The sequence below is a fragment of the Aristolochia californica genome, unplaced genomic scaffold, assembly GCF_029961685.1.
Source record: "Aristolochia californica isolate CCGP_79_NKW_82.1479 unplaced genomic scaffold, dmAriCali1.0.hap1 SCAF_7, whole genome shotgun sequence".
Taxonomy (NCBI): domain Eukaryota; kingdom Viridiplantae; phylum Streptophyta; class Magnoliopsida; order Piperales; family Aristolochiaceae; genus Aristolochia; species Aristolochia californica.
Window position 1 is genome coordinate 41,503,567 of NW_027182268.1, and position 266,950 is coordinate 41,770,516.

Here is a 266,950-nt window from a genome sequence, read left to right on the forward strand (position 1 = left end):
TTATCCTCGGGTTATCTTCAACGGCTACGAGTCGGCTACATTGGCTTCCGGCCTCCAAGGGATTTCTGAGTCCTCCACGAGTACGGTCCACGTCATTTTGAGAAGAATCCAAGATGAGTAGGAAGTTGTTCGGATAAGGTTACTCTATCCTGTGGAATTATGACTACCTAATGCGATAGCTCTTGATCATGATGCGTCGGCAGGCTGACCGTCCATCAAGTTTATCTGAAACGGTCATCGATACCAGTGCAGTTACGTATTTTGGGAATGGAACCGGTATCCAACGCAGACTACAGACACGTATTGCGTACATAATTTGAACCAGCATGCGCGTTTTTCTTAACTTCGATAAGAAGGAAACAGATTCCTCTTGATTCCATACGGAAGGAAGTTGCCTGGAAGGTTCTTCTTGAAATTGCTCTTCACATTCTCTTAAGGGTGACTCTAAACAAGTCTTAATTGTAAACTCGTGACCTGTCGACGAAATTTCCACCCATATATTCGGAAGTATTAACACTGGATTTTGCCAATTAGCCAGTGTATGAAACAAATATGGAAAGTTTGAAAATATCTGTTGGACTAATTGTAAAAATAAATTATTATGGTCCATTTTAAGAGATAATGGTTGTTTAGACATTGGCTCGGGTCCAAGCTCCATATGCCCATAGGAAAAAGAAAACTGAAAAAAAAAATTATTATTGCTCTGAATTCTGAAATAAACAACGCTTTCTTACCGTTTGAAAAGTAGGTATGAAGGACGACGTTTAGGACCTTCGATGTGGTGATCGGCCAAAGACTAAAAAAGACTTGTTTATGGTTGTATTAAAGAATAAGTCACCTGACGATCTTTGTGATGCGTTTCTTGTGGTGTAAATAGTAACTAGAAGGGAGTCGGGGATCACGCTTTCGTGTTTTGTAACAAAATTCGCTTTCTTGAGGTTCTTGACCTAATATTAACAATAATAAAGCTATAATGATTCAATAATTTAGAATTTAGATTACTATTTGTCCTACCTAATTTACACCTAAGCCATCCATAAAAAAAAAAAACAAAAAAAAAACAACAGGAACACACCCTTAAGATTGTTGGCACCGGGTGAGCATTGGCACGTTCACCATCTAGCGTAATCGAGACGGTGGGTCAAATATAATTAACACAAATTAAAATAAAAAAGTTCACGTTAAAATAACTTTTTCTAAAATGAATATATCGGGGATGGTTAAATATTTGGCTCTCGCGTGTAGCATCGTTATTCTATTGTGGTGGCGGGGCGCCGCAGAGCCACCACAGAGGCCAACGTGGCGCACGGGTTAATGACTATAGAGACGACAAGAGCGCCAATAGAAATCGACGACATGACTCGTGCTTCCAAGAATCTCAATCGTCAATCGTCTACACAGGTTGCTGTGATGTGTTTCTGTGCCCTACGCAATGAAAAAGAAGCAATTCCGTGTCACACGTCCTAGAATCAGATTTCCACGCGGTACGTAATTTCCTTCAAGGTTTCACATTTCTAAGGCTACTAAGAATGTCTCTCGTAATGCCTTACACGCGGAGGTTTCTAGATGAGATCGTCGGCCATTGCTAGGTCTCATTCGGAAGTCACCCATTGAAATTTGAAATCGTCGTGATGCTTTGGACTATTCTTGACTTCTTCCGCCTCTGGCTTTTCATTCAAGAAAATACATTGATTGGGACTCTTTGACTTTTTTTATTTATTTATTATTTAAAAAGTATCGTGGGTGTTCTGATTCAAGGACATGAACAGTTTTGTCATCGTTCTGATATTTTAGGTGGTCTGAATTCTTCAGTTGTTTAGCTTTCAAAAATCAAAGCTTTGAGATTTGTTTATTATAAGTTGTATGATTACTTTGTCCAAGTCTCTAACCCAAGGCTAAATTTGTTCGCCATAAAACTCTGTTCCGTTAGAGCGGCGCGACTCGTGCCGTGGGCGTGATTCCAACTTACAAAAGCGACAAAAAATGAAGTAGGAACAAAAAAACGATTCATCTTTCACATGTACGTTAAAACTTGGTGCTTGCGTCCAATAATTTAACGAGTACATCCGAAGCTTAAGGTGGTTTTTTATTAATTCGAACATTTGGCAGGAGTTTGGGAGTGGCCAAACGGTGTGTACTATGGTCCCGGGGAACCTTGTATTGATCGTAATAGATCAGATGCCGTATAATTTTTTGGCATAGGCTCGAGTCCAAGTTATAAGGCGACATCCCTCTCTTTAGTAATAAACCCTTGGTATCAATTTTAAGTAGCGAAATCATTAAGGGTTTCGTCTGTTGTAGGCCAATTAATCGACGACAGGTACGAATAATTAAGTAACAATGCAGGCCTTAGGCAAGCAAGGAACTTGATCGGGCATGCTTATGTTATAAACGATACCTTTTTTCCATTTAGGAGCCATACCTGGCTGGCCCTTTGGGGTTTCTTAATGTCACAGAAAACGAGATATTACCGTACGATAACCAGGCCATAGGTGGTCCCATGACGACTGTAGGCGAATACGATGATCTTAAATCTCTGAAAGAAACCAACCATCCGAACAGTCGGATAGAGAAGGGAAAATCAACTCATCCGCAACGGTTACGCTGGTTTAGGTGGCAACCACCCGAGGCCCGTTCCTCGCCACTTCTCCAAACCCACCCCGAAAACGATCTCCACCTACCGGTCCCTTTCCAACCATCTGAATTCTGAACTAACCTTGTGCCTTTTCAGTAATTTCAATAAATCAGGTCCATTTCCTAGAAAGGATGAGGGCAGTTTCGTATTCCACACATCTACTAATGGACACCCACTTGGAATCCGGATTCGCGGGTTCCCCCACACATCAAACGCACGAACGGCACGTTGGATGGAAGACGCAAAGAACCATTCTAGCCGAGGAGTCGGCCAAGTGAGCCGAGTTGAGCTGGATCGAGAAAAGCCGTTGAGCCGGATCTGAAACCTGGAATTCAAAGGAATTAATTCCGGCTGGACAGAAAAGAAAAAAAAGCAAGACGTCCGTGATGGCTGAAGCATCCGATCAACGACACGCGCCTTCGTACCCCTTTTAAAATCCGCTTCCCTCCCTCCTATAAAATCCATTGCGCACCTCTCTCCTCTCCCACCGTACCCTTTTTCTTTTTCTCTCTCTAAAACAGATCTCACTACCTGCCTCTTCTCATTCTCTCTCCCCGACTCTTGTCAAACCGCGCCCTTTAAATTCCAAACCCTCTCCTTCATCTCTCATTCTCACGTCCTCTCTCAGTCTCTCTGCATCTTAGGTCACTCCCTCTCTTCCCACCACAGGCACATGGAAGGCAGTGCATGCACCACCAACAAGCGGCCCCGAGTGGACTCGGATGAGCTACCGGAGTCACCTCAGGCCAAACGCATCCGAGACGATCTCCTCGACATCCTCGACGATGTGGAAGACCGCAACCCTGAGACACAGGACCTGGCATACGTTATGAAGAGCTTCGAAGAAGAAATAGACCTCCCGCCACCGACGTCAGATTCCGGTGAATTCACCTCTGATTCCGGCGACTCTCAGCCGGAACTCGGCTTCCTTTTAGAAGCGTCTGACGACGAGCTCGGTCTCCCGCCCACATCTACTGAAAACAAGGTGGAAGAAGACCAGGACATCTTCACCGCCCCAGCCCCAGCCACTGTCGCTGCTTTTGGCCAGATCTGGGGCTTTGATGATGATATCCCGGGCTACGACGGTTTCGGGGTTTACATGGAAAGGGATTTCAACGGGGATGGAGATGTACTTTTTGAAGGGCTTTTTGACTATTCCGACGGGGCTTGTGCACCGACGTCTGACTTTTCGGACTTTTCGTGGCGGACGGAGTCTTTACCGGCACTGTAGCGGTAGAGTGTTCGGCCGGGTTTTTATAACCTTGTCGGTTTGGTGGGTACCTTTTGTTGGTATAGATTTTGTAAAGTTGAAGAAGAATAGAAAAAAAGAGACACCAAGATAGACAACAGATTAATGATATGAGTTCTCTGCCGAGATGAGGCGAAGATCACTCAAATGCTGACTACGGAATCTGCACCCGCATTTTCTCTATTTTGGAGTTTTGACCTAAGCAATAATTAATAGCAAACAGCAAAAAGTAAACTTAATCCTCCAAAAGCCAAATCAAACAGATTAATTAATATGAAAATAAACAAACACGAGTATTCCAGTTGCAAGTAAATAGAGACAACAATATCCGTCACAGTTTCTGTCTATATTCGACTACTTTTTTGAACAGTAAATTAGTTTTTGTTGTTAAAATTAAAATAAAACACACACTTGAAATTTTCTTCATATTTCATCTAGCAGTGGAATAACTAACAGAGACTTTCGACTAAACGCTTTCGGTCATGCTTTACTGGGGGTTTGCTGCCTGGAACTCCTCTTGAATTAAAATTCAATTTTTCAGTTGCTCAATGGTTCCAAGTGTGGCTTGAATATGTGGAATTTCAATTCAGGATTTCCAGATGGGTAAAGTACATTCGGAAACGCAAAATTAGTCCTTGGTTAAAAAATATATTTTGGTAATTTTAAAATTAAAGTAAATTATATATTTATTCTTTGTTATTTTTACTTATTATACCCCTTTTAACGCAGAAAAAAAAAAAAAAAAAAAAAACTCTCGGCCTACTACATAATCTATCGTTTTTTTCTTATACCCGGACAACTGCTTAAGATCTGCCAAGGTCTTTTTTCAGTTCGAAGCTGATGAGCAGTTTTCCTTGGCGATTTCTCAACCTCAGCTGGTCCCACATGGTCTTTTGTATGCTTTTAACCACGGTTTTCTGGTACTCTTGAGTTGACTCGCCTTTTAAGGCCATAGAGTCAGGTGGGGAAGTCCTGATTCGACTCGAACCAGTTTCCGAATCGGAAAGGCCAAAACAAGAGTCTTAAGTATTAAACAACATGTAGCAGATTTACAAAAGCGGAAGCGGCTTCTACAGAGGTAGTGCAAGAACATTAGAACGGAAATAGAAGAAAATATAGATTTTTTACTTAGGAATTATATTAACTATTAAGAAAAAGATCACATAAAACTAATTTGAAATTTTTTCCTCTTCAGCCATGTTAAAACAAACCTAATGGGATAATTTTTTAATGGATATATTGATTAGAAAAGTAGCAAGGATATCATGTGGGTCTTCCAAATCTATTATCGGAAACCTGGTTTGTCATCCTTAAAATTGGCTGGCTGGTAAATCTTATTTAGAACACCAGTTCAGCATTCTGTTTTCTTCTACATTATGTACTAACATTAATTAGTTCAACCACTTCTCTGACCGAATTCACTCCTGCCCCAAATTTAGCTGTGAGCCCTGGAGTTATAATCCACACATCTAATTTTTTCCTCTTTTATCTAAAGATGGGATTTCTTATTCCACACTCCAGATCCCAGAGTAAGCAATTTGGAGTTTGGACAATATAAAAGAGATCGACCGCTGTACAGACAGAGGCAACGTAAAATATGAGAGGAGAGGAGAAGGATGGATTTGTGTTACGGGCCTAGCTAGGATTGGACTCTTTGGTGGCCAGCGTATCTGTTTTGCTTATTCACAAATGATTTAGACAAATTTGTTTTACCCACACGTGTTGATGCACTTGGATGGTTGGACTCGTTTATTTAATCGACTGACTTTCCTCAGCCTCTACTTAGAAGAATTTTGCTAAATTTCGTTTTAAATAAATTAACTTTTTTCACTTAAATTTTGTTATATTCAAGCTTACACGGGAGATATTTGTATATAATACATCTTAGCTTTAAACGTGAGCCAACCCCCACCTCTGCCCTAAGCTATGAACCTGCGGTGGGACAAGATCATAATTGAATGGTGCGGTCGTGTTGCCGTCACGTCGTATGCTATCATGAAGCCTAACGCAATCTCTTATTCATTAGCTGAATAATAAATTTGCGACTAAGAATGTCTCGAATTTAGTTTTCGTGTCGAGTGGCGACAATGAAATCGGGATTTCAATAATGCTGACTTGTCAGATGTCTTGACTCAGAAGACAGACATTGCCCTTTCGGCGTAAAATACTCTTCATGTACGTCAAGGTTACGAGTCAGGATTAATATTAATAAATACTTATTAAGCTGATAAGCCCGCCATCTCTTTCGAATCTACCCAGCTTTGTCACGAGATAAGGGCACAGAATTGACGGCCCTTGTTGGAGGACGAAGATTCGTGAGTCTCGACAGCTCAAAAGATGGGAGGGATTTTCTTAGAGAAAACTAAGATTTCAGGCTGGAGTGCGGGTTAAGGTGAATTTGAAGCAGAATGAGGTCCTCCCAAAAGTTTTTTTTTTTTTTTTTTTGTTTCCCCCCTCCTCTAATCCTGTTTTCAACCTGAATTATCCAAAAGCTGCTTTGGGTACAATGGAAGACTAATCCAAGTCTAATCTATATTTCTTTAATTGTTTGAACCCGTTTTTCTCATTATCTATTTCTTCGAGACCCTTCGAGAAAAAGACGACAAGAAAACGCGGGACCACCGTCTCGGCGGTGGCTTCACGTTGTTTCCGGTTTCCAGAAGGTACTGCCCCACTTTTACAATTTAAGGCCCACCTTGACTCAATGATTTTTTAAGAGTTTCTTTCTTCTCCCCCTTTCGTTTTTCTCGGTTTAGACTTTAAATCTCGTTTTCTCTGATGAGGACTCCTTTGACAATCTGATGGAGAGCGATTGGGATTTGGAAGGATGAAGAGTGAGTGGCAGGACCATGCTACAAGTGGGTGGGACTGATCTCATGAAAGTCACGCTCACACTCTTTCCAAAAACAATGTGCCTGGACTTTGAAATACCTACAAAAGTGTCTTGTATCCTGTGAGCCCTGATGTGTCATCTAGGCTGCTTGCAAAGTGACAGGCCACCATGGGCGGGCCCAGTCATTTTTTATTTTTTTTAATGATAAAGCTGTTGAGACCTTGATTAGGGATAAGACGGTTCAATTATACATGCTCATATTATCCGATCAAAGTCCCTTGGGTCTCGCCGGCACCACATGTATCACGTGTCATCTTTCATATCGATTCCCTCCATAATGTGAGTCCACAAAAATGAAACAACTCGGCGGAAGTCTCTTTTGCCTTGCCTTCCCTTCTCAGAGATGGACAGCTTTAGACGATACTGACTCGACTCCTACGCTTTTGACCCACCCTCAGCTGTTGCCATGAAAGCGTCCCTTATCTGCTGCCCGCAATAATGCTTGGAAAAATTGACTCCGTTTGTGCAATCGGCCTCAGCCGACAAAAAATTTGATTGGATTTGAAGCCGCAGAAGTGTCTGGAGGTTTAGATAGACCTGATTAATCATCCAAATAAAAAAACCCACTTGACTTAAAAATTATTCTCCTTGTGGCGTCTTGGAAGTTGGTACTCCTATTTTCGCTTAGTAACAGTAAAACGGAAACTTTATCATCGGACTATTCTCGTATTTTCTTCACCCAGGCATAATGATCAAAATCCAAAGAAGCCATCATTCTCCTGGCCCCACTACATAATTAAATTGGGCGCTTTGCAAGCATTATGGGCCCGCTCAATGAGCGGGAGCCTGCGCGGAGTTAGTCTGTGGTTGCGTGATATGAGAAAGCAACACCTTTGGCCTTGGGCTTTATCCATGGACTTTGATCCCAACAGCAAAGAGGGAGCACAGACATCATGACATGACGAAGTCTCACGTATCACATGCAGATGGGGTTCGTAGAGTCGGTGCGAAGCCACGTCTATGGTTCAGACAACCTTTTCCTTCTAATCACTTCCCTGCTTGTGTAGCTTTATTAACAGCAATTTTAGTACTAAATATCATTGCATCTACTGTGGGAAGTCGGAACTGGGCAACAGAAGCCTATTTGTCCTACGAGACACGGCTGGTCAAAATATCACATAGGTTTTATATCTTCCGTGTAGATCTTTTTTGCCTGGAGTTGGATTTCCATCACTGCTGTGTAGTAAAAAAAGCAAACTTCTGGAGAAAGATTAGCATGATTCTTACTTGAGGCCGAAAGAGATGTGTGATATTATTGAAACGAGAGATGGACAACGGGCAATGGCAAAATCCTTATCACGAGATGATTCCAGAGCTTTTGGCAGTTTCCCTTTTCTCATTTTTTAACTCCTTTTCTTGATCCATTAATTTTCATGTCCTTCTGCTATTTAATTTCTAATTCGGAATTGCTTCTTCGGTGTCATATGTTCGCCATGCTTTAAGACTATTAAGTAAAACAGAGAATTATTAACTGCTGCTTCCTTTCAGTTCGGAATCAGTGTTTGGTCCAATCTTCCTCATTGAGAACGTGGAGCAATTTCAGTTTCGGAAGTGATGACCCACATTCCACTCATCGGAAAGTTACATAAAAGCCAATACATCGGTAGTTATAGGTAGCCGAGAAACTTTACGGAAGCTTGGCTTATAAATACAGTGTTTGTCTCCAATCTCGTTCACTCGTTCAAACAGAAGCAAGAAACAAAGACCGCCTGGTGATTTTTTGCTGATCGTATGGAGAGAGGTAAAATTTCGGGCTTCAGTTTATGATTATTCAATGAATTTCAAGCGGTTAATTAAAAATTAATGATTAACTTACAAGAATAAGCCTTTTTCCGTCTTCAGATGTCACTGTATCTGAAATTGATCATTTAGGATTACTCCTGATTTTGGTTATGCATTGTGAATCGTCCCTTCAGTTCTTTTCTTATATTCAAGTTATTTATCGAGGATCAAACTATATTGAACAGTGCGATTTGTTACTCACAGAAAAACAGGAAGAGAAAAGCAAATATGTTCGGTTGTAGCCCAAAACAGTTTCACGCCAATCGTTAACATCTCTAATTTGATTTTCATTGCAGAGAAGCAACATGGACACAACTTTACAGTAGATTGTCCTTTTCGCTTTGATTCGTGTTTAGACATTCTTAGGCAAATATAGGTTCCTGTTTCCTTTTTGGCTCTATAATAAATCCTTATTACCATATCGGTCTGGTGGCTTCTTGGTAAACCTATTTTCATGTTTGTTTTCGACCGGCAGTTATGATTTATCATAAGATGAAGCTTGCTAGCATCTTGAAATACCGAACTGCTGTCAGCTTTCAGCCCTCTTTATGCACAGAAAAATCTTTGTCCGTCTCCTTCGCTGGAGCTTTTATCTTGGAAGGTTTCTGCTAATATTTTTGTACTGAAACTGCAGTCCAGCAAAGGTATTTGACCTTCATTCTGCTTAACAGACCAAAGTAAGTCATACCGTGTTCTGTGTATTTCTTGTTGTACTTGTACTATTATTACCCTCACGTGAGAGATGGTTTGCAAAGGTATACTGTATTTCTTCAATGTCTTGTGAGAGATGGTTTGCAAAGGTAAACTGTATTTCTTTAATGGCTTTGTATCATGTTAACTGGGTCTGGTTAATCATTTGAGATTTCAAGCCATTACATTCTCCTTCTCCATTTCTTGGAAAACTGAATTCCATTTTAACTACTGAAACTCTATAACAACTTAGTACTCGGGAATCTTCTTCTTCTTCTTTATTTTAGACAACGTAAATCCCGAAACCCAAACCAAAAAAACTGGAAACATCAAGCACGATCACCATCCAAGATTCCAAATCACCCCGATAAAAAAATATTTATTGGGTGCTACCCTTTTTTGTCCATATGTTATAGAAAAATTGAATATAAACTTGTGCATATTAGTGCACACTTTTTTCATAACTTTATAGACTTAGTCCATAAAATTAACCATGCGGTACCCACCGCGGAGCTCTTACCACGATCAGTCGAGCGAGAAAGGAGACACGAGACGTTCGTCTTCTCCAAGTGCATCTCTCCACGTTGTGCACTCGTGGTTGTCTCAATTCCTCTGTCATGTAATTTTTTCTTCTTTTATGATTTTAATAATAAATTTATTGTACCGTATTGCCAATTTGTCCAAACAGCGTCTTAAGTTTCAAATCGAAGGTGTTGTGTAAGTTCATCTATTGAAATGTATATGTTGAAAAGTATAGCTGTATAGCGTGATCGGAGGAAACTGTATAGCGTGATTGTTTCCTCCGATCCCGTGATTATATTATTGATTCTATTCCTTGATTTTAGGATCTAAATTGATCCTAAAATCAACTTGTAATGTATTATAAATAGCCTCCTAACGGAGAAGAATAAACTCATCGAAAAATCATTCGTTCAACCTCTGTTATTATTTTCGGTTCTCTCTGTTTTACATGGTATCAAAGCAGGAGAATTATCCTCTTTTTTTCGTCGCAGAAAGTCAGAGCTAAGTGCTCCTGTAATCGCCGGAGGAAGGAAAAAATCCGTCGGAGTTGCAGAAAAAAACAGAGTTCTGCAACTCCATATTCCGGCTGTCCTGACACCAAAAGAATGTCGTCGACGCCGACGACGGCACCACCACCTATTCCGACTGAAGCCGACGCTCCACTGCCGTTGCTGACGACGAAGGCTGCAGTTGCCGAAGACGAAGGTTGTCGTTGCCTAAGATGAAGCGGTTTATTTAGTCGGAATCACGTCGCCGACGAGTGCCGACGATGACACCTCCACCCTGTTCCGACTGAAGCCGACGCTCCGCTGCCATTGCCAAAGACGAAGGCTGCCGTTGCCGAACACGACGGTATTTTTTTTTTTAAACTTAGGAACTGTTCATTTATTTTCTTGCCGACCGAGACCGGCGGGTCGACCGAATCGGACCGAACCGGTCTAAACTCGAACCGGATCGGACCAGCACCGGAACGGACCAGAATTGAATCCGCCCAGATCGTACCAGACCAGATCGAACCGAACCGGATTAAAAAAAATAAAAATTCAGATCGATGGCCACCACTACATGCGCATCCCCCAAACTTATCCCATCACCACAGATTATAGTCCACCAAGATAATTCTGCGTTTCCAACTGGAATTATCCTCGATGAAACCAATTATTCATTATGGTCTCAACTCATGGAGATGTGAATTGGCGCACGCAACAAAGCTGGATACCTCATCGGCGAAACAAAAAAACCAGCATCTGGTGATGCTAATCTTGGAGCATGGATTACTGAAAATCAAATAGTCAAAAGTTGGCTTATTGACTCCATGAGTCCATTGCTCATGCAACGATTTATTCGCCTCTCCACTGCCAAGGAGATATGGGAAGCAATATCAAAAATATTCTATGATGGATCCGATGAAACTTGTATATTTGAGCTGAACCAAAGATCTTTTTCTACCAAACAAAATGGTAGACCGTTATCCACATACTATAATGAACTGGTTGCTATTTTCCAAGAGACTGATCATAGAACTATATCTCAGGAAGGAACAGTTGAAGGGCTAATCCAGTTGCACTCTGCAATGGCTAGGCTTCGGGTTCATATTTTTCTCAGTGGGCTTGACTTCGAATTTGATCAAGTTCGTGGAGAAATTTTGCGAAAAGATCTCAAACTTGATTTGGAGAGTACATATGCATATGTCAGACGCGAATATCAACAGAGACAGATAATAGGGAGCTATCGCCCAGTCTCCGAGAACTCGGCGATGTTGGTAAACCAAAACCGACAAGGATCATCAAGCAGTCGGAACCCTCAATCCTCTGGCAAAGGTAACAATCGTGTATGTATTCACTGCGAAAAAAAAGGACATTCACAACACAGGTGTTATGAGATTATTGGCTATCCGGAGTGGTGGGATTTCTCGAAAAATCCCTGTAACAAGACTGCTGGGAAAACTATAGTGACATCCATGGAAGGGAATCAGGAGCTACCTACTGCAAAAGTTGCCCATCCAGGTATTTTCGATAATACATTAGTATTTTCTGTACATTCTAAGAATAGACCTTGGATTATTGGTACAGGTGCATCTGATCACATGACAAGGGATCCGAGTCAGTTACAATCTATCCTACCTTCTCCACAATCTGTTATTTCAACAGCCAATGGTAGTACCTCTCCTATTACTGGGGAAGGATCTGTTATATTATCCAATAATCTGACATTAGATACTGTCCTTGTGGTTCCCTCTCTTGAATATAAACTTTTGTCTGTTAGCCAAATTACTTCCACTCTTGCTTGTACTGTAACTTTTTGGCCCTCATTTTGTGTTTTTCAGGATATTCTAACCCGGAAGATTCTTGGTTATGGTGTTAGACGGGGCAAACTCTACTATTTGGAGTTGACAGAGAACGGGGGATCGCAAATCAGTCAGACAAATCAAGCAAGCAGTGAAGATAATGCTCAAACAACTGTATGGTTATGACACCGACGATTAGGCCACCTTTCCTTTGGTTATCTTAAGAAATTGTGACCTCAACTTTTTTCAGGTTTGACTAATGTGCATTTTCATTGTGACACATGTGAATTGGCTAAAAGCCACCGTATTGCTTATTTCCCGAGTTTGAATAAAAGTTTCGAACCTTTTGCGGTTATTCATTCTGATGTTTGGGGTCCAGCCAAGATTCCCTCTATTTCTAGAGTTCGTTACTTTGTGGCATTTATTGGTGAATGCACTAGAATGACTTGGGTCTCTCTGCTTATCCACAAAAGTGATGTGTGTCTAACATTTCAGAAACTCCATACAATTATACATACTCAATACCAAAAGCAGATTCGTGTTTTGCAATCTGACAATGGTACTGAGTTTGTTAATGCTTCTCTCGAAACTTTTCTGACCACTCATGGAATTCGTCACCAGACTTCTTGCACCTATACTCCCCAACAGAATGGATTGGCAGAAAGAAAGAATAGACAACTTTTGGAAGTAGTGCGTGCCTCTCTCTGTGGCATGAACATACCTCGATTTTTTTGGGGTGAAGCTATCACATCTGCTGCCTACCTCATCAATCGAACACCTTCTAGAGTACTTGATTTTCAAACTCCTCTACATAAGCTGCAATCCCTGATTTCAATTCTCCATCTTCCGAATCTTGAACCCCGAATTTTCGGGTGTACCGCTTATGTTCATATCCCAAAGATCTTGCGAAATAAACTTGATCCATGTGCCAAGCGATGTGTATTTGTTGGCTACTTTGATCTTCAAAAAGGATATCGGTGTTATGATCCACACACCAACAAACTCCATGTGACTTTAGATGTCTCCTTCCATGAATCAGTCCCTTATTATTCAGGGGGAGTTTCTTGGACATCTCTTCAGGGGGAGAGTTCAAATGAAGAGAATGTTCCACATGAAACTAACGGAGATGTTGAAAGAGGTGCCAAATTTATTGAGTTAGAAGCGGTGAATGAATTTTTTAAGTGTCATGATGTGCAACAAGACTATGATTCAATAATTTCACCTGAAGAACCCCCAGAGTTGCCCCCGTCTGCACCAACAACTGAAGAATCAACCCAGAATGTTCCTCCTCAGGTAAATACGAATCCTGTGTTTGATGAGTCTAATGAAACATGTCTTCCTACAGAAAACATAACTTCTAGATATCCACAAAGATTGAATAGGGGAGTTCCAAAAAAACAGTATGAACCTGATCTTGAAGCCAAGACCAAATACTCAATCAATAACTATGTGTCATCCCATAGGTTGACTAAATCATATGCATTTACTGTTGATCAATTATCCAGGGTTTCTATTCCTAGTAATGTGCAGGATGCATTAGCTGATCTAAAATAGAAAAAAGCGATGAACGAAGAGATAGAGGCTCTACAAAAAAATGTCACTTGGGAACTTGTTCCCCAACCTAAAGGAGTAAAAACAATTGGATGTCGATGGGTGTTCACATTGAAACTCAAACCGGATGGAAGCATTGACAGATATAAAGCTCGGCTAGTTGCAAAAGGATATACGCAAAAGTATGGGATAGACTATCAGGATACTTTTGCACCAGTAGCTAAGATCAATACAATTCGTATTCTTATATCTATAACAGCAAATCGAGACTGGCCTCTGCAATAATTTGACGTTAAAAATGTCTTCCTCAATGGAGACTTAGAAGAAGAAGTCTACATGGAACTACCACCAGGTGTAAAAAGTGGTTCTTTGTCTCAAGGTAAAGTTTGTAAATTGAAGAAGTCATTGTATGGGCTGAAACAGTCACCTAGAGCATGGTTTGGGAGATTCTCGGCTACAATGAAAGAGTTTAGTTATAAACAAAGTAACTCAGAGCATACTTTGTTTATAAAACACAAAGAAGGAAAGGTAACAACATTAATTGTATATGTTGATGATATGGTCGTGACAGGAGATGACCCAGGTGAAATGCAAGCTTTACAGGAGTATTTAGCTACTAAATTCGAAATGAAGGATCTCGGACAACTTAATTATTTTTTGGGGATTGAAGTTGCAAGATCGAAACATGGAGTCTTCCTTTCACAACGAAAATATGTGTTGGATCTTCTAGCCGAAACCGGAATGCTTGACAGTAAACCAATAGAGACGCCCATGGAAATGCATCATAAACTCGGAATTCTTCCAGATCAAATTCCAGCAGACAAAGGGCGTTATCAGCGATTAGTTGGAAGATTAATCTACCTATCACACACAAGGCCCGATGTAGCATATGCAGTAAGTGTTGTGAGCCAGTTCATGCATGCACCAAGTGAAGAACATATGGAAGCAGTCTATCGGATCTTGAGATACTTAAAGAGTGCTCCAGGAAAAGGTTTGTTGTTCTAAAAAAATGGTATCTCTAGTATTGAAGGGTATACAGACTCTGATTGGGCAGGTGATCAGACAACCAGAAGATCCACGTCGGGTTACTTAATTTTGTGGAAGGGAATCTTGTTACTTGGAAAAGCAAAAAACAGAAGGTAGTATCATGATCAAGTGTTGAAGCTGAATTTTGAGGTATGGCTCATGGTGTATGCGAGTTGTTATGGATACGAAATATACTGAGAGACTTAGGGATTGAATACAACAAACCTATGAATCTTCACTGTGATAACAAGGCAGCTATCGCAATTGTACAAAATCCAGTTCAACATGATCACACTAAACATGTTGAAGTTGATTGTCATTTCATCAAAGAGAACCTCGATGCAAAGATTATACAATTCCCCTTTATTCAATCTGTGAGTCAGATGGTTGATATGCTCACGAAAACAGTATCAGGGAAAACATTTCATGGTATAATTGACAAGTTGGGTTTGACTGATATCTATGCACCAACTTGAGGGGGAGTGTTGAAATGTATAGCTGTATAGCGTGATCGGAGGAAACTGTATAGCGTGATTGTTTCCTTCGATCCCGTGATTATATTCTTGATTCTATTCCTTGATTTTAGGATCAATTTAGATCCTAAAATCAACTTGTAATGTATTATAAATAGCCTCCTAATGGAGAAGAATAAACTCATTGGAAAACCATTCGTTTATTTTCTGTTATCTCTGTTTTACATCATCCCAAGCATATGTTTGAACAATACTTTGGGAGTTGGTTTGGTTTTGTTTCCTAATTCATCCTTTCGTGCTGAGGTACACTGGGATCCTTCCACTGAGATTGGGTGGACTATCTTGTTTCCGTGGTGAGGAACATTGTGATCCTTCCTCTAAGTTTGGGTGGACTATTTTTGGCTTTCGTGCTGAGGAAGAACCCCTTCGTTTCCCCCAAACGACCACTGCGGAAACCCGTTAAGCTCTCAAAAGGTTTCACTCATCTAGTGCGGCGGAGGGGAACATTCACCCTATAAGAAAGGCAGACATTTCATCGACGAGTTCTCGGTTGAATCTAAGAAACTCTAGCACCTCGTTGACTGCGCCATCTTCGGTTCCAATTGTGAGTACTCCCTCGATATCGTCACCCAGCTCCTCATCGGCAAGAAACTCTAGCACTCGTTGACTGCGCCATCTTCGGTTCCAATTGTGAGTACTCCCTCGATATCGTCACCCAGCTCCTCATCGGCACCATTGACCTCGTTGCGATCTCAGTCAAGAACCTCTGCTATCCCCGGCTTCTCCTATAGCAATAGGGTGTGGTAGTGAAGCTTAGAAAGGTGGTGAATTTCTCAACTCTATAGTTCGTGCCATTTACTCTAATTTTGGTGTTCTTTGCATATTGATTAGTTGGCCGCAACAAAGAAAGGGGATGTATGAAATCTCCAAGATCCCAAATCACCCAGACAACTATATAAAATTTTCTCCTGACTTTCCATTTCTTTTTTTTTTTTTCCAAATTCTTTGATTATTTGAGATAAAAAAATTTAACTACAGAGAAAATGGTTTTTCCATCTTTGATTCTTTGTTACCAAACACTAGAAAATCATTTTCTTTCTCCTTTTCTCTTGTTTTCTAAGGTTTCAAACGTACCACAAGTGAAGTGAAATTCACCCCTACGTTTCTAGCACAATTTTTTTTTTTTTTTTCCTTAAAGACTCTTACCATTACCATTTGTAGACTAAGATTGGGTCACTTTGACTAGGGGGGTCTATTTTACCAACTTAGTAGATTTTAAATTTAGCATCTTATTAAATTAAATAAAAATTACCCTTTTATGTATTCAAATAATTTTTCGTGATTACTCATTTTACGTTTATTGAATGAAACGGTAACGAGTAAGAGTTATACTCAATTAGTTATTTACTTGATTATATATAAGAGTAATTTAGTAAATCTTTATTTGAGTAAATCTACTTTGGAAAATAAAACATGATATGCATATCTTTTTTAAGGATTTTATTTATATTAGAATGGGATTTTTCATAGGCTTTTAATAATGTGCTCTCTTATAATTTTTATGGTTTTTAAAAATTTAAGTCATTTCTGTTATTATTTAAATCGATTTACTTGATTACCCATTCTATTATTCAAGTGTGCACCTGTTTTTAATAATATAACAAAATAAAAAATTTATACATAATTTAAAATTACATTCACGATTTATAATTTTGTTAACAAATTATCTTAAGCTAATGATGTTTAGATTGTATAAGTTTGTACTTTTTATATATATTACTTATTTTCTGTAATTTTTTAAAAAACGTATATGGCTGTTTTATACTTATGTTCATGTGCATGTACATGTTGTTACATGTATTTAAATAAGTTATATGGATATAATAAATCACGAGACCGACTAAAAATTAAGGGAAATGGTCTTTAAACTTTATAATCATTTGATTGTTTTAATAAATCAAATTAATAAACTTAAGAGTCCTGCATTAATTGTAAATGAATTTTCAAGACGAACGCAGGCGAGCGTCGAGTCCTTTTAAGAACTATTAAGGCTAGAGTATGGAGAGTGGGGAAAAGAATTGACTATCGACAAGACAGTTTTTTTTTTTACTTTTTTAAAAGACGTGTTCTGCAGAGTGCAGAGTGCAGAGTGCAGAGTGCAGAGTGCTGATACTCCTCTTTTCTTTAGCCTCACGTGCACAGTGGATTTTCCACATTAATTTCTTAATTCTAGGATGTAATTTGTAAGGACTAAGGCGATAGGAGAGAGTGCGACAAGAGCCCGACAGAGACATAGGGGATCAGCGGTGAAACATGCCTCCATTAATTGAATCCGTGAACCGTTTTGGCCTCTCCCCATACCATCACATTCACACCCCCTCTCACCCACCGTATCTTCCATTGCTCCCTCCCCTCTTTACTTCCATACGCTTATCATGGCGGAGAGCTGTCTTCATTCAACGCACCCTTCATCCTTCCGGATCTGGATTTATGGTTTCACAGTCCCGTCACTTTCAGTACCTGAACGGACCTCCGTACTCTTTTTGTCTCTTCGGCCATCGCCGCTTCTTCCTTACTCGATTTGCTTGGAGGTTAATCCTACTTACGATGTAGAACCTTTCGGCGAGAACGCTTCCCGTTGCCCTTTTTGAGCGTGGGTCTCCCAGCAGGCCGGCACCAACCATACAACGGTGGGACCGGCAAATATTGAGCAGGATCTCGCTTTTGTGATCTTCCTTTCGCGTGAAAACATCAAGCCGGAATGGGCCCACCACGTGATCAAACGCTTCAAGTGGGGCACTCTTCTTCTTAATTCTTCATCGTTGACGATCCGTGATTCTCCCGTGAAATTCGTCAATTTGTAGCATTTTAGAGTCTCGGGAGTGATATATATCAAGGTAGAGCGACTCAGGCGTTGGACGAAGAGTAAGTTACGGATACAGCTGGCTTCCTTTACTTTCGGGCCCTGTCATCAATATAAACCAACAACTTCTTGCCAGGTGTCCCCACTAGCTTACGTGCCATACTCTCCCGTCGCGGTTAACCGCAAGACCCGGCAATTTGGCGGGACATACTGATCACTGGTCACTGAACTCACGTCAGCTTTCTTGGCGGGAAACCGAGGAGGCAGTCTGCCGCTTCATCCGTCCAGTCGTCTCTCCTTGCGTGCCGTACAAGCTGTCCATTTCCTCGTATGCCATGCATGTGACCGGAAATGCCATGACTAGCATCCTAGTTGATACGAATAGACATGGATAGCATCAGGAACATGACATGAGCATCAAAGATCCGAAGTGCGCTCCCCAACCACCTAGCGGGTTATGCAGATGCGATTCGCAAAGACAGACATCCACGACAGTGAAAGCACGTGGAGTACTGGGCGGCCGTGGATGGACTGTTTGGGGTTAGGTAAGCGGCACGTGTAAGACAGTGACACGTGAGATACGAATGGGCCGAGTAGTGTACGCGTTGGGCGAAGAGAAGTGTGCATTGAAGGCTGAGATTGGACCATATTATAAGCAAATTAAGGCTGCGGTGAATGAACCCCTTTATTGGTTCGATAAATAAGGCAGCATTTTTAAAATCTTTAATAATGTCAGAAGACGTTGTAATTCGTGTGTAGTCTCAATAAATCGATTAAAATTCTCTGCATGGCATGAAAACAAGGGGCATAACGTCTATTGGCATCTAATTCGGTGCAGGTGCAGTTAGCTGCTCGATTTGACGAAGGGCATCGTTTTCATTGGTCTCACCGGTCGGTGTGGCCAGTAAATAATCGGACATTTCGTCCCCCTGCTTCCTCTCAAAGATCCATAAAATGATCGGAAGCACAGAATGAATAATTACTAATAAGACATAAGAGAATGAAAACTCTGGCCGCATCAGCGACTGACTCGCCTAAATATACCGAATCACCTACTTTATCCCATACATATGACACGTTGTCTTTATTCTGTCACCAGGTCTAGACGCAAAGATGCTAGCCAAGTCACATCATTTTAGACGATGATTGATTTTGTGTTTGAATTATTATGTTCTCAGCGTCGTACTGCCGGCCGGCAAGTGTTAAACTAGCTGGCTTTGCCCCCTGTTTGAAGTCTCTAGTTTCTAGTGGTGCTCTATCAACTACGATGCCAACTTTACTGTGACGCGCAAGACTTGTTTGAATAATCATCCATATAAGACATGAATGTCACTATAATTTTTCTATAGCAATCAAACTTACACCTCAATTAAGTAATAAAAACTGCTGCATTGCAATTTGCACGTATCTAACTATGAAAGAATGCATAATGCACTCGCTGAAGTTAATTTGGCAGTGAGGAAGCGAAAGGAGAAAGATGATTAGAAGGTTCTCCACAATTGTTTCATTATGTGGCCCATTACCGAAAAAGGAAGTGCCACTACACATCAACATCGTTGCCCACCAGGCATCACTGAGCGCACACTTGCCCTCAGCTCGACCTCCTGGCCTAACCATGGATAACATGTGTTACGTTACTTGCAAGATATAATCCATCGATAACGCCTCTTTATTAGTCTTCTTTAGCTACTGGTAAAGCAACCGGTTACATCCTTACAACAATAGCACTAGCACATGCGATGGGGGGGGACGTTTCGCTGCAAACGTTGATGACTCTCTGTTTTTAGTAAAAGTGAAAGGTTCAATCTTTAAAAAGAAGTAACGATATATGATGGGCCCAAAGAATTATACAAAATCGGATCTTTCCCTAACTTTTGTTGGTCATTTCGTGGTGAGCGAACTTCTAAGAAAGTAAAAGTTTTTCTTTAATTAGCCCAGTATATATATACGTTAGAGACGTAAGCCGTTACGAATTAGGAAGTAAATTACGGTGGCGATTCCTTGAAAGTGGCTGCCCCACTTTTGTAACTTAGGAATCCCTGTCGAGATTCCTTAAAGAATCGTGTCCGTTGGATACCTTTTTTTCTTCTACTTTATTTTTGAACTAGATTAGAGTTAGAATTGGGACTCATACTGAGTCACTTTTGAGTTTGATCGGATTTGGTCATTCAGATTTTTTTATGTGTCTAAAATAGAGTCCGAATTGAATCTGATAACTTACAACATCATTATTTTGCGGTCCAATGAAATTATAGACGCTAATTACAAATCATTACTGCGAAATTTTCTCCGTTCGTTCTTTATTTATTCGTCCTCCACCGGCCCGGTGAAACATGAAAGTATCGTAATTGACATTGAAAATTGGCCGGTGATGACACGAGTAGAAGAGTCAAAAGAGACGGCAGATTACTGCTTTCTGGCTTTCCAGAAATAAAAGCATTATTACACGGTAATTGCGAATAATGGAAGCTGTAAAAAAACCATCGTGCGTCGTGACGATTGACGATAGACAAATTAAGAGAAATTTATGACAAGGTAGATTTTTTTTCTAATTATCACGTGATAACAAAAGGAATATCAATTGAACACAAAAAAGAATCCCAAAAATACCCGTTCAGTAAGCCCCGTTTCTGGTTTTAATCTATAAAGGGAAAAGAAATCAGAACCGAGTGAATACGGAGAATGGCGGTCTCGTAAATTATAGCGTAGATGATTCCTGAAAGGTAGGGCCAAAGTGAAAAAGAACGGCATGATGACTGCAGTAAAAGCGGTAACTACTAACGGACGGTGGCGAATTCCTAATAGGAAACGGCAAAGAAAAAGCAATCCACCTCATGCGCATGCCATACAAGTCAGACTCATGCATCATGCATGTGTGTCGACATTCCATTAAGGCCTCCGCGACAGCTCATGATGCGTACACATATTTATTTCTCGCGTTCCATCGTATTTTTGACCGCTTGGAGAGGAGGGACAGGTGCTTCTGGGGAGAGGGGTTGAGAGTGAGAGTGAAACGGAGAGCAGAGAAAAATAAAATTTCAGACGGCAGAGGGAAATTGCAGTCTAGAGAGGACGAATCTGATTTTGTTTATTTATATTTTTGGCTTTCTTTTTTGAGGTTTGGGTCTCTTTCTCTGTATCTCGAGTCTCAACCAATCCAAAGAAATTTGTCACATAGGGAGAGAGGTAAATCACAGCCATAGATTCCTAATCCCCCCTTTTTCTTTTCTTTTTTCTTTCCCTTGCTCTTCTTTGTTTCTCTTTCGCTCTATAAATTTTGTTTCGGTCGGAGAGAATCACTCTCTTTTCGGGGATTTGGAGAACGGAATAGAGGAGAGAAGGGAAGAGATTTTATGTCGGAGAAGTTTTGGCTGCTGATTGGAGATCCGGAGCAGTCCTGGATTTCTTCTTCTCTTGCTCTATCATCCTTCTCCTTCCTCGTCTCAGCCTGTATGCAATCTTTCCCACTAGGGCAGATTCTTTCCTTCAGAAGGACAACAGGCTTGAAGACTGGTTCCATGTGTTTGACGACGAAGGGGTATGTTATTCTCATAAACCCCATCAAAACCCATGACGTTATATTTTAGTTATTCTCTTTTTTATATTTCTGATTTTTTTTAAAAAAAAGTTGTTGTTTTTTCTTCTCTTGTTGTAAGTTTTTGCAGTTGTTTGCTATAATAATCTTCCTTGTGCTAGTTTTCTTCTCTGATTTATTGATCCTAGTTGTATTTCTCCGTTCGTTGTTTTGGATTCATTTGGGGGCATATGCAGATTTCTAAACCCCTGTAAAACCCTATTGAATAATTTCTTTGTGGTCATTTGTTAATTTTCTGACATCTTTTCTCCCTTGAATGTTCTGGTGCTGTCTTTAATTTCGTCGTGACCAAGGGACTGATGGCTTCTGTTTCTGTCTTTTATTTATCTGTTACAGGACTGGTTCCGGCGTAGAATGCTCTTGGTTTTTCCACATAAAGGGGTTCTTTTTCATGTTGTTGTTCTTAAGAGGCGCTCTGTCTTGACAATCGTTTGAGATTGTCCTTCCCTCTGCTGTTTTTCTCCTACTTTGTTTGGCATCTAAGGGGGTATTTTCTGAGAGAAAATGCCGGGCCCTCGGCGTCAGCTTTTGACTTTAGACAAGGTGTGTAGGAAAGAAAAGAAGAAGCAAATATCCGGGGAAGACCAAAAGGTAGTTCGAAAAATTCGAGTTATATTCAGTGACCCCGACGCTACTGATTCTTCTAGTGAAGATGAAGAACAATATGATAAAAAGATAAACAGTCTGTCCGGTTCTAAGCGCCTCGTGCAGGAGATTCGAGTTCCAGTTTCTCCGATTCACTCTCTCTCTGAGACTGAGAGCTCTTCGAATGGTAACAATTGCAAAAAGCCCAGAAGGGTTATTTCTAGAACCCCAAAGTCTTCTAAATATAGAGGCGTGCGACAAAGACGATGGGGTAAATGGGCTGCCGAAATCCGTCACCCAGTTCGTGGGATCCGTGTCTGGTTGGGGACATACAACACAGCGGAGGAGGCTGCTGAAGCTTACCAAAAAGCTTCAAAAGAGTTCAAAGAAATGACGACGAAGAGCGATTCTCCAGCTACATCTCAATCTCCTTCATGTCTGTCTGTTGAATCAGAAGCGCCTTTCGAAAGCCTCTTCTCAGTGCCGTCTCCATCTTCTGTTCTTGATGTTTCGTCCTCCAATTCTTTAGTTGATTCGAGTATAACTAATGAAACTGAGAAAGTTGCCGAACCCGTACCGGATCGGATTCTCCCTATTTCAGAAGATTTTGACTTCGAGTTCGGTTTCGATCCATTCTTGCCTGATGACCTGGGAACAATCTTCGATGACTTCGGAGGATTGAAGGATCTGCCTCTGCCCGAGAAGGATATGTGGGACATGGACTTCAATCTAGACTCGGATGAGCTTTCCTGGATGAATATAGAGCCCGTGAAGTTTGTAGTGTAGTTGGCATATTCTTTGTTTCTTCTGTTCAGTGTTAAGTTTATTATATTATAGTGAGGTGAAGGTTTTGAGTGTCTTCAAGAGCTTGAAGCTAAGCTCTTGTGAGTTTTTTTGTTTTTTCTTCTGGAGTTTTTGTTGAGGAGGGAAAGATGGTAGTTCTATATGATTTGGGGGGTCTCTCTTGGGTTTTCCCGGTGCTTCAGAGCCGTCCAAGAAGTTTTTCTCCCCCCCAATTTGTAGATTGTTGCACAATGGACAGGTATTGTAATGAAACTTTGAAAGTCTCTCTCCTTGACTAGAATTATGTGTTAGTATATTTTTTCCATTTTACCGAAATGTGTCTCTCTATTAATATGAAGAGCGGTTTTTTGTTGTTGATTCTTTGTTATCTTACGTTTACTAAATGATATGATTATTAGGGACAAGCAATGAGCAGCTGCTTTGAATTGTGCTAGATCAGTATCGTCGACTCATTGAAAATATCTTCGGTAAAAGCTGAACCATCAAAGAGTCGCATTTTCTGATTTGATTCGTATTGACCCAAGTCTTCATTTTTCATTTATATACCTGACATATGCATTCAGTTCTATGCTGCGTTATTTATACCCGCTTTTGCATTCAAGTGAAGGAGAAGGCGAGGGCGTTTCAGGTAAAAAAGGTTTGGGAGGGTGAAATTGAAAAGTGAGACGTTATTAAATTGTGGGTGATTGGGATTACGAATTGGAGCTTTTCCCATAGTCCAAATTCTCGGTTTATTCTTCAATCTTTCCAAAGGCTTTGCAGATTTAAACTTCAAAGAGGGTCTTTAGATTTTGATTTTGGGGTTGCTTTCTCTGTGAACGGTTCGAAACAATTTCAGTAATGCGTCTTTAGTTTAAGAGTGGGGGAGTTTCTGTGGGGGACTCGGAGAAGAGTAGGAGCTCCTAGGAATAGTTCTTACCGTTCGAATAAAAACTTCATGTTGGTGGGTCTTTTATTATTGTCTGCGTGAACTAGCAAGTAACGAGGGACTGTTTTTTTCATGATAACGTAAAACTTAGTGCTGAAGAGTGAGTCTCGTGTAAAACGAGAAATATGTCTCATTCAATTGCATTCTGGAAATTATAATTTTTTCGATCTGTCACTAGGAAAAATCACAAAATCTTATGCTTTTCACTAGTTCTTTGTCTGCAAGCTGGTCTAATCGCAAGCTCTCAGATCGATAAGCGAAAATCCATCCAAGCGACAGTCTTGCTGAAGCGAAAAGACAAAAGTGTTTGAACCTCGATTTAGATCCATTGGAGCTAAATCAACTTGAGCACGGTATTGCGTGTGTTTAAATCGATCTTGCTACCTCCCTTTTTCTTAAATGCCATGAATAGTTTCTATCGGGCGCAGATATCATTCTCATCGTTATGGCGGATATATGGAGATTTTTGCTTGGGAGACTGGTGAAATTGGGTGGAAGGAGCGGGGGAACAGGTGGGCTCCTTAAAAAGATGATAAGGAGGTCAAGGAAATATAGGACGTGAGGAACGTGGTCCCTTCGGATGCAGATACGGAGAGAGAAGTAGACCCCGCCGTCACCTGCAAGAGGATCTTGAACGATAGACAAAGTGTAGCCAAAGACAAAAGAATCAACCCAGAAGACCGGTCCTTCCACCCAACGCCGTTTCCCAAAAAGATATATGTTATCCATAAGTTCTCGTCGTGGGCTCATGTTGGCTCAAAGTTTGGAAAAAAACCTAACTATTTTCGCTGGTCGTTGCTACAATAGACCCGAGCCAACTTCACTCCCTCTTGAACCCTTTTACACAACGGAGTCACATTATTAAGCCTTTCTCTCTCAGGTGGCCGACCCACCTCCAAACTCCAATGCGCTAAATGGTTGAATTGGAAAACGGCATGTGTTATCCGTCCTCATGTCACCATCGGTACCGCATCATATCCTACACATCAATCCCTGTATGCGTTACGTGTAAAACTAAAATCATCCGACTCTTATCGATTAAACGATCGAATGCATCAGCCACGTCCTCTCCTTTTTATAAGTTTTGTTACATTACATATTCTTTCGAATTTAATAAAGGAACAGGTAGTGGAGTTTACAAAGCAGGTGATGTAACTTACATCGTCTCTTTCTTAGCTGGTTGCCCCGGGAAAGAGGAAAGAGTCCCGTGATTGATAGATGGATACAAAGAAAGATGCTGTGGAAAACCCCGTTCAACCATTTTTACACATCAAACTACCAACTAAATCGCTACATCCAACGCTCTCATGGAACAATGGATCAAACACGCAAAGATGAGTAGAACAAGAGCCTACAGTTTTTACAGCATTTACTGATATCTGTTTTTCTGCTTCAATCCATGGTGGTGGTCGCACATAATTGAGGCATCTCGACCTGAAAGGAACATAAATCATTCATTTTGCTTCAATCCATGGTGGTGGTAGCAACGAAGCTGGTTTTATGCTATGATAATTTATAGTAGTTGGCTGGATTAATCACATAATTGAGGTCTCGTGGTAGCTGAGCTGCCGTTGACGAAGATTAATATGGACACCAAGTTTGTCTTCAGGCAATTCAGAGTTTACTTACGTACGCTTCAATCAAGTCCTCTGGAGATGTTTACCTTGAATGTTGCACCACAAATCTCCTCCTCCTCCGCTGGCTCCGCCGTGACCTTCTGCTTTGGATGTTCATAGCTACGGAGGTCGGTTGCCGATGAGAACAAGCATCCTGAATTTACAAACCGAAACAGAATTAAGAATGATAAAATAGACATCACATAAATTAATGTTCTATGTTTTATTGTATTTTGTTTCTACACTCCCACTTTGAAAGGGTCGAGAATTAGAAATTTACCACAAGGAAACGATGCAAGTGACTTTCCACATGATCCTCTAAGTACATCGATTTCATCGGAGAACGCGAGATATCCATCGGCAGTTATTCCCCAGAAGAGAGGCACTTTTCCCTCCTGATCCTGTTTAGTGAAAATTGATAACTAAGTTTGATTCTGCAACTTTTGGAAATTATAGGAGAGAAGAAAAATTGAGAAGACTGAGACGGACGGAAGCGACGAAGACGGTGGAAGTGGCCTTGTCGAAGATGATGAAGGCGAAATTGCCCACAAGATGGGCTACCATGAGGCTGGCCGGATAAGGTGCACGATCTCTCAGAGCCTTGTAAGCCTCCATCACCAGAACAATCTCTGTTGCGTTCTTGCCCAGACCATATTGTTGCTTCAGCCTTGACAAGTTCTCCAGAGTTCCCTCAAACAGGCAGAAAATTTCGTCCTTGGCAGCAAATGACCTGCAGCAAGACCAACCAAACCGTGTCATAAAGTAGCAAAGTTAAAGAGTGGTGGTGATGACGATGATGAAGATGTGACCTAGGTTGAAGGAAGGACTGGTTATCGTGGGTGTAAGACATCTGCATGTCACTGCCTACGTTAACGGAGACAGCGGAAGGGGATTGCTGGAGAAAATCGTTCAAAAGACCCGAAGCAGATTTCTTTGGGGTGGGAGTCCTATTTCCGGCCTGAACGAGCTCCTCCGGAGCTTTAATGATGGCACCATGAAAAACTGCCAACATCTTCGCTCCTCGAAGGAAAAGAGCCCGGAGACGAACGAAGAAGGAAAGAAGCTAGCAATGACGATGGTAACAACAGGAAAAATGTGAAGGGGGACTTTTCTCCCAGAGACCGAGGAACTATCCCGTATTTAAGGCCAAGTTAGTAGGCAGATGAGGCCTCAATCTACAATTATTTTAATCAGAGAGGGCGCCCTGCGTTGTTTTCTTTGGGAAGCGTCTGTCGCCATAGTTAGGGGCGTTTGGAAAACAGTCCATCCGTGCCCAAAGATAGTTGAAAAGTAAAAACGAGTAATATATATCTGAAGACAAGGGTGTTTAAGGCTACGTGCTTTTGCCAACACTGACATGGCCACGGGCCCAAAGAGGCTTCGGTATTATCGAAATCAGAGGTTGAGGGGACACGTTTCAAGACTTCTACATGCGCTAGAGTGTAGTTAGTGAGGCTTGAAGTTAACGGACGCAGATCCTTCTTTGATCAAAGAGTGTTGTAGTTAATGAAGCTTTTATACGAAATATTATATAGATAATAACTAGATGACATGAAAGAGGGCATTTAAGATTACTTAAGAACTTAATTCTTTTAACTAGTTTTATTATGGGAATCGAATTTGCAATTCCAGCATCCAGTCTTTTTTATCAACAGAGAACTATTAGTCGAGTCTTATCTCGATGGTTAATGTTGATCGGAGAATAAACTCCTCATCAGAGTTGCCTTTCACATTCATTTCAAAAAGCAAATTGAATCTTATGATCCACTAAACTTTCATTCCGTTACAGCAATATTCATCGCTCAGTTTTACTTTATAAACCGTCTCCACTAATGTTTATATGCTTCTTCAACAGTGAAATGTAGTATATAGCCAAATGCTGACAATAAAAGTTCCAGTGGATGGAAATGCTACTGAAAAACAGTCAATGATTAGAAATGCTTCCCTCCTCTGCGAAGGCCAGTTCGCATACTAGAGCGAGATGATCGCTGCCCCACTTCTGCAAACACGAGACAAGGTAATGTATACTAGAGCGAGATGATCGCTGTCAAATATTACGCATCTAAAGGAATATACTAAATTGATTAATTGAGGCCAATATATAAACTAAAAAACTTTTTTTATTTCAAAGGCAACTTAAGACATTTGAAACGGCAATTCTTTGGACACTACTGCTACAACAGCAACTAGTGATGGTCATACCAGTTAAACAAACATGATGACAATAGAAACGTCTTACCCCACTTGGAAGGCCTCCTGTTTTCTTCAGTATGTGTATTGGTAATGTTTCAACAACTCCAACTGGAACAAGCTCCTCAGAATGCCTTCCAAGAACACAAAAAGTCTCAATAACTTGACCAAAAAATTGAAAAACATGCCTTTTGCTAAGCAAAGATTTTGTTACCAGATATAATCAACCGTCCCCATAAACTTGGAGTGGTATGATGTCACCAATGGTTCTCCATACTCATCTCTAGTGTTACATTGTCCCTGTCACAATGACGCTGATGTTAAGAGATCATGCATTTTCCAGAAAAAGAAAAAAGATGCCATGTCATCTGATGAGTAACTTAGATAAGCTAGCAATGGAACTCACACATCCAAGATTAAATAGAGGAATACATGTCAATAAGAAAGGTAACTGGTATAAATCTCAACAGAACCCACTATACTGTGGTGGAAACTTGCACCATAATGCAGCGAGAAACTCATTAGTAATCAGCAACAAAACAACTTACCGGAACCCCTGGATATGCACTGTGAAGATTTAGGTGGTGCCTTAAATAAGTGCATCTTTTACTTCCAACTGCCAGATTTATTTCTTCTTCACTCCACGTATATCTTAATGGCACCGACCTACAAACATATGAGAGTTATTTTCACGCTTAAGAAAATAAAAAGTAATAGCAATTACGTGTTTTACAAGAATAAATGGAGATTCCTGAAAACTAGCCATGTTTACTATCCATGGAAGTGGACATGTAAATTATTAATATCTTCATGTACTTAACAACAAGGGCAGTGCACTAATCAGTCCAGGCAGAATATAATGAAATGAAACAAAAACCTTTCCATCGCCTTCCCGTGAGAGTGAAAAGGTTCCCATCTCAGAGGGAATCCAATTTGACCAGAAATCTTTCTGCGGTCATGCAGTAGAATGTCCAGCTGTGAGCCACAAAATGAAATTTCAACATCTATGTTTCCAAATACTGTACCAATAAATAAACAAATAATGTCTAAAGCCAATACACACCTCAGATGAAGCCAAAAACTGATAAAGTGCACTCTGGTACAATGGTGGATGGGAAAACCAATAAGTACAAAATAAATAAATAAAGAACTTCATGAGTAGATGAAATTTCAAAGAGAAAAGTTTTCATCGGAAAAGTTTCAAAGTCACTACCTGTGGCATGCTATTAAGATCACCAGCAACTACAACAGGGATGCTGCCCCAATCTTTTGATATTGCATGTGCTCTCTTCAGAAATACTCTAACCTATTTGATAAGTACACACCATCAGATAGACTAATTTCAAAGAAATCTGATATATATAATCAGCAAGGTATAGGAGGACAGAGTTGAAATAAAATCCAGGTTTACCTGACCCAGTTTGATATCTCCACGATTTGGGTTAAATAGTACATGTATGTTCCCTATAAGTAATCTTCTGTTTTGTTTAATCTTGTATCTGTGGAAATTCAACTATCCATTAGAGAAAGAGAGAGATAGAGCCAACAAGGAAACCGTACTTCATCTAACACAGATAAAACCAAGAAAATTTCATTTGTGGAATACTTTTAGACTTTTAAGACTACAATGAAGTGGCCTCCTTACCGAATGAATGAAGAGGCCTCTCCTAGCTTGTATTCATTTTAGCTAACCAATAAGATTTTTACCATTTAAAAAAAAAAAAAAAAGCTACAATGCATTCAATGAGAACTCACTGTTTCGATGATGAGATGTTATCACTTGAAGAACTTGATTGATTAGTATTCATCTGTATAGAGAAGAAATTTAATTTAGCACCTGCATAGAAATGCACGTTTTTCCTTCATGAAAAAATAACTTTTCCTCTGAAATATCTATGTAGATATTAGAGAACAGTCATAGGCACCATAGTACACACTGATTAATGGTTAAAAAACAAGCTTGAACCAAAGATGTTGTCTTTCAGGCTACAAACACCAGGCAACATAGCAGCAAGGGAAAATAAAATGTGTGCATAGAAGGGATTGATGACTTTAAGATTCACATGCAAGCACATATAGAAGCACTTTTTGCCTACCTGCACAGGAACAAATTTCTATCTTGAAGATGTTTATCGAAAGGGACTGCTGATAAAAATTATCACCTCAGTTTTTTCAGATCAAAGGTGGTACTACAGCGTAACATTAGGGTCCTTTTCCTTAACTTAAAATGGAATCACCTTACTATGGTGTACTTAACATTAGCAGACCATCTCAAGAAGGTCAGTTGGATGGACAAGATTCTATGTAATGCAATACATCACAATGAAGAAGATCTAGCTGAGGAATATTTAAGAACAAGAGATCACCCCAAAGTCACACATGTTTATGAAAGAGGAAGAAGTAAGGAGATTTAACCTAAAGAGGCTTGAACTTCCTATTTTGGGGTCATTTTTCAAGAACAAAAACTCTAGACTAGGAAGTCTCTCTAAGTTGCAATTTCTTGTAAACTTTTGGAGATTAGCAGTTTTGTTGGGAGTTGGGTTGAACCTAGTTCCATCCCAAAACGACTAGTCACTTTGGAGGCCTATTGTTTAACCTTATAACACATAACTTTTCTCCCCTTTTTCAATGTGGGACTTTTCCCACTCAACGCTCATCACATCCAGGCTTTACATGTAATGGGCCTGAAACATGGGCACAAATCCTCAACAAGGCACACAAACTCCTACTTCATGGAGTCCACAACACACAAACTCCTACCTCATGGAGCCACAACATACAAATAACCTAGGAACACAAATTGAGTCTCTGTCTACACACACAACTTACTCTTATACCATTGTTGGGTGTTGGTTAGCCACTTAGGAGGTTTATTATTCAACCTTATCACCCATTAACTTTTCTTCCCATTTTTTCAATGTGGGACTTTTTCCCACTCGACAAGTTTTATTGGACAAATAACTTGTTGTTTTTATGGGAAGCACAACTCAAATAGCAATTTACTACTTTGGTTAAAAGCTTCAATTAGAAAATCTTCCTTTTAAGTAGAAGTTTCCCTTTAAGTGTGGATCCTTGTTTACATACTAGGAAAATATAAAGTTAGCAATTAAATAGACTACAAGTTGTAAGTCCTAATTAGAGTTTATTTCCTACAATGGACAGCATAAGAGCATAAGATTTTTCTATTTTATTGATTTGTATGTCTATAGAAGGCCCTCATATGTAACACAAAAATTACTCTTTTGGTATTGAATCAAGTTTTGATTTTTGTTCTCTTGGATAAAATTATCCTATGTCTTTTTTCTATGTTTGCTAATTTTCTTAAAAGCCACAAAAATCCTATACTATCCTTCAAATTTAATCCATCAAACTTAAATTCAGATTATATTTTTTGTAATTGTTGCCAAAATCTAGCATACCACACTCTAAAAGAAGCATTCAACTTTGTTATTCCTTGAATCTAAACCACAATGCCGTGTCACTATAGCAGACTAATAAATGAGAAAACAATAAGGACGAAGATAGGGACTCTCACAACCCTAACTAGAGGGCAGAGCAAACAAGGGTAGAAAGAGATGGATGACACAAAATAAAATTCAAAATCAACAAAGACTATATATGATTTCGAACACAACTAGTGATAACAATCACTAAGTAGGTAAAACTTATATCAGGAAATATGGGAAAAGTTTTATCCCACTTACAACCTCTCAAACATGAAAGAACACACCATAGACCCCTCAATAAGAGACTGACACAAAAACTCCAAGGAATTAACATAATCAAATCGCAAATAAAAAAGAAAAGAAAAAAAATCACAAAGTAAGCTTGAACATAGAAAACCAAGAAAGAAACTAAGAGTGCTTCTAAATTTTGAATCAACATATAGAAGAATTTCAAAATAAACCAAAAAATTCACGTCCACTAGCATCAGAAACAAAACTCTTGCCAAGTTTGGTGTCAGATAAAGGGTAGATCAGTCTCTGGTTTGTTACAGCGAGTTGGATGGAGAACAGGTTTGTGACCAAGCAGTTCTCTGGTCTTATATGACCACACAGAAATACAGAACAGGCTTGTAAACTTCACGTCAGGTGGAGAACAGAATATTCTCAGTTCTGCTTGGTGTTGAGCAGAAAACAGATCTGGTGCTCTGTCTTGGCAGGTGTTTCAGATACACTTTTTAAGAAAGAAATCTAAGAAGAGAACAGTAAAAAGAAAAAAAAAATTCTGAACCAGTGAAACTTAACTTTTCCTTCTTTTTTCTTCTTTTACTTCCTCTTATTCTTCTCCGTCTCTTTTCTTTCCCCATCTTAGGACCACTTCTCTAATACCCTGTTAAAGTTGGCTCTAAGTCTATCCTAAATGACGAGCCAAAGTTATGATATCTTTCTTCGATTAATAACCATAAGATTTTTCCTGATATTAATCTTGCATGTTAAAGATGGGTCGAGTTCCATACCAAAATCACTTGCTGAAGTTAGTATGCCTTTTTACAACTAATAACAACAGAATTTTTTCCGACATTAATCTATGTGCAATTATTAATCTCTGTCACATACAAACAAATAAGTTCTGATACGTGAACATCACAAACGGGTTACAACAAAATGAAGTACAGATTACAAAGAAGTAGGAGAGAAAAGAAGAGAAGAGAAAGGAGAGAACGGGAAAGAAGAGAAAGGAGAGAACGGGAAAGAAGATAGAGAGAGAATGAGAGAGAAGATGATTGTGAAGGAAGAACCATATAGGACTTTTAAATAAAAGCTGTATGGGATAAAGATTAGGGTTAACGGATGACCCCTCTGCCCGCTTAAAACTTAGAATATAGTAAAAAATGAGAAGAGTGCCCTTCTGCCGCACTTAAGGTATCAAATATCTAAAACTAAAATACCTCTAAGAAACATAAAATTACACTTTCTATCAATCCCTAGCATCTATTTGAGACTTTTCAACAGTATTTTAGTTAGCTTCAAACAAACTCAGGTAAAATATGTTTGTGCTAGTCCTCTGCTGCTATTTCACCAGCCATATAGAAAAAGAGAAATAGTCACACCTTCAATGGGATGCACTTCAAAAAAATACAAAAAATAGTCAACTTCTGAGTACAATGATCAGAGGCGCAATTGAAGAATTGTGATCACTTCTTCCCACACAACTTGGTGAGGTTCATGAATAAAAGCATCCTAGCCCAGATGCCGAAAATGGACTCGTTTTGTTTTTTTAAAATGGACTTAAAACTGAATTTTGAGAGGTAACCAGGACCAGTAGGTAGACGCAGTATGTTCCAGGATGAATTGTGGAGAACTATTGTTACACTGCTCTTTATGTTGTACCTGACTTGACAGAAGCTGAAATGCAAGCCCTCCTGGAAGGTTCAGACTGTTTCATACTTTGTTCTTACATCCACTTTTCATGGAAAAAGATTTTGTATTAATTGGATGTTTGTCATTCTTCTCCTCTTTGGACATTTCACCATTATTTGATGAGATTGAGAACATCATATTGCCGTTTCAGATTTCTTGGGCTCAATGCCCAGAGAAGCTAATCAAATGGGCGAATCTGTTGCAATGAGCAGAGCCTCTCAAAAAATTTTTGTAGTAGCATTTCCTATATATTTAATTTAATTGGTATGCCATTGTAATAATAATGTAAATCTTGAAGGTTTGTATTTTCCTCTGTTACACTTTTGAAATCTTTTCCATTCTTTTTGTAAACCCCTGAGACCCTTGTAATCTCTCTTTTCTTGATACATAAACTCATTTCTCACGGTCTAAACAAAGTTTTTGCATGTCACATTTATACACCAAAATCAATTACATTTTTGCATAGCACAAGACACAAATTCATGTAATAATATACATTCATATATGACCACATAAAGACACATACATACAGACACCTTGACACAATAATTTTACATTTAAAATTACAGGGAGAAATTAAAACAAACAAAAAACACAGAAAAAGTCACCTCTAGAACACATAGTTGAGCCACATTGTCACGTAGTCCAAACTTCTGGAACTCTATGTCCTCTTGATGTAAAATTGTAAATCTGAAGTCAACATATAGATGGTGTTAATTACACGTAGGAGAATAGTGAGAAGCCCCCACAAAATATAAGCAAAGAGCAGCACATGTAATATAGCATGCAGCTGAATAACAATAACTAATGAAAGACACCTTTCACTATTCACTCCAAAAAAAAAGGACACCTTTTACTAGGCTTAGTGGCTGGCTCAAATCTCAGAATCTGATTCAAAACCAGTAGTAACTTGGAAAGATATTGGCCCACAAAAGGCAATTCACTTCTTATGGACAACAGCATGGGATACAATTCTAACATGTGATCAATTATTAAAAGGAGGCAGCAAATTGTCGATTCATTATGCAAGTTATATAATCAAGAAGAGGAAACAGCCAACCATCAATTTCTTGTGGAGACAACAGGCCTACTCTATGGGCTCCACATTGCCAGCAACATTTCAGCTCCCCCCTTACGGTTGAAGGGGACTCTCTTATGGCGATCCAGTGGTGCAAGAAGGGGGCAAATGCCTCCAGGCATCTCCTGAGTTAGATTGAAGAAATTTACGATCTGGCCAAATCCTAAAGTATATCATGGCTGTACACTCCAAGATCAGCAAATGGTTATGCAGACAATCTGACAAAAGAGGACGCCTCCCTCCCTGAGATGATCATCCAGAGTCCTCACATTTCTGTAAGGGATTAACATTTTTTTCACTTATTTCTTTGTAGCCAACTAATTAGCTCTTGATGACATTATGTTTAAGTACTTTTGGCCTCCCCCCTTTCTGGGAGGCACGTAGTATCCTTCCTTCCTCTCTTCAATAAAAACTAGCTTTTCAAAAAATAAAAATAAATAAACTAATTTTTGAACGAAATATTAATACTCTAATTGAATGTATCACAAGAAAGTCTAAACCAAAATTTTGGAAAGGATAACTAGGACTTTCTGATGTTCAGAATGGATTTTGTGATAGAGAGCTTAGAGCTTGTTTAACTTTGTACTGATGCATTTCTTTATACAACAGAGATTATACATTTACAAGACTAACATATGATATACTTAACCTAAGTTATTATTCCTTTATCATTTTTTTAGTTATTCCATATCGCTCAACTGAATAGGTTATGACATTTGGAAATTTTGCTCCTTTCTAATACCTTATTTTTTATTTCCAAAGCCCTCTTCATCTCCAATGTGCTTTACTTTGAACGACCATAATCTTAGAAGATATTCAATTGTTTTCTTCAATTTCTTTTCGAAAATCCCCTTATCAAATGGTGATTAAGCCATTGAGTGGAAACTTGTTGTACAAAGGAAGAAATTGAGGAAGAAAGAATGGAGAAAAGAGAGAATATAGAGATGATGGGAGAGAGTGCATGTGACGCACTCCTTGGAGGCTCAAAAAGTTGATCTCCTCTTCCTTTTGTTTCAACTAATAACAGCAATGCCCCTCATAGCTTCTATACATATAACTTCATGAATACACATCAGAATTTAACCAAAACTGAACCATAGGTTCCCAACGTGATATATAACCTACTGCTATTCCAGAAGCAAATACTACTAACGGGAAGTGACCAAAATGCCCTTCAACATATATTTTAACACTTATCTTGCAGCTTCATATAGTTTAAATCTAATGACCAATGTAAAAATATTGTGACTAGAGATTAGGTGGCTGCCTCGATTAAACAGCATTTTTGAGCTAGACCTTGGAAGAGATTCATGATGCCCACAATCATTTAAAATCAATGTAAAGAGCAAACTGAAACCAAGATGACAGGTTCATACAAGCTTGAAGATTTAAGAGCCTTACAGGTCTTCCCTCCAAAAAATAGCACACCCATCACATGCTTCCCCTGTGCGACCCTATAACAGGTTTTTTTAGGGAATCAGATCTTGAACATTGGCCTTAAATTGAAGCAATACAGCTTAAGTGTATATAGCCAGTTTCTCTTAAATACCTTGTAAACACCTCTGTAACCATCCTCATGGAGAAAATCAGCTAGATCACTGAAGCGATCAACCTCCTATGGACAGAACAGTGTAAAGTAAACATTCAGGATTTCGTTTTTTACAATTCACATACATTACCGTCAATTTTCAATATTTAAGTTGTGATTTTAATAAAGATTCAGGATTTCGTTTTTTACAATTCACATACATTACCGTCAATTTTCAATATTTAAGTTGTGATTTTAATAAAGATTCAGGATTTCGTTTTTTACAATTCACATACATTACCGTCAATTTTCAATATTTAAGTTGTGATTTTAATAATATCAAAAGAAAAATAGAGGTAACTAATTGAAATAAAACAGCAGCATCAAGAGATCATGGAGTTTCTAGCAGGCAACTACTTGTAACAGGCAAAGCATAAATCCAGTAACAACAAAAACAAAAGGGAGAAACTGAGAGATGGATCAAAGAATATGATGAGGAAAGGATCATGTCAACTCATATTTAACAATTCCATATGATGAAGAAATTTTCTACAGTCCATTCATCAAGCAAAAGCAAAAGTGAAATGAAGTATAAAACTTGTTAAAAAAATAACATTGAGTTGAAAACCACCAACGTAACAAGAGATGTTATGTGTCACAATGCTGCTGAAGAAAAAATAAACGAATAGCATTGTCTTAATTAATGTCAATTTTACCAGTTCAAGTAGATAATATGTCAGTGCCAGACCATGAAATAATTGCAACACTTGCCTGGAGACACAAAATGCTCGGCTTGTAGATAATAAGCTCCCTACGTATAAGCTTCTTTCTCTGACTCCATTCTAAATTTTGAAGTGAAACCTCACTATACAGATCTGAATGCTTCGAGGCATTCTCAACTCCTAACAAATTATACGAGACGATTACAAACCTATCTGCAATAGAAGATTTTTATCAGTACAAAGGAAAAAACAAAAAACAAAAGCAAGAAAAGTTTCAGGTGGATGTTTCCAATAAAATCATGCCAGAAAAAGAAATACTTCGCAGGTTAGACCGGGCATCCAACCATTATGATTCAAAATTAAGCGTGGAAGCTTTAATATTTCCTGTACTCCACATATATTTCTGGGTTTTGGAATTAAAAGCCATCCAGTTATCACAATAGATGATTCCGATTTCCAAATAGCCATAATGTTTTCCCCTCAAGAGAAGGCTTGGAAGTAGTAGCAAATTTTCATCCGACTAACGGGAAAAAACAAAATTGAAATAAAAAGAAATAAAAGAAAAAGTAAAACTCTTGCCTTTACAATGGGAATAATCTTCAGGAGAGAAAAACCACTCCCGACGTTCCTCCGAACTCTTGGCTCTTGTCTTTTTTCTGCGGCTCGAGGAGATACCTCTGTCTGAATTTCGCTTTTCATGACGAAGGCGAGGTTTTAGGAAGTCGGAGGCTCCGCCAAGAACTCGTCGGCGCCTGTGCCTCGGCTTTGCGACGTTCTTCATAGCAACTTGGAGGTCACTAAGCTACAAGCGTCGACAGGTCGCCGGAGCTCTCATGAGTCCGTAAAGGTCACAACAAAAGCCACAAGGAGCGGTTGCAAGCGCTAAACCGCCGACGTGCCAAGGTACAAGAGGCAAAGCTCCCGGGTTGAATTCCAGGGGTCCAGACTCGGGTCTGTTCTGCTGCCAAAAAATAAATAAGTCGAGTTCAGTTTTTGCCCGGTTAGTCCAAGTATCGTGGTTCGGGTTAGTCCTAAAGTGACACACGGGTCCCGGTTAGAGGCCAACAAGCAAAAACAAAAAATTAATAGTAAAAAAATCGTGCCACATAATAAAGCATGAATTAACAAAAGCAACAAAACATAATAGAGCAGGTATTAAACAAAAAAACTATCACGTAGAATTAAAAGCAGTGAAAGCTGATAGAGATAAGAGAATTTACGAAAAGATTCTTTTCTCAATTTCTAGCTTAAGATCTGATTTTTTTCCGATCTCTGCCGCCACTCCCATCGCCACCACCAACGATTGGTACCTGAGCCTGGCATCCCGACACCGAGCTCAGCCTTTGGTCCTCCCTATAGAGCCCCGCTACTCTGTTCCGGAAGGTCTCTGCAGAGCCCACCTGCGCCACTGCTGCCGCTGCTGCACACTACCACTGCCGCTACCGCCGACGACTCCGTCGTCGTCGACGCCGCAGCAGCGTCCCGAAAATCTGCAGAGCCCGTCCGTTGACGGTCCTGCGACGCCACAGCCAGCACCATCGTCGTCGCTGACGAGCTACCGTTGCCCGTCGACCCTCTGCAACCAATAACAGACAATGAAGCAGGGAGATGTAAAATAATGAAAATAGTGATATGGAAAGATGCAGAGAACTATCCTGATTTAGCAAACCAAGCAGGAAATTGAGTGATAGAAAAGAACTTGATCAACGATCACCACTTTGGGGATAACAATAACAAATTGAACTGATTTGTACAAAAAATCAAAGTTAGGAAGAAGTTTAGCAAGAAAAACACTAACCTGATGTAGAACACAGAGGGAATTCCAGCGGAGGCAATGGTGGCAAAGGGACTCCTCTCCGATTAGTTTTTCTTTCCCATCCCCTTAACTTAGGAATCCTTCTATTTTTTACCTATCCAATCCTAATAGAATACGGCAAAAAAAAGTCGGTGTGTCTTTGTTGTGATTCCGTTCTCTGTCTTCAGGGAGCAGTTTGTTCCTTTTGTTTTCAGTGATTGACGGATTGAAGGCGTCGATTGTTGTAATTCTGTTTTCTGTCTTAAGGGAAATCAAGCGAAATTTTTTTATTTTGGTAATGGTAGTTCACAGCTCCCGGCATAATCAGACGACCAGCGGTCTATTCTTTACTTTTTCAGTGATTGAAGGCCTGTGGATGGAATTGATTTGCTTCAATTCCATCCTAATTGCCATTTCAGTTGTGTTATGTTTGTTGTAATGGTAGGAGACGATGCCCAGTCTAATGCCCGGGCCATCAAACTTTTGACTCGGCCTCATCGGTGTTCTTTATGTCTTTGGTGATCGAAGGCGTCTTTTTTTCAGATTATCTTTAGATTTTGTTAGAAGGGGTCTTTTTCGTGATTGTCCCCTTGTTTCTCTTTTTCGAGATTATCCTTGGATTTTGTAAGAACGTGGTAAGATGACCACAGTGAGACCGGGGGTGGGAATTGGGTCGGGTTTTACGGGGAATCTGACTTGACCCGACCCAAAAAATGTAGGTTCGAGTTTGTAATTTCACCAGGCGGATCAGGGACGGGGTGGGAAAAACAAGCTACTCGGTTTTGGGCGGGGGACTAATTTTCCCAAATCTGATCCAAACCTAATCATAACCATATGAAACAATGATATAAACCGGGGTTGTGATGAGTTGGAATTTACAAGGGTAGGGTGGGGACAGTTCGGGTTTACTTGGATGGGGCTAGGATAGAGTTATGAGGATGGTGATTGGGTCGGGTTTGAGTTTGATGAATCGTTTTTTTTTTAAGATTTTGGTTTCGGGGTTGAAGATGGGTTCGGATTCAAGTTTTGGTAAACCCGACTCTAGCCCACCACCTTAACCAATGGTGCAGAGATTTTAAAAGAAAGTTAATTTATTTACGAGAATACCATCCACTTCATTATATTTATTAATGTTATGATCTTATATTGTATTAACAAAAATTGTTAAAATCGAATGACCATCATTAATTCAAATTCGATGAATAAATTAAAAATCAGATGCACCAATTTTAGATAGATCTAGGTTTTTTTAATTTTTATTATACTACCGCAAACTTTTAACTTAGTTATAAGTAGTGTATTATTTCCATATATTTCATCTCGTTTAAAATAGTACACACGATAATAGTAATTGTTCGTGTCCTAATAAACAGTATACACGTATTTGTGTGATAAAGTTCTTGTCCTGATCAAATTCTGGCGTTTTCGTCTTTTCGTGTCAGTTTAACATATTAGCACCGTTTAGGGGGACGGTAGATTTAAATCTCAGCTTGGAAGATCCTTGACTAAAGGCATGAACATCGACGGAATTTTGTCCACAGAGGATCGAAAGTCAAAAACACCGAAAGTTTTTTGACGAGGAAAGCGAAACAAGAAGATGCATTCTTTCGGATATCGTTTCAATACACTACTTACGTTAGCGATTCTGTTGCTCGCTGTCCTATGTGCTCTTGCCTCTGTCTGCGATAATTTCAACAGGCCCACCGTGCAAGCGCACGCCGAGGTAAACAAGTTAATTTAACAATTTTGCGCTTCTGAATGAAAGCGTATGTGATTCTATGAGAACAGATTTCTTTTATTTGTCTTCAATCAGACACTTTTGCCAAAGAGAACTGGGATGTGTGTGAAAGTTTTTGTTTTTTTGTTTACTTAAGTGGAGGATCGGTGGGTTGTCAAGGAGTAGAAATGCTATTAATATGGGTTATTGTTAATCGGAGCTTAGATTGCACAAGATGAGACTTCATTTCTAGAGTTTTTTTTAGTTTTTATTTTTATTTTTATTTTGTTTGTGAAAGCTCTTTTTAGAATACCAGTGAAAGTATCTTTTAGGTTAGTTCATGCAAAAATTTGGGTCTGGAAACAGGTGAAGGCCTTCGCTGGGAATGTGGAGTTTTGCAATTAAGAACTGTGAGTTGTGGGCTTCCGCATTTTAATCTTGATTTTGCTTGCTCAGTGACCAATCGGCTCCAGTTACAACCTTGAGGATGGGATGTTGGTTGGCGCCGTAGGAGTTCTTTGCATTGCTACTCCTGGCATCAGAGAATTCCTGATTGAGGAAGTTATGGCCATCTGGTATAGCGATAATGTGGGGATTTAACTGTGAAACTTTCTCTCTCTCTCTCTCTCTCTCTCTTTTTCTGAACGAATGAAATTTCCATTAAGATAAAAGAATGATAATGTTGCAAGATAGAAGAAGAGAACTCCTCAAGCCTCAAGAAGGAAGATGTTGCACTGCAATGTCATTATGTGAAGCCCTTGGCTAATGAGTCAGATGCAGTTGGCAACATGTGGAGTATGCTGCCAACTAATCTAGAAAGGGGAGCTTAATTCCATTATTTCATTATAAATATGTTTAAGTAGCCATGGCAATAGAGATTTCTAGAAAGCTAGCTAATCACAACGGCCAAGCTACCCTTGATTATCTCTGGTGTGCTGAAATTTTAGACCGCAAAGCACCACCCTAATTTCTGCCTCAGGCAAGTTAGAATTACCTACTGAACCAGAGAAAGCAAGGAGAATAATCTAAACAGATAATGCATTATCACCCCAATATCGGCAAGCCCAGAATTCCCTTTGGAATACTCATAGAAATCAACTTTAACCATCTGTCCCGAGCTAGAGCTATAGTAACCAAAAGGAAGAGGGAGGGAGGGAGGGAGGGAGGAAGCGGGGAATCTTTATACTAAATTGGTTTTATTGTGTAACTTATTGGCCTTAATCTTGAATTATCTTGCATTCTTTTGTCCAGCATTGTAAGCAATAAGTTGGTGGAACTGGAAGGCCTGCCCAAATACTTAATATCTCATTTTTTGTAATTAAAGCCCTATTGTGCTAATTCCGTTTGTAACTATGACAATCATTACTATTACTTCAACTAACTGTTTCTGCATTATGACTATTTTGTTGTCTTATATTCATTATGGTTTTTGTGTCAAATCTCCAATTATGAGATTAATCTTCCACCCATTTTATAAATGATTGATTTGTTCTCAGGTACTCAAAGTCAACAGATTCCGAAAGCAATTGAATGGAAATGATGAGGTAAAATCATGCTCTTGAATTAGAATACTGGATATCTATAATGGAGGATGAATTCTTTCTTTCCATGTGCAGTGTTCATTTAACTTCATGTAAAATGGTTGGATCTTAACGCTAAAATGTTTAAGACATTTGTTCTTGTGAAATTTTTGCTTGTCCCTTGTTGTTTGGAGGGATTCCTTTTCCCTTTTCTAAAGTTGTAGTTTTGTATTTTTTTCACATATTACTAAAATTTTATCTTCAAAAGAATTAGTTACCTTTTTGTCAGCATTGGGTGTCTTTTTGTCTTGGTTTTTTGGGTAGCTGCTTCTGAAGGGAACACTTGAATTGCCTAATTCTGAACAAGAGAGGAAATTTTATAATTTGATAAGGAATTTGTGACCATGGTGTTAGCTTATGCTTCAGACACCTCCCACAGTTTATGAAATGCTCAACCATCATATTTTTCTCTATTATAAGGCATTCTTTCCTTGAGAAGCTTGGATGAGAGCCAAAATAGTGGATACTTTGGCATTACTAGATTAAAAAAGGAGGGGATGTTCCTTAATACTTACCCAAATCTGTCTTACTGAACATAAAAAGAATGTGGTTAGTATTAGGTTTCCATGTTTCAGTATGTTTGGGACTCTAGCGACCTTACCACCTACATATTTGGCAAATCCATTTACAGGTATACTTTTTTTTTTTTGAGTAAAAAGGTGTGAATGTACATTTACAGGTATACTACTTGACATCATTGCCAAACATCTTAGATTATAATGCCATGTGTATGATTTATGGCCTGAACTTGTTTGACCCAGGTTGAACCTAATTGTTTGTATTTTTTATTTCTATGGTTGAGTTATGGTTGTGTTGGATGAATGGTTCCGATAGTTTGGTCCAAAATTGGCCTCCAACTGACTCAACACGGTGGTTTAGATCAAGGAATGGCGAAGTTGAATGTTTCCTCTAGAATGTGGATAACCTTGATTTTAGTAACAGCTAAATAAACTACAATCTGAATTCAAATTTAATGGGTAAAATTTGAAGGATATAAGTAGGATTTCTGTAGCTATTAAGAAAAATATTAAACAGAGGAAAAAACACAAAGCATAACTTTATCCAAGAGATAAATAAAAACTCTATTCAATAGTGTAGGAGTTATTTTTGTGTTACATATGAAGGTCTTTTATGGGTATACAAATCAACAAAATAGAAAATTCTTATGTTGTCCACTTTAGGAAATGCACTTTAATTAGGATTTACAAAATCTAGTTCTACTTGCTGAAAAAGAAACTTAAAAACATGCAACAATTTCTAATCTATATTGAGTTGCCAACTCTAGACTTCCTTAATTTAGAAACAAAGACACAAATAAAAACAAGAAACTACTATTGAAAACTGCAATTTAGAGTGTTTGACCAAAAATAGTAGGTTGCAATTTGAGTTATGCTTCCCATAAAATCACCAAGTTGCTTGTCTAATAAAACTTCTAATTCCAGCAAGCTTGAAATTGGCAACTGCAATTTAGAGTTACTTTCTATTCTTGAAACTTGAATCCAAAATAGGAAATTGAGACGTCTTTTAATTGAATCTTTTTTCTTCATTCTTCTTCAGTAAACATGAATGACTTTATGCTGATCTCTTGTCCTTAGATATTCCTTAACTTGATCTTCCTTATGATCTTCCACATTGTAATGTATTGCATTAGTTCCGCTTCATGAGAGGACTTGTTCTTGAGTTCTCACTCTCATGTTCTTTTATTGACATGAAATAATGTGGCTTGTTTGGCAAAATAGAATCAGATACCAACTCAATTATGTGTTGTACATCACGTATAGGGGGTACATTATGTGGTAGATTTGAGGGAAACACATTTTCAATTCATCAAGAAGTCAGACGGTTCGGAAATAGCTAAAATTTTCTTAGGTGTGGAGTGATGCTTAGTACACTGTTGGTCTTCAATTCTTGCTCATAAAACAACTTATAACACAAGCCCTTCATTGGAGATGAGTGGCTTGGATCAAGGAACTCCACAGATTTATCTCCAACTTTAAAACTTCTAACTTTGTAAAACTTTGAAAACTTTTGAAGAATTTATCTCTAGTAAGTCTTACTGGCCATCTTTGCTATTTGGGCTTTTTGGAACTCTTTGCAGGTGATTGTGCTTTGACTTGCCTCTATAGTTTCAATGCAAGCATGCAGCAATTTCCTTGACTTGTATGAAGGATGTGTTGAATTGGACATGAAACACCAACCTTAGCTCTGATACCAATTGGCACAACATGATTGTTTAGATTCAATGAATAATAAAGTCAAGTGATTCCTTTAGAATGTAGATGAACTATATTTTGGCTGCAACCAAGAAAACTACAATCTGAATTCAAGTTTAATGGGTGAATCTTGAATGACGTAAAGTAGGTTTTTGCAACTGTTAAGAAAAATTGCAAATAGAGAAAAAAAACGATACTTTATCCTCGAGAAAACAAAAACTAGAATTTTTTTCAACAGCAAAAGAGTTATTACTGTGTCACATATGATAGGTTTTTAGTAGGCATACAAATCTGTAAAGGAGAAAACTTTGATGTTGTCCACTCTAGGAAATAGACTTTAAGTAAGACTTACTAAATCTAGGAAACAACTTCTAATTTATAGAGTTGGTAACTTAAAAAAAAAAGGAAACTACTTATGGAAAAGATTTTCTAGTTGGAGCTTTTAACCAAAATAGCAACTTGCTATTTTGAGTGATGCTTCCTATAAAATCAGCAAGTTGTTTGTCTAATAAATTTTTTAATTTCAGCAAGCTTTGAAATAACAAAGTGCAATTTAGAGACATTTTTAATTCTTGGAACTTGAGCCCAAAATAGGAAATTTAGGCATCTTTTAGTTGAATTTTTTGACTTTAGGTGATCTTTTGTACTTAGATATTCCTCAGCTAGATCTTTCCATTGTGATGTACTGTATCACAAACCTAACCCAAGTTGCTCCAATTGTCACAATTTCGGTTTATCAACCAAATATTTTTTGTCAAGAAATTTCTAATTGTCATTTATGATTTTAAACATGTTATTCTGGATTCTGTCATTTATGAATTTAAGCATGTTATTCTTGATTCTTTTTGTCTAGCCAAATCTTTTGTAGAATTCTCAATGCTATAAACTACTTGAAAAGATTTATCAAGTTGTAGGAGATTCAAATGCAAAGTCCTGCATGAAACACATCAGGTGCAATAGTGTTAAGGTGCATTCTTGTGTTAATTTCTGCCCCCTCTCCCTAATTTCTAGATGATATATATCGTTTTTTATATACAGGTCTCACATGCATGAATGCCTTTTAGTGTGACAATATCAATTTTCATTAGTATAATCTACCATGTACTCCATGTAGTTAACTGTCCAACTAATACAACTGCATCTTTCGTGATTTTGCAGGTTAGTTTTACCTTGAGCATTTCCATGGACTTGCAATCAACATTCACATGGAATACGAAGCAGGTGTTTTGTTGCTCCTTCTGTAATATGTTTCCATAGGTTTGCTATTAAATTAAAAAGGAGTTTTGAGTTTCCCTAGTCCTTTTTTTTAAAAATAATGATGAAAAGACAAATTTCATCAAGAGGAAGGAGTTTCTGTAGAGTACATCAATATAAATTTCAAGAATAACAAATTCCTCACTTCTCATATAGTATAAGGGCCCAGATATGAATGCTCTATTATTAATATATTATTTTTCATCATTGTATCGTCATTATGAGTTTCATACATTTGAAAATGCAAGTCTTCATCTATTCCATTTATGCAGAGCTAACATTGACTTTTGTCTTGATTGATTCAGGTCTTCGTCTTTTTGGCAGCAGAATATGAGACTGCTAAGAACTCCTTGAATCAGGTCCAAGCTTATGAACCTTAATATAGTTCACATGATCATTAACTATTATATTTTGTTTGTCATGTATGAGTCTTTTGTTTTCCTGATCTTTTGTAAAAGGGCTCATTAGATTACTGGTTCAAGATCTTTCTTATGCTACTTCCAACATTAATTGTGCTCTATGCAGCCAATTTATTGAGTTAATGAATTCATAAGCTCTCAGTAATATTTAGCATTCACTTTTTCTCATAATATTCACTATATACTGTTACAAATTTTGTCATTCGTTTCATTAGGTGATCTCAGAAAATCAGTTCCCAATAAAGTTTTTAACCCTATTTGTCTTATCGGATTATAAGAGTTTGGATGAAGGGCATCGGACATCTTATATTGATTTTGTGCCCTGACCTCATTCTGTATATATGATGAGCATATGTCGTTTCTTATGTTAGGCCCTGTTTACTTCAAGTTTGGAACTTGCCGATTAGCATTGATGGATCTACTTTAAACCTTCCTTGCCATTTTGTCCAGAAAACACACATACTAAGCTGTGTATTATTTTACTACTGGGAAGCCACCATCTGCAAGATGTCTCTGATTCACATTCACATGGAAAGTTCACAGCTATGGATGATCCACATGCATCTCAACTCTTGATCTTGTTTATTGTTGAGACATAAGTCTGGATAGATAGGCACCTGATTCAACAGTCTATGTGGGGGCAGTCTTCAATGGGTTTCCTGATGACTGATGCATGGCAAAGAATAGATTTAGATTGTCATATAAGATAACTGATGCATTTGGATTCATTAAACTGTAAAATCTAGGCTAAAGTTTGACAGCTAAAGAAATGGCAACTTCTGGGAAATCAAATAACTTTTTTTAATTCAGGGTCTGGAAAGTGGAGATGTTGTTTAATCTTTGAGAAATTTAATGGCATTTCAAAGATAACATTTGATTGTTTTGATTTTTGCAATGTGGCGGTAAACTGCTCTTTAAGCTTCAACAAACATTGTCCAATCTATGAAGTTGCACTCATTCTTTTTCTGCTTCTGGCGCATAACATGTGAACTTCTCAGCCAATTTTTTCAATCAATTTGTTCTGGAGGACCCATCACTAAATAATGTGATAATTTGCTTGAGTTACAATTTTTACCAGTTTACTAGACTAAATTAATCATTATCCAGATTTCACTGTGGGATCACATTATCCTCAGCAAGGACCAAGCAAAGATCCAAATGCAGGTCTCAAACAAGTATCCCTTTGTTGATCAGGCAAGACTCTAAATTCATTTGTTATATACTCCACACTGGAATATTCAGTATGGTCTTAATTATGCTGCTATTATCTTCTCATCCAGGGAAGCAACCTGCGTGGTAAGAAAGTCAAACTTATTCTCCACTGGCATGTTATGCCCAAGACGTGTAGAATGATTGAAGGCAGCATGATTCTATCTGATTTTGATGTACCACTGGCTTATACCTAGAGCAACAACTCTCACTGGTATGTACTTTTTTCTTTTAACTGTAGTATGTACCTTGTTCTCAGTCTCCATCAGAAACTATATTATTATCTTTTGCATCAAATCTTTAATTCCAGTGATCACTTCTACCCAGTGTACTTCCCACCCATCACTCTGTGGATAAGTGTTTCTGTCAGGTTCTTCTTGTCATACTTCCAGGGAGTAAAATTTTACCACTTTATCATTTGAAACAGTTTTTATGGGAGCTTCAGATATGTAACGGACTGTGAATTGGGCCTTTGGCTCAACAGCCACTTGAGGTTTTTCATTAGTGTGAGGGCTTCGAGTCAGTTCTCACAAGGGGTAGTTGGTGTATCTTGTAGTCTACTGGACATTTAAAAAAAAAAAAGATTTGTAACGGACTCTTTATCTTAGATGTTGGGAAACAACACATTTTTTTGTCTGGGGAACAATAGAAAAACATATCTTTCACTGGATGGATCATGTCTTCCTAATTCTATCGACCAATGAAGGCAAATAAACTAGTTGTAGGTGGAGGTCAACACTGAGGAACATCTGTAGCTAACTTCCAAGCTGGAGCAGCACCAAGCGATTTTCAAAATCCTTGGAGGAACCGCTTTTCCTGAAAGCTTTTGATGCAATCATCGAACATCTGTGGAATAGTTTTGAAATCGGGAAAACCAAGTTGCTTGATCTTGCGAGTGTCCATGCTGTGTGGATTGCTGTCCGCTTTTTGATCGCCACACCTGGAAGTGTAACAGTTGGGATTGCTCAGAATTGGAGCAAACCAAGCAATAGGGCCAAAACAAGACAAGAAGCAAAATACTTGAACAGCTCACTTGTCAGCAATTGGTAATGATGGATACTTTGCCCTTAGCATCTCGATGTTCTCTGACCAGTGAGCGACTGAACTTGAACATATGAGCCTCCCTGAAGCTTTACTCTCTTCCATCGCCAATATGTGTGCAGTAATTACATCATCTATGTGGACAAAACCCACTGTCATGTTTGGATAGACCTTGATTTCTCCTAATCAGATGACAGGTCAAAATTGCGTCAGAGGAGGATCTATGATTGATTCGCTAAAAAAGATCATTAGGTTTAAACTTAATGGCATCATCAATGCAAGTTTGCGGACCTTTCAGCATGCTGAGCACGTGCAGAAGTGTACTCGTCGGTTCTGGAGCAAGGAGAGGACCCACAACATAAGATGGATTCACGACCACCAGATCAATTCCGTACTCCCCTGCCAATCGCCAAGCTTCCTTCTCTCCAAGTGTTTTGGCATAGGCATACCATAACTGCATGTTAATTCACGAGAGAAACCCAAATCATTGAAATTTAAATAGTTTACGGACAATCTAATGAGCTAATATTGACTTGTGTGTCCTTAAAATGATTTTGCAAAGCATTTTGAGATGCTAAGTTGGTCAAAAGGGAGAGAATTTTACATTATTGAGCTTACAATATTCTGGGTCACTCCAATGGGATTCGTTAAGAGGAGAGATTTCTGTGGCATCGTCACGGTATCTGATTGCAGAGCAGGATGAAGTGAGGACGACCCTCTTAACTGAACTTGTTTTGGAGCAGGATGTCAATACATTACTGGTACCCTTTATACATGGATCGATCAACGTCGCCTGCAACTCGATACACTCCACCGTGAGATGTACAGAAATAGAAGCGTTCAATGAATTAGTTCAGAGAATTGTGTCAACAATATTGAGTTCCCGTGCCGTGAATGTGTGTTTTTACCTGTATGTTATCGTCATAGTGTACCATGACCGGTGATGCGGTGTGAAACACGCCATCGACACCAGCCACAGCGTCGTCGAAGCTGCCTTTCACCAATAGATCAGCTTTGAATATTTTGAGCCTTTCCTTTGCCCCATCCATTTTCCAGAGGAAACCGACCTTTTCCACATTCTCTGCGGAAAAATAGAATCAGTTGCAGAACAATATGTAATTGAGAACTGAGGGACTAATCAATAAAGAAAGGTACGCTCTGTGATGCGCAACTAAAATTAGCTCCTAGTTTGGTTTAGGGTTATTGCTGTTTCCTATTTCCTATATCCCTGAGCAAATACTCTTGACTTCTCGTGGATGTTGGCTCTCTAGCAATTTCTATCTATTTCGAGGGGGGGACGCCAAAAATTACAGAAATCAAGGATGACTGATGTAAAAGTATGTTGATCTTGATCTTCATGTGCTCGAAAGAAAGACTGAAGCCATTATCTTATTTTTGTGAACAGAATTACGGAACGAAAGGGTGATAAATTATAAGGGAAGAAAGAAGAAATTCACTCCGACCTGGATCACGCACTGTGGTTCGAACAACATAGCCTTTCTCCAGCAGCCTTTTTACTAAGTAGGCCGCTATGAATCCGGTTCCTCCTGTCACACAGTATTCTGGCATGCCGTCTTCGCCGCTGTCTTTACTCTGTTTCGCTCTTCTCACTTTCGGAAATCTTTCTTGCCTTTCTCCCCTACCCTTTTCATTTGATTGCCGTTTCCACCTTGGGTTTTTAAAAAAGATAAAAGTGACTGGTTTTCGTGACCTAACTATTGGATACCTGTTTGGTGAATCATGTGATATGTAAACTCTCACTAAAACAAAGGAATCTTCTCTCTTAATCCTGCTTTTTTAATGAAAAAAACCGTGTGTTTGTTTACTTACAACTGGTCAGTTATCAGCTGCTCCATTTTCACTATTTTTTTACACATAATTTTTTTAAAAAAAAATACAAAGTTGTAAGAGTGTTTCAAGTCGTTCAAAACATATCTTGTTAAAGGATGTACAATAATTTTTGTTCCCTCCACCATGTGATTAAGGGAACTAACCCGAATACTACTCTATAGATTAAAAGATTTGAACTACAATTTTGGTGATGTATATGTGAGGATTGGTACCCTCTTAGCTAAGGGAAAGTGAACTGGGCATAGGAAGAGTGAATGGGACTTGAGTAGTAGAAAATGGACGAAGCCTTAGATCTAATTAGGACATCGAGGGTTAGTGAGAATGAATCCATTGTTAAGTAAATAGCAATGGGTGAGCATTTAAACCAGTAGGTGATAAGTACTTCTGTCATTTAATTTGGTTAGAGTTTGTCCCTCTTAGCACAGGGAGAATTAATGTATTAAGTACCTAGCGATAGGCGAGCATTTAAACCAGTAGGTGATACTATCACTTACTATCATTAGAGTTGGTCCCTTCTTAGCACAAGGAGAGTCAATGAGAGACTTGGAGAGGATGGACTTGAGCGGTGGGTGGAATAAAAACGTGCCACCCAATCAGGTTTTAGTTGTTGCGATACGAAGGAGAATGAACGAAACGTGAATTCAAATAGGACGCCCAGCTACAGGCTGCTTTGTGTTTTTTCCCTTCTAGAATTACATGATGAAGATTGGAATCGTTCAACAATGAAGACTAGTAATCTTGAATCTGCTTGGGCAACTCTACATTGAACGGTAATTAGCTTAATTCCGACGGAAGGGATGCAGAGGTATAATCAGATTTTTTTAGTTCGGATAAATTTTCATGACTTTTCGGTTTACGTAACATCTTTCACTGCATTCTTTTGAAAATGGACAAACGACGAGTCTTGTCTCAGATTTCTTGCTACGAACAGAGCAGCAAATCCATTCCCGCCAACACCCACCTCTTGCCTGTATTTTCTTTGGCAAAAGTTGGGCAGGAGACCTTCGGGAAATAGTGCCAGTGTAGGTCCGTCTCGATCAATATTTTAGTGTCAGAGATAGAAAACTTCTCTCAAAACTTTCTCCCTTCTCTTCCTCAGTTTTTTTCCCGCTTTTTATTATTTTTCTTTATTTATCTTTCTTCATCTCTTTATTATCAACAATCTTAGAGTGCAAAGCATCTATTATGACAGATTTGCAATTAGAAAACCCCATGAGACCATGGAATCCAAGCTCTAATTTTGGGATGTTTATTGGGAAATAATGTTTCACAAATCTATAATTATTTAATAAATTCCAAAACATAAATTGCACTAATGCATAAGCTACTAATCTCACTTTATCACAGGTTATCTTGATAACCTTTTAGTAAATATCTCAAAAATCTATGAGGTAAAAAGGAACATTCTTTGTAAAACTAGAAGTCCCATAGTCCTAATGACCAAAGAGACAACCATGAGTACAATCCCTTGCCCATGGTTCATTTCATTTTCTAGGTACACCATGCTCCTAACTCTTCTTAGTACATGCAATTAACACTACACCGCGGAAGTAGTTTCGGGACCTTTAATGGCTCTTACTTGTCTAAACATGGTACTCTAGTACAGCAGCTTTGAAGTTATGCCGAGGGTTTTTTGCGACAATATCAGAACTCCTCTGTCCCTATGATCCTTCATATGACCCCCAATTTTCCTTGGTCTACTGCTGATCATATAAACAGGAGAAGAGTTGGAGAAGTCGTGTTTTCTTGCATGTCTCGTTCTGGTGAAAGAGAAAGAGAAGGAGAAGGAAAGGAAACTGACAGATCAAGGTTCAAGTCGGGTATGTCGTGTTCTTCATCGTTGAAGCTACTAGCTGCATCAGACAGTTGGCGACTGTTATGGGGGGGAGCTTTTGCTTCGTCACATGGTTCGTACACTCGGCTCTTGGAATCGGAGATAGTTTCTCTATCGGAAGAAGCTTGCTGATGTTGGCATGGAGGAAGGTTCCGGCTCACTTGATGGTTATTGGGATCAATCCCCATTTTAATCAGCTTTCGCCGAAGATGAGAGTTCCAGTAGTTTTTAATCTCGTTATCGGTTCGTCCCGGCAATCTCCCAGCAATCAAGGACCACCTATACAGAACAATAAAGACAGAGGATCATATTACAATTAGTTGTTATCCGCATTCAACCATGCACTCTGCTAATTAGATTTAGTATGAATACGTAATAAGAATTAGTCTTCGAGAAAAATAAATTGAAGTTCAACTTTATCGATAAGAAGAGAGACGAAACTGTTGATTTCTATGGATTTTGGCAAGAACATTTTGTAAAATTGCGTTATCGTACCTATTACCAAGAAGAGCGTGGAGCTTGATGATTAGATCTTCTTCATCCTCGGCAAAGTTGCCTCTTTTAAGGTCGGGTCTCAGATAGTTTATCCATCGCAGTCTACAACTCTTGCCGCAACGAAGCAAACCTGTTGAAAGAAAAAAATTTATTTGACTGCACTCTTTGCTCCATGGAGTAGGAAACAAATGAAAAAAATCAAACAAACGTAACAATCTTCTGCAACCGACTTTTGGCTCTGAGGGCACATAGCGTTTTCTAAGGCCATGTGTAGAAGACGCGAATAGTATAAATTAACTCGTCGTTTAAGATTCTTTTGTTTTGAGAAAAAAAAATGCATTATTTATCCCTTGGTGTCGTCTTAAACAAACCTGCAGCTTGAGGGAGAGACCTCCAGCAAACTTCTCCATGAGTTCGAATGTAATGAATCAGCTTCTCATCTTCCTTCTTGGACCACGCGCCCTTGTTCGTATCTTGATTGTCACAGCACGGTTTCCTCATTGAAAATAATCCTCAAAACAAAAACGAGACGGACGGATGGAAAAGAGGTTGTTTGGAAATATGTGAGGGAGGGAGAGAAAGCAGGCGCAGAGAACATCAGAAGTACTTGACGACAGAAGAAGCAGAAGCGCTTCGACTAGGATGAAATAAGGGGGGGGACGGGGGACGGGGGACGGAGCGAGGATTGAGGAGCGAGGGAGGTGGAGGTGTGAGTTGACTATTGACTTGGACCGGCGGTTCGAAAGTGGCAGAAGGAGAGGTGGGTAGTCATGGCCGTTAAGGACATGACTCTGTCTTGCCTCTCTCTCTTTCTCGATCCAGCGCGTTTCCAAAAAAGTATTCCAAGTCATAACGGCTTCCGCTTTTCTCCGTTTCTCCGAGGATTCAAGTGATGTTGACCGATAGCTGACTCCATTCGGCTCTTCATCCTTCTCTCTGCCAGGAAAGGTAGCAAGCACACTTCGTTGCTTAAGAACAATGAAAATTTGAAAAATCGTTTCTAGTGTAAGATTTTGCTGAGGCCAAGGAGGCCCTACTGCCTACTGTCAACCCGACGTGTGCGTCGCTCTCACCAGGATCCTACTGTTCTTGAAGTTTCTAGTTTGACATTACGTGCAAAAGTGGCCGCGGAAACTGACAATTGACCCTAATTAATCACCAACCTAACTCAGATTTCCGGGTGACCGAGTCAATACTAAGTTTGAGTTGGAAAACCATGGTCCATTGTCTAGCTGGTAAAAGGTATAGATTGGTGGGTTCTAAAGGAGCCGAAGTGTGACAGAGAGTAGAAAAGAGTGATAGAAACCATCACGATATTTGAAATCAAAATTCAAATAAACTTTCTAGAAAATGAAATATGATTTAATAATCGGTAGGATTAATTCTAGTATGAATCTAAACTAAAACTTATTAAAGATTTTGAAAATAGAACTCTCATGTACTTAAACTTTTTGGAAAACGAATAGATTTGAGTTTGTAAACTTGTAAATTGACCGTCCCAAGATGAATTCACAGTATAAAGTGGTCCAAAAAAGGGTTGTGGTTACGAGGGCGAGATTCTCCCTAGAAATGAGGCGGATCAACTTAGCGAGCAAAGTGTCTGCTAGAGAGCTCAACCCTAGCTGACTGTGTGAGGGTCATCGATTTGTCTGTTAAACAACAAACCTAGTCAGGTCAACTAAGTTGTTGTCATTCCTCAGTTTTGACCCATCTGATCTGATTCGGGTGTTATTAAATTGGGTAGTTTCAGACCATTTCTAAAATTTTATAATATTTATGATCATAAATGCCAGGTAACAAAACTTGTACCAATTAAAAATAAGTGGTTTTTTTAAAAAAATTGTTTAATAAATATATTTCAAAATAATTTTATATTACAAAAGTAGTATATATATGCTTATATTATTTTTAATTCACATTAAGCAATGATTATTTAGTTGGGATACGACACGTTAGAATATTTCGGAATTGATTTTTTTAACAGAGGTGGAAACATTTAATATGCCCATTAAAGGAAAAAAAGTAGAGAATGTTGAGGAGATTACGCCAAGTATTCTAATGAAGGGCGAAGTGGAGGCATTGTTTTTAATACCGGCTCTTCTTTGGACTTGCAGTAAGTGGAGTCCTCCTGAGAGTCGTCTTCCTCCGCTGGCATCGCAAATGAGTCTCGTAATTTAGTTGCAAATCTGCAAGTAATGGTGCTTCACTTCGTATTATTTTTCAAGGAACTATCTTTAGCGGCCTCATCATCATGTTGTCTTCGTGATCCAAAATCTGCGTGACAGAGATAAGGGAAACCAGTTAGCAAGACCATTCCAGATCAACAGATAAAAGAGTAGGAAGCTACGTGACTGTGAAGAATGCAGAACTGTTCCCGCACAGTTCAACAGGGAGCCCGTGATGATCACCTTCTCCCTCACTGAAATTTTAGAACTTTCAAATGCGATGTCTAGTGAATTCGTGTTCCCTTAAGATGTTATGCTAGCTGATAATGTAAACAAGGAAGAATTAGAAGCTTACGTGACAGTGGTAGACATATCCAGGTTCTTCAGACGCATTGAATTGATAACGTGTTCGGCTATCCAAGTAGGAGAATTTAACGAGGATCTTGGTGAGGAAACCTGGTTGCATCTTGAACACATTTTTCCATTCTCGCTCATGAGTTGGCGCCCGAATCTTCCCCCCCCCTGCGTAAGAGGTGATATTACACTTTATAGGGTCGTTGTATCTCGTCATGCAGTCTCGGAACTTCTCAACCTTCACAATCTTTCTCTGCTCCACCACCACAAACAACCCCAGATGGATGTGAAGTGGGTGGTTGTCTTCTGTTAGGTTGATCACGTTCCACACCTCTGTGGTCCCTTCGCGCGGGGTTTCAGTCACAGGATCTTCGTACGGTTTTCCGTTCAAGTAAAGATGCGTCGGCTCGCCGGAAGGGCTCGTATATTCGTACATCGTGATGTATCGAGTCTCCGCCGCGTTACTCATCCTAGGTCTCGGATAACTGATCAGTTTGTGCGGAGTTCTTGATGTGTCGACTTCCTTCTTCCTACTTACGATGAATTTCATGACCTTCCCGCTAATTTCGTCGGTGGGATCACCCAGCGGAAACGGATACGGTGCATCATTGGCGAGGATCACTTCATCCGACTGCGAAGTGGAGAAATCAACTATAATATCTGCGATTTCTGATGGACCCAAAAGGAATTTAAGGATCGATACCGGTCGGGATAGGTAAGCGGAATCGGACCCGACATGGATAAACTTCAGGCCGTTGGAGAAGAAAAGCCGGAAGAAGCGAGCGTTACTCGCGTTAAGGATCCGGAACCGGTACTTCCTCCGACGAACTCTCAGTTTAGGCCAGGCCTTGCCGTTAACAACAATCGCATCGCCGAAATACTCCGGTTGCCACTGCGGGTGTATGGAGGGGTTATTTCCGGTACTGTTCATGTAGATGGATCCATCCAAGCGGAAGCTACGATCAAAGAGAATGAGGGGACGGTCAAATTCGTCGCCAGAGGGGAGCCCTAGAGGGTCTTCAACTACGGGGTGGCGAATAATGTAGCATCCAATTAGACCAGCGAGGAGATTAACTCTGGTGAGTCCCTTTGCATGGTCATGGTACCAGAGATTGCCAGGTTGTTGGTCGTTCGGATATCGGTAGGTTTTCGTCGTCCAGGCGGGACCCGTCTCTTTGAAGCCAGAAGTAAACCAGGCGTCAACGTGACCGTCGCTGGTCGGAGAATGGATGCCGCCGTGAAGGTGGACCACTGTCGGGACTCCATGGTGGGGCGTGGCGGTTGGAATGGTTGGGTCCCATGGCAGGACGTGTTTGGAAGGAAGGTGATTGTCCCAGATTATACTGCTTTCAACTCCGTGGAGAGCTTCTACGGTTGGACCGGGAACCGTTGCCGTCTTCGACGACGCCCCGTATGCAAATACTCGGGTAGGAGGTATATCTCTGTGAAATCTCTGCAATTAACAAGCATTGAACGAATTAGTGGAACTCTCTTCCATTTCACCGGAATCATTCAAAGGCCGACAGCACTCGACCGAACTAAAATAAGATAAAAACGACATCATTATGAGATAAGGGAGCAGCAATTTGGAGTTTTGGAATCCGAGTTGGAAAAGCAGATGCGGTAGAATCATCAGCAGCGAAGAAAATTTCGGATTTCGCTCACTAAAATCTACTATCCAATGCCCAATGAGTTCAGGAGGAGAATAAATTAATGATGTATTCCATTTTTCTGACCGTACTGAGACGACTCTTTCCAGGTAGAGAACGCGAAATGTGTCTAAGATGTTTACACGTCTCCCGCTTTACTCGGTCAGTCTAGCTCATGAGTGGACCCATTCAACGTGTGGCTTTGGTAATCGGTAATTGTGAGTCGCGCGGTTGAAATAAGTTTACTGGAGCTTTTACTGCCAAAAATCGACGAAAACGCCAGTAGAGCTAAGAGCTCTCAGATGCTGGTGAAGTCGAGAAATGAGGAATACTCTTAAAAGTCTAAAGAAGGAGCATTCTCCGGCTAGATTGACAAGAAATTGGTGTATGCAACCAAGAGGCCGACAAGATAATAGAAAAAATAAAGTCGATGAAAAACATAACGTTTACTAGGGTCAAGCTCACTCACCCATTCCGTCTCGAACATACCGATCTTCATTTTCTTCGGCACAGGGATGCCACGGTCAAGATTGAAGCCTTTTATCCGAGGCATGTCCGGCAGCTCGTCGACAAACATCTCGAGCTTCGAGACGCTGATGAGCCCCTGATTAGCCCATGAAGAAGACACCGCGCCGACGAGGAGAAGAAAAAAAGAAAGAGAGAGGGGAAACCTCATGGTTTCCACCTGACGGTGCTTTCCTGCCGAACGAACCGAGACCTGAGGAAGCTAGTGAGAATCAACTGAAAAAAACTCAAGATGGTTTAAGCTTTATAATCGACGCCTTTTTCCTCATCTAACGAGTTACTGGTGAAAATGGGAAGCATCGTTTTCTTGGTGGCTGTCGAGAATTCGAAAAACGATGGGTCTTTGTCTCGCGTGCTAGCTTGTACCTTTAATCTTGTGGTCTACACGAAGGTGGTCTTGACTCTTGCACTTGATTTTTAATTTGATTCCACACTCGGCCATTCTTTCATTTTATTTCAAATATGACCTTGTAACTAAGATTTATCAAATGTAGCCAATCCTAATATCCGACACAATTATTAAAACTGAGTTAATACATTCCTAAAAAGGTTAATGAAGAGTCCTATTATCTGTCTGAACTCTAAACTGCCCATTCTTTCTTGGACGAATTCAAGTATAAGTCTTCTTCTATCAAACACCAAAACCATGTAAGAGACCTGTGATAAGCTGTGTGTCCATGTTCCGGAAAATGGATTTAGAAATAGGAAGTGCCGGCTGTGGAGTTTAACTTTGCTTTAATCAAATAGGACCAAATCGAAAGAATCATGGACCACTTTCGCTCCATAGTTGGCAATCTTCTACTCCCTCCTTCAGCGTGAATAGCCATCACGTGGGGCGGCGCGTCGCTACTTGGTTCTTCAGTGCTCAATTTGCTGGAAGACTCGGGTAAATATTATTTCTTTAGAAGGTAAAGTCGATTAGCATATTTGATTCTATGAGGAAAAATTCCTAATTGAGAATTGGTTCCTCTGTCCCTACTGGCAGCCCGCGAGTCATTCACAGAGCATGACCATTACACTTATTTGGTAGTCTTTAGATGGGCTGCAAACATGTGGGCCCTAGTTTTGGGAGCTGCGAGGTTTCGGATCATGCTCAACCACATAAATGCGTCAACCCGCTCTAGCCATTCTCGTCTCTACTGTTTTGGTGGTAAATGGTCTAAATCCTATTGGGAAGAAAAACCATTTTGTTCGTGCGTCTTACGGAGTGAACAGCAAAATAACCAGCAACCCACTCAAATACCTTCTACTGTTTTTTCATACACTTGGATGACATTCTTGACAAGTTATATATTTGTTTAAAGAGGAGGGTTCGAAGTCAAAGAAACCAACCTCAAATGGTAATTCCATCCCACTTGGAATAAGGCCGTCATATTTGGTTAGTAGTTATAAATGAGTGTACGAGTATGTCTACAATGTACAAGCTATCGAGATAACCAGCTATCATATTCGCGGCTTTCAGCGTGTACAGCCTTGATAGCTTCATAGCAACAGTAACAACTAAGGCGTCTTCCAGAATGTAGCAGGAGCTCCACAGGAAAGGCTGTGTAAGTCATTCTAATGAAGAGTGTCTTCCAGAAACCTGCTTGAGCTCGAACGAACTTGTACTTTTCCGTCCCGTATGGTTTCTTCTTTCAATTCCCTCCACTTTTCAAATCAGATTATCGGATTGACAGAGATATGGAAGGTGAACCGGATAAGCCATCTTCTATGTTCAACTTGAAAATGGACCCTGAAACTGCGGGGAAGCTCGTGAAGCGTGGTGGCACCCTTCTGCTTCTTGACGTCCCCCAATTCACGCTCATGGGTATTGATGCTCAGGTCATTCTAATCTGCTTATTGTGAATTGGTTTTCATTTTATTACAAAGCTTGTCTCGTTTGGTTGTTCACAGAGGAATCCATGTTCAACTCGCCTTCTTAGTATTATAGGGTATCTTTTGTATTTCTAGTTAGCAGTCGATTACCGTCTTGACTATCAGTTGGGTCATGCGCGTTTTTCTTGTGAAGTTCTTGTACCAAGTTCCATTTTATGTGAATGTCACGTTCAATTTGAAGTCTAAAATACGCTGGTCTTCATTTTCATCATAATTTCGTGATATCTTGATTTTTTTTTTTTGGTTGACTTCGTTTCATTTTACGGCTACGTTAATGTTGAAGTGATGTCTCTTGCAGATGTTTTCTGTTGGGCCCAATTTTAAGGGTATAAAGATGATTCCTCCTGGTCCCCATTTTGTATACTACAGTTCATCGGACAAGTAAGTGTTAGAGCTTCTCTTTAAATGTAATGAGTCATTTATGAAGGTGGTCTCATTTTGAGTTGGTTATAGAACCTACACCTATCCTGGTCTGAATTATCAAGTCCAATTGCTCCATGCACAGTCTGTCCATGTAATTGTTAGAGTCCAAAAGATCATCTCCCATATGATGATTTAAGGGAGCTGGATAAGGAGAGAGTTCAAATTTCATCTGGGTCTGGCTTGGGGCCATTGTTTACAATTTGCCAAATGGGCAAACCAGAAAATTTATGCCAGGCATCCGGCTCTGTAAGAGAAATCACGGTGGTCTGAATATTTTATCTTGCTTCTGTGAATGTGCTTTGCTTGTTCGCTATTATAATACGAGTTATTGCTTTGTGCCAGCATGCCCAATTAAAGAGACTGGCCAGATCCCAAGATAGTGGAATCCTAAGGCTTAAAACATTTATAAAAATGGGGGGTCTGTGTGTAATTTTAACTTGTGAAAGCTTGTTAAGTGTTCCATCTCTCTGCAAAATTCATGATTCAAGTCAGTTCCATTGACAACTCTAAACGTGCTGGCTCTTCTCTTTTAATTATTTATGTTGGTCTTTATCTTCTCTTATGTAGTTGTCCTCATGCAGGGATGGCAGTGAATTCTCACCAGTAATTGGCTTTTTTATTGTCTCTGGTCCATCTGAGGTAGGTCATGTATTTATTTCATAATCTTGCCTCATGTATATGTGTGTCAATTAAAATTTGCTTTGGGCCTGTTCTCATGAGCTTCTGTAGAGCGAATATCAACTTTCTTAACTCTTCATTTCAACATTGTCGATTAACTCTTGTTCCAAGGAAGATCATGAGTCTTAGATATATGGATCTTCTTCCTGCTCTGCTTGGAATTGTAAAAACTATGTTTAGCTTCTATGTTCTTTGAGGGGTTTGACCTGTTGATGGATCAGAAAAAAGAGTATCAGTATGAGGAAGAGATGGAAGAACAAAACATTTTGAACTCCTATATTTAAGTTTAGATGGAATAATAATAGAGCAAGTGAAAAAAAATGTTGGTGGGTAAAAGTCCTATTGAAGCCCACGAGCTGGTTGTCTTAGAGAGTTATTGGTGGGAAAATTGCCCCACATGTACTACAGGCTTCGAATAGGGTTTATGAAAATGTTTCCGGACTTTGTCCAAGCCTATCGGTTTTTGTTCTGTGCATGTGTACATCTTGAGCTGGATGTTTTGTTTAGGCCTGGATGTGGGGGAGTGTTGGTGCGGAAAAATCCACCTTTTTGTGGCCCATTCATGTGCTGGTCTTATGCAGGTTATGTGAGAGCGAGAGGGGTTGTTGTGGGAGAACAGCAAACATCTTTTGTAAGCTTGAATAATCTTAGGGTTGGAAGTTGGCCAAAAAAACCTCCAAACTTTGGCTGGTCGTTTTGTGTGGTACTGACCAATTTTAACAAGAGAAAAACAATAATTTTGAATTCCTAGGTCCATGAGATTTGAATATTCTGCTACAAAGATAACTGGTTTAAAGACTTTTTTGAATATCAGTGGGGTTACTCGGTTGGAATGAGGTATCACCATCGGAGCATGTTACAAGAAAAATGTATTATGTTTATTTAACTGAGTTGATGGAATCAATAAGTCTACTTAAGCGACTAAATAATTTACACCTAGAATTTTGTTAATGACAAGTGCTAATGTTAGTACCTCTGGATGTTAGACCCGTGACTCTATTGGTCTGAAGCAATGGAGGGGTTGACAAGTGGTAGGTCAACTAGCTAATAGAGTGATGGAAGACCGAGAGATTAGCTACAGTTGGCTTGAACATGCTAGTTAATGTGAATATATGTCTTCCTAATTAGCATTTATAGGAATACATAGATTTGGAGCATGCTGTTTCTCTTTTGGGCAACTGAATAGTAGCCTACGTGATGACACTATTATCATGTTTCACTTAAAATAAATTTGCCTCCTTCCTTTTTTCTTCTGGAAACATGAAGGCTGACTGAGATGAGTTTCTTCCATCCAAATTAAATTATGAGGAACAATATGATTAGCCTCTTTTGCTAGGTCAGATATGTACTTAGCCTCCTTTTCCATCTCTCATGCCACAGGTAATTGTTAGAAAGTGGCATCAACAAGAAGAACGGTTGGTCAAACTTTCAGAAGATGAGGTCTGCTATCAATCAAGATAATTTTGTCCTTGTTTTCCAATTAACTTTCGTTTGCTTGCAGTTGATTTGGATCTGCCACTTTGAAGGCAAGTTTGCTTTGGATGAATTGAAAGAGTCATAATTACTGCTTTTGAAGGCTTTAAAAGTAACAATAACATAACAAGAATAACAATGACAATAAAAATAACAATAAAAAATATACCTTAATTTTAAACATACGCTACTCAAGCTGACAAATATTCAGATTGAAACTAATCAGGTGTATGGGCTTAGTGCCTTATTTTGGTAACTTTGATGACAACAAGAGGGAGAACATGAACAGCCCTTAAGGGCTAGTTGATGATATCACAAATTTGGCCCATGCCACTGTCTAACAATTGTGACCATAGTGTCTGTAATTGGTCACTGAATGTCAGGTCTTGGGCTTTCTAAATGGGTTATTAGATAAATTTCTCATGAAAGGTTGTAGTCATTTGGACATGATCTGGTGTTGAAAGCTGCATCATTATCATCATACTTGTCATCATCATCATCGTCGTCGTCATCATCATATCATCACATTGTTGTCATCATCGTCATCATTGTTGTCAGTGTCTTGTTCTGGCCATTTATCAGCAATATCTAATTCTTTTCCTCCTTATAAATTTGTCATATGCTAGATCCATTAGCTTGGCCTTGTAATTTTCTTATCTGGATCCAAAGAATTCTGCAGTATGCTCCAGTGTTTCAACATCTGATTATGAACTTATGTGCAAGTATTGGTCCTCTGAGAAGGAGCCATACGTGAGTCTTGTCTGGATAGCATGATCCGCAAAACTCACTAAGACAACATGCTAACCACACACTCAAGTCTTTCTATCTTAAGCATCATTGTTCTATTACTGGTAAGGAGGTAATGTACAAATAGCTGGGAGTATCTTCTCAATTGATGGGTCTGGCCTGCTTGTGTGCATGCCAGATTTACACCTTAGGATCTTTTTACTGGATATTGTACACGGCATAGAGGTTCGTATAGTGTTTCAGTTCACACTCTGTGTCCTTCTTGTTCTACTACAGGCATAAGGTCCAGATTATATGAAACCACGTGAATCAATACAATGCAAGTACTCATATATGTTTTCTTGATTATTAGGATTTCTGTGCATTATGTGTATTAAAATTTTATGTTCTTTCTAGAAAAAAAATTCTGAATCTTTGATAGAGTGATGTATCAGTTGAGGTAAAAAAGAATTTTTAGAAGGTTGTCATTGTAGTATTTCTCACAGGAAAACAGGTATGGTGAAGCAGTCAAAAATTTGGAGTTTGACCATCAACTTGGGCCATATCCTCTGGAACATTATGGGGAGTGGAAGCGGCTCTCAAATTACCTCTCTAAGGAAATCATCAAACGCATCGGTACTCTACTTCTTTCTTATGTCTTCTTAATCTTTTCTTCATGGTCTATTATATGGATTTCCTGGTCCAGTTGTTTGATTGCTGACATGGAAGATTGTGATTGACTAATTGTTAGTAGTTGCTCAACCTCTGCATATTAAATAATACAGTATGACAAACCTTATTGAAGTAACTCACATACTGCATCATCTAATTAATGTTGACTTGGACAACATTTAACAGGCTGTTAGATGTATGTGATTATAGGTGAACCCCCTGCTTCTGTTAATGCTTTGGCAGAGCGTGATAGTTATTTTTCATGCATATTAAAGTTTAAAATTTTCTTTGATTGTTTTCTCCTTTTTGTAACAATTTTAAAATAATTAATTTGGAGTCGCAAGATAAATTGGAACCCTTTCCAGTGCATGTCTTCAGGTAGCTAAAAATCAGGGACTAGCCAGAGAACTCAGTAGCTGTTTTTCATCCATGATATCATCTAAAGTAAAATGACCAGATCAGACTGCATTGTAAAGGTGATGGTGCTATGAAAATTCTCTAAACATCACAGGTTGTTTTCATAATAAAAAATAATTAAGCTGTCTGATAAATTGGCTGGCTCATAGATTTATTGTTTATGTTGTTTTTTACTTTGACACTTTACCCCGCAATCACTAATTATTTAAATGTAGATCTGAGATGAGTTCTAGGTTTCACATCTGGTTGTTCCATTCACCATATAAGGTTTAGATTCTTGATGGTATGACTTTGGAAATGTAAAAAAGAAACCACTTTTAAGTGGCTAATTTACCTTAGATGCCCACTTAGAATAGATTATAACCTGAAAAGAAAAAAATAAAATAAAAAACAACTATTAATTATAATAAGTACAAGACCCATTGATCATATGTTCTAATTAATATCAATTAATCATGTACTGCTACGTCATCACTTATTTATCTTGTCGTTTCTGCACTTGACAGAGCCTATTGGAGGAGACATTTCTATAGCATGTGAAGCTGAGTTGTTTGAGTCTTGCCCTAAGACCACGATGGAAAAGCGTCTTGTGGAGCAATTAAAGCATAGTAAATTCTCAACAAGGTCAAAGCCTATTGAGAAACCCAACAAGCGAGGATCCTACTACACAATTATTCCAAACATTGTAAAACAAAAGGGCATTTCAGGAGAGGAACTCACTTCAATGAACCTTGATAAGGTGAACATGGGCATGTTCTCAATTTACTCTGCAGCAGTCAGTGTGGATCTCTCAATGGGATACTTCACAGATACTATGATACTCCTTTTAACTGTTTATTTTTAAGCTAGTGTCAAAATATTGCATATATGGAAGTCTGATTTTATCTCATGGTTTCTATTATGGAGAGAACATTTTCAATTTAAACTTAGGTTACACACTACACTTATACATCCTAAGATATCCAGAACTGAACTGGTAAAAAACAGTATTGATATTAGTAAGTAATGTGGATTTGGTAACTCTGAACCATAGTACCGAATCCTTGTGAATGAGAAAGAATGTAGACAAATGAACTTGCAATCCATGAAATTGATTGTTTATATTCAAGGATTCCATGAGCAGTATTTGCTTTAAGTTTACTGTGAAGTTGGGTCCAAGGCCAATCCCAAAATGACTAGCCAACTTATGAAGCCTCTTTTCCAACTAATAAACTCAAGATTTTTGTATTTACTATTCCATGTGGTATTATTCTTTAACACTCCCCCTTACATACATGCCCTCTTTTTTGGCTCTACAAGTGGATAATTTAGGTGTAGGCCCTCTCTTTTGTGGTTTTACAAGTGGATAATTTAGGTGTAGGCATTCTTTTGTGGCTCTACAGGTGGATAATTTAGGTGTAGGTTCACATATGAATACCTGCTCTGATACCATGTGAAGTTGGGTCCAAGGCCCATCCCAAAATGACTAACCAACTTAGGAAACCTCTTTCCTAACTAATAAACTTAAGATCTTTGTACTCACTAATCCATGTGGGACTATTCCCCACCTGGATTTAGAAAGAACATCCAAAATTTAGAAGAATAACATTTCAGTAAGACTTCAGACTTCAATAAATGTACAGCATAAAAGAAATGTTAAGAGATGGTCTCCAAGATCAAAGCTCACCATGTCTTGATGATTGTAAATGGTTACTTTCTCCCATCTTGTTTGTTTGTGTTGTAAGAATTGTTCTTCATTTGTGAGATATCTGTTTACCAAAACACATATCTGGCAAAGATTTTCTCGCTTGAAATAGTGAAAGAACCAAATAAATATGGTCTTTGTGTCCCAAAATAGCTAAAACTAACAATCATATCTATTAGCCATTTTGTGATTTGAGATGAACTAATAGGCTGTTTATGTGGGACTTCTTTATCTGTAATAAGAGTCCAGGTACTTGAATCACTGGAGACCAGGTATTGCATGGCATAGAAAGCATTTTTGGTCTTGGGATCTATTCCATGTAATCTATATAAACTTTCTAAATACAACTTTCTTCACCCATGGTAAATGGATGAACCTATTGCAGTATGTTTTTGATCTAAGGTTTATTACTATCAAAGATCTTGTCCAAGCTAAATAGGAAGGTTTAATATTGAGATAATATATTGCTCATGCAATGCAGTGGATATATGCTTACTCCACTCTGGAGTTCCACGTCTGAAAGCTGCTTAGATGACATCACTTTTTTTTAATGATAATGTGCATGAAATAGCTTTGTCTTTATAGATAAGATAATTTTTCGCTGGTCTTGTACCTCCCCATTTGCTGAAATCTCTGCTCCTGCTCCTCTCTCTCTCTGTCGCTCATTCTCTCTCTTCTTCTTTTTCTCCTCTTCCTTGTGTCTGGAAGTGTGTTCCCACCAAAGGAGGAGCTGCTGAAATCTGGTCAGGAAAGAAGAAAGAGAAGAAGAGAAGAAGAGAAGAAAAAAAGGTAAAAAGAGAAAGAAGGGAGAGGTGAAAAGAGAAGGGAAGGGAATCACAGGGAGGTGAGAGAGACAATATGGGGAGGGCTGGGGAGAACATCACAAAACTTTGTGGCTGATATGGCATACTCTTTTTTAGTTTGTGTTTTTCTCTAAATTTCTTGCGCTGTAAGTGCCATGTCATGCCATGATCTAGCAGGTCAGGAAAATTTCACCCCTATTTATATGTTTGCATTAAGCTGTAACCTTATGCTTTTGTTTGCCATTATTATTTGTTTGTGTTATAAGCTTCTATTATGTTCACTAATTCTTCAATCTTCTCCATAAAAACTTCTTATGAATACTTTATATTCTTGAATTTTGAAGATTCTTCTTCAACTAGGAAATAATTTATTATATGGGTTTTTTGAATTGGAAAATAATATATACTTTTGGCTCATGATTTTTCTTCCTCTCCAGACACAACTGTTGGAAACCATCCTCACAAAAAATTTTGGAGGTGAAGAAGATCTAATTCTTGGGGAGCTGCAATTTGCTTTTATTGCATTCCTGGTAATACTGCTAGTACAGGCATCTGTTTTGAAATGTAATGAGTTAAGTTCATTGTTGACTCATGCTGGGACCTGGATCCGAATGGTTCCATTTATGGATCTGATTGATCCAGATTCTGTAGCAAGTGCAGACACAAGCACAGTATTGATGAGAGTTTACATCAAATTGGCATGAAATAGTTCACTAAATATATTGTAGCACAATGTAATGGTGCTCGGTAAAATTTGAAGTTTGTTGTTTCTCTACATTATAGCTCCTGCTTAAAGCCCACTACCTCACATGCATGGTGGCTTGGACTAAGCTTACTTGGTTCAGTTATAATCTTTATGAATTTTTCAATCTCGTCTGCTTCAACCTATTAACATAGGTCTGTTTTCTGGGAAAACTAGCTTGTGTTAAAACCTAACTCTGTTTTTTGTCACTTTCATATTGCTTCACTTATTAACTGACATGTTAAAATACAGATGGGGCAGTCACTTCAAGCATTTCTTCAGTGGAAAACATTAGTTAGCCTTCTGTTCAGCTGCACTGTGGCAGTAAGTGCAATTTATCTCTCTTATATGTTGTTGTTGTTTATTTCTTTATTGGGAGAATATTCGAGTGCAAAGGTGGTAAAATGTACCAGTATGTTGCTTAACCAAAAATTATCTCCCATAAAATTTTTTGATACGAGAATTTGTCTGGATGTTGGTATCTTGCTGCTGCTGTAGATTCAGGATGCTGCTTGTCTACACTGTTCTAGTTATTCTAGAGTCATCTGATCCACTCACAGGTAGAACCTGGGATTTGCAAGCACATTACCATGGCTCGCCCTGTTATGATATGTATTAACAAACTATTGGGAATATAGTAGATTTTAGCTTCCATGATTCAGTGCTTGAATGTATCAACTTATGCAGACTCATTGGATCACAATATGCTTATGAGATTTGCATAATGAGTTCAATGACTTATTGGTGCAACCTTATTGAAGAAAGGAGAGATACCGAAGGGGAGAAAGATCAAACTCTACCTAAAATGTGGATTGTTCAAAGTTGAACTTGAAAGACATAATAGTTTCCCAGATGGGACCAACTAAATAGGTTGAAGTTAATCAAACCCTTTGTAGTATGAAATTACAGTTTCCACTTCTACTGAAAATACAGTTATGTTACTATACATTTCATCAACATCTGGTAAGGTATTATTTATCTGCTCTTGTTTTTGCCACTCTTTCTGCCTCCAATTGCTCCATTGCTTTTCTCCAAGTCAGCAATCAGATGTTGATTACCATCCAGGTAGACATTTTGTACTCATCCATACAAGGTGGATTAGCAATACTTTATAGCACCAATTTGACGCAGTATAGTGGTGTAGATTAAAGTGAAGTTGAAAACTTCCTCTAGACGTGGGTACTAGATTTGAACAACACCTTAGGAAACTACAAGTATGAAGAAAAACAGCAAATACAGAATAAAAGCAAAAAGGATTAGTTTATCCAGTTGAGAATATACACTAGGAACTTCATTCAATTGGCAAAAGATGGTTTCTGAGCTACATAAGAAGGCCCTCTAGTGACATAGAAATCACCAAAACAGGAAACTTCTATGCTGCCATATGTCGAAAATAGAGTTCAACTAGAATGTACTAAATCTAGTCTACTTGCTGGAAAGGAAATTTAAAAACATGAAACAAATTTGAACTTGTAAAGTTGCTAACTTTAGACTTTTCTTGTTTGGAAACAAAGTCCCAAACTTAAAGAGAAGCTACTACTTAACAAAGACGTTCTAATTGATGCTTTTAACTAAAATGACAAGTTGCTATTTTAGTAGAGCTTTCCATCGAAATGGCAATTTACTTCTAGTTGAAACTTTTAACTACAACAAGCTTGAAATAGAAAGTTGCAGCATATAGACTTTCCAATTTAGAACTTTCTATTTTAATGACTTGAGTCTAAATAGGAAAGTCATTTTTATTTAAATTCATCTACCTTCTCTTTTGATTAAGCATCCTCTTTTAATTGAGCCTCCTTCGCTCGTAAACACGAGTAAACTTGAGCTGATCTCATGTTTGTAAGTATTCTCACCTAATTCTTCCATATTATGGTGTACTGCATCACAGTTGATAGTTGTTAGTTGTTTCGTATTAAAAGCAGTCTCTAATAACTTGTTAATAGCTAATGCCTTGGGGTGATCTCGTGTCTGTAAGTATTTCAGCTAACTCTTCCATATTGCGATGTACTGCATCTCAGTTGATAGTTGTTAGTTGCTTCCTATTAAAATCAGTCTCTAACAACTTGCTAATAGCTAAAGCCTTGGAGTGATTCTGTGTCTGTAAGTATTCTCAGCTAACTCTTCCACAGTATGATGTACTGTATCACCATTTATAGTTGTTTCATAACAAAAAAAAGCCTCTGATTACTTGTTATTGTCTATTTGACAGACATAGAATCTGACTTGTTTGTTTAAGAACCGATTCTAGAATTGATGAGTGATAGGACATCCAAATAATATGAAGTTATGCTTTTGGACTCTAAACTAAAAATTGATCCAATTTTATGACAGAAACTGCTCAACTTATTGTAAAAACAGAAATTCGACTAATTCTAAGGTCTGATTGGGGTTCACTAGGTTCATAATTTATAAATTATATAAAAAAAATGTTATTCCAGTAACAGAGCCTACCGGTTTACAAATGAAGTCCTACATGTGGTTGCATACGCCATGTATTTTATTACCACAGAAATTGATGCAAAACGCATGAATAATGAAAATAATTGAAGGCGACAACAATGAGAAAGAAGATTTTTTTTTCTGCTTTCTTAAATATTATTATGGTTGCACGTTTTTCATTATCTTTACAGTTTAATTCTGATTAAGGTTTTGTCTCATGCAAATAAGTCCTTGTTCTCTTTGCAGCCACTACGTACAAGGAGTCAACTCTTTACAAAGGTATAGTTTCAGAGGAGCTGATTTGTTTTCTTGATTTTCTAATGTATGAGAAAATGGAGTCAAGTAATGAAATAAACTGGTTGCTTGCAGTTGTGTTACTATTTTACTAATCCCTGTGATGCTTCTATACACATGCGATAAGGTAGTTTGTAGCCTACAAACAAACCAGCTTATTTGAATTCCAGAGATCGTGAAGAAGCTAACGTAGGTGCTTACATTTACAAAAAGTAAAGATAAATATTCTTTGTTTTTTTAAAGTCGAATTCATTAAGCCAAGAGGCAAAGCCCAAAGAGCATGACAAACTGAGAGGGGTTGATCCTAACAACGAGAGGTTGATGATCAACACCCTCCTTAGCCAAAACATCAACCAAACCATTGGTGATTGATTTGCATGAGATCAGTAAATGACACGATTCCAAGCAAGATTACCAACTTCAGAAAATGCATTTCAATGTCTCCAAGGAGGCTTGCAACCTTCTTGCCCTAGCTGATTGCAGAATTAAAATCTCCTTCAATTTCTAGCGGCTTGGTGAAGTGAAAATTATAAAGCTTGAGGCATTGGAGGAAAGTGGAGAGCTCTCCTGTGGCTTAATCAGTGGGATCAAGAAGCACAGAGACAGAGAGTGCAATTGATCCATCATGTCTTCTAAAAAGTCCATGGACACCAGATAGACCTGGGCTGCCTTTAGAACATCCATCAAAATTGAGTGTGAGTTTAGCATGGGCAGGGGGAAACCATCCAACATGAGGACAGGATCTGTGACCAGCGACAGTGGAGACCAACCGCTACTTGCTGCGAATCAAACCTCCAAGAATGTCTTTGAAATGTGGAAGATAGCAAACCCAAGAGATTACATGTTGTGAGATTTCCTCAATGATCCTTTCCACTGGGTTGGCTTTATCATTACATTGTCAGCTGTTTCTCTCAATCCTGATCTTCCATGGGATATAAGCCAGGCTGGATTATCAGAAAACTTTGCTTAGAAGAGGAAGTTTGATTTCTATTAGCTATTGGATCAAGTTGCAGAAGGTCAGTGGTAGACTGAACTGAAGATTTAACTTTGAGAGGGAGCACAACTGGATCTGTCTTGTTGTTCTAAAATGGATGAACAAGATAGATATTCTTTTATAAGTTCGTTTTTGCACTTTTAGGATATAGCCATTGTTTGTGTTTTTTTTTGTTTGAAGTGCAGGATATAGCTATTGTTGAATTATGTATCTAGGGGCTTGTTGGTCATCTTATTATGTATATTTTACCCTGGATAAGTTAGATGTCTTTATGAGTTTATTACATTCAGTTTGGTACACTTTTTACTGAAATCGAAGTTATTATTATTGAGTCATGAGATATGTAGGAATAAGGGGTATTTTGGACTATTCATGTAATGCCTTTACGTGAGTTAATAAAAGATTGTTAAGGGGTCAACTTTCCCCCTACCCACTGCTGCTCTTTAAGCCACAGCCTTCTCAATTCGTCTCTTTATTCTCTTTTTCTATTGACATTTCCTTAATTATCAGATTCTACATGGTATCAGTGCTCAAGATCCACCTGTAGGAAAGTTTCTAGCCCTCTGTTTCCTTCTCTTGAGTCTGCAGTTTTAACAAGGAAGAACCTTTTGAAGTTTTCATGCTGATTGCATATAAAGGTAAGATCTTTTTTCTTCCTTTCTTGTGTTATAACTCTAGGATCGATGGCTGGTAAAGCCAATTGAGCAATTTAACACGTTTTTGTGCCTCTAAGAGGGTTTCCTTCCTTAGTTTGTGCCTATGCAGACTACCTAGATCTGGGTTTCTGCCTGCATTAGCCTCCTATTAGCTGGAATTGTCTTCCAGAGTACTGTTAGTGCTGTTTTTGGGGTCACCTTAGGGTTATTCTTCCTCCTGTGTGATCTTCGTTGCTGTCTGTGCCCTCATTTTGTGTGTGGAGCCCTCCATACTTGTCCAGGCTTAAAAATTGGTCCCAGTTACTAGTTTTTCGATGTGTGTTCCATTATTATTGTTGTGTGTTGCAGTTTCTGTAGCCTTATGGTTGATTCCAGAGAGGAGGTTTCCCCCTTTAAGGACTTCTGAGAGTTTTGAATTTAAGGACCCTAGTACTATTGAAATCATCTCTATTAAATTCAATAGGCAGAATTATCTAAATTTGTCTAGGTTAGTTAGAATGTTCCTTGAGGCCAAGAGAAAAACAAAGTATCTTCGAAATGATCCTCACACCCAATGATAGAAGATTGGCTGGCCGAGTATAGCTAGGTTATGATCTGGTTGATTAATAGTATGAAACCTCATATTAGTAATGAAGTCAATGGGGTTTGAAACTGCAAAGGAGGTATGCAAATCCGTTGAGTCTACTTATGCTTAGTAGACCAATATGTCTACTAAGCATTTTAACATGAGTTGAGATGATCACATGGTTACAGAGTATTGTAGTGAGTTGCAAAGTATTTCTTATCTATTTGCTACTAATGTTGATGACCTTCGCAAGGAGAAAAGCCAAATTCAAGTGGCCGATGGACTTGGGGCCACTGATTCTATTTGGGCACAATTACTTGCTACAAATGATTTTCCTAACTTGGAAAAGGCATTCAACTGAGTTCTATGGGCCAAAAGTGTTGTGACTCCTAAGGGGGGAAAAGCTACAAAAGGGGCAGATGTTGCTGCCCCAAACATCAATTCAGCTCCCAGTTGGTCCAAGATACCCTAAAGTCATGGAGGGGTGGTCAAAGCTATGGGTGGGGAAAGTGTTGGCTGAGGTTGAGGTCGTGGTGATACTCGTGGTGAGAGGAGATGTGCCCACTATGGCAAAGCAATCACTTCTTTGACAAGTGTTGGGATAAGTTTGAGAAACCTTCATGGGCAAATTCGTGTGTTTTAGAAAGTGGTGAAGTAGTGACAAGTGGTGTGATAGGCATTGTTTGAAGGACCCTTGATGAACTTCACAAGTTTGTCCTGTGCTTGGGGAAATTAATTTCACCTCCACATCTGTGTCTGGCCAAACCTTCAATCGATCACAACTACAAATAGCTTGTTCATAAATGTTTGCTCTTCATGTGACTCCTATTGTCATGTGGGTGATTGATTCAGATGCGGCTATGCATGTGTTAGATATGTCTTCCCTTATCTACCTCTATGAGTCAATCTTCTTTTTTTAAACCTGTTACACTAGCCCATGGGTCCTCATCTCTTGTTAGTAGGGTAGACCTTTTTCGACCTGCTTCTGTGTCACTTGACTCTGTTCTTTTTGTATCCAAGTTTCCTATTATCTGAAGTCAAATTACTAAATCTTTAAACAGTTCCATGGGATTTTTCCTTACTCATTGTGTATTTTAGGATGAGGAGGACAATTGGTTTAGAGTTTGAAAAAGAGGGATATTACCACTTGGAAGGTGCACTAGTGCAGTCATCATCTGCGTTACAAGCGACAACTTCACCTTAGAAGTGGCATTTGCGGTTAGGACATCCATCTCCAAGCAAACTACATTAATTATTTCCTTCTTTACGTTCAAATCTTTCATTTTAGTGTGAATTGTGTCAGCTTGGGAAGCACCATTGGGTATCTTTCTTTCAAGTCAAAACTTTAGAAGTTCAGGTGTCTTTCAGGTTGTTCATTCAAATGTATAGGACTCATGTTGGGTTCCCACTGTTTTTGGTTATCAATATTTTTTGTCTTTCATTGATAAGTTCATTAGAACTACTTGAGTGTATCTCTTAAGGGAAAAATCAGAAGTGTTTGATGCATTTTTGAGTTTTTACTATGAAATAAAAACTTAGTATGGTTCACTTCATTTGTTCAGATTTGATAATGTTTTAGAGTTTATGGATCACTAATTTGACTCATTTTATATGACCAAGGGTATTATTCATTAGATTTCGTGTGTGCACCCAATAGCAGAATGGTTGGCAAAAAAAATCATCATGTCCTAAAAGTTGCCCAAACAATGTTGTTTCAGACGAGGGCCCCAAATCATATTTGTGGAGATGCAGTTCTTATTGCATGTTTCCTAAGCCATTGTTTTAACTTGACATAAAAAAATGTATTTTTATAAGGCGACTTGCAAGAAGAAGTATTTATGGAGTAACCACCAAAGTATGTTGCTTAGGGGGAGAATGGTAAAGCGCGTAGATGAAGATAGTTATTTGTGGCTTTAAATAGTGTCTGAAGGCACGGTTTGATAAATTCAGCAAAAAATTTCATACTTTTTGGGTTTTCTTGGAATCATTCTGACCATTCCCTATTTGTGATGAAAAGACCGATTTGTGATTATGATCTTGATAGTATACGTAGAGGATATTGTGTTTGTTAGAAGATAGGCCCAAGCCCACACGACCAATGAAGACCCACATATGTAAGAGTATTATAAGATGGGACACGACCAAGGAAGGCCCACAAGATGGGCCCAAGCACATAAGAAGTTGGACCCACCATGATTACCACGAGCTGGCATCCTTATCACATAAGTTGGAAGATCAAGAAGGACGCACAAAGGCATCTTTATCTGATGGTCACGTCCTAGAAGAGTTCTAGTTTGAGTTATGTTTGTCTCTTATCTATATTGAGTTATTTAGTTACGTTAGGACTTATCTTTAAGTGTTAGAGTTTGGGTATAATTGGGACAATGGTAGTTTTATTGTAATTGGACTCTACTACCTTCCTCTATTATAAATAAAGGTTCATGTACTCTTATTATAATAAGTTAATGAAGTCAATGAAGTAGTTCTCTTTTCCATAAATTCAACATGGTATCAGAGCGGGTTCTGTGAGTTGACTTGGTCAACCCACAGAGATCCTGAGAACCTTTTCTCTAGACCCTAAACTCTAAGTCTAGGTTCGTAGTTATTTTTTTCAGTCCCTACACCTGTAGTTTGCTTTGAGTTTTTCACCTCTATACTGAGATTATCATATTGCAAATTATATATTGAAGGAAAGATATTTGATTCTAAAATGATATAAATATATATATATATATATATATATATATATATATATCAAAAGAAAGATATGTAAGTCTATTCTCTTACATATTCAACCAATTTTCAATCGGATTTACCTACTAAGAGAAATCGAGATTTGAAGCAACGAAGGTCAGATTGAAAAAAAAGGTTCGAGCAATAGCAAAAATCTTCAACTTCCGAGGTATTTTATGCTATCAAGAACAAGACTTTATATAGAGAATTATATATCAAAAGATATATCTATAAGTCTATTTTCTTACCTATTCAACCAATTCTCGATCTGAGTTTTGTATGAGGAGATATTGATCTTGGAAGAGTCAATGGTCATGCTGGAAAAAAAAGGAGAAACAGTGCTTAGTTTGGCCAGATGACAGAGACCGAAATATATCAGATTATTTATCTTTTGATATTTGTTCAAGTTGGGATCACTGTCATTACCTCCCAGCTTGAGAGGGAGAAGTAGAAGAATACAAGAAAGAGGTATTTTATTCCATATGCTGTGGATAAGTTTATGTGACCAAAATATTCAAGAAAGGGGAGCACAAAAGATGAAGCTTATGCATCTAAGAAAAAATATTTATATCGGATTATGATTATTTTCATGGGTCATACAAGGTTTATTATTTTGGTTCATGTTATATGTGTTGGAAGATGGTCGTGTTACATTACAATTGCTACTATTATGTTTCTTTGGATGAGACATAATTATTGAAGAAGAGGTGACCTCAATACCTTTTCTCATACCATAATTTATTTGACTCTAAAAAATATCATGGTTGGGACACCATGAGAGTCGGTGCCCGGATTGGGACACCATGATAAATTTAATTCTCAAAAATATCACGGTTGGGATACCATGAGAGTCGGTATCCGGATTGGGACACCATTATAAATAAACCCACTACCCCCCCTGTAATGACTTTTATTACTCCTACCACTTGAAAGTCGTTGTCCTTTGGAGGGACACGGTGGTGAACACTTCAGAGCAATGCCCATAGACACACTACCTACAGAAGACAGAGTGTGCCCTACATCCAGCATTAGGACTGGAGTATGGAGCAATGTTTTACCGGCTATGAGTGATTTTTACTCTCACTAATATTATGCCAGTAGGGCCTCATGGAAGGACGCAACAACATTAGGGAGAGTGTTGGAAGATAAAGGTATATTGGAATATGTGCCATTTTATACAAAAAGATTCTATTCATCAATAGCAGCAAGCTGAGAGTTTATGTTGTTCTCTCATCCCCAACTTGAGGGGGAGTGTTGGAAGATAGGCCCAAGTCCACACAACCAATGAAGACCCACATATCTAAGAGTATTATAAGATGGGCCACACGACCAAGGAAGGCCCACAAGATGGGCCCAAGCACATAAGAAGTTAGACCCACCATGATTACCACGAGTTGGCATCCTTATCACATAAGTTGGAAGATCAAGAAGGACTCACAAAGGCACCTTAATCTGATGGTTACGTCCTAAAAGAGTTCTAGTTTGAGTTATGTTTGTCTTTTATCTATATTGAGTTATTTAATTATGCTAGGAATTATCTTTTAAGTGTTAAGAGTTTGGGTGTAATTGGGACAATGGTAGTTTTATTGTAATTAGACTCTACTACCTTCCTCTATTATAAATAAAGGTTCATGTACTTTGATTATAATAAGTTAATGAAGTATTTCTCTTTTCCATAAATTCAACAGTGTTGTTAGGAAGTGATACCAAAAGGATAGGAGAGGTAAAAAAGTATCTTAATAGCCATTTTAAGACAAGAGTTTGGGATCCCTTAGGTACTTCCTCGGTATTGAAGTAGCTAAAAGCAATGCCGGAATATTTTTATTGACAAAGAAAGTATGTTATACATGTGTCAGAAGAATGTGGATTATTGAAGGTCAAAGCAGTGGAGACACCCTTGGAGGTAATTCCAACTCTTTATGATGATGATAGTTCAGTGGTTCAAGACAAGACAATGTATAGAAGACTAGTTGATAAACTTAGCAACTGTGACTAGATAAGATATTGCGTGCACTATGGGTGTGTTTACCTAGTTTATGGAGAATTTGAAGAAGGCTCAGAGTGGCTCAAAGAATTCTAAAGTATCTAAAGGAAGCTCTAGGAAAATGCTTACTATATAATCTATCATTTGTAGATTATGACATATTCTTATGTGAATTATATTGGCTCCAAGTCAGATAGGAAATCTATTTATTGGATATTCTGTGCTTATTAGAGGAAACTTAGTGAATTGGAAGGGTAAGATGCAGAATGTGATAGCACGTTTAAGTGTAGAGGTGGAATACATGGTTATGAGTCATACAGTGAGTGAACTTTTATGGGTGAGATCTTTGTTGACTAAGATTGAATTTTAGAATGATGGTTTTATGGTGATGAATTGTGACAATAAGCTGTCATTTTTATTGCTAGCAATCTTGTGTTTTATTAGAGGATTAAACACATTGAAGTGGATTGCCATTTTATTCGTGATGTTGTGATGATCGATACTCTCTATGAAAGATCTGCTGATCAACTTGGAGATGTGTTCACCAAGGCTCTTAGAAGGCATGAGTATAGTATCCTTTGTAATAAGCTGGGGCTCCTTGATATACGCTCTAACTCGAGGGAAAGTTGAATTATGTATCTTGGGTCATATTGGTTATTTTACTATGTATATATGTTAACCCTCATAAGTTTTAGATATCTTTATAAGTTTATTGGATTTAGTTTCGTACATTTTTTCTTAATTCAAGGTTGTAATAATATCAAGTTATGGGATATGTAAGATCGATGGGTATTTTGAACTATCCATGTAATGTCTTTAAGTGAGTTAATAAAAGAGGGTTAGGGGGTCAACTTTCCCCTAATGACTGCTGCTCTTTCAGCTGCAGCCTTCTCAAATCTCTTCTCTCTTTTCCTTTTTATTTCTCCTTAATTATCAGATTCTACGACTATCAAACATGCCCTTCACAACCATGTACCTTTTCCTCATCTACTTTATGTGGTTGACAACTCAAGATCCAATTTAGGACTCAACCTGGCTGTTGGGGTGTTAGGTAGGGTTGACATTGTCAATATGTGAATTAGCTGTGCCTATGATTTTGTTTCTTAGGTTCTTTTAAACTAAATAAATGAGATTTTTCTTTGTTAATTTATTCTTTTGATTGGATGATTTAGTTTCCACCATGACTGTCTGAAGTTGGGCATTTTTGCAGTTTATTAAGGTGATCTACTATCAAATAAAGTTTGGGTTTCATAAAGAACATGAAAAGCCTATTGGTTCGGAGAAGGGTAGATCTGTATTTTTAGAGGAATCTTGGCTCTCTGATGACATCTTTCTCCGCCACCTTTGCAAGGTATAGTATGACATTATCAGTTCTCGTTTCATGTCTGAAAAACGTTTGACCTTCTTGAGCTTGCTTCAATTTTGCATTTTGTTAATGAAATTAGATCTTTAAAAGATTTTTTTTGTGTATCAAAAAAATTTCACTAGGATGAGAAGAGTCATACAGGGAAAGTTCAAGTAAATGAGAACCCAGTAAATGATGTGGAAATGTGACTTCAATGTCTATTAAATGTTTTAATTCTTCTTTGGAACTGATTAGATATTGCATCAGTTATAAAACCTTGAATATCACCTATTGGAATGACTTAAACTTGAGTTCATTGTCAATCAAGCAGTTTCTCACTATTTGTCTGCTCTTAATGTGTATGTGGAATTTGTATACAGGAATATTTTTCCTTGGTTCTAGAAGCAACAGTTGTTGATGGTGATCTTCTGTCATGGGTATGTGTACTCCTGTTGTCTTATTTTATACTCATATTTTTGTATTATTTTTAGTTTCCCATCCTTACTGATATAGATGCATTTTTTTGCTAATTCTCCTAGAGCCTAGGTGTTTTTTTTCGTTGCAAGTGAAACCATCTTAAGAGTTTTAGATACTCTTTGGACAATTAGATTGTAACGTGACACAGAAAAGACTAATATGATTCTCTGTTAATAATCCTTGAGTAGGTTATACCAACTCCTCCCCTGCTGCTGTAGCATGAGTCAAGATTGGGACTTGTTACAATAATTTTTTGTTTGTTTGTTTGTTTTGGTTTAATCAGACGAGAAAATTGAAAGAGCAACTTGAGACCACTTTGGGATGGAACTTCGGGAATACTACTGCTGGTGACATATACGAAGAAGACGATGAGGTAGGTGCAAAACTGCCGATTCAGCCTGTTTTGGGGTTGAAAACAGAGCTGGAAATTTAACTTTTCTGAAAAATTATTGCAGTTTGCTCCTGTCGTCGAAATAGCGGAAGATATGATGGAAGAATGAAGTTCAGACCGCATAAAGAAGAACAATGAAACGGATTTTGGTTGATAGACACTGGCGTTCGACAGATGATAGTGTCTTCCGTTTTATATGTTACCAGTGCTTCAAGAGTATTTGGAGACCGGGGATGATGGCTCAAGGATTCAGAACGCTGATGCTGAGTTAAATGACTATGGGCTGCAATAGTGAACATGTTGTAAATTTTACACCTTTTTTATACCCTCTTAGTCAGGATTAGCATTTTTACGTGCGCAATCAAGTAGTCTGAGACGCCCATATTTTGAAGGGAAATGAAAAAAGGCTGCTGCGGTTTCTTCTAGAAATGGAGTATAAAAAAGCACATGTCAGTAGCCTCGTACACTGGGATTGCAATTTCTTTTACCGTAAATTCATGCCTTAATTTTTTCATGCAACCAAAAATAACCGGTTCTCTACGTCTCTGCCCACCAGAAACGGGTGAATCAATAAAACATTGGCTTTCACTAAGCAATCGAACAAGCTCTATTATTGGTATTCTATGGAAAACTCATGCGGGCCTGAGGCGGAATTGGCTATTGAATCCGAAGATAGAACATGGAACTGTCCCATCTAAAGTGCGGGTTGGGTTGGATTCAATGGCCACATTCGAGTATTCAGATTGTAACGGGTATATAAATAAAAAAGAATAAGCATTATTTTGTTTATAACAATAAACCAATATATAGGTATTATTTATATTATAGTCATTATTTGATATACTTTTATTAGGTTAATTGATTAAATAAAAAGAATAACAATAAATAAATTAAAAACAATGGCCTGAGGCTCATCTCGGACCGCCAGAAGCAACTCGTGCGTTGAAGAAAAGGCAGGAGCTGAGGGACTGAGAAGGGCTGAAGGCATAAGAAAAGAAGAAGGGTGATGATCGCAAGTTGGCAGGTTCTGTTCTACTCTTAATCTTTTTTTCTTCCCTTTTTTTGTTTACCGATTTTTCGACTTCCACTTTCGTTTTCTTTCATTCGTGTCCTACTCCAGTTACCAGCTTTTGTACTTGTTCGGCATATACCTCCCTGAGAACTTTGTAGCTCAGTTGTTTGATAAAAATACTTCCCTCCGATGTTAACATGACTTTCTAGTTGTTCGGTTTATTCGATTATCGCTTCTTTTCCTTCGTCCTTGATGTAGTTATGTGGGACGTGGTTCTCTTGTGGACTGTAGTTTCCTCCGGTTTTTGCTTTGGGTCATTGGGATTGTGCTTCTGGCAACTGGCTAGCAAAAACTAGCTTGAGTCGTTTTTCCAAGCCCACCAAAAACATTTTCATTAGTAAGACAGGTGGTTCTGATATGAATTTCTGATGAAGAGTGACTCTCGGCGTCTCGCATTATAATCTAGGGGTGCAGGGCTGACTAAATCTTTTTTTGTTTTACGAAGACAACCGGGAACGACCACAGCCCCAATTTTAGGATATAGCTTGTGTCCTCACCAAAACTCCAAAGAGTACGAGACTTAGGATGGCGCAGGTTCATTATCTTGTATTTTCTGGAAGTTCTGTGAGTGAGCATTTTAGCCGTCTTGTCCTATTTTGCCAACTTAATTTATTATAGGAACCGTTATTTTCCAAATTATTATACTACTGAGACTCTTCAGTATTACAGGAACACAATCTATTAGAGAACACCATTATTTTCGGCAATATTTATGCTATTGAGACTCGTCAATATTACAGGAACACTAAACTCAAGCCTTTGAAACCAGGGAGTGGTATGGCCCGTCGAATTTGTCCCCGCTCAGTCTGTTCATTTCTTCAAAATGTTGAAGGCCTTTTACTGTCTTCAAATATTCAAAGGTTGCCACCTCATTCTCAGACATATCCATGAGGAACTCACCTGTAATTTAAAAAGAAAGGCCTGTTGAATGCATTGGTTTACACTCAAACCATGGTCCTCATCTCTAAGAGTAAACTCATCTTTTTTCAGGTCAGACATCAAAAGTAGCTCAGTACCTGCTTTAGTTGTACTGGGAAGCACTGGAAATTGGTTACTGCAAGGTAATCTCTGAGTAAATCAACCAGATAATTTTGCAAGAGATTAAGACATTTAACACAAGCAACCGTAGTGGTTACCTTGTTAATCTGTAAAAGGAACTAGAGCTCAACCAAGTACTCTATGTTCCTTTCTGTTGCTGAAAAGCTGTGATTTTTAAAGGTGCAGCATATTCATGACTAGCACACTAACAATTATAAGAGTAATGTATGCCTATTTTTCTGCATCCTTGAATCTCCTAAACAAATGAGCTGTCTGTCTCTTCTTCATGTGCTAGTGGCCCTTCATTTTAATGAATCAAAATCTGTCTCGCCTTCTACAAGTTGTGATGTGATAATAATATTCTTTTTTGGTGCTAAGCAATGTGGTTATGATCATTAAAAACTTCTGATCGATCATTTTAATTGGCTTTTGACCTGGAATAAGAAAAAGAGAAAGTCTGGTGATTCCTGAACTTGAATGCTACTTAAAACTGTTTTTCTCATCCATGAAATGATACCTAATTGTGTTTATTATAATCTAACATCATCATAGACAGCAAAATGATGTGAGAAAATAAGTATCTAGTGGCTTTTATTTTATTTATAAGAGAATATCATTTAAAGGTTGAGAAATGCCATTAACAAATGTGAATACCCTGATAGAGACTTTAGAAGTTATTATAAATACATTCTAAGCTAATCTTAACACACTTAAAATTTTCTGGATTGTATAAATCGCAACTAACTAATAGTGTTACATATTTAATATCAAATAGGTTGCCATGTCTGTTGTCAAATAGAATTACAGATGCTTGCTAACATGTAAAAGCATAAAGATACATTGATTTTTACTTTGTATCTTGTTTCTGGATAAGAAAGTTAGCATTATTCACCTTTCCCTATGTGATGCACTGCCTTTATGTAGCTATGTTTCAAAACTTTTTGTTCTGCAGTGTCACGATCATACGTTCGTGCTTCGAGACAGTATGACCTCTTTGGCAAGGGAAAACGCAGTGAGAAACTATTCAGGAGAACCTGGGAGCAGGAAAAGGATAAAAGCTCCTCTCTATGGAGTGGGAGCGATGAAGATGATGAGTCCGATTCAAAAGACAATGATTTAGATGAACATGTCAAAAAGTTAAAAAGGGAAGCAGAGAAGCAAGCAAGCCTGATTGATGCAGATGACAGTGATGAACTAAGAAGTGTTTGGTCTGGCAGTGATGAAGAGAAGACCCTCTGGACCGGTAGTGAATGTGATGATGATGACGACATCCCCACTGAGCCCCATCCACATGAAAGGAGCGACCCATACATAGATAAATTATTTGAATTTGAGGAGGCACCAAAATATCGAACAATCTCTGAGTTACTAAAAGCCGAAAATGAACCCCCTGAATTATCACCTGGCAAACATGCTAGGAAAATTGCAGTGGAGAATGCTCTGAGGAAGTTGAAGAAAGGGCCTGATGGGCGATATACAAATGTTTGGGAGGTCATGACTGATATAGATATACTGATCGGAGCATTTGAAAATGTTGCTTCAGGTCCAGAATATGCAGAGTTGAGGCAGGGTGGTCCTAAGAAGCTGAACATGGGGTTCTTTAAGGATATACAAGCCCGCATGAGAGACCCAAAATTTGAGTTCTCTCCAGAGGTCAAGTTGAAACCAAAGAGCAAATTAGTTTCAAGAAAGAGATGGCAAAAGGCCCGATCTAGACGGCGGAAAGCAGAAAGGCGCTGAGCAAGTAATTGTTGGTTTTTGTTTGATGTTATCATTAATAAAGTGCTTTTAATCACCAATCTCTTTTTAAATGCAATACTTGGCAATACGAAGTGGTTACAGAAAGGAAAATACTAATTCCACTAATAATAACAATAGCAATAAGAATTTCAGTGGAGTCTTCAGCATCAGGGGAGTGGAAATGGAAAGAAAGAAAGTTTGAGGACAAACGAAAAGCAGAGAAAACAAAATCCAGTACTTCAAGTAATTACTCGTTTTTGTAGTTTCCTATTTCCGGCATTTCTTATATCATTTCCTTCTTTTAGTTTCCCAGCTCTCTCTTCACTTCTGTTATGTTTCTCTTCCCTTCTGTTATGTTTCTCTTCCCTTGCCTTTCCTTTTTGCAATGTTTTCTTTTGTCTTCCTATAAATTATTTACCCTTTTTCCATTGAGCTGCTGAAGAAATTCAAGCAGGAGAAGCTACAAACAGCAGAGAGGGGTTGAGAAATTCGTCAAGTGGTGTTCCAGTTCAAGAGGATTCTGGTGGTTCGTTAGAACAGAGAATTTTGAGGAAGATGAAGTTGATGTATTTTTGTTCTGTTGAGGAGTTCGTTTGCAATTTTTATATGGTGTTGATTCTTATCTTTCTTTCTTGTTGGTGATTACTGTAAATTGTTGGTGAGGGTGAAAGCTGGAATTCAGAGTTCACTAGACTTGGATCCTTTGTAAAGAGAAGTCTTATCTCGACGAAAATGAAAGAAAAATGGGAGGAAATGCGCAAGACAGTTTCAGCTTCTGACCATTATCATTGATTGCTCCTCCTTGTATGTTTCTTTTCTTTTTCGTTGTCATAAAAGAGACGAAACTTTTCAAGATTTTGATTGTAATGAGAAACAAACGGTTATTCAGTATCATCCTGTTTTCATTACTCTAAACAAACACACTTTGCAGCTTTTCTTCTAGAGCTAACTATAGTTAGAAAATCAGTAGTTTCCTTTGTTAAGTGCTTGTTTCCAACTCCTGAAATTCAGAGAGTGAACATTTTTCGTTCATATTACTAAAAAAATCCAAAAGATTCCTTTTTCTTAGTAGACACCAGGATGGCAGAATGTTAGAACCAAAAGCAGCAATTGCTTCGCAGAAGCTTTTCTGAACGAAATAACGAAGGGAAGATACCACCCTCTTCTGTAAACACTGCTGCCGTCTGCCAAGACCATAATATACCTATTGTTAGATTATAATTACCACTCATATGCAGATTGAATATGTTATTTTAAAAGATCAACCTAACATGCGCAACACCTGTAAATTTAGAGGAACGACGCGAGCCTGAACTCAATGACCTGTTTATCTGACACTGGTCAAATAACGAAGACAAAAGCAAGCCGAGAGGCGTAAAGTTGTGGGGCCTTTTGCAAATGTAAGAAGCAAGGAAGACCTTCAGCTTTGGCAATGCTGTCGGAGCAAAAGTTCTTCCTCCCTCCAATATTTTGGAAACAAGTGAGCATGTGAAGATTGTCAGAGCTCAAACGGCTAAGTTCCAGTGCATACAGCGAAAGCCATTTTTTCTAAGGTCTATTCTGCAGCTCAGCTTGACTTGAGCAAAAAGAAGAAATGGTTAACTTCTCACCTGTTAATGGCTTTCTTGCTAAAAGGAGAAAGATACAGCAACGTGTTCGATGGTAGGACTCATATGTTCCACTGTTTGTCAACTCTCGACATCGCGGCACAGTATTTGAGTTGTCCTCTGATTAAAGTGCACGCCTTTCCCAACACTCCTAAATTCAGGAAAAGCGAATTAAACCTTTACTAAGAACTCGAACCTGCTGCTTTAAAAGCCGAGTAAAAGAGAGAAAAGACCGTCTCCTTCAAAGTGACTAAACCGTCTTGGCTGCTGAATCCTGGCGAGAAACAGGACAGCTTTTACATTTCTTTACTTTATAATACACCTGTTTTCGCAAGGTTCAGGTGACGCCTGTCGTTCTCACAAAGAGATGAACAAAAACAAAAGACAATTATAATACGTTGAACGAAGAGCTGAGAATCCATCTTAAGAAAATCCGATAAACAGCCGGCCACTAATAGCATCATACAACTAACAGAAGCCAACATTATCTCGAACCGTTCTTTACTACCAACGAAACCCCAGACATTCTCCCACCCTCTCTTTACATGACAACACAGCTATTGGCGTTATCATCATTGAACATATGAGCACCGTAGTCTGCATTTTCGGACTGGTATGAAGGTGAGGGATAGTACTGATAATATCCTGTGTAAGGGGGGACATATGGAGACCTATGATACATCATCTGAGGCTGCACGTTTCTGTTTTCGTGCATCATACCAGGCCTGCTATGCATATTCATGACCATGGGTGATGGGAAATGCTGATAACCCTGCAAGTTTGTCAAACCCGGTGATGGCTGGTGAAACCCTCCAAACCCATTTGCAGACGAGCCATTTGCCTGAAACGCGCTTGGCTGCTGAACTTGAAAGCCTCCCGAATTGCCAGTAAGACCCCCCATGCCACCGCCATGACCTTGAAGGCCAAGGCCCGTGGGGTTCATATTCAACTCCATTAACTTCTTTGCCTCGCCAATATTTGGGTTTAAGCTACCACCCAAGTGTAGCCCCGCGTTCATCTTGCTGTTGCCTCCAACATTAATGTTTTTCTGCTCAATACCATTTGGATTCTTCAGTCCAACATTCTGATTTGGGTTACCTCCCCCACCCAGCTTCTTTCCTACATTTCCGTTTCCAGGTCCGCCTTTGTTCTGATTCTGATTGATTTGAACAGCCTTCTTCGCATTTGCGTCATTAATTTGTTTGAGAAGACCCAATCTGTTAGCTTTCTCTCTGAGGAACCTGAACTCCTCTTCCTCGTCTTCATCTTCGTCATCATCAAAATCATCTTCATCTTCATCGTCACTAAAAGATAGAAACTTTTGCTGATTTTTTAAAGCTTTTAATCCTTTCATCAAACCCTGTTTTTGGTCTTTGGCGCTTCTGTCATCTTTGATGCAATTGGCTTGTTGGAGTTTCTGATTTTGGTTGGACTTCTGAGACCAGAGTTCTGCATGCTTCCCGGCTCTTATCAGTTTCTTTATCAAGGTAGCCGAATCTACATTTCCTGAGACTGTGACCTTCTGCTGCTCTGCATCAACGTTGACTGTATATACACCTGACTCAAACGCGGAAAAGAGAAAAGACAGCTCGTCGATAAAATGTCATATGGACAAGTATAAAATAGAACAAAATTCATTAACATTGGATCTTCAAACATCACACCACAAATAAGCAAAGACAGAAAATCTCACGCAAAATATCTATTTTACTAGATAATCAAACGTAATCAGGAGGCATCAAGCAACAAGTACAAAAGACTGCGACAAAAAACAGAAATGTGATCTGAACTCATAAAATGCATCATTAAACTCGATTAGTTTACAATTTCGATGAAGAAAAGATTTATTTTCTTAAATAATGTAGAGAAAAATAAAAAAGCATTGAACTACATTGGGATAACGGCTTCAACCAAAAGGTTTCTTTGGGGATTATTAAGAGATTCAACAAACAAACACACAATATTCACAACAACAAAACAGCGTCTGTTGTATTACAAAACGAGACAGGAGATTCATCCGTTGCGACAGACGAGCGATGGTGAAGGTATTAATTTCTGCTGGGGGTGCCAGCGTTCTCGAGCCAAAACTTAAGCCTTAAATCTTCAAAAAGTTCTTTTTTTTTTGGTCTTTTGTGTTCCGCCTATCTTGAGAAAAATCACCGAAAATGAGAAAACAAGATATACCTTCAATTCTCTGGAGGAGCTTCTTCACTTTCTGCTTACAGCCGTCACAGTGTAGGTTCACCTTGAGCACGCAGGTCTGGGAAACAAAAGAGAAATGCTGCTTCAAACTACTGAAAAGACCTATTTCTCGTTCTACAGCAAGAAAAAGAAGAAAAAGACATCCAAATAATTAACGAGAAGCAGTGAGACCTGAATCTTGAGGAGCTTAAAGTCTTCTTCCTTAGTCATTTCTTCCGCTATATAGCTGTTCAGAATAACAAAAAAGAAAACAAAAAGGAGTGCCTTCAGTAGAAAACAAGCACTAGGATGGTGGAAAGGGTTGCATGGAGAGCTTGAGGCCTTCTTGGTGAGATTCTTTTTAGCTAAGCCTCATGAGTGCTTGGACAAATGATGAGCACAGAAGGATGAAGTCAGACGAAGGAGAGAGAAAACAAAAGGTAAGGCGTCGGGAGGGAAGTGAAGTGGAGAAATTAGACGATGCGATGACTGATTTGACGTTAAATACTGGCAAAAAACGATAAAGAGAAATAGTGACTTGACAGGCCCTTCTTGTAAGCTGTCGCACTGTCACATGTTTTAGTATCAATTTATCGCGACATTTCTCGGAAAAAACGCCCATTATCATAAGACGCTCAAGCTGCACCATCTTGGCTGCCTCTCTGCCCAGTCGCTCCGGTGACCGAGGCCCTTTCAAAGCCGCACGACAGAGTTCAGGACACGTCTTGCAAGAGTAGGGACTGCTTATTTCGCAATGGGATATTTTCAGTAGAGAGATGTCGGTTACCTAATTCTCTTGTGTTGGGTTAACGCCTGTTGCTTCAGTGCCGGTTCCTGCTTAAAGCGTTTGGTCGGCGGGTTGGGTGGTCCGCGGTGCCCGGCGGAAAAGCCTGACTAACAAAGTAGCCATAATAATTTCTTCCCCTGAACAGAACTGAACCGATTGAGGACTCCCTCTTCGCCGCTTGAAAGAACAAGATGCGAGTCTCAGTCACTTTCTTCTTTTTCGTTTGCATTACAGAACACTAGTTACTTTCAATTGTTCACTAAATTCGCGAAGTTGAAAACTCAGATAATTTCCTCAACAAATTGGCACTATGTTTACTGTCGATATCCTTGAGAATGCCGCACCCGACTCGCTACTTCTACCTTCAATTAAGATGCGATCCTGCCAACCGAAACCTCTTTGTTCCCACCTACTCCGTTAGCTGAGTAGTAGTGAATTCTCGCTTATTTCCACATGAGTCAAAATTGATCCGAAAAGGTAGCAGTAGAGTGTTTTAGATTGTCCGAAGTTAACACAGAAACTTGGAGGGACACCTCCACCATTATGGTGGTCCCTTTTTTTCTAATCGATGATGTGAAAACCGTTACATTTTATGGATAGCGGCAGCTACCGACAGTTCACGTGCCGGCAGAGATTTCGCGGGACATAAAATGACGCTAATAGTGATGATACTAGACGTTGAGTCCAAGAGGTGCCTCTTTTCGTCGGATCGCAGGGACGAAAAGAAAGAGGGGAAAGCCGGACGAAGAGAAAAGGAGGAGAACCGCTCCCGTGAGCGGGGGGCTCGCCTTTGGAGTTTGGAGTTTGGACCGTGGATGGACAAAACGAGGCAGAGGCTCGTCTTTCTGAGTCTCTCTAGGGTCTTTCTTTACGACTTTTCTCTTTACACTAGCCCGCTCTGTGACTGTGAATGTCTTTTTCCTTACTTTTCTCTGCAGTAAAGATACGATTCGAGATATCTGGATGGGCAGCGCCAGTCCTCAGACTTCTTCTGCCAGTCTGCTCACTGTCTTCTTTCAGCGATTCCCGAGCGAGTAAAAGGCATTTTATTTTACTGAGTTTGTCGGTTATTAGTCTAGAAAGTAGAGATTTGGAGAGTGGAAGCAGTGGTGTTTGGGTTTTGGAGGGCCTCATTTATTTAAGGGGGTCCTGCACCCTGCTGCTACGCCACTGCCTCTGCGCGCCCTCATCCTCTTTAACTCTTCACCCTTTTCACTGGCTTTTGCCATATACTTACTCTCTTCTCTACTCTCCAACGCGTCGTTGGCAGCACGCAAACACACAAAACCATCCTTCATCATGACTGCCAGCTGCATGTGCTACCTGACCTCTCGATTTACCGAAATTGTTCCTTCAACAACTCAATTTACCGAGTCTGTCGACTGTCGTTGCTTATTGTGGTATCCTGCGCTCTTTAAAAAGGAACGAAAGGCTTCGCAGTGGGATTATAAAATTTACTGAATTGAATTTCCAGTTTCCACAACGAGTACTAGTAACTCTTTTGCTTCCTCCCATGTGAATGTGTCTTATTTACCCCCTCTTGAGGTAATTAGGCTCAACCCAAATGGTCTCATGACAGAGCATAGTCCTCTCCAATTATACAAACAAGGTAAATAGGGGGTATTGTGGAGACACTATCAGTTACTTGTACCCAATTATTGAGTAAAAAAGGAGGATCAGATTGCAACTTCTATTGTCCACCTTCTTTACGTGGTTCGTTGAGTTAGGTAAACGTGTATCTACTTCAACTTCAATTATTTGGGCTACTTGTGAATGTGAATGGAAAAGAAAAGAATCTTTTCTGACGCAATTATACAAGTGAGAATTTGTTACGCTTTTGACAAGTTTAACCGCCTAACGTTATTCCTTGAACACGAGTCAAGGAACACTTGGAACTTTTGAAGAACAGAAACATAAACCCCGGCTACCTTCTATGGTTTCTGTAAGCCTCGTCAGCCACAATTTATGCGTGTAATGAAGCTCACCAACCAGAGGCTTGTGGTCCAAATTAATGTTGGGACTTTGGTAAGCGTAATCTTGGGTTGACACAGGGTAACTAGGGTGGTTTCGAACCAAGCCCACTCTGGGTATCCAAGATCTTGAGCCAAGCTCGACCAAATCCAAGTTCGGCTCGACAGCTCGCGAGCCGGCTCATTAATGGGCTGAGTCGGGACCTGGAGCGGGGGAGTGGGAGTGAGAGCGAGAGCAAGGGAAGAAATAATCTTTCTCCCCTCATTACTACCAACCCCTCCCATCCGTTGTTGTCGTCGCCATCGATAACTACTCGTCGGATGCTTCTGTGGCCATCAGTTCGATTTCTTCATCCCCTCGCCTTCGCCTCCATCGCAACTGTCTTCGTTAGCGCAGTAACCCCTTCCCCTATGCACCGTCTCGGCAAAAAACCAGAACTAGCGACGATACCTAAGTTTAGGGGAGAAATAATTTCTCCCCCAGCGCAAAGATGATTTTGCACTTACAGGATCATAAAGTGAAAAAAAAAATATTTCCTTAAACTCTTCTTCCTCGTGACTCATGAAGAAATTGAAAATATATTTTAGTATAAATAAGTTTATAAGGACTATTAGTATTTCATGTTTTTTGTAAATATTTTTCTAATTGAAAATTCTTATTAAAAAATCATATAATTTTCTAAGTAAGATTTTCCTGCTAAGATGGGCTAGAAAGCTATATAAAAAAATTTTGAATAAGTATTTGACAATTGATGTTGTAATACTTTTAGCATGATGCAATTTTCATTGCAATTTTGTGTTTGACATTTTATTTGATTAAAATTTTATCGATAAGTATAGTAATATATTAGATTGATTATTAATTTTTATTTATTTCCTTATAAGAGGCAATAAAAGGTCCATTTAACTTTCCTAAGAAAATTTTAAAATATTTCTTGTAATTTTCTAATAAGTCACTAATAGTAATAGGATTTTATTTAAAGATTTTTTTGGAAATATGTATCATATGAAAAATATTTTTAGTTTTTCCTAGAATATAAATTTTCAACCAGGGGCATTAAGGAGGCCATAGTAAATTTATGGCCAAATTCAAAAATTACAAAACATTTGGAGTAAAAAATATTAATATTGGTGCATTTTAATCCATTATTGAAATTCAATCCTGAACTTCCCCTATCATTCTTTTTTTAAAATGTATGTATAATTTTATATATAATTTATTTGACATATATTTTATATAGAGTATTAAATATAGGTTATGCTTGAACTCGACTAGAGCTCGAACTCAGTTAAAATTATTAAGCTCGAGTTCGATTATAATTTTAGGTTCGAGGCTAGGGTCGGCTCGAGCTAAGTTTGAAACATTTAAATCAAACTCGGCTTAAAGAATGTTCGCACACAACTGGATTCGATGCCACCATTATGCCCAATTTTAGGTAGAGGTCATTCCTAATTTTATGTAAAATATATGCATAATTTTATATACAATTTATTTAATATATATTTTTAAAAAAATTTTAAATGTATGTTGAAGCACGGATTCAAGATATGTATTTTTAAAAAAAAATTAAATAAATATTAAAGCTAAATCTCGGCTCAAGTTCAATAATAATTTTAGGTTCTAGCCTAGGCACCGCTAGAACTTGAATTCAAAATATTTAAATTTAGTTCGGCTTATGGACCCGCTACTAGCAGGTTAATGCATTAAACAAGGCGGAAGAAAAACTTGATGTAATTTGTAAATTAATGGAAATGAGATTTGCCTCCTCTGTTTCTTCTTGTTCTGCCGGTAACTGTTTGTCAAAGGACTTCTGTAAGTAAGGCGGAAGAAAACAACAATTGCAAGAGACGCAGTTCGAAAGTTCATCATTTTTCCAAAGTCCAACAAATCCAACATATCATGTTGCATTAAAGAAAGTCCAAAACATGATACTACTCTTTAGCAGGAGAATCGAATACACAATTTTAGTGGTGACTAATCCATTGAAAATTGAAAGCTACCATTTTCTGAATTCTAATCAAACATCATGATCAACCATTACTTCGAGGTCTCGAATTTATTTTCTATGTTTTCTCTTAAGGAAAGTTTTACCTTCATCATCCGTGTTTGAGAGTACTCGCTCCTCAATTTTGACCAGTAGGCGGTAAAATGTATGTAAAATTGTTCATAAATTCAATTCCTCACAGTCATTACTGTCCTCATTTTATTCTCTTTGTGGGTCTCTCCTGGGATCGTATGCGTTATTTTCTTTAAATTCCGCACGCCCGCTGCTTGCGGCCGTAGACTGCTAGTTGAGCTATGAAGACGCTCTTCCTTCTCCATCTCCTCCTCCATTTGCTTCCCGTCTCGCAGTGCCTTCCCGGCGCTGAACGATGGGAGGAGTCGGCGCAGCCGTACACGGGAGGACTCAGGCGAGCGAGTTTCCCTAAAGGTTTCGTCTTCGGGACGGCCGCGTCGGCCTACCAGGTTGAAGGAATGGCAAGTAAGGAGGGCAGAGGCCCTAGCATTTGGGACGTCTTTGTCAAAAAACCCGGTATACACTCGGCATTACATTTCACGTCAACCTGCTGATTTCCAATTTTAGCTACTTAGAGATTTAATAGCTGCTATTTAGTACTCTGTTCATTAACCCTAAGTCTCTAACGACCTGGTGGCAGGGACTGTCGCAAATAACGGCACCGCAGAGGTTTCGGTGGATGAATATCACAGATATAAGGTAAGTCATCCTCCCATTCTTTCTGAGACTAGAGTGTTACTTTCTAACAAAAACACGAAACAGTACTATTTCCTGATATTTCGAGCTTAAAGACTTCGAAATTACACTTTTAGTTTTTATGCATTTGCATTCTTTTCACAGAAGAATACGTAAGTAGTAATATTATGTATGAACTTGGGAATTATGAAGAAAACAAAGAAAATTTTTTTAAAAAAAAAAAGGTATTTAGAACTTGTGTAGACAAGCACTATTCGGAGTAGCCTTTTCTTCTCCAAAAGTCTGTTTATAAGGCTACTCTCTCTGCAGGAAGATGTTGACATCATGGCGAAGATGAATTTCGATGCCTACCGTTTCTCCATATCGTGGTCCAGAATTTTCCCTAGTAAACCAACTTTTTATCAACATTTGGCAAATTGGTTATTAACCGATATTCGATTTTTCATTTCCTTTCTTCTCTTAAAAACTTGACCCAATGGGTTGCTCTTTTGCTTCATTTAGATGGAGTTGGAAAAGTGAATTGGAAGGGAGTGGCTTACTACAACAGGTTGATCAACTACCTACTTGAAAGGGGTGAGCTCTAAAAGAAAATGAAAGTTTATTCTTCAGTTGTTTGGGTTTGAATTTCAAGTCATATTCCAGAGCCTAATAGGGTTTTTGTTGGGAGTTCAGGAATCACTCCTTATGCAAATTTATATCACTATGATCTTCCTGAAGCCTTGGAGAAGAAATACCAAGGCATCTTGAGCCACCACTTTGTGTAAGTATCATATTAGTTGAAGTTCCTCACTGCTTCTACTTTACCCTGTTTTTTTTCTAGAAAAAGCAGTACTCTTGTGTGTGGCTCGTACGTTTATCTTTTGGGTCTTCACTCCAAAATCCTTAAGCAGTTCTCAGTTATGCATGCAGAGGCATATAACAGACCTTCCTAATCTGTGATCAGTATGGTAATTTACTGTAAGATAACTCTTGTTTAGTTTCTCATGAATCTTTTTCTTAATGATCATGTCGATGGCTGGGATTGTGGGAATTGCTGCTTCTTCAGACTGTTGTCAGTGTATACTACTGTAAGATCAGTCTGCAGTCTCACTCGTAATGTAGTCTTTGGAGTTGATCATAAGATTGCAGAGAGTGGACTTCTCTTTAAATGAAATGACCAAACTCATTTTTAGGTAGGGTTGTGTGGTAATACTTCGTAGATTCCAAGCATGACTGTTGCAGCCGATTCATGTTTGCAGAAAAGACTACACAGATTATGCAGATTTCTGTTTCAAGGCATATGGTGACAGAGTGAAGAATTGGATGACCTTCAATGAACCAAGAATTGTGGCAGCGCTTGGATATGACAATGGGAATGCTCCTCCTGGAAGATGTTCAAAGGCTTTTGGAAATTGTACCGAAGGGAATTCTGCTACTGAGCCTTATATTGTTGCCCACCATTTGATTTTAGCTCATGCTGCAGCAGTCCAGAGATACCGTGAGAAATATCAAGTAAAATTAGTACTGGTTTGATGTGACTTTTCCGATATCAAAACTCTTGTGTCTTACGAGTTTGATTTATGGAACTTTCAGGCAAAACAGAAAGGGAGGATAGGGATTATCCTGGATTTTGGCTGGTATGAACCTCTTACCAGATCGAAGGCAGACGAACTTGCAGCTCAAAGAGCGAGGGACTTCCATGTTGGATGGTGAGTGTCCCAAGTGTTCATGATCATCTTGGAATAACTATCATTTTATGATTGCTCATTGTGCTAAGTTTTGCAGGTTTCTCCATCCGATCGTGTATGGGGAGTACCCAAAAACAATGCAGAATGTTGTTGGAGCTAGACTTCCTAAATTTACCAAACAAGACGTTAAGATGGTCAAAGGATCCATTGATTTTGTGGGCATAAACCACTACACGTCCTACTATATGTATGATCCCCACAGGCCAAAGCAAACAGTTACTGGCTATCAGATGGACTGGAATGTTGGATTTGCCTGTAAGTTACAGACAAATTTATTTATTAATCCATTTGCAACTAGACTATTTTGACTCTCATCAAATCTTTGCAGATGAGCGGAAAGGCGTACCCATTGGACCGAGGGTAAATGATTAATCTTACTCTTCTGTCTTCTCCGCCTTCTTCAGGATTTATCTTTTGAATAACCGTTCGGCATGGGTGACTCCATTCTATAGACATTCAGAAATGCTAAATATTTCACAGGCGAACTCGTACTGGCTTTACATCGTTCCATGGGGCATATACAAAGCAGTAACCTACGTGAAAGAAAGATATCAAAACCCCACCGTGATTCTATCAGAGAACGGTATGAACTATTACCCATTCATATCAAGTTTTCAGCGATTATTAAGTTTTTTTCCAACTTCATTGCTAAGATCGTTTCCAGACGGGAGGTTATGCAGGAAAAAAGAAAGGACTGAAAATTGACATTTTCAGTGTTTGGCAACAGGCATGGATGATCCCGGCAATATTACTCTGCGAGCCGGTCTGCACGACATGACAAGGGTTAATTTTTACAGGAGCTACTTGACCCAATTGAAGAAAGCCATTGATGATGGAGCTAATGTGATAGGTTACTTTGCCTGGTCTTTGCTTGACAACTTCGAGTGGCGTTTAGGATATACGTCAAGGTTCGGTCTCGTCTATGTGGATTTCAGAACCCTGAAGAGGTATCCGAAGATGTCCGCTTACTGGTTCAGAGAATTACTTGGCAGAAAGAAGAAGTAGGCCTTACCGCGGCTTCTCTGTCCTTGTTGTTACCACAGTTTTATGTAATGGAGACGCTACTTTCTAATCTTAATAGGATAATATAGTTACTATCAAATTGTGGATCACTGTCACCGTGGGCAGTCACTAGAATATCTACTTTTTGACAATCCCAATGTTTTATTTAGTGGAAGTAGATAATTAGTTTTAGGCAATAATTTCTTGCGTTAATGAAAGGCTCTACTGCAAACCTTGAATAGAACTTGTTTGTTAAATATATCATCCGGAGACAAATTTGTTCCTTGTGCTTTCACTCTTTTGTGCTTCTATGATACCCACTTAGGGCTTTTTATTAGGGGGGTTAGTGTATTTAAAAGTATAGTGGAAAGTGAAAGTGAAAGTGAATTAACTAGTGAAAGAGACTTTGATAGTGAGTTACCTAGTGAAAATGAATTACTTTTTTGTATTAGTGTGTTTAATACAAAGTGCAATGTAAAGAATTTTCTTGTGTTAGTGTGTACAATGAAAATTTTAATAGAAAGTGGAGAATGAGTTTATTAATAAAATACTTTGATCGATTTAACTTTATTAAGTAAGTTTTATGTAAAATTTTAATTAACAAAATAAGATAAATAATTTAATTTTTTCAAATAAAATATTAAATTATTTAAATATAAAAAATAGTATACCTAAATAAACATGGTTACTTTTATAATGTCTAAATACTTAATCAAATTTTTATTTTTACAATATCTAAATTATCACTCTTAAATTAGTAATTTAATATACTATTAAAAATTATAAATATAACAAATAAATAAATAAGATATTTTATTAATAAAATAAGATAATTTTTTGTTCAGTCTAAATTAATACAATAATACAAATAAAAATAAAAATATTAATTTAATTAATTATAAAAAATAGAATACTTAAACAAAAAGGTTTGGTCTAGATACTTGATCAAATTTTTACTTTTACGATATCTTAATTATCACTTTTAAATTAGTAGTTTAATTTAATATTAAAAGATGAAAATAATAAATAAATAAATAAGGTATTTTACTAATAAAATAATATTTATTTTCCATTAAAATCCAACTAAATTAGTTTAGTCACGACATTGACCGTCGAGTAAAATGATGAGTGAAAGTGAAATCACTAGTCTCATGGAGTGAATTCATTTTCACTCATTTTTTCACTTAAACGAATGACAATTCACTAACGCTTTTGGAGCCACTTTTCTTAGTGAAATTGAAATTACAAAGTGCACTAATAAGTTAATGCTTAGGGAAAGTTAAAGGTGAGAGTGAATTACCTAATGAATTCTTTTTCATTGGTTCTTATGAAAAACAAGTAAAAATGAATTTACTAGGGGATAATTCACTTTCACTCGCCCCCACCCCTCTTTCCCTATTTTTGCCCCACTTTCTCCTCCCCTCTTCACCCTCACCCAAAAGAGCACTGTTGGAACGGTAATGAAACTTGTCGATCTAGTGCGACACTAGCACGGAAGAATCTTGTTTGCGACTCCATTGAGTATTGGCCGTGCGCTTTTACTAATCAGTCATCACTCTATTACAGTAGTACTAGTCTATTAGTGCAACGATCGAGTAGAAGATCTTTCAAGGATAAACAACTGGGAAGGGAAAGTGTTAGAATGGCGACCGTTGCCGTCAGATTTGAATTCGACAAGATTCTCTGGGACCTTTGCACCGATAAAGGATTTGCCTTCATCTGCTGGATGCCGAGAGCAGACTGTAATCACGTTTCATGGCAGGTTCCTTTTTCCCATTTCCCTCATGAAGTGACAAAATCCCATTACCAGTGATCTTATCTTCTTCTCTTGTTTGATTTTTCTTGCAGAGAGGAGGAGGATAAGAATCTCCGTCCCCCTCCGCCGACCCTACACTGTCACAGGCTGACGAGACTGCGTAACAGAAATACAAAATTTCCAAGTTCCACCGTACTAGGTAATTTTATCAGAATCAATAACTTTAATCAAAGGAAACCTTAGCTTATTTTACCGAATTTGACTTCTAACGGCGTCACTCGTCATGCCTCTAATTCTAGTACGAGAATTTCGTTTCTTGATGTACACTATACAATTACAGGCAGAAAAAGAGGAAGAAACAGACGAAGCAAACCTCATTAACCGGATGGTTCCATTATATTTGGATAGAAAAAGTTAACTAAATGCGTCGGCCTTATCTGTCCTGCAGCATCGTGCATAAATAGAAAACTTATCACAGAGAGAGCCGTAGAGGAAATTTAAACGGACAGGCCCAGCCCCTTCCAGCGTCCATTGCACAGAAATTCCGGTCCTTTTTTCGGTATCTTTCGAAGCGCCGGTTTTTTTGGCGCCCTCTTAATCTTGGATTTAAACGGACAAGCCCAGCCCCTTCCAGCGTAGAAATTCCGGTCCTTTTTTGGGTATCTTTCGAAGCGCCGGTTTTTTTGGCGCCCTCTTAATCTTGGATTTATGGCATATATAGCTTTTGTAACTTTATTGTTCATGCTTTAAAAAATAATCAGAACATCTAAAGTTTAATTTCGCCCTTATCCCTTAAATATAGAAGTTACAAAAGGTATTTATCTCAATTTTTTATGGAAAAAGATGTATTTAATATCAACGGTTCTTGTCCAGGAGTGTTGACCATCCATATGCTGCTTTCTTCCTCTATTTAAATTCCACTCTTCCTGCTTCCTCCCATAGACTGCTCGTTGAGCCATGAAGATGCTCTCCCTTCTCCATCTCCTCCTCCATTTGCTTCTTGTCACGCAATGCCTTGCCGACGCTGAACCATGGGAGGAGTCGGCCCGGCTGGACACGGGAGGACTCAGTCGAGCGAGTTTTCCAAAAGGTTTCATCTTCGGGACGGCCGCATCGGCCTACCAGGTTGAAGGAATGGCGAGTAAGGAGGGCAGAGGCCCTAGCATTTGGGACATCTTTGTCAAGAAACCCGGTATACTATAGGCATTACATTTCTCGTCAACCTGCTAATCAGCGATTTTAGCTACTTGAGAGTTTTAATAGCTGGTGTTTAGTATTACTCTACTCTAACGAACTGGTGGCAGGTACTATCGCAAATAACGGCACCGCAGAGGTTTCGGTGGATGAATATCACAGATATAAAGTAAGTCATCCTCTCATTCTTTCTGAGGTTAGAGCATTACTTCTCAAAAACACTAAGCAGTACCATTTCCTGATACTTCGAATTTAAATCCTTCGAAGTAATGCTTCTAGTATTTTAAGATCTTCGTTGTGTTGTGGTTTTGATAAATAATTGAGTGGTAATATACTGTATGTGAGAATGTGAACAGAGAAGAGAACAAAAAAAAAAAAAAAAGATATCTAGACCTTGTTCCGACAAGGACTATTCCGCGGAACCTTTTCTTATCCAAGAATCTGTTTAAAAGGGTATTTTTTGTGCAGGAAGATGTTGACATAATGGCGAAGATGAACTTCGATGCCTACCGTTTCTCAATATCGTGGTCCAGAATTTTCCCAAGTAAACAACTTTGAATATTTAACAGCATTTAACAATTTAATTATTAACTGACACTAGTTGTTTCATTTCTTTTCGTCTATAAAAACTTGACGTCATGGGTTGCACTTTTATCTTCACTTAGATGGAGTTGGAAAAGTGAATTGGAAGGGAGTGGCTTACTACAACAGGTTGATCAATTACCTACTTGAAAGAGGTGAGTTCTAAAAAGTAAATGACAGTATTTTCTGCAGTTGTTTGGGTTTCAATTTCAAGTCAGACTCCAGAATCTAATAAGGTTTTTTTTCTGGAAGTTCAGGAATCACTCCTTATGCAAATTTGTATCACTATGATCTTCCTGAAGCCCTGGAGAAGAAATACCAAGGCCTGTTGAGCCAAAACGTTGTGTAAGTATGATATTGGATGTAATGTCTCTCCGTTTCTAACTTACCTTGTTTTTCTAGAAAAAGCAGTACTGTTCTATGTGGCTCTCAACTTTATCTTTTGAATCCTCACCAATATTGCAAATTACATGCGAAATTATGCATGCAGAGATATACAAGATAGCCACTTAAGCCGTTTTCAGTTTGGTCATTTTTAGATAACTTGGCTTTGGTTTCTTGCCAATCTTTCCCTTAATCATCCAGTTAATGGCTCGGATTGTTAGATTGCTGCATCTTCAGACTGCTGTCAGTCTATGCGACTCTAAGATCTGTCTGCCGTCTGACTCATAATGCATATTGGGCCTTGATGTCTTATGGAGTCGATCTAGATTACAGAGATTGGGCTTCTCTTTAAATGAAGTGATCAAACTGATTTCTTTATGATTGTATGGTAATTCTTTATGGATGACAAGCCTGACAGTTTACAGCTGATTCATGTCTGCAGAAAAGATTTTGCAGATTTTGCAGATTTCTGTTTCAAGACATATGGTGACAGAGTGAAGAACTGGATGACCTTCAATGAACCAAGAGTTGTGGCAGCACTAGGATATGATAATGGATTCTTCGCTCCTGGAAGATGTTCGAAAGCTTTTGGAAATTGTACAGAAGGGAATTCTGCTACTGAGCCTTATATTGTTGCTCACCACTTGATTTTAGCTCATGCAGCAGCAGTTCAGAGATACCGCGAGAAATATCAAGTAAAATCAGTACTTGATTGATGTGGCTTTTCCAATTTCAAAACTTTTAGTGTCTTATGATTCTGAATTATGGAACTTTCAGACAAAACAGAAAGGACGGATAGGGATTCTCCTGGATTTTGTTTGGTATGAACCTCTTACCAGATCAAAGGCAGACCAACTTGCAGCACAAAGAGCGAGGGACTTCCATGTTGGATGGTGAGTATACCAAGTGTTCATGATCAGCTTGGAATAACTATTATTTTACGATTGCTCATTGTGCTAAATTTACAGGTTTCTCCATCCGATCGTGTATGGGGAGTACCCAAAAACAATGCAGAACATTGTTGGAGCAAGGCTTCCTAAATTTACCAAACAAGAAGTTAAGATGGTCAAAGGATCCATTGATTTTGTGGGTATTAACCAGTACACATCCTACTATATGTATGATCCTAACAGGCCAAAGCAGGAGGTTACTGGCTATCAGATGGACTGGAATGTTGGATTCGCTTGTAAGTTTCTATTTATTGTACAATTACTGACAAATTTATTTACTGAATTTCCACTTGCTATCAAGTCTTTGACTCTGATCAACTTTGCAGATGAGCGCAACGGTGTACCCGTTGGACCAAGGGTATTTGATACATTTTCCCTTTTTTGCCCTCTCTTTTTGTCTAATTTATCTTTTGTTCTATAGACATATCGAGTTATTCACAAATGCTAAATATTTCACAGGCTTACTCCTACTGGCTTTACATGGTTCCATGGGGCATGTACAAAGCTGTGACCTACGTGAAAGAAAAATATCAAAACCCTACCGTTATCCTATCTGAGAATGGTACGAACCGTTGGGAGTTTCATTTTAAATGTTGAGTGATTTAAGTTTTTTTGCAACTTCATCGCCAAGATAGTTTCTGGAGGACAAAAAGCATTAACAATGGACATTTTTTGTGTTTGGCGACAGGCATGGATGATCCTGGCAATATTACTCTGCGAGCGGGTTTACAAGACACTACAAGGGTTAATTTTTACAAGAGCTACTTGACCGAACTGAAGAAAGCCATTGACGATGGAGCTAATGTGATAGGCTACTTTGCCTGGTCTCTGCTCGACAATTTTGAATGGCGTTCAGGGTATACTTCAAGGTTCGGTCTCGTCTATGTTGATTACAGAACCCTGAAGAGGTATCCAAAGATGTCCGCTTACTGGTTCAAAGAATTACTCGGCAGAAAGAAGAACTAGGCCTTCGTGGTATTCAGCTTCTCTATCATTGTTGTTTGTACTGTTGTCTTATGTCGTGTGGACGTTACTTCCTACTGTTAGTGGAATAATACATTTACTATCAAAATATTGTTCTTTTGTTTTAAGAATGCACTGTTTTGATATTTGAACAAGACTGACAGTATAATCCGAGCAAGAATGCCAGCAGTTGCTGCGCCTGCTTCCGTCCCCATCCTTGATAGGTTATCTCCACATCTTCCTTCCAACCGCAACCACTACCGGCTTCCCCTGCCTCTACCCACCTTTAAAAATTTGCAACACGGGGGACTGGCATTTCTTCTACATGCAACCACTGTCCTTCGCTGGAAAATATCTCTCTTCCGCTTTAGCACGCTGTCGTGTCTGTTTTCTGTCTCTGTGGTGTAGCCTGTACATGGACAGCCACCGCTCTTTGGTCCTAACAAGACGGTGTTTGCGTAAGGTTATCGACTCTAGAAATCTTCCCGTGACTCCTGCATTATTGTGTGGGCCAAATTCCACATTTACCATGAGTAGTCCGGGATTGTAAATTATCATTTTTCATTCTCTTTAAAGCTAGTTTCTGCAAATTTGGCGAGTCTATCATTCCAATTGTCGGGTAAGATTTCATTTTTGAACATGCATAAAGTATACAGATTATACACTATTTCGTTTTATTAACTGTTTCGTAAAACAAATCTTTATTATTTTATAAGTTATCTCAACTTCACTTTCGGTTCATCGTTTTGTTTTCTTATGGCCAATCCTTGTCGTCATCAAAAAAGAAAAAAAAGAAATAGTTCGTTTATCTTCCTGAATCCTTCATTAGATTGCTAACCACAAACAGGTCATACGAAGAGTAGGAGGATAATATCCAAAACAGAAACAGATACCAGTTTTAACTTCTTAAAATTATCCTCGCTCCCGAGTCCTGCCTCCATTAACTTCTGTGTTATGGATTAAACTAAGGAAAAAGTTATATCGAAAATCCCGATGCAGATCCCTCTATATTGGAGCTCTCACGAAATATACTCTAATCAAATCATTGGAAGCTTCTACCCACAAGAAAAAAATCTGTCATAGATCATGCGCCCGCCTTCGACAGACAAAACCATCCTGTCGTTTCCCACTTCAATCAACTTTTTAATCACCCTTAGCGGCACCACAGTGTCAACCTCACAACCTTAGGATACTGCGATTGCAGCAAATCAAATCTCTGAACTGGTTATTAATCTGAATGTCAATGTCAAAGCTGCTCTATAACTACGGGACAAGTTAATCTAAAGAAACTTATCGTGCCGTTGTGGGATTAGGCCAAGAAAGGGGAAGCCGCGTTGCCTTTTGCTGCACTTCAGACATTTTAAATCTTCATTAGCGGCGCTAAATGCTTCAATGATGAAGGGAAGTAATGATGAATGCGGTGAGTGGTGTTTATTGAATAATTGAATGGCTGTGCTGGGTGATTACCCACCAGGCTTGTTGCTTGATTGCTACTTGATTTCTATCCAAAAGCTACTTGTACCATGGTGTGCAGTCCTTCACTCGAAAGGACCGGAAAGGACTAGGACTTTTATGTATGTCGACTTTAAGAGTCCTAGACCTGGAGGAGTCGAGTTCGTTTGACTAGGCGAAAAGCATTGAACTGAGTCGTCCGTGCCTTTAAAAGTTCTTCACATATTCCACCTAAATCAGCAAATCGCAAACGAGTCGTTCTGATTTCTGAATCCAAGTAAAGTGATTGGGGAATCAGCGAAGTCGCTGTTTGAATTATTTTTCTTCGTTTCTTTAATGTGATCTCATCAAGGTGTAAAGGGATGAATGGCAGTATGAGATGTACCCAGATATGATGAACGAGGAAGAGGAACATATACCAAGAGGTCTTTCCGTCCATTCGTAAATGAGAAGGAAAAACTGTTTTATGAATTAGAGACCACTTTCTGGTTTGGAATTAGAATCCTTCTTTTTTCCAATATATGCTGTTTTTGTGTCAAAAGTGGATTGCCGTGTCTGCCACCATGAGTGCTTTTTTCACCTCAGTTTCAACCTCGACCAGGCATCCGGTAGTTGAGTTAAATTTGCCAAATAATGTAATTTAATCCATTGCTTCTACGAGAATTGTTGCGACGGGATGTGCGTAAATGCACACGATCACATGGGTAAAATGCAAGCACCTTGTAGTTTCTACACTGTTAGAGAAAAGCACAAAGAGGTGTCTGAATGACGATGACATTACAAAAACCAAAACCCTTGTATGAGAGAGAAAACCAATATGTAATCAGCAACGTTACCCAAAAATGCTGCTGCATGTCAAAAACCCAACTCAGATGATTTTTGCATAATCTTTATTTTACAAAAAAAAAAATAAGATGATTTTGTTTTTTAAAACTAGAAATGATAAATTGCCGTTGTCAGGGATTGAGCCCGGGTCACCACTATACTAAAACGACTAACAAGTAGTGAAAGATTATAAATATAGTTAATAAGAGTACAGAAGGACCACCCCGTTCATACAGAGTGGAGTGATTCGTTCACAGCAATCGGCAACTCTATAACAAAGCTGAACTTTAAGGAAAGACGAAGGATGAGTTGGGTACATCTTTTGACAGACTAGGAAGAGCTTTATCACCTTTACATGATGGTACATGCGTGCGGATTATCGTCACTGAAGAGGGAAGTGAACGTCTCATCTGGATTACCGGGACTAGGAAGAGCTTGCGGCACATTCTTCACAAACCCGGCTGGAGCCCTCTTGTCATAAGCCTGAGCGACATAAGGATAATACACCAGATTGTGAGGAACATATGGCCAGAACTCTGCTCTTTTCCCTGTGCTTTTCACTCTATTTAAAACCTTGTTTGGTTCCACATGCCCTGTGACAGTAACCCTGCTTTGTTTTCTGTTCACCTCCACTGATCTCACTCCTGGATTTCTCAAGAGAGTAAACGAAAATTAAAGGTTGCTCAAAAGACCCATTTGATTGAGGGACAATCTAAGGAAATGAAAGAGAGGAGAAGAAGAAGAAAGAAAAACCTTGGTAAGTACGTTATTTGTTTAGTTTCGCTTTTTGCTTATCTGGGACGAGACGGAGGCGGCTTTTTTGTTGGTTTTTTCTCCTTCTTTTTTTGTATTAATAGTGGGTAACAAACAAACCTAACTCCCTACTTGTAATCAAGTGTAAGGTATGGAAGGTTGGAAGACAGAAGAGGAAACAGTGTCAGAAATTTTTAAATTTTCATGTTTTCTGTGAAGGGGAGCTCTGGATCTACTCCAGTCGAGCTAAAAGAAAGTGACATTGTTTGTGGTATCAAGTGCAAGGCAAAAAAAAAAAAAAAAAAAAAAAAATTAGTAGAAAGGAAAAGATAAAACGAGCATATCAAGAAAAAAAAAGGTTGTTCTATGTCAATGAAGGAATTGCTTGGGGATTAATGGATAGCTCAAGGTGTTAGGTCTCAAATGCGTTAGCAGATTGCTGCTGAAGTGTAAATCTTTCGTCTTCTCTTTCTCTTATCACTTAGAATGCCACGTAAAAAATTATACAGCAAGAAGGACTAGGCAATGAACCTTTCATTGAAGAAACAGCATGCTTGACTCTCCTTTCGCAGCCATCACAGTCCATCTTCACCTTTATCTCGACCGTCTGGAAAAGAAAATGAAGAGGAGTAAGAACAACAGCAAGAACACGAAGTGGGAAAGCAAAAAGCTCCGGCATCTCTTTGTTTTCATGCTGAAAGAGGCACTGTTCGAAGTTCAAACTTTACCTGCACTGGTTTTCTTCTAGTCTTCGTCCTCGTGGAGGAAACTGTGCAAAAGTTTGAAATGTAATCGAGAGCGCCCATTGGTTGACAGAGAGAGATATTCGAACTTGCAGAGGGTGAGGAGGAGAGAGAAAGACTAGGGCGAGATAGGAGGGAAAGCAGTACACCGATGGAGAAACATTAATCGTTGGGGTGTATTTATACACGGAACAGATGCAGAGATCAATGATGAGATTTCAATAGCCATGTTAGTGGAAATAAAATAAAATAAAAGCCTAGCGCACTAAATTATGCTAAAGAGTCGAAAGGCTCTGAAGGGGCCATAAGGCTTTCGGGTTGTATTTGATTATTTAATGAGGGAGAGCAAACAAGCTTTTGAGTCTAATAGCCTTTATTTACAACATAATAATGTAGGCTTTGTGTTCCCCGATTGAGTACATGGGTGTCTGTCCAAAGCCTGATGAAACCCACAAATTTTATGAAATCAACTGTACTAATGATTATAGTTCAGGCACAGAAGAGTTGGCACATAAATCATTCTAATGGTGGCCGATTAGTATAAGTTTCTGTATCCAGTTCATCCAATAAATTGGACCAAATCATCCCTCCTCCCTCCTTTTACACCATGGACCAAAAGATTGTGCTTCAGGAAAAGGAAAATGGTTATGTTCCCTTTGCCCGTCTAATCAACGCAAAAAAATTATTCCTCAAGAGTTCTACTCCATTAAATTTGGTGCATAATTAGATGATTTGATTGGCGAAGAACCATCCCATAGTCACTTTGTGCGACGACTCGGGTTCTTTCCACTACTTGCTCACTAAACTCGACTGTAAATAGGTTGTGAGTTACGGAATTCTCATTGAGGTACAAAAACAAACACTTGACGAGCGCGCTGCTGTGACCTTGACAGCCGAAACAATCCCAACAAACCCATCAGGATCTTCCGCTTGCATCTTCAATCAAAATCACTTCCCCTGCCAATGCATTGGTGTCGTGTTTTTTCATTAATTAGTGTATATTCTGTGGCGATGCTAATTCATTTCATTTTCTTGCATTGGCTACGGAGATGGGGATGGCTGCTTACCAACTTATAGCCCAAGGCACCACAGTAAATGAGAGGGACCCGTCGGCTCCTGCATTATTGAGGGGTCTGCGAAGAGTCGGCTAGAAGAAAAAGAAAGGGAGAAAGAGGCTGAGCTAGCCACAGTCAGGAGCTCTAGATTTTTAAGAGCGAAGAGAGAGGTTGCTAAATTTAATGCGCTGCGGTCCCTTTATTCAACAGTTTAGGTGAAGAACCTGGCGCAGATTGCACGCCTCGCGCGATCTGTTTTGACTAGTGCTTCTCTGTCCCTCTCACTGCGAAAAAAACACTTGGATTATCGGACCACCAGAATCCGGCACACCCTGATGATTGATGGTTGCAATGAACGAGCCGACACGACACGACAATAATCGAGTTAAAAAACAATTTTTCATACGTAGTAGAGAAAATAAAGATAACGTTAAGCAATGAAAAAGAGAGCAAAAATGTCAAAGTTGAGGAGCCAAAAATCCGGGTTAGGAAATGGACGGACTACCCAAAAACCAGGCAATGACCACCGATAAGCGCGCTAAGGGATCGGTCCTGTGGAAGGTGGAGCCCGTATCAGACCAGATGGCTTAAAAGAACAATTCTCCGAGGGTAGGGGAAAAGGGACAATTGACAAAGCTGTGAGCGACTACATGGTCCCACTCTACACTAGCTTCATTAAAGTTACTTCCTTGAATGGAGCTGCAGAGGACAAAGTAAATATACTAATGTGTCCATTTTCACATAGATTTGAACTAGATTGCTGGATGAGGAAGTGACATGTCAAGAGTTGTATAAGACATGGCAGAGGACCCATCCTGATGTAGATCTAAGTTGAGGATGGGGCAGCCTCGTTTGATTTGCTCTGTGTGGAAACTGGTATATGGTGAAAGGAAAAGGAGGTCGGAGAAAAGCAAAAGAAAACAGAGGGAAAGGGAGACTGAACAGGTAGCATTGAGACGAGAGATTTGCAGCTGGAAGAAAGAAAAAGTCAGATACCATACGCTCAATCAGAACTGATTTTGAGCCAACTTCCTCAATTACTCGATGTGGCTTCTCCGGATTAGTTTCCAAATAAGATCTGATACGGTTCTTTTTTGAAGCATTTTTTAACCAAATGAACAGATGCATTTTCAGTCCAACAATTTGCTTCATAAAACGTAACAACCTTCGAACACTCGTATAAATTTATGTTTTCATTGTCACAGGGGTATGCTAATGTACCTGGAAGTAACCTTCTACAAGAAAGAAAATGAAGAAGCATACTCAAAGCGTTTTAAGAGTCCTGTGACTTGTTATTAAAATCAGTGACCTACATCCGATATAAGTGGGTTCATGTTGTTTACATCCTTACACTGAAATTAAAACATTTTCACATCCGAGTGGATGAGAATCCATAGCACTAAGCCTCTTATGAATTGCCAAATCCTAGGACTTTCATTGACTAAGACTCTCCTTGGTCCATTCATATAAACTCTATTAACAAAGGTGGATCGGTCCTCTTTACAGACCAACGAGAATCTTCTACTGAAAAAAGCTTTTACTTTTACAATTTCAGCAAACATCAACCTGATCGGTCCACTGAAAGCATCTAAACTGTTGCTAGCGCCTCCATTAACCCGAACAAGTCTTGTGAAGCCTGCCGACACGAACCTCAATGCATCACGATTCATTTTTTACGACCCACTCTGTAGTTAGTGACCAATAAGCTGGCACTCGATACTGCTGGCCAAAGCCCAATTGGAGATTAGAAGCAAAAACAGGAAAGTTGCTTTGAACTCCATACTGACCTTACAGCTCAAATTAAAAGGTACACTGACAGTACAAAACTAAACAAGGCGGACAAAACATTGACTTGAACAACAATTCAGTCCAGCGAGATACTCTCCATCAGGGTTAAAACTTCCCGCAACAAAAATCTTCCCATTCTGCAGTTCATTCATCAGAAGCCTTGGGAGAATTCTCGGGTGTCTTCAAACTGACACTCTTTTCCCCTTTGTGTTCAGATACAGCTCCTTTGAACTCCTCCACAACAGAACCATCCTTGAACCTCAGGGCAAATGTAGAAAGCCCATCCTTTCCTTCGGTGGCACTGTTCATACAGGTAAAAGTAATGCCCCTTTTGTCCATGTTAGTAAGCTTCATATCTGGGTAAAGGCTAGCATTCAAGATTAATCGATAGTTTCCACGGGCCCGCATCACAAGCCTAGCTTTTTTAGGATCAGCTGTGGTAACATTGACCTTCACTTCCCCCTTCCCACGTTCCTTCCATCCTCCATCCAAGTACTCAAACAAAGAAGCATCGGCAGTGAAAACTGCTTTTTCATTCTCTTCTCCAGTTTCAACATGCACTTCCTGCATTGAGGGGATCCCACTTCCCTCACTTCTGGTAGCGCTACCATTGTTAGAATTTCCAATAACAAAAGAAGGGAAGGATGAATTTTCATTCTTTAACCCAAAAACAGGACCAGCGCTACTGCTAAAAGCAGACGCATCTTTAGAAAAGGAACCAAAGCTGAAGGATGAGCTTGAGAAGCCTGTTCCTGCCAGACCTGTGAAGGCATTTTGGCTGCTTGACAGCTGCTGGAATGAACTCAGTGGAACACAGGGATCATTCTTGCTCTCTACTCTTTCAGTTTCAGTCTTTTTACCACTGTCCCCACCTTTCTCTGCCTCCTCTGGCTTTATGACAGTGCCCTCACCTTTGCCCGCATCTTCAGATTTTTTATCATCATCCAAATGTTCGCTAGCCTTGTCTGCTGGATCTTCCTTAATTTCTTCTACTCCTGATTCTGTTTTCTCCCCAGCTCCTACTGGGGGCTTGTTTGCCTCATTCAGTGAATCACTTTTCTCCTTATCAAAAGTTCCAGTACCTGTGTCAGCCTGTTTCTCGGTCCCATTTGATTCTTTTACATCACTTTCTTTCTCTGTTTCATTTTTCTCTTCAGGTTTTCTGGACTGTGCTGGAGAAACATTATCAGAGACAGTCTGAGTAGAATGAACCAACTGGATGTTTGCAAAAGGGTTAGAGGAAGGAGTTGCAGTAGCAACAGAAGCAGGTTGGCTCCTCTTCGCCCTAACAATCCTTCTAGTTGCCAAAACTTCATCACTGGCTCTTTTAAAAGTGCCAGCCTCTAGTTCAGGTGTCTCATCTTCATCATCAAGGCCTGGGTTGTCTCGGGAAAGTTCCCTACCAGCAACCCTTTTTTTAGAGGGAGGTAAAGCATTGTCCGAGTCACCCATTGATTATATTGATCCAAAAGCACTAAGCTGAACTTTCTCCCTCCTTTCTTATAAGTCAAAATGACTTGAAAGTGTTTTTATACCTACAGATAAATCCACATTATCAAAAAAATGATGCAACATTCCAATTGCTTTATACAATTAATTAAATATGCTAAAATATGGAAAGTAATTGAAGCCAAATTGCAAGGAAAACTAGAAACCCTTAAAACAGAAACCACAAAGAAGAAAAGACAGCTCAACCCATCACACAAATATTCAAAACCTTCAGCATAAAAATGAGCATGAATAGAGAGGGAATGTAAGATGATATAGAAGCCGAAAATGAAATTTAATCATGACTAAAAATAAAAAGGGTCCATCAAACTTACATGGAATGTGTGAAGGTATGAGGTGCTGAATCAATGTGATTACAAAAGGAAGATTTGTCAAAGTTGGATAGAAAGTGTGGTGCCACTTGCATTATGGAGCATCTTAATGGCCTATTTTTTTCTAAATTTGGAAATACGTTTTTGCTTGAAAACATTTCAAAGAGAGGGAGGCCCCAAGGGGAATTATTCACCTTAGTGATTTCTTGTTGCGCAATTGTGTTTCTCTTGTTTTCCTCTGTTATACGGATAACATTCAAAGGGGCCTCAAGTGATCATATCTCGACCTGCATACCAAAAAAGCTCAGAAATTATAAAAAATCAGTCAAATAGAGAATGCTAGAAATGAACACTAGATCAAAATCATGCTGAAATCTTGTAAAAAGTCATGAGAAATTTTGAATGTTATTGAGAGAAAGACAAGAAGATTGAGGAGGTAATATCACCAGTTGACACAAGGTAAAAATGATAAGTTTGTCATCTGGTTTTAACTATTGGTCACACACATATGCCGAACCTGAACACGAGACCCCACATTAAGAAACATCTCATTGTGGCCATTGAGCCAAACAATCAATTCATGACAGCCAGGCCAATATTGCAACAGCATTGCTTTGTCACAATAGCTACGATGTCAAACTTATGATAAGAGGAGAAGAAAGATTTAAAACAATGTGAAAGCCAACGTCAATTCAAATATTTCCTTGCCTTAAAATCAGATACTTAAAATATGAAGACATAACCAACCACAGCCAAAATCATGATAACACAATATGTCTATTGATTTTTGTCTCAAATTCAGTTTTGACCAAAAATGTGTCAAGAACCAGGTCTGCAGTTGGGAAAACATATTATGCACGCACACGTGTGTACATGTACACTCTATACATTTCAAGAGAACTGCTGTTATTACTGTATCTATGCCCATTTTTGCATAAGTTGTTTGCTAAGTGCCAGCTTACAAGTATGATTTTCACTTCCCAATTGATCAACCGAAAATGCTTACAGATTCATAGCTTCTTGAAACAACATTAAGAATTGTTCTAACTCCTGGTTTTGTCGAATCAGGAAAGCGATCCTAGTCCATGCTTTGAATACATGAACCGAAGGAAATATAAGAAGGCCTTGAAAAAATATAAAAATAACAAAGCGATTTTGCTGCAGTAGTATGGGCAAAATATCCCAGATGAATCCCCGTTAAGGAGTCCAGAAATCAGGAAATTGTCGCATACGAACAGAGAAAAAGATAATGAACGAGAAAAATTTAGAAAAACGCATGAGTAGACTATGTAAGAATTGAATACGCATTCCATGTTTCAGTGTCAAGCTTCCTTGAATCTCGGAATCTCCTCGTTTTCAAATAAAAAAAAGAAACGCAGAGAAAATCGAAAATATCTTTTCTACTCTTTCTTGCAACAGTGAGGCTTCAAACTAAGAGCTCATAAATCCCAATAGCATTCGATAACACTAAGTTAACAAAACATAGCAACAACAAGAAGAAAGAACAGAAAGCTTATCACAATTTCGCAAAATGAACTTTCCTCCAAAAGGGCATTGAGCGTCGAGAATCACCCATGATTAAGTAGGCAAGATAAACAGAAATACATCACAAACCGTCACCTGAAAAGAAAGAAATCTAAGCCTGCCGTAGAAGGTTTCTGGAAATTATTGCAGGATGCCCCAAACCCTCGCATCTCACTGCGTAAAAGTCTTTGAACCGCGGCAAGGAGATACCTCCCTGTGCCAGGCAAAGACTGAGAGCCCTAGGCCCATAAATAAGGAGCTTATACGGACGAGCCAAGATGTTATTTAGCGCCTGCGAAATAGTTTTATATTGGGTCCTTACGAAAGCGGGGAGCCACCGCCCACTCAGCACAGCCCATCAACCGCAAGTCTGATTTAGGCAGAATATAATACAAAAAAGTTCTCGCCACTTTTTGCCCCGTAAATGGTTTAATACGCTGTTACCGTCACAGTATTTCCCAATCCCGAAGAGCATCAGGACAATGTACAGATCGGTCACGTAGCGATGATTGATGAATGATCGTCTGCTTTAGGACACAATAATCTTATCCGTTGCTTTCCTTTACATTGTCGGGCGAGCGCTATCTTATCCATCCACACTGGTGCTCAAGCTTTTTCTTAATCTAGGAGAAATTCCTGATACCATTTTCGTAGAAAAGAAACTATCGAGGTTTCACAGCACGCGTGTCGTGCGAATGAATGGTCCTGCTTGCTTGCTGTCTGAAGAGGCACTTCGAAAAATCATGGAGGGTCTAATCTTAATGAACTAATCTGGACTAACGGAAAAAAGGGTTTTCTTGATTGACGAGAGCAGCATGGAACCTGAAATAATTTGTTGAATTTGATGCCCCTATTGGCAGAATCAATCGATTCTAATCAACTTGGCCTTTATTAATAAAAAATTCCTAAGACGAGAAAGGATTGAAGATGAGTAGATTTCATGAAGGCAATATATCTTTTTTGCATGAAATGACAATGAATTCAATAATTACATTCGCATGAGAAATATCCGAGTTAACCGAAGAGAGAGAGAGAGAGAGAGACATTTCACTTGTTAGTATGAAGATTTGGACTACAGGATTTTCTTTTGTTATGGTGAACGGTAACTTCGTTAATGGTAGAAGCTCAACATTAACCTGAGTTACAATCGATTGAAGAAACTAAGAATAGTGTCTTTTTCAATCTTTGAATTCTTCTTGCTACTTGCAGATTTAGCTTTCTTGTCCGGTTTCCTTTTGCCAGTTACTGCCTTCTTGAGAGGCTTCGAGTTTACACTTGCTTGCGACTCCAGAGTACAGCACAAGACATCATCGTCATTGGTTATGTTTGTTATCACTGAAGCTTGATCAAATTCACTAACTGTAGAATTAGGAATGTGAGTAACCGATTTTCTCTTCTTGGAAGGATTGGCCTCGGAGAACTCCCAACTTTGTACTTCCGCCACTAGTTCCTCACAAAGTTCAGATGGAACAGTTAATTCCTCGAGTGAAATAGCCTCTTCCCTGTCACTTCCCGGAGCTGAATTCAGCTCGTTTGGTTTACAAAGAATAGAAACTTGCTCAGTGATGCATTCTTTATCACCTGAAACATCCTTCCGCAACATTCTTCTTTTGAAAGGATTATTATTTGGACAAGCTCTTCTTTCTACTCTTACTACTGATTCCTTCCCCAACATCTCAGTGCACTCTTTATGATCTGAGACATCCTTCCGCAACATTCTTTTCTTGAAAGGAGTATTATTTGGACAAGCTCTTCTTTCTACTCTTAATACCGATTCCTTCCCCAACATCTCAGTTGGCGAAACTAGCTTTGCGAGTCCAGCAGCTTCATTTAAGTAACTTTTATCAGTAAGATTCGGGCTGTTCTCCATGACCACGTCTTCTGCTTCAAGAAACAGGAAAAAGTAAGCAAAAGATGATTGCGATGAAGTGAGACGGCAAAACAAGTGAGAATCCAATGCTTGCCTGAACTCTTTCTTCCGCCGGTTTTGTGAACTGGGAAGATGCCGAAGCAACTATGTTGGAAAGATGCTAGCTGAGGCATTGCTTTAGGGAAGTGATCGGAAGCATCTCTGCTGGAGGTGTTCAAGTGACATGTGGCATTTGGGAAGTCATCAAACGTTTCCATGGTAATGGGGTTAATGCGACCTTCAGCTATGGCAGCTGCTTTGGATGAAGGGATCTCTCTAAAATTTTATATTTGTGTCGAGGAATATGAAGTCTCTCAAAGTTCCCTAGCAGTTTGCTATGATAAATTCTTTCATAAAATAAAAGAACAAAAACGTTAGGATTTAAATTCTCATAAATCAATTAGAAGCAAATCAAATTGAATTCTCAGAAATCTGCATGCAGATATTTCAGATTCCGAAATTCAACATTGCATCTTTTGTTTTAAAAGATGTGGGCGTAAACCATTTTGAGATGATCATAGTAACAGCGTCCAATCTTGGGTCTCACCTCTTCTATGACATCTTAAACTAACATGTTTATGGAGATATTTAACAGCCAAAATCACAGATGCGATCAGAAAAACAAAATGTTATCATATGACATTGTAGTTTGCACAAGATTGAACTGGAAATTGGTGCAATTTTTGTGATGTTGAATGCAAAGGCTTTTTGTTCATGAGATTTAACAAAGGATACGGTCCAAGGAAATCAAGATTTCCATCTAGAGATTGAAGAAGCTTTTGCGGTAAAGGTTTGATGGGTTTGATTGCTTTATTTTCTGCATCATATCTACACAATGATATATTAAACTTTGAATAACAGCAATAAAAGAATATAACACGTAACGAAGAATGAATGATGTGATGAAGTGATAACAATTTACATTTTAGCGTGATGGAAAACAGCAACTGCTTCTCTGAATGACTTTGCATAGTTTTCTGGCACCTGCTGGCCTTTCTCGTATTTTATCACTGATAAAACCTGAATTACATCAAGAGAGCAAGAGCAAGAATGAGAATATTTTCCCCGAGAACCTTATTGGTGCCTAAATACAGAAGTATAGTTCCGTAAGAAGGGATATGTAGGAGACTTGAAGAATGTTAGAGAAGATAAATAACACAAAAAGTTTAAAACACAATTAGAGGTTCTCTCATACATGGTCATAGCTACAAATGTATGGACTAATTATAGGCCAAAAAACCTTGTGATGCTTCCTTTGGAGAGAAACTTGAAAACATTTATGACGATTAATTTAGTAAATACTGACTACTCCTAACAAATGAACTATATCAAACTCGTGTTATTCATCCAAAATAATTCAGAGTTTCTGAATAAAAATCATTGTTGAAATATCTTTAGAATAAGAGACGAAATTTTGAAGAAAATCAAATGCACAACATGAATCCAGGTCAGAGTGGAACAAGAAAAAAAATAGAACAGTGGAAGTGGATTCATGTACCTGAACACCACAGTCAGGTCAGAAAATGATATGATGGCATTAGTTAATCCAAAAGTAAAACTGGATATGCTTACCCTGTCTAAGTTCCTATACTTGGAAACCAACGCGTATGCTCGCTTGATTCCAATTCCTGGAATGGAGGCAAGGAAATCACAGCCAGCTAAAACACACATACCTGACAAAAAGTTCTGAGATATTAGCCAAATATGTAGCACAAATCAAGCCACCCAAATACAATGAGGTAAACAGAGATAGGAGCAATACAGTAACAAGGGAAATGATGAAAAACTGAAAATGTTCTGAACAACTTTTCTCAGTGCAAAGAAACAACTAATCTTCATTCGCATACAACTTTAAGAGAATTCAGCTAATTTTGCTTTGGAAGTTGTAAAATGATGCAGAATTGAAATTTAATTTTTTTCTGTATGGCAGATTTGCATGCGACTGATTTATTTCCAGCCTCTTGGTTTGTTCTCTCCCTTGTCTAGCTCTCTTCCAAAGCAACACCGTTCAAGTACCACTAGTGAAATTCCCATCAAAGTTTAATGATGATACTCTTTTGCATCACATAGATTTGTGAGAAAAAAATCCCATAATTCAGAAATGAACCACTATCTAATGCTGAAGCATGTGACCAATAAGTGATGATTCTTATCCGCTACCTAGAAATACAAATAACCACTGGACAGGTCAGGCCATTAAACATTGCATTCAACTATGTAAGTGAAATAGATGTCCGTTTTTATCCACCACCCACAAGCAATTCAAACAAAAGGTAAGATGATCTAGCTTTTGAACTTTTCTCAAGAGGTATCATTTATATATTTGCACATTCAAGTGGCATATTAACTTGAAAACATTAGATTCTACACCGTAGTAGATATTTCTAAAAAATGCAGCAGTCACCTGTAAATAATTCCTTGTCAAAGTGCTTGAAGGAAATCCCCTTGAACACAGAATTGAACACATTATCCATAATTACTTCTTCACCTTTTCCATAACGATCCATTTTGAAAATAATCTGAAATTGGAAGCAAGAAATATATGAATGAACAATATAGCAAGCGATATTGTGGCAAAGTGTACCTAAAAGGTGACCAAGAAAGCATTACATCTCTATATCAAAATAGAGAAGCTTCTTACAGCTTTACAGCTATATGCCATCAGATCACTATCTTCTGTGATCACAGCTTCAATTCCTCCCTGCTTCACTTTCAATGTTGAAAGGTACGCTAACTGAGCATCAGCCTCATATGGGGCCACAATAAATTCAACCTCCTCAGATTGAAGAATCTGAAAAGTTGCCAATAAGAAAAATTAGGACCTGACGAATATCAAAACGTGGAATCAAACTTGAATATGGGGCTTACCTGGATCAGCCGATATGCCATGGATGGAGTAATGGAAATTGCCCTCTGCAATAAATGTATTAAGTTTAAAAAAAGGATGACAAGATTGTTGCTATGTTTACCAAAGCAATGGAAAATTGCAGATGTAAGGTGTTGAGTCTTGATAGAGTGCAACATAAGAAACCAACTCAAACAAGAAGCCTTATCGGCTATCGCATATAAATGCAGTATGTTTGTAATTGGTAAAAGAGACATGCCAGACTCCATATCCACACATGTCGAGAAAACATTAATTTGAAAAGTATTAGATTCAGTGACTTCAGATCCTACTCCGCAACCAAGCTAATGGGGCCTACGGCTTGAAGATATGAAGATGCAAAAGGCTGACATGTTTCTGTAGCGCTAACACAATTACAAGTTTTCAGAACATTAGACATCCATAACAAAATTTCAGTAGCTAAGACCAATGTTTCCAAATAAAATATGAAGTTAACAAGAGTCAATGTGCCAGGCAAATCGCACTGCTATCTGACTTTAGATAGGAGAAATTTTTTTTAGGGACAGCTAACATTTTTACATAATGTACACTTAGCACTTAGCAGTGCCTCCTAATTGTGAAGGATCACTACACTTGCGGTTAAACTCATTAACGTGGATCTTCTTTACGTTTATCATTCGAAGTGATGCAGTTTATAGTTTTTAACTAATGAAAACTGTGAACAGATGATTTTTGTAACACAAACACATGTGAACTGTGTTTACATAGAAATGGCAAACAGACAAAAACGGCATCCATCACCTGAAATAACTCGGTAGCAGCATTGACATCACCATCCTCTAGCTTTGCCTTTGCAAGAGCAAGATTATCGTCCCTTTTCCTATTTAAATTGGATTAAGAAATATATTAGGTCCATTCGATACAAGAGGCAATTGAGCTTGAAACACACAATTGCGAGGAAATAATGAAGAATTTACTTTTGACGTTCGGCTTCCGTTGCTGACTTACACGGGATGTTTCCTCCATCAAAAACTACGACCGGAATTACCTGGTAATGACGAAGCAGATTTATCCTATGCATAAAATACCGCAAATACCGCGAGCTTGCATCACTGGTGGGATCGAGATAAAGCTCCATGCTGCAAGAATAAGCTGTGGTATGCACAAATGTACAAGACGACGAAAAATGAATAAATGAATAAGGAATAAGATATCTAAATACAAAATCTGGACTATCGTGTAGATCTATTACCGCCTTTGTGTAGCCATGAATACGCATCGATTCCTACCTGTAACAAAAACTGTAAGCATCAAAAAAAGATTTAAAAAAAAAAAGAGAAAGAATTGAAACACAATGCAGTAAACAGAGCAAATGGAAAGGGTGTTAAAAAGTGATTACGCGCTTGCCGGAATACTTTCCGATGTGAACCGGTTGTATAAAGGGCTTCATGAATCTGAGGAGACATTGAATACCCATTTAAGCTGTGCCTTGAAACTTTCTTTTATCTTTTTTATTATTAGCTTGGGACAATGAAGCAGAGACAAGGGGCGAGAGACGAGTCGAGAGGAAGAACAATCGAGGAGAACTGAGGTCAAATCTCCAGAGGAGAGGCTACATTTTTCTTCGATCTATTTTATTACTTTTCCTCCCGCCAAATAATTTTGAAACATCCGCAGGGTTGTTGAAACCAGCGAGGTATCTTACAGTTCCCGCGCTTTCGAAGCCGGGCCCATCTTGTATCGGATGCCTAAAAACCGATACCAATGCCTAAAAACGGTACATATCGGATCACCGGTCAACAAATCTGACTTGGTCAAACTGGATCTTGACAATTAAAAAAAATATCTTAAAATGGTTTCCTATGAGAAACCGGCTATACAAGTAGGATAAAAAATGTTAGCCATAATGGCATTTACGTTATTTTTGCGCTATGAAATGAAATAGATAGAAAAGTATTTTTATTTACTTTTGTTAGAAATCGTAAAATATTAGGAGGACAAGCGAGAAGTCGGTCATTTTAGAAATTCATTTTCGTCATTAAAAAAAGTTGTAAAATTGAGGAAAACTATATTGCTCCAATTATTTCAAGTGAATCGTAATTCCCCTTACACTAACCATATTTGCTCCTAAGACGCTCATTTTTCATCATCGTTCTATAAATGCCAAACGATGATTCCTCTTTTGTTAAAATGTATGTTATACGGAGCTGGAATCAGCAGAAACACCGTCACCGTTTTATCGGGCTGCCTTCAGATCATGTAAAACACCTTCCTCCTTTCGCTTGCAAAATAATGAAAGCCCCATAGGCGCGCTGCGGAAATCAGGCAAAGGAGATCACAGAAAACACGCAAAGCTGTATGGACCGATAGAACGAACTGTACATAAATATTGCAAACACTTTTTTACATGATATACAGAAGAGTTCAACATAAGTGAATTATTACAATCTTACATTCTCCTCAATCGAACTCCCTATTTCCCCAGATACAAATTTCCAATTTAAGCCGCTCACAACTATTAAAATCATAAGGAACCAACAGAAAATCCACACCAGGAGCCACAGCAGACCTTTTAGTTGCACTATTTGCAAAAGACTGCAAACTAAGCGATCTTGCACCCCTTTTTGTTATGAGGTTGAATGCATGACCCCCTTTAGCAGAAGGGGGTCCAATGGCATGCACTGAGACGACATGTCCCATGTGTTCCTCTCTGTTATTGACTATAAACAGAAGGTCATCTTCCCCTAGAAGAACATTGAAAGGCTCATTCTTGTCCATGGAAACATGAAAAGGACAGTTATATCGAAACCTTACAGCGGAAGCCCAGTGGTTGTTATTGATGTGAATTGATAACTGTTCAGGAGATCCAATAAAGTTGCAGTTGATCATGGGGCACGAGCATGGCATATACAAACAAGTTTCCTCATGGCTTGGTTTGTTAGAATATGACAGGGTTTCTCTACACCCATAGAGGGAATTTCTGCAGTATACTTTGATGGATTCAATAACTTTTTCAATGGCAAGACACCGGGTATAGCCAATGGGCAATGAGCAGGAGTGGCATTTCTGCTTGAGCTTGATACAACAAGAAGAGCATGCAATATGTCCATTTTCACACTGCATGACAATCACCAAAGATCAATTCTTGCTGTTAACTTTAATAGCACTAATTTGAAAATTCATAATTCTGGAATTTTCGCTTGTAAGGGGATCCAGAACAATCAACGGATCTTCACGTATGTAATAAACCTTATAGGATTTACAAAAGGTGAAGACAGAAACTACATATACAGAATGCTGAAAGTTGATGAAGTTAGATACCTCAAGCAGTGCAAGCAGAGATACTACCTTATTAGCCAAATTCTACTTTAATGAACCTTCACAGTGACTTCGAGGCCATTGATTAAATTGGTATTCCGACTAAAACCAAGTTTACCTTGTCTACTATATGGACCTTGATGTGAACCAGTACTAGCTTTCAACTTTGTATAAGGTTCAACAATCAACTGGTGAACAACTGGGGCCAAGCAAAGTGTTTTCTTCATGTTAAAGTGATAATAGATGAAGCCCAAAAAAAAAAAAAAAATTGATATACTTTTTACCTTTTTATTTCTGAGAAAACTTCCAGCAACAACCCATGAATATTAATCATTCAAGCCTCTGAACCGATGCATCAGGACATAAACAGGCAGATTGAAGATGCCTTTAAGTGTACATAAGAGAATTATAACGCTTCCAACAGAAAAGAGGAGCTTCAAAATGGTTACTAAAGAGACATGTCGCCAAGGAATTATAATTTCTCTTTGGACAGCATAGCCATGTTTTCCAACAATGTAACCACAACAGGGAAGTTAGTGATGCTAAAGGGATATTTTCTTTGAAGACTTCCCGGAGAACCCATAAAGTTGAATTCTGTTTCCTAGACCTACTGTAAAGCTACCTTTCCAAGTCCACGTTGTAACAGCAAGGCTGTTATGATTTTAAAACAAAGCATCATAGCTTTGAAACAGAACAAAGAAGCTGGGTTGGAGGCCAGATCAATTTCTTTTCTTTCTTACACTCCTTTCATTTCCAGTTAACTACAAACAGACTTAATACGGCTTCACTGCTGATCTTCTAACAGAAATTCAAAATAGAATAGGAAAAGAAGAACGAGGCAATCAGAACAAAAGACAGTAAGAAAAATCAAAATTTTCTTCTCTGCCCCCAGCTTTGTAAGATATCCACTAATGTTGAAAAGGAGCTCAGTTCTAGAGTCCCCATCTGCATCACATTCATCATGTTTCTCTAGCCTGCAGAAGGATAGTGCGATGCGTCATTGCTGCCACGCAGTGCGCATAGCTCCATTCAGTTGGGATTGAGTTACCGCATGGCACTTGCTATTAGCAAAGTCACGCTGAACAGTTAAGGCTGAGTTTTCTACTACAGTAGTATGCCAGCTAATCCGCTGATCTGGCCCTCGAAGGCACCATGTCCTCATAGCATAGATCTGGCATAGTTGGAAGGTAGCCAAGGAGGGATAAAATACGTGATTTTTGTAGCAGTAAGAAGCGTCTCAATTACTGTTTTCTTTTTCCGTGAGACCCCAATTTCTAGTCATCTTCAATGGACCATATTACTGTATAAGATCTTGCTTGAAGAAGAATGTCAGTTAGCATGACAGCTTCCATAATTTCTGGCCTACTGGCAATTGATACAATAAAATTCGGTGTTGTGCGGAACTGACAATCAACTGAATTTATCAATTCAACAGAATCATTGCCAGTAAGTGGAGGCATTAGCATGGGCTAAACATTTTCGTCAACATTCTGTTTTTCATGCATTGCCTGGATCAAGGTGGCTGGTAGCACCATAGGAGTCTCTGGTCCCCTTTAGACATTACTAGTTCATCTTGTGTAACCTAGGTACTGCCTTTTTGAAGAAGAAAGCGAGAGAGGTGACTATGTGCACTTGGGGACATTTGGGAAGGTGAAAAGGTGAACAATGAAGTTGCAGACTTATGTTCCATGGAGTAAGCAGGAGAAGAAGAAGATGAAAAAGAAGTAGAAGAAGACTCGCAGAAGAGGATGATCGAAATCAGCTGAATGTTGAAGTCAATCTAACATGGTTTCTATGAGGGAGAGTTTGTTGAGTATATGGGCCAGTGGGCATTCATGACGTGGCATTGTTTCAAGGAGTTTAGTTGTTGGAAATGAAGTTATGCTGTTGAATCGTTAAAATGATGAATTTCATCCTCCAAGATGTTGCATTGTTTCAAGGAATTTGGTTTGTTGGAAATGGAGTTATGCTATTGAGTCAATAAAGTGCTAAATTTCATCCTCCAAGATGTTGCATAGATTGATTTCAACCACTGTGGATGACAGATTCAATGGCTGCTTCATTTGTTATCATAACTAAAAACCGAGTATCATTGCTTTGAAACAGGGCTGGAAGGTAGATTGATGGACCGAATTCTTTCCTTTCTTACCCTGCTTTCATCTCCAGCTAACTACAAACAGCCTAATATAAATTAAGCAGCTGATTTCTCATAGAAATTCCAGTAGGCAACGATGAATAAAGTGATAAGAGATAAGAAACTAAGAAACTTGATTTTTCTTCTCTTGCCCCAGCTTAGCAAGACATCCACTAATACAGAAAAAGAGCTCAATTCTAGAGTCTTCAATTCCCAGCATGTTCAACGAATTTCTCCAGCTTGAGGGCCGTGAACAGATTATTGCTGGAGAATATAATAGTCTCATGGCATTGGCAAAGTCATGCTGGGCGGTTAATGCCCAGTTTTCTACTTGAGTAGGACGCCAGCTAGTCTGCTGATCTGGCCCTGGATCAGGACCCAAGGATGATTACTACTTTCCTAGTCATCAAATTCTTCATACCAAAGCCAGAATCCTATCTTTCAAGCGCATACTTCCAATATTCGGATAGTAAAACCCATGAAATATTTTGTATGTCCCACTTACGCGAAGGAACTCTTATGTGTTTTGCTACTCAGCAGAAAATGCGTTTAGAGAATGAAATTGATCATATTTCAAAACCATTCGAAGTCAATTTAGCAGTAAGCTACGCCAACAATTTATTTCTGTTATATATCCTAATTTCTAAGCATCAAAGAGAAGGGCAAAGACATGCCGAAGACTTGCATCGCCTATGATTCTTCTATGGCGGCAGCCCATCCCCCAACTCAGTTGCTAACCACACCCTCAATAGCATAATACCCCGCAAGTTTTGGTGGAATCTTTCACTTCAGCTCCGGTGAGGTAATCCTTTCCTATGCCAGTCCTCTCGGTGTGGCTGATGCCATAATGGCTGAATTGACTGCCTTAGTCCAAGGCTTAGCATGTTCATCAATTGTTTCCAAGGCGATCACTTTGTGGAAGGGAATTATCAGCTCGCTATCAATTGGTGCAAGAACATGGCTTCTCCCCCTTGGTGGATCCATCATCTGTTCTTTGAGCCAATGGACCTAGCCTCACCCAGTCTGGTCTCATGTTTTGAGATCAGTCAATAGCATGGTGACTCGCTTGCCAGGGAGGGAGTGACCCTACAGTCAACCCCTCCAGCCCCCCCACACACACACCGTAATTTTGGCTTCTGGTCAATCAGAAAGCCTACCCTTAGTTTAAATTAAAAAAGGGGAAATAATTAAATAAAAACGTTTGTATTGGCTCGTATTCAATCCAAAGAAGAAAAAGACAATTGTATAGCGCATCGATCGCACCTAGTCCCAATTCAGCCACAACACACCTTTCAATAAAAAAAAGGTCGCTCAAGTACAAGACAAAACTCAACGAATGCAAATCATCCGCTTTCCAAAAACTAGGGCTTTTAATTGACTCTTCATGTTCCTCTTTTTATGCTGTTAGCTTCTAAAAGAAAACCTAAAAGCCAGGATGCATAACTTATTTCAATAATTAAAAAAAGCCTGAGAACGAAAAATATATCTACGGAAATAGAAGTGGCAAACCTGGAAGATGGGTGGCACTAAAACCTCCAAGCAGATTGAGCAATCCAGAACATCGGGATCTATGGTTACAGAGATTTTCCCGTGGTCCAAGTCACCATGCTCTCTTGCACCCAATGAACACTCTCCTTCTCTTAGCCTCTTCTTCGGGCTGCTGGGGCCTTCGCTTTCTCCTTCTCCATCTCCTTCGCCTGCAACAGAGAACTTCGCCATTTGTCGTAATCCTCATTTTCTTTTCCTTCCCATTTCTGCTTTTGTCAATTTGTAAACGTACCAGTGAGAAGAAACCCGAGTTCAAAAGATTTATCCTCCAGGTCAAGTAACACGACAGAGACTCGAAGACCCTAACTTATGATTTTACTACATGGTCTTGTAGCTTTTAAACAGAGCAGAGCAGAGCAGTTGGGCTGAGGGAATACCGGTGGATCAATTTCCAGCTTAAAATGGCATTTCTGCTGAAAGAAATGCAGCTGAAATTTTTTCAATGTTTGTGTTATTTATTGAGACAGAATTTTGGTTTTATTTATTTTTTCTTAATTTTAAAAATATTAAAATAAATATCTATTATTCCGATTGAAAACTATAAGAAAAACAAATTAGGAAATATTAAAATGGTTTTTAATATTCTGTTTTTTTATTGTACTTTCATTTTTATTATTAACCATTTATTATCTTATTTTATTATGTAAACATAAAAAACTATAACTAATTTTTATTGTCTCTTATAGTGGCACAAAATATTCAATTCCACAACTCCCCAATTTAATGAGAAATTGTGCCAGTGGAGTTCGGATCTGTTAGTTTAATCAGACCGACCGTTGTATCTCCTTTGGCTTCTCTCAAAATCTAATTATGTAGATATTTTTAAAGATCTAATTATGTTGTTGCGATAGGGCAGGGATTAGATTAATGCGCGTAGAGGAAGAAAGGTTGGAATTCTCTTCTTTGGGTGGAGCGAGGAGATACTAACTATTCGTTTCGTTTTGGACCTTCATCAACGCGAAAACATACCCAACCATGCATCACTGGCTTTTTACTATTCATTTTACAACGTCAGAGCGACCTAAGCATCGGCACTTCAGGAAGTAATAGTGACAGATTGCATCTTCAGCCAGTAATCTCAGATTAACAAAACAGAACCCGTAGCAAATTGAATGTTATCGAGTAATTAGTGTCATTTAACTATATAAATTCAAAAGCTGTATGTCAACTACTACTTACAAGAAGTATATTTTATTGGAAATGGATGCCGCACAAAGCTCCGCTGGTCAATTCAACCAGGTGAAAGAGGATCATGAAAGTGGAGGTAGGAACGGTCAATGCCACGAGAACAACCATACCGACGGCGACGCCTGGCCTCGTGTTCATCAGCATCGTCTGCAACAAACCCAACGCCTGGCACACGTCCGAGTCGTAGGACGTATAGTATTTCTTCTCCCACTCCGTCCACTTCGCCGGCGGCTCGTAGTTCCTCTCCACTATCTTCATCTCGTGGATTCGCTTTCGCAGGACGATCATGCTCTCGTCCACCGATCGACCGCCGTAGCCACGGTCGTGGGTCCAATTGCCAGAAGCGGAAACTCTGGTAAGTTCGTAACTTTTCGGACGGCAGCGGATCTTTCGTGCCGATGGACGCGAAAGCGCAGGAAGAATAGTCGAGGAGAGAGACGAAGCGTCCATGTTCGTTCTGGAGCACTCTTTCAGGATGGAAGAATTTGAATTCGGAATCAGAGAAAAAGATTGCAAGGGAAAAGAAACTGGGGGGAGGGGGGGATGAAGGAGATGGAAGGGAGCGTTAATATTTATAGGAGTGGTGATGGCGAAGGCAAGTGCGGGAAGCGTTGGGTTGAGGGCTACCGTGTCGAATCCTGATACGTGGCGTTAATAACGTTTTTTACTGTATCGGAAGTGCTTCCTCTCAGGCACTGAATATGACACGCATGAGAAGTCGGTCTCGGGTCTGTACTTATTCCCGAATCCCAATAGTCGGTGTCCGTCCCCCATTTTATATTTCACGGTGGCTCGCACTTTAAAGGGCAAATAAATTAATCGGCACCTCATAACTGTTTGTTTTCGAAAGAAAAAGATTAATGATTGTAAACGAAGCAGCCACGAATTCGCTTGCGGAGTTGTATCACGTTCTCATCCACCAGTCTCCCTCCAAATTCGTGATCTTGGCTGCCACCTCCGGCCGCGCAGATCCTACTGCAGCTTGCTATGTCACGGAGAAATGGCCTTAGGAAAATTTTCGATCGCTCATTCTTTTAGGCTGAATAGATGGCTTGACCGGCCAGATTCTCAGAATATTCTACAAATCTTTTCCTTATAAGAGGCAAAAAATGGGCTGACCAGAACTGTTCTTGACATGGACAATTTCTTTGTCGGTAATTAAGTATCCGCGTTTCTTGCACTACTGCTTCTTTGCTCTGTTCACGACGATAAACGCGGAGCATATTGTTCTCCTGTGAAGCAAAGGGGGATGTATAGGAAATGAAAGAAAAAAGAAAACTAGCCAAAGAATGCGGAGTTTGCAACGCAATCACCGAATTCGATGAACAAAACGATTGAGATATGGCTGGGGCCGTTATTTGGACCCTCTTGGCATTTCTTAACACCCACGTAGATCGAAGCTAAACGTCACAACGGTTGCTTGGCGGTTCAAGCGACGTTTTTGTGCAAACTCACTGTAGCCCAAGCAAAATGCAGTATCAGATGAAGCACTAAATGATATTATATATAATATAAAGTATTGACTATTCACTATATTTTAATTTACATGGATTAATTTTTTTTATTTTAAACAACTATGAAGTATACCATTTGAAAAATGAACTGTCATTTTAATTTTTTTAATGAAGATGATAACTTTTATCTTGGAAAGAATTTGGGGGGGGGGGGGGGGGGGGTCGTTAGTCAACAAACTGGAAATTTGATCTTGATCTTCATCTCATACATCTACATGATCTTCATCTTTGAAAGTGTGGACAAATTCATGTCCATTGGAAAATAATTTTCAGTGTTAGTGCCCCCAAATGAGGAAAACACAGAAACTAAGAGAATTAGTAACTTGTAAAGTATATTTAATTAAAATATAATATTTAAACATCAAATTAGGTAAAATAAGCATAATTACTACACAAATAACTAATTTAATGTGTAACTAAAATATATTAATGTACTTATTAATTTAATTATATATTATATTAGTTAAAGATTATTGTTTATTGTACATTAATACTGTAATTACGTGAGTCAATTAACTCTGCACATGATTAATCATAAAAAATAATAAATAACATTAAAAATAACATAAAAAATATAATACATTTAAGTTATTAATTTATTGATAATATATGGTGTTCTTTAACATAAAAAAAATCATGATTAATAGAAAAAATCTATCAAATACTAACTTTAACACACTATATATTTTTATATATTATTAATTAAAAATATTTTTCTATTAAATATAAAATCATTGATTTTATTAATTATAAAAATAAGTTAATTAAACCAAGTGCTTGAGTTAATAATAATTTAATTACTACTATTAAATCACTAATACAATAGAGTAAATAGGGCAATGGGGAAATCCAAATCAAAATAGGGAAATCAAAATCTACATGGGAAAATCGAAATGGGAAAATCAAACAAAATCGGAAGGTATTTTGAAGAAAAAGAGAATAGCGTGAGAGAGAAAGGGAGTGGGAGGCTGAAAGAGAGGAGAGAGAGGCCAGAGACGAGAGGGAGCAGACACGAACGCCGAAGAGGAGAATCTGAGAGAAGATAGGGAGCAGAGATGTCGGGGGCGCAAGGAGACGAGACGGAGGCCGGAGACCAGAGGGAGTAGAAACAGAAGCAAGAGAGGAGAGTCCGAAAGAAAAGAGGGAACAAAGACGTCGGGGGCGCAAGGAGACAAGAGAGGGGGTGCGGGAGAGAGAGGAAAAAATGAGAACGCCCGAGAGAGAGGGGGGGGGGGGCTGGGAAATATGGCGGGTTCAAACCTCCGTCTTCAGCAAAAAGGGTGATTTTTTTATAAAGTGGAGACGAAGGACGGCTTCATCCCCAACATCCAGATGACATGTCACCTGCACTTCACTAACGAATTCAACTGATTAAGGACTGATTAAGGGCGTCATGGGGTTGATATTCATAAGGGCGTAATGGGGTTGATCTTCGTATCACTGTTTAGCAATCTGTTCACGTAGTTGAGTCAGACTCGGACAGGTTAGGGTTATAAAGATTAGGGACAAAATCACGGAACGCGACCAACAATTTCCCCCCATCCCGTGTTTTTTTTTCTTGTCAGATGGTTATTTGGTTCCCATCGATGATGCTCACATCCCCGCACGTCGCACGGCAGAATTCAGAAAGCATCTGTGTCTTATCTTACTTCCTTCTCCACCTGTTCCTCGTAGTTGTGCCTGCTGCTGCTCGGAAGAACCATGTCATTAACTTCCGTTCCCTCAATCTTTTTCCCGAATCCGCCGCCTGGGATCCGTCCGCCCAGCACTTCGTCGTTGGCAGCGTCTGGTTCCACTCGCTCCACTCCGTATCAGATGCCGGTGTCGTGGAGACCCTAGTCTCCGATTCTGACCTCCCAGCCAACGTCTCCATTCTCGGCGTCGCTGTAGACTCCGTCCGTAGCCGTGTGCTAGCCGTCGTCATAGCCGGCAGACGGTTCCCTCCCTTCGACGCCCTCGCGGCTTACGATCTACGCTCACGCCGCCGCATCTTCCTTTCTCCGCTCTCCCACGACGAATCCCATCGTTTGGTCGCTAATGGCATCGCGCTGGATCCCGCTGGCAACGCTTTCGTCACCAGTTCCATGGGAAACTTTATTTGGAAAGTTGACGTTGATGGGATCGTGTCCGTCTTCTCCAAATCTCCCATCTACCAATCCACCGATTTTTCTCTGTAAGATATATTTATTCTGTTGACAAGTCGCCAAAAAAAAAAAACCCTAGATTAAGGAATTAGGGAAGTAAGTCGCTCTCATTTCTCAACAAATCTAGTGAAAGCTTCACTAGAGGGCAAAGCGCGAATCAGTATGACAACTTATCCATGTGAGGCAATCTCAATCGTTCAGTCTCAATCCTAACTCATAAATGGTTGAGTGTCCCAATTGGACAGTGGTCGGCGCCACTCGGCAATGAGTCGATTACGAGCGCATCCTGGCCATCGATTTCGTTCGGCCAGAACAAGAGGACGTTTCGTAGCTCTAGCTTTGGATGATTATTATATCTGATTGGATATAGCCATTGAAATAATTGAATGGATGCACAGGAACGAATCCTATAGCTGGTGCGGCCTCAATGGGATCGCGTACGCCGCAAGTGGCTATCTTCTTGTGGTTCAGACTAACACGGGCAAACTCTTCAAGGTTGACGGCGCCGACGGGATGGGGAGATTGGTTCTTCTGCCGAGAAGTTTGACGGGAGCGGAAGGAATCGCCATCAGAGGGGACGGGTCGGTGGTGGTGGTGTCACAGCACGTGGCATGGCTACTGAAGAGCAACGACGGCTGGTCCGAGGCCGTGGTTTACGACGAAGTGGGCCTTGACGAGGAGAGTTTTGCGACCGGTGTGGTAGTGAGAGGGGGAAATCGAGCTTATGTCCTTTATGGGCGGGCAAACGAGGGAATGTTGGGGAAAGTGGGGAGGGAGGAGTTCAGTTTGGAAGAGCTCGAGTGGGAGAAGGAAAAAGAGGGTGAGTTTGTTTGGGCATTCGTCCTGGTAGGCTTCGGTTTGTGTTGTGTTTTGTACTGGAGGTTTCAGGTGAGGCAGCTCGGGAGAATCTTGAACAAAAAGAGGACATGAAGAGGAGGCCTATAGATTTATGTCTATGTTGTCGCATAATCTCCAAAATTTTGTTAGGCATTTGGATCTGATTGATCGAGTTCTAATTTTTGCCGGTAGCTTCTAGTTGTTGGTTCGGCCCCAAGGTCTTGCTAATTTTTTCTTCTTTTTTCATTTGATCTCTAAACTTAATACTGACTTCGCCTATCAAATCCAAAATCAAACACACACATACCTGCTTATGTTAATCGACATCTTTTTATAGTTTAAATTTATAATTTTAAAAAATATTATTTTCTTATCATGTAATTTATTATAATATGAACTTAGATCTTACTCCTTTTGTCCAATATTTATGTTTATTATGTCCCAATGTCAACCACAACACTAATGACAGTCGTATCACATACATATCCGATGGTCTTCACGAGTCGAAAAACAAAAACAAAATTGCGTCCGTTGCTATTTACAAAATTCATTGGACACGTGAACACCAGAGAACACACCGTCGGCAGGACCGCTGTCGCATCTGCGCTTCTTTCCATTTCTATAACCTTCATTGTTCGACGGCTGAGGAAATTGGAACCCTTGAACCATCTCCTTGAACGCCCGTTGCAGCTCCCGCACGCTGCAGCCTTGGCCCTGTTGCCACACACGTCTCTCTTAGAAAACCACTCGTGCACGCAGCATCTTTTCATTTCATTAATGATTAATCGAGTTTAACCTTGAAGAAAAAAAAATTGTTCCAAGATAGTTTCTTCGAACTCTCGGGAAAATGAAAAAGAAACGACGAAGGTAGTGGTTTTCGATCTGGGAGGACTTGTAGAATGCGATTGAGGTATCATTGCCGATATATCAAATAGTCAAGATAGAATCGATATTTTAGGTGATCTTAGTTCCTTACTGCTCGTGTTGAAGCCCTACGATCTTAAGAAAACAGGGCAGCGGATGGAGATACCAAATCCGAAATTTGCGAGTGTCTTTGGGACGGTTCGCCCTGGAATCGTATCGTGTTTTCGCTACGTTTCACCATTCAATAGATCATTCTTGAGGTAAAGGAATCTTAAAATCAGCTAATCAAAGCAGTTTATAAATCAAGAAATGAAATCCGTACCTCTGCGTTTACATCCTCCATGAGTGACATCATTTCCTGCAAGAACTCCGAGAAGCTCTGTGGAGACGGACCAAAGTAAAACGTCGAGAACAAATGTTTGCTTAGGAAAGAAACCCATGAAAGATCAATAATACAGTCATGTTTGATTCTCAACCATACACTTACCTCGTCTTCCTCGTCCTCAGGGAAGTACAAACCCGCGTCGTACAATGTTCTTCTCTTCCGATCCGACAACACTGACAAAAACAGACCATTGGAATATAGTATAGATGGGTTTAATAACGTTTTAGATGCAAAACCAAAACAAAAGCAACACCTTAATGTGATATACCTACCTTCATAAGCTTCTTGAATCTGCTGAAATCTCCGTTTTGCTTCCTCGGACTGTGAAGGAGTTCGGCACCATTTATCTGGATGCCATTTCTGAGCAAGAAACAGAACTGTTATTTCCTTAATTCAATAACAAAACAAAAGCAAAAAAAATTCGAAATTTTTGAGTTCTCGTAAAAGGAATCATGATGAATCATGGTACCATAGCAAGCTTTCTGTAAGCACTTCGTATTTCGAGGAAGGAAGAGTCCCTGTTTAACCCAAGAACGCCGTAGTATGATCCTGGCATACCCATTGTTGGAACTTGAAACTCAAACATCGATCAAATTTCTTCCTCAGTGCGAAAGATCTTCTGTGGAATGGATCTTCCACACGATACGTCGACTGTAGCAGTGAGAATTGTTAAGAAACAAGGATAAAGAATGATGAGAGGCCATATGAAGGATAAGCAAGACAGAGGTAAGGCTAGGTGGACGTAAAACTCTAGGGAGAAAAAGAAAATATCCAGGGAATGGAACTTCGGGATGCCTCGTAAAAGAGATCTGGAAACTTCTCGATTGAAGAGCTATTTACACGTAAGCATAGTATCGGAAGGTCTTTTTCATCCGGTGGATTCATGGGAGATATTTTTAAGTTTTTATTTTAACTCATCTCGTTCAAAGATGCGGCCACGGGCCCATGTGTCTATTAGGCCTTTACCACGTCAGCTACGATTGTTTAAAGCTAACCTGCTACATTAACGTCCAATTCCAATAAGATGCAATATTCTTCGTCTTCCCAATAGTGTAATTCCAATAAGAGAATTATGCTCTTCAATTTCTTCGTCACCATTAATTCCATATCACTCCATATGTACTAAATTTCTGAAATCCATTATAGAAATTTTAGTTGGTTTGTGTCATTCTCAGAAATTAATCGATGTTTCTCCATTTGCTTTCGTACTCCCATTGATCATTGATAAGTCAAAGACAGATGAGTCGGTTATAACACTTATGTAATTAAGCCAACTTGTTAATGTTAGTTTTATTGTTATTAGTTTGTTATAACTGTCTTCTTCTAGAACTTCTATTAGCTGTATTTCAGTTATGCCAACTGTCATCACATCTGGTTTTCTTCCATTGTAATCTCATTCTGATGGACTATATAAATTGATTTTTCTCACTCTGGCTTCTCTAAGAAAGAGAACAGAGATTACAACTTCACAAATTCTATCTAGGTATCAGAGCTGTTGATCAAAGGTGTGAGAATTTTCGTCAATTTTTTTTTTATATCTTGATTCCATCATGCTTTCCACTCAATCTTCTTTCTCCTCTGGATTAATTGGATCTGGACAAAGCTTACCAATGTTGTCCATTCCTTCTTATCAGATGCTCAATCACACTTTGCCTGTGAAACTTGATCGAACGAATTACATCTTGTGGAAATCTCATATTGATAATGTTGTTTTTGCTAATGGTTTTGAGGATTTCATAGATAGAACTTCTATCTGTCCAAAGGAAGAATTAAGTTCAGGACAACTCAATCCAGATTTTATTGCTTGGAGGAGACAAGATCGAACAATCCTCAGCTGGATCTACTCGTCACTCACACCAGTTATCATGGCACAGATCATAGGCTAAAATCCTCTCACTCGGCATGGAATACCTTAGAGAAAACCTTCTCATCTTCTTCAAAATCTAGAATAATGCAACTACGTTTAGAGTTATAATCAATGAAAAAAGGCTCACTGTCTATGATAGACTACATAATGAAAATCAAAGCAGCTGGAGATAATCTAGCAGCTATTGGAGAACCTATTTTAGAATAAGATCAGGTTATGAATCTCCTTGGAGGCCTTGGATCTGACTATAATGTTGTTGTTACTGCAATTACCATTAGAGATGATAAGATCTCTCTTGAAGCTGTACACAGTATGCTGCTAGCTTTTGAACAGTGTCTTGAGCAACAAAGCTCAATTGAACAAATCTCAACTATGTCTGCCAATTATGCCTCTTCCTCTAATAACAGAGGTGGTGGAAGGAAATTTAATGGAGGTTGTCGACAAGGCTATCCTCCAAATACCAACAACTATCATTACAAAGGTCGTGGTCATGGGGTAGATCTGGACAGAATGGCGAGCACAACTCAAGCTTCACTGAGAAGCTTCAATGCCAGTTATGTGGTAAATTTGGTCACACAGTTTAGGTCTGTTACCACAGATTTGACATATTTTTTCAAGGCACTCAGGACACTTCTACTTCTTCGTCAAATGCTGGTAATCAAAATACTATACCTGTTATGATTGCCTCTTCTAACAACCTTGCAGATGACAATTGGTATCTTGATTCTGGCGCAAGTCATCATTTGACTTAGAACATGGGAAATTTAGCCAATGCTACACCATACACTGGGACGGAAAAGGTCACAATTAGTAATGGTAAGCATCTTTTCATTTCGAATACTGGTTTCAAAAGATTAGTTTGTAACACACACACTTTCCAACTCAAAAAGGTGTTTCATGTTCCTTTTATCTCAGTAAACTTAATTAGTGTGGCTAAGTTCTGCTCAAATAATAATGCCTTAATTGAGTTTCAGTCTAATAGTTTATTTGTGAAGGATCTTCATACGAAGAAGGTGCTTGCTCAAGGCAAACTTGAGAATAGTCTTTACAAATTTCTAGTGTTCAACAACAAGAAGTTGGCTTATGTTGGTGTTACTGCTACTGCTATTTTTTCTTCTCCTAATTCTGGTACTGTTGATAATAAAATAGAGTTATGACATCATAGACTAGGCCATGCTACCTTTGACATTATCAACAGAATTATGAATCATTATAATGTTTCTTGTGGAAAATATAAAGCTACTGTTTGTTCTTCTTGTCAGTTTGCCAAAAGCCATCGACTACCAACTCATCTCTTTTTTTCTCGTGCATCTAAACCATTGGAACTTGTTCATACAGACATTTGGGGAACTGCCTCAATCAAGTCTACTTTTGGTGCAAAATTCTTCATCTTATTTGTAGATGACTATTCACGGTACACGTGATTTTATCCTTTGCATACAAAATACCAAGCTCTTCCTACCTTTAAGCAGTTCAAACTTCAAATAGAGAATCAATTTGATGTAAAAATTAAGTGTTTACAATATGATAATGGTGGTGAATTCAGATCTTTCCAGTCTTTTCTTCAACAATCTGGTATACTCCATCGTTTTACTTGTCCTTACAACTCATCTCAAAATGGTAGAGTTGGGAGGAAGCACAGGCACATGGTTGAGACTTGGTTGGCCTTGTTAGCACATGCTTCTTTGCCAATGAAATTCTGGCAGTATGCTTTTCAGACAGCTACTTTTCTCTTCAATAGAATGCCCAACAAGGTTCTCAAGTATGATTCTCCCTATTTCACTCTTTTTAACAGAATTCCAGATTATAAGTCTTTTTGAGTGTTTGGCTGTCTTTACTATCCTTTTATTCGTCCATACAACAATCATAAATTGCAGTTCAGATCTGTTAAGTGTCTGTTTATTGGCTATAGCTTCAATCACAAAGGGTTTTTGTGTCTTGATTATCTGACTGGAAGAGTGTATGTGACACCACATGTGGTCTTTGATAAAATACAATTTCCCTTAGCTCAACCTCAACATTCTTCCCCATCCATTGCTCCTCCAGCAGAATGTTTCACTCCAGCCATTATACTTTCCTCTACTTCTTCTAATCCTTGTTCAAATGGCAGTAATTATTTTATAGTATCTCGGTCTCTTTCCCCGAATGAACATTCTGACCCTACTGCTCTTATGGATTCACCAACAACTCCTCCTGTCTCTAGTTCCTGAATCCATACACGAAACTTAGGCACCTCCTTCTCCTCCTGCTCCACGAATGACAACAAGGTGGATACGTGGTATAACCAAGAAAAAGACTATTCTTGATCCCTCTGCCATAAAAATTTCTGAACCATCCACTCTCAAACAATCCTTCAAAGATCTAAACTGGACTAAAGCTATGGAAATGGAGATTGTTGCTCTTCATCGAACCAATACTTGGGATCTTGTTGATCAACCATCTGATGTCAATGTGATAGGCTATAAGTGGGTGTATAAATTGAAACATAAGCCATATGGGAGTATAGAGAGGTATAAAGCCAGGCTTGTGACCAAAGGTTATAATCAGACTCATGGTTTGGACTATTTTGAGACTTTTAGTCCAGTAGTTAAGGATGCAACTATTCGCATCATACTAATTGTTGCTCTCAGTTTCAAGTGGGAAATTCGTCAGCTTGATGTTCACAATGCTTTTTTAAATGGTGAGTTAGAAGAGCAAGTCTATATGTCTCAACCTCCTGGATTCTTAGACTCACAATTTCCTAACAAAGTGTGTAGATTGAAGAAGGCTTTATATGGTTTGAAACAAGTACCACGGGCTTGGTTTCAAAGACTCAGTTCTGCTCTTCTACAGTGGGGATTCAGCAATTCTCAGACTGATAGTTCTATGTTTCTACATTTTGGTAAGGCTACTACTTTGATAGTACTTGTCTATGTTGATGATATCATAATCACAGGTAGCTCCTCAACACATATTTTTTCTCTTATAGCTCAACTTGATTCTGTTTTTGCCTTAAGAGACTTGGGTCAACTTTCATACTTCCTTGGTATAGAGGTGTCTTACAATGAAGGATCTATGCATTTGAGCCAAACCAAATACATTTCAGATCTGCTTCATAGAACTGAAATGTTTGATACCAAAACCAGCAAAAACAAGTGCAGTGGTTGGGCAGAACTTGTCTAAATTTGATGGTGATCCTATGGCAGAGGTTACTCAATATCGGAGTGTAGTAGGGGCACTTCAGTATGTTATCTTGACAAGGCTTGATATAGCTTTTGCTGTCAATAAGGCATGCCAATTTATGCAGCAACCAACCACAACTCACTGGCTCTCAGTCAAAAGAATACTTCGATATCTATGAGGAACAATCCAAGATGGGCTTCTGTTAAGTCCTTCCAGTAACTTGACAATATAAGGCTTCACAGATGCAGATTGGGGTACTCAACCTGATGATAGGCGAAGCTCAAGTGGGTATCTGGTTTATCTAGGGGATAACTTAGTCTCTTGGTCTTCTACCAAACAAAAAATAGTCTCTCGCAGTAGTGCAAAATCTGAGTATCGAGGTCTTGCTTTTGCAATTGCTGAGATTGTATGGATGCAAGCTTTATTGCATGAGCTATGTGTGCCCATACCTGCTATACCTCTGCTCTGGTATGATAATATCAGTGCTTACCATATGGCCAAGAATCCAGTGTTTCATGCCCGAACAAAATATATAGAAATAGACCTTCATTTCATACGTGATCAAGTCATAAGAGGAAAGATATTGTTGCAATTTATTCCTACTGCAGAGCAACCAACAGATATGTTGACTAAGCATCTTACAAGTTCAAGGTTCTTGTCCCTCAAATCTCAACTTTGTATAGCTCCAAGACCTTTTCACTTGAGGGGGGATGATAAGTCAAAGACAGAGGAGTCAGTTATAACACTCATGTAATGAAGCCAACTTGTTACTATTAGGTTAATTGTTATTAGTTTGTTATAACTGTCTGCTTCTAGAACTTCTATTAGCTGTATTTCAGTTATGCCAGCTGGTTTTCTTTCATTGTAATCGCATTCTGATGGACTATATAGATTGATTTTTCTCACTCTGGCTTCTCTAAGAAAGAGTGCAAAGATTACAACATCACAAATTCTATCTATCAGTGAAGGCGAAGAGGCGTAGATCGTTGCATTCCAGGGAGAAAAAAATCACAAGATAAGATCATAAAGCGAATAATGCCCGGCTACAACCTCGTCTACGTGGGGAACTCCTCGAGTATGCAGATAGTGACCATCTATGAAGCCACCGTCTCGCCAAAATTCGATGGTCATTACGAGATTCCCTCAAGTAGGTCTTACGACAATCGTAGTAGCTCTGGCTCCCCAGGCTCTGGTCCACTCTGTAGCCACAAGAAGGTGCACCATTCCTCTGCGCTTCTCCAGGGCATATGCAAACTTGACGCCGACGGTGGTAACCTTACTACTATATTCAGTGACAAGAATCCAAACGCGTGTAACATTGTTTGAGAATAAATAGAAAATGCAACTTTCGGTATAGTTTTTCTTTTTCTTTTTCGTTCTGACCCTGTGACTCGTTGTTTTTTTCTTTTGAAATGCTTCCAAAGAATCGGATGCTCGGGACCTTCGAGTAGAAGAATGGAATGTTTGGTTAGAGAGAGTACTCTTTGTTACAACCGAAGAGGTTTAGACTGAATAGCATCTGTCCAATCGTACTTGAAAATTTTAAGAACCTCTGCTACCTTATCTGCCTTCCTACGAGAACGCTGCACTCAAGATTTTGATAAAACAATTCATCAACCGTTGCCAATCTTGCACCCAACCCAACTAAGTTTTCCCATTCAAAGCGATTACTGACAGCCTAGAGTCACTCTCCATTACAACCCATGAGCAGTGAAGATGCAGTAGAAAATTGAATTTGTCTGCTCAGACTTCTACTGGACTACGACATCGTTACTCTCAAAATTTAGGGGAGTTGCTGTTGTTGCTGCCTGAATTACTCTTACGCCCTTCATGAATGAAATGATCCATCATAATTGCGCTCCAAGGTCTGGCACAAATGCCTCCGTACCAGTCGATGAAAGAGCTTATGTTATGTTGTATTGAAGAACTTGTCAAGTTCATTATTAGAATGTATTTACTTATTTAATTATTTCATTAATTCATTTTTATGTAATGACTGTATTTTACTATTTTGCCCCTTATTCTTTAAAACCCCGTCTGTATCCTATAAATGATATGAATGATAAAATTATTTTCTCTCCCATTTTCGTCTTCTCGACTGTGCCTTCCCGACGACAGAGCTCAACGGCTCTTTGTCATTCGAGGTTCTAACATGGTATCAGAGCGGATGGTCCGCAATTTTTTATTCTCTTTCGGACAACGATTCTTCTTTCCTCTTTCGGCTATTTTTTCTGGCGGTTTCGCCATTATTTCCGACAAAGGGGTTTCCGTCCTCTGTTCAGAAGGGACTCTGCAATTCAAGCTATTGGGAGGCTCTTTTGGTGTTTCCGGCGTCTTGATTCCGTTGGTTATTCCCGGCAAAGAGGTTAGCTTCCGTTACCCATTTATTTTTCCACTGGATTCTGTTGCCGAGAGGTTGGGTTTGTTTGCTGCGTTCGTTCTCTGGTTTTTGGGCGTTTTCCTTGGCCGAGAGGGTCGCGTTGGTTGGATTTCTCTGGCCTTCTCTGGTTGGCCGAGAGGTGATGATTGTCCGTTGGTTTAAAAATCTCGAGGGTAGTGGCTACTTTGGGTATTTTCTGTGGATTATTTCTGCTCGAAATTTTTTTCGAGCTCGCTGTTGGATTTTGAGGTCGGGGAAATGGATTTGATTTCTTTTGGAGAGCTTTGGTGGCAAATCTGGTTAAAATAAATAAAAAATAAAAAAAATTGGAGCTGCCTTAGTGGTCAGTGCTCCATGGAGACTTATTCATCTTCGGATTCTGGTTTACGTGCCAGTTCGGCTCGTTCAGTTTTTCACGAATCATCGAATCCGTACTATATTCACCACTCGGACAGCCCCGGGCAAGTCCTTGTCTCCCAGCTGCTTACCGGTGAAAATTACACCAGTTGGAGCTGTGCGATGTTGATCGCCTTATCCGTGAAGAACAAAGTAGGTTTTGTCGATGGTTCCATCCTTGAACCTCCAAGTGTTGATCCTATTCTGCTCAACTCCTAGACCCGGAATAACAATATGGTTATCTCTTGGATCTTAAATTCCGTCTCCAAGGAACTCTCTGCGAGTGTTATTTTTGCTGCCTCTGCTCGAGAAATTTGGCTCGATCTTCGAGATCGTTTTCAACAGCGGAATGGCCCTCATATTTTTTAGCTTAAACTGGAATTGATGAACTTGCGTCAAGACAAGGATTCAGTTAGTACTTATTTTACCAAATTGAAAACCATTTGGGAAGACCTGCGCAACTACCGTTCTCATTGTTCTTGTGGGAAATGCTCTTGCGGTAACATTACAAATCTTAATGATCACAACCATATGGAGTATATCATGTCATTCTTAATGGGCCTTGACGACTCTTTCTCCCTTGTTCGTGGTCAGTTGCTCCTCATAGATCCGATGCCCCCTCTTAATCGTGTTTTTTCTCTGGTTGTCCAAGAGGAACAACAACGACGGACTACTCATGCCTTGGGTTCGAATGCTCCCACTGACACAATGGCGTTTGCGGTTAAATCTGAAAAGAAAGAGGTTAGTAAACCTGGGAACAACAATGACAGAGGTTACAATGCTCCCCGCCATCCGCCTTGCCATACTTCCCGGACTCAGAATTCCAGTGCTCCTCGGAATCAAAACAAAGACAAGTATTACTGTACCCACTGCAAGACTCCTGGTCATACCATCTCTCATTGCTTCAAGCTCCATGGCTATCCATCTGGATCTACATTCAACACCAAGCAAAATTCTCCTGCTGCTGTTCATCAAGTTTCCCTTGCTGATGCTCGCCCTGGTTCTTCTTTTGTCGGGGGTTTTATTCAGTATCTGGACCCCACTCAATGTCAGCAGCTCATATCCATGCTTTCTACACAACTGAGTAACTCAACAACGGTCACCACTGCTCCAGACTCTTCTACATCCAGCTGCTTGGTAGATACTTGTTTTTCTGTATCCTTACGTCCTCTAAGTTCTTCCACTCCATTCTGGATTGTCGACTCCGGAGCTACTCGACATATTTGCTCTCAAACTCATGTTTTTATCTCCTTGCATGATATCCCTCATACTACCGTTACTTTGCCAGATAATTCTCATCTTTTGGTCTGTTTTGCTGGTGATATTAAATTATATTCTCACCTTATACTTAAAGACGTATTATTTGTTCCTCAATTCAAATTCAACTTAATCTCTATTAGTGCTTTAGTTACTGCTTCTGGCCTTACAGTAAGTTTCTTTCCTGATTGTTCTGTTATCCAGGATCTCTCCACCCAGTAGACGATTGGCAAGGGTGACAAAGTCCAAGATCTCTATGTCCTCTGTGCTCAAAATTTGTCTTCTGCTTCTCATGTTTTTGTTAGCAATGTGTCTACCCATGTTTGGCATAATAGGCTAGGACATATTTCTTTCAAGCGACTTGATTTTTTGAAGGATCAGTTACACTGTGATGTAACTAGATTATACAAAGCAGATCCTTGTTATATTTGTCCTCTTGCTAAATAACGTAGACTATCTTTTGAATCCCATAATCATTTATCAAAATTTCCTTTTGATCTTGTGCACTGTGATATTTGGGGACCATATCAAACTGTCTCTTATACTGGTCATCGTTTTTTCTTAACTCTTGTTGATGATTGTACTCGATTTACTTGGATTTATCTATTGAAGACTAAATCTGATGTTATTTCTGTGACACCGCGTTTTTTTAATATGGTTTCTACGCAGTTTAATGCCAAAATCAAAATTTTTCGATCTGATAATGCACCTGAGTTATCTTTTGTTGATTTTTTTCACGCTCACGGCGTTTTGCACCAATTTTCATGTGTTGAACGGCCTCAACAAAACTCAGTTGCTGAAAGAAAACATCAACACCTTTTGAATGTGGCTCGGTCATTGTTTTTTCAATCATGTATTTTCGTCTCTTTTTGGACTGAGTGTATTCTTATTGCGGCTTTCTTGATTAATAGAACTCCTTCTCCCCTCTTGCGACACAACACCCTTTCATTTGCTCTATAACCACTCTCCTGATTATTCCATCTTTTGTGTTTTTGGCTGTTTAGCTTTCGTTTCCACCTTAGCTGCTCATCGCCCCCCAAGTTCCACCCACGTGCTCAGGTTTGTGTTTTCCTTGGTTATCCAACTGGTGTGAAAGGTTATAAATTCTATGATGTTGAGACTCACCAAGTTTTTCTTTCAAGAGATGTCATGTTCCATGAAGAAGTTTTCCCTTTTCATACTATTACCAGTTCAGCTCAACTTACTGACCCCTATCCTGATTTTGTTCTGCCTCATTCCTCCCTCCACGCTCCGCCTTTTCCTGACCTTGATTCTTCCCCTATTCATGATTCACCAGTTATTTCTGGTGTTCCAGTTGATGATTCCCCACCTCCTACTCTTCCCACACTTGTTCCTTCCTCCTCCTCTGTTGCTCCTCTTCGAACATCTACTAGGGCGACTCATCCACCTCATTACCTGCAGGATTATCACTGTAATTTAATTACTGGTTCTTCATCCTCTGCTTCACCCCGTACGTCTTATCCAATCTCTAATTCCATTTCTTACCATGCCCTTTCTGATTCGCACAGAAATTTTGTGCTCAACCTATCTTCTCAAGTTGAACCTCAGTACTATCACCAAGCAGTGAAATGTCCTGACTGGAGGTTGGCTATGCATGATGAGTTGGCCGCCCTGGAAGCCAACAATACCTGGACCGTCACTCCTCTACCTCCTGATAAACATACCATTGGATGCAAATGGGTCTATAAAATCAAACTTAATTTTGATGGTTCTATTGAGCGATATAAGGCTCGTTTGGTAGCTAAAGGCTACACCCAACAAGAGGGTTTGGACTTTGTTGACACTTTCTCTCCAGTGGCCAAATTAGTCACTGTGAAGGTTCTTGTTGCCTTTGCTGCTTCCCACGGTTGGCATTTCGCTCAGCTTGATGTCAACAACGCCTTTTTACATGGTGATCTTTTTGAAGAAATCTATATGGATCTTCCTCTTGGCTACCTTCGACAGGGGGAGTCCTCTCCCTCTTCCACCAAACTCGTTTGCAAGCTTCACAAGTCCCTTTATGGCCTCAAACAAACTTCGCGGCAATGGTATTCCAAATTTTCTCATGTTTTAATCAATTTTGGCTTTCTCCAATCGAAATCTGATTACTCTCTCTTCACCAAAGGTCATGGTTCCTCCTTTGTTGCACTATTGGTTTATGTGGATGATATCATCCTAACTGGTCCTTCCTCTAGTGTTATTGCTGAGCTCAAACATTTTCTGCATACTCAGTTCAAGCTCAAGGATCTTAGTTGTCTTAAGCACTTCCTTGGTCTTGAAATTGCTCACTCCAAGGCCGGTATTGTGTTTTCTCAACGCCATTACACCTTACAATTACTTGAAGACTCAGGTTACCTAGCTTGTAAACCTACTCGTGTTCCCATGGATCCCAAGCTACATTTAACTGCCACTGACGGTGACCTGCTTCCTGATATAACCCACTATCGGCGGCTTGTTGGGAAACTACTTTACCTCACTTTATCTCGTCCCGATATTACTTTTTCCGTTCACAAGCTCACTCAATTTGTGGCCCAACCCCGCCTTCCTCATCTCCAGGCAGTACATCACCTACTTCGTTATCTCAAGACCAGTCCTGGTCAAGGTTTGTTGTTTTCTTCTACCTCTTCCTTACAGGTACACGCGTACTCTAATGCTGATTGGGGATCATGCCTTGATTCTCGCCGATCTACTACAAGCTTTTGCATCTTCATTGGTGATTCTTTGGTCTCTTGGAAGGCCAAAAAACAGACCACCGTCTCTCGCTCCTCCGCCGAAGCTGAATATAGAGCATTTTCTTCAACTGCCAGTGAACTTATTTGGTTACAGTAACTGCTTCAAGATTTTCACGTCAAAGTCGACTCTCCTGCATTGCTATACTGTGACAATCAAGTTACGATACATATTGCTTCTAACCCTACATTTCATGAGCGTACCAAACATATTGAGATCGATTGCCATTTTGTTCGTGAACGGGTTACTTCGGGCGTCCTCAAGTTACTTCCCATTTGTTCTCCATACTAGTTAGCTGACATATTCACTAAACCTCTTCCCTCTACTCACCTTTTTTCTTTGTTGTCCAAGATGGTTGTCAAGGACATTTATAAGCCACCTTGAGGGGGAGTATTAGAATGTATTTACTTATTTAATTATTTTATTAATTCATTTTTATGTAATGACTGTATTTTACTATTTTGCCCCTTATTTTTTAAAACCCCGTCTGTATCCTGTAAAAGATATGAATGATAAAATTATTTTCTCTCCCGTTTTTGTCTTCTCGACTGTGCCTTCCCGACAACAGAGCTCAACGGCTCTTTGTCATTCCAGGTTCTAACATTCATGGTGTTTAAGTAGTTTGTGGGTCTAGATTTGAACGAAATATGTCACGATTTAGTTAAAGGATCTTCATTCTGAAAACCCTGAAGGTGCTGAATATTTTAGTGACGTGGCACTGAATTACAACCCAACCCAGAGGCTTCGGCCTAAAACCCGAGACTTTAGCCAAAAGTTGCTTTCGAATCGCTGAGGTGAGTTCACTACCCATAGAAAAATGGATCGAAAAGAAAGGGGCTTTCCGGCGCAAAAGAAATGAATTTTTTATCTGACCCGTCGTCTCGGTCTTTTTGGATTTCACACTCGTTCCAACAAACAGGAGGCCCACTCTTTTGTTGAACCTACCAGGCGGCTTGCCAATCGTAATCCAAAATCGTACCCAAGTTTGGTAACGAGCAGTGATGTTAAAGAATTGACTTGGAAGGAATTTTAATCACATCAAACCATGAACCCATTCGGTTAAATGCAGTGTTTTTATGGTCCATTTACAGCCCCAAATAATAATGCAGCCTGTGTTGATCAATAGTGGGAAGAAAACACGAGATCCTTCGAGGCCGGCCGGTGCATTTCGTCTCTTCAACTCTGTGCATATGGCCTCGTGGAGGATTTCGATTCCTCGTATTTTGTCCCTTCTCACATCGGCAGGTCTTCCGTCTCTGTCTCTTACGCAACTCACCGACGCTTTTCTCAAATACCCTATTATCAGTTTTTAATAACCGAAATACCAATTGGATGATCCGTCGTCTCCTGCTCGATCGAAGTGACTGATCGTCCTTTTTCTGGTACAGATGGAGCGATTGATCTTGATCGGGTGTTTGTCGCATTTTCATGGACCATGACCCGAATTTGATAAGGATTCTGTCCCACATCTCCAGTGGGCGATGGTCGCCGTGGCCTGGCGACAATTCCGGCAGTCCCCCGTACACCAAAAATTCTCTTTACGCGACGTTTCTGTAGGAATTTCTGTACATAGAGGCTTCTGGTCCACACTGATTTTGCCAATGATCTATGAGAGGCACTTCTGTCAGACACCTCTGAATCTCGTCAGACCTTGTACTTTCAATTTTCTTTTCAGTGCATGATGTGTTCGCATCAACTAAAATGAACTAATGGACGATTTGTCGGGGCGCTTTTGGTTTTGCATAACTCAGATCGAGCTGCTGACACTGCGGGCCCTGCGTCTCTCTCTTGTGGTTTGGGGAACTACGTCTCGTTATATCTTACGCTTGATCATTATATGATAACAACGAAGCGGAGTGAAGCAAAATGAGATTGAATTATATCTTTCAGAAGGTTAATTGGGGTAATCAACGGTGTGAAAGGAAGAAGATAGGGTCTACCCATTTACGCCATCCACATGCTCATCCTCTTCACGAATGGAGACAACGGAAACCAAAGAAATAAGGAAAGCCATCCCACCACCACGAGAGTCGTCACTGCCCAGTCTAAACGAAATTACCTAACCCGGAACTTTTTCTCCCTTTTGCATTCTCCATGCACCACCAAACCTAGAGAAGGCTCATCGCTGCTCTTCTTTTATTCATCATCCTCTTTCTTCCTTCTTACTCGAAATTCAGATCTAGATCACCACCGTCCAGGGAGCTAAAAAGCCATTTAAATCCTGCCAACCGGCCGGGGAGGAATCGGTTAATCCAGCGTGTTTCGACTGTCGAAGAAGGAAAAAATGTTTCCGGCGAATAATTGGAAGACTCATCGAAAATTGCTGTTAGTGCTGCTGGTGGTTGCGACGAGTGCGAGCCCAATCTATTGTCGGCAATCGAGGACGCTTGATGAATCGGGTACCACCAGTCCTGGTTCCGGGGTAAAATGCGAACCGTCGTGTACTCAGCCTTCGCCGCCTCCACCAGAGCCAATTTATCCTCCACCAGAGCCAATTTATCCACCACCAGAGCCAATTTATCCACCACCACCTCCACCGTCGTCACCGCCACCACCCCCAGTTGTTCCTAACAAGCTGTACTGCCCACCTCCACCGCAGCCGCCTCCTTATATCGTTCTCGGTCCGCCGGGGAACTTGTATCCAGTCGACCGAAATTTTCCGTCTGCGGCTAGCCGGAACATCGTTGTCGAGCAGGTTCCTCTTTTTGTTACATGTTGCTTCTTAAGCCTGTGGGCAATTGGGAGACTGTAGGGAATTCCACAACAAAGGGATGAGATGAGAGTCTCTGTTTGTTGGGAAATTTAAATTTCAGATCTTTTTAATGTTAATCTCCTGTCATTTGTTAACAGAATAACATCCTTGCCTAGACTTAAATGATAATGCATTTGAGAATTGAGTTCCTCTTTCTTCCTCCCTTTTTTTTTTTTTTTTTTAACCTGTTTTTGTTTTTTTTTCTCTCTCTCTCTTGTGAGCCCTCTTCCTTAGGCTGCATGTGAATCCGCCTCTTCGTTCAATGCAAAGAAGAGAAGAACTAAAAATATATAGTAATACACGATTAATCAACAGGTGCAACTCGCCTGAGAACTGCTAACCGGTCGGCCATCTGACGGTTCGGAGAGAAGGAACTCGGATGGTGGGGAGTAGCGGTAGATGATTGAATGGTCTCCTTCATCATCGCCAAAGAACTTGCGAGATGTGACCATTTGATTAGAAACGAGAAAAGGATCAGCGTATGTGAAGACATAATCTATTTGATTTAATTTTTCTGTTTCTTTGGGATCATTATCCTCGTTGTCCCACCCTATTACTCATGTCGATTCATCATCTAGGCCGTTGATCTCATTCAAGCTCGATATCAAACGGATAGTAATTCTGGAAATGGGAAAGCTGCAGCCACCGGCGCCTCAAGGCCCAAGAGGCTGCCGGTTGTTTCTTTCCTGTAAAGCGAAGAGATAGGTTGTACGGAAAAGAAAGATGAGTTGAGGTGTTTCGTTGGAGGAAGGTGAAGTCAAGTCGATAAAATATATAAAGGTGAAGTGAAGCACCATTTTCCTAAAACTGTTTGACTTGATTGGGTGAATGGAGTAAGTGCGGGAAGGTCGCCTTCACTAATTGAGTTGGCAAAGAGCTATACTGCCCACAAACCCATGTGCTCTCAAAAGGCAGAATAATGGAAAAAGGGTGCCTTTTCTAGTCTTCTATCTAGACGTCTCCAACAATGCCAAGTGAGGCAGGCCGTATATAGGGGGGGGGGGGGGGATAATGCGTTTATTATAGACCACGCCGCCCGGCAACCGAAATCGCTACGTAAAAAAGGTCTAAGAGGTTAAATCTGGGTGCAGCCTACGATTTAAGCCATGAAGTTACCTCCTTCATGGACTTTATCCGTCAACGCCAACTATCACTGCTCCTGGGTTTTCATCAAAACAATGAGACTTTAAGACGCATAAATGGAATAAGAAATAGTGCCACCGACACACAAGCCGGATGATAAGGTCCATAGATGAAATGAAGCCAAAGTGTGCCCGGAAAAGCTCCTTGGCGTTTTCTTTTACGTGCGGAATCCGTTCTCTTATTCAATCCAACGCCCTATGTCAGCAACGTCGACGTCTCAACGGATGCTTATCCTCTTCTTCTGTAAGTGGTCATTGCTCAGTCAAGCTCGTGATCGTAGATCCGTTTCCCTTGCTCACAGAGATGCAGATCAAGTCCATATGTTACGTAACGGGAGAATTGAGAAACACTGAAATTAGAGAGATTACATGGTGGGATTCCATCACTAGTCGATCTAGATGGAGCACTTTCTAAATGAAATGTAAGATTGAAGAAACTATGATTTTTGTTTCGCGAGAATAAACTAGAGTTGAAAGCCGTAGTTAGTGTCTGATCAAAGTCTTTGTTGTCTGAAGTTGTGACCGGGAAACTGTGGTAAGAGATAGGAGTCGGTGGGGGGTTGGTAAAATAAGGCATAATGTACCTTTCGGAGTTTATTCTCAGTAATTGATTAGCTACACAATTAAAACCGCAGAGAATCCTTTTGGGCATTACCAAAGTCGGTCTTCCTTTATGTCTACTCTCGCGGACTACTCCCCGTGCATTCGAGCAGGAAGCTTCAGTTGCCGACTTTGACACTCGTGCGACGCTCCGTAGCCCACCGGCCACCCGTTTGACGTGGACGTTACTTTCATTGTGTTCAACAACTCAATAATTCCACCTTTGCTTTAAGACGAAACGATCGTGCCTTGTTTGTTCTTTCTCTCTTTTCTTGAGGACGTCTCTCATTTGCGCTCTTTCCATTTTCGTCTCTTCCTCCTCCCTCCGTCTCCGTCTCCGTCTCCGTCTCCGTCGTTCTTAACCACAAATATGGCCAGCGAGCTCCCTCTACTTCGTTCACTTATCGTTCTCGTTATACTTCTGGCCACGGTCGTGTCTGACCAAGCGGCGTACTATTCGCCCCCTCCGCCTGCAGAATGTGCGTACCCGTGCTTGCCGCCGCCCATTGCGACGAACAACTGCCCTCCGCCACCGCCATCCTCGTCTGGGTCGTACAGTCCGCCGCCTCCGTCTTCAGTACCCGGGAGCTACAATCCTCCGCCTCCGCCTGGGGGGTATGCTCCGCCATTGTATCCATATGTCCCTCCTCAACCGAATGGCTTCAATTTTCCGGCACCTCCGCCACCCAATCCTCTCGTGCCTTGGTTTCCTTTTTATTACAAGTATCCTTCACCCCCGTCCTCTCTTTCTTCTGCAACCGTCTGTAAATGTAAAGGGCCGATTCTCATGTTCTTGCACTTGTGTTTTCTGGGTTTTATTCTGGTTTAGTTGTTCGGTTCTCGATTTTTGTCAGAATGTAAGTAGAAGCCAAAAACTGTTGCAGGAAATTCCTGACTGATCATTATCAAATTTTCTCGCCAGCAAGGAGTGTTGTCATTTTTCCTTTTTGTGACCTTTAGTTTTTGAATAATTGTGGAGTAGTCATTGGAGGTTGTAGGTGATGGCCAGCAACAGGTGAAGGGGAGAATCATAGAGGAAAAAGAAAAACGGCTGGAAGACGTTTCGGTATGTCACCTTCTGATTTCTTTGAATGTAATTATAATATTAGATTCGTTTACTTATTTACTATTAAATTAGGATTATCACAGGAAAGTTACTTGTCGTCGAACAAATGCACTGGAAAACGAAACCATGAAATTTTACTGGAAATGAGGATTAATTGGGAATCTGCTATCTCGATATAAAAAGCTAAAAGCCTAAAAACCCCGAACTCGGAAGAAATGCAATTAATAGCTGGTCTCTCCCCAACTATCAAAGGTCGAGGCCCGATTTGCAGAAATCTCATCGAGTTCAGTAATGGCAATGGCTGCTTGTTCCAGTGGTGATTCTGCTGAAGCCTCTAGCTTTTTTCTGGGGTTGTCTTATTTTAGATATAAAGAGTCCACAGAGAACAACGTTGCTTTTATCTTATTCAGCAAAGCGTAAAGCCTGAAGTGAACTGAGAACTGCAGAGAGCGTTAACTGAAGGAATCAATTAGAATTGGTTTGGCTTTGAGTGGACTCTGAGGGTGGTTGCCAAGAATTGGAATTGGGAAGATCCTCGCACTCGTATAAACTTTAGAAGTAAATTATTAATTAAAAGTCAAATTCTTACATCCAGGATGGGTGAAGCAGTTCAGTCAGTACAGTCAAGGTAGTATAAGGAAGACGCTGCGATGCCAAAGCTCCTTTTCGACTATCTCGTAGGACAGAGAACGAACAGGTGTAATAACTCAAAAGAGGCGCACGTATGGCACTCGTTAGTCTCAGTATCCCACGGAATCAGAAGCTGCCCTTCCTAGGTGCAAACAATACTAGTAGACCGTCTATCTAGTTTTCACTTAGCATAATCTATATTTAAAAAGCCATAAGTTTCAAGGTTAATTTAACCTATATTGCCCTTAGATGTTTCCAGGGTGAGTCAAATCCCGAGTTTGGTTGTGACAACCCTAGTGGTCTTTGTGCTAAATGGTAACTCACGTGATGGGTTAGAGCACTTTAGTACTTTTTAAAGTGAAATCGAAATAGAAAGTCAAAGTGAAAGTGAATTATTTTTTCGTATTAGTGTGTTCAATGGAAATGGAAAATGTAGTGTAAAATATTTTTTTGTGTTAGTGTGCACAATGACAAATGTAGTGGAAAGTGGAGAATGAGTTTATTCATAAAATAATTTGATAGATTTAATTTTATTAAGATAGTTGTGTTTAACAAAATAAGCTAAATAATTTCAAAATTAAAATTAAATATTATTTTGATTAAATATAAAAAATAATATACCTAAACAAAATGGTTACTTTTATAATGACTAGAAATTATGACATTTACAATATCTTAATTATCACTTTTAAATTAGTAATATAATATAATATTAAAAGTATTAATATAATATTAATTAATATTTAGTTCAGTCTAGATTAATACAATAATTACAAGTTAAAATAAAATTATTAATTTAATTATTTATAAAATATATAATACTTAAACAAAAATGTTTACTTTTATAATGTCTAGTTACTTATCAAATTCTTACTTTTACAATACCTTAATTATCACTCTTAAATTAATAATTTAAGATAGTATTAAAAGTAATGAATATAAAAAAATAAAAAATAGGATATTTTATTAATAAAAATAAGATAGATTTTATTATAATTTAAATTAATAAATAAAAATAAAATTATTCATGATAGGGTTCGATTTTAAGAGAGTGGGCAACAAGAAGAGAGGAAAGCAACACAATGGCAAGGGAGGGCAAGCAACGGCGAGAGAGAGGGATGCAATGAGCGTTGAGAGAGGGTGACAGAAAGTGAATGCAGAGGGTGAACCATCGGATTTCACTTTCACTTGTTTTACATGGGCGCTAGGGGTGGCATCGAGCCAAGCCGAGCCTGAACCTGCTTATGTTCGAGTCGAGCTTGATTTAAATATTTCGAGCCGAGCATAAAATTGTTATCGAGCTCGAGCCTAACAAGTTCGAGTCGAGCTTCAAGCCGAGCTCAAGCCTCAACATACATTTAAAACTTTTCAAAAAATATATATCGAATAAAATGTATATAAAATTATGCATACATTTTACATAAAATTGGGCATGACCTCTACATAAAATTGGGCATAACTTATATATATAATATGTGTATAATATTGGGCATAACCTCTACTTAAAATTGAGTATAATCTATATATATAATACTTGTATAAAATTTGGCATGACCTCTACTTAAAATTGGGCATAATCAATATACATAATACCTGCATAAACACTCCATAAACACTCCATAAAATTGTCTATACATTCCATAAACACTTCATGAAATTGTTTATACACTCCATAAAATAATCTAAACACTCCATACACTGCATAACATTATAAATAAACTTCATACAATAATCAAACACAACAAAATTAAATAAAATATCACTATCAATTTACAATCATCCAAAAAAAAAACTATAAATCATTTAAATAAAATCCTATTACTATTATAGACTTACTAGAAAATTACAAGAAATATTTTAAATTTTTCTTAGGAAAGTTAAATGGACCTCTTATTGCCTTTTCTAAGGAAATAAATAAAAATTAATAATTAATCTAATATATTATTATACTTATCGATAAATTTTTACTCACATAAAATGTCAAACACAAAAATGCTATGAAAATTGCCTCATGCTCAAAGTATTATATCATCAACTATCAAATACTTATTCAAAATTTTTCTATATGGTTTTCTAACCCATCTTGGCAAGAAAATCTTACTTGAAAAATTATATGATTAAAAGAATTTATAATTAGAAAAATATTTTGAAAAAATATGAGGTACTAATGGTCCCTATATTTCTATTAAAAATGTCTTTTCAAAATTTATTGAAAAAACCACTAATAGTCTCTAGAAACGTATTTCTACTAAAATATCTTTTCAATTTATTTAAGAGCCATGAGGAAGGGACAAAGAATTTTTTTTCCCTTGTTTATGATCTTGCACGTAGGGGTGGATTTGAATAAATCATATATAAAATTATGCATACATTTTTAAAAAATATAATGATAGGGGAGGTTCAGGATTGAATTTCAATAATGGATTAAAATGCACCAATATTAATATTTTTTACTCTAATTGTTGCCTAGCTTGTTTTGTAATTTTTGAATCTGGCCATAATTTATTATGGCCTCCTTAGTGCCCCTAGATAAAAATTTATATTATAGGAAAAACTAAAAATATTTTTCCTATGATACTTATTCCCAAAAAAACCCTTAAATAAAATCTTATTACTATTAGTGACTTATTAGAAAATTATAGGAAATATTTTAAAATTTTCTTAGTAAAGTTAAATGGACCTTTTATTGTCTCTTTTAGGGAAATAAATAAAAATTAATAATCAATCTAATATATTATTATACTTATCGATAAAAATTTAATTAAATAAAATATCAAACACAAAATTGCAATGAAAATTGCTTTATGCTAAAAGTATTACAGCATCAACTGTTAAATACTTATTCAAAAATTTTCTATACAGTTTTCTACCCATCTTGGTACGAAAAATCTTACTTAGAAAATTATATGATTTTTAATAAAAAATTTCAATTAGAAAAATGTTTAAAAAAACATGAGACACTAATAGTTTATAGAAAATTATTTCTATAAAATTTATTTTTTATTTTTTCCAGAGGAAAAAGTTTTTATTTTATTTTTTTATTTTATGATCTCGCACATGCGAGATCATCTTCTCGCGAGGAAGGGGGAGATTATTTCTCCCCTGTTCTGGTTTTTCGTCGAGACGATGCTGAGGGAAGGGGGTTACGGCGCCGGGGAGGACCTATCGTCGGGGATGACGGCCACGACGGAGTCGACAGCGACAGAAACAGAGGCGACGACGAGGAGAGGAAGAAATCGAACGGACGGCCACAGAGGCGACCGGCAAGCAGTTGCGACGGCGGTATAGACGCCGGCGAACAGCTACGACGGCGGTAGAGGCGGCGACAACAACTGATGGGAGGGGTCGGCGGTGACGAGGGGGGAGGAAAATTTTTTCCCTCCGTCGCTCTCGCTCCCGCTCCCCCGCTCGCTCGCGATCCCGTTACCGATTCATACCGATCCGACTCATTTCGAGCCAGCTCGTGAGCTGACGAACCGAACCTAGCTTCGATCGAGCTTGACTCGTTAAGGTAAACGAGCCGATTTCGGTGTTCGAGCTCGGTAAATGATAAATCAAACCGAGCCGATACCGAGCCGGCTCGCAAACCGGCTTGGTTCGAAGCCACCCCTAATGGGCGCTGAGAAGAGAGGAAAGCAGTACAATGGCAGGGGAGGGCAAGCAACAGCGAGAGAGAGGGATGCAAAGAGCGTCGAGAAAAAGTGAATACAGAGGGTGAACCATCGGATTTCACTTTCACTTGTTTTTACATGGGAGCGGAGTAAGGGTAAAATAATAGTTAAAAATGTTTAGTATTTAATATTTTAAATAATAATCTGTAATAAAATAGATTTTCTCAACTACAAGAGAAAAGGGGAGGAGGAGATACCATCCTTTCTAGTGTTTTTCACATAAGAGGGGGGTTATGTTGGAAATTTTAAATTCCTTTTTGGGTATCCATGCTCGCATCCATTCAACAAAACTGTCATGGCCGTGCTTTTGTTTCCTTTCTACACAGTAAAAAAGTGGTGCTCAAGCGGACCCACCGCCACACAACCTACTTGCCAGATATTCACGCTTCTAGTTCTTAACGGCTGATGACACATGACCAAAAAGGCTAAAACCCAAGCAGCCATTTCTCACGAAATGTAACCCCATTAGAACCCTTAACCCCCCTAAAACCCTAGTCAACAATCTCGACCACCTTATCTTGCGCGTCAAGGCACACTGCCAGCACTTCACTGATCACTCGACCCTTCGCTCAACCTTTTCCTCTGCGAAAACTCTTTCATCTCCTTCAGGCGAGAAGCAGCAGTGTCCCCTTCCTCCATCTCTCTCTGTCTTCACGATGGAATCATCAACGGTAGCAGAGACCCTTTCCCGATGGGAATCTCGCGATCGTTACTGCTGTCGTTATCAGGGCCACGATGATGACCAAGCCCAGAGACCTCAATTCATTGTTAGCCCCTGCGAAGGAAAGAGGAGTGATTCTCATCAACCTAAGGTGTATAGAAGAAAGAAGGGACCCGCAGCCGAGAAAGCTCAAGTTGGGGCCTGTATAGAAGATGATCAAATGGTCGCCTCACCTACTAGAGTTTGTTCAGATTGCAACACTTCCAAAACTCCTCTATGGAGAAATGGACCCGCAGGTCCCAAGGTAAATAGTATGGTTCTGTTTCTGGTTTGCTCTTAACGCTTGCCTTCGCTGTTATTTGAGTGTTCATGAATAATTTGCTCGTGCTTTTTGCGTTTTGCCCCCTTTGCTAACTTTAATCGGTTATCTGGTTTTTGTTAGTCTCTTCGAGGACGGTGGTCGGTAGAGGAATCTCTTCTCCAATTTTGCCATATCTTTTCTGATGACTCATGTTTTACGCCTAGTTACCTCCTTGTATTTTAATTAGGTATTCTTGATTTTAGCTATCCGCCATGCTTCTTTATCCGTTTCTGTTTGCTGTGGTTGATTTTGGTAGCATTTCTAGCTTTTGGGATGGTTTCTTACTTTTGTCCCAGCAAACTACCCATGATCGCATTTCTTACTTCCTGGTGTCTTAGTGGTCCGGAAACCGCCGCGCAGCTCGACCTCTGTTCTGATCATTCTTTGGATTTTGAAGGACTGGCTGATGTTTCTGTAGAAAAAGATTCTAGGGGAATTTTGTCGCATAATTTTTGGACTGTTCCGGAGCCATTCCTTTCTTGTCTAGTTCATCGAATTAAACTACGGGAGGTCGACTTTTTCTGAGTTAATGCCAGTAATCATTTCCATCAGTTCTGATTTATTTCTTTCAGGATTTGTGCGTGCGATTGCAATTTGTTGATATTTTCGATATATTTTCCAATATTTTAGCCGACTTGAAATACCTTCGTTCTATCTCTTGGCAGACCCTGTGCAATGCTTGTGGGATCAGGTACAGGAAAAGGGGAAGAACAGGAGTCAATGATGTTCAAATGGCAAGTAATGTCTTGATGGATGAGCGACCGAGACAAGAAACACCTTTATTTCTTCTGCGGAGAAGATTCGCTGGGACTGAAGAAGCAAAGGCGGCAGAAATGTTGATGGCTTTGTCATATGGTTTTCCTGTTCGCTCTTGATTCCCTTTCTGCAATATTTGAGTCCAGGGAAGGGCGAAAAAAGGGGACGAAGCTAGTTTAGAAAACAATAATTATGATATTCAGAAATTTTTTTATTGTACTTTTTGGGCCGCACTCGGGTTTGAAACCAGAATACCGCGACAGTTCTTTCGTTTTCGTTGGGGCTTTGTTGGTAATTAAGATCTATGATCTATCTATCAGTCTTCAAATGCAATTTGTGAATACTAAATAAAGGTTGCGGCTATACTTCCTCTTAAGCTTGAAATGCCTTGAGTGGCTTGTATGGTCAAACTCGAAATGCCTGATTACGACTTGAATAAACACTGTTCCTATCTGCTCTGTGCGTCTGAGCCGTTGGTTGCTCTTTAAGTGGGAGAGCAAGCATCAGTGTGGTAATCCAGCCATGAGTCACTGTCCGAACTTAGAGATGACTGCGTTCGATCGATAGAGGAGCTTAGCCTGTCCATGCAACCATCAGATGCTGTGTAGGTGCTGGATTCAACCATATTGCTTCCATGCCAGTTAATTATACCTTCTCAAATTTTAAATTAGAGCTTCACATGACTTTTTATGAAATTTTAAGCATGCACATATGATAGGTTTTAAAGTTTTTGGGTTTGGATAATTTTCGAATGGGGATTTGCTAAAAAGCTTTCAAATCCTTTCTCCTAACATCTTTGCAAATCCTTTTCCAACAGCTTTTTCTTTACAATTTTTTGAGTACACATGCATGCAGGTTCTAACGCCATAGACGTGCCATCTGGTTACAAAGCTCATGACTCCTGTTCTCGCGATTCTTTTTGGAGGATTGCCTTCAGCTCTCCAGTAAATTCTTTTTCTTTTCTTTTTTCTGATTTGGAGAGAGGCATCTCGCATGAACACTGTACTCTCTTAAGATTGGGCGATGAGCACTGTAGAGGAATTATGAGCCCTACGGGTATAGTGTCTCGCAATTGGTCACTATTATTGTAATGGACCATTTTAGGTGGTAGTGATGTCTCTTAGGAGGCGACAACTCCAACTGCTAAAGCACCACGCTGTCCAGAGGTTCCACCAACCATACCCTTTCTGCCCTTTCCAGCTCCAGCACTCTTTCGCCTACCAAGAGCAGACTCCTCTCTTCCTCCTACTGCCTGCTGAACCTTGCCACTCTTGTCTCGTTCTTTTTTCTCGGCCTTAGCTCTCGCACCACCCACTGCTACCTCCTTCATCTTTCTAAACTCGGTTATCTCATGACCTGGCTGAGTTGGGGACCTAGCTTCAGCTTCGGAGCCTACGGCTTCTGGACAGTTTGTTGCATGTTCAGTGCCTGCAGATGATTTGCAGCTTGGGATGCGTTTCTGATTTCTCGAAGATGATGTCTGATTTTCTTGTATTCTAGTCTTGTTCGCATGACTTGTTGACTTGTTTGGCAGTAGTGGAGATTTGGCATTTATTGCAGGCTGAAAAGAAGATAAAAAGACATGTTATGAACAAATTCTTGTGATATCTAACAAAACGAGTAGCTGACAAAGGTATACATCTTTCTCTGTTCTTTTTGTGTCCCCAACAGATCTATAGAGGAAAATAGGTTCCGGATTCATACGCACAAATAGGATACATGCAATGGGCAAGGTATGGTATGTCATATACACACACATTATACTTGCTTGTGCACAAAGATTTCTTAATTTCAGTCTGATATCTCTTCTGAAGATAGTAGAGATTGGAGGATTTTCTCCATTGAAAATCAAAAGAAAAGTAGTGGAGTGTTACTAACTTTTACTTCTACACACAAGTAAGATTTTAGAAACAGTTACAGGCCAGAAAAGAAGATGGGGGAGGAAAGACTGAAATTGAAAATAGAAGAAAATGAGGAGAGACAAATGACATCTGAGACACGTTATTATCTTTCATATTTTTTGTTTATTTTAATCCCCACAGTCAGTGTTAACAAAATATAGGAGTAAACCTCTGACTAGACAGTAGCACTGGAGTAGATAATTCAATGAACCTTAACAATCATCTCTCAAGGCTGCATTTTTAACTCCCGTATGCTATCAAAGGGCTGGGGTCTCATTGCTGCATCTTCAATTTGACTGCAGAAACCGCTAATAAAATCTTGACAAAAAATCATTTTGCAGTCTATAATGAGGAAGTGCCTTAGTCAGTAAGAGATGTTATGTTAACCTTCTTTATAAGTCAATGGAAATATCAGTTGATCACATATATACAGAATAAGCAATTTTTCTCTCTTTATTTTTATGTTGATAAAGAAGTCTCTCATGAAACTATTGGTTCAAGTGTATGTGGTACCTTGTTGCTGTCAGAGCCTTGTGAACCAGCTTCATGATAGAAAGAAGGCATGGGAGTGGCTTTAAAGTTGAGACTTCTGCGAAACTGTTTTATCTCTGCTTCTGCCTCTTCCTGCAGGTACATTAATCAAGCCAATCAGATCCTGTTCAACAGCCATAAGATTTTAAAGCCTCTGGTCGTGTTTTTTAAACAACTGTTCCAAAAGAAATAGAGAATTCTAGTAAAGATGAGTAAAATAAGCTCCTTGATTTTTTTTGACATGCCAAAATACTGATCAAGGCAAATTGCACAAAGTTGACACCTGTGTCCTTGCTTGGATCTGATTCATCTCTACCTCTTTTGCGTGCATCTTTTCCTCCAACCTTGAGTTGAACTGATATGAGTCAAGGATGCAAATTTATTAAAATAGGAATAATAAGTTCCAACAAAAGAAGAAGCAGAGTGATGTTTCCGTACCTCTTTTCTCTTTTCAGCTCTTTCATTGCTTTTAAAAGTGAAACCTGTAGCACTTGGTTTTGTGGCAGTCTTTTTGGAGCTTGTACTCTGCTTAGACCTGCATGGATGAGTATGCATTAGAAACACAAGCTACAAATAGGATATTTATTACAATATAAATACTTTATTTTATTTTTTCATTGTCAATTAAAACCTGCTTGCTGGTAGGCATCCTTGGGTTTCACTCTTCCCAGATGTTGCCAAAGGTAGGGAACTGACTGCTTTCTCCTTCATGTCTATTCCTCCAAGTGTACTGCTGTTGCAATAGTAATCATTGATGTGTTAAATATATGGCAAAAATTGAGGCTTGATGGTTATTACAGATATTTGGGTCGAGTTCAAGTACCTTCTCTTCTCTTGACTTGGTTTTGCTGTTATATTTCCTGAATCCTGCATTAGTACAATTAGAGAAAAAAAATCATTTTGAATTTTTTATAAGAAAAGAAACAGATTGATATCTACTACCCAATGACCTTGTGAATCTTTAAAATTTATTAACAGAAGTAAATTTTTTTGAGAGACAAAAAAAGCTTTAGTGGGGTTCATAAACCATCTGCCTACCTTTGGTTGCGGTTCTTTGGAGAGATGACCTTTGGAGACCTTCAACTGTGTTTGCTTCTCTGTTTTAATTCTCAGAGCACTCTTCATTTTCCTTGGACCATGGTTAGACTCTTTGGAGGGGGAGGCCATTTCATTAGACAGTTTTCTGTTCATCTGAACAACAGGAACTTGTGCCTTGACTTTGGTTTTAGTAGTTTTCTGTTCAGCCATTGTCTTCACCTACAGATTAATTAAAAAAAATTTAGCACTCAGTAGCAAGAGAATCTCATAAGATTATCGGTTTCTCACTGTAAATCATATTAAATGTCACAGAATAAGGAGAACAAAAAGTTGAGATAAATTACCTCATGTAAAGAATGCTTTTCTTCTCCAATGCTGGAGGTCTCATCCTTTTCAGTTCTGTCAATCTTCAGTGATGTATCAGCCCCTTCAAATAACTCATCCACATCTCCAGATTCCTTTTTGAGTTCATTTTCAGCAGTCTTTATTGAACCACTGGATTCACTTTCAACTTTTGGTTTTTCTTTTGCTTTCAGAATTTCAGCATCATTTCCAATGGTTTCATCTACATGTTTTGATTGAAAATTGTCTAATGAACAGATCTCACATTCAAAGTGCTTTTGATTAGACTCACTGGGTTCCATGTGTTGAATATCAAGCTCTAAAACTGGATCGTCATCACTGTCAAAAGAGTCCATTTGAAACTCATTAGGCCAGATTTCTTCCACTGTTTCACATTCTACCATCTCATATTCAAGATCGTCTGAGCCACCCAGCGTTTCCTCATAGTAAGGATGGAAAGTTTTTTCTTTACTGTTTTTGTATTCTTGATTATAATTCAGAGGGTCCATCATATCATTCTCACAGCTTTGGTATTCAGTCCCACTCTGGGACTTAGATGAAACCTGGCGTAGAAGAGCTTTTCTTTTAAAATGAGCTTCAAAGTATGCTTTTTTCTCAATAACTGACCCAGGCTTTGAGCATTTCTCAACCTCGTCCAAGTATCGGTTGTGTGAGAAGGATGACCTTCTCCCCCAATCAAGCGATTCAGCTTCAAACCTTCCAAATGATATAGAGCCAGTGGGCAGGTAGTCCACCTGTCCATATAAAAATAAAAGTAAATTGAAGCATAACAATTTTAGACAGGCCATGACCCCATCGTTTTACCAGCCAAACTATCCCGTGGAAGACTTAAGATGTTCGTTGTCCATGGAAAACTTGGATCTTGTTATGGGTACAAAATCAGGTGGGTACAAAATCAAGTATACAAAAATTTCATGTATATCAGCTGATAAACACCTCATCAACCTATCCAAACTTCGACAATACACGAATTATACTTGAGTTAGCAAAACATGCATACAGATCAATATCCAAAAATACTGAAGATTATCTACTTTAAAAGGATTGAGTGTATATGATACCCAAACAAAACCAATTCCGTGTGAGCCAAATACACTAAGACATAAAACTTGAATGCCCTGCAGGCTACTTGGAGCAGAGTAATTCTCACCGCAACAAGTTTCTATTACTGTGTGCACAGCTTACAGAGATAAACTTCTAAAGCAAATGGATATATGCCTACAACCAAGCTGTACAAGAAGGAATCTTGAACTACTTGATTACATTATCAACTTCCAATAACAGATAGTGTCAGTGGTTAAAGTGTCAATTCATACAAGTTTTCTGAGGGGTAGAAGATTTTTTTTCCACCTAAAAGGTATAATTAGGGAACCTTGCTGAAAAATATCTCATATTACATTATGCACTACAACAGCTGCGCTATAACTCTCTCAAAATACAAATAAAACCTTCTTGCAAAATAGGTCCTACAGCAATATTTAGTGCACAGACACTTATACTCTTGATAAATGGGAAGGCCAAATTTTCATGGCATAAAATGCCAAATGAACCCCGAGTAAGTAACTAGATACGTCAGTAGCCATCAAACCGTCTGAGAAGTAGAAGTGCACCTGAAAACTGACTGGATCTTCGGTTTCAGCTGCCATAGATATCAAACAAAGTCACCTACCAACAAGGAACAACAGAGGATCGTCATCTCTCGGTTGACCAATAAGTCCTTCCGAAACGATCTTAAGTGGAACTACACAACTAATTGCATTTTAAAATTTCTTGCAAGATATATACTTAATTCTTCTATCAAATTAAGTTCAGAATTTGCTATGCTCCGGTTTGAGTAGATGAATTACTATTTTATGGTTTCATATAGCCCCAATATAAGTGAGAGAGCGATCGGTGTTTCAACTCCAGAACAGTATTTGCCAAAAAGGATTGACAAAAAAATAAAGAGAAATTGTATAAATTTTACTGATATTTTGCGAGTCTTACAGATAAAAAAAGTATCAGAAACTAGCCAGATCAAATCGTGACTGACAGAATCCAAAACAAGAAAAGAGTGAGTGACTTCGAATGATTCCGATCAATCACGATCGTACTTCGTTACAGAAAACAAATATAATCTTGAAAGAACTCAAAACTCTCTCCTCAAGACATGTTGCGATATACCTGTTAAAGTTTGTTCAACAGCCGTCCGCTTCCATGGACCGATGGCGAGAAAAGTGAGAGAGCTCCTAAGGGGGCTCGATTCCGAAACTGAACTCGGATGAGCTCCTAATAATCACAGCAGACGGAGAAATCGGAATTAAAATTGCCAATTTGCGAGAGGAAAACCGGTTGTTGTAGATTTTGCCGGATGATGATTGGGCTAAAGAATATGCTTAAAAGGCTTCCTCACACTCCCCGCTCTCTTGTCTCACTCACCAAAACACGGAAGAGATAACGCCGTTCTCGATCCCACCGTAACCGAGACGCTTAAATGACCATTAAGCTCCTGACAGCGGACGGTCAAGGCCATCGATCTCCGCTTGTAACCGTTTACTTCGGGAGAGGGTAGCCGTTTGTTTAAGCGGAAACAACCAGACAAACGGCAACCCGGAACCAGGTAGGAAAAACCACGTGGAATGTCGACGTGTAGCCAATTATTAAATATGTAAAATTGTCGGGTGATAGGTGCCAGGAGAACAGTCAAGGGTGTTAGATACCTACTTCTACATTCGGGGCATCTCCTAGATGAAGTCAGCGAGTCTTCTCAAATGAATGGTGCCGATTGTAATTGCGAGTACAAAAAAGGGTACCAATCCCGTCCTGAAGTGATTTGATTTAATTAATAATAATTATTATTTCGAGTTTCGAGTCTCCACTCAGCACTAGCTTAGTGAGACACATCTCACTTGTGACCAGGCAATAATTGAGCAGGATTGACTGGAAATAATTACAAAGAAAAGGTTAATAAGACGAAGTATAGAATCAAGCGAAGAGAACCAAAGACATGTAGAGTCCGCGCGGATCACGTGTTCTTGCCTCCCCTGACTCGTCTTTCTCTCGCTCCTCTCGCCGGTTTTAGAAGCGGAAACAATAAATCGCTGGTTAAGAATTTGGAGATCGAAACTTTGATTGGTTGATCCGGTTTCTGGGAGCTCTACTTCTGTTTAAAAAAGAACAAGAGAAATCATCAGCATGGACGGTGAGAAGGAAAAACTAGAAACTAAACTATGGAAGGTAATAGGGGCCACCACATGTGATCGATCACGTACCACTAACGTCCAAGATCTACTCAACAATTTGCTCCGAAACATGCAAGTGGAATGCCGGGTAAGGACGCAGAATGATAAAAAAAAAAAAAAAATGGGCAAGAGATGGAGAGTAGGCTGAAGCGAGAAACAGGTTTCGAGCAAATCGGAGAATGGGTTCGCAATAATAGATCCAAAGATTTGTGTAAAAGAGATTATTTTATTATTTTTATTTTAAAAAATAAATAACTAATTTATCTTCTCTCTGTTTATTATATTTAAATTTTGAAAATGCAACATCTAACAAGATCATATAAAAAAATTACTCGTACTCTTTAACTACAAAATGTAAAATGTAAAATATGAAATATATCACTGCCATTAGTTCAGAAAAGCGAGCAAGGTGATAGGACCTGATCGTGCAAACAAATATAATAAGTCCCTGCTTGCTTTGTAAAGCTTATTGTCCTTCAACCTTTGGAGATTTTTCTGGCCGAGAAGGCAGTATTAATTGTTTGTGTTAGGAGTCAAGTCCTACCCACTTGAATAGAAAGGAGATGACCACAGGTTAGGCTTGTTACCAAAGAACGAATTGCTTCCTTCAATACATCATATCCAAAATAATGATATCGCCCCCACACCAAAGCTCTTCAGTCCTGCGTACAGAAAAAAAAACACGAAAAAAGAAGAAGAAGATAATCCAAACAAAAGTATGTGCTTTATACATAATACGCGAACGGAGTTCACACAAAACTCAGATACAATATATTAATTCGAAAAACAATCCTGTGCGAGTAACAGATTGGACAAGGTAAAACCCCCTAACGAGAAACCTACTGCCGCTGGCTTTATATACAAAGAGCCTTCCTAATAGCAACCAAGCAGTTCGATCATTTTAAAAAAAAATTACCATCAATCTCAGTATTTGTACCCGGTAGTTCCTGAAACGGTCCAACTTGCGTCAAAAGCTCATCTTTTTGTCCTTACTTTGTAGGCTCTCAGCAGCTCTTACCCCCCCCCCCCCCCCCCAAGTGTGACAGGCAACGAGTTTTACATCTGGATGAACTCATCACATACCTTCATCTATCGTCAGTTGTATAGCATGTGACATACTTGATGACCCAGTTGCTAACAACCTTCTGCTAAACCCAATGAGAGGGCAAGGTAAATTTGGGAAAGCAAAAGGGAAAAAAAAAAAAAAAAAAAAAAAGAGGGGTCCCGATGCTTTCCCATTAAGGGGCCAAAAGCAAGTACAACTCTAGGAAGCAGGCTAAGTTTCACGCAACAGTGCCATCTAATGCTTTGAGAGTGCTTCGGCGCCATGTAGCTGTGTCTGGGTCAAATTTCAGCTCCCAAGTAGGCCAATAGTGTAGATCCTGCTTGAGCGTGAGGACTCTGGGCTTGCCATTCAGATGGATTGTCCTCACCCGAACAAATTCTCCATGTTCCAACTCCTAAAAGTTAGAGAAAGAAATTACATGGTTATCTAAATTATCCAACAACATCTAACCTATCATTTATTAGACCAGCAGACACGGCTTTTCTCTTAGAAATTACAGAAAGGACATAGAAGAGTCAAGGAATCAAAAAGTATGTTACAGATTATGGGCATTGAAAGTGGATTTAAGTAGTTTTCTGAAGAAAACAAACTGCCATACCACTCAAGGTGATTTGTTGCTTAGTTAAAAGCAATTGCAGTCGAAGTCTATTCAACAGTTTGGAATCTGAGATTCGCTTTTTCTTTCGGTTATACTTTGAACAACCTTTTCTTCAGAAAATTAAATGCACTTATAAAACAGATCTTTTAGCTTATTTTACATTTCAGAACAGGGATAAACAGATCTTTTAGCTCATTTTACATTTTCATAACAGGGATAAACAGATCTTTTAGCTCATTTTACATTTCATAACAGGGACTAAATCAGCACAGCTTAGGCAGTAATACAAAAACTTAGGAAGTTTTCTAACCTTAAGCTCTGAAGATAATTCATTCAATTACTGGTTTTATGCTTCCCCTTTATTTTGCATTTAGTGAGGACTATTAACAGCATGTGCTCCCTATAGACTAATCACAGGATTATTTTATGCTGAATTAAATTGCCCAAAGGCATTTCTTTAGTTTTTGGAGAATCAACTGCAATTGAGATAACATTGAGTTAGCATTTTTCTAGACTTTCACATGGTATCAGTAAACACTGCAACTGCACGATTGCCACCCACTTTTACTAGCCTCACTTTTCTTCTGTTACCCATTCAGGCTTTTTCTTCTTACTCTTCTCCCCCATGTTGAGACTCTTGGTGTACTTTTTCAACTGAAGGAAAAGTAAAGCATTATTGAAATGATATAAAGAAAGTATACCTTTGTCACACTCACAAAGGTCTCTAGATCAGGTGTCAGTCTCCCATTGATTTCAACAATCCACTGGAGAGCATACAAACCATACCTATGTACTGGACTCCCATGACACCATCTGCATAATAAATGCAAAACTAAATAAATAATACCCACTTTTGCCTGCATGTTACCAGAGGCAGTGACCTTCCAGAAAAGTATAATGGATCTCAACAAGAACTGAAATATTCATAAGTTTGATAAATATCATTACCTGGCCACATAGACACCATGTCCTTCCTCAGGCAGAAATCCAAGTGTCCGCACAGCTGAGTGAGGATCTTGAACAACTGATCCACTCCAGTTGACCATCCGTGCTGTACCATTCCCACATCTCACATCTGTCCCCACCAGAAGATCAATCTCTTGACCCTACCAAACAGTGAAATGATATTTGTCAATCACTTCCAACTGAATCTCCACTTTTTCAAAAATTCAAACAACATCCCAAAAAGTGCAATAAGAATGGCATTCTTCCCTTGGTCTACCTGCCGGAAAATGGTCATATTAAGAAATCCCTCAGTGTCACCATGTTTTTCCAACTCTTGACAGGCATTTTCAACATCACGGAAGCAAGTGATAGGCTCTTTGTTGATTGCTAGCAGCATGTCACCTTGTTCCAACCTTTGCTCAGCTTTAGATCCTGCCAAGCAACCTTTCACTCGTAAGACTTGCCGTCTTATGGGATCTTTCTTGGCAAGTGCCTGCAATAAGACAATGTTACTGAGCGGTTAATGTTTTAAACATGGTCAATGAGAATTACCTACATCACAAAATGTATCAAAAGTAATAAGCGGAGAAGCAATCAGGAGAATTTCTATCAGAAAATGAAGGGATAAGATACCTGGACCCAGTCGTCACCAAGACCAAAACTCCTAGCTTTTGAAAGCAATGTAGGATAAAGTTCAGCTTCTAAAATTCTAACAAGAGGCATTGGTCGTCTCTTGCCATTGATGAGCAAAAGTGGACCGCCGATACCATGAACAATCTTGTCAAGGACTTGATTGATTGCATAGATTGGTATGCCTCTTACAAATTGGTGATCTTCAGATGAGCTACAACCATACTTAAGCTGAACAGGAAATAGACAGAAAATAATTAGCTATAGGTAATGTAGCCATGATTTGCTTCAAAAACACAGTCAGCCTATTGCATACCTGAGTTGAAAAGCTACCCCAAAGTGCCTGTACCCTCCCACGTTCATCAGTTAAAACTCCAGAAAAAGTACTACCAAAATCTAAAAGACAACAAAGTTAAGCTATGGATGAGCATACAAATTCTAGAGGGAAAACATGGTTTAAAGAGAGGGACAGAATATCTATAAGAATAAGATAAGCACACATTCTAGTAGGAAAATAAAAGTTTAAAGAATGAGATAGAATATTGTAAGTATACCAGTATCAAGCTCAATTACTTCCATGTTCATTGCTCGGTAACGAGGGCAATCAGCAGATCCAATATTTAAAGCAGCGCAAGGGTTGGTGACAGAGGATTTCCTTGATGTTGCCTGAAGACTTCGACTTAAACCAACAAGATAGACCGAGTCTCCTCGACGTAACGCTGGTTCTGCAATTAAGAGAATAAAAAATACGTGTGGGATTAGTACAAGGCATTTGAGATGATCAACAATATTTTTATTTTTTAGTGATGATTATATACATTCTACACCCCAAACTGTGGTGAGACTTGAACCAAGGCCATGCACTAAAACCCGGCCCATATGGCCATTGAGTCACATCCCATTTGGACACTTCCATTTTAACCATTTCAATATACCATTAAAAGTAACAACGTGTTAAATTCATCATTTCTTGGATTAAAAATGCATCCCACCCTACAATGTACTCGTTTCAATATTAATAATCAGTCACAAAAGCCAACCAGCAGATGTGGTATAAAGAACCATGGTCAATATCAAACAGGAAAGAAGGATTTACCAACAACTTTTTTTCTTTTTTCTTTTTTGTTTTTTTGTTTTTGGGAAAGGGACTTGCCAACATCTTTTATTATTCTAAGAAAAAAAGCACTCTGCTATTGCTATTAGTATTACAGGAACCCCTGAGCAAGCACATCCATGTGAGGATTGAGTTTTTGTTCTTGTCCACCATACAGCTTCATAGACAATTTCATAATTCCGCTTATCTTAGTGCATCCAATGGGGATTTGGCGTTTTCAACCCTCATGTATTTCCCCCCTTCATCTGATAGTGTCTTTGTTGGATTCTTGCTAGTTTTATGCAAGTTGGAATTAGCTTTACAAGTAAGTTTTGGCGTATGTTCAGGGATAACTGCCTGCTTCTAGGAGAGAGCCTCCTAGCAGCGCTTTTAAAGGGAAGGAGATAGTCTACAATTCATAAGCATGTTGAAACTTTTAGCCCATATTCAAGGAATATAAAGGTAATTATCTCACATTAAAAAATAATTGAAATCAAATTCAAGGAAATAGATATTTTCCAGGGAGCATTATCATATTATTCAATTCATGAAGGGGGAGTTTGTGAAAAACGTTAGTTTAATGTGAATTTGGTATGAATTTAGCTGCACCCTTGGTACCTTTCTTTATTGCTTATACCTCTTGCAATAACAAAACAAACTACATCTCAGGCATACTCAATGTTCAAGAAAATACAAAAAAAAACAAATGTACAACTTTTCTTATCAAAATTCTAAACCTATGGGTATCATCTTGTGAATAAAAGAGAAGTTTGCCTTCCAAAGAAAAATGAGGGCTTAGGAATTAAGTTGTTCAAGCTGATGAAAGACGTGCTTCTTGCTAAAAAGCAATGGAGATTTGAGACTGAGTAATTGTTCAGGGGAAGAAACATTCTCTCATTTAACAAAAATATTCTCAAGATGATTGACTTTTCTCCTTATACCATCTTTAGGCTTGCATCTAGAATTTTGAAATAAATTTGTAAACTCGAGCCATCTATCATGCAAGGCCTGCACATGCATGTGAGAACTAGAGATTGAAATTCAGGTTTAATAAGTGCATTGGTCAAATGACCCTTGTGGAAGCATTTCCTCTTATTTTCAAAAAGGTATTAAATCATGATGTTTTATTCTGGAGTCATATTTTTTAGTTGGTATGCAAATTACTTGGGACCTGCATGGTGATGAGGAAACTTTTGAGGTTACTTGTTTGATTGAGATCTTTGCCAATCAAGGTCTTGGCATGTGTGGATTGAATCAATTAATTTGGGATAAGGATGTCCGAAATGGAAACGCAATTGTTTCCTTCCGGCGAACGCGAGAGAAAAATGGGGATGTCATTCACATCCTCTCCCGATCCAGCCCGAAGAACTCTTCCAATCAGAGCCGCATAAGATTTCTTGGCCATCTTTGACAAGATCCAGACAGGTAAGACGGGCAGAAGCTTTGGAAGGTCCTTTTTCACGGGCGACTTGGAATTTCAACTCCATATCCAATATCACGGAAGCCAGCTCAAATACGCCATCACTCAACGCCGCAGATCGTTGGTATGGTTTTCTTACCCCAAAGCCCTAATTTTGGACTTGGCTGAAAATTTTTTTGCCTAACCTTGCTGTGAGTCCTCAAAATTCCAACCTCTCCCCCTCCCGCTATCCCCATCCAGAAAAAATATTAACCCTCCCGAGCCGCCCATACTACCACCCCCTCTACAAAGTTCGAAACCAAACGCCACTCTTCCACCCCCTCCCCCTTCAAATCCTACAACATGAAAAACACTATTCTCTTACCCTCCCGACCCAAGCTATGACCAAAGGAGTGCGCCGGCTATCCCTGGCTGCAGTCATCTTTGTCCATCCATCCAACAACTCTGGCAAACAAATAAGACACATGATTCATGGAAGAGTGCCAACGATCGAAGTCCAAGCCACTACTCAGATTCAGGACAAACAATGGCTTATAGTCTTCAACTCAGTAGAAGACCAACAAAATATGCATAAACTGAAAAACGAAGTGGGATCTCCAATCCTGAACATGGAAGACTGGACCTCTGGCCTCACAATCCCCCTTTCAGGCCACGAGGTGGTTGTTCGAGGCATTCCCGTGGAGCTACAATGCAGAGACACTCTGGAATGCCTCACGAGCATCTTCGACGAACTCATCTGGGCAGAAGAACAACCGACATTCATATACTGGGAGAAACTCCTCCTCCGGCCAAAATCTCCGGTAAGTGGCACTCACTATGTAAACCTTATCTCTAGTGAAACCAATACTTGGGTCATCCTAGAGTTCGAAAACCTGGTAATCCTCCCTGCCATGGTTTCTGACTCGAAAGGTTTCCTGCCGTCCAACTCAGTCTGGGTTGACTCAAAAAATCCCAAAGTTAGCTCTGAACCTGGCTGGCCCTGAGTCAAACTGGAACCAAGCAAACAGGGAACCACCAAAGGAGCCTACAAGGATAGTTGTCCCGAACTCGAATTCAAATTTCAAAAACAAAAAAACCTCAGAATCACCCCCTTTCATCTCATCTGAACCGAACCAGCCTGCCAAATCAAACGTCTTTCCGCCACCCTCGGTCAGACCGCCCTCCACCACACCGCCACCCTCGGTCAAACCGCCCTCCACCATACCGCCACCTGTCAGCTAGGTTGACAGTGCCCAGTTCCTGAAAAATCTCCCCGTCGCACATTCCCCGAACACCAACCCCCTTGAATCCTATGCCCTTTCAACTTCGATATCCCCACTTGCTCTGACACCTCACTTGAACACTCAAGCCATCCCAAACACGTCACCGGCCAAATCAAGGGGGGCAGATATCGCCCAACTTCCAAGAAAAAATCTTCCCCCTGCACTATCCTCGAACTCCTCCCCACACCCCTGCCCCCCCGAATCCTGCGCCATCAGATCACCAATCCCTCCTCCTCGAGCCCTGCCCCTAACACTTGTCCCATCCATACCCTCTCAGCCCCCTACTTCAGCACCCCCTTTACCTACTCAGATATCCACCTCGAGCGCCGCCCTCTCCACCTCCTCGATTCTTCCGCCACCTGATCTGATTCCGAGGAATATCTTCCCCCTGATCAATGTCCCTCCCTTGAGCTCTGAAAAGACCCCTCCTCCCTTCCCAATACAATCTTACCCCACTCAAGAACTGCGCCTCTTACACATTCCCCAAAAACACAACCTCCCCTGCCCCGCCGCCGTCCAGTCAGAAAAAAACTTCAAAATACCCACCCATTTTCTGTGATCTAAACCTACCTGATCCTTCTGACTCTTGTCCTGTCAATGGACGGGAGATTGTTCCAATTGTCTCGAACTTGACTCTGTCTACATGTCATCTCACACACACTCCAAATTTCTTCACCACCTCTGCCACATCGAACCACCAAATCCCCAACTCCCCAAATAGTCCTCTTAGTACTACCATTTGGCAATCGCCCACCCTTCCGTCATCCACCCAGAATAATGATTCCCCAACTGATGACAGGTCAGACTTAGGATCCTTCTATGATGTAGAAGATCGGTGGGTCTCAAAGCCCAAGGACTGTCCTAATCTTATTGCATGGCACAATCACTTCACCCTGCCAAATAAACGGCTGCCTATTTGTTAAAATACCATCTCCCCCCACATTCTTTGTTCAACCCCTCTGGCGATTGTTAAGCCTAAGTCTAATAATCCAATGGAGGCCTCAAGTTCCGCCAACAAATCTCCCATCTCCCCCTTTGCTCTCACATACTCCAGAAGAACTCCGAAAAAAAAAAGCCTCCCATCACCCCCTTTGCTTTCTCTTATTCTAGAAGGAAGAAAAAGAGCAAGGCCAAAGAAAATAGCCCGCCAAAACCAAGCACTCCTAAAAGCTCTCCACCTAATCCCCTCCCTCCAAGACCTAATTATCTGGCAAATTTCTCTCAGATCTCCTAGACTGAGGCTCAAGACGACTTCATCCAGTTCCTCAAAGATCAAGACCACAAGTACCCTCCCCAGGAATTTGAGGAAATGACAACGTGAACGTGGGAATTCTGCAAATATTACCACGACTATCTCCAATGCCCAGGCCCTGTGGTATTTGGTGGAGTTATCCATGAAGGTAACGGCATTCTTCTTTTCTCTTTCGCTAGCCCAATCGGAATCTCAGACTCAACCACTGCTGAGCTCTCCGGTTTACTTAATGGGCTGCAGATCTTCAATCGCCATCTAGTGGGGCCTCTTTGCAGTGAAGGTGATTCTAAAATTGTTATCAACTGGTGTGCGAAGTCAGCTCTTCCTCCATGGCGACACAGGGATATGTTTTTTGATATATGTAATTTAATTTCTCTTTTAAATTGTAATTTGAAGCACATTCCTAGGTCAGCTAATCATTTGGCTGATACTCAGGCTAAATTAGGTGTTTCACTCCAACACCTTGTTGTGGAGGAAGGCCCTTTTTAGGTAGGTATTATACTCTTTACTCTTTTAATAGCTTATACATCTTCATTCAACATATATATATATATATATATATATATATATACACATCTTTTTCAAATAAAATAAAATAAAAAATAAACTCGTTAGTTATACTTGTGAAGTTGGGTCCAAGGCTTATCCCAAAATTACTAGCCATCTTAGGAAACCTCTTTCCCAACTAAGAAACTCAACATATTAGTTCTCACTAATCCATGTGGGACTATTATTTAACACTCCCCCTCACGTATAGGCCTTCTAGGCTCTTACATGTGGATAATTTGGATGGAGGCCCATATACAAGTACCTACTCTGATACCATGTGAAGTTGGGTCAAAGGCTTATCCCAAAATGACTAGCCATCTTAGGAAACCTCTTTCCCAATTAATAAACTCAACATATTTGTTCTCACTAATCCATGTGGGACTATTCTTCACAATTGAAGGTTTTAAGTAATTTGGCATCCTACACTCCTTTTTGGAAAATCCCAGCACCTAAAGTCATTTGTTTACTTTGGTGCATGGTTATGGCAAAACCCTACTCTTCATCATTACTTCAGATGGGTTTTCAACTTGTTCATACAGAGCAAGCTTCATAGGAAGATCAATAATCTCTGAATCGTCTTTTCATTTATCTTTTCTCAGATGGGTTTTAAAAGTTCAGTTTGATTTTCTTTTTTAATTTTGAGAAAGAGCGCATTGTCATTGAGACATCCTGAAGGCAAACAGCTAGAAAACAGGGGGAGTGGTCCCTTACAATGAGAGATTGGTGGTAAACCCCCTCCTTAGCTAGGAGTCAGCCATAGAACTGGCTGATCTCAGGACATGGTTCCAAACAATTACATTCTCAGCAAGGTCCATAACTTTGTAAAACAGACACCGCAACCTCCAAGGAGGGGAACTCTTCTTGCTACACCAATTGATTACCACAAGGGAATCACCTTCTACCAACCATGCAATCTGCACTTGAAGATTTTCAGCCCCTGCACAGGGGCAGAAAGCTCCACAAAGGTGGAGTCGGCCAAGCACAACAGACCAGAAAAGGTCAGCAGCACATTACCATTATTGAATCTGAAAACACCTCCAAAATCTGCCAGACCAGGGTTCCCTAGAGTGATGACATCAAAGTTTAATTTGATGCAGCCCGGAGGAGGGTCCCATTAAGTTCAAAGTTTAGTTTGAATTGTTGTCTTCCTCATTCATTTTAGAAACAATCCATGGGCTAATAGAAAGACAAAGAAGATTAGTGGCACCACCTCCCTGTTGTCATTTCTTTTGAGTTCAAAAGATGTAACTGCCTCACCTTGGACGGAAAAAAAATAAAATAAAACAATTGGGAGTGTAGTGCACCAAGTGCTCCATCGTGTTCTTTCTTGGGCAAGTAAAATTTCTGACTTTTACCATTTATCTGGAGCTATTACTAGGAACTATTGGAGGACAGTGGTGGCATTCATAGTTTCAAGTATGGGAGTGCTCATGCATGAACTCTACCTACAAGATAAATAAAATTACAGCTCAAGAAGAAATCTGGGACCATCTGGTGGAGGCAGTGTCATTCATGGTTTTATAGGAAGTAATCTTTCTTGTATTTTCTGCTCATTTTGGATGTGGTACAAGAGGGAAATTTAGTTCAGGTAGGTTAGGAATGAACAGAATCAATGGTTCAGGTTTAAAGAGAAATTTATTCTATACTAAATTCATAAGAAAATTTTATCATAAGAAAATTAATTCACACCATATCGGGCCCTTAAGTTGACATAAGATAAGGCCAAACTAGACATAACCCAATAGAATTGAGTATGGGCCTGGTCTGATGACGAGGCCCTGGGCTCACATTGTCCAATCACTTGGGGGCATAGTTCCATATTCTCAAACTGCCCCCAAGTGATGCAATCACATGAAAAAACATGAACCTAGAGCCTGTTTACCAGACCAAGCCATTTTTCTAATAGAAACAACCCTAATAAAATTAAAACAAAAAATGTAACTAAAACCCAAAAGAATAATTAATGTTCAGTCCCTCAATCTACTAGAATTATGAAAAGACGATTTTAGGCTCCCCATAGAGCCATATAGTCAAAATTTTCTTCTTCTTTCTTGAATGAACTTGAACCTCTCGATCACCATCACTTTCAGGAGTAAGGATTCCACAGGCTCAAATATGTGGCCCTCTTGCATAGTCTTTGTTTACATCGATTAGTTTGAGATTAGCTGTGTGCACACTCCTAAAGAAGCCAACAAATTGGCTAATTCCCATGGGAGAGAATTTCCCAACAGAAACTTGTTATGAAGGATTCTTATCCACTTCTGCATGTATAGTGTTTTTATATTTTATTTCTTAAAATGTTGTATGGCTTGTTATTCAAAAGAATGAAAAATTACATAAGGGAGTTCTGCTATAAGAGGAGAGAATTTCCAATTACAAGAGAAGGTCTAGATACACCTCTTTGGCTTGGACATCAGACATACTGTTAGCGAATCTTAAAATTTGCAACCACGAAATTTCTAGAGGAAAGTGTTTTTAAATCATCCCTCCACCTGTTTGAATTAAGAGCCAAAAATCAATTACTTGATTATCCACCTTCCCATGTAAGTGCTCTTGATAGAAACAGGACCATCTCGGTTTCTCATCAACTACAGATGCACAGGCTTGTTAGTCTGGAGTTCATGAATCAATCAACCTAAGATATAGATCCTGGAGACAAGAGAGAAATACTGGTACTTGTTGCAGCAACATCAACCTCAAAACCAAATGTATGATCGAGATTGACATCATTGCAGCACCAGAAAAACAACTCTAAATCACCAATTTCTAGTGTTGCATGATGGTCCTGTGACTTGGATGAAGAAGAAGAAAGACCAGTGATATAGCCCCCACCGTCAGAACCAAGGAATGAGAAGAGAGGCAGCTACCACCAGAAAAGAAATAGGCAGAAGGGAGGAAAAAAGAGAAAGAAGGGAAGAAGGGGAAACACTACAATTCACCAATAATAAAAAGGTCGACGCCTATCTCTGTTCAACATGAATAGCTGTTTACCAATTATCTCATACTTGAAGTTCCTAAATGAATTTTATAATCAAACAAGGCAAACCTACTTGGTCAATTTTGAAACGACAGGTTGTTTTATCTGTGTCAATGAACCTATAGTGTCTCCTACTAAAGTATTTAGATTAACATTTTTTTAATTGAATTTTACAAGATAGCTAGAAATATATTTATGTTAGAGAGATAAGAGCATACATTACATCATTACAAGCCAAAAACACATTAACAAAACAACATGGAAAAGAGAAGCAAGCTACATCCATGTATGGGAATAGTCTCCCACAACAAGATGTTGTTGAGAAACCTGCCCTCCAGCTAAGGTATCCGCTAGATGACCGGCACTACATGTGAGCCGAAACCACCTCAAGATCTACTTTCCTCAAAAAGAAGACCCCAGTGTGGGTCAAGTCTTTTTCATTGATCATAATTAGGGCTCAAAAGTAGTTCATCTCAATTTGGAAAAGCGATTTCCCCATTGCAAAAAATTTCACTAAAAATTTGGTTCGAACAACAATTTTCTACAAACCCCCCAATACCTTAGTGAGACTTGAACCCAATACCTCACACTGACCATTGAGCCAAGTTTAGGCCCAGAAAGATACCTTGTTTTCTCGATTTCATTTTTTATTTTGAAAAGGAACTGTAGGAAAAATGAAAGACACTCTCAAATGGCAATGATTATCAAACTCATACTGTAATATAATTACATTCTACATTACAAAGTAAACACCATATATTCTTTTAAAGCTGAAACTTGAATCACTTCGACATCAACTGACCTGGAAGAAGTTCAGCTGCACGAACAAGTGAGGCACCTGCTGAACCCAAGGCAGAAGGATCATAGGCAACTAGAGCATAGTTGTGAACAGGGTGAAGGAAAACTACCTATCAAGTCAAAGACTAATTAGCTTTGATATACAACAACAACAGCATACACTGAACTACACCAAGCATAATAGACTTACTTCAGCAGGGATCTCCATCGGAAATGCAGCGAATGAGATCATAACATCAGAAACAGATACTGAAACTGTATTCTTGTCCACAGCAACCAGTCCCATTGTCTGAGAGTGATAAATAATAACACCTGTTTCAAAAACATGAAATGCTCAAGAAAGCAAAGTCACCAACTATCAAGTGAAACATTTACCTAGCTAAACTGAAAGAATGTACACAAAGAACGAAAAGAAAGACCTGTGCCAAAAAAATGTTGAGAATGCACACCATCAAGCATACAAGATGGTGGGACATGAACCTGAAACTCAGTCCAAAAAGAAAAATCAACCAGGGATCTGTGAATGGATATGTCAATGTAAAACATGCATATGCTTAAACAGATGACAAACCATAATGGTCTATATCTATTTTATGGATGCTCGAGTATACAAATTTGAATAAACAGGCATAAAAGTGAATATGCTTTACTTAAAAAACTGCCAGTTTTAGTACTAGTAATTCTACTGTTTGAAAACATTGTGAATTTGCTAAAGAGTGGGTGAACACAAGCAGGCCCGCAAAGGGGAAGAAGCAGAGAAGTGCAAAAACGGCAGGTGAAGCAAAGAGTCCACACTAGATACATATAAACACTAATAGAAAGAAACCACAGTGGGAAAAACTAAACAGAAAAAAAAAAGCACATAGATGATGGGCATCACCCACAACAAGATGCTGTTGGCTGACACCTTTTCCTAGCAAGAAAATCTTAGTGTTAATAATCATGAGAGCAAATTAGCTTATGGTAGATATGCTTTAGGTCTAACCTGTTTTTTAATCCAACTATGTGACGTTAAAACGCAAAAAACAATATTTTTTACACAAATCAATCGCAACCAGAAAAATAAGAAAAGAAACTGATGTAGCCCAAGGACAACATAAATACCATTATATCTAAACACACCATATTGTTCCTTGTTTAGTTACCCTTCTACTTTTCTATTTTCAATATGTAGTCTAGCCCACTGATCTGCTCCTTTTGTACTCCACTAATAGGGTGCTCAAGTTGATGTGATTAGTAAGAAAAGGTTCAGAGACAGAAAATCTCATTTATCCCACTTCTGATTCCCTTCTGTTCTTCAATTTTATTGCTCTACCAAGTAATTTAATATATATCAGTTAGACAATAAGAAGATACAGAAATATATGGTATGTCTCTGGCAAATTTGAAGACCACTTCTAAGCCTTCTCCTTAACCCAATTAAAAACTGACAGATACATTATACAACTCAAATGGTATAAGATGAGAAAAAGATGTCAAAATGTTGATCAGTCTGCAACATACAAGTATGATTATCTAAATGATAGTACCTCAAACATTACAAGGGTAGGCTCTATGACTTGCTCTGCAAGTGAAGCATTTGCTGTTGCTCTACCTCGATCATCCAAAAGCCCTCTATTTCCCAAGGCAGTGCTGTCCTCCATGGTTAATTCTCTAGGTTCATGCATAAGAATGCCATCAGATGCAACAATTCCTTCAGATACTGAATCTTCATCTACTCGCCTTCTTTTACTTTCAGTATTACAATCTTCACGGGAATGGGATTCCTCGTTAACATTTTCATCACTAGTCTGCATTCTGTTGTAGTCATCCCTCAAATCCTTGACAGTATTCTGGAATGCAGGTTCTATAGGATCCACATCACCAGAAACTGATGTTGCATTTTGACATGAAATGCCTTTCCCATCTGAAAGGATACTTGATGAGAGCAGATGGGCTTCAGGGGGGAGTGCTGGCCTTTGTATCCACAAACCAGAACTGTCATCACGAGTATAAATCTGAGGCGGGGCATACCATTCATGCCGGTCAACTGTGACCAAGACAGACTGCAAATCACAACAGGAAATGTTAGAAACAAGAAGATATGTTTAAAAGTAATGTGAAAAGTTGAAATAATGAAAAAGTGGCACAGGAAAATGTAAGGGAAGAAATGGAAGTGTTCAAAAGTGGCAATTTTGTATTTTTTTTTTTGAAATGATGCTGAATTTTATTAAGACAAAAGCTCAAAAGAGCAAATTACAAAGGGGGGAAGTCTTCCCAAACAATGAGAGATTACTGGGAAGTTCCGAATTTTGCTAATTTATCAGCCAAAGAGTTGGCTAATCTAGGAATGAGATTCCAATTACATGAATTGATGACACAATGTCAGCAATACAATCAGTGATAGGCCAGTGGTGCCAAGGGGGGGAGCTATCTTTTGAATAGTATTCTCAAAATCCCAAACCTCTCGAGTTTGACATGTGCTATCTAAGAATAATTGAATGACTGTGAGGTTCATGGAAACTTTCAAGTTTAGGGGATAGAATATGGACAAAGGAGACTCTTCTTGGATCTTTCCACTGCTACCTAGAAGAACTTACTTCTAAAAGCAGAGAATAAAAATGTTGAACCTCTGTTGAGAAATCACATGTATGCCAGTATACACCATGGATCAAGTCACAGGTAGAAAGCCAAAAACATGGCTCCACATACACATAAAATATGTCAACATGGAATTACCACTAGTTAGAAAAAACATCCAGGGATATTTTGATCATTTTACCACTTCAGTGGTTAATTTTCTTTATGTAATCTTATTCTGCATGTTAAATTATATCAGTGGTTAAATTTTTATGTACATAGGATGTGTAGTTATGGAGATATAAGGAGATTAAAGTTAATTAAGTGTAAAGGGCATTTTTGTAATTTGTAACTCAAGACACTTATTTAAGAAGTCTGCGAATTCGTGTACAGTTCCCAACAAAGCCTTTTCAGACTCTTCAGAAAATTCTTCTTCTCCTTTCTTCTTTTCTCTCAATTTTCTCCTCTCCTTCACCCAAATCTTGATTTTTACACCACCATTCAATGGATAATCAAGATTGTGTTGGGAAAATAAGCAATCCAAGTAGTCGGGAGTATACGAATCAAGAAAATCCATACAGAATAACACAAGTACAAAAATGAGAAATGTAGCAACACTATATTACATAAATGTGTCAGGTATGACCACCAAGCAAATACTATATCTAGACGCACCTTGTTTCGATGGCGATCTCTGTAGCTTACATATTCAAGAGGAACTCGAGCACCTCTAGACAACTTCTTAAGAACTGATAAAAAATCATCCAGAATAGTTATATCTTCTCCCAAAAATTTCTTAATTATAGCATGTCGAGGAACCCCTGCCCGAGTTAGCATGTACCTGATTTAGCATTAAAAATCAAACCTTTCAGTACAACAAAAAAAGATTACCCAAAAGGTAACCCCAACTCAATCAGGCAAAAGATAGTTAAATGAAGAATGCTACATTAGTGAGAACATTTAAGCAAATAATAATAAGTTATCAAATACAGCAGTTCCAATAGACACAAAATCTGCCATGCATATCTTGACGGAAAAGTGATGCCTCTACAATGACCTAACCACAGGTAAGGATGAGCTATTCCAAACCTAGCTTAAAGTCAAGAGAATCAGCTTATGTGAAGTACATGTAAAACAGATGAAAAAGGCAAATCAAACTGAGAAACCGCAATATCACTAGATACAAAAATAATATAGCATATAACAAGAGGTGACAATAGGTCGTCTCCTCTTGAGTGGATGGACACGCGACGGGAAGGAGTGGGTGACAAAGAATGCAACTGGCACTCTCGCTGCCAACTGGATACGGAAGACAATGGACTTCAGCGGATTTCACCAACAACAGCAGAGGAGATTATCCCTTGCTCCGATAGGGAGGATCGAAACAGATCTCTTGGGTCCGTGAGGGGAGCTCTATCGGTACTCTGGCAAGACGACGATGGCGGAGGGAACCAAGTTTTGATGGAAGAACAAAGTGGATGGACAAAGGTTCGAAGATAGAAACATGGAAGGATGGAACCCAATTCGAATTTGGTGCACCGTTTCGCTTTGGGCTGTATGGAGCTTTCTCTACTAACAGTAGCGGATAGAAAGGGAGATTTTATCCGCATTACTGTCAAAAAACAGGAAGAAGAGATCCTTCATATCGGTCCCGACATCTGTAGGGAACTCTTTTCTTCAGATTTTCGATGACGTAACTAGTGACTTTGCATTGGCGCCAAGATTACTGGGAGTTGAACATAGGCTTGATCTCTCTCTCTTTTAGTCTTCAGATACAAGAATGCCAAAGAACGCAAAATCGTACAATGTCGAGGGGACCTTGTCATGGCCAAAATCTATATTCCTAAGTGAGCCAGAGATTCTTTAAACTGAGAAACAACACCTCATGTTGTAGGCTATTAACAAAAAGGTACAACATGAAATGAAATATTGCAAGTTCGTGTTTTATTGCACAGTTCAAGAACACACACAAATGTGATAACCTTCAGATGTGTCAAAATAAAGAACTAATGTATCATTCAAAAGTGGGAAAAGAAAAAGAAAAAAATGCTGCCTATTTCAATATGTTCAAGAAATAAAAAATAGCGAAAGCTTAACCCAAATTTCAAATAAACTGGTAGATCATGTTTTTCACAAATCAACAACTATTTATTGAAACCTGAGCAATGGACCTACTTAAGATGAGTAAAAACCTTTCTAAGAACTTCATTGCAAATAAGTCAAAAGTCTTGAACAATTAAATAACAAAACAAAAACAGTCTTGAATAATGAAAGATAAAATGATTCCCATGAGTTAGCAGAAAGACTCATAGAAAATTTTCAATGGAACAAGTCAACCTAATCTTGAGATTAAGAGAAAGAATATAGAGCGACAAGAAAATCTGGCAGATTGAAAATACTAAACATCCCTCTCTACCGCAATAACACAACTTCGCTGATGGCTAGTTCTGCACACAGTGCAAGTAACAAAAATGCCTAGGTAATATACTCACCCTGGCTCTGTGACATAAACCAGACCACAGTGGAAACGAAAATTTCTTGCCTGCATATCAATATAAAACGTCATAAATATGGAAGCAATTTAGAGTAAATGGAATGTTTGAAGGAAGAAATTTCAAGCATGTTGAATCATATGCTCACAGAACAATTGAATTTCTAATAATCAACTTGGCCCATCATTAAATGAAGCATTAACAAATGATTTCTTTTTTCAGAAAATCAAGAATTGAGATGGGAATACACATAACAAAAAGTAACTTACCTGTTGATAAGAAAGTGGATGGATCACAGCACCGCTCACTTCCAAAAAGTAATTAGGAGTAATAGAATGCAAATCCTGAACCTGATGAGTGTAACACATGGGAGAACATTAAGAAATAGTACTGTCCACCCAGATGAAATTCCTTTTCCTTTTTTCCATGGAAGAAATAAATACCTTTAATTTCACCGTCAAGGGAATGCCACCCCTTTCTATCTGCAATTCCACACTCTGATCTACACTATCATCCAGTAACGACTCGAGTTTCAAAAATTGAGTAATGACCTGCACTAAAGTGTTCCTATGCATGTTATTTAAGCAGATCAGAGCTCAAGTATGATAATAAATAAAGTCACATTGAGCATGAGTACAGTGCCATTTCCCTCAAGCCTTTTTTTTTTTTTTTGAAAATGACATGCCCCAATCCACATCAACATGCATGTCTGAAGCTGCCATTCACAGCATCACACATTTCCCTTATGTTGAGCAAAGTGGCAGACTCCCATGAGCATCATGTCCAAAAATATGAGTTTTAAACGTGCATTAAGTGTCAAGTGGCATGGGTAAGACCAAGCGTTGCAATGGCAGGCTGCAGTTCACTCAAGCCAACATTCAGCACCCATGTGCACATTGTCTTCATGAAAATGTAGACCAGATAAGCAATTATTGCAGCTGGACCAAGGAACATGGATGTATCATTGTGTTCATTATCTCAACCAAATAAAAATGAGAAAGCATGTCAAGCATTTTCTTAATCCATCAAGAGTATACAATTATACAAATACCCTTAAAAGAAGTCTAACGAACCTGCTCATTCACTCGAATTAGCACATCACCTGGTTCCAGATGGGTATGTGCAGGACCACCTGGCACCTGTAATAGGCACATGATGCTTTTTAAGGATTAACTTATTTCCATTGTGAAATTCAATACACTCTGAAATTGGAAAAATAATGGATAATGCAGGAATACTCACCACAGAATCAACAACAAGCATTCCAGTCTCCTCAACAGGAGAAGCATGTCTTACCATCTACATGTAAAGCAGCCAATCGAAGACAACATCAGAAAAACATGTACAATCACCAAATAGTAAGAAAAACATATTATTTAACATAATATTAAAGCCTAATTAAAATAAGCTCTTTCAACATAAAAGAGATTTCATAGGTAGAATAGTTGAACCTGTTCTGTTTCACTTTGAAGACCAAGTCGACGTGTCTCATCAAATCCTTTATGAAGAAATGTCAACTACAAGATGGGAGTTTAGGTCCCAATGATATAAAACAAAACATTAAATATTGGATAAAAAAATCCTTGTGCATGCTTGAAATATTCAAGACCATTAGAAACAGTAGAAAGTGAAGTGCCACTTGAGCTCAACAAATGGCACTACAAACAGATATTATTGTCAATGACTAAACAAAATTAGGAAAGGTATTTGAGGGACATGTAGAGTAATAGACTTTCATTAGTGTGACGATACCAAGTACAAACAGTGATGCCTGCTAGAACAACAAACCTGTAGCGTACCACGAGGAATAGTTACTGCCTCCCATTTACTTTCAAATGCATGCTTCCCATTCTGTATAAACTTCAATGCTCTGACAACCTGCAGAAGAGAAAAAAACCAAAGCCGGACATAAACAACATTTATCTTTCTAGTAAAAGCATACAAACTTCATAAGTTCAAAAGCAAAATTCAAAAAACATGCAGAACTTCCAGACCATGGGAAGTTCATGGAATTCTTAAAATTTCAGTTTGCCTGAATTTAGCCCATAAAAGATATAAATTGTTTCTCAACCAAAATAAACATACCAAATATTCACAAGTAATTGAAAGTCTAAACCTAACTTCTAGTTATTTTTAGGATTTGCCCAAAGGCACCACAAGCAGTTATTGGACAATGGTTGTTCTTTAATTTGTTTAGCTAGTGTCTGTACACCTCTCTGTGTTAGTTCCTATTATTCATTTCTTGCTTCAATCAATCTAGGAGATTCCCTAACTAGAAACAGATTTGGAGAGGGCTAACACCAGTTTATATTATCATCCACTTATTGGATGTAAGTAAGATATATCAAAGGAGGAGAAGCAACAGGGATAGAGATGAGATAGGTAACATGAAAGGATAAAAGGAAACAGAAAATCAAGCAAGGCAGGAGAAGGAAAAAAGAAGGATAGCAGCAGACAGGAAGGATAAAGAGAAACTAGTTTCTTTAAAGTTATTATGGTTTAGTGACAAAGTTATAATTAGTTAAGTACAAATTCAAAGAAGCTATATAATGCCAAAGCACCAAGTAGGGAAAGTGTACGTTGAGAAGAAAAAAAAAAGCCTCTCCACCTTTGCGTCAATACATATTCTGGTAAAAGTATTTTAAAAAGTCAGACATTTTCCTGTAAAGTAAGAACCTCCTAGTTTCTGCAAACTTTTGATAGCAGCTTGTCACTTTAGGACCAAGTTGTGACATAATTCAGATGGCTTTGACGCATTTAAGTGTCCCTAGGAAAGCAGAGTACTTTTTCAACAACAAAATGAACCAAGAAGAACCCTGACAAACCTTTGCCTAAATCATTTTCAATGAACATTTTTTAAAAAGTATAAATTTTAACAAAGGAAAACAGCAGTAATAGAATCAAACGTTGTCCCTGCACAACTCTTGTGTCAAGCATTCCATATGACCCATATCAGAGTGCACACAACTTCTAAAAAAATTTAATAGAAAATTTTACATGCTCTATTTTCAACTAAAAAATGCTTGAAAATTAAGCAGGCAAAAGTCTAGAATGGTCACAGAGATCCAAATCTTATCCAACTATTACAAAGAGAGAAAACTACTAAAATTTTGCACAGCTTTATTAATATCTCAGTTTACAATCACTCATTGTTCTGTTCATAAATCTTCATGAGGTCATAACATCCAATACAAGAAGTTCTCATACAGTTGAAATCAAAAGGAAAAATAGTGACCACATTCTGAAATCGATCACTCTGCTGAAAGTCCACTGTTTTAAGTGGACTAGGGAGTGGTTTTGCCAGCCAAGAAACCATTCATCCTTTTTCACCCTTTCCAGCACTAGAAACAAACTTGTCTGCTATCAGCTCTGTAATTACCCAACCAAGTCATTTGTGATCCAGTACAAATGTTTTCAGATTCCAAAAGAGGCCCTTTAATAACATTGCTGAGCCCATAACCTCGACAAGACGTGAACACAAAATCTCACACTAGAATCCCATCCATCCTCCCCCCCCCCCCAACCAGCAATCCCCATGTGGCCATTGAGCCAAGGGCCAATCCACTAAATCAACATGATCTAGAAGCAGAACAATACCAGTACAATTAATTTGTCCTCTCCAGTCTAAGTACAAAATCAGGTAAAAGATAGAGCTAGGTTAAAAAAATTCACTAACACAGGCACAGACTACACATAAACGGGATCATGAGTTTGTTAGATGTAATAACATTGTTAAAGAATAGTCCCGCATGGATTAGTTAGTACAAAGATCTTGAGTTTATTAGTTGGAAAAGAGGTTTCCTAAATTGGTAAATCATGTTGGGATGGGCCTTGGACCCAACTTTACATTGTATCAGAGCAGGTACTATATGTGGGCCTACACCTAAACTATCCACTTGTAGAGCCACAATAGAGGACCTACACCTAAATTATTCACTTGTAGAGCCACAAAAGAGAGCCTACACCTAAACTATCCACTTGTAGAATCACAAAAGAGGCTTACACCCAAAATTATCCACTTGTAGAGCCACAAAAGAGGGCCTACACCTAAACTATCCACTAGTAGAGTCACAAAAAATGGCCTACACGTGAGGGGGAGTGTTAAGGAATAGTCCCACATGGATTAGTGAGTACAAAGATCTTGAGTTTATTAGTTGGGAAAGAGGTTTCCTAAATTGGCTAGTTGGGATGGGCCTTGGACCCAACTTTACAAATATAACCTTAAATTTTCGCCAACAGATTTTGCTTCAGTATCTTTTCTCTTTTACCTCATTAGGAGCAACAAGGAACAATGCTTTTTGTCACTTCAACACATTTAGAGGCTCATTACTAATATAAAAAGAATGTTTTTTGCTGAATAGATGGTCATGCCACGACATTACTTGAGAATGTATTAACTAATATAAAGAGCATGTTTTTGCTGAACTTGAACAGGATCAGTTCTACAAAAGATGGTCATATTCATAGTTTCACCTTCTGGTCTCATTTGTAGCAAAACCCTTCTGGGTTGAGAAAGTATTTCATGTTTGTACTCATGATCTAGACAATCAGGAAAAGAAACTCACACGCTCTAAAGGAAGGAAAAAAGCAGAAGCACTTGAAGATTTGCTCCCAGCATTCAAGGCGACAGCTCTTCCTTGCCAATCGATAACTGGGGAACCACTTGAGCCTCCTTTTGTCCCAGATGCAGCCTGAAGATTTTGAAGAAAAGATGGTGTGTCAACAGGAGGAAGGATGGGAACAATGGAAATTTGGTAAACAATCACATGAATTGAAATATCTAGCTACATAAACTTTCAAAAGATCCTCGTAGCATAAAATGATTCTGAACAGTATGGTCACCTAGAGACACATCAATCAGTTAAGACCTCAGATGAGGGCTTTCAAAAGATCCTCATCACATAAGATGATTTTTGTAAAATAATGTCACCTAAAGACACTTCAATCAGCTAAGACATCAGATGAGTGTTATCAGATAACTAACTGTTCCAACATGAGATGAATTTATCTCAAGCAAACCAAAAGATAGGCAAAAGTGAAACAAAAATTCTAGTAACGAGAAATTTACTAAATATGGCATGATATAACATGCAGCCCAGCCATCACTGTTCTTTTTAGGGTATGAACCTTCACAAATCTCAACAAACCATAAGAGCAATGAGCTCAAGAACATTTGTCCTTGATAAGAACTAGAAGAATGAGATGGCATACCTGCATATAGAATGTGTTGAAATCATTATATCCATCTCTGCACCAAATAGTTAAACCATCAGAAACATGGACAATGTTCCTAACAAGCAAGAAGAAAAGGAGATACAATTCCTAGTTTCTATCTAAAATAAAAAGCGTAAAGTACCAGAAATAAAAGTCATAGAGAAAGAGCTAAATACTTTTTATAGTGAGGAGCATCTCTATCCAAGCGTGCGAGGGTGCCGGCCAAAATAGAAACCTGCATTTTAAATCCAGTAAGGGCATATGCAGCTCCATACTTAAGATATACTTGCATTAGGTTATCATGAGTAAAACATGAACACAAATTATAGAAACAAGAAATAATATGGAAGCTAACAATGCAAAATCCCAAGCTATCTTTCTAGAATACTCTATATCATTCTGGCACAGACATAATCAACAAAGATAGGAAGTACACCTCAATGATGTGACTAGTTAGAACTGAAATAACCCTTCATTCAAAATCCTTAGTGTAAGTCAAGTTTTCCAAGGGAAGAAAATATCCATGAGAAGTTAAAAAAATTTACAAGTTTATTTAGCTTCTCTGGACTATTGATTTCTACATAAAGCTCTGCATGTAGAACTGAAATAACCCTTAATTCAAAATCATTAGCAGATGCAAGTTTCTCCATTGAGAAATAATATTCATGAGAAATTTAAAAAAGTTATAAATAGACTGCTTTGGGCTATTGATTTCTAAATAAGGCTTTGTATGTAGGTAAAAAGACATACAGAAGCAGGAATGAGCATCATCAATTCAGGACCATTAGAGACAGATGTACTTTTAGAATGGAAGCCATACAACCAACACAGAGAATTTATAAACTGCTATAGTTTGGAAAAGAAACAGGAGGAAAATTATTGATTCAAGCAGCTCAAAATACATACCTTCTCCCCACTATCATTACCAACCACTCGAATTTCCAGTCCAACACATGCAGCCTCAGGGGCAAGAGGAATCTCATCATAGCTAAGGAATTGTATTGCTGAAGGGTCATATCGAAAGAACCCAAAGTCATGAACCTAAAACAAGAAGAAGTCAATTATTTTATTCAGCAGGAGCAGAGATCGCACTGAGAATTCTGCATGAAATCCACGTTTGTGATAAGATTACAATACAACTCCATAGAAGCTCATTTGTTCTTGTGGCATCAGAAACCTTGGATAACAGGAAGTGCAAAGAAGAATCTCTTATAAGCACCACATAAAAAATCCCAAGGAACCCATCACCAGGGGCCTTCCGACATCTTACAAGCCTACCTGAATCCCCAACTCTGATAACATATGGTAATTGCATCACATCCTCTTGAAGTATATGATAAACTCCAAAAAAAATTGCGATTGAAAATACTAAACACAGTTTGGTAACACGTTACATGCATATTCTAGACAAAGCAATGACGGGATCAAAAATGTTATAATAAAACAAAATGGAGCAACTTTAACATGGAGCATTGTCAAGCAATGTGTATGTGTCAGTTGAGACCTGAGTGAACATAATCCATCTGGCACAACTAGATTGACAAAGACGTGATAAGCTTGTATTAGCCAAGAAGTCCCAGGGTTAGTTTTTTTAGCAGACAGTACATGTCACTTAAAGGAGACTGAATTTCAACCGGCCCCAAAAGTGGCAGTACCCTCAGTACTAGGAAAGGTTAAGACCTTATAATCGCCAGGGGTTTTACTCAGATGAAAGTTCAAAGAATGTGATTCAACTAAAACTCTTTTTTCTTGGAAAGCGTTATCCAACTAATAATACAACGCTGGAGAAGTGGAGATACACCAAGGAAGAGCATAAAAAAATTAAATTAAATCAGAGAGGAAATATAGAAATAAAGATGAAAATAAAAACTGTGAGACAAGATATCTTACTGGGTCTCTATACACGGGAAGCACTGGAATTTCCTCCCTGTTAACAAACATTGCCTCGGCTACCACAGGCCCTGGAAAGAAAAGAAAGAGAAAGATTTCCACTTCTCTTCTTTGAGAAGAATGAAAAGTAACCAATTCATACATGGGAAGAGAAGGGAAATTAACCTGGCTTAACAACATGCCGGTTTGTGACAATAATTCCACGGCGTTTATCTACTACAAACCCCGTGGCATAGCTCGCGCCAGCCACTTCCGTATCAAAGGCTCGAGAAGCCGTGGTCCGAAGCACTACAACGGCAGGAACCACCTTATTCAACGCGTTCCTCCAATCCTCAGTCGTTGCTACGTTTTCCTTGAATGGAGGATCGATATCCATACTCAATTCTTCTTTCAGGGAAGACTCCAACCCAGCTTCAACACCCGAGCCCAATCGTTCCAAAGGATCACCCATACTTGAATCCCGATTCTTAAGAAGAGCCTACTTATCACAAATCTCAATCAGTTAAAAAAAGCGAGGCGACGGATTTGATGAATTCTAATATACACAATGCGGACTTGGACATAGAAAGGGTTGACTGTACTAACTTTTACTGGATTTGGCAGATGAATCAAACACGAACCTTTTTACGAAAAAACACAGACAGGAAAAGAAACTGGAATCTACCGTCAACTTTCCCTCCCCCCAGCAAATCTCGTCGAAAGGAAATCGCAGGCGGCTAGAGGAAATATATGTAATTGAATAAATAAAAAGAGAGAGAGAGAAAAGAGACTAGATTCCAGAGAATTGGTATGAATGGAAATAGGCAAAAAAAAAAACGTAGCAGGAAAAGCGTCCTAGATTCCAGAGAGACGCATGAAAGACTGAAAGTTGCTCACGGTCGGGGTGCGCTGCTGACGTTTCAGCACAAAATTACAAAAGCAGCGGCTGCCTAGTAGGGAAGTATCTGAATGGAGTAACGAGTACGGAGGCGCTTCGCCCATGTGCGCTTGCTCGGACCGTGTTACTGGTGTTTGATGGGTTCGATTTGCTCTACGAAGCCATCACGCGCACTACCGCCAGAAAAGGGGCGGCTAAAAAATTTTCCTTTTCTTTGTACACTAGAAAAGCACTTTTGGCAGTAGGGCACCCATGAGTGATAAGATGTACAACGGCCAGTAGTAATTGTTGCATAAAGAAGCCTCTTCTTGCCTCCCAGGTTCAAAAGAATGAAACATAAGGTCAAACTGGATGTAAGAGAAATCTGATCATGCTTTTGATATTATTGCCTGAGTACCGTTTGCGAATTCATACTCCATATAAAAAAATGATGTTTATGCAAAAATAAGTAGATTATTGTGGAGGAGGCCCAAGGGTCAAATCTTTTACCAAGTAATTATATTTACTTGTGATTTTCTACATGTTTAGGCCACTGTCGTTTTCCAGTTCCTTTGGATCAGAGTTCGCGCTGCGAGCCATTGTCATCTTGATAAAATGTCAATATCAGGAAAGCAGAAAGAGAAGTGCGATTAATCGACCATTAGGTTATTCCATCTAAGACGGTGTTTACATAAAGAAGCCAGAAAAAGGACAAAATCAAGCTACTGAATTAGTCTCTTACAACGAAAACGTACAGAGTTATGGTCGATCCAATGGCTAGACCAGCTAACTCTCCAATCTGCAAAAGTATCTGAAATTAAGCAAGTTTGCAGATTAAATAGAAATAAGAGCAACAATTTAGATCATTAGACCAGTTATGCACTGCTCTATTGTCGATTGCAACGTCGGAGACAACTAACATCAAGAAGAAAGAGATTTCGAGAACGAGCGACTGAAGGTTGGATCCCGCTGGGATAGTTCCAAAGAAATGCTCCTTTCTTTCAAATATCAAACTCAATACAGCACTGGCGAGATGCGATCCACAAAGCTGTGCTATAACATAGCTTGGCACCTGTGGATATCGGTTGATTCTAATTTTCAGACCACGGATTGCAGTTGAGTTTGAATGTCCGAACAAGGACAAGTTTATGAAATTCCATGGGACATGCATTTAGAAGCTCGCATTTACTGATTTACTGAACAAAAGTGAGTTGTGATCATAAATCACTTCCTTCCAGGGAAACCGTGGGAAGAAGGCGAAGGTGATGGTAGCTGCCGTCGAATATATCATGTCCATGACGATGAGACCCCCAAGTTAGACAGATCCCTGGAAATGGCACTTGCCTGTATATCTTATTGACAATCACCGAGCCACATCCCGCAAACACCACAAAGAAGGTCCCAATTGTCTCTGCAATGATCTAAATACCAAAGAGGAACGAATAAACAAAATTGCCCGGGGCGTCTTTGAGAGAGCTCTAAACTTTTGGACGAGGCATACGTAGTACGCCGAATGGCAGAAAGAATCTAGCGGTCATGACAAGGCGCATGATGCGCTTCCTCTATTTCACGCAACTTAACTGTCGTAATTCCCTGTCATTCCGAAACGAAAATTGATTGACGTTCAGAGCACCTTGCTTTAAGAAATCACCAAAAAGTCTGGTCCATTTGAAAGCAAGTTCCGACGTGCGGACAGATGTTTGACGAAGAAATCACCAAAGAGTCGGCTTTGTGACAGTTCCAGAGAGAGGAGCGGAACATCAGGACAGAGATTAGAGGGAGCTTTTGAGGAAGGAGATGAAATACAAAGAAATATTTAGTTCTTATACAAATTCCAAGATCACCGCCTCAGAGCCTGAAGAGGAAACTGCACGCCAGCCAATGCAACCGGTGGCCATCCAAATTTTAGTTACTGGACGTAATCATCCATAGGAAGCTATTCTTCTAAGGCAAGCAATGGCCGGGACATGTGCCGAATTGACGGTGTCTCAGTTGAGGCATGCAGAAGGGATATCTATGGCCTACGTTTTTCGTTTTTTAATCCAACTTGAGATTATAATTCCACCAAAAATCGATACCGAAACATTGAGAAGGTCTGAAATCAAGCTAAAAACAAGAAAAGAAGCTCATTCTTCCAAATAATACGTGAAACCTAGATGGGTCTTATAGCGTCATCAACGAGGGAGAAGAATCAACCAGATTGGGAATAAGGTTAAAGATTTTTTAACTTTACTCCCTAAAAGGTGGAATAAAGAAGAAAATAGAGGGATTTGACACCACCTGTCGTTGATGACATCGTAAGCACTTCCATTAGGGCATCAATCTGATGCCATAGGGTAAATTCACTCTGGCATGGGCGATTCAACTTATCGCCAAAGAGTTTCCAATTCTGTAACTGTTTGTCGACAAGATTTTTAATGGAAATACCTTTTGACCTGGCGATGTTTACCCAGAATCAGATGCACGCCCAATGAAATTTTTTAAGTAAAAATAAATTGGACACTTAAGGCCTAGTAGTGGATTATCACACCTGCATCTTCTGTTTGCGTGAAACTAAGTCCCTATATCATGTTCTCATTCAATTATTCGAGTTGTCAAAGCAAATATGCAACTCTGCTTTACTTCTGTTTCAATTGGTCTTTCTTTGTAATCTCACCGTCAGCGGAGTCTATTTTATAGGATTAGATTTTCCCAACCTGACAAAGTCTTCCCCGACTCGAACCTAACCTGCTGAACGCACCCTCGAGTTATTGAATTCTTGCCCGTTCAGGTGATTTCATTAGAACGCGGATTTTACAACGGGATCAATCTGTTTCCAAATTGTTCACATCGAACGGTTTTTCCATGATTAGGCGGCAGAGTCCATTTTTTGCCCCGGATTCCTTGTCGAAGATGGGGAAATTTTCTTCTCAAGAAGATCCGAGGAATTGAATTTCTGTCGTAAGAACTAAGAACCCTCGCTTTTTATTTCAAAGACTAATGAACAAGAATACATGATACACTTACAGCTTATTTTTAGAAAACAGCGGGCAGAAAACGAAACAACATACACAGGACTAACCCATCCCCCAAGACACTCAAGAAGACCAAATACTCACCAATCACCTGATACCAACGGTAACGATGGCCTGGACTGGCATGACCCCTATCTTATTGGTGCCGTGTGCTTTCATCTTCTTCTTCTTCTTCTTCTTGCTTCTTCTTTGTGAAACTGAAAACAAACTACTTCACTTGGGAGGAACTTCTGATGTACAGGTAGTAAGAGGCAGCTCGTTTGGTGTACACACTAAAGCCCTTCGTTGTAGATGTCTCAAGCTCTGCTCCATGCTGACTTGAACCATCTCTGCTAGCATCTTCTTTGCCTTCCCACATCGATCTTCACCATCTATCTGAGAAACAATGTTACTAACAATATTTTCTAGCGTGTCAGCCTGAAGCTCTGATCTAGGGTAAGGAGAATCTCTCAGTAACTGCAATAACATTCGTGCTTTAGATTGAGACTTGGGAGTACCCTGAACAGTGAGCTGGAGGAGACCTGGAATTGCTCCTTCATTCAGAATTGCTTCCCTGTATCTGGCTCGATCACTCTCGCACATAGTTAGAAGGGCTCCAACCGCGTGTTCTCTGCTTTGTAGTGAGCCATCTTCAAGTACTTCAACCACTGTAAGAACTCCACCTTCCTCAGCTGTTAAAGCAGTCCTCGCCTCATCAAAGTTCAACAAGGATTCTAACAAGGCACTACACTTTTCAGCTGTTTTTGAGGACTTTTTGCAGCTTCTGAGCAAGTTTATTAGGGGAGGGATCACTTGAAACGAGAGAATGGCATTGAGGTTCTTCGGGAGCGTGGATAAATTGTAAAGGGCCATCAGTGCATCCACTTTGGCTTGTTGTGTCCCATCTCTTAGGACCTGGACAAGAAGACGAATGGCACCAGAGGCACTGATTGTTGGTTTGTTTATCGAGGAAGCGGAGAGCGTCAGCAGTGCCGCAGTTGCATATTCTCGTAAAGTTAAATCATGCGACTGCAAGAAACGGATAAGTGGGTCCAGTGCACCGGCATCCACAATCTTGATCTTGTTTCTGTGAAAGCCAACGAAGGAAACATTCAGAATCAAACTCATGCGAATTCAGCTGTACAGAAGTTGAAGCCAGATCAAATTACTATACATTAGAACTTTGAAGCCCAACTTGCTTTTGCTACCTGTTAGATCTTATGTAAGATTGCATCACTGTATAATGTCAAAACTGATATGTGATCAAAGAAAAATGAAGGACGTGCACAATTAACCCTGCTTCTAGTTCTACTTAGACAACATGACTGGCAACCATCAGCAGGCAAGGGAAAAGATGACCTCAAGCTTTAGAACCTCTAGATAGCTACACAATTAATATGTTCAAACTGAGTAATCACTAAGTTAGAAATTTGTCTCTCTGTAGAACGATAGTAACTTGACCAAGTGAAAGCCTAGATATGTTGGAATTGTATGAAACATCCCCAAATCGAAGAGCAGTCATTATCCTTATCAGTGTCCATACTCGCAGAAAGAGATTACTGTCAACATGTTTATGGGCAGAGAACAATAGCCATATCCAAAAGAACCAGTTCATTAAGACTCCTCTGTTCTACCCTCCCTAAACCTCTCAAAAATTGAAACATGGATAATTTCAAGTCATCTGTTCTTTGATTTCTACCAAGCTTTTGTAATCCTTAGAGAATCCAAATTAAGTACAATTCTAAAATTTAGTGATAACATACCATGTTGACTTGTCTGGTTCATTGGAGCATATGAAAAATTGCAATCCTAACTGGTCCATTTGCTAGTTCGATTAAACAAGTTATGGAATATTCAGAATTTCCTAATGCCTACCTGACTTTCTGCAAGATTAAAGCACTGATAGTATCTAATATGATTTAAATTAATCAGGAATTGCCCATATCCCTCCGTTTCAAGTTGTCAACGTGACATAGAAATTACTTTTATTTTAATAACAAATATTTTGTTGGTAAATATTGCAACTTAACACTCATCTTTCGGGAAATTTCATGGATTAGAACCCTATTATTAAGTCTAGCTTGTATTCATGTTGAAGTTCAAAAAAATTTATATTTCAAAAACAAACTAGTGGGGATTTACTAGTTTTACAACTTAGGAGTTCGTTGCAAGTAAACGAGCATAGTCTAATAATCAACTAGAAGAGGCAGGTTTATATTACTATATACGAAAAGAGCTAGTTGATGCACAATTTCCCACAAAAATGAAGTAAAAAGAGGAAAAGGGAAAGGGAAAAGGTGACAAGGAAGAGTAACACGGAAGAAAAGTTAATTCTCGTAGGAGAAAAGTAATCGATAAAATTTTGAGTTAGTACAAAGCAGAATCACTCTCGGACTCCACAGATGACAAATCCCGATATCTACTAAAAAGACCATAAAACTTGGACGAACTAAGTCGAGACATTTTATAATCATCAAATCTTTCCGTGACAGAAAACAAATTCATCTTTATTCTAAAAGCTCGAACTTTCAGTACCAAGTCAATAAGCCGCAACCTATTTAAAATTCCAAATTTCATAGGTAAAACAAGAAAACGCCCCCACAAACCCATCTATCCTCACGTGTGATTCATAGCTGCAATCCTTGAGCTTCGGCCAAGAATTTAGCTCCAAATTTCTCTTCTAGACTCCATTGGAAAAAGACAAGGAAATAACAATTTTCTGCCGACAAACAACCCAAGGTCCTGTGAATGCAGCTAACAAGTATAACTGAGAAGAAATAGACTATCCCAAGCTTCTTCTTTTAAAACCCAAGACTCAACATCATTTATTCGAAAAATACACGAAACAATCAATAGGCGAGAAACCAACCTTTCGTCCTTCACGGCAAGATTCAAAAGAGCAAGAAGAGCCGACTCGTTGCAATCGAAATTCTCCGACCGGAGAATTGAGACCAATGGTTCTATGGCGTCCGAGAACAGCCGCCGGTGCTTGGAAGATGTCTTCGTCAATCTCCGAATCTCCCGCGCCCCTTCAACCTTCAAGCTCCGGTCATCAGAGAGAATCAATTGCACGGTCTGTTGAACGATTGCCGGAATTCTGACGAAATTCTCGCCGGAATTCTGACAGTCCGACGATTCCATACCCTCTCGAAGCCTCGCCCGGAAGAAACAGACAGAGAGGACAAGCACAGCAGTTGGTTTTAGAGCGAGAAAGATCTGAGGCGGAATAGATTTTTAATCTTCTTGAAGTTAACGCCGTCTATTTTGTTAGATTGACGTGAGGGCGCCATTAAGCAACTGACGTGGACCGCGCCCGCCCGCTTCCGGGACTCTTGTCGGTTAGTTTGTTTCAGTTAGATTTGGAAATTGGATCCGTTGCAATCATAAATCTCAAATTGCACACGGTTCCTTCATTCACCGACCCGAACCGGACCTCTTTTGGCGGCTTGAGAATTAGCCCTGCGTATCCTGGCTCTCCGAGTAAGGACATGATAGTAATTTCAAGGAGCCAATATCGTGACGGCCGTTGTTCCGGAGGACAGAAAAAGATGTGGCTTTGTCGTCAAGAAAAGAGCCGTTAAGAGCGTAAACGCCCGTCCCGTCTATTAATAATCCATTTATTTATCTTTTTTTTTATTGGCTAGAGAGTTTTTTTGCAATTTCACCCAGATAAAGGTCTTACGTCAACCGATCGTCACATCATAGTTCGTGACGGCAACAGTGCTTCTTCGCTCCTTGTCACACATGTCCTGCCTGCAACTCACCACGTGCGGTGAGCCCCCCCGTTTGAATAATTTAATATTAATGTTCGCACCGCGAGCGCGCCTCTCTGCTGACAGCAACGTCTGGAGCTCGCGGATGGTGCGGCCGAATCCTCCGTGTATGATCTCACACTCGCCACGTCGCTCTTTTCTTCGCAGATCACTATTGGAGTATGCTTCAGATCCGGTCCAAGTCGGAGTGCCGAACCCGAATGAGGCAAACAAAAAAAAGCAAAAGCTGCGGCAGCGGCTTTCTCGTCATGTGTATCTTTTTATGATTCGATTAATCTAGTGAAGTCCGTGGACAGCGTGGGGGGGGGGGGAGGGGCCGTTTGCCTTTTCAATTAAAACCCCTTGTGTTTTGTTTAATCATGGCTTCTTGGAAACTCCATTATTCATTCGATAATAAAGATGTCAAAAGATAATTCACTTCCCACTTCGGAGATCCCCATTGGATGGTAGTAAAGATTAGTTTGATCCTCCTTATCTTTAACATCAAATAAAAGCAAATAATTGATGGGGCATTAATGTGGGCAGCTTCAATTCCATTGCATCAGATTGAGATGCCCGAATTACCCACGAGGACTTTTCTTTCGTCCAGTTTCATTTCTACTGCTACATGCCCAAATTTCATTTTATTAGCATTAACTAATCAAAAAAAGGGTAAGAGCATAGAGATAATTAACCCTTTCTTTGAGTAATTCAATAGAAATGCAGGTATTAATTAATTTGAAATTATGATCAATCGTACCAATTTAACGTGGCAAGGTCTTGAATAATATCTAAGTAATCAAAGTGAAGAAAACACGTGGAGAATTTTAATTGAACGATGGCCGACATCGAACTCGAAAGTCCCAATCCCACCTACCCGAAATTTATACCAAGCTCAGGAGGTAGGCTCTTGTACCAGTCCGCAGCAGACAGCTGCTTCAACGAATTGGATGGTGGAGACTTGAACGGGCGTTTTTATAGCTTCCAAAGAGATTTCATTAAAGAATTTCACTGAAAATATTTTGTTATATTTATTTTTTTCCGCCGCAAATGGTCAATAAAAGTCGGAGAGAGTTAGGCCATCGTTGTTAAGACTTTCAAAGGGATTTTTCATTTCAGGGTCAGAAGAATCGACAGAGATCGTTAGCTGTTTATAGTCTCGCAGTTTTTTCAAATACAGGCTTTCGACTTGAAACTTCAACAGCCAGTTTCTAATGTGCAATTTCCTCTTTCCGAGTTTCGATCACGAGTAACGGAATCGACCATCAGAGCTAATAATAAAAAAAACCGAGTCCGTAAACCATCTATGTGTCCGAAGAAAGACTAGCAAGTCCCAATAGCCATATTTTGCAGAAAATAAACCAAGAAATGCTACAATAACATCATATCTCAATCACAACCCGACCCGGCTTCTGCTCTTTTATCTTCCAGAATAGACTTCGTTTTGGGTTGAGTTTCAACGAAAAAAATCGACAAGGGGAACCTCTTTTCTCTGCGTTTGCAGTTATGGGCCATGCAGAAACCGTTCCGTGCCTCGGCCTTGCGTATTCCGTTCATGGTGGAGGATAAGAAGATTGATACATGAAGTGGCAGTTTAGGCACTGATTTCTACATCTTAGCAGTGAAGGGTATTGCTTGGTCATAGGCTTACAATGGTTTCAAAGACTTGCACTGTCAAATGGAATCTCACTGAGCATTCTTTGAGTTTGATTAAGGTGATCAAGTAGGGGGGGGGGGGGGGGGGGGGGGGGGGATGAAACATCTCTCTCGTAGCACCCGTGGCTAGCATAACAAATGCTGTTCATCTCGATTTTGGGTGGCATCTCTACTCTGCCAAGCCCAGAATGTGCACCTCTTGATGCTGTCATACCAGTCTTATGGTATTTTGATAAATTATTTCCGGAGCCTAAGGAGGTGTTCTTCAGTTTGCAAGCATGATCGCAGCATACCCTGTTGACCCGTTATTCTTGGTGCCCGACCATCTAATGAGCGCCCATACCGATACCCATACAGAATGCAGAAATTAAGAGATTAGTTCAAGGGAGTTTTACTGTATTATCTAATTTATTTAAAATTAGTTACACAAATAACTAATTTTTTAATTTAATATCATAAATACCTAACTTTGACTAATCAATAGCATATGAGTACAGTCAAAAATAACACCCAAAGAGTCTAACACCGGCCACATCATCTAGAAGCCACATTAACCTCCATGTACGATGCCACTTCATCCTACCATGTCATCGAAAAATATTTAAAATATATATTAATCGTTTAAAAATATTTTTTAGATTTAAAAAAATAAATATTTTTATATATATTATAAAAAATTTAAAAGTTTTGAAAATATTTTTTGAGTTAAATATCGTTTTTAAAAATAAATTAAAAAATTAGAAATATTTTGAAATATAAGGTAATAAAACATGTACCGATAAATTAGATTTTTAAACTCTAAAATAAAAATTTATATAATATTTAAATAAAAATATTTTACATCGCTACTAAAAGGTGTTAAATAGGTAGGAATAAAAATTTTAATAAAATAAAATATGAATATTTTTATTATAAAAAAATAAGGTAGAAAATTTGTACCAACAAATAAGAATTTTAAAAACAATTATTTTTTAATAAATATTGTATTAAATTAAATAACATCTTAAATTAAGATAATTACATTAAGGTATTAAGGTATTAAGTAAAATAAGGTACAAATTACATACAAAATTAAATAATTAATAATCAAATTTTATAACTTTTATTATATTTAAGTGAAGGTAATGAAATGAAATGTGTAAGAGTTTTTAAAATCAGAAATTAATGTTTTTTAAATGTTTTGAATTACAAAATAAACTAAATCAATCATGAAAAGAAAACAAGAGAAAAAAGGTAAACTGACGTGGAGGGCGTATGTGGCATCCTACTTGGAGGAAGTTGTGGCTTCCCGATGACATGGCAGGTGACACGTCGTTAAACTCTTCAGGTTGATGTGGCAAGATGACATGACACCATATAACCGATCAAAGTTTACGTGTTATCTTTGATTATACATATGTGCAATCGACATATCAAAATTGGGTATTTGTGATATTAAGTTAAAAAGTTAGTTATTTGTGTTATTAGTTTTAAAAATATGGACAATAAAATTCCCTTAGTTAAGCATATGTTATAAGACGCTTAATGTAATTACTGTCAAGGACAAATTTCCTATTGCTCGAATACAAGAGTTGTTAGATGCGTTGCATGGACCTGCCATTTTTACTATACTCCCTCCATCTTCCAAGATCTCATGAATATCACTTTTAGGCCCCATTTGTAATATGAAAAAGCATTGTGATAATTCTCTCTAGCAGGTGTGGTGTATCCATGTAGATCCGCATGAACTCGAAGCGATTGATTGTCTCTTGGCCTACCCTACTCCCACTACAATTGCAGTTTTGCGGATTTATTGGCCTGACAAGGTATTACAAGTGATTTATTAAGAACTATGGCGTTATTGGTCTCACATAGACAAACGAGGCTTCTAAAGCTTTTTAGGACCTCAAGTCTACTACTCATAAATTTAGCAGATTAATTACAACTCGTCTTTCCTCTCATAAAAAGAAGGCTCCTACTTCCCAAATAGGGGAAATCGCTAAGAAACTACAATGGGGCAGTGGGCTTTCCGTGGTCTTGTTCACTTTTCACGCGATTGACATTCAGAGCATTCAGCAGAACTGGTGAAGGTATCTTTGCATTCCATCATCTCTTCCAAGTTCAAATTACTTTGTTTTCAACTTTCTCTGTGCTCTGCATGCGTGCTGCGTCAAGCAATTACTTTTGACTCGGTGAGAAAACAAATCTCATCTTGGTCGGAGTTTCTTATCCTTTATATGAAGTTTCTACACGAGAGTGTGAAATCAAGCGATGCGGTTTTCATTTTTCTACAGAAACAGCATTAGCGTCCAGTAGTGTGGTTGCCTTTTTGTCCCTCCGCTTCCCCGTCTTTTCGCTGCTGCTTGTCTTCGATGCTTGATAAGTCGTCCTCTTCTCATCTATTTTAAATCCTAGCAGTTGCCAGAAAACTGCGAATGGGATAGCAGCGCAAAATTGACAAATACGACACCCAAAAAAGCACAAATTTGACAAATAAGACACCTAAAACAGCACAAATTTGACTCCTGAAACATTCTCCTCGGCCATCAAGAAATAACGAACGATGTCCTAGACAAACTCTACCCAGAAAAGCCGGCCTTGTTAAACTTAAACCACTGAAGAGGGATCCAAATTCATATTCAAATCCCGATGGTTCTCATCCGGTGGTTCTGGATGAGAAGCTCGAAGCAAACTATTCCTTTGCTTATCTTCAGTAGCATATTTTGCCGGCCGCTGACGACTCCAACCATCGGTTAACTCCTAACAACAATAACAAAATGTGCGCTTCAAGACTAAACAGTTCATCGTTTAAGGTAGATAGCAAAAAACAGTTGAAATGGTGACAGTGAACAGAAACATACTCCGCTTCACGTACTTACCAACTACTATCAGAACCAAATATTAAATGCTCCCATCGACCTCCCTTTACTACAATGCCTGAGCATTCATTGTTTCCTTGTGAATTAAGGAAAGGCTGTCAAGTGAAATCAATTAGGAAATCAATGTTCCAGCGGCTTCCCTTTAAACTCTTCTTCTTCTTCTTCGAAATATTTATATTCCGCTCGTCACATTATTTTATTGACCCAATTAACGTAAGCACTGAAAATCCAGTCTCCCCGGAGTTTTATTTCTCCTGCTTGCTCGCTTTAATGGATTTCAATTTCGTTTTTCAAGTCTCGTCATCTTTTGATTTTCCCCGATCAACCAAAGTGCTCAAAGCTGGTAACCGGTATTTTCTTGATTCAAAAAATGTTGAAGGATTAATTTTTATACGAAAAATCATTTGGTGTGAAAAATGCAAAACGGGTAAGACATGGGTCACGTTGTGTCATTGGCAGTTAACATTCTGGTTCTATATAATTACAGGGAATAAACATGGGTTTACTTATATTTTAATAAGGGAGGTCAGAGTGGCAAGGTAGACCAAAGTGGGCTCACCCTCGGCTGCTTTTCCTGACCTTTGCATCTTTTTTGTTTCTCTTCTTATATAAAGTCGAGACTCGCTCGCTTCCTGTTTGCATTCGACCAAGTCGCGGATTTTTTTTTTTTCTGGTTTCTTTGCTCTCACGTCGGGTCTGATAAAACCGCGGGAGATATGGAAATTGTGCCCTTCTATCAGAGCTTGAAGAGGTACTGGAGGAGGAGAAGGTACCAGAGACTGGACGGAGCAGGCGGAAAAAAGAACCTGAGAATCGTCCGACTCGGGACCAACACTCGCCGAACATGGAAGCTCCGACCGTTTCGAAAGCTTCGTCTTCGTTTTCGACTCCTATCGCCCTTGAGCATCTTGACTCGCTTCAGAGACGCCTACGTGGACGCGATGCTGGGAATGGCGGGCAAGAGTCATGGGTTGCAGAGCTCGGGAACAAATATGATGACGGGGAAGCGCATCCCCCAGGCCCTGCCAGTTAAGACGGAGAAGGGAAAACTTTTTGAAGACAGACTGCTGTTCGAGATTTGCAAGCAGATCGGGGCTTCCAGGGAAGTCACTGCGGTTTGACATCGAACGAGTATCTTCATTCTTTCAAAAAAAAATTTCTATTAAACTGGAAGAAAGGAAAATGGTTTCCACTTCGAAAATCCCGAAGGCGTTCAATGTCGCTTTTCTGATCTTCTCCTTTTATCAGTTGCAAATCGTTGAAGTGATGTACCTGGAATAGATCATGTTAACTGCAGACTTGGGAGTGGGAGTTTCCGCGTAGAGAAACCTATCCATGTAACTACATTAAAATTTCCGTGAGGTTTCTACTATTTTGGTGGTTACAGTGACTCTCTTCTTTGTCAATCTTCATGCATGGTTAACTGCCGCTTCTTTTCCTCGAATCTTTCAAGTGATTTCATATGATACAGTTCTTTGTTTACTACGTTCGTGAAATTTCCTTTTAGCTGTTTTTTGTCCTGCATCAGTTGCCGTCTTCTACTTCAAGGTACAAGCATCCATTAATGGACTTTAATGGGTTTGGTAGGAGAGATGGACATTAACTTCCTGTGTACTCATCGAATCGGTTGCAAACTTGCAATCCGCACCTCAGAAGTCTGAGCTCTGTATTATCCTATTTCTTTTTGCATCAGAAAGTAGTCCGACAATGAACACTATCCATGTCCTGCTCTCGACCTAATCACAGCATGCTTAACCTCCGTTTAATACTTTTAAATAATTAATATATGTCAGTATCTGAAATTCTGTATACTACATGGCACCGTAAAAATCCAACAGATATTGGCTAGAAAGAGGGCGTGCTATGTTATTCTTGTTCTCTGGAGAGGCCGATACAAAACCCTATTAAGTAACCCCAAAACTGCCGAGGTCAAAATTCTACTGTCAATCATGGCAGACTCTGGATGTGGGTCTTGTGCCACAATTTCAACACTCCACACTCTCGCCTCCCGCCCAGTTAGAAATTTCGTCTACAGTTCTGAACTCCCGTCAGATAGCAAACACACGATAAATTTGAGAACGCAAAATGAGGGATAAGTAGTCATGACATCAGCAGCGCACCTTCATTCTTTTTAACTTCGAGCTCAAACTTTTCCTTTCGTAGAATCAACCATTACTTCAGACCCACCAAAGATTCGTCTCAAATTAACCTCATTACAAGTGGTAGATTCTGATTTCTAACTATTGCAGTTTTGGTACAAGTGGTAGATTCTGATTTCTGACTATTGTTGTTTCTGATTGTGCTGCTTAGTATGGTACAGTAATAAGTCTTTGTCGTTGACGAGGGTCATCTCACTCAGCATTGTACCACAATTAAAGAGAAAGAGACTTTGACTCTGTAAAAATTCGTATATATATGATATTAGCTAATTAGTTAGTCTTTCATAACAATAGGACTCCTTTGAATCACCCTTCAGTTTAGGTATTTTTGTTATAAATTTGTATATCAATATGACTCTAAATCAATACAAAATCATGGTTCAGTTTAATCAACAATAGTATTTCATATGGTATTAGAGCAACTCATTAATCCTCTTCTCTATATTTGCTCTCTTATGGAATTTCTTTTTTTTCGAGATATCTTGTTCTTCCTCTCCACCCGTAATATCATATCTGCAATAGCCATTGGCACCGGTGACGGTGCCGGCAACTCACTGTTCTTCAGCAACTTGTTCAAGCCTTTATTGCCATCAACTGTTCATCCTCTGTCGCCTACACTAGCCTGTCCAGTGCGACAGAGGCCGCCCAGGCGCTAAAGCGCAACCACCGCTCCCGACTGTATCAACGGGAAGTCGAAGACAAAGTGCACACACATAAAAGAGCTGGCAGGAAAGAAAAAAGAGGAAAAAAAAATCTCTCACGCTTGAAAATTGCCTGCTCACTGTTTTTAGTTCCAGCTCACTGCCTATTTTACGTCAGTTAACTCGGCCATATCAATCTCTATGACTACTATAAACGAAACTCCTAATGCTCCAGTATATTCAACAATATTCAACACCAACGAATTTCATCTTATTACCATCAATATTTCTACACAAATTCATCTCTACCAACTCTCTCATTGAACCTTCAGTTTGAAACTCTCTTCATCGTGTATGATCTCCTTGGGTACAATTATGACTCTAAACCTTATCCACTAAAGACGCTCACTATAAACCTCTCTCCAAATCCAGCTTACAATGTATTGATCTGACAAGATCAATAGATCCTTAATGCCCTCATCGACTCTCCGTCTCCTACAATTATCCCATTCATTGTTGGAGCCACCACCTCTCGAGAAACATAAACTATTGTTGCCAATACATATGCTAAACTATCTCATGGATGCATTAAACAAGTCAATAATCTTCTAAAAAATCTCACCAAAAGTACTATGAATATCACTGAATTTATTCAATATATTAAGTCATGTGCAGATGAGTTTACCATACTAGGAACACCAATGGATGAAGAAGATCATAACAATTAATATTTAAACTATTTTCTCCCTTAGCAAAATATGTTTTTTGTTTTGTGAATCTCTCAATACGATTTTCTTTATGGATGAGTTTCCTCTCTCATCCCATAAACCTCTCTCCAAAGAAAGCACTTGCTGACTTAGGTGGGGGATGAAGTTAACATAAGGAGTTCAAAACAAAAGATAAGAAAGGAAAGAACAGATGGGGTGTTTCAGACCACGGTTTTCTTACAATATTAATGCTCTGTCGAGACAGCATATTTTCCCAGAGCTTTGGTCGTATCGTATTCCAGAGATGGGTTGTTCTTCAACTATATATTTAATGTACAAGAGCTGGACCGTCCTTGCTGCCCTCTGCCAACTCCCAACCAGGCCAATACTTTAGGTAGGTGATCGAGTGAACAACATTAAGATGAGCGAAGTGACTGAGCCAATTTCATCGACCAGTGCGGCCAGACTTGTATTGGGTAGCAAACCATTAAGTTGGCCGTTCTCGCCTTAAATGCTGAAGTGATGAAATAAATATGATCGGCTTTTCATATGAGTGACAACCAAGTGACAATAACTTTTTAATAGCTGCAATTGAATAGGTCCTGTGAACAGGCCCACCTTACCTGTGATGCACACCATTGTTAGCGTGGCTCGGGAATGAGACTCGATTCATTGTCCTGAAATCCCAAGTTAGATCAGCCGAGTCAGGTCGATTCGCTCGACCCATTACCCGAGTCAATAAAAAAAATCTTATATAATTAGCTGAATATACTTAATGATTTTCGGGATATAAACTTAGTATTCTAATTAGTCTTATTATTATTAACAATAATAATTTAGTTAATAATTATTATTAGCTATTGTTTTTAATAAAATATTTTTATTATTTTATATTATATTTTATTATGGGAATAATTACTACCCTCTAATTAAATTAGTTTTTATTTTATATAATATTTATATTTTTAATTTTAAATAAATCAAACACTAAAAGCACCCACCAACATCAAATTCATTAATCATATTAATGAAAAAAATAACTAAAGAGACTTAAGTTAAAAAAGAAAAAGAGCAGGAAAGAGGAAGATCCGAAGGAGAAGAAGATTGAAGGTAGACCTGGCGATAGGTGTCTGGATCTGGAGACCGGGAACCAGTGAGCGTTGGCTGATGTTGATTTGGTGTAGACAACATTAAAAAATGGGAAGTTTGGCCATAAATTTCATTGGAAGGGAAGAAATAGCTGAAGAGATCGGAGAAGATGGGAAAGCCACAAATTGACAGATTTCAGTGCAATGCTGAAATGGTAAGGGAAGGAGGTACAACGGAAAAACTCAAATTTAGTGTTTTTTCCAGTTGAAAGAGGATTGACGAGTCAGATCATTAACTCGAATTCGGGAGTCACGAATTGCCTATTGATCTGAATTTCAATTCTAGAGCAATTCTATACATACTAACCCCACTCCCTTTAATGAAGCATGTTTGAGAGTGAATTGAGACGTCAAAGACCAAATAGAGCTTTGATGTAATTAAAATAGCCAGTATTCTTCTTCATCAAGGTGTGCGGTCACTAATACAATTTAGTGTGTGTGTAATGAAAAATGCAGTGGAAAATAATTTTTTGTGTTAGTGTATAGTGAAAAATTATACCGAAAAGTATATAAAAAATTTATTAATAAAATATTTTAATATATTTAACTTATATAAGATAGTTTTTATTTAAATTTGTATTGATAATTTAAAATAGATTTTAATTTGTCTGGATTAATAAAAAAATTAATTTTTGATTAATTTTAATTATTTAATTATATAAAAATAAAATACTTAAATAAGTTTTACTTTTATAATATCCAAATGCATAATCAAATTTTTACTTTTTAATATCTAAAAATTCTCACTCTTAAAATATTAATTTAATATAATATTAAAAATCATAATTTATGTAAATAAAAAAGAGGGTATGTTATTATAAAAAGTTACTTTTATGGATTTAATTTTATAAGATAGTTTTATTTAACTAAACTAAAATATATTTTAACTTGTTTTAAATTAATAAATAATTAAAAATAAAACAATATTTATTTAATTAAACATATAAAAATAAAATGATTAAAAAAATCCTTACTTTTATAATATCCAAATTTAAATCAAATTATTACTTTTACAATATCTAAATTCTAACTCTTAAAATAGTCATTAAATATAATATTCAAATAATGAATTTTTATAAATAAAAAAGGTATTTTATTATATAAATTTAATTTAATAGATTTAAATTTTATTTTAAATAGTTCTATTTGACCAAACTAAAATAAATCTTAACTTGTTTTAAATTAATAAATAATTTTAAGAAATAATTTTTAATTATTTTTTGTTAAATAAATAAAAATAAAATGATTAAAAAATTCTTACTTTTATAATATCCAAATACTTGATCAAATTTTTAATTTTTAATATCTAAATTCTCACTCTTAAATTAGAAATCAAATATAATATTAAAAGTATGAACTTATATAAATAAAAAAAGGAAATTTTATTTTAAAAATGATTATGATTGATTTAATTTTGTAAGATAATTTTATTTAACTATTATGTTAATAAATTAAGATAATTTTAATTAGTTTTAATTAATTAATTAATTAGTTTATTTTAATTAAATATAAAATAAAATACTTAAACAAATTATTAATTTATAAAATTTAAATGCAAGAGTGAGAGGAATAATCAGCAAAACAAAAGCGAGAGATTAAGTGAGTGCGCAAGTGAAAATGAATTTACTAGCCTTCGGGAGTGATTTTATTTTTACTTATTTTTCTTAAAAATGAGTGAAAGTGAATTACCTAGGTAGTTTACTGCACTCGCGCATAAAAATGAGTGAAAATGAATTACCTAGGTAGTTTACTGCACTCGCGAGATTTTGGGTTATTTTCATTAGTGAACGTACTTTTAATTTCAATTTCAGAGTGCACCCCGTGGGCACGCACTTGCGCTTTGTGTTTCCTGGTCTTTACACCGATCAATGCCACCGTGCCCCCGCCTGCTCGAACTGGAGACTGGATTCAAATTTCAACCGTCTCAATTCTCAAATGCAGAACGATCTGATCCGACTCGTTGCAGGCTTGCAGCTGTAATTTAATTGTTCAATTGCCACCGGACCCGAATACGCGCCCTTTTCGAATTTCGATTATTCAACCAGGCTTGGGTTTCCAACGTCTACGATACTTGCTTGTTACACCCTTACATTCTGTTTTTTTACTTTTATAGCGAGAGGGTTTTCTGGTTTTCTCGTGTATCCTTCCGCCTTCTCTGCTCTTTATTTTGGCCGAGGGCTTGAAAAGTTCGAAATCGATTCGACAGTTGCACTGGTGCAGTAGCGGTAACGAAGAAGTGTTGGCTCCATCAGAACTCGGAACGCACGAATATGGTACAGGTTTGTCCTCCTTTATTTCTCATCGCCTTTTTTCTAGGTTTTCTGATTAAAACATTTTTGCTGTTTTGTAGGAAGAACCAGCTGAGGAACTTGAACCGTTGTTCGACTACAGTCGTATTCAGCCAATTGATTTCGTCTACCTTGACGGTAAATTTGCATTATTTGTTCATCCTTCTACAGTATATAAAATCTATTTGTTTGTCCAATTTTTCGGCTCGATCTGCAGAAGATTGTTCGGATTCCAGTTCTTTTACCGAAACAAAGCGGAAGAGGCACCCCGCTGTCAATCCTTTGGTAGGTTCAGTCAAACAATTTATGTGGTGCTTCTTTTGGGGGCTTTGATTTTTATTGCTATCTATTAATTAAAATTCTCTGACAACGACGACAACATTCTTTATAATTCGTATAAAATGTTAGGCGGAAAATGATAAAACGAGTAGCGAAGTTGTGCAAGTTTCTGAAGACGACGAGAAAGAAGAAGATTGGCTACCCCCGCCTCCGAAGAAACTTGCTACTGATGTGGGATTAAAAGGCGATTCAACCATACAAGAATTGAGGTTTTTGAATTTATTTACAGTTTACATCTGCATTTTTGTGTAGTTTGGGTTTAGTTCATTGGTGGTTTTAAAAACTTGTGAATAGAACTTTAATATGTAATTGTTGTCGTTGATGAACTGTTTATATACGTATTCAGAGTTGAGTAATAGGATATGCAGTTTTGTAGCACATTTAATTAGAGGAGAGATACCACTAGCATGTCACTCTTTGGCAGCTTAAGTAGGGAGCCTACGTTTCCATCTTCAGTGTGCTTGCTTTAGTTATTTTATCCCAACTTACTCTAGAAAGTACACGGGCATTTGATGCATATTGCTTGTGTTTGTCTTTTGAATCCTGAGCACCATGCCCTACAGAGACTTGAAACCCCGGTGTGGCAATTGAGCCCAATTCTCTACAATGCATATATCTTGCAAAAATCGTATTGCACTTTAGTTCATATTCACTTGTTCCTATCAAATTATTGACTGAATTGTGTAGTGACACTAGGCACTCTATAGTTGCTTCTTGTTGATTCAGCGTATTTATGATTTTGCAATGACTTTTCTCTTTCTATCTTTACGTGGTCATTGTGATTTTATGGATGTCTGAATTAAACTCCTTATGTCTAAACTCAGGCCTTGGAGAGGTGATTTACCACAAGGATACCTTACAACTGATTGATATGGATGGCAGTGAATGAGAATGTTCACCCTGACCTTTGTTTTGCTTACAGAGGATAAAATTGCTATTTGGAAAATCAGATTAAATGACAAACATAGAGTAGCCTTTAAGTTCTTGTTAGCTTGGACTGTATGAGGAGATCATGAGTTTCAGGCTTAATAAAATGCAATCTCTACAAAGATTTGTGTGGTAGATAAAGACAGTGTAAAGCAGTTCATCCTCTGAACCTATCTCTCTTTCAGCATGAGTTATACTGGATGTAACTTCATTCACACACTGGTTTACTAGGACCAGTGAACCAAACAATAAATTCCGTATTATTGGTCCTATATATTTTTTTTTGTGGAATCCTGATCTGTAGGAAGATGTAATGAGTAATCAGTTTGCTAAAACAGCCTTTGCTGTTGGCTTCTTTAACAGATGACACCGTTTTGAATTGCCTGCATATAGAAGTTGCCTGAATGTATTATATAGAAGTCAAATGGGGAGCCTGTTTTATGCTGTTGCTGATGTTTGCTGGTCAGACTAATTTTGCCAAACTTTAATTTCTAGGAAACATGTTTTTTTATGGCATGGAAAATTTTTAGGATACATTGCTGAGTCCATTTTAAAGTGAGGGTAGAAAAAGAGTTGACTAATGGTCACACAATCTGTAGGACTGATTAAATCATGAGAATAATCCATTGCGTCCTTTGTTAATTTCAGCTTCTTGAATATGTCTGTTATCTTCTATCCTTGCTCTTATTTGTTTGATATGACTTGCACCATTTTATTTCACTTCATTTTATTTATTTATTCATTTGCTGCATTTCAACTCTTACCTTTTGTTTTTTAAGATGTATAGGTTAAAAAAGGAGGAGTTGGCATCATTCGCTCAATCTGCGGAAGAGCTATTACGAGAAGTTGAGGAGGCTGCAAGAAGAGAAGTTATATCCTCTGCAAAACCTGCTCCAGAACATGATGAAGAATTGGAGTTCAAGGCTAAAGAGAAGAGACAAAAGGTCATTATCAGTATTCAGGACAAGGATGGGGTTAAGCCGTTCCGCATGTACATGGTATGGCCTTACATTAACCGAGTTGTCCCTTTTTTACTTTTCTTTTGTAGTAGGTCAAAGCTATCCAGTCTCAAGTACCAAGTTGTTCTGAAAGAGAGGGATGTTTTAACTTTTGAATTTATGTCACTTGGTAGGATGACAAGTTCGAGAGGCTCTTTACAATGTATGCGGAGAAAGTTAAGGCTAGTCTAGAGAAATTGGTATTCTCTTTTGACGGGGACAAAGTCAACCCTTTGGCAACACCAGGGACCTTAGGCATGGAGGATGAGGATATAATTGAAGTGCACCGCAAGTTGACTTAACCTCTATAAGACCTTGGCCGTTGGCCAAGATCTTATTATTAAGCCTCCGTAAATTTTGCCATTTCTAGGGCTACGCTGTATGACCTTGCTTGTTAAGAAATCTTTTTGCACTGTTCTGTTGCAAGTTTGATATTTTATTTTTAGATGTTCTGCAAATGTATAGAAGTTAAGGGTTGGGTTCACAGTAAATGCAATTTCTATTATCTAAGGAATGATGCCTGTGTTAGGGATATGCTGATTATACTGCAATACAGTGGGTTTTGCATTCTCCTGGATAGGTTTTGCAGGCATTGGATGTATGATCTCTCCACTTTGTGGCATTTGTTTCAACTTTAGATCAATCACGATCTTTAGTTTCTTGTTTTTCACAAACTTCCTAAATGTCGTCAGGAAATTGCAACTGCACTCTTATGGCAATTATACTTTCATTTTGTCTTGACTGATGTGTTGGTCTCCTCTCACCCCTGCCCCTTATTTGTCTCTCTCTATTTCTTTCGCTTGCTAGTCTTTCGGCAAGTAAACGAGTAAACAAGGGGTGTTAAACAATGTTCCAGAAAGACATCAACCCTGATCCACAGTTTTTTTCCTCGTCAAAATAAATTTATTTTTTAAAGACTAATATTTTTCCTCGCAAAACCTATCAAGATAATGTCTATATTTTCTAATTATTTCATTATGCCCAAAAGGTTAAGAAAGAAAAGCATGGGTGGACGTATTCATGATAAGTACCTCACATATTTACACCTGTATTAACTGATACAAGGGTGAGGTTTGTTTCTCGATACACCTGATACGTGTCGGGTTTCGAGTTCCCTGATACATATTAAGGATCCGATAAATCCACTGCTGGTACAAGGGACGGAGAACCTGACAGATAGCACCGACGAATAGCTGCTCGACCACGTGAAGCCGTCAACAACCCAAGTGATAATGGGAAGAGCCAGAGCAAGAAACCTGAACAACCCAAGCGATAACGCTGAGAGCCAGAAGCGGATCTGCAACGGGCTGGAGCTGGACACTTCGCCCATACGCCCGTCGCTGTCGTCCTTACAGGCCTCCACGCCGCGACAAGGCTTGGCTTTCCTTTTTATTCTCTTGCCATCTCTAAAGTCTTAAGCGCCCATTGGCTCTCGCCTCTTACTTTTTGGATCACATCCATCCAACCTTTTGAACATCGGATAAGCCAGTTGATCCACGTGGCTTTACCACGTCAGACTATTAGGCCCACCCGATAGCCACGTTATCGGTTCATGATCTCTACATTGGCCCTTGTTTCTCTGTGCGACTTGTCAAAGCACCTCTCCTCTGCTTCCCGCATCCCTCTTAGCTCTGGGAAAACAGCAGATAATTTCCCTCCAAGCTTTCCTTTACTTCTCACAATTTCTCGGAAAAAAATGGAGCTGAATTCTGTTTCTGAATGGCTATTCTAGCTGCTCGGTTTCAATATTTGGCGCTTCGTTGGAACTTGAAGTTCTGCGGGATTCGATATAGAGTTTTTCGGGTCACGTGATTCAGATATTTACTTGCTTCTTTGATCCACCTAGCAAAGTTCTTTAACGAAAATTTGGTTCCCAAGCGTTTCTCGGAGGTTTTATCAACGGAAATTAAATCGAAGTTCCCTCAGTGGGAGAAGTTCGAAGTTAAGGATTGAGGTTCCAATTTGTTGTCCGCGATGTTAGATTGTGGTCTTTTTCGAGATTTCTGATGGGTTTTGGAGAATGCGCACTTGAATTTGGTGAGAAAATGAAGAGGGCTGCAGTTGGATCCCTTCCCTTCGATAAGAATATCCCTGATAGCCAAAGATGGCTTTGCAGATTGTTTCGGTTTCTGGGGTTGTGAATGCTTGATAAAAAAAACTTGATTGCTTTGCAGATTGTTTTGGTTTTTGGAGTAGTGAATGCTGAATAAAAGTTGGTTAAGCTAACGGTTTTACTTTGAACAAGAAGTTGAAAATGTGTTCACTTTGAGGCTGAAGAGTTAAACAAGAATAAATAGAAGAAGAAGGAGATGGCCATGAATTGTGAATTTTGTGGTGTATCTAGGCCGTCCTTATACTGTAATGCCGATATGGCTAGTCTTTGCATTCCCTGTGATGCGAGAGTTCATTCAGCAAATAACCTATCAAAGCGCCATGAGCGGCTCCCTCTCTGCGAGACCTGTGGTATCCAACCCGCCTTTGCCCGCTGCTTGGATCATATTTTATTTATGTGTCAAAATTGTGACAGTCGAGCCCATGAGTCCCTTGCCCGTCATCGGAGACAGCTTATTAGCTGTTTCATGGGTTGTCCTTCTGCTAGGGATCTCGCAACACTCTGGGGATACGATTTGAAGGATGTGGGAACTAATGTTCGAAGAAATTGGGCAACCATTGGTTTATTCGGTTCTTCTAATATCACCAAAGAGATTTATGGAGAAACGCAGCAGAGGAAGGACCTGTCCATGTCCACATCTAAATTGAATCCTTCGCATTCAGGGTATAAAGGAGGCAGTCAAGTTGAAGCTGGATTGAGCAATCAGTCAAACAAGGTACATGGGTTTTTCACTTTCCTTATAATATTTTGCTTCTTTTTATTGAAACAAGGGTGATTTCAGTTTTAACGAATTGGTTTGGAGGCCTTGTAAAACTTTGAGTATGGAATCAGAATGGATCCAGAGTGATATTTTATCATGCAGGTTGATCTGTATGCACATTTCAGTTTGAAGTAAACAAAAGACTGGATAAACTTATGACTTAGTTGGATCCGGAAAATCTGATGATACTGCTTTTGGAACAAGTTTGTTTATTCTAGTGGTTGGCTCCAAATAATGTCTTATTTAAAGATTCGTTAGTGTATATGGTGTTTCGAAGACCAAGGATGAAAAGTTTTTGAGACAGGTTTTTGTGAGGCACCACATGAAATATGTTTAACGAACAGAAGATCCCAGTAAATTGCAAACTTGGGCTTCAGTACACCTAATTGTGGGATGCCTTACAAGCAAGGTATTTGCTCATGAGTATGACAGTAGGACCGAAGCCAATGGCAGTGCAAAGTCATTCATTTGTCCCTTTATATTTTTTGCTTTTTTCAAAAATTTGCAAGTGGTCTGTGGACATGTTGGAAACTTTTTGAAATCTTTCGTCTTGATTGTGGACCTCGTGCCAGAAATCTGAGGGTGGAGTTCACTCCTGCAAGAACCTGCCATGATGCAGCTCATTTATCCTCATGTTCAGGGCCTGGCTTATTCTATATATAAGAGTAATATATTTAAGTCCTGAAGATTCAACTTTTGTAGCACAAAGGGATCGAACTGAAATGTGTTTGACCTCTTATAAAGCATCAAGATTGACTTTTGACAGTATCTGGCAGCAGTCAGCTACAGGTCACGGAAGGATTGTGAACTGAAGATTTGTGGTTACGTCTGCAACTGCTGTCAAGCCATCCAAAGCGATTTAGTTCTTCTGTTAGCTGAGATGCATATACTTATACAGTGCAGGGGAAGACTGTCACCTTGTCCACCTACTCATGTTGTGGACATAGTGCCATAATTGGCAAGTTTCAATAATGCTTCATTTCCCAAGCACATCAAATCTGTTTTAGCTTACAAAAACTTAGTTTTCTTACAGTGACATAGTTCATTGGCTCAACATAAAGTTGGCATATCGTTCGCCTCTTAATATTGTTTATGCGAAGTAACTACTTTGAGTCATTGACCTAATCAAATCCATTTACAAAGGTGATCTGTGGATGAAATTGGTGGGTATCAAAGTCTCTAGCTGGTGAACTTTGATCTGAAGCTTCTGATTACCGGGTTATTTGATCCAGAGCAGATCCATAATTTTTTGCTTTTTCATGGCAGAGCAAGATGAGAAAAGTTGAAATTTACGAAACAGTCTAAATTCTGTTTAAAAAGGTGAATTAGTAGGTTTCTTCTCTTGAAAAGTTGTCATAAAGAGAGATAAGGTTGCTTGACAATCTTGTTGTTTGGTGCACTAGCAGATCAGCATTTATTCACCCATTAATTTGTTGGTTGAACATAATTTCTGACTCTAATGCCAAATGTATTAAACTGTTTTAAGATAAAAAATTGTTTTTTGGCCTTCAAATGAGAAAAAATGAAAGGTAAAAGATTAAATAAGACCATGGGTAAGATGAATAGTTGTTTTAAAACCACGAACTCAATGCCCTGTCTCAAATCATTTCATCAAACATTCAAACCAAACATGAATTAGAAAGATACTTGTTGACTCAAAATTGCTCTTTCATCTGATGATGCAATAATTCTTTACCCTACATCATATTGAGCTCATATCTTTGCTGCTTCATGGTTTTGAATCCTTGTACCCTTATCATATTCAAACATTCTGAGAATAGTTACTTATGTTTCTTTAAGCATTTTTTTTTAATTCTGCAGATACATCAGAAAAATCAAAGACAGGTTGAAAACAATGTCATTCTGACACAGATTCTTGATTTAGAAAAGCTTCAGCTAAGTGAAATAAGACATCCCTCTTCAGTACGAGGACAGCAGGTTCGTAGAGAAGCATACTCATCAGGTGGTCAAATGTTGAAACAGCAATGTGAACACCCTCAGGGTACTCTTGCAGTTGACTCCCATGATGGGAGTATTATGCATCAAGAGTTTCAGACGCCTTTACAGTTTTCTTTACCTATGTCTCAGCCAGATAATCTCATTCCTTTATCAAATGAGGAGATTCCGTTGCATGGAGAAATATTTTGGTCTTCCAAAGGTTTTACTCAGAATACCCAGGTTTGTGTGTAAAAGTTTACTTTACTGCTTCAATGTGTTAATCATCCAACAAGAAATTTCACTTACATTAGGTGTCAGAGTGCTTGTATATCATCTTTCAAAGCAATCCATGTCTGGTTTGGCCATTCTCACCAATAGACTTCCACTCAAAACTGTGTTTTACATATTTTGGACCTGAATAGTGTTCTACTCTGTGAAAAGGCGGTTTTTCTTAATGGTTAACTATTTAGAGAAGAGCTAATTGATGAATGTTTGCTCAGTGCATGGTCTTAAATTAAACAAAAGAAGAAAAACATGATGGCATGGAAGTAGAAGCAAATGGGGCAGCTAAATCCTTTATAAAGGAAGGAATATGAATCACCGGTAATTTTCATACTTAACTGTATTCTAATGGATCAATCTGGCTAGAAATTCTAGGTCAGATACTGGAAAAATTTTAGATTTTGCTCGTATTCATGTTCATAAATGATGTGTTCATTTTGACATTAGTCATCTTCATCATTCCTTGTCAACATTCCGTGTTTAATAAAATTTTATGTCTTTTACAGCTATGGCCTCAAAACATGCTAGATCTTGGAGTTTGTCTAGATGTTGATTTGTGTGATAGTATTAAAATTCCTGAAATTGATCTGACGTTCCCAAATTATGAAGAACTTTTTGCTGCTGACCAAGATTATTCGCTATCACCGTTTGAAGGCATTGGTGAGGCTTGCTCTTCAACGGGTAAAGCAGCATCCCTTGGCAAGACAGATGCTTGCTATACAAGACCTGCTGAGGTAAAGTCATCACTTGATTGCATTTTGTATCTTTGCCTTTAGTGCTGATAAAGTTAATCCAACTAGAAAGGCAATCATCTTTCTCTGTTTTCATCTGGTTTCCCATATTGTTTGTGTGTTATTTGCATATATGGTTGTTTGTGAGGTATTTGCACATCTGGATGCTTGTAATTGCATATTTGGCAACTGAATGTTGCTCGATTGTCATGGATCATGAATTCGGTTGCATTGGAATAAGGAACTGAATGGCATCTCACCTTGGTTTGAAGCCCTGGATGAGTTTGTCTGGGTAAGAATATAGTTCAAGTCACTCTAAAATGGAAAAAAATGAGGCCCATTTTTTTTTTTTTTTGGCTTTTTTACTAGTTTTTATGCCTGGTTTTTTCATTGTAAAATTTCCATTTTTTTATTCTTTCATTGAAAAGAGATATTGAGTTCAACAGTATGGAATGCTCTGGCTCCAGCTAAATCAGTAGAAGCCTTGAATTTGCTCCCACCACCCAATATCAGATCTGGATTCTTCATGTCTATGACTAGTCAAATGATTTGGTCATAACTCTTCCTAGGTTTCATTTACTCATAATAGTGCTTTGAGCAGAGGTGGGGCTGGGGAAGGGGTTGCTATTATCTGCACCTCCTTGCATGCTAACATTAACTTACGTACATGAAAATCAATTCTGTGAGACTGAATGAAATTTTGTTTTCCCTTTTCGCCTCAGGATATTCCAGAGGCTCCATCTAATCTGGTCTCTCAGAAATCTAATCAAGAAAGAGATGTCGGGTCTTCCCATTTAGGTCATACCCTTGAAAGTTCAGGTTCGACATTTCAAAGTACACCAACCTATTCAAGCTTCTCACTTTCTTTCTCAAGACTAAGCTCTGAAACCAATGCTCCTGATGACCTTGACACTGGAATCTCACCCAGCATTGTTAAAGGGGACCCATCATGGAAACTGGCAGAGATGGAGGACACCCAAATGGAGATGAGAGGAGTCCATGGTGAGGTACAAGGAGAAGAAGGTTCAAAAGTAAGTATAGCCTCTGCTTGTAATCTGTAGTTTAGGCACTCATGAAGCTCTTCCTTTATTTTAACATTCTTAAGGTTATTTCTAGGAAAATAAATAAACACCTTGGGGGTGAAAGATCTAACATAGGATTTATAGTGGTTGACAATTCTCTTCATGGATTGGTAATCCACTCCCAAGGTGTTTACGCTTTGCCGTTCCTATAATTCCGTAGTATATGTATAGACTGAAACTTGTTTCTCTTGCATCTTTGGGTTCCATCACGCTGCCCCCTGCTTTGCCCTGCAGTTAATTTGCCATTTATCTAATTTTCTTCATTAATCTGATTGCTAAAAAAAATTTCCTTACCTGAGTTAGGTGTGAGAAATGCATTCATGTTTCACATGAGGCTGAAGGTGATGCAAGGAAGCATGTGCCAAGCCATTTTGGCAAGTCTGTCGCAGGGTACGAATCTGAGACGTAGATGCTACTAAAAGCTATTGAGTTTTAACGAGCTGTGGCTCAGTTCCGACTTATTATTACATGTTGTGGAAGACAACAGTCTTTGCAGGTGGTCTTCAATGTGTCCCTCTTGTTTTGTCCTTGACGAGCTGTGTATCTGGTTTAATTGTGAATATGGCCTTTTCCACAACTGTAGGATTTCAACATTTATGAGTGATGCTGGAGAGATAATTTCATGTATTATGTAAAAACATTCGTGTTTGGTTAGGAGACTCTGATGCTACATATTTTGATTATTAATGGATGTCAGAACAAGTAACCTCTGCAATATTTGGGGTTTATCATTCTGTCCGATTGTTGGCATATGAATATGGAAAAGAGTGGTGTTCAATTTGACATTTTCTTTAATAACTTTTTCTTTTAGTTAATAATTCTTTTTCACAAAATTACAGAATTTGGGGAGAAAATAAAAGAATAAAATTTTAATCATCAAAATTTTAAAATATTATTAATTAGTAAAATTTTAAAATTTCAATGATTAAAATTTTCTCACAAAATTTTATTTCTTTTATCTCTAAATTCCATAATTTTGTTAATAGAAAATTTATTGACAGACAAAACGAAAGTGATTTTCTATCTTATTTTATTTTTTCTCAATGATTCTCTATCTTCTACAATGAATGAATCCCTGACGTTAGTTCCATTAACGTTATTTCTTGAAGCTCATTGAAGCTTTAGACAAGAAAATTGAGAAGGGTTCTAGGGGCATTTTTGATATTCAAACAAATCAGGATCTGGTTTCTAATGCATTCAACTAATGGAAGAATAGGTAAAATGATCACATTGAAAATAGGCAAACCCACCTGACCTAATATCATCAGTCCAAATTGACGCAGCATCTGAGGCTAAGCCGAGTCGGACCCACACCACCAAAGCAGGTCCCTTCATTTTAAGTATCTAACTCCCTTGAGTTAATTATTCCCGGAAAGAAACTTGCGTTCAGTTGAACTCCTTGAAAAAAAGGAAGTTAATTAGGATGGAATCAATCGGCTGTGGTGCTTTTTAACGGATACACCAAACATTGCATTGAATTGACGGGAGAGCAATAGGAGTTAGTTATAATTTTGAAAAGGAAGCAAACTAGTGACAATATAATAAAATAACCAAATGACCGTGTTAAAGTCTCTTCCGACAAACGGACGACTTCCACCATCCATCCTTTCAAGCGAAGCAAACACGATCATTGCCTTCTCCCCCTAACCGCTATCTCACGTGCGTCCCCCTCACCTCACCTCACGTGCCTTTTGCCCTCCCCACATCCTTGTCTTTCATTTTATTACACAGGATGCCGTTGACGGTAGGCCCCGCAATCAGACGTGTCATCCTCTCCCTTGTCACGCTAATGGCATCGACATGAATGCCCCGATTTTATCCTTCGTCTTCGCCGGTAAAACACGCAGCAATTGATTCCTCGGTTGCGAGCTCCATTCTGTTACGATCTGTACGATCTGTCTGTCTTCCTACTGAAAGCCAAGTGCCTACGAGTTGTACAGTCGTACTTACCACTAGGCTTGCGTTCGCCGCAAGTGATAATTTACATAAATGCCAAATAACGCTGTCGCCGTGTTTTGTTAATTCATGTTTTTTGCTGATCTGGAAAGAAAAGACTCAAATTAGCACTAGATGAGGTTTTATCCAAAATATCTCACAAGAATTTGACGCAAGCTACATGTGGAGGATCAAATTAAATTACTTAATCGTCCTTAGTTAATAATCAATCGGCAAAGCACTTTACTTAGGGCGACCATGGGCATTCTTGTAATTACATGGTGAACAGCTGGGGAGCTGGAGCTGGAGCTGGCTTGGCCGAGTGGTCGAGGTGAAAAGACAGTACATTCTGTTATCCACGTGGATTATGTGACACGTGTATTCTGTTACAGTTTCTTAACAGTATCCAGGTCTGTTCTGCTCCGATCCCAACACCTTCTGCGGCCTTATAAAAAACCTGCTTTATGCGGCATTTTCTTTACTCTCTCAATTCTCTCGTCTCTCTCCACCGGATCTGCGGAGGGGCGAGGGTTTTTCACTTTTTTTCATTGGGTGAGCATGCAAGAAAGCTTAAAGCGATGCCTCCATTTTTATCATTGATGAGTTTTCTTGAAATTGTTTCGTTTCTTTGCTTATTTTGTAGCTTTCTGGAACAGGAATTCGGTCTCTGAGTTGCTTATTTTGTAGCTTTCTGGAACAGGAATTCGGTCTCTGAGTTGCTTATTTTGTTGGACTTTCTCTTCAGATACTTCGTAGCCCGAGGGATGGAGCAAGAGAACAACGGATCGGCCAAGGGCAGCAGCATCATATCCGTCGTACCGCAGAACGAACCGATCGGTACTTCGTACTCTCAGAAGCTCTCTAACAGCGGAAATTTTTCACGTTTCTATTCCCCGATCTTCCAAGGGAAAGAGTCTTTGACGTCTGAAGCGTTGTCTTTCACGCCATCTTCTTGCTATAGCGATGACGAAAACGAGCTGTCGGCTGAAAGTCGCCTCTACATTGCTCGCGTTACTTTAGAGTATCATCAAATGGCTGAAAAGTACGGCATCTGTCTCGCCTATCTGAAGGAGGCAGCGAGGGAGAACGAACTGCTGCGACAAGAGAATGCCAGGCTCCGACTAGCAAATGAAGATCTCAGCAAGCGTCTAAACCTCTTGACATCTTCCGGATCCTCTGCCGATTATTCGCCTGTTTCCTTGATGAGCGGCTTCGAGACTCTCAACATCGGCACAGCCAGCCAGAATCGCCGAAGCAACATTAGCGATCTTTCAGAGACGAGTCCGACGAGTGTGTTCGGCTTCCAAGAGGACCGATTTGAGAGGAGGACTCCGGAGCGGTGTACGCTGCCGAAGAGTATCTCAATTCGGTCGAGCGGGTTCCTCAAGATGGCCCAAGGGAATGGCAGCGGTGCGAGTGCGAGTGCAAGTTCCAGTCGCGGTAACCGTACCAGAGTCTCAAATCCCGTCAACGTGGGATCGGTGAGTTCCAAGTGAACGTATATTCTCATATTCCGTTCTTGCTCTGTTACTCCTAACATGCATTTTTGGTCCTCACTTTGATAATTACACTTCTGAGACCTTAAGGTGGTAATTGATTTACAACCTTTTTCAGTAATATTTTCTGAGGTTAATAACTTCACACCATCAGTCTACTAAAATTAAGGAAAATTTTCATTCTTCCCAAAGTTAAAAGGAGAAGATAATAATCATATAGTACGAATTACTAGTACTTAGAGCAGAAATATTCTGACAATTTCTGTTTTGACTGATCTTTAGACGTAGCCATTATGCTGTTGACTAAAACGTCAGTTACTTTGCTCACCGATGAACGTTCCGGAGGGTAAATGAGTATTATCTATGGATTCTTAATATTCCATTAGTAGCCTCTTGAACAGTCAACCATATGCCAATATAGTCATTGACACATAACCTGGGCCTTTCCGACGCAACGAAAATATTTTTACCGACATCCGCCCTCTAACCATGGAAAGAAAGAGCGTTTGGTTGCTAGTCTTTTCTACAAAGATTTCCAACATTGCCTTTCGAACGGGAAAAAAATGCAAATTCTCGTGCAACCAAATTGATCCGCCACTCGATTGAAGGCCCATAGGAAGTAGTCTTCCGTAGACTTCACTCCAGACTAGGGCAACCTAACTCAGGCATCACTAAACTCAAAAAATTGATCTTTTCTTTATACTTCTGTCTGCAAAATTCCTACGGTCGTTGGAACGGACTTGTTATCTCATTACATAGCTTCTATTACACAATACTGATATCCATATCGTGGATAAATGGATGCGAATAGGTTTATGTTCCAGGAGGGAAAAAGGATGAAGAGGCGTTAGAGCTGGAGGTGTACAATCAGGGAATGTTCAAGACGGAGCTGTGCAACAAGTGGCAGGAGACAGGCGCCTGCCCATATGGGAACCACTGCCAGTTCGCTCACGGGATTGGTGAACTCCGTCCAGTGATACGCCATCCGCGCTACAAGACCGAAGTCTGTCGAATGGTGCTGGCCGGCGACAGCTGCCCGTACGGTCACCGGTGCCACTTTCGACATTCTATCACTGATCAGGATAGAATCGCGAGTCCCCGTTGAAATTTCATCAGGACGGCTTCCAAAATGTGCATATATAGAGAGGAAGAAGACGGTTCGCTGGGGGTAAATTGATTAAATGCGTTCGATGTATATATTCAATCCCTGTCGAATTAGTTCAATAATAATGACGGTAATATGGTAGTGTTTTGCTAGGATTCTGGATTGGCTTCGTCCAGAAAATTCATTTTTAGATATCTTCTTTTTTTTTAAAAGGTTCCCGAATGGGCCATATCTGATCCGAAAACACATAATTCTTGTAATGATCCTATTTCATACTCTCACAGTAAGTAATATTCGATTGAAGTAATCATTGCGATTCTCTTTCTCTCTCCAGTGAGCTTCCTTATGCTCTCCGGAACCCGACCGTCACGAGTTGAAGACTTTTGAGCATGCAGCACGCTCTGACCATCATATAAAAGACAAGGAAAACTAAGTCAGCAGGCAATTTTTTCATCAATAATGCAAAATTTTGATTGCATTTCTAGTTCTTTACTTTTTTTTACAAATTTTTACATTAGAAAAAAAATTGATTTTTTTGCGTTGCTTTCATCTCTTCTTGTGTAAATTTTTTTTTTTCTATTTTTATTCTGTTTGGTAATGAGATTCGTTGAAGGTGTTTATCAATGGCCTGTTTTGTAACTTTGATCAGTTCGGTCCCGTTTTGACAAATATTGATATCAATGGTCCAAATGTCTGTAAGTTATACAATCATTTTCCCAACAACTTTTATATGAACCGTGCTACGCAACTAATACTCATTTCTCTAGCCACCGGCAACTTTGCGCCCAATAGGAGACTGTGATATCGTTTCTATTTTCACTGCAGTTGCATGATTTCGGCTTTATTCAGTGTCTTAAACTATTTTCCTCTTGACACATGTAGGCTAGTTGGATGGGAATTTATTGAAACGGCGAACCTTTTTCTTTGAATCGCGCGAATGTCATGAAGTAAATAACGTTAACAAACATAGTTGACTAAGACGTCTAATTGCGTACTGGTAGGTCTTTTAAGTTTTCCATTTCTCCCACTGTTCTTATCGCTCGTGACTTATGTCGACAGGAAGAATTTGGCAGCGGCCACCCCAGACTAGTTTCTCAAGCAGCAATCAGGGTTGAGATTGGGAAACCCCTTTGTACTGAGTATGTCGATCCATGAAATATCATTTTTAGTTGTACAGAGGAAGATGACTCTTAACTTACGGCTGGTACTGACTCTTTAAGAAACCAATTATTTATCAGAAATTGAAAAGAACAATTTCACTGCACTCAACAGAGGTGGTTGAGACTGTACCAACCGATTGCCACGAAACAGAAAAGCTGGAAATGGAGCTTTAGAGGTCCTATTTTCTGATAGAAACAAAAATTTGTCTGCCGCTTCTTTTTCCTGCACCGTGCGGCGTGTCATTCCCGGCGAAACGTGTGAGAGAGTGGCCATTTGTCGAAGGAAAACTCCAAATGGAGGAGCGGCAGCCCCTTCAATAGCCACGACAGTGAAGAAGAATGCAGCGGCTAAGTATAATGGGATCATGGTTGTTCGTTCTCATAACGAGGGGCATCAACAGAAACTCGTAGAGGTCGAAGTCGCGGTTTTATACAGTGTCACAGTAAAAATAAAATTGAAACATATTAGTAAGAAAGGAAAAAACGAGGACGACTAAATCGAGGTTGTCACAAGAATCAGATTCCTCCCTTTGCGAGCATGCGCACATCAGCCAATCTCACAGTGACAGCCCACGCTAATTCCAGCGGTACCTTCTCTCTCCTATTCAATGCTCTTTGCTATTTTTGACTCGCCATCACTTCCTCTCCCTATAAAAACCGAACCTTCTATTCCTCCTGGGCCCCTCCGAACCAAAGGAGAGTGACAGACAGAAGGAGAGAGGGAAGCACCTCTGCCGGCCATGGATCCCGACCACCCCATGAACTTCCCGGCCTCCGGTTCCTCCGCCCCTGTGCCACAAGTGCACACCTTCATGCACTTGCCTTCTCCCTGCGTCTTCCCTCAGCACCCGCCGCCACCCATGGAGGTGATCCATCTTTTAGTCCATTTTTCTTCCAAGTGATCAGATCTTCATCACTCTTTGAGTCTAGGCACGGATTTTCTTTGTTTTTTTTTTCTTTCTTTAAATCATAAAAAATAGAAAAAAATTACACAATTCTATATTTTTTTTAAAAACAAGTCTTCTCTTTTAAGATCTTAATATCTGTCTTTATTTTTTTAGCTTCTTGTATTCTTTACTTTTATTCTCCTCTTGTGTTCAATTATTTCTATGAAAAATCATCTGAATTACATATTTCACACCATGTAAGTATTCTAGTTTTCCATAAGAACAAAGTTAGTATCTTATAATTTTTTTTGTTTGATTTAGGTTATGAATTTATTTGTACTTATTTTTTAGTTTTTATTTTTCAGTTTGGAGGGGGCAATGTAACTAATCGCCAGGAGATGATAGAGTTACAAAATTATTACATGCGCTTATTCTGGAATCAACAAATGATAGAAATATCACAAATTGCAGGTTTCTTTCTCCCTTGTGAATTATTTCTTAGTTATAAATATTTAAGTTACATAAAATTTTAATGAAAAATATATGTTTTTAGGTTTCTTTTTTTCTTGTGAATTCTTTTTTTATTTATAAAATTTATTTAAACGTAAATGTATTCTTTAAATGTAATTTCTAAGACATGAGTTAGACAAACATACTAATAGCATGGGCCAAAAAATTCGGAAGTCATAAATTAGAGAACGTGTGTCCAGTATTCAAGATAGTTGGAATCTATACAACTTTAATGCCATATCCTGTAAAAAATAAATCATTTTTATCGCTATTTTCGGTTAACGAATTGACTTACGTGGCAGGAAAAAATATAGAATGTTAACCATTCAAAAATCGTCTTACTAAAAGTTCAGTTAACGAATTGACTTACGTGGTAGGAAAAATAAAAAATGGTAACCATTCAAAAATCTTCTTACTAAAAGCATGCAAATAATCTTCTTAACATTGTTTCTCAATTTTGTAACATAAGTAGTTACATGATTTTATTATTATAAAACTAAGTAGATTATCTTTTGAGACCTTCCATATATTGTACTTGAATGACTTTTTTAGGGCAAGAAGAGAAAAGAAACCATGTGAAAGTTTTAAAAGTTCTCCCCTATAACCTCTTACCAATTAAACTAATCTACTCAAGCTTGCTTTCCTCTTAACTGGATTTTTATTCGATTTCTAATTTAGTATTATTTTTCTTGAGTTTGTTGACATTGTCAGAGCTAGGTGGTTCTGGTCCACCTGGGTTAGGTTCCGTCCACCCCCGGTCCACTAATGGGTTACGTACACATTAGAGTTGTAGATAACATCAGGAAAATGTTCCTAAAAGATAAAAGCATATCCATAATCTTCAGTGGTTCATGATATTTGAAATTGAGTAGAATATTCGTTTTTAGTGTTATTTTGAATACATAGTCTTGGGTATGCTCGAGCTGACCATGACTTTGTTCATGTTTTGGCTTTCATAGTTTCACTACGTTGAAGGCTTGGTGCATGTTAAAATTATGGTTTTTTGACTCATCGAAATTACATAGTGAATCACCCAAGTCAGATCGGACTTTGGACTAGGTGAGCCAAGTTGAAGGGTAGGAAGAGCCGAGTCCTCTTTAAGTCACTCTGAGTACCGGCAAGTGTCGATACGATTTTAACTGATCTGACTCGGATTTTCGTGTGAGTCCGAGTGAGAAAGCCCTAGTTACATTGTATTATTTTGCAGAAGTTAAGCAGCATCAGCTTCCGCTTGCGAGGATAAAAAGGGTGATGAAATCTGATGGAGAAGTCAAGGTATAATATATATTGTATCTGTTACGATCAATGTTGTCTTCATTGAAATTGTTTCGGGGTCATCTACACAAGTGACTGAAAACGATCAAAATCTGAATGGATCTACAGATGATAAGTGCTGATGCGCCGGTTCTGTTTGCCAAAGCTTGCGAGCTTTTTATCCTGGAGCTGACCCTCAGGTCCTGGCTGCACACTGAAGAGAGCAAAAGACGCACACTGCAGAGGAACGACATAGCCCGTGCCATCTCGCGCGTCGACGTTCTCGATTTTCTGGCCGATCTCGTCCCCTCTGCTTCCATGCCGGTACCCTCTTCTTCCACCTCCGTAAAGTAAAACTCGTACAGTATTTTTCTTTTTCTTTTTTCCTGCACAATGTATGGCTAAAACGATTGCGAAATTTTATCAGCAGGAAGAAGACCGCCGCGGCGGAGGGAACTGGGTACAATTACATTCTCTTTCTATTTTCTCATCAATAATGACGATTAAAATACATTTCAGATGGATGGTCTTGAGAGCAAAGTGCTTGCTTGTTTTGGTTTTTGCAGGAAGCGGAGAGTAGGAACGCGGAAGCTCCTACCCAGTTCTTGTTCCCGCAGCCCTTATCCGCCAACCAATTTTACCATCATGAACCGGTGGGTTGGAATTTCTTGTCTTTACTTCTGCTGCAAGACTAGCTCAATATTTAAACTAATAAGAGCCTGAGAAGTTTTTTACGCATTGACGTTAATTTACTCTTGCTTGCAGTGAAGCCGAGGCAGAGGAAGCTAGAAGGTAGATTGTGGCGTCCAGAAAGAAAATATATGGGAAGAAGACGATCACCTGTCTAGTAATTATAGTAAGTAAATAAGACTGTTGCCTGTGAGGATAACAACAGTGGCCTCTGCTATGTATGGCTATGCGTTTAAATAAAGGTTTGGTGGAAATATAATCGGAAGAAACGATGTATCTTCTCTATCTTTCTCTCTCGAACGATCGAAATTAAAAAAAGTTAATTATTTGGATCGATCCATGCTGCTGAGAGAGTAGTCGGGAAGAGTTGACCAGAAGTGCCTAACAAACAACTCCCGGTTGGTGTGGTTTAAATGAGACGGTTTAGGGTTTTCGCTAAAGGGAAGGAGGTGGTCAGGCGGTGTTGAAATGTATAGTTGTATAGCGTGATCGGAGGAAACTGTATAGCGTACAGTTTCCTCCGATCCCGTGATTATATTCTTGATTCTATTACTTGATTTTAGGATCTAAATTGATCCTAAAATCAACTTGTAATGTATTATAAATAGCCTCCTAACGGAGAAGAATAAACTCATCGAAAAACCATTCGTTCAATCTCTTTTATTATTTTCGGTTCTCTGTTTTACATGGTATCAGAGCAGGAGAATTATCCTCTCTTTTCCGTCGCAGAAAGTCGGAGCTAAGTGCTCCTGTAATCGTCGAAGGAGGAAGCCGGAGGAAGAAAAAAAATCCGTCGAAGTTGCAGAACTCTATTTTTTCTGCAATTCCATATTCCGGCTGTCCCGACGCCAAAAGAACGTCACCGACGCCAACGACGGCACCACCACCCTGTTCCGACTGAAGCCGACGCTCCGCTGCCGTTGCCGACGACGAAGGCTGCCGTTGCCGAAGACGAAGGCTGTCGTTGCCGAAGATGAAGCTTTTTATGTAGTCGGAATCACGTCGCTGACGAGTGTCGACGATCACCGACGAGCGCCGACGACGGCACCACCACCCTGTTCCTACTGAAGCCGATGCTCCGCTGCCGTTGCCGAAGATGAAGGCTGTCGTTGCCGAAGACGAAGCGTTTTATGTAGTCGGAATCACGTCGCTGACGAGTGCCGACGATCGCCGACAAGCGCCGACGATCGCCGACGACGGCACCACCACCCTATTCCGACTGAAGCCGACGCTCCATTGCCGTTGCCGAAGACGACGATATTTATTTTAAATTAGGAACTGTTCCTTTATTTTTTCTGTCGACCCAGACCGGCGGGTCGACTGAATCGAATCGAACCAGTCTAAACTCGAACCGGATCGGACCAGTACTGGAGCGGAACATAATTGAATCCACCTAGATCGTACCGAATTGGACCAGATCGAACCGGACCGGACTGAACCGAATCGGACTGAACCAAACCAGACCGGATTAGAAAAAAAAATAAAAAATAAAAAATTTCAGATCGATGGCGACCACTACAGGCGCATCCACCGACCTTATCCCATCACCACAGATTATAGTCCACCAAGATAATTCTGTGTTTCCAATTGGAATTATCCTCGATGAGACCAATTATTCATTATGGTCCCAACTCATGGAGATGCGAATTGGCGCACGCAACAAAGCTGGATACCTCACCGGCGAAACAAAAAAACCAGCATCTGGTGATGCTAATCTTGGAGCATGGATTACTGAAAATCAAAGAGTCAAAAGTTGGCTTATTTACTCCATGAGTCCATTGCTCATGCAGCGATTTATTCGCCTCTCCACTGCCAAGGAGATATGGAAAGCAGTATCAAAAACATTCTATGATGGATGTGATGAAACTTGTATATTTGAGCTGAACCAGAGATCTTTTTCTACCAAACAAAATGGTAGACCATTATCCACATACTACAATGAACTGGTTGCTATTTTCCAAGAGATTGATCATAGAACTATATCTCAAGAAGGAATAGTCGAAGGGCTAATCCAGTTGCACTCTGCAATGGCTAGGCTTCGGGTTCATATTTTTCTCAGTGGGCTTGACTCCGAATTTGATCAAGTTCGTGGACAAATTTTGCGAAAAGATCCCAAACTTGATTTGGAAAGTACATATGCCTATGTCAGATGCGAATATCAACAGAGATAGACAATGGGGAGCTATCGCCCAGTCTCCAAGAACTCGGTGATGTTGGTCAACCAAAACCGACAAGGATTATCAAGCAGTCGGAACCCTCAATCCTCTGGCAAAGGTAATAATCGTGTATGTATTCACTGCGGGAAAAAATGACATTCACAACACCGGTGTTATGAGATTATTGGCTATCCGGAGTGGTGGGATTTCTCGAAAAATCCCCGTAACAAGACTGCTGGGAAAGCTATGGTGACATCCATGGAAGAGAATCAGGAGCTACCTACTGCAAATGTTGCCCATCCAGGTATTCTTGATAATGCATTAATATTTTCTGTACATTCTAAAAATAGACCTTGGATTATTGATACAGGTGCATCCGATCACATGACAAGGGATCCCAGTCAGTTACAATCCATCCTACCTTCTCCACAATCTGTTATTTCAACAGCCAATGGTAGTATCTCTCCTATTACTGGGGAAAGATCTGTTATCTTATCCAATAATCTGACATTAGATACTGTCCTTGTGGTTCCCTCTCTTGAATATAACCTTTTGTCTGTTAGCCAAATTACTTCCACTCTTGCTTGTACTGTAACTTTTTGGCCCTCTTTTTGTGTCTTTCAGGACATTCTAACCCGGAAGATTCTTGGTTATGGTGTTAGACGGGGCAAACTCTACTATTTGGAGTTGACAGAGAACGGGGGATCGAAAATCAGTCAGACAAATCAAGCTAGCAGTGAAGATAATGCTCAAACAACTGTATGGTTATGGCATCGATGATTAGGCCACCTTTCCTTTGGTTATCTTAAGAAATTGCGACCTCAACTTTTTTCAGGTTTAACTGATGTGCATTTTCATTGTGACACATGTGAATTGGCTAAAAGCCACCGTATTGCTTATTTCCCGAGTTTGAATAAAAGTTTCGAACCTTTTGCGGTTATTCATTCTGATGTTTGGGGTCCAGCCGAGATTCCCTCTATTTCTAGAGCTCGTTACTTTGTGACATTTATTGATGAATGTACTAGAATGACTTGGGTATCTCTGCTTATCCACAAAAGTGATGTGTGTCTAGTATTTCAGAAATTCCATACAATGATACATACTCAATACCAAAAGCAGATTCGTGTTTTGCAATCTGATAATGGTACTGAGTTTGTTAATGCTTCTCTCAAAACTTTTCTGACCACTCATGGAATTTGTCACCAGACTTCTTGCACCTATACTCCCCAACAGAATGGATTGGCAGAAAGAAAGAATAGACAACTTTTGGAAGTAGTACGTGCCTCTCTCTTTGGCATGAACATGCCTCAATTTTATTGGGGTGAAGCTATCACATCTGCTGCCTACCTCATCAATCGGACACCTTCTAGAGTACTGGATTTTCAAACTCCTCTACATAAGCTGCAATCCCTGATTTCAATTCCCCATCTTCCGAATCTTGAACCCCGAATTTTTGGGTGTACCACTTATGTTCATATCCCAAAGATCTTGCGAAATAAACTTGATCCATGTGCCAAGCGATGTGTATTTGTTGGCTACTCTGATCTTCAAAAAGGATATCGGTGTTATGATCCACACACCAACAAGCTCCATGTGACTTTAGATGTCTCCTTCCATGAATCAGTCCCTTATTATTCAGAGGGAGTTTCTTGGACATCTCTTCAGGGGGAGAGTTCAAATGAAGAGAATGTTCCACATGAAACTAATGGAGATGTTGAAAGAGGTGCTGAATTTATTGAGTTAGAAGCGGTAAATGAATTTTTTAAGTGTCATGATGTGCAACAAGACTGTGATTCAGTAATTTCACCTGAAGAACCCCCAGAGTTGCCCCCGTCTGCACCAACAACTGAAGAATTAACCCAGAATGTTCCTCCTCAGGTAAATACGAATCCTGTGTTTGATGAGTCTAATGAAACATGTCTTCCTACAGAAAACATAACCTCTAGATATCCACAAAGATTGAATAGGGGAGTTCCAAAAAAACAGTATGAACCTGATCTTGAAGCCAAGACCAAATACTCAATCAATAACTATGTGTCCTCCCATAGGTTGACTAAATCATATGCATTTACTGTTGATCAATTATCCAGGGTTTCTATTCCTAGTAATGTGTAGGATGCATTAGCTGATCCAAAATGGAAAAAAACGATGAACGAAGAGATGGAGGTTCTACAAAAAAATGCCACTTGGGAACTTGTTCCCCAACCTAAAGGAGTAAAAACAATTGGATGTCGATGGGTGTTCACATTGAAACTCAAACCGGATGGAAGCATTGACAGATATAAAGCTCGGCTAGTTGCAAACGGATATACGCAAAGGTATGGGATAGACTATCAGGATACTTTTGCACCATTAGCTAAGATCAATACAATTCATATTCTTATATCTATAGCAGCAAATCGAGACTGGCCTCTGCAACAATTTGACGTTAAAAATGTCTTCCTCAATGGAGACTTAGAAGAAGAAGTCTACATGGAACTACCACCAGGTGTAAAAAGTGGTTCTTTGTCTCAAGGTAAAGTTTGTAAATTGAAGAAGTCATTGTATAGGCTGAAACAGTCACCTAGAGCATGGTTTGGGAGATTCTCGGCTACAATGAAGGAGTTTGGTTATAAACAAAGTAACTCAGATCATACTTTGTTTATAAAACACAAAGAAGGAAAGATAACAGCATTAATTGTATATGTTGATGATATGGTCGTGATAGGAGATGACCCAGATGAAATGCAAGCTTTACAGGAGTATTTAGCTACTAAATTCGAAATGAAGGATCTCGGACAACTTAAATATTTTTTGGGGATTGAAGTTGCAAGATCAAAACATGGAGTCTTCCTTTCACAGCGAAAATATGTGTTGGATCTTCTAGCCGAAACAGGAATGCTTGACTGTAAACCAATAGAGACGCCGATGGAAATGCATCATAAACTCGGAATTTTTCCAGATCAAATTCCAGCAGACAAAGGGCGTTATCAGCAATTAGTTGGAAGATTAATCTACCTATTTCACACAAGGCCCGATGTAGCATATGCAGTAAGCGTTGTGAGCCAGTTCATGCATGCACCAAGTGAAGAACATATGGAAGCAGTCTATCGAATCTTGAGATACTTAAAGAGTGCTCCAGGAAAAGGTTTGTTATTCTCAAAAAAAAGGTATCTCTAGTATTGAAGGGTATACAGACTCTGATTGGGCAGGTGATCAGACAACCAGAAGATCCATGTCGGGTTACTTTACTTTTGTGGAAGAGAATCTTGTCACTTGGAAAAGCAAAAAACAGAAGGTAGTATCAAGATCAAGTGCTGAAGCTGAATTTCGAGGTATGGCTCATGGTGTATGCGAGTTGTTATGGATACGGAATATACTGAGAGACTTAGGGATTGAATATGACAAACCTATGAATCTTCACTGTGATAACAAGGCAGCTATCGCAATTGCACAAAATCCAGTTCAACATGATCGCACTAAACATGTTGAAGTTGATCGTCATTTCATCAAAGAGAACCTTGATGCAAAGATTATACAATTCCCCTTTATTCAATCTGCGAATCAGATGGCTGATATGCTCACGAAGGCAGTATCAGGGAAAATATTTCATAGTATAATTGACAAGTTGGGTTTGACTGATATCTATGCACCAACTTGAGGGGGAGTGTTGAAATGTATAGCTGTATAGCGTGATCGGAGGAAACTGTATAGCGTGATTGTTTCCTCCGATCCCGTGATTATATTCTTGATTCTATTCCTTGATTTTAGGATCTAAATTGACCCTAAAATCAACTTGTAATATATTATAAATAGCCTCATAACGGAGAAGAATAAAATAATCGGAAAACCATTCGTTCAATCTCTTTTATTATTTTCGGTTCTCTGTTTTATAGGCGGGCCTTCCTCCCTTGCATTATTTATAAAATGTTTTTAAAAAAATATCATGATTTAGTAAGCTTTTATCTCATATTAGTTGTAAATTATTATCTTAAATTCTTTCCTAGAAAATGAATTACAACATTATGTTTGAAATATATTAATTAATCAAATAAATACATATTATTGTAACTAGTATGCTAATATTTCATCATATTAATAAATATTTTAAAAAGTTGCTATTAATTAAATTCTTAACATTTAATTATATATCATAATTAATCATTTAGATTAAATAGTTACACAAATTAAATATTTTTTAAAATTAAAAAATATATAATTATTTTATGCATTATAGTTATTATAATACTATTTTTATATTTTGAATATTTTAAAATAAGAATTATTATATATATATATATATTTTTAAAATCACTATTTTTTTAATTTATTTGGAATTATTTTAATAAAAATAGGTAATATTATTATATTAGATTAATTTAAATAAGTATGTTAATAAAATAATTTAATTTAAATTATAAGAGTTAAATTGAAACGTGCATTAATTTAAATAAGTGAAGTATAGTTTGAACTTAAATTTTAAAATATATTTATTTATTTAATTAATTATCTATTTAAAATGACTGAATGTATATTTACTCTTTAGTTTCCCTCTATTAAATTTTATTTATTTCTTAAAAAATTGAATTTGCAGTGAATCACTAGTGAAAATGTTGGGGCTTTTGGAAAAAAACTTTGTTGAAAATTCCAAACTCATTAAATATGTAATTATCTATTTATATATCTTCATGTAATTAGTCTTTTCATTTAACTTAATTTGATTGTCTATTTATTTATTATCAAGGATATTGAAGTCTTACTGTTTAAGAGTTGATGGAATAGTAATATATTAAAATAAATATTTAATTATAAATTTTATATGAAAATGATACTATGGGTTTTTGGATAATGTAATTAAATTATTTAATTTTTAAAATAAATTTCATTGATACTAGTAAAAAAAATACTTTCACCTAATTAAATTTTGTATGAAAAGATAGTAGGAATTTTCTCTAAATATACAATTAAATTATTTAGTTGTTTAATGAATAACATTAATACTAATAGAAGATGTAATTTCACCATTTATTAAAATAGAATTTGGCCTTTGAGTTGTCAAATATTAGAAACCTAAAAACCAGCCCTTGTTTAATAAATTATCTCTTCCTTAGGGTGGGACACACGTCAAAAATTCAGTGGTTCTCTTGTTTCTGTCTCTCCCTTGAAAAGCACAAACTCAACTAAATTCATTTAAGGCTTCATAGATCTCATCTAGGGGCTCACGGGTTAGACAAGGAAGGTGCTCGGTTGGTGTGAAGTCTTAAGGCGGTGGTGGTGGGAAAGGGACGACGATGGGTAATCGGAAAGGGGGACGAATCATCTTGAGATTTCCGGAATGAGGGAACCGGTAAATTGCTTTCAATAGCTGAGAGGATGTGTCTTCTCAGACTTTTGTTTACCGATTCCTCCCATTCCGAGGATCTCACGTTGTTCCCCCCTTTCCTTTCGTGCCTCTACCACCCTTCTCCTGTCATCGGTCTTCTGCTGATCGGATAGAAGATCCCGTTGTTCTGTGCCTTTTGCCGCTATTTCCTCTTGCTCAGCTGCTTGGGTTCTTCTCCTGTGTTCTACCTTTACGCTGGACGCAGTTTTTTTTTTTTTTTTTTTTTTTACTTGTTGGAACGGCTGTATGTTTACACATTGATTTTTTTTTTTTTTTTTTTTTGTATGCGGCACTGGATGCAAGTAAATGGTAGAGATTGCTCAGAGAACCATAACTTGTACCTATTTCGCAAAGGAAAGAGAATTGATAAGTTCAATTTGGCTTGATTTGTTTTCTTGTTGTCTTGGGTCGTCTGATGCTTCTTATTTGTTCTACCCCTTGCAGATGCCGACGGGAAGAAGGTGGTTGTCGAGCCATTCAATGGGTCACCAAGAAGCCTGATCCATTCGCCAGCAGGCACTTAAATCTCTCCCGTTGAAAAATTCTATATTCCACGAACACGATGTCAGAATTTAAAAAAATTAAAGGCGTGCGCGTGGCTCAGTTAGAGCGTCGTGTCAAGATGCCAAAGTTGCGGGCCAAAGGCATTCATTATTTTTTGGTTCGGCACGTTTAAGAGGGAAAAAAGGTCCACTGTTGTTATCTTGGTTGCCCTAGTTTTTTTATTTTTTTATTTTTCGTGAAGCCTAGCGATTAACCGACCTGAAAATAGTGGGGCTCTCAGCAGTGCAATGTCTTTCTTACACATCTTCTGGTTCTAAATCCTTCTCTAATGGTGGTGGAGATGTTTATCTAATTTATGTTTAAGTTGTTCCAGTGAGCTAACAGAATGTTCATCAAATAGTTTTTTAATTTTGACTGAAGGGAATCTGTCATTCTTAGGCACTCTCATTTAGTTGTGTATTGAATGGCCACTCCAGATAAAATGAAGAAAGCATAGTAAACTGTTAGTACTAACAGATTTACATTTCATGGTTTCATGGCAGCTGTTGATACTTAGTTGCCCATCAACAGGTACTCTCTTCCTGATTTCCATGACTTGGTTGATACTTGCAATTGACTTCAAGAAGACCAGCTGTTGTAGTCCCAAGTGGGTTACAAGCACAGTGGTTGTACTAGAGTCCTTTCGGTTCCTGTACTGGACATGAATGAGACTAAATATGCTCATAAACTGATCTTTCCAAATAAAAAAAATTGAAACAGGCCTGTTTAATGTCTATAATGAAACCTTTCTCTTGGTGAAGAGTACTGCTTGATGTTTTCAAGAAGGAGATCTGGTTCCAAATTTTATAATTTTATATGTTCTGAGATGTAATTCAACTGTTTGTTTTCTTGAGGATTGCTTTAATTTCTTCGGCAGATGTAAGATGATTCAGGCTTGATATTGTTTATATTTTAACAGATCTGGAATGCATACAAGGGTGCTTCTCATGATTCAAAACTGCCATTGAGGCTGCCTGCATGATTCTCAGTATTTGTTAATAGTTTTACTATTTTTGCTGCTCTTGTTAAGTAAAAAGTAGCAGGAAAAGGATCCATATTCAAGACCTGTTTCAACTGCTTGCTATACTGAGCACGGTCTTCATATAAATGCTCCAAGTCGTTTGCTATTCCTGTTTCTTAATCACCATTTTAATACAAACGTTGGTCTTTATGATAATCAGACCAAGCTCCCAGGCCAGTTTGGGGTGCTAAAAACGGGCGTTATTTTTAGGAAACGTTATTTTCTGTTCATTAATACCTCTTAACGTTTGGGCTTACATCATGGATCCAATATGATCAAGATAATGAAATGGGATCTATTAGACCAGCAGGTTTTCACTCAAATAAAAAAACTCTACACTTAATGTGTAAATATTCTGTACATAGACAAGATGGTATCATTAATCCGGCTAGGGTGATGACTGGTGACTCGTCAAAAATCAAATCCACCAAAAGCACGAGCAACACAGACAAACGCATGTGCAGAAAGATTTTAGCAGACTTAACAAAGATTAAACTCCTTTTGAATCACGAATTAACTCCAAAAATTATTAGCAAAAGGCACAAGGCAGAAACTTCAACATGTGAAACCCCATACGCAAGAGAGGGACGATTCTACGTTCTCTCTTCTTCGAAGACCAAGAGCTGCAGTCCGGTGGAAGGGAATCGATCAAGGGGTTGGTCGAATAGGAAGGGGCCTGGTTGAGCAGTAGGCGGTCTTCCGGCGAATCGACGAAGACGCCTCGTCGAACTGGAAAGGAAACGAGGGAGGCCCGGAAATTGGAAGGGTTTGGTCGGGCAGTGGAAAGTCCGCCGGACGAGTGGATCTGGAAAGAACCGAAAGAGAACAGCGCAGGCAAACCAAAGGAGAATGGATCACCCATTACGATTACGATAATGGTAATGGCGATACAGGAGAGTTCATAAATTACGAATAACAGCGCGCTCCCTTTCAAATACAAGGACATGAACTTTGTTAAATTGTTTTAACTGGTCCGTCAAAAGGAAAAAGAGGCCTCGTAAAGACGATGACACTTACGCATCTCCGAATAAAAGAAGGGTCAACGCCATTCGTTGGAGCAGACAGATGAACAGGACCACTTCGGCAAAGCAGACTCTCATCCAATCGATCCCTCTGTTTCTTAAATTGCGAGTGGTAGTAAGAGAAACAGTCTTTTTTTTTTCTTTCACAGGGACCAGGCTGGTAGTCCTTATGAGCACTAAGTCCTGTCATGCCCTTTAGTTACTACCCATGAGAATTAACTTCAGGGCTTTCCCATTTACTCCATTACTCGAGAAAAGACAAGTAAAAGAGATTCCAGATTTATCACGTAGATGGGATCCCTTCTCTCTTATGCGCTTCGTACCCTGAAAAGCTGTTAAGTTATATTCAAGATAAATTAGACAATTCACAAGCATAGATAAACAATTCAAAGAGCAGGTGTGCTAAGTTATAGCTGGCTTTCCCTGTTTCTGGGAGTGAGAGCGTGAGTCGAGGTTTCAGAAATTTTTCATGAGGAAGACGACAAACTATAGACAATTTGAAGAAGTAAAGGTCGAACTCAACACTCAAAAACTCAAAAGGCTTCAGTATTAAGCACATGACACATGTAAGTGATGCATTCCCACCAGCAAAAACATCACGAAGAAACGGGTCTCACTCATCCTTCCTACCAGTGCCATTGAACCGCGAATGCGTCTCTTACATTCCCATGTTTACAGAAGAAAAATGGAACGCAATACAGGAAAGGCAAGTAAAAAATAAAAATAAACAAGAAAGGAAACAAAATAAAAGCTAATTTCGCTAAAATTCGGACCGTATCTCATCGATTCCCCGCAGTGCAATGTCGCTCTCCCGGTTCTGCCCCCGGCTAGAACGCAGGAGAGCGCTAATGCAACTGCATAGTCTGTTTGTCTGTTGTTCTCAGTCAAACTTGAGAAAGAGTCATCGAAACACCCTCCTCCGGCGTCTCCTTCTGTGACCGCAGACAGAGTCCTCAAACACTCGCTGAATATCGATTACCATTTCAGTCGCCGGAAGTAATCAGACTGGAGCAGAGATTCAGTTGAGGAACAGATGAAAGAAAAAGAGAGTAAAAGAAGAAGACGGGAGATGGAAGAAAGTGGGCCATGAGAGGGGAGGAGGAGACAGAGAGAGTCGTATTTAAAGACGAAAAATAGGGTGCTTTTTGCCTCCTAGCGTGTTGAGTTTTTTCTGTGGGATTCTTCGGGGGACGCCCAGGGCATCTCACTCGCTCGACTTTCAAAGCCCTCTCTTTCGGAATTTTCACTTGAGCCAAAAATTAAAGAAGAAGCCCATTTCTTTTTCTCTCTTTTTCCAGGATTTCAATATGAACGTCTAGACAAAACGTAGCCATGCCTTCGCCATTAATCCAAACTTTCCAGGTTTGGATGACTACGGAGTTTTGACTAACCCTCGAACCTCGAAAACGGATCAGGATTTTGGGCAGGGAGATTATTGATTTATTGATTAACCGTCGAGGGGACCATTAATCAAAGTGGTAAAGCAAATGCTGTCTGCACAAACTCGGTTCTTGTCTGAGTGCAGGTTGCAGAGGTTAATGAGACTGGTCTGAAAGCTCGACCGTCTTTTACCATTTTTTGTTACAGGAAAATTGAATTACGGAATGAAAATTTCATTATAAAATCTTATTTTTTGTGCAGTGTGTACCGAGTAGTGTAACCTGTATGCCTTGAGGACTACAGTTCTAGAAACATACGCCAATTATTACTGCCATTTTTGAAGAATGATTTTTTAATGAATTTAAGCACTTTATTGAAGCCATAAGAGTAAAGTTTCTGTGCATTGCTAGTGGGGCTGATGAAAATGGTAACTACACTCGCTTTCTGGGCCCACATCCCGTTGTACGTTCAGACTCTCTGTGTAGTGGGCCCGACCTCGCCTGTGGACAAGCATAAGCATTCCTTGTTATCCATTACGGGAAACGGAAATCCATACACAAACGGCGTACGTCATGAGAACGCTGGACTTACGTCAAAATATTCAGTGGAATCTCCGGTTCCCAAATCCAGAGCTTCATTTCCCGGTAAGAATGTCACAGGCGTTCAGCAATTGCAGCCTTTAATTCCCTTAAAATAATCAATCATTAGATACTCCAAGCACTTTTTCCACGTCAAAGGGAATCCACCACGTGCCACGTGGAGCATTTCTGCCGGGTGAGCACCGACACGAAACGGCGCGTGGGCCTCGGTGGTACGCCCACCCCTATAAAATAAGAGAAAAGTCTTAGCGGGGCCTTGACGGGCGTGCCGCGCGCGAGCAAGTGCGTCCCCCACGCCCGCCGCATCGGATCCCGTTTTTTCCCGGTTTGTTTTTTTGGGCCCTTTTTGTGTGGGTTGGTGGGCTGTATTGCTATCACTCATCACTCCACAAAAGGGAAGATCTACAGGCGATTGCCTCCGCTGCCCTTTTTCCTAACGTATTTCTCTGAGATTAGGAGGGTTGGGTGCATAGGGATTGCAGCAGTTAAAGACATGATTGGATTAATCTTCGTTAAATGACGTCGATGGAGAGGACTTTTTCTATCCGATATGTCCACAGGCCCGCGAAGATTGGGAAGACGTAGAGTGGTGGCAGAATTCTTTCTTTTCTTTCCCCTTTACCAGTGGTTAAGAACGCCCTTTCCGCTTTATTCTCTTCTGCTAATCCTTGGGCCGTTCCAGTTAAAGAAGAGAACTTTGTAGGATCTCGTGTAAGTCTGTCGAAGCGATGATGATTCCTGATTCCATGTTCTTACAGGCAGAAAAATATGACCCTTGGATCTAAAGGAAGCCTTTTTGCTGCTTCAGCCACCGTTCGGGAGCTTAAAGCTATTACTGGGTTGCTAAGAGAAAAGCTCAAAAGTAAAACTTAAAAGTCAGTAAAGGGAGCTGACAAAGTGAAAAGCAAACAGGGGAGGAACATTGACATTTGCGCTCTTGGGCTGCCGCACGTCGTAAAAATTATGGGAAACTAAGCAAAGATAGAAATATCCAAGGGAAGCTTACCCCTGTTTCTTAGTCGACGTGCTGTGGGACGTTGTCCCTGATAGCGGCGAAGACATTCAGAGTCTATGACACCTCGTATGTACTAAATACATGAATCTACATTCAACATCTTTCCATCCGTTCACTACCATTGAAGGGCATTATACCATAATATGTTCAACTCCATATAGCAAGTCCAAAGGGCATGGAATTTGTGTAAGCCTTAAACATGAATTTCTAATAATAATATAAAATTTATTATAAATTAAACAGACTTCAAATTCCTTCTCTCTGTTTTTTGTTCGTATTCGGCACTTCCGATCTCCGAGCACTCACGGCGATGGCTCAACTGAAGGGGTTTAAGTGACGAGACAGGGGACCAAAAACACACCTTAACTGAAGCCAACCTCTCATCAAGGTTATTCATGGCTACGTGTTACCGAGGGAGTTGCAACTGCCAGAAGTTTGAGACCACGTTAATGAGAAAACCGTTTCTCATAAAAACGGTTAACAATTTGGTTTCGAAGTTGGACTCAAGTTAAAATTAGGGCATTGGATGAAGGATGTTAGGATTATACCAGTCAAATTACCTAGGGAACAATAATAATAAATAACAATTTTAATATGGTTCGCCCAAATTTGGCTATGTCCACAGCTGCTGCAGATATTTCTTTATTGGGAAAATATGTTCACAGTGTTTACAATATTCTCATCCTACAAATCCATAAATCAATCTACCACTGCAGATAACAAGAAATATAGATATATAAAGAAACAGTGTAACCTGTATGAAGATTCCTGAGACTCGTCGACGCCCAACTAGCACCGGTCAGAAACAAAACAAACCAGATAAAGCCTCTACCGAGACGTTTCTTCTTTCTCTCCTCAGCTCTCTCCCTCTACACTGAGGATACAACACCCTTTTTCTTCTCTGGTCTCTCTCTCTCTCTCTCTCTCTCTCTCTCTCTCTCTCTCTCTCTCTCTCTCTCTCTCTCTCTCTCTCTCTCTCTCTCTATGCTGAGGTTGGAGACACCCAACTGAAGAGAATTAGCAGCGTCGAAGCAGCACACGATGGTAAGGAGAAAAAATCTCTATTGCGGCAACAACATCGTGGCGGGAGAAAAAAATTTTCTTCTCTCTGTATCGGTCGTTCAAAGAGCTTCTCTCTCGAAGCGTCTAATTTCTGTTTCTCTATAAAAATCATGCATTTATAGAAAGTCTCGGGAAGCTGATATATGTTAAAGGGAGGGTTTAATTTCTTTGAGTGTTCCACACGTCAAGCCCATAAATTAAAGAAATCTGAAATGCCCTTTCTGTCCCTTTGATCCATACTCTTCTAACTCAACCCACGTCTTCTCTAACAATCTCCCACTTGAAGATTGATATCAATCTGTCTTCACACATATCAATATAACAGCTCTTTCTTGGTCTCTTTATTCTTGCAGGCCAACTAAAGCTGAACATAGCTTCAGTTTATCAATAGTCACCGATTTTATTACCTTAGATCTTCTTTAGCATGTTCGCAGGATTTCTGTTACCTTAGATCTTCTTTAGCTTTAGCACCTCATCTTCTAACAAAGATCTGATGAAATGATAACGTAGACCAATGTGCTTGGTTCTAGAATGAAATGCAGAATTCTTTGCCAGATGTATCGCACTTTGACTGTCACTATACAAAGCATTCATCCTTTGTTTGAATCCTAGCTAGGTTAACAATCCTTGAAGCCATATCATCTCTTTACTGGCTTTTGTTATTGCTATATATTCGGCCTCAGTGGTGGATAATGCAACAATCTTCTATAACTGCGACATCCAACTAATAGCTGTTGTGCCCACGGTAAACACATAACCAATGGTGCTTCTCCGGTGATCAACTTCTCCTGCAAAATCTGCATCTGCATACTCTTACACTTTCAATTTACCTTTGCCAAAGTACAAACACTTATCTGTGGTGCCTCGTAGATATCTCAAGATACACTTTACTGCCTTCCAGTGGGTCTCACCTGGGTTTGACATAAATCTGCTAACAACTCCCACTGCATGGCCAATATCTAGTCTTGTACAGACCATTGCATACATCAATCTGCCATTGGCTGAGGCATATGAAACCTTATCCATAAGCTCTCTCTCTTCTTCCGTGTGAGGGGACTGATCCATGGATAGACATAAGTGTTTGTCCAAGGGTGAGCCAACTGGCTTGGCATTGCTCATGTTGAATCTCTACAAAACACGATTGATGTACTCTGCTTGAGATAACTGCAAGACTCCACTTTGTTTATCTCTTGTGATTTACATTCCGAGAATCTTCTTTGTTGGAGCCAAGTCTTTCATGTCAAATTCTTTAGACAATTGTCACTTCAAGCGTCTGATCTCATCCATATCCGAGCCAACTACTAACATATCATCGACATAAAGTAGCAAAATGATATAACTGGATGTGTACCTTTTGAAGTAACAATAGTGATCGACATTGCATTTCTGGAAACCTTCCTTATGTATGAAACTGTCAAACTTTTTGTACCACTGTCTTGGGGCTTGTTTCAAAACATACAAACTCTTTTGGAGTTTGCACACTATATTCTCTTTTTCCTTTTCTAAGAAACCTTCTAGTTGATGCATATATAACTCCCCATCCAAGTCTCCGTGAAGAAATGCAGCTTTCACATCTAATTGCTCTAGATAGAGATCTTCAATGGCAACAACACTCAACATGGTTCTGATAGTAGTGAGTTTCACAACGGGAGAGAAGATGTCAGTGTAATTAATTCCTTCCTTCTGTTGGAATCCTTTGACAACCAATCGGGCTTTGTATCTCTTAGAGTCATCGTGCTCCTCTTTCACCCGATACACCTATTTGTTATGAAAATGGTCTTCTTCCCTATGGGTAACTCAACTAGTTCACATGTCTTATTGGAGATTAGAGAATTCATCTCATCTTTTATAGCAAACTACTACTTGCTAGCATCTTCAGTCTGATATGCCTCTTCATTGCATTTAGGTTTTCCTCCATCAGCCAACAGTAGATAATTGATGTATCACCTGTTAGGCACATGAGGTCGAGAAGATCTTCTCAATATAGGAGCTGGAACATGGGACTGTGATATGTCGGATTGTTGTGCACTATTCTGTTCAACAAATTCCTCTGGCTGAGGGCTTGCTACTGAATCATCTGCGACATCATCCACTTCTGCATATATTGGCCCGCTCTCTACTGAGTTGTTGTCATCTGCCGTATGTCTGTCCTTGTATATCACCCTTTCATTGAAAATCACATCTTTATTGGGGATCACCTCTTTATTTTCATCATCCCATATGCGGTATCCAAACTCATCCTCGCCATAACCGAGGAAGGTACATTTCTTTGATTTGAGATCAAACTTATGCCTGCCTTTATCACTGAAATGCACATACGCCATACAACCGAAAACTTTAAGGTGTGAGAGTCTTACTCCTTTTTCGCTCCACACCTCTTTTGGTATTCTGTACTCCAGTAGAACTGATGGACCTCGGTTGATCAAATAAGTTGCTATGTTGACTGTTTCTACCCAAAATTGCTTTAGTAGGCCTGATTGCATACACATACTTTTGGCTATCTCAGTCAAAGTTTTGTTCATACGCTCAGCTACACCATTGTGTTGAGGTGTACCTGGCACGATTATCTTTATGCGGATCCCATGATCATAACAAAACTTCTTGAATTTGGTGTCTTCATATTCACCACCATTATCAGTTCTCAGCTTTTTTATCTTAAGTCCTGTTTCATTTTGAACCACGGCTTTCCATCTTCTGAAGGTATCAAACACTTCAGACTTGTGACTTAGAAAGTAAACCCATACCTTCCGTGAATGATCATCGATAAATGTCACGAAGTAGTGTTTTCCACCAATGGATGAAACAGTTGTTGGCCCCCTAACATCAGAATGAACGAGCTCTAGCCTTTCCTTCTTTGGAGTTCTACCACGTGTCTGAAAGCTAACTCTCTTTTGCTTTCCAAATATGTAATCCTCGCACATATCAATTTCTATTGACTGTAGCTCTGATAGTTTCTCCATGGAATGCATAATCTTCATTCCTTTCTCACTCATGTGGCCAAGTTTCTGGTGCCATAGGTTGGAACCATGGTTACTTGCTGCAGCTGCAATGGTACAACATGTTTTTGCTGTCATGTGGAGAGTACCACTCTTCTTTCCTCGTGCAACCACCAATGCTCCCTCGCAATCTTCCAATCATCACCATGGAAGGTTGTGGTGTAGCCTTCACTGGCTAGTTGCCCTACTGAAATTAAGTTTTTTCTTAGGTCGGGAATGTGCCTGACATTTTTCAGCTCCCATACAGACCCATTCAACTGAATCTTCACTACACCTTTGCCTACAATATCGCACGGTTGATCATCACCGAGATATTCCTTACTAAGGTTCTTGGACACATATTTTTCAAATAGTTATTTCTGCGAGGTAGCATGGAACGATGCTCCAGAGTCTAACACCCAAGACTCCTCCTTGCTCTCCAGAGAGCATATCAATACAGCATCATTCCTTGAGGAGGAAGCAACATTTGCTTCTACCTTCGCCTCCTAATCCTTTGGTGCACTATTACACTGATTTTGGTAGTACCCGATTTTCCCATAGTTCCAGCACTTGACACTTGAGTTATGAGATCTGTTTGGATTTTTGGATTGAGACCTCCTACTCTGAGATCTGTTTGGATTTCTGGATTGTGACCTTCTATTCTGAGAACTGCCTCGATGAGTTGACCTTCTAGGTTTGTTTCCTCTAGTTCTTCCTCTTGCCTCTGTAGACAATGCTGAAGAAATCAACCCTTCACTTGATTATTTTATTCTGATTTCTTCACTGAGAACTAGATCACGTACATCATTGAATTTTAACTTATTACTTCTTAACGAGCTACTCACTGTTGTAACAGTGGCATTCCAGCTCTCTGATAGGGAAGACAAAAGTATCAATGCATGTAGCTCATCGTCGAATTCAATTTCAACTGAACTCAATTGGGTTGTAATGATATTGAGTTCGTTGATATGTTGAGCTGTTAATGCTCCTTCTGTCATCCATAAATTGAACAGTCGCTTCATCAAATGCATCTTATTTGAGGCTGACGACTTCTCGTACATACTGGCAAAAGCCTTCATGAGACCTGTTGTGGTCTTCTCTTTTGCTATGTTTGTTACGATATGTTAAAATGTATATTAAATGTAATTTATGTTCATAATTATTGTATAATTTGGGATATATACATAGGGTTATTTGTTTAGGCTTAATGGCAGGGGGGGGGGGGTATTGTCTTGGGCCCATGGGCCATTTTATAACAGGAAAACCTAAACGTTAAATACCTAATGAAAGAGGAAAAATCCCCAACAGAAACATTTTGATTAATCTTTTGTCTGCTTCGTTTCGCCGTGAAACTAGAGAGCTACGCTCTCTCTTGTGGGTGTTTGGACTGTTCCGTCAGTCCCTTGATTTTGATTTGTCATGGTATCAGAGCTCTGAAGATTAACCGTCTGACGCATCTTTGTTCGACGACCTGTGTTGTCCGAAGAGTTTTTTTTTGTTTTCGGCATTGATTTCGGGCGTCGTTGGAAAAACTTGTCGGGTGGTTCCGTTGCTAAAAAAGCTACGGGGGTTCCGTTGCCAGGAAGAGGGTTCTCGCTGGAAGGGGAAACGAAAGGGGTGGTTTTCAGGGGTTGTCGAAAAGTATTGTTCGAGCTCAGGAAAGTTGTGGTTCTGTCGTCGGAAGCTCCATCGGTGGTTTCGTTGCCGGAGAAGCTACAACGGGAAGGGAGAAAATCCCCAACGGAAACATTTTGATTAATCTTTCGTCGGCTTCGTTTCGCTGTGTAACCAGAGAGCTACACTCTCTCTTGTGGGTGTTTGGACTGTTCCGTCAGTCCCTTGATTTTGATTTGTCAATGTTAAATGCAACATTGCGGGATAATAATAGTCGGATAAATCCAAGGGTTTTTTTGTCAAGGAGGTTCCACTCTTCATCATTTAAACTATCTGGTTTCACTCCATTAAGCGGTAGGTATAATTTTTCTGATATAGATAATCCTCTATCTGTATTTTCCATAAACCAAAGTCCGCCCCATCAAACTTTTCAATTTTTACCTTCCCTTCATCTGTGGCCATTGCTCCCACTCAAATCTGATTTTCTGTACAACCTCGCTCTGATACCACTTGTTAGGGTTATACTAGTTAGATTACGTAGGGAGTAATAATAACAAACAACAATTTTAACGTGGTTGGCCCAAATTTGGCTACGTTCACTGCTGCTACAGATATTTCTTTATAGGAAAAATATGTTCACAGTGTTTACAACATTTTCATCCTACAAATCCATAAATCAATCTACCACTGCAGATAACAAGAAATATAGATCTGTAAAGAAACAATGTAACCTGTATGAAGATTCTTGAGACTCGCCGATGCCCAACTAGCAGTGGTCAGAAACAAAACAAACCAGATAAAGCCTCTACTGAGGCATTTCTGCTCTCTCTCTCTCTCTCTCTCTCTCTCTCTCTCTCTCTCTCTCTATGCTGAGGTTGGAGATGCCCAACTGAAGAGAATCAGCAGCGTCGGAGCAGCACGCGATGGTAAGGAGAAAAAAATCTCTGTTGCGGCAGCAACGTCGCGGCGGGAGAAAAAAACTTTCTTCTCTCTGTATCGGTCATTAAAAGAGTTTTTATCTCGAAGCGTCTAATTTCTATTTCTCTGTAAAAATCACGCATTTACAAAAAGTCTCGAGAAGTGATATATTGTAAAGGGAGGGTTTAATTTATTTGAGTGTTCCACTCAAGCCCATAAATTAAAGAAATCTGAAATACTCTTTCTGTCCCTTTGACCCATAATCTTTTGATTCAACCCAGGACTTCTCTAACAAAGGAATCACTTAAATTATGTGCAATCCATTTGGATCGGGTTTATAACATTTGTTCTGTATTATGAAACTAATTAGGTGACTTTGAAATTCATTGCATCCAGCATGATTTATAAGCTACAATGCTAACCATAATAATATTTATGGAGAGAATATAAGTTACAATGCTAACCATAATAATATTTATGGAGAGAATATAAGTTACAGTGCTAACCATTAGTAACCTTATAATTAAAATCCTAATACTTAAAATTATGTTGATACAAGTCTGACTTCCAACATAGGTCTTGGGTCTGAGAGTCTGATCATGTATAATAATACCCAATCAAATTATTCGGATGTAGAGGGTAATAGTGCTTCAAGGCGTCAGGGAAGAAATGAAGGCGGTGGCTCGATACCACGGTCGACGTTTGGCTTGGGAGCAGGAGGTACCATCCCTGATCTTCTTCCAAGTGTATCCGCCCTGATTTCTCCTGCAATCACCGACAAATTCTCCATGATTCTCGTGGATATTTTTTTTTCAAAGCACATAATTAAGAAGATAGAAGAGAGGAGGGAAACCAAACCAGCTTGAGGATTCTCGCCGAGTGGAACCTTCGATCCGGTAGCAGGAGAGACAATGAGAAGCAGAAAGAGAAGAGAGAGAACGGACACGGAAATGCGTTTCGAAGAGGGAGCCTTCATGGCTAATTTCTTCACGTCTCTGGCAAGCTTGAAATGAAGCACGGCTGGACAGGATTCCCTTTTATACAAGGACGTATGGTGAAGATGATGCTTTTAAGTTGTAAGCAAAAGCGTGTAAAGTTTGATCAGGGGTCAAGCGTGAAGGAATGGGTTAAGTGGGTTAAGAAACTAGAATGGCTGTCGTGGTGTGAAAGAAGAGGTGTCAGTGACATAATTCAAACGACTTGACTAGGGTCTCCTCCTGACAAGAAATCAGCGACGCAAGTCACGCAACCGAATTCTTTCTTCCCGGCTGTGGACACCAAGGTTTGGCTGCCGTCCAACCTCATGCAGTAGACTCATCAAAACTACGCGCTTCAGATTCAAGATATTTCTGCAAATCAAGTAAAAGAGAATGGAATTATATTTCCCAAAAATTTTATAAACCCAGATGGAACAGCAGCATTCCATTTGCCAAATCTCTACCAGATTTTTGTATCTACATATCGATGTTGCTCATTCCCGTCAGTCCAGAACTAGTTCGGATGAAATTGCTCTTATAATTGGTTATAGTATTCTTTTTTTATTCCTTGCTTATAAAATTTCAATTCAATTCAGAGAAAAAGTAAATACAAAGGCTTAGGAGAGGAACTTCATTTATCAATTTAGTCCTTTGTATTTTTTTTCTTCTTCTCTTTATCGTGAAGAGTGATTCATTTCAACTTTATCAGTTTCTTAAGTGGTTAATCATTTTGGAAGAGAGTCTTGGACCCGATTAAACATGGTATCAAAACAACCACTCAGTGATATGCCTAATCATTTTGGAAGAAAATCATAAACCTAATTTAACATATTATGAGCACCAAATCTCAAGTTGCCCGTTTAACAGCACATATATTACGTGAAAATATAGTGAGAAACATAAACACAGCAAAGTAGTTTTGAGTTTTTAACTTTCAATAAACTCTTACAAACGAGCAAGACACGACTTGTAAGAACAGAAATTGTGGCTACGTCCCGTACAAATATGTAATAGTTCCCTTCCCTTGCATCATCTCTGCTACTCTGACCAGAGAAATCGCACATCAGCGTGTCCGAACTGGCGGCTCAGTACTCCTGTTTTCATTTCCTCGGGGTGCTGGTGGCGTAAAGGTTGGCACTCTACCAAATATTTGGTCTCCATCCTCACCTATGAACATCATCGTTCCAACGCAAAGAACGCGTTAAATCGTATACAACAATGAATCGCTGATTTACATAGTTCAGTTACGAATTGCAAGGAACCTTCAATACTTACAGCCAGTATGAGGCGATTGTAATTGTGATGCATAGGGGGGAAAAAAAAGGAAAAAAGGTAAATCACCTAGAAGGAAAAACAGAGGGGTCTTACCTTTCTTGTGACAACCAAAGTTTGCACATTTCCCAAATACCTTTCTTGTGACAACCAAAGTTTGCACATTTCCCAAATACCTTTCTTGTGACAACCAAAGTTTGCACCTTTCCCGATCTCTAGTGATTCTCATACCAAGAATTTGCTTTGCAGGACCTAAATCCTTCATTGCAAACTCATTCCCAAGCTTTTCTTTCAAAGCTCCTATCTCCTTTCTATCATTACCGACAACCAACATGTCATCGACATAGAGTAAAAGAATAACGAAATTACCACTAGAGTATCTTTTCATGAAGATGCAATTGTCGGAAGTGGTCTTGCTGAAATTGTTGTCACACATAAAGGATTCAAATCTTTTGTACCAGTTTCGCGGTGCTTGTTTCAAGCCATAAAGGCTCCTCCTCAATCTGCACACCAAGTCCTCTTTGCCTTTTTCAGCAAATCCCTTGGGTTGCTCCATATAGAGCTCCTCCTCCAAATCACCATGGAGAAAAGCGGTTTTCACATCAAGTTGCTCAATCCCCAGATTCAAACTAGTGGCCAAACCAAGTATAACCAGAATAGAGGACATCTTGACCACGGGCGAGAATATCTCCTCAAAATTAATCCCCTTCTTTTAATCAAATCCCTTTACAACTAACCGAGCCTTGTACCTCGACTTTAAATCTGTGCCATTTGATTTCATACGAAATACCCACTTGTTCCTGAGTACCTTCTTACCCTTAGGTAATTCAACTAACTCAAATGTGCGATTTTTATGTAAGGAATTCATTTCATCTTGCATAGCTTCAAACCACTCACCCTTTTGTTCACGACACATAGCTTCTTCAAAGCTTTTAGGTTCACCACCGTCAGTGAGCAAAACATACTCATGTGGAGAGTATCTTGAAGTAGGCCTTCGTTTACGATTTGATCTTCTCAACTCTTGTAAAGGTGGACTTTGATTTTCTGATTGCTCACCTTGATCTTCAATTTCGGTATTCTGGTTGCTTTCAACTTCTTGGTTACTGGAGATGGGTGTAAGATCAACAAAGTGACTAGAAGATGTTTTCACATTTTCAGGATTTCCCAAATTCTCAATAGTTTCTTCTTCAAAGAAAACTACATCCCGACTCCTTAACACCTTGTTCTCAATCGGATCCCACAGTCTATAACCAAATTCACCGGTTTTGTAACCCAAGAAAATACACTCATTTGTCTTGCTATCAAGCTTAGCTCTTTCATTTCTAGGAATGTGAACAAATACTCAACAACCAAATACCCGCAAGTGTCCATAAGACACATCTTTGCCGGTCCATACCCGCTCGGGAACATCACTATCTAGTGCATGAGAAGGTGTGAGATTAATCAAATGGACAACGGTATTCATCGCTTCACCCCAAAAAATTTTTGAAAGCTTCGAATGAAAGAGCATACACTGTATTCTCTCACAAATTGTGCGATTCATTCTCTCAGCCACTCCATTTTGTTGCGGGGTTTTTGGCACCGTTCTTTCAAGCTTGATTCCATTAACCTTGTAGAAGGTTTCAAATAGCCAGCGATACTCACCACCATTGTTAGATCGAATGCATTTCAATTTCCGACCTGTTTCTCTTTCAACTGCAGCAAGAAATTGTTTGAACACTTCCAAAACTTGATTCTTTGTCTTCAATGCATAAGCCCATAGCTTTCTAGAATGATCATCCACGAAAGTGACAAAGTAAAGAGCTCCTCCAAGTGTGCTATCACCCATGGAACAAAGATCGGTATGAACCAAATCCAAGACATTCGACTTCTTAGTGGTAGGACTTCTCTTGAAAGCAATTCGATGTTGCTTACACGCCAAACAATGCGTACATATTGTCAGAGATGTACCATCACTTGGCACACAGTCCTTTCTAGCTAGAATTTGAAGCCCTTTCTCACTCATGTGACCTAGCCGCAAGTGCCACAAATGGGTTGAGTTACCTTCTACTGCATTCACCTTGCCACATAATTTAACCCGTGTTGTATAAAGCGAGTTTGATTTCTCGACTCGGGCAACAACAAAAGAACCTTTGGACAACTTCTACTTCCCATCACCAAAATGACTACGGTACCCTTCATCATCAAGAGCACCAACAAAAATCAAATGAAGCCTCATATTCGGCACATGCCGAACATTCTTGAGAAGTAACCTGCACCCCACATTCGTCTCTACACATACATCTCCAATGCCATAGATGTAGCATACCCCATCATTCCCCATTCTTACCTTGCCAAAATCACCTTTCCTGTAAAAAGTGAACAAGTCACGTCTAAAAGTGACATGAAATGAAGCTGCTGAGTCTATCACCCAAGTGGAGTCTTGACTTGTGAAATTGACAAAACCAACATCACAAGCAATGATCACTTCACCGTCATATGCAGCGGCAATGGTAGCGGCGCTTTCCTTCTCATTCTCATCAGATCTGGGTCTAGACTGATTCCTCGTAGTCTTTGCCTTCAACTTTTTGCACTCAAACTTCAAGTGTCCTGGTTTTTGGCAATAGTAGCAAACAATGCCCTTGCGAGGTTTCGATCTCCCTTTCGACTTATCATTGTTGCCATGTCCGTGAGAGTTTCTATGTCTACTCCTTCCACGATTCTCAGTAACAAGAGCAGCTGACTCGTTTGTAATGCCCAACTCTTTACGCCTCAACTCCTCATTGAGCATGCTATCTTTCACCATGGCAAGAGTCACAGTACCATTCGGTGCCAAATTGCTCAATGACACTACAAGAGTCTCCCAACTATCCGGTAAGGAACTCAAAAGAATCAAAGCTTGTAGTTCTTCATCCAAAACCAATTTCATAGTAGTTAGCTGATTTACACAGTCCTGGAACTGACTCAAATGCTCACTTACTGATGAGCCCTCGTGATACTTCATGTTCACAAGTTTTCGAATGAAAAATGCTTTGTTTTGGGCTGTTTTGCGCTCATACAAACTCTCAAGTTTCTCCTACAACTTCTTGGCATCGGTTTATGTTGAGACATGTTGAAATACTGAATCATCAACCCATTGTCTGATCAAGGCTACAGTTTTACGGTTGGATAAATTCCAAGCAGCATCAGTTTTATCCACTGGTTCATAAGCATCCTTACAGAACAGGAAATCTTCCATTCTGGACTTCCAGATGGAATAATTGGACGAAGACAGCTTAATCATCGTACCCTGATTTTAATTTCCCTCCTCCATTCCAACAATTTATTGATAATTTCAGAACGTACAAAAAAATTACTAGAACGAAATTACCAGAACAATGTCGTCAGATTGAGCACATGGTAAGCACCTCTCCTCCTTTTGCCGTCAACAGTGACGGCGCTGCAACAAGAGTCTCAAAAAACTTGAGCGCATGGCAGAACAAAATATTCTGGTCTTTGAAGGAGGTTAGACGACGGGGCGTCAATGTCTTCGATGACGGTGCAAAGGTCTTGATAGCCGTCGAGAGTCCCACGGACTCTCCTTGCTCTCTCTCTCTCTCTCTCTCTCTCTCTCTCTCTCTCTCTCTCTACGGCAACAGCTCCGGATAGGAGAGAGGGTTTCCATCGGGAGGGCATGTATGGAACGGCGTTTGGCGACGGCGCTGGGCCGATACACAGAGGAGAACAGAGACCCGACATTTACGACAACGCCGCCGTCAAACTTCGGGGTCGGAGATACTCCACCCGACACCGAAAATGGATTGGGAGTCTCCCTACGTCGTTGCCGAACGCGAACCTTTCTCCCGCAGTCATCGCCGAATTGGTTTTACCAGCTCTGATACCAAATGTTGGGGATTTGGGGATTTCTGAGAGACGACGGCCAGAGAGAAAACAGAGTGGGAGATGAAATTTTTGATTTTTTTTTACAGGAAGTTAAATACTCCAAACATAAAATTACAGAAAAGGTCTCAATAAGACCAATATTTACAATCTTGTCCCGAATGAAATCAGAACCCAACACATTGTTCCATTCCAAATCGTAGAGGAGTTGGCCAGCTGATCCTGTATGATGTTAAAGTTCCTACTGTTGGGTCAATCGTACCAGAGGTCAATGAGTTGTAGCGACCCGCTGTAGTTCATGAAGAGGATGGAGTGGAATTGGTGCGGCCATGGAACTGGGTCGGACGTGGGTTGGATGCTCAATAATTAAAAAATAACACACAAAAACTAAATAAAGAGAAAGAAGAATGAGCACAACAGAGCTCATAAGTGGAGTAAACAATAAAACAGGATAACCACGTATCTGGAATTTAAGTAAACTTTACCCAAATAATGACTAATAATATTCTTTGTACATCCGATTAATCTGATAATAGATACACTAATACTAATCATCGATAAAAACAAAAAAAAAAGCAAAATTTGACTACCACTAGATCAGAATCATTTTAATGTTGGAGAAATAGTTTTTTCAATGAACCTTCCATCTGTTCTGCGCTTATCCACAAAACCTTTCTCACTTTATAGATCAAAATTTTCCTAAACAGGGTCTTATCCATCATCATCATGGAAATTAAAGTTCACCTTCAAGGGATTACAACTGCTGCAAATCTCCTAAAGTTCGGATCGACATTCAACCTACCTGACAAGCTTCCTGGTGTAATATTGACTGGTCTCATGCCCTTCAACGCTTGCAAATTGTAATGAATGAATGAGGACATAAAAAGGGCAAGATGAAACTGAAGAATCGTAACTAGTATTAGTATATGCTCCTTATTGTTTTTATAAAATGATACATATTTGAAACAAATTTGATGATCCATGTTGAAGATACTTCGCCGTCTAATCTTTTGTATATTTTCCGTTGAGTATAATCAACCTTGACTACATGTTCCTCCATTGTATACTTTCCATTTCGGTTGCAATCAATTCTGACCCTAATCTTCTGTATATGGTTATGTAAAAGATTATAAATACATCATACTCACCACCTTCGAAGTGTGGTGGTTTTTATCAAATCGTCCCATGGTATCAGAGCAGGCGTTCTACCCTGTCTCTTCCGATTCCATTTTTGTTTCTCACAGAAGATTTGTCAAAAAAAATTCTTATCGTTCGCCGAGCTTCACTGCTGATTTATTTTTCTGCCGCGGCGTCACTGTTTATAACATCGTTCGTCGTCTTCCGTAGCCGCTTGCTGTCGATGAATCCGGTCATCCTTGTCAGCAAATTGGTTGACGAATACCTGTCAGAGATTGTCTCCAACGCGAATCTAAACCATGTGGTTCTAGCTGATCTAGATCTCCTTCTGCCTTTCGATCACAATCGAGATCTCCGACGCACTCTCTGCCAACTCTTAAACCTCGTTGTTAGCCTCACGTGGTGCCCTTCTGTCTAAGAACCGTGTTGTTGGGCCTTCGCGTTTGGACATCACGTCTCAACTGTGTGGCTTGGAACGGGCGTGCCCCATATAACTATAGGCGCGGTCTATACTCTGTCAAATCAAACCAACTGTTCACACCACATCGTTGCCCCCACTCGGGTTATAAGATCGCGCTACTGAACTCGGCAACGTATCTCTCTGCTCCGAAGCGAGAAAATTGTCTGCCTTTCTTTCCATGGCTTCCTAATCCTCTTCTCATCTTCTTCCTTTCAATACTCTAATCCATATGATCACCATCAAGTTGTCTTCCTCCAATTACCTTATTTGGAAAAACCAATTTCTTCCTCTCCTTGAGAGTCAAGAACTATTGACCTACGTCGATGAAACTCTTGTCCCGCCATCTCGTTTTGAACCAGCCACCTCTACCACACTCAACCCCAAATTTCTAGCATGGAAATCAGCCGATCAATGACTTCTCAGTTTACTGCTCTCCTCTCTCACTGACGAAGCGATGGCTAGCGTTATTGGCCTTGTCAGAGTGGTTTCGTCCACTCTTGTAGGCGACAACTTTCGGCACCTAACAGATCGGTCTGTTGGGTAGTATTGGCTAGCCAATGTCATGGTATCAGAGATAGGCACGCCACGTCCCGCGTTCGAATCCCGTGAGAGGCGGTCAAAAATGGGTGGGGTGGGTGTCAGAATGGTTCTGTCCACTCTTGTAGGCAGTAGCTTTCTGCACCTAACAGATCGGTCTGTTGGGTAGTATTGGCTACTCGCTGTCATGGTATCAGAGCTTGGCACGCCACGTCCTACGTTCGAATCCCGTCAGAGGCGATCAAGAATGGGCGGGGTGGGTGTTAGAGTGGTTCCAGCCTGTTAAGTTCGGAAAACCAAGTACCTAACCTAGGTGGACCAGGGGTGGACATAACCTAACCCAGGTGGATCGGAACCACCTAGCTCTAACACCCATTGCTTCCATTCCCTACCGCTTCCAGCAGGATTCGAACGCAGAATGTGGTGCCCAACTCTGATACCATGACAAAGGCTAGCCAATACACCCAAAAGACCGATCTGTTAGGTGTGAAAAGCTACCATCTACAAGAGTGAACAAAACCACTTCGACACCTACCCCACCCATTCTTGACCGCCTCTCATGGGATTTTAACGCGGGACGTGGCGTGCCCAGCTCTGATACCATGACAACGACTAGCCAATACTACCCAATAGACCGAGAAAGTTATCGCCTACAAGAGTGAACAAAACCACTTTGACACCCACCCCGCCTATTCTTGACTGCCTCTCACGAGATTCGAATGCGGGACGTGGCGTGCCCAACTCTGATACCATGACAGCGGCTAGCCTATACTACCCAATAGATTAATCTGTTAGGTGCAAAAAGCTACCGCCTACAAGAATGAACGGAACCACTCTGACAGCATCTCCACTACTCGCGATGTTTGGGTCGTATTGGAGAATACTTTCAGCCATCATTCGAAAGGTCATGAATTGTGACTCAAAGATGATTTGCAGCTAATGAAATGCGACACCAAACAAGTTGCTGACTACACTCGTACCTTCAAAGCCCTTTTTGACTAGCTTCATGTCATTGGGTGACCCGTTGAGGATATTGACAAAGTGCACTGGTTTCTTTGTGGCCTCGGTGCCGATTTTTCAAGCTTTTCTACTGGTCAGATGGCTCTCACCTCTCTCCCTTGTTTTGCAGATTTAGTTTCTAAAGCAGAAAGTTTTGAGTTGTTCTAGTGGTCCCTTGATCCTTCTGCTACCATTGCGGCGTTCATAGCTACTCATCGCGGTCGTACCAATACCCATGGATCTTCCTCTGCTTCTCGTAGTAACCAGCGAGGTCGTTCTCATTCCCACGGCAACAACTCTTCCAACTGAGGACGCACCCACTCTGGTCAGGGTCGTCGTCCACCCCTCTACCAAATTTGTCGCATGGAGGGCCATTATGTTGACCACTACAATCAGCAGTATAATCGGATTGATTCCTTGGCTAATCTAGCTGAAGCCTTCAACACATCTTGTTCTCTCTCTGGACTCGAGGCTGCTGACTAGTTTTTGGACACTGGGGCTCTGGCCCATATGACCAGTTTCTTTGTATCAGTCCAAAAATTACATGGGTAATGACTTTGTGATTGTAGGAAACGGTGTATCTCTACCCATTACCCACACTGGTAATTTTTCCCCTGTTCCAAATATTCATTTTTTAGATGTCTTGGTTGTCCCTCATCTTAGTAAAAATTTTCTTTCAATTAGTAAATTTATGTTTGATTTCCCTCTGTCCGTTACATTTACTAATACTCTTTTCACTATCCAGAATCGTCAAACAGGAAGGGTGGTGGCAACCGGTAAAAGAGATGGAGGGCTTTATGTGCTGGAGTGCAACAACTCTGCTTTTCTTTCTGTCCTTAGAAATAAATCTCTACGTGCTTCGTATGATTTATGGCATGCACGTCTTGGTCATGTGAATCACTCTGTTATTTATTTTTTGAATAAAAAATGACATCTTTCTCTTACGTCTTTATTGCCTTCTCCCTCACTATGTAGTGTCTGCCAACTTGCTAAAAATCATCATTTGCCTTATTCTCGAAATGAACATAGGTCGTCTCATGTGTTAAATTTTATTCATTGCGATCTTTGGGGTCTTTCCCCAGTCAAATTAAATTCGGGTTTTATTTATTATGTAATTTTTATTGATGATTATTTCCGATTCACTTGGCTTTATCCTTTGTAATTTAAATCTGATTTCGTTAATATCTTTCTTTAATTTCAAAAATTTGTGGAAACCCAACATCCACTCGTATCAAAATTTTTCAAAGCAATGGCAGTGCCGAATTTACTAGCAATTGTTTCAAAGTTCATCTATGTTCTTCTGACATCCATCATCAACTCTCATGCCCATATACACCTGCTCAAAATGGTCACGCTGAATGAAAACATCGTCATGTGACTGAGACTGGCTTAACCCTTCTCTTCCATTCTCACTTTCCTTCTCATTTCTGGGTTGACGTTTTCAGCATTGCATCTTATATCATCAACTGATTGCCCACTCCGCTTCTTGGAGTTAAGTCACCTTTTGAACTTTTATATAGCTACTCTCCGAATTATGAAAAATTTCATCCTTCCTATTGTCGTGTTTATCCTTGCTTGCATGATTATATGCTTCATAAACTTTCTCCCTACAACATTTCGTGCATTCTCTTAGGTTATAGTCCCTCTCACAAAGGGTTTCGTTGTCTTGATCTTTTCACCAGTAGGCTATATATCACCCACCATGCTCAATTTGATGAAACTCATTTTCCTACAATCCCTAGCTCCCAGGCCCAACCTCTTTATTCTCTTCACATTTCCAATTTCTTGGAACCGCATCTTCACCATATTGAGCCTCGCACCCCTTCCCCTTCACCACATTCCCCGCACATTCCTCGATCCAGCTCCTCCCCGTGTAATATTTGTTTTGACCCTTTGGATGAATCTGCTCAGGTTGATACTCCTCTTGCAGGTTCTTCTTTGCCACCCTCGGCCTCTAGTCTGCCTTTTATTGAGACCGCTGCTCATCCTCCTTCTCCCTTGGGCTTTCATCCTATGATCACCCGAGCTAAAGCTGGTATATTCAAGCATCGTCATCCAGTGCATCTTGGTGTCTTGGGATCATCTTGACTTATTTTGGCTCTTCTTCCACTGAGTCCAAAGGATTCAAATCTGCTACAAAGAATCTTGCTTGGCTTGCTACCATGGATGAAGAAGTTCAAGCTTTACAACAAAATGATACTTGGATTTTGGTTCCTCATCCTGCCAACACCAACATCGTGGGCTCTAAATGGGTGTTTCGCACTAAATATTTGCCGGATGGTTCAGTCGAGCGTCTCAAAGCTCATCTTGTTGTCAAAGGTTATACTCAGGTACCTGGTCTCGACTACACTGACATTTTCAGTCCGGTTGTCAAAGCTACCACTGTCCGTGTTGTGTTTGCTCTTGCTGTTACCAACAAATGGCCTATTCGGCAACTTGATGTCAAGAATGTTTTCCTAAATTACAACCTTATTGAACATATTTATATGGAACAACCTCCTGGGTATATTGATCCTTGTTTTCTCACTCATGTTTGTCTGTTAAAGAAAGCTCTATATGGCCTAAAGTAGGCGTGGCATCGAGCCGAGCTGAGCCCGAACCTGCCTATGTTCAAGCCGAGGTTCGAGCCGAGCTCGAGCTTCAACATACATTTAAAGTTTTTCAAAAAGTATATATAAAATAAATTATATATAAAATTATGCATACATTTTAGATAAAATTGGGCATGACCTCTACATAAAATTGGGTATAACATATATATATAATACATGTATAAGATTGGGCATGACCTCTACTTAAAATTGAGCATAATCTATGTATATAATACTTATATAAAATTCGGTATGACCTCTACTTAAAATTGGGCATAATCTATATACATAATACTTGCATAAACACTCCATAAAATTATCTATACATTCCATAAATATTCCATAAAATTGTCTATACATTCCATAAATATTCCATAAAATTGTCTATACATTCCATAAACATTTCATGAAATTGTTTATACACTCCATACACTCTACAAAATAGTCTAAACACTCCATACATTGCATTACATTATGAATAAACTCCATACAATAATCAAACACAATAAAATTAAATGAAATATCACAATCAATTTACAATCACCCAAATAAAACTATAAACCCTTTAAATAAAATCCTCTTACTATTAGAGACTTACCAGAAAATTACAAGAAATATTTTAAATTTTTCTTAGGAAAGTTAAATGGACCTCTTATTGCCTTTTATAAGGAAATAAATAAAAATTAATATTATTATACTTATCGATAAATTTTTAATCAAATAAAATATCAAACACAAAATTGCTATGAAAATTGCCTCATGCTAAAAGTATTATATCACCAACTGTCAAATGCTTATTCAAGTTTTTTCTATACAGTTTTCTAGCCCATCTTGGCAAGAAAATCTTACTTAGAAAATTATATGATTTTTTAACAAGAATTTATAATTAGAAAAATATTTTCAAAAAACATGAGGCACTAATGGTCCTTATATTTCTACTAAAAATGTCTTTTCAAAATTTATTGAAAAAACCACTAATAGTCTATAGAAACGTATTTCTACTAAAATATATTTTCAATTTCTTCATAAGTCATGAGGAACGGACAAAGAGTTTTTTTTCCTTGTTTATGATCTCGCACGTAGGGGATGTTTCGAATAAATTATATATAAAATTAAACATACATTTTTTTTAAAAAAAGAATGATAGGGGAAGTTCAGGATTGAATTTCAATAATGAATTAAAATGCACCAATATTAATCTCTTTTACTCACAATTGTTGTTTAGCTTGTTTTGTAATTTTTCAATCTGGCTCTAAATTTACTATGGTCTCCTTAGTGCCCCTAGATGAAAATTTATATTCTAGGAAAAACTAGAAATATTTTTCCTATGATACATATTCCCAAAAAAAACTTTAAATAAAATCCTATTACTTTTAGTGACTTATTAAAAAATACAAAAAATATTTTAAAATTTTCTTAGGAAAGTTAAATGAACCTTTTATTGCATCGTCTAGGGAATATAAATAAAAATTAATAATCAATCTAATATATTATTACACTTATCGATAAATTTTTAATCAAATAAAATGTCAAACACAAAATTGCAATGAAAATTGCTTCATGCTAAAAGTATTACCGCATAAATATTTATTCAAAAAAAATTTATACAGTTTTCTACCTCTTCTTGGTAGGAAAATCTTAGATAGAAAATTATATGATTTTTAATAAGAATTTTAAATTAGAAAAATATTTAAAAAAAAAACATGAGACACTAATAGTTCATAAAAACTTATTTTTACAAAATGAATTTTTAATTTTTTTAAAAGCGATGAGGAAGAAGAGTTTAAGGAATTTTTTTTTACTTTATGATCTCGCACGTGCTAAATCATTTTCGCGCGGGGGAGATTATTTCTCCCCTGGTTCTGGTTTTTCGCCGAGACAGCGAGGAGGGAAGGGGGTTACGGCATTGACGACTGCGACAGAGGCGGCAGCGATAGAAATAGAGGCGACGACGAGGAGATGAAGAAATCGAACGGACGGCCACAGAGGCGGCCGACGAACAGCTATCGACGGCGGTAGAGGCGGCAACAACAGCCGACGGGAGGGGTTCGGCGGTGACGAGGGGAGGAAAATCCCCATCCCCCCCCCCCCCCCCCCCCCCCCCCCCCCCCCTTGCTCTCACTCACCCTCCGGGTCACCCACTCCTGACCCTATACTGATCCCGACTCACCTCGAGCCGGCTCGCGAGCCGATGAACCGAACCTGGCTACGGTCGAACTTGGCTCATGAAGGTAAACGAGCCGATTTCAGAGATCGAGCTCGGCTCAAGCTCGATAGATAACGAGTCGAACTGAGCTGGTACCGAGCCGAACTCGAGCCGCTCGCAAGCCGGCTAGGTTCGAAGCCACCCCTAGCCTAAAGCAAGCTCCTCGTGCCTAGTTTCAGCGTTTCAACTCCTTTCTTCTCACACTTTGGTTTTCTTGCAGCCGCGCTGACACCTCTCTCTTTGTCTTTCATCAGCAGTCTAGCCTTATATATTTGCTTCTTTATGTTGATGACATTATTGTTACCAGCAATAATCCATCTCTGCTTGACAACTTTACTCGTAAACTTCATTCTATGTTCGCTACCAAGGATTTGGGCTCCCTTAGTTATTTTCCTTGTCTAGAAGTTTTGCCCACTCTTGATGGTCTATTTATCAGTCAGTTAAAATATGCTCAGGATATTCTCACTCGCGCTCAGTTGCTCAACAACAAACATGTTCAAACTCCCATGGTTATTTCCCATCACTTGTCTGTTGATGGTTCTTCTTTCTTTGATCCTACTCTCTATCAGTCTCTGGTTGACGCCCTTCAGTATTTGACCATTTCACGCCCAGATATTGCTCATGCTATCAATTCTGTCTGCCAATTTCTGCACGCCCCTACTGAAGATCATTTTCTTGTTGTTAAGCGTATTCTTCGCTATGTTAAGGGCACCCTCCATTTTGGCCTTATTTTCGTCCATCCATTGTTCCCAGTGCGCTAATTGCTTATTCGGATGCTGACTGGGCTGGCTGTCCCAATACTCATCATTCCACATAAGCTATTCCATTTATCTGGTAACAATCTAGTTTTTTGGAGTGCAAAGAAGCAACCTACTGTCTCACGCTGTGAATCTGAGTATCATGCCCTAGCAATGACTACTGTTGAACTTCTTTGGCTTACGCATCTTCTACATGAGCTCAAGGTTCCCGTTCCACGACAGCCCTTGCTCTTATGCGACAACAAAAGTGTTATCTTCTCAAGCTCCAATCCTGTTTCCCACAAGAGGGATAAGCATGTTGAATTAGATTACCATTTTCTTTGGGAACTCGTTTTCGCTGGCAAACTTCGCACCCAGTATGTGCCCTCCCTCCTACAGGTTGCTGACATCTTCACCAAAAGTGTTCCTCGACCTCTTTTTGAATTTTTCCAATCCAATCAATCCAAACTTCATGTTTGTTCCAATCCAACGCTCAGCTTGCGGGGGGTTAAAGGCTAATCTTTTGTATATTTTTCGTTGAGTATAATCAGCCTTGATACACTCTCCATTTCAGTTGCAATCAATTCTGATTTGTAATATTCTGTATATGGTTATGTAAAGATTATAAATACATCATACTCACTACCTTCGAAGTGTGGTGGTTTTTACCAAATCGTCTCAATCCGGAAATGGCTTGAAACACCTGCAGGTTGATCCGGAAATGGCCATGTTCGGACTATGGAGCTTGCAGTCGATTCTCGTTTCTGAGCAGCATAGACCGAAGTAACAATCCTATGCTGTGGTTGCAGAAGGGAAAAGGACGGCAAAGTGGTGGGTGGTGCGGTGGTAGAATATGAAGTCCAAATTAACTCACGAAAAGATGATAAGAAGCTTCCAACCCCTCACGCCGTTTATTCCATAATTGGCAAAGATTTAAGTTCCAAGTCTGGACGAAAGATATGGCTCCCCAAACAGAGCTATAAGGTGGTCCTTCCGACGACTCTTCGAACACTCACTGTCCCTCCCGTTGGATCCCGGGGCCCGCAGAGATGAAGATTGAGACGAAGAGGCCCGGGGAATGGACACGTGGAATCGCAGCCCCAGTTGCGCTTACCAGTCCACCAGTTCATGACAAAGAGGAGAAAAGAGAAGAGTGAGACGTATGGGCGTTTCATCGAAGGATAAGGTCTCTCCTCTTTCCATGCCTCCTGGCAAGTTGCACCCACTCCCCGATTCCTTAAGCCCAGATGCAGCCCCCCGATATCACTCTCTCTCTCGCTCTCGCTCTCACGCGCGCCCCCCGATTTCTCTGTCGTTTTGTTTTAAGCTACTTGATGGTGGAGGAGGGAAAGAGTTAGAGATGTAGATATTCGGATTTTTAGTTTCGACAAGCGAATTTTGGATCTAATCAGACTCGAGTCGTCTGCGGAAGCAGCAACAAAAACAAAGACGCAAATTGTTTGATGTGAAAGGTCACCAGAAAATTAGTGGAGGAAGGTGCGGTGGTCGCATGCAGAAAGCTACACGCCTTAGGATACGATCGGATAAACAGGTGGAGAAGAGGACCCACATTCTGGATCTATCACCTCGCGTCTCCTACTGATTCGGCGTTGGCGTTGCTTGCCGTCCACTGAGCCCTGTACACACTGGTTGAAAAAACCATTCCTGGTGGGATTCTCTTTAGACGCACCTTTTCTTTTCTTTTCTTTTTTTGTTTTCCTTTTGTCTCTCTTCTTTTCCATTTGGTGCAATGGATGTATGTGTTTGCACAATCCTGCGAATGGGAATGAGTCGAGTGTAAAAGGAGGTGGATGGATGCTAGAACTTTGGTTGAGATTTGATTCTTCTGAAATGACTAATCGTCCCTAATGATTTGGGTTGTGATGCTAGCCTCTTCTTTCCTGTTGAATATCTGCCCAGCAACACGAATTTCAGATATATATTATCGAGCAGGCTGACGTAAAATGTAACTTTCTCCGGGAAGAGATCTGATATAATGTCCCCACCCGCCTCGCCCAGAAGCGTAATCCATCTTGCATTTTCCTTCATGTCCTCATCTCGGAATCCTTTCCATCCATGGGTTGGATAGGATTTTTTTAATATTAACACCTATAACAGGAACTAGATTACGTTCCATTGACGAAAGACATGTCTCCGATTCCAACTCCCTTTTTTTTTATTACAGAAGAACGCATTCGAAGTCACGATAAGTCCTACATCTATAATTGCAGTGAAAAGAAAAAGAAAAAAAAACTGCATATCTCTAAAATTAGCTCTTGTGAATGGTCCCTGAATGGGATCCATGACCATTCATATAATCAGAGTTCAGAAGTATAATTTGTTTCTTTAAAGCAAAACCTAATCCACGACCCATCTACATGCATCACTGTTTAAGCATATTTATCAGTTGGAACCGAACCTAGAGCTACGGAATCGCTAATTATCCCAATAGATTGGTTGAAAGGCTGATTTTTAGAGGATAAGAAGATAACAGAGCATGGGCCAGGGGTGTCAATTAAAAATGAAAAGAAATTAAAAGAGATAGGCAAAGCAGAAACTGGATGAGGCTCTTTCAAACTTGGTCACGACTCTCAAGTCTGTCCGCAGAATTGCAAAGAGAGTAATGACACCCAATGGAAGGCATATAGCCGGTCAATTTAAAATAGAAGAGATATCGCCGCGAGAAAACGGTTTCACAGCAAGTACGCGTGAATGCGACGTTAGTTCCCTATTTGCCCTGCCCTCAGACCTTCTATAAATGCAGGCCAATGGCAGACTCCTCGTCAAATCATTCGCTTCTAAATTTCTTATGCCTCCTTTGTGTTCTCCCAGGCTTCCCTTTTCACTTGCAGTGCCTTCTGCATTCCTTTTCTCTCCTTTTAACCCATCCATCAAGCAGTTGCTTTCTGTGTTTTATGTTCCTTCTTTGGTTACTTCCAGTTCTTCTCTCCTTGACTGATTTACAAATAAGGAAAAACGGAGATGCATCATGTTCTTTTTTTTTTTTTCTTTTTTTTTTAAAGCAGATGACTGCGGAAAAATCCTGTCTGTTCTTTTCAAGGGAGGCGGAGGAGGCAGACGGGTTATAAATAGTGTTGACAGAAGATAGAGAGCACGGATGATGGAATGCATCTTGGTCTTTGCATCTCACTCCTTTGTGCTCTCTATGCTTCTGTCATCACCTCGAGGCCCCACCCTTTTTTGCTCCTTCTCCTCCCTCATCTCATCCGGTCCTCTTCTTTCCCCTCGTAATCTTGTTATGAATAGCAGTGATAGATTATTTGTTTTATTAGATGAAACAGTATTTTGGGTTTGTTGTTTAACACTTGTTCTGATGATCTCCTGCAGATCCGTCGAATATATTGTGAGAGCAGCCTTGCATCTAGCAAGTTCGGCGCCGGTTTGTTCCCCAGTGAAGGCCATCAAGAATGAGCAGTAGGTTCCGGTTGCAGTTTTAATTGGGCTACGGAGTTCCCATCTTCTTGAAAATTAAATTGCACAATGATGGTCGCGGCACTACGTGATTCAGGACTATGTTACTGCCTCTTTTAGTCAATAAAACAGTGCAATTGCGCAAAGAATTTGGGCAGTGGTGTCACTGTGGATGTATGAGCCTTACATTATCAGCTCCTTTTTTCTCATTTCTGCGTAAAGGTTCAACAATGCAAATGTAGCCCTTTGGTGTTAAGATTCTTGGGGAATTCTTGCTTATACTTGCCTTTGAAATCGGAATAAGTGAAACTGTCTGATAATACAATGCTTACTAAAAGTTATTTTTGCCAACGATTATTGAAGGAAAACATATAAGGTGCCCAGTTTTCATAGTTTTTCATTTGATTTATTATGTTAATAGGACTTGACAAAGAGTCTCTAATCATGCTGAAACAGATGGCACAAGTTGTGCCCTAATAAACTGTTGGAAATAATCGACGCTCGTCTCTTACGAGAAATTAAACTCTCTCTCGGGACAACGAAGCTCTCTGAACTTTCGTTTTATTTCTGGATGATGAATTACATAGCTTAAGGTCCTATTTATAGACATTTGGATTTAATCTACACCGCATACATCTTTCATCGTTACCGAACACGTTCACTGGTTCTACCGTCTTCTTTGCCAGCGCATTGAGCTTGCCGACCTCCTTTGCCGACCTCCTTGCCAGCGCATGGTGCTTGCCGACCTCTCTTGCCAGCACACTGAAAATCCGAAGCTTCTATTTGATGGGCTTCGTGGATCAAGGTTAGTTTCCAACACTCCCCCTTAAACTTGATCCTGTAACTCCAAGTAGAGTCCTTAACCTTATGAAGTCTTCACTGGTCAATGGCTTGGTAAAGATATCTGCAGCTTGATCTTGTGACTTCACATATTCAGCTTGCACATCCTTTCTTGCAATGCACTCCCGTATATAGTGGTAGCGAATGTCGATGTGCTTGCTTCGATCATGGAATACTGGATTCTTTGCTAGAGCAATGGCTGACTTGTTGTCAACATAGATTCTGGTAGGCTCTTCTTGTATTAAGCCTATTTCTTTCAACAGATTTCTGAGCCAAATAGCATGACACACGCATGCAGTAGCTGCAACATATTCTGCTTCACAAGTCGACAATGTGACAATCTGTTGTTTCTTTGACATCCATGTGAAGGCGGTATTTCCCATGAAAAATACAAAGCCAGTAGTACTCCTTCGGTTGTCTATGTCTCCACCCCAATCGCTATCGCTATATCCAATAAGCTTGTAATTTTTAGAAACTGAATAAAACAAGCCTAAGTGCATAGTACCTTGTAAATAGCGAAGAATTCTCTTTGCAGCCTGAAAATGAGTGGTGGTTGGAGATTCCATGTAGCGGCTGACCAGTCCAACTGCATACAGAATATCCGGTCTTGTACAGGTGAGATACCGTAGACTGCCTACCAAACTTTTGAAAAAAGTTGGATCTACGTTTTCTCCTTCTTCATTCTTGGATATCTTGATTCCGTATTCCATCGGTGTGTTGATTGGCTTGCAATTTTCCATTTTGAACTTTTTCAAGAGTTCTTTTGCATAACCTTCTTGTGAAATGAAAATTCCATCTTCTTCTTGCTTCACTTCGATGCCCAGATAATAAGCCATAAACCCGATATCTGACATCTCAAATTCTCTGGCCATTTCGTTCTTGAAGTCATAAAATAGGTTTGGATTATTACCTGTAAAGATCAAGTCATCCACGTAGAGGCACACAATCAGCACATCTTCCTTTTTGATCTTGATATATAGGGCATGCTCGTATGGACATTTTGTATAACCATGCTCTTGGAAATACTTGTCAATCCGGCTATTCCATGCTCTTGGTGCTTGTTTTAGCCCGTAAAGAGCCCTCTTTAACTTCAACACTTTGTCTTCATTTCCCTTCTCTTTATACCCTAAAGGTTGCTCGATGTAAACTTCTTCTTCGAGAACTCCATTTAGGAATGCAGACTTTACATCCATTTGATGTATTTTCCATTTGTGTTGAGCTGCAAGAGAAATGATTAGTCGTATAGTTTCTAAACGAGCAACAGGAGCAAATACCTCATCATAGTCAATGCCGGCTCTCTGACTGTATCCTTTGGCCACTAATCGGGCCTTGTGTTTTTCAACGTCTCCCTTGGCATTTCTCTTTGTCTTGTACACCCATTTGACACCAACGGGTTTATGCCCTTTTGGGAGTGGAACGAGTTCCCAAGTATTGTTCCTCTCGATAGCCTTAATTTCTTCATCCATGGCATTTTGCCATTTCTTCTCTTGAGCAGCTTCATGGAAGCTTACTGGTTCACAACCAGCAAAGAGACAGAAAAGAGTGAGATTACCAGATGACTCGGTTTCTTCATATATTTCTCGAAGACTACGTATCCGTGGCGCAATTCTCTGGCTCCCACTGGAATGTGACGAAGGTGACTCATCTCCGTGTGTAACGGCAGTAGATGGAGTTGTAGGCTGCATTTCTCCATTCTGTTCGACCGATATTGGTCCATCTTCAGATGGAGGGGCGATATTGAAGTCACTATTATGAGATCCAAAATCCCATAATCCTTCTTCGTCAAACACCACATCTCGGCTGATTACTGTCTTCTTACTGGCCGGACTATACAGCTTGTAGCCCGTGGAACGTGTATCATAACCAATGAAGAGAAAACTTTCGCTTTTAGTATCAAGCTTGGTTCTTCTTTCATCTGGTATATGTACATGAGCTATACTCCCAAAGACTCTTAAGTGGGAGATACCAGGCTTTCTTCCCTTCCATGCTTCTTGTGGTGTTTTTCCCCAAACACTTCTTGTCGGCGATCGGTTTGATAAATAAACCGCACACGCCACAGCTTCTGCCCAAAACTCTTTAGGTAATTTCTTGCTTTCAAGCATACTCCGAACTATATTGAGAATAGTTCGGTTCTTTCTTTCTGCCACTCCATTTTGTTGGGGAGATCTAGGAACTGTCAGTGGTCGACGAATTCCATTTTCTTCGCAGAATTCTTGAAATTCTTTGGAAGTAAATTCTCCCCCTCGATCAGATCTCATAGCTTTGATTTCTTGACCACTTTCCTTCTCTACTGAAGCTTTAAATTTCTTAAAGACTTCAAATACTTCTGATTTTTGTTTCAAGAAATATACCCATGTTTTTCTTGAAAAATCATCAATAAAGAGAAGAAAGTAGTTGCTCTTACCTAAAGAATTTGGCTTGATAGGTCCGCACACATCTGTGTGGATTAGCTCAAGTGGCTTCTTGGCTCTTGACTCTGATCTCTTCGGAAAGCTTTTTCTGAATTGCTTCCCTGATAAACACCCTTCACACACTTGATTCGGGTGAGTCATTCGAGGTAGGCCTCTCACCATATCTTTCTTGGACAATAGCTTTAAAGCTTCAAAATTTAGGTGCCCAAAGCGAAGATGCCACAGCCACGATGTATCTTTATAGCAAGCCTGTAAACACTTGGCAACATCGTTTTGTATATTTAAAGGAAACATTCTATTCTTTGACATATATACCTTTGTTATCAAATCTCCTCTGTCATCTCTTATAAAAAGGCTATCATCTTTCATATGAATGTCATAGCCCTTTTCTAAGAGTTGACCCAGACTCAAGATATTATTTTTCATATGTGGTACATAGTAGACATTTGAAATGAATTGATGACTACTATCTTTTGCTCGAATAAGAATGTTACCTTTTCCTTGTACCGCCATGGTGGAATCATTTCCAAGAGAGACATTGCCACTGATCGATTCATTGAGATCGACGAACAAGCTTCTTCTTCCACACATATGGTTGCTGGCCCCTGAGTCAAGATACCATGTATTCTCTTGCTCTTCATTGCTGTTTCTGTATGCTAATAACAGCGTTTCTTTTTCTTCTATCTTTGCTTCAGCATAATTTGTTTCCTCAACGAACTTGTTCTTGGGAGCTCTACAATCTGAAGCATAATGCCCAAATTTCTGGCAATTATAACACTGAATATGAGAGTGGTCATACCTGGAAGTCATGTTTCCTCTTCCACGACCTCTTGTTGAGGTTTCACCTCTCTCATGGCTGTTGTTGGAATTGTTATTCCAACCTCTTCCAGAGTCGCGGCCTCTTCCACGTCCACGGCCTCGGCCTCTTCCTCGACCACGCTCATTTCTTGCGTAGCCTTGTTTTTCACCAGCTTCTGTGATCTGTGTCCTGAACAGTTGTTCAGAGAGATCTTTCTTCTTTTTGTGCTTTTCTTCATAGGCTTGCAACGATCCTTGAAGTTGCTCTATCGCCATTTCTTCCAAGTCCTTCGTTTCTTCAATCGTCACAACGATGTGCTCGTATTTTGGATCCAACGAACGGAGTATCTTTTCTATGATTCTCACATCTTCGAGTTTTTCACCGTTTCTTTTCAATTGATTAGAAACAGCTACTACTCTTGAGAAATAATCCGAAATAGACTCGGATGCTTTCATGTGTAAAGATTCAAATTCACCTCTTAGTGTTTGGAGTCGTACCTTTTTCACCTTCTCGACTCCTTTATAAGAGGTGTGCAACTTCTCCCACGCCTCTCTGGCGGAGGTTGCACTTGAAATCTTTTCAAAACCATCATCATCTAACGCTTGATAGATGAGGTAGAGAGCTTTCTTGTCTCTCTTTCTTGAATCCTTTAAAGATGTCTTTTGCTCTTGTGTAAGAGCATCTTCTCTTTCTGGCTCACTTAAGCCATTTTCAACGATGTCCCAGACATCGTGTGCTCCAAGAAGAGCTTTCATTTTTATACTCCAGTTATCATAAATATCACTTTTGAGAATAGGAACTTGGAAAGATATCACACTATTTGCCATTTTTCCAAAATAAAAAAACTGATATATTTTTGATGAGGTTCTACCTTATCAAATTGAAGCCCTCGAAAATACGAATCCAACGCCTCCAAAATCACCCTGATCGGACGTCGGATGAGCTTCCACAAGCCTCCAGAAATTTACTGAGTCAACTCAGCGAGTTGAATCGGCCGAGTCAAGCCGGGTCGGACGAATTCTGTCCGTGCGCAACTTCGGCGCTCTGGACGAGTTGACCCGAACCGAGTCGAGCGTGCGGGATGAGTTGAGCCGAACCGAGTCGAGCGGAACTCGGGATGAGTCGACTCGGAACTTAAAAAAAAATTTAAAAACTCACCCGCCTTCGTCTTCCTCCTTCGGCCGAAAAACAGAGACGTCGTCGTCTCTGTTTCTGGATTTTCTTCCGCCGGAAAATCCTTCCACCGGAGACGTCTTCTCGCCGGAATTTTGGCAGCGTAACGTTCGGAAAAATTTTCCGACCAGCTCTGATACCACTGTTGGAAATAATCGACGCTCGTCTCTTACGAGAAATTAAACTCTCTCTCGGGACAACGAAGCTCTCTGAACTTTCGTTTTATTTCTGGATGATGAATTACATAGCTTAAGGTCCTATTTATAGACATTTGGATTTAATCTACACCGCATACATCTTTCATCGTTACCGAACACGTTCACTGGTTCTACCGTCTTCTTTGCCAGCGCATTGAGCTTGCCGACCTCCTTTGCCGACCTCCTTGCCAGCGCATGGTGCTTGCCGACCTCTCTTGCCAGCACACTGAAAATCCGAAGCTTCTATTTGATGGGCTTCGTGGATCAAGGTTAGTTTCCAACATAAACTACTATGCCTTATTCGTTCTCTCTCGAAATTCAAGCGAAAATCCTTTATTCTCAATTCCAAACCAATGTTCAGTTATAACGCAAGCCAATTCCTCCTTATGGTCGTCCGCTTCTGAAGATATTTTCACCTCCCAAACTTTGCTGGTCCCCATTCATATCTCAGTATTTTCCTGAGCTGCAAAATTGTTTTGCAAACTTCATTTCTCGTTTTTTAAGCTTTCTACACTGCAATCATGGCCGTTCCCCCCATAGCTTTATAAGGTGTGGCCGGGCAAAGTTGTTGAAGCAAAAGGAACCCAGGATGGTTTTCAGATGCTTGAGCAACTGGGTGATGATTCTTCCATATCACCAGAAGAAAAGACGACTCGAAACATTTCTGTATGGTTTGACTGAGAGGATAGTCGGGAATATGATGTCATGATCAAAGCTGTCGACCACGAATCATGCTGCACCCGCTACTGATTGGATGCTAAGATCGCTTCTCAAGAATGCAAACCTGGTGAGATGCCGGTTGCAAATTTATAAAAAACGGCATTTTCGGCTTAGCAAGTGACTGTAGAGATTCTGTGTTGGGGAAAGAACTTCAATCACCCACTCCAACCACTTGTTTGTTTCCTTAATCATCCGTATGAGTGGAAAGAGAGTAAAAGGAGAAAAGGCCTCCTTCATGAATCAATGATTATCAGCAATGAGGGATGGACAGCGGTCCGCTTGAATAAAGCTCAGCAGCACTTGACTTTCAGATCATTAATAGAAGTTCAGTACGGAGAATAGTTGGAAGGGGATTGTGGTCTCACACCGAGAGCTAAGTTAAAAGTGTTTTGGCTTCTGCAGAGAGGTCAGTAGCTTATAGCCGTCTCCTTTTCAGTTTTTAGCTTTTACAAACCAGAGAAAGAGAGATAGAGCGAGAGAGAGCTTCTGCAGAGAGGTCGATAACTTGTAGCCGTCTCCTTTTCAGTTTTTAAGTTTTTACAAACCAGAGAAAGAGAGAGAGAGAGATTTTGAAGTTCAAATTACCGTAGTCATTGCTCATTTGTTAACAAACATTCCTAATGGTTATCATTGTTCGACATGATGTGGTTCAATTGCCGCGAAGTGATTCGTCTCCTTCCCCGGCTAGTTTCAGAGCAGATAGAAGTTAAAGATGAAAAGATGGAACGCGTCATGTGGGATAAAGAAGTTAAGGTGTGCATTTGCTGTTTTTTCCCTTTATTCATGTGATGTTCAATGAAAGGGTCCATCTCGGCTCTGCCTTTCGCTCCCATGTATTCTATGACGAAGAGATCCCAAGACGAAATTATAAAGAAAGAACCATTCGGTAATCAACACAGCTATTTTGATATTTTTTGCTCTTCTGATTCTGAGTTTCCCCGCGTCGTCCCCTATATCGGAAATTGGAGCTGATCCACTCGCATTATAGTGGTGCACTCGATGAGATATGATAAGGTTGGTCGAGACGAGCCTCACTTCTTCACTTCCTTTATAACTTAAACTAATTCGTTAGGGAATTTTACTGAATTATTTATTTTTAATAAATATTAACAAAAATAACCAATATCCAAACTTAATATAAAAAATATCCAACGAGTCAACTGCACAACATATGTGTACAGTCCAAAATAACACATCAGCATTGACGACTGATTATGTGCCACATATCAGTTCATCAAGGAATTAATGTCATGGCACATAACACATCATCACATCACCATACATCAGATATGTATACATCATGTCATCAATGCACCGTAACACTCCAATTCAGCATACCAACAAAAAGGATTTTTGAAAAATAAAAATAATTTTTAAATTATAAAAGGTATTAAATAGGTAAGAATATGATTTTTAATTAATTAATATATAAAATTTATATTTTTTATTATAAAAAATTAGGTAATAAAATATTTATCAACAAATAAGATTTTTTTAAAAAATTATTTTTATAAAATATTGTATTAAATTAAATAATATCTTAAATATATGATATAAGTTATTAATTACATTAGAAAAATATTGTTTAAATAATTAAAAAATATTTTTTTAATATTTATTTTATTAAATAAAAAGTAAAAAAATGTATAAGATTACATTAAAAAAATATTTTTTAAATTAAAAAAACTTAAATAAATAATTAAAGAAAAATGGTATGCTAACGCGAAGCCAAGTGTTGATATTGTGTCATACACATGTATGATAACATGGCAATGTAATGGTGTCAGGTGACATGGCATAATTCATTTAGGTGCTGATGTGGCATGATGTGGTGCCACATAAATGGTTAAAACTGATATATGTTAGACTGTATACATGTATAATTGACGGGTCAAATTTGAGTGTTTTTTAATTAAAATTTGAAAGTTAATTATTTTAGTTAATATTTATTTTAAAATAAGTAATTTAGTCAAATTCCCTTCTCAAGATTGTCTCATTCAGTGATTCCCAACACATTAATCCAATTGTTTACTATTCACAAAAAATAAAATAAAAACAAATAAAAAATCAGCTGTTCTAGCTTTATACAGCAGCGTGTTAGTCGACAAAGAAATCCTTTAATATTCCCATAGTGATTACAGCAGTCCGAAACCAATGCACCAGCAGCAGCACGTCTCAGTGCTCTTCCGCTTCCTGGTTGAGAATGGGAAACTTTTATGATAGAGATCAACGGAGCCGCAAAGTTTCACATGGGAATAAAAGGCGAGAATCCGTCTC

At 39.2% G+C, this 266,950-nt stretch overlaps 28 protein-coding genes and 1 long non-coding RNA gene across 44 annotated transcripts; 14 read left to right on the forward strand and 15 right to left on the reverse strand.

The window, feature by feature from the left end:
- The first annotated feature begins 3,101 nt into the window (after positions 1-3,101).
- Positions 3,102-3,984, forward strand: LOC137937055 (uncharacterized). The gene has a single exon (XM_068782089.1). It carries the CDS (start codon positions 3,309-3,311, stop codon positions 3,864-3,866), a length of 558 nt encoding a protein of 185 aa, XP_068638190.1. The 5' UTR covers positions 3,102-3,308; the 3' UTR covers positions 3,867-3,984.
- Positions 3,985-20,944: 16,960 nt separating this feature from the next.
- Positions 20,945-23,312, forward strand: LOC137937809 (ethylene-responsive transcription factor ERF118-like). Its single transcript, XM_068782986.1, has 2 exons — positions 20,945-21,509; positions 21,903-23,312. Exon 2 carries the CDS (start codon positions 22,071-22,073, stop codon positions 22,935-22,937), a length of 867 nt encoding a protein of 288 aa, XP_068639087.1. The 5' UTR covers positions 20,945-21,509; positions 21,903-22,070; the 3' UTR covers positions 22,938-23,312.
- Positions 23,313-25,008: 1,696 nt separating this feature from the next.
- LOC137937630 (stem-specific protein TSJT1-like) lies at positions 25,009-26,568 on the reverse strand. The gene is made up of 5 exons (XM_068782734.1): positions 26,309-26,568; positions 25,989-26,229; positions 25,780-25,900; positions 25,547-25,653; positions 25,009-25,317 (listed from the first exon to the last, which is right to left on the reverse strand). The coding sequence occupies exons 1-5, from the start codon at positions 26,509-26,511 to the stop codon at positions 25,276-25,278; spliced, it is 714 nt and encodes a 237-aa protein (XP_068638835.1). The 5' UTR covers positions 26,512-26,568; the 3' UTR covers positions 25,009-25,275.
- Positions 26,569-27,235: 667 nt separating this feature from the next.
- LOC137936540 (carbon catabolite repressor protein 4 homolog 5) lies at positions 27,236-37,300 on the reverse strand. The gene is made up of 14 exons (XM_068781273.1): positions 36,960-37,300; positions 36,430-36,593; positions 35,680-35,745; positions 35,532-35,584; positions 33,661-33,742; positions 29,445-29,497; positions 29,101-29,188; positions 28,903-28,995; positions 28,753-28,785; positions 28,567-28,664; positions 28,238-28,355; positions 27,904-27,989; positions 27,739-27,823; positions 27,236-27,498 (listed from the first exon to the last, which is right to left on the reverse strand). The coding sequence occupies exons 1-14, from the start codon at positions 37,159-37,161 to the stop codon at positions 27,424-27,426; spliced, it is 1,296 nt and encodes a 431-aa protein (XP_068637374.1). The 5' UTR covers positions 37,162-37,300; the 3' UTR covers positions 27,236-27,423.
- A 2,331-nt stretch (positions 37,301-39,631) lies between these two features.
- LOC137936253 (signal peptidase complex subunit 3A-like) lies at positions 39,632-47,237 on the forward strand. Of its 3 annotated transcripts, none has more exons than XM_068780831.1 (7): positions 39,632-39,898; positions 41,389-41,436; positions 44,844-44,906; positions 45,245-45,298; positions 46,466-46,552; positions 46,639-46,781; positions 46,878-47,237. In XM_068780831.1, exons 1-6 carry the CDS (start codon positions 39,773-39,775, stop codon positions 46,762-46,764), a joined length of 504 nt encoding a protein of 167 aa, XP_068636932.1. In that variant the 5' UTR covers positions 39,632-39,772; the 3' UTR covers positions 46,765-46,781; positions 46,878-47,237. The 3 variants fall into 3 exon arrangements, with proteins under 3 accessions (XP_068636932.1, XP_068636931.1, XP_068636930.1); XM_068780830.1 differs by having other exon boundaries at positions 46,895-47,237; XM_068780829.1 differs by having other exon boundaries at positions 46,639-47,237.
- On the reverse strand, positions 47,152-49,309 carry LOC137936252 (tetraketide alpha-pyrone reductase 2-like). The gene is made up of 6 exons (XM_068780828.1): positions 49,072-49,309; positions 48,517-48,689; positions 48,213-48,401; positions 47,900-48,062; positions 47,601-47,790; positions 47,152-47,507 (listed from the first exon to the last, which is right to left on the reverse strand). The coding sequence occupies exons 1-6, from the start codon at positions 49,175-49,177 to the stop codon at positions 47,357-47,359; spliced, it is 972 nt and encodes a 323-aa protein (XP_068636929.1). The 5' UTR covers positions 49,178-49,309; the 3' UTR covers positions 47,152-47,356.
- A 1,580-nt stretch (positions 49,310-50,889) lies between these two features.
- On the reverse strand, positions 50,890-52,409 carry LOC137936795 (transcription repressor MYB4-like). The gene is made up of 3 exons (XM_068781679.1): positions 52,160-52,409; positions 51,789-51,918; positions 50,890-51,572 (listed from the first exon to the last, which is right to left on the reverse strand). The coding sequence occupies exons 1-3, from the start codon at positions 52,287-52,289 to the stop codon at positions 51,167-51,169; spliced, it is 666 nt and encodes a 221-aa protein (XP_068637780.1). The 5' UTR covers positions 52,290-52,409; the 3' UTR covers positions 50,890-51,166.
- A 1,330-nt stretch (positions 52,410-53,739) lies between these two features.
- On the reverse strand, positions 53,740-56,773 carry LOC137937056 (multicopper oxidase LPR1-like). The gene is made up of 3 exons (XM_068782090.1): positions 56,426-56,773; positions 54,309-55,760; positions 53,740-54,062 (listed from the first exon to the last, which is right to left on the reverse strand). Exons 1-3 carry the CDS (start codon positions 56,630-56,632, stop codon positions 54,009-54,011), a joined length of 1,713 nt encoding a protein of 570 aa, XP_068638191.1. The 5' UTR covers positions 56,633-56,773; the 3' UTR covers positions 53,740-54,008.
- Positions 56,774-57,984: 1,211 nt separating this feature from the next.
- LOC137936833 (uncharacterized) lies at positions 57,985-78,293 on the forward strand. The gene is made up of 13 exons (XM_068781737.1): positions 57,985-58,302; positions 58,655-58,737; positions 59,361-59,418; positions 60,838-60,897; positions 62,163-62,292; positions 63,252-63,484; positions 65,670-65,762; positions 66,227-66,298; positions 68,660-68,692; positions 76,850-76,990; positions 77,365-77,421; positions 77,745-77,834; positions 77,917-78,293. The coding sequence occupies exons 1-13, from the start codon at positions 58,162-58,164 to the stop codon at positions 77,959-77,961; spliced, it is 1,236 nt and encodes a 411-aa protein (XP_068637838.1). The 5' UTR covers positions 57,985-58,161; the 3' UTR covers positions 77,962-78,293.
- A 519-nt stretch (positions 78,294-78,812) lies between these two features.
- On the forward strand, positions 78,813-82,446 carry LOC137937641 (uncharacterized). 3 transcript variants are annotated; one of them, XR_011109630.1, is made up of 5 exons: positions 78,813-78,876; positions 79,665-79,784; positions 79,915-79,985; positions 80,915-81,945; positions 82,145-82,446. XR_011109630.1 is itself a non-coding variant. In XM_068782748.1 (5 exons), exons 2-4 carry the CDS (start codon positions 79,702-79,704, stop codon positions 81,700-81,702), a joined length of 942 nt encoding a protein of 313 aa, XP_068638849.1. In that variant the 5' UTR covers positions 78,813-78,876; positions 79,665-79,701; the 3' UTR covers positions 81,703-81,706; positions 82,145-82,446. The 3 variants fall into 3 exon arrangements, 2 of the variants coding, with proteins under 2 accessions (XP_068638849.1, XP_068638848.1); XM_068782748.1 differs by having other exon boundaries at positions 80,915-81,706; XM_068782747.1 differs by having other exon boundaries at positions 80,915-82,446.
- Positions 82,447-83,546: 1,100 nt separating this feature from the next.
- Positions 83,547-85,944, reverse strand: LOC137937679 (heavy metal-associated isoprenylated plant protein 37-like). The gene is made up of 3 exons (XM_068782793.1): positions 85,683-85,944; positions 85,494-85,569; positions 83,547-84,866 (listed from the first exon to the last, which is right to left on the reverse strand). The coding sequence occupies exons 1-3, from the start codon at positions 85,719-85,721 to the stop codon at positions 83,851-83,853; spliced, it is 1,131 nt and encodes a 376-aa protein (XP_068638894.1). The 5' UTR covers positions 85,722-85,944; the 3' UTR covers positions 83,547-83,850.
- Positions 85,945-90,521: 4,577 nt separating this feature from the next.
- On the forward strand, positions 90,522-93,985 carry LOC137935888 (beta-glucosidase 44-like). 3 transcript variants are annotated; one of them, XM_068780282.1, is made up of 11 exons: positions 90,522-90,781; positions 90,906-90,964; positions 91,271-91,346; positions 91,463-91,534; positions 91,634-91,721; positions 92,200-92,452; positions 92,534-92,649; positions 92,726-92,943; positions 93,017-93,048; positions 93,169-93,271; positions 93,416-93,985. In XM_068780282.1, exons 1-11 carry the CDS (start codon positions 90,547-90,549, stop codon positions 93,691-93,693), a joined length of 1,530 nt encoding a protein of 509 aa, XP_068636383.1. In that variant the 5' UTR covers positions 90,522-90,546; the 3' UTR covers positions 93,694-93,985. The 3 variants fall into 3 exon arrangements, with proteins under 3 accessions (XP_068636383.1, XP_068636386.1, XP_068636385.1); XM_068780285.1 differs by having other exon boundaries at positions 93,403-93,507; XM_068780284.1 differs by having other exon boundaries at positions 93,353-93,438.
- A 1,584-nt stretch (positions 93,986-95,569) lies between these two features.
- LOC137935963 (beta-glucosidase 44-like) lies at positions 95,570-99,650 on the forward strand. Of its 3 annotated transcripts, none has more exons than XM_068780414.1 (12): positions 95,570-95,645; positions 96,389-96,638; positions 96,751-96,809; positions 97,109-97,184; positions 97,306-97,377; positions 97,480-97,567; positions 98,049-98,301; positions 98,384-98,499; positions 98,575-98,792; positions 98,883-98,914; positions 99,016-99,148; positions 99,245-99,650. In XM_068780414.1, the coding sequence occupies exons 2-12, from the start codon at positions 96,404-96,406 to the stop codon at positions 99,520-99,522; spliced, it is 1,560 nt and encodes a 519-aa protein (XP_068636515.1). In that variant the 5' UTR covers positions 95,570-95,645; positions 96,389-96,403; the 3' UTR covers positions 99,523-99,650. The 3 variants fall into 3 exon arrangements, with proteins under 3 accessions (XP_068636515.1, XP_068636514.1, XP_068636516.1); XM_068780415.1 differs by having other exon boundaries at positions 95,576-95,645; positions 99,016-99,118; XM_068780413.1 differs by having other exon boundaries at positions 98,575-98,914; positions 99,016-99,118.
- Positions 99,651-102,147: 2,497 nt separating this feature from the next.
- LOC137937602 (heavy metal-associated isoprenylated plant protein 21-like) lies at positions 102,148-103,363 on the reverse strand. The gene is made up of 3 exons (XM_068782701.1): positions 103,278-103,363; positions 103,081-103,156; positions 102,148-102,440 (listed from the first exon to the last, which is right to left on the reverse strand). Exons 1-3 carry the CDS (start codon positions 103,353-103,355, stop codon positions 102,148-102,150), a joined length of 447 nt encoding a protein of 148 aa, XP_068638802.1. The 5' UTR covers positions 103,356-103,363.
- Positions 103,364-106,100: 2,737 nt separating this feature from the next.
- Positions 106,101-109,734, reverse strand: LOC137936788 (nuclear pore complex protein NUP50A-like). Of its 3 annotated transcripts, none has more exons than XM_068781666.1 (3): positions 109,576-109,734; positions 108,150-108,242; positions 106,101-107,670 (listed from the first exon to the last, which is right to left on the reverse strand). In XM_068781666.1, exon 3 carries the CDS (start codon positions 107,585-107,587, stop codon positions 106,280-106,282), a length of 1,308 nt encoding a protein of 435 aa, XP_068637767.1. In that variant the 5' UTR covers positions 107,588-107,670; positions 108,150-108,242; positions 109,576-109,734; the 3' UTR covers positions 106,101-106,279. The 3 variants fall into 3 exon arrangements, with proteins under 3 accessions (XP_068637767.1, XP_068637769.1, XP_068637770.1); XM_068781668.1 differs by having other exon boundaries at positions 109,528-109,577; XM_068781669.1 differs by lacking the exon at positions 109,576-109,734 and adding an exon at positions 109,476-109,494.
- Positions 109,735-110,501: 767 nt separating this feature from the next.
- Positions 110,502-115,818, reverse strand: LOC137937107 (exonuclease 1-like). The gene is made up of 12 exons (XM_068782171.1): positions 115,633-115,818; positions 115,486-115,522; positions 115,211-115,385; positions 115,035-115,113; positions 114,257-114,301; positions 114,030-114,179; positions 113,793-113,907; positions 112,961-113,061; positions 112,311-112,408; positions 112,124-112,216; positions 111,444-111,664; positions 110,502-111,360 (listed from the first exon to the last, which is right to left on the reverse strand). Exons 1-12 carry the CDS (start codon positions 115,708-115,710, stop codon positions 110,621-110,623), a joined length of 1,932 nt encoding a protein of 643 aa, XP_068638272.1. The 5' UTR covers positions 115,711-115,818; the 3' UTR covers positions 110,502-110,620.
- Positions 115,819-116,607: 789 nt separating this feature from the next.
- Positions 116,608-121,486, reverse strand: LOC137937082 (E3 ubiquitin-protein ligase SINA-like 10). The gene is made up of 2 exons (XM_068782131.1): positions 121,195-121,486; positions 116,608-117,350 (listed from the first exon to the last, which is right to left on the reverse strand). Exons 1-2 carry the CDS (start codon positions 121,402-121,404, stop codon positions 116,694-116,696), a joined length of 867 nt encoding a protein of 288 aa, XP_068638232.1. The 5' UTR covers positions 121,405-121,486; the 3' UTR covers positions 116,608-116,693.
- Positions 121,487-122,424: 938 nt separating this feature from the next.
- On the reverse strand, positions 122,425-122,871 carry LOC137937498 (uncharacterized). Its single transcript, XM_068782555.1, has one exon. It carries the CDS (start codon positions 122,869-122,871, stop codon positions 122,425-122,427), a length of 447 nt encoding a protein of 148 aa, XP_068638656.1.
- A 2,574-nt stretch (positions 122,872-125,445) lies between these two features.
- Positions 125,446-127,113, forward strand: LOC137937789 (uncharacterized). Its single transcript, XM_068782970.1, has 2 exons — positions 125,446-126,108; positions 126,478-127,113. Exons 1-2 carry the CDS (start codon positions 125,501-125,503, stop codon positions 127,007-127,009), a joined length of 1,140 nt encoding a protein of 379 aa, XP_068639071.1. The 5' UTR covers positions 125,446-125,500; the 3' UTR covers positions 127,010-127,113.
- A 225-nt stretch (positions 127,114-127,338) lies between these two features.
- LOC137937684 (uncharacterized) lies at positions 127,339-128,951 on the reverse strand. The gene is made up of 5 exons (XM_068782800.1): positions 128,635-128,951; positions 128,438-128,525; positions 128,268-128,338; positions 128,103-128,159; positions 127,339-127,630 (listed from the first exon to the last, which is right to left on the reverse strand). Exons 1-5 carry the CDS (start codon positions 128,749-128,751, stop codon positions 127,451-127,453), a joined length of 513 nt encoding a protein of 170 aa, XP_068638901.1. The 5' UTR covers positions 128,752-128,951; the 3' UTR covers positions 127,339-127,450.
- A 13,290-nt stretch (positions 128,952-142,241) lies between these two features.
- Positions 142,242-142,709, forward strand: LOC137937499 (protein TRACHEARY ELEMENT DIFFERENTIATION-RELATED 7A-like). The gene has a single exon (XM_068782557.1). It carries the CDS (start codon positions 142,242-142,244, stop codon positions 142,707-142,709), a length of 468 nt encoding a protein of 155 aa, XP_068638658.1.
- Positions 142,710-152,381: 9,672 nt separating this feature from the next.
- Positions 152,382-157,789, reverse strand: LOC137936421 (protein WVD2-like 7). Of its 2 annotated transcripts, none has more exons than XM_068781072.1 (10): positions 157,593-157,789; positions 157,040-157,094; positions 155,411-156,163; positions 155,067-155,285; positions 154,852-154,895; positions 154,660-154,758; positions 154,467-154,563; positions 154,312-154,383; positions 154,011-154,121; positions 152,382-153,157 (listed from the first exon to the last, which is right to left on the reverse strand). In XM_068781072.1, the coding sequence occupies exons 2-10, from the start codon at positions 157,073-157,075 to the stop codon at positions 152,717-152,719; spliced, it is 1,872 nt and encodes a 623-aa protein (XP_068637173.1). In that variant the 5' UTR covers positions 157,076-157,094; positions 157,593-157,789; the 3' UTR covers positions 152,382-152,716. The 2 variants fall into 2 exon arrangements, with proteins under 2 accessions (XP_068637173.1, XP_068637172.1); XM_068781071.1 differs by having other exon boundaries at positions 154,660-154,761.
- A 1,540-nt stretch (positions 157,790-159,329) lies between these two features.
- Positions 159,330-184,180, reverse strand: LOC137936356 (protease Do-like 7). 4 transcript variants are annotated; one of them, XM_068780962.1, is made up of 26 exons: positions 184,060-184,180; positions 183,561-183,873; positions 183,396-183,466; positions 182,412-182,546; positions 181,682-181,740; positions 181,503-181,539; positions 180,857-180,982; positions 178,080-178,169; positions 177,743-177,808; positions 177,534-177,590; positions 177,365-177,430; positions 176,735-176,842; positions 176,561-176,641; positions 176,292-176,341; positions 174,475-174,640; positions 172,770-173,285; positions 171,660-171,720; positions 171,431-171,552; positions 171,245-171,350; positions 162,444-162,614; positions 162,206-162,285; positions 161,893-162,120; positions 161,537-161,752; positions 161,263-161,420; positions 161,016-161,127; positions 159,330-160,110 (listed from the first exon to the last, which is right to left on the reverse strand). In XM_068780962.1, the coding sequence occupies exons 2-26, from the start codon at positions 183,844-183,846 to the stop codon at positions 159,934-159,936; spliced, it is 3,345 nt and encodes a 1,114-aa protein (XP_068637063.1). In that variant the 5' UTR covers positions 183,847-183,873; positions 184,060-184,180; the 3' UTR covers positions 159,330-159,933. The 4 variants fall into 4 exon arrangements, with proteins under 4 accessions (XP_068637063.1, XP_068637062.1, XP_068637061.1 ...); XM_068780961.1 differs by having other exon boundaries at positions 184,016-184,180; XM_068780960.1 differs by having other exon boundaries at positions 183,981-184,180.
- Positions 184,181-187,198: 3,018 nt separating this feature from the next.
- Positions 187,199-190,421, reverse strand: LOC137936785 (U-box domain-containing protein 4-like). The gene is made up of 2 exons (XM_068781662.1): positions 190,114-190,421; positions 187,199-188,331 (listed from the first exon to the last, which is right to left on the reverse strand). Exons 1-2 carry the CDS (start codon positions 190,383-190,385, stop codon positions 187,479-187,481), a joined length of 1,125 nt encoding a protein of 374 aa, XP_068637763.1. The 5' UTR covers positions 190,386-190,421; the 3' UTR covers positions 187,199-187,478.
- A 4,220-nt stretch (positions 190,422-194,641) lies between these two features.
- Positions 194,642-196,900, forward strand: LOC137937677 (uncharacterized). The gene is made up of 2 exons (XR_011109635.1): positions 194,642-194,721; positions 195,998-196,900. It is a non-coding gene; the product is annotated as an uncharacterized lncRNA (long non-coding RNA).
- Positions 196,901-202,127: 5,227 nt separating this feature from the next.
- LOC137936951 (uncharacterized) lies at positions 202,128-205,380 on the forward strand. 2 transcript variants are annotated; one of them, XM_068781933.1, is made up of 6 exons: positions 202,128-202,444; positions 202,516-202,591; positions 202,671-202,738; positions 202,862-203,001; positions 204,507-204,717; positions 204,852-205,380. In XM_068781933.1, exons 1-6 carry the CDS (start codon positions 202,436-202,438, stop codon positions 205,017-205,019), a joined length of 672 nt encoding a protein of 223 aa, XP_068638034.1. In that variant the 5' UTR covers positions 202,128-202,435; the 3' UTR covers positions 205,020-205,380. The 2 variants fall into 2 exon arrangements, with proteins under 2 accessions (XP_068638034.1, XP_068638035.1); XM_068781934.1 differs by having other exon boundaries at positions 202,130-202,438; positions 204,852-205,379.
- A 1,627-nt stretch (positions 205,381-207,007) lies between these two features.
- On the forward strand, positions 207,008-211,420 carry LOC137937500 (putative zinc finger protein At1g68190). Its single transcript, XM_068782558.1, has 5 exons — positions 207,008-207,545; positions 209,412-209,768; positions 210,317-210,544; positions 211,264-211,360; positions 211,416-211,420. Exons 1-5 carry the CDS (start codon positions 207,027-207,029, stop codon positions 211,418-211,420), a joined length of 1,206 nt encoding a protein of 401 aa, XP_068638659.1. The 5' UTR covers positions 207,008-207,026.
- A 2,416-nt stretch (positions 211,421-213,836) lies between these two features.
- Positions 213,837-216,433, forward strand: LOC137937501 (zinc finger CCCH domain-containing protein 15). Its single transcript, XM_068782559.1, has 5 exons — positions 213,837-213,889; positions 213,951-214,110; positions 214,304-214,395; positions 214,520-215,039; positions 215,866-216,433. The coding sequence occupies exons 1-5, from the start codon at positions 213,837-213,839 to the stop codon at positions 216,157-216,159; spliced, it is 1,119 nt and encodes a 372-aa protein (XP_068638660.1). The 3' UTR covers positions 216,160-216,433.
- A 1,584-nt stretch (positions 216,434-218,017) lies between these two features.
- Positions 218,018-220,924, forward strand: LOC137935855 (nuclear transcription factor Y subunit C-4-like). Its single transcript, XM_068780240.1, has 7 exons — positions 218,018-218,185; positions 218,572-218,677; positions 219,924-219,991; positions 220,100-220,294; positions 220,398-220,430; positions 220,537-220,623; positions 220,736-220,924. The coding sequence occupies exons 1-7, from the start codon at positions 218,060-218,062 to the stop codon at positions 220,736-220,738; spliced, it is 618 nt and encodes a 205-aa protein (XP_068636341.1). The 5' UTR covers positions 218,018-218,059; the 3' UTR covers positions 220,739-220,924.
- Positions 220,925-266,950: the final 46,026 nt, after the last annotated feature.

Excerpts from the sequence above, each read along its gene's own strand:
- LOC137937055 (XM_068782089.1), top strand. The coding sequence starts at position 3,309 with ATGGAAGGCAGTGCATGCACCACCAACAAGCGGCCCCGAGTGGACTCG.
- LOC137937809 (XM_068782986.1), top strand. The coding sequence starts at position 22,071 with ATGCCGGGCCCTCGGCGTCAGCTTTTGACTTTAGACAAGGTGTGTAGG.
- LOC137937630 (XM_068782734.1), bottom strand. The coding sequence starts at position 26,511 with ATGTTGGCAGTTTTTCATGGTGCCATCATTAAAGCTCCGGAGGAGCTC. Across the intron at positions 26,230-26,308 it reads CAGTCCTTCCTTCAACCTAG|GTCATTTGCTGCCAAGGACG; the intron begins GTCACATCTTCA and ends GTCTTGCTGCAG. Across the intron at positions 25,901-25,988 it reads CCACCGTCTTCGTCGCTTCC|GATCAGGAGGGAAAAGTGCC; the intron begins GTCCGTCTCAGT and ends TTCACTAAACAG.
- LOC137936540 (XM_068781273.1), bottom strand. The coding sequence starts at position 37,161 with ATGAAGAACGTCGCAAAGCCGAGGCACAGGCGCCGACGAGTTCTTGGC. Across the intron at positions 27,990-28,237 it reads GTGCATATCCAGGGGTTCCG|GGACAATGTAACACTAGAGA; the intron begins GTAAGTTGTTTT and ends TCATTGTGACAG. Across the intron at positions 27,824-27,903 it reads GGGACGGTTGATTATATCTG|GCATTCTGAGGAGCTTGTTC; the intron begins GTAACAAAATCT and ends TGTTCTTGGAAG.
- LOC137936253 (XM_068780829.1), top strand. The coding sequence starts at position 39,773 with ATGCATTCTTTCGGATATCGTTTCAATACACTACTTACGTTAGCGATT. Across the intron at positions 44,907-45,244 it reads TCACATGGAATACGAAGCAG|GTCTTCGTCTTTTTGGCAGC; the intron begins GTGTTTTGTTGC and ends TGATTGATTCAG. Across the intron at positions 46,553-46,638 it reads AGTATCCCTTTGTTGATCAG|GGAAGCAACCTGCGTGGTAA; the intron begins GCAAGACTCTAA and ends CTTCTCATCCAG.
- LOC137936252 (XM_068780828.1), bottom strand. The coding sequence starts at position 49,177 with ATGCCAGAATACTGTGTGACAGGAGGAACCGGATTCATAGCGGCCTAC. Across the intron at positions 48,063-48,212 it reads AATATTGTAAGCTCAATAAT|TTATGGTATGCCTATGCCAA; the intron begins GTAAAATTCTCT and ends ATTAACATGCAG. Across the intron at positions 47,508-47,600 it reads TCATTACCAATTGCTGACAA|GTGTGGCGATCAAAAAGCGG; the intron begins GTGAGCTGTTCA and ends TTACACTTCCAG.
- LOC137936795 (XM_068781679.1), bottom strand. The coding sequence starts at position 52,289 with ATGAGGAAACCGTGCTGTGACAATCAAGATACGAACAAGGGCGCGTGG. Across the intron at positions 51,919-52,159 it reads GTCTCTCCCTCAAGCTGCAG|GTTTGCTTCGTTGCGGCAAG; the intron begins GTTTGTTTAAGA and ends TTCTTTCAACAG. Across the intron at positions 51,573-51,788 it reads CACGCTCTTCTTGGTAATAG|GTGGTCCTTGATTGCTGGGA; the intron begins GTACGATAACGC and ends TGTTCTGTATAG.
- LOC137937056 (XM_068782090.1), bottom strand. The coding sequence starts at position 56,632 with ATGAGGTTTCCCCTCTCTCTTTCTTTTTTTCTTCTCCTCGTCGGCGCG. Across the intron at positions 55,761-56,425 it reads GTATGTTCGAGACGGAATGG|AGATTTCACAGAGATATACC; the intron begins GTGAGTGAGCTT and ends TGTTAATTGCAG. Across the intron at positions 54,063-54,308 it reads GATATGTCTACCACTGTCAC|ATTTTGGATCACGAAGACAA; the intron begins GTAAGCTTCTAA and ends TCTGTCACGCAG.
- LOC137936833 (XM_068781737.1), top strand. The coding sequence starts at position 58,162 with ATGGAAGGTGAACCGGATAAGCCATCTTCTATGTTCAACTTGAAAATG. Across the intron at positions 62,293-63,251 it reads GGAAATCATCAAACGCATCG|AGCCTATTGGAGGAGACATT; the intron begins GTACTCTACTTC and ends TGCACTTGACAG. Across the intron at positions 76,991-77,364 it reads TTCTCCGCCACCTTTGCAAG|GAATATTTTTCCTTGGTTCT; the intron begins GTATAGTATGAC and ends ATTTGTATACAG.
- LOC137937641 (XM_068782747.1), top strand. The coding sequence starts at position 79,702 with ATGGCCCGTCGAATTTGTCCCCGCTCAGTCTGTTCATTTCTTCAAAAT. Across the intron at positions 79,785-79,914 it reads CTGTCTTCAAATATTCAAAG|GTCAGACATCAAAAGTAGCT; the intron begins GTTGCCACCTCA and ends ATCTTTTTTCAG. Across the intron at positions 79,986-80,914 it reads TGGAAATTGGTTACTGCAAG|TGTCACGATCATACGTTCGT; the intron begins GTAATCTCTGAG and ends TTTGTTCTGCAG.
- LOC137937679 (XM_068782793.1), bottom strand. The coding sequence starts at position 85,721 with ATGACTAAGGAAGAAGACTTTAAGCTCCTCAAGATTCAG. Across the intron at positions 85,570-85,682 it reads TTAAGCTCCTCAAGATTCAG|ACCTGCGTGCTCAAGGTGAA; the intron begins GTCTCACTGCTT and ends TTTGTTTCCCAG. Across the intron at positions 84,867-85,493 it reads GCTCCTCCAGAGAATTGAAG|GTGTATATACAGTCAACGTT; the intron begins GTATATCTTGTT and ends CGTTTGAGTCAG.
- LOC137935888 (XM_068780282.1), top strand. The coding sequence starts at position 90,547 with ATGAAGACGCTCTTCCTTCTCCATCTCCTCCTCCATTTGCTTCCCGTC. Across the intron at positions 90,782-90,905 it reads CGTCTTTGTCAAAAAACCCG|GGACTGTCGCAAATAACGGC; the intron begins GTATACACTCGG and ends ACCTGGTGGCAG. Across the intron at positions 90,965-91,270 it reads ATGAATATCACAGATATAAG|GAAGATGTTGACATCATGGC; the intron begins GTAAGTCATCCT and ends CTCTCTCTGCAG.
- LOC137935963 (XM_068780413.1), top strand. The coding sequence starts at position 96,404 with ATGAAGATGCTCTCCCTTCTCCATCTCCTCCTCCATTTGCTTCTTGTC. Across the intron at positions 96,639-96,750 it reads CATCTTTGTCAAGAAACCCG|GTACTATCGCAAATAACGGC; the intron begins GTATACTATAGG and ends AACTGGTGGCAG. Across the intron at positions 97,568-98,048 it reads CTGTTGAGCCAAAACGTTGT|AAAAGATTTTGCAGATTTTG; the intron begins GTAAGTATGATA and ends TCATGTCTGCAG.
- LOC137937602 (XM_068782701.1), bottom strand. The coding sequence starts at position 103,355 with ATGGGCGCTCTCGATTACATTTCAAACTTTTGCACAGTTTCCTCCACG. Across the intron at positions 103,157-103,277 it reads CTAGAAGAAAACCAGTGCAG|ACGGTCGAGATAAAGGTGAA; the intron begins GTAAAGTTTGAA and ends TTTCTTTTCCAG. Across the intron at positions 102,441-103,080 it reads TGCTGTTTCTTCAATGAAAG|GAGTGAGATCAGTGGAGGTG; the intron begins GTTCATTGCCTA and ends TGAGAAATCCAG.
- LOC137936788 (XM_068781666.1), bottom strand. The coding sequence starts at position 107,587 with ATGGGTGACTCGGACAATGCTTTACCTCCCTCTAAAAAAAGGGTTGCT.
- LOC137937107 (XM_068782171.1), bottom strand. The coding sequence starts at position 115,710 with ATGGGTATTCAATGTCTCCTCAGATTCATGAAGCCCTTTATACAACCG. Across the intron at positions 115,114-115,210 it reads ACGGAAGCCGAACGTCAAAA|GAAAAGGGACGATAATCTTG; the intron begins GTAAATTCTTCA and ends CAATTTAAATAG. Across the intron at positions 111,665-112,123 it reads AATCTTGATTTCCTTGGACC|AGAGATCCCTTCATCCAAAG; the intron begins GTATCCTTTGTT and ends ATAAAATTTTAG.
- LOC137937082 (XM_068782131.1), bottom strand. The coding sequence starts at position 121,404 with ATGGCGAAGTTCTCTGTTGCAGGCGAAGGAGATGGAGAAGGAGAAAGC. Across the intron at positions 117,351-121,194 it reads TAGTGCCACCCATCTTCCAG|TGTGAAAATGGACATATTGC; the intron begins GTTTGCCACTTC and ends ATTGTCATGCAG.
- LOC137937498 (XM_068782555.1), bottom strand. The coding sequence starts at position 122,871 with ATGGACGCTTCGTCTCTCTCCTCGACTATTCTTCCTGCGCTTTCGCGT.
- LOC137937789 (XM_068782970.1), top strand. The coding sequence starts at position 125,501 with ATGGTTATTTGGTTCCCATCGATGATGCTCACATCCCCGCACGTCGCA. Across the intron at positions 126,109-126,477 it reads CAATCCACCGATTTTTCTCT|GAACGAATCCTATAGCTGGT; the intron begins GTAAGATATATT and ends ATGGATGCACAG.
- LOC137937684 (XM_068782800.1), bottom strand. The coding sequence starts at position 128,751 with ATGTTTGAGTTTCAAGTTCCAACAATGGGTATGCCAGGATCATACTAC. Across the intron at positions 128,160-128,267 it reads CTGAGGACGAGGAAGACGAG|AGCTTCTCGGAGTTCTTGCA; the intron begins GTAAGTGTATGG and ends CCGTCTCCACAG. Across the intron at positions 127,631-128,102 it reads TGGAGGATGTAAACGCAGAG|GGCCAAGGCTGCAGCGTGCG; the intron begins GTACGGATTTCA and ends GTGTGGCAACAG.
- LOC137937499 (XM_068782557.1), top strand. The coding sequence starts at position 142,242 with ATGTTTCCGGCGAATAATTGGAAGACTCATCGAAAATTGCTGTTAGTG.
- LOC137936421 (XM_068781071.1), bottom strand. The coding sequence starts at position 157,075 with ATGGCAGCTGAAACCGAAGATCCAGTCAGTTTTCAG. Across the intron at positions 154,762-154,851 it reads CCAAGTCAAGAGAAGAGAAG|CAGTACACTTGGAGGAATAG; the intron begins GTACTTGAACTC and ends CTATTGCAACAG. Across the intron at positions 154,122-154,311 it reads AGATCCAAGCAAGGACACAG|GAAGAGGCAGAAGCAGAGAT; the intron begins GTGTCAACTTTG and ends ATGTACCTGCAG.
- LOC137936356 (XM_068780962.1), bottom strand. The coding sequence starts at position 183,846 with ATGGGTGATCCTTTGGAACGATTGGGCTCGGGTGTTGAAGCTGGGTTG. Across the intron at positions 174,641-176,291 it reads GTTTATGTCACAGAGCCAGG|GTACATGCTAACTCGGGCAG; the intron begins GTGAGTATATTA and ends ATGCTAAATCAG. Across the intron at positions 162,121-162,205 it reads GGGGTAGCTTTTCAACTCAG|CTTAAGTATGGTTGTAGCTC; the intron begins GTATGCAATAGG and ends TTTCCTGTTCAG.
- LOC137936785 (XM_068781662.1), bottom strand. The coding sequence starts at position 190,385 with ATGGAATCGTCGGACTGTCAGAATTCCGGCGAGAATTTCGTCAGAATT. Across the intron at positions 188,332-190,113 it reads CTTGCCGTGAAGGACGAAAG|AAACAAGATCAAGATTGTGG; the intron begins GTTGGTTTCTCG and ends TGGCTTTCACAG.
- LOC137936951 (XM_068781933.1), top strand. Across the intron at positions 202,739-202,861 it reads ACCCCGCTGTCAATCCTTTG|GCGGAAAATGATAAAACGAG; the intron begins GTAGGTTCAGTC and ends ATAAAATGTTAG. Across the intron at positions 204,718-204,851 it reads AGCCGTTCCGCATGTACATG|GATGACAAGTTCGAGAGGCT; the intron begins GTATGGCCTTAC and ends GTCACTTGGTAG.
- LOC137937500 (XM_068782558.1), top strand. The coding sequence starts at position 207,027 with ATGGCCATGAATTGTGAATTTTGTGGTGTATCTAGGCCGTCCTTATAC. Across the intron at positions 207,546-209,411 it reads TGAGCAATCAGTCAAACAAG|ATACATCAGAAAAATCAAAG; the intron begins GTACATGGGTTT and ends TTAATTCTGCAG. Across the intron at positions 209,769-210,316 it reads GTTTTACTCAGAATACCCAG|CTATGGCCTCAAAACATGCT; the intron begins GTTTGTGTGTAA and ends TGTCTTTTACAG.
- LOC137937501 (XM_068782559.1), top strand. The coding sequence starts at position 213,837 with ATGGTGAACAGCTGGGGAGCTGGAGCTGGAGCTGGCTTGGCCGAGTGG. Across the intron at positions 214,111-214,303 it reads TTTTCACTTTTTTTCATTGG|ATACTTCGTAGCCCGAGGGA; the intron begins GTGAGCATGCAA and ends CTTTCTCTTCAG. Across the intron at positions 215,040-215,865 it reads ATCCCGTCAACGTGGGATCG|GTTTATGTTCCAGGAGGGAA; the intron begins GTGAGTTCCAAG and ends GGATGCGAATAG.
- LOC137935855 (XM_068780240.1), top strand. The coding sequence starts at position 218,060 with ATGGATCCCGACCACCCCATGAACTTCCCGGCCTCCGGTTCCTCCGCC. Across the intron at positions 218,678-219,923 it reads AGAAATATCACAAATTGCAG|AAGTTAAGCAGCATCAGCTT; the intron begins GTTTCTTTCTCC and ends ATTATTTTGCAG. Across the intron at positions 220,431-220,536 it reads GCCGCGGCGGAGGGAACTGG|GAAGCGGAGAGTAGGAACGC; the intron begins GTACAATTACAT and ends TGGTTTTTGCAG.